Source organism: Protopterus annectens, chromosome 5.part0 (assembly GCF_019279795.1).
Source record: "Protopterus annectens isolate FY-2018-M chromosome 5.part0, PAN1.0, whole genome shotgun sequence".
NCBI lineage: Eukaryota > Metazoa > Chordata > Ceratodontiformes > Protopteridae > Protopterus > Protopterus annectens.
This window is the reverse complement of record NC_056735.1, coordinates 1,762,946,227-1,763,234,584: the sequence shown is the minus strand read 5'-3', so window position 1 is coordinate 1,763,234,584 and position 288,358 is coordinate 1,762,946,227. Positions and strand designations below refer to the sequence as shown.

The following is a 288,358-nucleotide window of genomic DNA, read 5'->3' as shown; positions in this document are numbered from 1 at the left end:
CAGCCACATGTGGTGGTGCTAGTTTTACATTGCATGGCATTCATCTTCTATACCTACACAGGTGTAGTGTGCAAATCAGACCCAGTGCACTGCTGTGTGTGTGGTTGCTGTTATGTTAGGGTCATTATATGATCTTTCAAATCGCTCTTCATTTCACTACCACTTAGGAGAATCTTTAACATACCCTATGCTTCCACCATCCTCTTTTTTCCTCTGGCCACATTACATCCTTCCTTCAGAGGAGTGGAAGATATACTCATATCAAATATGCATACACACGCCATGAAGCAGAGTCCTTCCATGAGCCTCTGCAAGCCATCTCCAGACCACTGCATGTATGATTGTTATTTCTGTTATGGTGTGATGCACATGTCCCATATGGAGAGTGGCAGTATGTAATACAATCCAACAAATACACACATATACACAATACTCGTACAATCTTCCAACATATAGATATAGGGAGTTTGTTTTAAATGGTATAATAATGGCTAGGATTCTATGTGATGTTGCCTGTTAGCTTAATAATGTCCCATAACCCTGTGAACATTTGACATGTCAATGTTGTTGTCATTGACATGTGCTGTGTTGAGGTGTTGCTATACAGTATGGCTACAAGAAGGTATTACAATTTGTGATGTGAGGTAATGTATTGATGGCCACTGCTGCCATTTATTTACATGCTCTTTCTATAACAGCTGTAGTAATGTGTCTCCTGAGAACAGTTGATATGGTATGATAAACCTCTATGTCTAGTGTTGGCTTTTTAAGACATGTGTTGCCGTAGTGGAGCAGATCAACATTTTACACAGTTCTCATTCCACCATTACAGATACACTTACAGAATGGCACAGGTGTGCATGTGTCTACCTATCATCATTAAATGTTCTGTGGCATACATCAATATAATTCCATACTGATTAATGGGCACATACATCTGGTTTCATCCACATGTAGTAAAGCTGTAATATAAACAGAAATATCGCTTGTTTTGATTCCATTGTAACTTTGTGGAATGCATTGTATGTGCAGTTGTGTTGCTGTTCCCAAGGATTGTCGATGTGTTCAGCACCACCATTGTGTGACTAGTAGCATTTCTCTCAGAAAATGTTCTGCATGAGCCACAAGCAACTGCTTTTTAATGTGTTCAGGCCGCTCAAACGTAGCTTTCCCATGAAACACATATAGTCATATGCTGTGTAACTGATGTAGTTACATGACACCGGTACAGTTGTATGATTGTGTGAACAGTTCTAGTCTGTGGCATGTGGTGTATTTGGAGTTGTTTTCACAATTATTGCATTTCAATAAATGTGACATGTTGGGGGAATGTACAACTAAGCACAGAGCTGTTTGTGTATGGCATCAGCCATACTCAAAAAGAGAAAATAGACAATCTGCTAGCTGACAGTGTGTCTCACATTTCACACCCCTGTCACCACTGACCATCAACCAAAGTGCACATGCAAACATTACTCAGTGTTTCTCCTCAGGAGAGCAGCTCATCTGTGTACTCTCTATAGCTAATAACACAGAATCAATGTGCCCTGACAACATCACAGATTGCCTATAGTGTGACTTAAAACTTGACCTAGCAGGCACAGTTGGATCCCTATTTCAACACAGTCTCCAGTCAGCCTATATTTCTGACCAGGGGGAACATCAGCTGATGCATGGCATTATAGACCTATACGTCTGACTCTCCTCATCTGTGAGGCAGACTGATGAGTTATCATGGACTTTATTAAAAAGGACACAGATAATCTCCTGACTGGTATTGATTTGGGTTAGTGGATAGTTTGTCATCAATTTGTTTCATCCATCAACTAGAAGGTCATTAAATGTTTTTTATGATAGTTTTATTTTCTAGTCCAAGTTTTGATTTCCGGAGCAGGTTTTTTGATTTATCAATTGGTTTTTTTGGTTGATTGTTCAAATTTTTTTGGAATGAAAATGAAAGAGAAATTGAGGGAAACAGTTTGGAAGAGAATATGGGCAACAAAATGGGGTAGTGTGATTTAATGTGTAAACAACAGGTGGGAAAAATAGATAATATTAAAATCTTTAAAATAAGACACATATTAGCCATACAGAGACATTTTGCTAATTTTCTATTCATTACAATTTCCTCATCCTTTTCCAGTGATTGGATTTTCATCCTTATTTGAATACAACTTTGAAATTTCGTAAGTTTGAGTATTGAGATTTGAATATACAAACTTTTGGACATCAAGATTTCTAAAAAGGTTATTTTGGACATAAGTAGGATCTATAGGAAACCAAAGCCATTTGAACTTTAGTAAACATGCCATACCCAAACCATCCCCTGCACCAAAGGAGGGAATTTCAGAAAAGGTCAAATGGTCCAGTGATCAAGGACAATTAAAATTGAAACAAAAAAGGAGTTCAAGAATAATTATCTTGATGATAACGAGTTTTTTTAAGAAATCTATATTTTTATTATTTATGTTGGGGGAATACATACACAAGAAAAGACTTTAAAAGTATGCCTAGTTCTGTGAGGAGAAGGGGAGTTTGGAACAGGAAAGGAACAACAACACAAGCAAGAGGGGAACAGGGCTGAAACAGACAACAACCCCAAAATTTTTTTTGAAATATATTTTACACATTCATGACATTTTATTTGATTTTGGATATAAATGATTTTGTATTTGAGACAGGGACACATTGGGAGACTCACTTATTATATTATATTTGTAGTAGGGGACTCAATGACATTAAAGATTAGAAAAGAAATTGAGGGATAACAGGCGGTCCTTTAAAGGACAAATGATGTATATTTAGTATATAGTAGTAGGATCTTACCTATCATTCATCTGGCCTTTTGAACGAACGAACCATTGCACCATGGCAGCATGCACACTGTTTAACTAAAAAACTGTTTTATGTATTATGCCTTTATGTGTCATGCGACGATTTTTTCGTCGGCATGACAAACGTAAAGAAAGAAAGAGAATACGGAGCATTGTGGTTCAAACAAAAGAGGGGGAAACACAATGACTTTTTTTCACTCTAGAGGATGCCAAGGGTTTAAGAAGTTTCTATTTTTCATAGTGGGAAAGTTTTTTTCTGATTATTTCTGGTGAGTAAGTACACTGGCACACTGTGTGGGTGGGTGGGCAAATCAATCAGATTAAATGCCAAATACTGGGATTAATGAGAAAATTTCACTTCTATTTGCTTAATTGTGAAAATAGGCAAGTGCTTTATATATATGATTTAAAAACTTGATGGGATGGATATGCTCTTTTTATTAAGTAACAAGTATAGTATATACATATATACATATATTTTTAAATTAATTTTTGTGCAGGATTATTCATTAATTTATGATTGTATTAATGGAATGTTATTACACCTATATTGGTTGTAAAAGTTTTAATGAATATATTTTATTTTTAATTTGAATGTTGTTATTTATTTGTTGTTTGTTGATGAATGGTTATCAAACATCAAACATCCGAACATAAGGCTTTTAGTTATAGGGAAATATATGATACACATACATGGTGTGGTTAATTGAATTATTGATTAATTAACACATTGCTCTGATAGGTAGTATTTATTAGCACCTGTTGCTGTTGTTTTGGTGACTTGATGAAGCCAGTATACCCTGAAAGCGCTTAGTCCTTTTTGTGCTCTCTCTCTGTTTGTTGGTTGGCATTAAAACTGATTTTATTTTAATTCTTGCAACGTGCACGCTTATATGTTGTGAATAATACTACCTATCTACTGTGTCTCTTTGTGCTGGCTGCCCTTACATTGTGGCCATATATCAATTATTTTTTTTGGGGCCCTGTTTTTGGCGTCTTTTTCTTTTGGACTAATCTCCTGACTGTGGACCACACCCATATTTGGTTTGTTAAAGCTACATCATGACTGTTACATCTGTTTGATGGATTCAAGGTCACCAAGGGCAAGCATGAGGAAAACACTCTCATCCTGTGTAACTTAGCCTGGCCAAGGCATTTGACAGACATCCATGTTAAGGTACTACAAAGAAACTGTCTCAAGTGGGCATAAACATCTACATCATCAAGTAGACAGACGAATGGATTACATACACGACAGATAATGTCAAAGTGTGTGACATCACTTCTATTTAGAATCCAGTGACCAGTTCTGTACTTGAGGATTCTGTACTAGGTCCTTTCCTGTTCATTATTGAAGTTTCATAAGTCAACACTAACTTACACATTAACAATTAAAAAAAAGACACTGGACCAAAGCTTTTATTCTATTTTAATCCAGAACTTCCACAAACAGACATCAATAATCAAGAATATACTCTTTAAAATTTAACATACTTTAAATAACTTCGGACAGAAATTTTGTCATTAAGACCTGGGATAAAATCTGCTCTCATGAATATTTGCCATTTCAGTTCTAAAAACTGCAAATAATTATTAATGGACCCTACAAATCTAGCCTTATCAACTACCTCAACTACAAAGAAAAAACTTCCTAAAATCCCTACATTGTAACATGTTTATCTAATACGTTGGAACTAGCCTTCTTTTTAATAGCCAAAAGGTGTTCTCTTACCCTATCTATTAACCTTTGAATAGTTTTCCCAATATAAAAATGGCAAAGGACATGTCCCCACTACTAAAGGTGCCTCAGAACAAAGTACAAACAAAGCAAAGATATACTGAGTACACCACCACGATTAAAATGTTCCAACTTTAATAAATTAATTAAAAAACTTACTAGAACTGTCACAAAAGTTTAAAAGCATATGAAGCATCAAATGATAAGCGCTTTTGGCAGGATGTCTTCTTCAGATCATAAATTTCTGTGCTTCATTCCACATCCTTAAACAAAGATTCACCAATCAGGTTAATTCCTTCATTGTTAGTTCCTCCTACCACAGACTGTTAATCACTTGCCTGGATTTAAGCAAGCCTCCATTTTTAGTCAATAGAAAGACATTTCTGCTTCAGAATAGGTTTCAATGGAACCATGGTATTTAAGCCTGGGGGCGGTTGGCTCTTAAGTTGTTTATCCACCCAATTTCACGAATCTCTGTATTATTGTGAACATCCCCAGCTCTATGTCCTGTCGGCACACATTCTATAGCTTTAAAGCTAAAGTAATGGGTTGAGTTTGAGTTAATGTGAGATGCCAGTGCATTTTTCATATCCTTCAACCGACCGCCCCCAGGCTTAAATACCATGGTGACAGCTTTAGTGAGTTTTTTAATTAGTTTATTAAAGATGGAACATTTTAATCATGCTGGTGTATTCAGTATCTCTTTGCCCAATATAAAAATGGTCACAGTTAGAACACACAGCTAAATATAAAAGTCCTTCATTTTGGCAGTTAAACCTGCCTTTAGAAAATAATAAAAAAATTAAATGTTTAAAATAATACCTATGAGTTGCCAACTTAAACCTACACTGTGAACATTTCTGACAAGGGAAAATACCTAAGTTCTTATTTTCACTTCTGTTATAAGTTGTAGCTACTGAACTTTCAAGAAGCTGCTTTAAATTCCTATAGTCTTTTTGTAAATAAACTTGGGTTTAACACCCAGAATATCAATTAAGTCTTGATTCCCCATAATAATTTTCTAGTTATTGTCTACAACTTTCTTAATCTGTGACCTATATGTACTTATAGGGAGGGGAAAAGAACACTTCAACACTTTTGTCTGATCCCACCCTTTGCTTTGTTCTTGTTTGTTGGGGGAAACCTGTCTTAATAATAGGTGGAAATGTATTCTTTGTGTACTCACATAATCTAAAATATTAGTTAACTCTTCTGAAGGATACTCTCATTCCAAAAAAAGTTGTTTCAAGATATTAACCTCTTTATAAAATATATTATCATCACTGGTCATTCTACTTATCCTAATAACTCGCCCTTTGAAAATATTTAGCTTCATGGAAACTATCATAATGCAAATAATTATCTGTGAAAGTTTCCTTTCTGTGAATAGTACTAATGAATCTTTTACTTTCAACATCCATTTGGATTTCAACATCCAAGGAATGTGCCTTAACTCCTATACTACCTTCTGTAAATTTAAGCCAAGGCACAGTATTATTAATATGGAGAAAAAATTCATACAATTCATCCCTATTACCAGCCCAAATAAAAATCAAATCAATATACATTTTATAAAATTTTATATATTTAAAATAAAACAACGTTGTCAAAAAATTCCTGTTCCCACCAGCCCGTCACTAAATTAACAAAAACTGGAGCTACATGAGCTCCCATTGCTACTCCTCCAATTTGCTGATAAATCCCCTCACCAAACATAAAAAAAATTATTACTTAATACTAATTCCATTGATTGGCAAATAAAAATGTCTTGCCTTAACAAATATCCAAACTTACTTAAATATAATCTTATGATGAATCCGTGGTAGTACAGCGGTAGCGTTGTTGCCACACAGCAACAGATTCTCCTGTTTGATTCTCGGCTGGAGTGCCTTCTGTGTGGAGTCTGCATGTCCTCCCCGTGGTCGAGTGGCCTCCGAAAGACATGTGTGAATGGGCATGCCTTCACTGAAGGTTGGGCATCTGGCTGGCAACTCAGCACCATAATAATCGACTGACAATCATTAGTGGACCGGAGTTCCGCTGTGGCGACCCCTAACTGGGAAAAGCTGAAAAGACAAACAACAACTTAAATATAATCTTATAAACCCAAGTCCTTCAGCTTGATCACTAGATGTATATAATGGACAAGCATCCAAGGTACACAAAAGTGTCTCATCTCCTTGAAAGCTGTACTTTTTAAGTTCATCTAAGAACATCCAAGAGTCTTTTAAATACGAAGTACTTGCCTGGACTATTGAATTCAAAATTTCTTCTAGATACATGGAAATCTTAGCTGTTTTATATAAAAGGAGCCGACACAATAGGTCTAAACAGAGGGTGAGCAAAATTCTTATGTATTTTAGGAATTCCAAATAAAACTCCTAACTGTGGCTCCTCAAGCATTAAAAATTCAAATAAATCTATTGCGATATACTGTTGATGTAACAAATTAAGTAATACTAAATCCACATCCTGGTAGTTCTTCCTTACAAAATCTTTAGAAACTTTGCTATATTTAGATAAATCATCTAGCATTAAAATAATTGCTTCATTATAATCAGAAGTTTCCATAATTACTACCCCCTGCCCTTTATCAGACTTCATATATCTAAGATGGGAATAGCTTTTCAACTGTCCCAATGCATTAGCTTGTGTATAAGTTAGATTATAAAATCTTTTATTGTTGTAAAAATTGTTATCCCTGTTCTTATATTTATACTTATAGTCACACCTCCTTTTTCTAACCCTCTAAACAAGGATTAAGTTCACTTTCACAAACTGAAGAAAAAATGTTGAGTGTATTAGTCAGGGGGGATTAACAATACTATTTTTTTCTAAAAAAGATTCTTCCCTTTGTTAGGAATACCATGAAAAATATATTTTAAATTCAATTTCCTAACAAATAATTTGAAATCTAAAATAGTATTAGGGACATTAGCCTTGTAAGCTGGCAGAAAAGTAAAACCTTTCTTTAAAACATCTAACTCTACATCTGAAATTGTTACTTAAATTAAAAATAATTGGTTGTGCTATTAACGACCCTTGTTCTTGCCCTTCTTTTTCGTTACTACTGCAAACCCTTCTTGATTGGGTGGGGGACTGCTGAACCCTGTGGCTTGTGAGGAAAAAGGGGAAGCTTCTTCACTACAGTTACTAGACTCACTACATAAAATATTTCTAACAATAGAGTCACTAGCAGCATCAGAAACACCCGTACCACTTACGTCAGGAAAAGAATCCTGCCTATTAAGATGGTCCCCCCAATATTATGGTCTTTAAAATTCTTATTACTGTTAGAACCATTCACAAAAGGTTTTCTCTTATTAATTACAAAGGCCTGTCCCTGTTGGTAGGTTGAAATATCCCTAATTAACTTTTTCTTTTTCTTAAGCACAATACTTTCAACATGCTTTTGAACTTTATAATCTAAATTACAGGACAAATGTTGAAACAAATGCAGTGATGGATGTCCATTAATTATAACATCAGCTTTTGTAATGTCTTCCTTAACCACTTTAATTTTTTCATAGTTACAGTTAATAAGCAATTTTTGTACTTCCAGACCAGTCTTATTATATAAGCCTCTTATTTTGACAAAAAAGTCATCATCATATTTGACGCCATTTGGGAACACATGCAACCTTAAGCCTAAGGGCACAATTCCCAATTCTAAACATCTGCTCAAATACTGATTTTCAAGTATTAAGGACTTAAATTTCAACAGCATTTTCTCCAAACCAAAAAAGGAAGATTTAAAGTCGGGTATGTCTCTATTATCAGTTGACATGTATCTAGAGAGTCGGGTAGCACTGTTCACTTCCAAAAATGGATTCTTGTTATTAGCTTCCAAAAAATCCATAATTGGTCGGTTGACACCAAATACTTCATCTCCGACTGATCCCAAGGATATTGTCAATATCCTGGCAGATCGATTCAGTGCCAACTTCACCCCCCCCTCACCCCCTAAAGGGCACATCTCAATACCAAAAGATTGCCAAATTCCAGTAATCACGGCCACACAGGTAGGAACTGCACTCTCCAAAGCTAAGAATACAGCATCCATGGGACCAGATGACATCCCAGGCTGTGTACTACATGAACTACAAAATGAACTGGCACTTCACCTAAGTGTCATGTTTAATCATAGCCTCACCTCAGGCTTTGTGCCCACTGAGAGGCGCACAGTTATAGTTATCCAACTCCACAAGGGGGATCCTGGAACTACCGTCTCATCAGTCTGACGAGCCTGATCTGCAAGGGCATGGAACTCATTATCATAGAACTTATAAACAAAGACATTGGCAACCTTCAAACACTGGACCCCACCCAGTTTGGGTTTGTGAAGGGCCAATCTTGTCTCCTGAACCTGAGTGACTTCTTTGAATCAGTCTCCAGAGTTGTGGATGAGGGTAAGGTGGTCCACACAGCCTATCTAGACCTTGCCAAGGCCTTTGACACCATCCCCCACTCTGGAATCATAGATAAACTTACTAAGCTGGGCATAAATCCCTACATCACTCGATGGGTTGCAAACTGGCTTACTGACAGAACCCGGACTGTAAAAGTAGCCGACTCTAAATCTAGCTCCAGACAACTGACAAATGGAGTACCTCAGGGTTCAGTCCTGGGACCGCTCTTGTTTGGCATCTACTTCTCTGAAGTACAGGCCAAAACTAAGGGACTCTGGCTAACAAAGTTTGCAGATGACTGCATACTGGGAACCATTATTGAATCCCCAAATGATGTGGATATTCTACAAAAGCGCCTTACAGAAATGGATGCTTAGTGCCAGAGCCATGGGCTCAAGCTTTATGCCAAGAAATGCATAGTTATCCCCTTTGGGAAAAAACATGTACCCATGAATTACCACATAGGTGGCAGTACACTAAACACTGAAAGTGTGATGAGATATTTAGGGACACAGGTGGACAGTGGTCTCACCTTCGATAACCACATCACATAACAGTCAGGAAATCCTTCTATGTGGCACACCTCATCACGAAGGGCTTTTCATCCAGAAAAAAGGAGGTCAATGTCCCACTGTACTCATCCCTCATTAGACCCATTATAGAATACAATGCCCCATTTGGTATGTACCTCTCAAGACATCTGCAACAACTGGAAAGGCCTCAGAAATACCTCACTAAAAGAATCACAGGCCTAAAGCAGATGCCCTGCACTGACCGCCTTAAAAAACTCCAGCTATACTCTGTTGCATATCGTCTACTCAGAGGCGATCTCTGCTTAACATACAAGGCCATGTCAAACCCAGAGCTGTTGGACATGCTACACTTAAAGAAATCCCAATCCCTCAGAGCTACACGCTCCAGGGATCTAAACCTTGTCATCACAATAAACAAAACATGCTGGAGGGATAGGTTCCTGACCCAGAGACTCCCCAGACTCTGGAATAGATTGCCCATACATGTCAAGCAGAGTGCCTCTTTGGACCTCTTCAAGAGGAACCTTGACGATTGGATGGGAGAAAGGAAATTCACCCCAGGGATCACATCAGTCGCCCTGCTAGATAGGGGTCCAGGAAAGTAAATAATGTGGGAAGAAATAGCCAGGTAATTGTTATGGCTAGGCTTGTATAGGCCTTAGGGCTGATAGCCTAGTACCAACCTATGAACCTATGAACCTATGAACATCCCTACATTCTATACTAATAAAAGTCTGAAGCATTTCTCCCCGGGACTCTGCTGAAAACTGGCTTCATTCCGAGTCAGACTTTCTCGGTAAACAAATGTTAAATAAATAAATAAATAAAATATAGAGTCTAGAATAAGTTACATTAAGATTTTTAAAACAATTTGTGTATAATATCTTTATAGTTTATTCAAATTAAAATGTCAGTTATTAATAAGTAATTAACAGAGCTTTATTTAAAAAAATCAAAAGATTTGCTAGCGATATTTTTTTTGTATTTTTCTCACTCCTAAAATATAATGGAAGCAAAATAATTGCTACCATTTACTTTCTATAACAAAAGAAATAGAATGCATAAAGAATTTAAATGGAACATTGTTAAGGTAGAACGAAGAATAAATGAACATCTAACTTCTCTAAACCACTGGCTAGTAACATTTCATTAAGCAAACAGAGCATTTAACTATAGGTAAGTGCTTAAATTTTAATAATTCAAATTAAAGTTAAAGGGCAGGATTCACAATGGCTTGCACGGAGTCTAAGAGCCGTGTAAGACTCCATGCAGTCATCACGATCCAGGAACAGCCCGAAATCCCGTGTAAGAGAAAGCTAAAACGACTCTTACATGGGCAGGGCGTGGATATGCTAATTACCCCACTTGCAGCCAAAAGGCATGCAAATGAGGTAGATTAGCGATCCACGAAGCTGAAACCATCCCGTGTAAGAGTTGTGTTAGTTGCGAAAATGTACTCAGTTGACAACTGAGTACTTTACTGCAAATAACACAACGGAGCCATGACAGCTCCAAATAAACTGTGCAAATGTTACAGACAGCATGCCAATGGCCAAATATGTGGCCATTGGCATGGTAAACTGATGCAAACATGAAAAAAAAGATTTTTTTTTTTCGGAGATCGGCGATGTTTAAACGCAGCACAGCCCCGCGCAAATGGGCTGCGCTATATAAAACTGAAAAATGAAGGTTTGAATCCCACAAATGTGGGTTTTATGTAATGCATGGATTTGCAATGCAGGGACTAGCAGACCAAAAACAACATGGCCACCGTCTAGTGGTTGCTAAGGGGGGAAGCTGAGTGTAAGACATGTAACTAAGCATTAGTAGGCAATCCTATGTAAATGAATGGTAGGATAGTGAATCACACTGCCACATAGCAAATGAGCACAGTCCGTGTAGTGTAAGAGTTAGATAAGGGGGAGTAACAGAGTAGGAGATAGGTGACATCACAGGGGGGAAAGTCAGGAAGAAGGCAAGCTCATTGGAGCAAAGTGGTATGTGAAACATATCAATCACACAGCAGAAAAAGAGGAGTGTCAACAGATAAGCATGGGAAAGTCAAGAACTGGAAGGTGTACACTGTGGCCAACACCAAAGTTTCTTGCTGTACGTGCATGCGCGCGTGTGCGCGCTGGGAGGCACGAGTAAGACAGAGTGCACGCGTGTAAGGCAGAGTAGGAGCATGTTTAAAGATCTGTAAACCTGTTTGCGCTGGTGTGCGCGTGTTTTAACCCGAATAAGCAGATTGTAGTCCGTGTAAGCATGTGTGCTTGCGTGGCAGCCACTGTGGGTGTGTTTTCGCTGGTATGCGCGCTGCTCCCCCTGAGGAAACAGAGAGGAAAAGGAAGCAGAAGAAATAGTAGGAAACTAGCAGGGAATACCTGTAGAGGTAGCAGGTGAAATCAATTAGAAGCAGGCAATTACTCAGGCAGAATACAAGCCCAGCCCAGCACTTAAAACACTGCAAACAGCATTGCAGTATGTTTCTCTCAAGAGATACTGCAAGACAGGAGTAAGCTAGTAGAAGTGAAAACTGAAAAAGCTGCACTCAGACCAAACATCCTAGGGGCTGCCATAGCTGTCATAAGAAGACATAGGAGACTTGCTGCGGGTGGTAACAATGGAAATGCTGCCAGACAACCCACAGTGAGGAGACGGAGAAGAGGGTACAGGCCCAGGGTCACCTACCAGGGGTTACATGAGCTGGAGATAGTGGAGCGTTATAGAGTGGACAGAGACCTCCTGCAGTAAATTGTCGAGCTGTGCAGGCCACGCCTCACACACAGAACCAACAGAGGGAAACCCATCCCAGTGGAAACCAAGGTATGTGTTGGCCTAACTATACTAGCAACAGGTACCTTCCAGAGACCAACTGGTAATATGATGGGGATATCACAGGCATCAACCTCCAGGGTACTGCACCAGTTCCTAGATACCATGTCAGCACATGTCGGTGATCATGTATATTTCCCCAATGCCCGTGAGGTATTGGCCAGCAATATGCATCACTTCCAGCAAATAGCGGAATACCCTGAGGTAGTGGGTGCAATAGACTGCACACACATATGCATCAAAGCACCAGCCGGTGAGCGGAGTAGGGTCTACATTAACCGCAAGGGCTTCCCCTCCATCAACTGCCAGGTCATGTGTGATGCCCAGGACATAATAATGAATGTGTGTGCTGGCTGCCCTGGGAGCTACCATAATTCCCATATCTGGCATTTGACGCAGCTGTACCAGACATTTGCCAATGGGGACATCCCACATGGACACCTAGTGGGGGATGCAGGTTATGCACTGGAGCCGTGGCTGATGACACCCATCAGAAACGCACACACACCTGAACAGGAACGTCATAATGAGGCACACGCACAAACATGTAATGTAATAGAGCGTGTGTTTGGGCTGCTCAAGTCACAGTTCCGGTGTCTGGACACATCTGGTGGAGCCTTGCAGTACTCATCAACTACATGTACCCAAATTGTCATGGTATGTGCTATGCTACATAATATGATCCTGTGAAAACAGCTGCAGCAGGACCAGCATAGGGCCGGGCCAAACAGCCCCCCACCATTTCTAAGGCCGTCACAGGCAGAGCATGACTCGGAGGAGGAACAACCTGAGCCTGCCCCAGTAGGCAGAAGGAGGTGTGCCCAGCATGCCCTGGCCTTGGCAAAGAGGCAACGCATAGCACATACACTGGCTCAGTAGGAACCCTGGGAATGATACCCCTCTCTGACTCACTCATATAGTAACAGGGATGCCTAACATGACATAACCTGCTCTCAAACATGTACAGGGAGTGTAGTATGTGCAACCGACAGAGGCAGCCCTGCAGCACCACCTGACGCATGATTGACATGTGTTAAGCAATGTAACACCATCTAGTATATGCAAACATGAAGACCCAACCTAACATCCCACCCTCACCAAGCATGATGCCACACTATGAAGACAACAAGATCAAGTACAATAATTGGCTGAGGTATTGCTGTTAGCAAAGGGGAACACATGGCTGACAGCCTGGGCTGACATGCCGAGCAAGACATGATGCCCCACCTGCTAGGGATGGCACGCACCCAGCACACCTGGCTGTGTAGATACTGGCAAAGGCTGCTGTTACCCCCACTGTGCCTAGAATAGGTAAGTCCGGAAACACAAACCCACCAACATAGGTGGCACAAAGGATAATAACCTGGATGTAATCCTACCCAATGCCAGAAGTCTAACCTGCAAGGTGCATGCAGACCAAACCCACCACAGCATGGAGAATGGTAATATGTGTTCTGTAACAGAAACCCGGGCAAGGCCCAGAAGAGCACCCTAATACTACCAGGTTATGCCTCATATCATGCTGTACAGCTCCAAAACATGGAACACACGACAATAGGAGTGTGGCTACCAGTAATTATCAAGAATAACCACACCCCCAGGTTGGTACCACAGCAAGAAGCAGCATGGACTATCCACGGGTGAGTAACACTGCCTCAAACTGTGTACCTGTTTGAAGCCTGCTACAGACCCCACACAAAAACCCATGTACCCCAGCCAGCCTTCCTGAAGACACTTCAGAGTATGAATGTCCCAACAAATACCAAACAAGGCACACACAAAGTATGACATAGGTGGCAATCCATTATGTATGGAAGAAGTAGTCATGGACCTAGGGACACAAGTGGACGGTAACCTGTCATGTGACACACACATTGCCAAGGTGGCCAGGAAGACCTGCTATATTGCCAACCTTAATATGAAAGGATGCACATGTAGAGTTACAGAGATTACTGTGCCCCCATACCCTTCCCTTATCAGGCCCATACGTGACAACTATGCCCCAGTTTGCATGTACCTTACCTTACACATGCAGCAGTCAGAAAGACCCCAAATGTACCCCACCAACAGGATAAAGGGTCCAAACATTGGAAATCTGCAGCCTGGCTGAAGAAACCACAGCCCAATTCAGAAGCATACTGCACAGTCAGAGGTGATGTATGCCTGATGTACAAGGCCATGCCCAATCAAGAATGAATGGACATGCCCCAATGCAGAAACCCCAAATCCAGCAGACACACCACAGTGAGATATCTGAACCTCTACACATAGATTAATAGGATGTGCTGGAGGGACAGATCCATAATCCAGAGGCTCAGGACACTCTGGAACAGAATCCCAGTCCATGATAGGCTGAGCTCCATACACAAACTCAACAACAGAAATCTGTTGAAGTGCATGAGAGATAGCAGGTGTACACTGGGGGCCATCCCTGTGTCACATCTAGGAAAGTAAACCCTACGTGGACATAATATGCACATTGCAAGGGGTGTTGAGACCCACACACAGTCTGTCCGTGCTCAAACAAGGCCAGGGCAGATAGCCTAGTATGAACCTATGAACCTATGATGATACAAATTGTGCAGGACACAAAGGATTATTACACAGCTGTCCTACCTGATGGTAGGAACCATGGTGATAATCCACAGATATGCTCTGCAGCACTCTAATATCACAAACAATACACCAAACCTACACACATTGCCAACATCCTACCTAACAGATTCTTTGCCAACTCCCCACCAGCACCTAACTGCCAAATATCTATCCCAGGAGAGTGCTGGCCCCCCGACATTACAGATGCTGATGTAACAGCCAGCATCCACAAAGCACAGCACACAGCATCAATGGTACCAGATGGTGTCCTGGGTTGTGTCCAACAAGTACTGTAAGAAGAATGGAACAGCAAATAGCATTACTGTGCACTATCAGTCCTACCACAGGATATGTACCCAAACAGCGGTGTACAGCAACAGTGGTCCCACAACACAAAGGGGGTGCCTGAATGGATACTGCAAGCTATCACCCCTCAACCCCGAATATCTAGGTTGGCAAAGTAATGGAGAGGATGATCATGGATCCCATGAATAACGAGATTGGGTACCTACAGACATTGGACCCTACCCAGTGTGGCTGTCATAGGGCAGATCCTGACCTGTACACATGTCTGACACATGTGAAATATGCACCAAGCCCAGTGATGTGGGGAATGTTGATCACACAGCCTATCTGGATCTTGCTAAACCCTTCCATACAATACCCTAGTTGGCGGTACAGATAAGCTTACCAGCCTAACTATAAACCCCTATGCAAGTAGATGGGTTGCAAACCAGCTCAAGGACAGAACTGACCTGGCAGACATGCTGTAGCCATGGCAGACTGCAAACCAGGTACAACTGGCATCCCACAAGGCATGGTCCTGGGATCCCTCTTGTATGCTATATATGTCACATAGGTACAGGCCAACATGGAAGGACTCTGAACAGGTTTGTAGAGGACGACAAACTGGCCACCATATCGGACCCTCCAGCTGACACAAGCAACCTACAAAAGGCACACATAGAAACACACAAGTGGTGCCACAGCCATGTCAACAAGCTAAATGCAGAATAGGGTATAGTCAACCCCTGTGGAAACACAGTACATGGCCAGAAATTGCCACATAGGTATTAACCCAGTAAGTACATCAGGAGCAATAAGAGACCTGGGGACACAAGGTGATAGATATCCTGCATGTGACAACCATGTGTCTGTAGTGGTTACAGAAACATACCATATACCCACCTAATCATGAAGGTAAGCACATTTTGGTTAGGGTAGGTCAATGTGCCTCTCCAGTCATCCATCAGCAGCCTCACAATTGTGTACAATGGCCCTACAGGGATGTACCGTAGCAGACACCAGCAGCAACTGGAATGACCACACAAATACCCCACCAGGAGGATCGCAGAGCTGTAACAGATGCCATGTGTCGCCTGAGTAAAGTAACTGCAGCTCCACACAGTGCCATACTGCCTGGCTGGAGGTGAACTGTGCCTGATGTATAGAGCCATGACCAACCTGGTATCAATGGACATTTGGCACCATGTAAACACTGAATGCTGGTGACCTATGCAGCTAACAGGCCTGAACCCCAGTACAGACATAATCAGGACATGCTGTACTGATTGGTCCACAACCCAGAAGCTCACTCCACTCACGACTAAACTCCCACTACAGGATATCCAGGGAGTCCCTCAGTGACTGTCATCCAGAGGAATCATGATGACTGGATGGGAGATGGCAGGTGTACCCTGGATATCACCTGTATGTCATGGGTAGACAGAGGCATAGCACACTAACCGTGACATATGTCATGGCAAACACCAGTAAATGTGTGTTGAAGGACAAACACTCTCTGACTAGCATTACAAATGGACTAGGGAACATGGCCATTGTTTGTCACTGTCCACACAAGTTGTGGAATACATTAACAATGTCGGACAATCATGTACTAAGCTGTTCATATCTGAACAAAATGCAACATGGTCATATCTGCACAACTGGCCCTCAACCAGTCTGGTGTGCTCACTATAAACATTACAAGCAGTGATAGGCTGAAACCGATTATACTGTCCACCACAGTGAAAGTTTTGCACCAGTACACTATACAACAATACAACTGTTTGGTCAGTAGGAAAGGATGATGACAATTGTATGCAAACTATCCCATGGCAACCCTGCAGGCACAGCATAATGCCTGTTAGGTTCAGACACACAGCAGTTGGGCAGTAAGAACACAACCTGATGTCCAACACTCAACTGTACATGTGATATATAGATGGGTGCCCACACACAAACAGAAATGTGGTGGTCCACAGATCCAAACATAAGGAAAGGTCACACTGGGCATGCTCGCACACTTAGATAAATGAGATGTGGCAGTCAAGAAGCCATACAAACTGTGAACTGGGCATGCTCACACACTTAGGCCATGTCACAGTTCAGCAGTTGCACACACATATCTGGCATTTCTATGTGTTAACACAGGAACCTCACACAATACAGACATCTGCCCAGTGCACACAGTGAAGTTACAACAGAGACATAAGTAAAGTACTGGATCCCACTCATATGCAAACATCTCCCACAGTACACACGTTGTTTATAGAGATAGGGAAGGCTATGGCAATAAATACCCACAAACAGTATATGAGCAACAGATACGTGCATCTGACAGGTAAACATATGGCTGTAGAGTGCAATACCTGACTGTCATCCCTAGGGAATACAGAAGGCTATCCACAGTGTATTTGGCATCTGCCTCCACAGTACAGTAGGCCACTGTGCCTGTGCAAAGTTAATGCATAGATATACTCTCCCCCTTACTGATAGATAGTAACAGATGTACATACCTCTTCATCCATAATGATGTCAGCACACTATACATATGTCAGGAGCAGAAATTATACTCAGTAATGTGAATAGCGCGCTCCGCTACTGTGTCTCTAACAAGTATCATAACATAGTTAGGTAGGAGTTTGAATCCTGCAAGTGCCCAGTGTGTGTGTGTGACTGTGTATGGGGGAGTAGTGTGTGCAATTCCATGTGTAGGAGAAATGTCCCTTTTGGCAACTAATACTACACAAAACATGCTGCATATTCCACTGTCTAAACACTGATGATGTCAGCACCCTATAAGTACAGCAGGAGAAAGCAACCCCCCCAGTAATGCAAATAGCGTGCTCTGCTAATGCGTCTCTCACTAGTGTCATAACATAGTTAGGTAGGGGTTTGAATCCTGCAAGTACGCAGTGTGTGTGTGACTGTGTATGGGGGAGTAGTGTGTGCAATTCCATGTGTATGAAAAATGTCCCTTTTGGCAACTATTACTACACAAAACATGCTGCATATTCCACTGTCTAAACACTGATGATGTCAGCACCCTATAAGTACAGGAGGAGAAAGCAATACCCCCAGTAATGCAAATAGCGTGCTCTGCTAATGCGACTCTCACAAGTGATCTAACATAGTTAGGTAGGGGTTTGTATCCTACACATGCCATGTGTAATTTTGTCACACAGTTTGTCCATGTGTGTGGGACGTTGTTCCCAATATTGCACGACATACATTATATTAGTAATGTCAATGCACACATGATGTATGTGTGTGCCACCTACACATATGTACCTGTGAACTGCAAGAGTTCCCATGTCCGAAGCCTGCCTCATGTGAATACATGGAATATGCATCAGACAACTGTATGACTGGGGTGTTCTGTGCAGGGGCTGCATGTGGTATGTGACTATACAGTGTGGGTTGTAGATGGTGTCATCCCACCAGCGAGGGATACATGATTGGTCTGGAGCATATAGTCCACATGTTGGTGATGAACAGGTGCAGCATGTTGTCACCAGTTGTGGGAGTGGTAACAAGTTGTTCCATAGCAATGCAGGGAATGAATGATAAGACACCTTCAGATAGGGTCTTGCAGCTAGAATAATGTTCACACTGTATGTTTGGGTAGTTGCAGTACAACCATATAATGGTGTGTGTAAAGACCGTCATATTCCCAGTGTTGTCAGGAAGGCCAAGTGGGTTTCCTGGGTATGGGAGTGTGGTGTGTGCCAGGCTATGAACCTGAAGGCAGTCAACCCACTGTGTGTTGCACATGGAGAGACTCTGATGCTTTGTGCAGTGCCACCAACCTGGGGGTGTGTGTATCTGAGGTGCCTTTGGATACATCCCCCCTGTTCTGTTTTGGTGCATGTGTAGGGGATGACAAGCATGGTATCAGGAATGACCTGGCACTGATGGTGTGCACCTGGGAGCCTTGTACCAGGAGTCTGTTACTGCATGGATATTGCTGTACCCCATGCTAAGGACAGTCTCCACTGCATGCATCTTGAGGTTTACACTGCTGCTGTTGAGTAGCATTGCTATTAGTGTCCCATCCCGTGTGATACCTGTGTAGGCGGCTATGTAATGTCAGCCTTGCATACAAAGGCAGTATGTGTGCAGCAACAGCCTCTGCCAATATACAATGGCCCATGGCTGACAGGTGCAAGTTGTCCCAAGCAAAGCAATGTGGCATGTCCAGCATGTAATCCCACACTGACAGGCATTGGATCCCCTTTGGATGTCACTGAAAGATACGTTAAGTGCAGAAACCGATGATCCTGTCTACATATTGTGGCAGCATTTATGGTGAGGGTGAGATGCTACCCAAAGCTAGGGTCATACCAGCCTGTGCCACAACCTCAGAGAGCCCCTCCATGACCCATAACATGTAGTCCAGGGAGGTGCGTCAGAGGTCATACACACTGGCACAGACAATGACTGAGTCATACTGCTACATGCATTGGAGTGACTGCTTTGCTTGTGTTATGTGGTGGATCATAGTGCCCGACGGGCAGCTCAGCGTGACCGTCACCTTGTTCAGCCTGGGAGCAGGACCACCATGTACGTGTCAATAGAGGTACCTCATACAATCGTAGCAGGTGTGTTGTCAAGCCGTATGGCCTGACACTCTTTGGCACACAGGCTATGTGAGCTATGTGTTGCATGTGCTCTGCTCTGGCATAATGTTTGCTTGTGTGTCTGCTTTGCAAGTGTCAGCTGCTCAGGCAGGATGCTATTCTGAGAGCCCAATAATGTACCTGTGTGTGTCTGTGTTTGGATTGTGGTCGTGGCAAGTGTATGGGAGACTGGTACTGAATTCACTGTAGTTTCCCCCTCCACCTGACAGGGAATGCCAGTGCTGTGTAAACAGAGCTTAGCCCCCAGTTTGGCTATGTGGTTGCATCTCTCACATGTTGTACATGTATGGGAAGGGGAGAGGGTTGTCTGTGTACATGAGGCAGCTGTAACATTGCCACATGACTCACAGATTCACCAAATGGACCTGAGAGTAGATCGACAAGTGACCTTTGCACATGCTACCACAGCATTGTGACTCCCATACTAAGTAACGACACATAGGGCCAATGGGGAACAAGGTACTCAAGGTGACTATGTGAGGGTGTAGTGCTCCTGAATTGTTAGTGCTGGCATATATGAATGCTGTCTTGAGCAAATATGAGGTAAGTCATATGCAATGTGTTACAGGCAAGCTACATGCAAACAGGACAAACAGTGACGTTCTGTCAAATGACACATGGACATCAGTACAGTAAGCAACACATATGTCACTAGGGATCCACAGAGGCACTGTATATCTGCACTGCAGGTGGAATCAGTGTTTCAGGAACATAATAGGCAAACATGCATACAAACAAAGCTACAGTCAGCAGGCCTGTTTGTAGACTATGCTACAACAAACAAGGTGTACGACTTCCAGTATGTAACAGTGCATATATGCAGGCACTCTAAGCCAGTACCCAGACATTCCCAGGTCAGAAGGGCTGGGTCCAGCTGCAACCCCCACACGTGTATAGACCACATACCTTCGTAATGTTGAATAATTGGCCTGATACCCAAGTGCTCATACCTGTAATAATACACATGTCAAATAACAGACACTGAGCCCTCACTCAGCAGTTCCAGGCGTAGTATGATGTATGCTACCTGTCCTGGCACCACAGTATCCTTGACATGTATGGACACTCTCCCTCCAGTCATAGTTAGTTCTGGTGCTGTTATGCATGGTATGAGGTGTGACCTTGTAGTGCTAGTGTGCTCTTGTGAGCCCTGAACCTGTTGTGTAGTACTGCACAGATATCAACATCCTGAAACATCTGCATTGCAGAGTCGTGTGTGGACAGCATGCAACTCGCAGTTGACATGGCCATCATTGAGTATCAATATGTACATTGTTGTATCCCATGTGCTACCTATGTAGGTGGCCATCCCTTCACAGCCTCACCACCAGTATGCAAAGATGTGCAGACAGAACACTGTGGTAATTAGTATGGGTGTACAAAACAATACAATGACATTCATAATGTAACTGCATCAGGCATGCTGGTATATACCCACAATGCTATAATTACACTGTACTGTTGTCAACATCATACTATTACAATACGTCTATGTAGTCACCCTGTGCATCAGCACCATGTTAACCTGTTCCTGCACCGATGTTACAGATTGCAGGAGGTGGCACAGTTTCATCATATGCACAGGGTGTGCACCTGGTATGCCTGAGTCTGCCACTGATACAACCAATTGACATGTCTGTGTGTGTGTGTTAGTAAGGGACAGCAGTACAAGATGGGGCAATGTTGATGCAGTGTGTGCGTGTATGCGGTAGCCCTAGGTGTTATCACTTTGCATGTGTGTATGAATGCACACAGTCCCACCTCATGGCTGCCATATACAGGTGTTTGTGGACAGCCACAGACTGTACCTGCCAGGACATATAGATCACTGTCTATGGCCACGGACACGGTACCTTTGCCTGGCAGGGGTGCTACGGACCATATCAGGTACCAAGCCAGACTAGGTACTGTCATCAGAAGCAGGTGTTCATTGACTGGAGACAAGTCCCTGTTGGAACTGTCCAGTGCCACGTGCATGTGGTCTCCTGGGGCGGTCCGATAACAGCACAGACCCAGCATTGCTGGGGCTGTTGCTGGCACTATGTGAGCGGCCGCGGCCCTGTTGTCATCCACGACGGCTGCCAGCTGCTTCTGTTGCTGACATACGGCCACATCGACACCTCAAACGTCCACCATTTGCCCTGGCTCATGGACATATAGTTGTGGAACAGATCTAATGTGTCCCCCCCAATGTCTGTCAATGACCTCGGTGAAGTTGCGGATGGCAGCCGCAACATCACGCATACTGTCACTCATGGCTGTGCGACATGCTCTCAGCTCCCTCAGACCCTGTCTGGTGTACCATTCCATACGGGACTGTGCCTGCATTACAGCCCAAAACATAGCTGGGGTTGAAAGACCTCTGTGGGCATGTCTGACAGGGGCAGTACGCCCACAGATGCTCCCACGAGAACCCATGGATGTCTGCCTGTGTGGTACCGTGTCAGGGCCCTGGCCATGGCTGCAGTGTGGGGATGCATGTGCCACCAGTACCACATTACCCTGGTCAATGCCCACTGTATCCTGTCCATCACCTAGGGACATTGGTGACAAAGGATGTATTGGCAGGATGACTGTGCGCATTGATGGGGTCGACAGCTGTGTAGTGTCAATTGGCTGACCAATGACGGACCCTGGCACACCTACCTGTGCCATTACACAGGTATCATCATCACTATCCACAGCAGCTGATTCAGGTTCCCTGCTGCATGACACAAGAGCAGCACCAGAACCTGTGGGAGTAAGACAGGAAACCCAGTTTATAATGTGTACACAATGCCACCACTGATGCACACATGCACACATGAGCACATGCACACATGCACACATGCACTCACCTCAGTATATGAGATATCAACCCACAGACACAAACACACCTGCAATCAAACACATAGCACTACTGCTTCAGCCTAATATTACTATTAGTATACAGAGTAGTGAAGGTAATGGTATTACACACTCACCAGTATGGCTAGGTTGCCTTGCTGTTACACCAGAGGGACCTGCAGAAAAGAGACATTTATCGTCAGTGGACACAACTGTGCCATTGATACTGTGGGCATTATACAGTTCAGTAGTGCAACAGTTAGCTTCGCAGGTGTACTGCAGATAATGAGGTTATCACTAATGCACAGTAATTACCAAGATAACAGCTACAAATCGAGGACACACCCCACACATGCATAACCTAACAGTGTACAGAATGGTCACTATACACATGGCATGTTACCTGCACGCTCTGTGCCCTGCTGCTGTGTGGCTCCAGCCTCCATCATTACACATGTATGCTGTTGTTGTTGCTGCTGTGCTGGAGCCACAACACTCAGGAGTAGTCCCTCCAGTCTGGTGAGGGGGGATGTCTAACCACCCCCACCACCTGTGGCAAGCTGCTGCCTGTGGATATCCGACGCACGCTGACAGACATTTCTAATTAAATCACTGCAGTGATGGCGTACCTGCTCATATGTCTGGTTATGTGTGCCTATGTCATTTACCCGACGGACCAGGTCTTGCCACAGTGCAGCCCTCTCCTGCTGGTTCTGGCTGGTGCGGGAAAAGAGTACAGCGAAATCCCGCACCAGGCTCTGGTGTATCTCCTCCTCCTCTGCAGCAGAGTAGACTGGGTTCCGCTGGTGAACCATGGCCCTGAAAAGGAGAAGAGAAATATGTCAGCAATACCTGTCAGCAGACTATAGCACACATAATACACATTATACTTGACTGCAGTGATATAACTTAGGCACCATATATAGCATCTGTCTGTCTATTGGGGGATACACATGTACATGACCAGATATCAGTGCTCATCCGACAACTGTGCAACAGTACCTGGCACACTCCATACAACAGACTAGTATACTGCAGCAGTTAACGCACTGTTTCAGGTACAATACACAACCTCACACTGGGGGTTTGAATCAAGGTACTGTATGGGGAACATTATCAGCCCATGCACTGCACACAATGCACGTTACATATGTCACTGGTAATGCGCACTACTCTTACTTGCCATATCCCTACCTACACCACAGTGACATACAGGGTAACACAGCACAACATATGGCAATGTAGTATGTGTTGATCACAATACCCCACACACCTGTCTCTGGCCTCACACCAAGGACACACACTACCATGACAGACAGACAGTCATGGTGAGCAATCACACCAGTACACAACATGCACCCAGTCACTAGCACACTCATTCCACCTCACATATTCCATTTGCAATGTGTTAATGGGTGTGCATTGTGTCTTAAGTAGGTAGTGTGCTGTTGGCCCTGGGCCTACAGCAGCATACTGTTATGCTACCCTGCCCCTTGTGACACATGTGTTATGATCGTTCCTGCTCCTTACAAACAGTTAAACAGGGTGACTCATATGGCATATTACCTATCAGCATAATATTCAGCAGGGGTATGTCTGACATCTACTCATGGGGAGCCTTGCTTCTTAATTCTGTGTGGTCTACTACAGTGTATGTCATATCTGTGGGTAGGGTCCCGTACCTCCACCATGTGCTCTATACTGCAGTGACAAGGACGACAGACATAGGTAATTTGTGTTGTAGATGTTGGAGGTGTTACCATGGTTGGGAGACAACTGTCATGGGTGTGACCGAACTATGTATATCCAGCAGTGGTAACCTCTATGTAGGTTGTCTGTGTGTGCTCTGTGGTGTTTGAGTGCATTGACACAGTTACTTGCATATGCCTGTGTCCTTCACAATATCTGTAGCTGTCATGGGCGGTACATACCGTGTAGGACATTGTGGGGTATGGAGGGGTACAGTGACCTACATGTCCATAGCTGACACACCATGTCCGCTGACAGATTCCATGTACAGGTATTACAGGACTAGTGTGCCACTGTGTATATCGATTTGGAGCCTATTGTACACTTGTTGACCCTGTTCCCCCCTGACACATGCAGTGGTGGGCAGGCATGTACATATGTGGTGGTTACTGGTGTCAGTGTGTTTGAATGGGGTATGGTACTCCAGTATCCACACTGGTGTTCACTCCATGCCTGTGACACCAGACATCTTTAGCAAGACGTCTGCACACATGTGCCTCACACAGTCTATATATGTATATATATATATATATATATATATATATATATATATATATATATATATATATATATATATATATATATATATATATATATATATATATATATATATATATATATTTATATATATATATGTATATATATGTATTGATATATTCATATCTGTATATGGATATATATCTGTTTGTATATATAATATGTATATATAGATGTAGATATATACATATAGATGTGGGGAGAGAGGGGGAGAGAGTGAGAGAGAGACACAGGGTGAGTGTGAGTGTGAGGGGGTGGGACAGAGAGTGAGAGATAGTCATATACAGACATATCTGTTGTCAGTCAGATCTATCTGTATATGTGTAAGTCTCTACAGATATCTGTATATGTATGTGTGTATTACATATATCTGTACGTACATATTCTACCAGTCTCGATGTCTGTGCAGTAAGTGAGAACCTGGTTCAAGGCTCCTGAGTGCACACCAGCGGTACCAGGCTATACCCCGTATCATGCATTTTGGCCCCGGGACTCGAGACAAAACAAAAAGGGAGGGTGTGTGTCCATATTCATGGAGGACACACACACCTCCAGGTTAGAAGCAACACATGAAGCATCACAGATCATCCAGGTGCAGATAACCGTAGGCAAACCTGCTATACAACTGGTAGCATGTTACAGACCACCCTCCCAATCTCAGGGACCACAGTCGGCCTTCCTGTAGACATTGGAGGATATGAATGTCCTACCACACACCATCATATTGGGATAGTGCGACTACCCTAACATACACTGGGTGCATTATTCTACCCCAAACACCCTAGCCCAAAGGTTCTTGGAATTCACTATGTCAAATGCAATGGAACAGCTAGTCACCTCCCACAACAGGAGATAATATACTAGACCTGATCATCACAAACTTGGGGACAATGTGCTACACACTGGAAGTATACCCCTCACTAGTCACATCTGACCACAGACTAATCCCCCTGGATATACATATCCCACCTCCCCCACAACACAACAGACTACAGTAGGAAACCTCTCACATGCCGACTTTACACATCTTATAACTGAGTTGGTATCCTTAATGCCCACTGGGCCAGTGTAATCCACTTCCCACAATGCAGACACCCTCACATATGCTTCTACAGACATCTCCAAGAATGCATGGATCATTCAATCACAAATGGAACCATGACCCTCTCCACCAAGGGCAGACGTCCTGTCTGGTGGACCCCAGCATTGAACAAATTGTATAACAACAGATGATAGCTACTGCACAGGAGAGCATACTTCCATAGAGCTACGGCATCTCTCATCAGCAGTAGTAGAAAGATAAGTGTTGTTGTACAAACATACAAGGCCAACAATGAGAGGGACATCACTATGGTCACTACAGATAACCACAAGGCCTTCCTCTGCTATGTTACACACCTGGGTGGGAAACCTCAGTTGTGTTCACAGTTAGTTCACAGTGACATACGCTACACTGAACACACAGATAATGCCAGCAGTCTGGCAGACAGGTACTCATAACCTTTTGGACAGACAAGGTACCTACATATTATCACATAGACAATAACCCACTGAGTATACAGACAAAGTAATCGGAGACCTGGTGACTCTGTGCAATGCTGACCTCTTATTTGACACCCACGTTGCCAAAGTGGTTGGATGGACTTCCTACCTTGCCCACCTTATCATGAAGGGATTCACATCCACATCAAAAGGGGTCATTGTACCCCTATACTCCTCCCTTATCAGGCCCATGACTGTGTACTATGCCCCATTTGGTATGTACCTCATCTGGCACTTGCAACAGCTAGGGGGACCCCATGAGTACATCACCAGGAGGATCAAGGGTCATATGCTGCCAGACTAATGTAACTCATGCTCTATTCCATAGCATACTGCCTACGTAGGGGTGATCTGTGCCTGATGTAGTAGGCCATGTCCAATCTGGTAGTGATGGACATGTTCCACGTCATACAATCCAAATCCATCAGAAGCATGACAGCTACAGATTTAAACCTCAGCACACATATGAATAGGACATACTGTAGGGACAGATCCATCACTAAGAGGCTTCCCATACTGTGGAATAGAATCCCAGTTCATGATAGGCAGAGACCCTCACTGACACTCTTCATGTGCATTCTTGACAAGTGGATGGGAGATCATAGGTTTACAGCAGGGGTCTTCTCTGTGTCACTACTAGACAGAGGCACAGTACACTAATGTTATTATGTAGGGGGGGTCTTCACTGTGTCACTACTATACAGAGGCACAGGTTTCTAAATCTATTCTATACACTGTCTGCAGATAGCCTACTACTAAACTATGCCACTGTGAAACTATATCTGTCTATGTATTTCTACATCCCTCTCTATCTATGTATACACATATGCATATTATATATATATATATATATATATATATATATATATATACATATATATATATATACATACATATCTCAATATACATACGTATACACATGTTTTATATATATATATATATATATATATATATATATATATATATATATATATATATATATATATATATATATATACTCCTTTTTAGTTCCACATATGTATACACACAGTACCGTACTGCTGAACACCCAGTACTGTACCACCTACTTGTACATTGCACTACAACCTACATTGCTATGTGCACATAGCTACCATCACATACATATGTATGTGGAGCCTTCAGTGACAGTTTCAGTATGTCCCTGTCCCTATGCACATCCTCATATACATAGATACAGACCAATAACACATCTGGAGGGTTCACAGTATGTAGAGTATTATAGTAGTACTTTACATTACCTACGTTTGTTGCAGCTGTTTGTGTAGGCTTGCAGTTGCTTGGCCTGCTGTCTGCCTCTTTGCCTTGATGTTTCAGGTTTGTTATTTCTTTCTCTTTCTTTCTTTCTGTCTTTCTTTCTTTCTTTTTTTTTTTTTTTGTTTTCTCTCTCTCTCTCTCTCCATCTCTCTCTCTACCTCCAGCAGGTGCAATGACAGTATTGCATGTGTGGACTGGGAGTACAGGATGCTTTTGTAGGTATCTGCACATGTCCATGTGATGGCCTCTGCACCAATTGTTAGCCAGCATTTACTAATTGCATGCAGCCTGTTGTGTAGTGATTGCAGGTCTCACTGTGATTACAGGCCTGTGCTATAAAAAGGTCTGTTAGGTAGGCGTAGCCCTTTCAGATTATCAGGATGGGGACCATGCTGGTTTGCTGTGAACACTGTTCTGTGAGTGTAAGGGTTGGTATGTCTCTCATATTTCAGGCTGTGTTGTAGACACTGCAATACATGTTGATCTGTAAGCTGAGTATTCCTTCCTCCAGTGTCCTGTTCTCCGTGTGTATGTAAACTGACACCTACGACTAGTAATACTGTGTATATGGGTGTGTGTGCTTTCCTGTGGGGATTATGGTGTAACTGGTATAAAGCAGTGGCTCTTGCAATCTGTTGCTATGTCTTCAATATTTGGCCTTTACATTCACTCCTTGTATGCCTGCTAGGTGTCTTTCCTGTTATGTGTTGCTATGGCTTTCCTATTTTCCATTTACATTCACAGCTTGTAATTCTTGCTAAATCTGTTTGGCCAGCAATTCCCTATGTGTTTGTTGTGGTAGGGTGTTACTGCATGCAGTATGGTCTGGCCATAGTGTGGGCCTTGACACTTACAGGGGTATTTGATCATGCTTCTGAGCAGGCCTCAGATACTCTCCGGTGCATCTTTTATCAGCCTCATGGAATGGTACATAGCAGTGGGTTACTCCAGTGACATATTCTGATACTTTGCAGTTGTGACTGTGGGTTATTTCATGCATATGTATTAGTACACCATTTGTGCCGTGCAGGTGGTGCATACCTTCAGTCAGTCATAGTTACCATTGCATGTATTGTTACACCTTTCTGCCTACTGTTAGTACATTTGGCAGGGTGTCAGTGGGGCACAGTTGACATTTGTTTTCACATCAGGGACATCCCTGTAACTCAGTCAGAGTTGCTATGTCTGAACTCTTAACTATTCAACTATGGCAGTGTTTATCCTGCTCTGAGTATGTGTGTGGCTTGCCAGATGCTACTGTGACATTATTACCTAGTAGCTACCAACTAGCATGACTGTTTCTCAGCACACAGTACTATTTTACAAATCCACTAGATTTGACAGTAAATATACATGACATGCTTTGTGTACTAGACTTGTATATTCCCTTTAGATTAATTCCTATTGTTTTATGATATATTTCTTTCAGCACAATGTTCTTGTATAGCACTCATGGCTTAGTGGTAAGTCATGCAGACTAGTGTTTCCAAGGTCCTAGGTTTGAGACTGAGGGAGGCATTTTATTTTGCTGCTGAGAAAACTACAGGCCTTGTCATTCAGAGTGACTAAGGCACTTTTAAGCAGTTGTAAGCGGGTTAGCGCTGGTTTGCGCGGAGGTCACGCATGCGCACTGCCGCTTACTACTGCTTAAAATTGCTTACTCTTGCCCAGACCCGCACTATTTTCTTTGAAAGAAAAGAAAATGGGGAGAAAGGAAAGTGGTGAAAAAGGGGTCACAAAGAGGGTAGGACAGAAAGAAAACAAGCTTGGGTTTTGCAGGAGGGATGTAGGAAAGGCCCATAGCTGCCCATTTCTTCATCAGCAACAGCTGTGCATATGTTTGTAATTTGGTGTGAAATTTGAAACCTTCCACCCCTGAGAGAGGTGTAAGGACAACAATAATACTTGTTGTACAGCCAATTGTAATTGCCAGTTTACATGTCCAGCATGTGTGCAAAATGGGCAGCTATGTATGGGGCGTAATTTTTTGTGGGTACAGAGTGCCCTTTTTTTTTTTTTTTTTTTTTTCAGGTGAGAGTGGTTTGTCAGGTACAGGAAGTCGGTATAGCTGTGGAGGTACGTTGGGGAGGTTAACAGACAAGACAAACAAGACGCATACAGGGGCGGTGTATGACACATGTGGGGGGGTTACATAATTGACGGGGACGGATGTTTGGATATCTCAAACCCATGAGCCCACAGATGGCAACAGTGGAACTCAGATTCCCACCCATGGGCAGTTGCCACTGTTCCTTCACTGCCCAGGACGGGGTTGTGCTGGGGGCTGTGTAGGCCGGGCAGCAGGCACGCCTGTGAGTTGTGTCACCCGTGCTTCAAGCTGGCGTAGGGGCCCAAGCACAGCGTGCTGGATCTCCCTACGCACCACAGTCCGAACACTACGGAGGGTGAGTGGATGTTCTCCTCTGGCCACGCTTGCAGAGGGGAGAAGAGCCCCATCCCCTGCAATGCTTCCACCCACAGGTGGCATAGGGCCACCGGAGGAGGGTCCGGCCTGGGCACTACTGCCAGGTGCACTCGCCAGCTGAGGTTGGAGAGGTGGGTCCGCTGGAACCCGCCTTCCCTGTTGTCTTTTAGTTATGTACTCACCATAACTTCAGATGTTTGGGATCCATCTCGCCTACATTCTGACTGATGGGCTCAGAGCCGATCCCTCGGCTCCGACTCGGCACGCTTATGCTATAGAGCGAGGCCTCTAATTGGCTGAGCTATCTTTATCCCAGGATGCACCACCACTAATCCCCCAGATCTTGTTTGTCCGCATTCATGCACACATGCACAGCTTGTTTATATAACATTGTTAGATGTTTCAAGATGAAACAACAGGATTCGGACCTTCTGATATCCTCTGATCTCCAAGGAAGGGGGAAGGAGGGTGGGTTATTAGGAATGTAGGCGAGATGGATCCCAAACATCTGAAGTTATGGTGAGTAAATAACTAAAATATGTTATGTGATCCTATCTCGCCTACATTCTGACTGATGGGACAGCATCCCTAGCACCTAAATCCCGGGTGGCTCATTGGAAAACACTCCTGAGCACTGTGGAACCAAATGAAGCTCGTCCTCTAGATGCCACATCTAATTTGTAGTGAGAAATGAAGGTGTGCGGGGAAGACCATGTAGCCGCAGCACAAATGTTACCAATAGCAAGCTTAGAATGAAATGCTACCGAAGTAGCCATAGTTCTTGTAGAATGAGCCTTGACAGAGGTGGTAAGCTCTTTGTTAGAATAAATATAAGCTTGAGTAATACAGTCCCTGATCCATTTGGCAATAGTGACCTTTGTGACCGCGTTGCCCAAATTGTTTTCTGCAAAGGATACAAACAACTGATCTGTTTTCCTTGATTGTTTGGTACTATCTAAATAAAAATGTAGCTGCCTGTGGACATCTAGTGTGTGGAAAATAAACTCCGCTTTATTGGAGTATTTTGGGAAAAAAACTGGGAGCTCTAATGACTGTTGCAAGCATAAAGTAGAACAGACTTTAGGAACAAAAGAAGGATTTGGTCTGAGGGATACCCTGTCTGTATGAAAAACCAAGTACGGGGGTTTCACTGACAAAGCTTGAAGTTCAGAAACCCTTCTGGCTGAAGTAATCGCCACAAGAAAGGCTGTCTTCCATGATAGAAACTTTAGATCACAGGTAACTGCCGGTTCAAAGGGAAAAGAAGTCAAGGCACGCAATACTATATCGAGATCCCATGGAGGTGCAGGATGAGAAATCGGAGGTCTTAATAGAGCAGCACCTTTCAAGAAGGTCTTACACAACCTGTTGCTCATTAAAGGTGGGTCTATGGATTCATGAAAATTAGAAATCGCTGCCAATTGTACTTTGATGGTAGAAACAGAAGAGCCTTGATTGAAAAGAGAGGTCAGGAATTTGAGTACCTCTGCCACGGGAGTAGAAATGGGGTCCAGGCCCCGGAGTTGAGCCCAGATAGCAAACCTTTTCCATTTGCTAGAATACAGTTTCTTCGTAGCAGACTTGTGGGCTGAAGATAATATGTGCACCACATCTGGATCCAGTGCATGTCTCCTGACTATAGTCGGAAGAGGAGGAGCCAGGCCGTCAATTTTAATGTGTGTAGGGACTGGTGTAGTAGTCCCGACTGATGAATCAGTAGGTCTGGGACCTGGTCCAGAAACCATGGACCTTCCAGAGCATGTTTCCAAAGATAGGGAAACCACACTTGATGAGGCCAGTAAGGAGCAATTAAGATCATCTTGCTCCCTAAGAGAGATGCCTTTTGAATCACCCTGGGGAGGAGAGGAACTGGAGGGAAGGCATAAAGCAGGCCGGTGGGCCAAGGATGGACTAATGCATCCATAGGGCTCTTCCCCGGAGCCGGGGTTAGGGAGAAAAATTCTTTGCACTTTGCATTCAGAGGAGTTGCGAAGAGGTCGCAACACGGAACTCCCCATTCGCTGAAAATCTGCCTTGTAATTGTCATATTCAGAGCCCATTCGTGAGGAGAGAGGATGGTTCTGCTCAACCTGTCGGCTATGACATTGGACTTGCCCGGTATGTGAGTAGCCACTAGGAAGCGTTTGGTCGAGACTGCCCATTCCCAAACTCTCATCGCTTCTCTGCAAAGAGGATAGGATCTGGTCCCTCCCTGTTTGTTCAGATACCAGACAACTGACATGTTGTCTGAGTGAACAGCAATTACACCCTGAGGGAGGTAATCGTGAAGGGCTTGAAGGGACAGGAGTACTGCCCTCATTTCTAGGATGTTGATGTGGAGAGGGGTCTCTTCCGGGTGCCATCTGCCTTGGACTGACCTGCCCAGGGAATGCCCCCCACCACCCCATCTGGGAGGCATCCGTGGTCAAAGTGGCCGCCGGAGGAGGAAGAACAAAGGGTCGTCCCTGATCCAAATTGGAGGACACTAGCCACCAGCGAAGGTCCCGTTTGCAAGATTCTGTGATCCATATTAGATGATTGAGAGGGAGTTCCTGAAAGGACCACTGAGTTGAAAGAAGCCACTGGAGGATTCTCATGTGTAACCTTGCCAAGGGAACTAGCAGAACTGTGGCAGACATCGATCCCAATAGCTGTAGGACCTTCCTGGCTGGGGCTTTGGACCTGGGGAGTAAGGCTCGAACCTGATTTTGAATGGTCTGAATTCTGTCTGCAGGTAGATAGACCCGCATCAGGTTTGAATCTATCTCTACCCCTATGAATCTTATTCTTTGAGATGGCCGTAACACAGACTTTGGCCAATTGAAGGTGATTCCAAGGGAATTGCCCAGTGATATTGTGGCTTGCAGGCTCCGTAGAAGTAGATGCTTGGAGGTGGCAGTTAGGAGCCAGTCGTCTAGGTACGGAAACACCTGGAATCCTAGACTTCTCAAGTGAGCAGTCACTACTGCCAAGCATTTGGTGAACATCCTGGGGGCTGTGGTGAGACCAAAGGGCAGCGCACGGAACTGAAAATGACTGCCTCCTAGGCTGAAGCGCAAGTGTCTCCTGGACGTTTGATGTATTTTGATATGGTAATACGCGTCCTTAAGGTCTATGGAGCACATCCAAACACCTTTCTCCAGCAATGGGAGAATGGTTTGTAAAGTGACCATTCGGAACTTGGACTTCTTGACTGAACGATTTAGGTTGCTTAGGTCCAAAATGGGCCTCAAGTCCCCGGTCTTTTTTGGCACCAAAAAGAATCTTGAGTAAGTCCCTAATCCGATCTGGTCTGCGGGGACCGGTTGGATGACTCCTTTTTGCAGCAGCTTTGAAATTTCTGAGGCTGCGGTATCCCGTTGACTGGGTGGCGGGTCCAGGATTCTTTTGGACTGAGGGGGGGGGGCAACAGAATGGGATGGAGTAACCTCCGGTGATAATTCAAAGCACCCATCGGTCCTGAGTGATCTCTTCCCAGGCCTTCAGGTGCTTCGAAAAACGACCCCCAACTGGCTCCGGAGCAGCACAGTCGGGCAATCCCTCAGGGACTATGAAAAGCTGAAGAGCCACGAAAGGACTCGCGGTCTCCAGTGTTGCGAGGGCCTCTGCCGCCTCTGGGATGGCGTCTTCCTGATGAATTTCCCCCTCCTCTGCCTCTGGAGGGGGAACCTTCCTGCTGAGAGGGGTAAGACTTCTGAGATCTACGGAACCACATCTTCCCTCCTCTTTTAGCCTTGGGATAAGGCCGAAAGGGAGTGGAAAATCGTGCCCCTACGGCAGTCAGAGTCTTACCCTCCTGTTCACAGCGGGTAAGTGTGTCTTTTACCTTGGGCCCAAACAGGGAGGACCCATCAAAGGGGGCGTCGGCAAATGAAGACTTGAAGGCCTCCGCGAAATGACACAGGCAGAGCCAGGCTTGTCTCTGTAGAGCAATGCCTGTACCCGCCGCTCTACTCGCCCCTTCGGCCGCATACGAAATGAGCCTCATAGACGAGTTTGAAATGGACGACATTGTAGCCAGCTGAGATCCAACCGTCTGGGCCAGCTCCTCAGGCAGGTTACCTAAGAGGGTATCGGATAGCTCCTTAATCAGATCCCTCTGAAATCTCGTAAAGTGCGTCAGGTAGTTCAAAGACCTCAGAGTAAAGGCCGCTGAACTAAGGGTGCGCTTATCGTACCGATCCATGCTCCTAGACTCCTTATTAGGAGGATGGATGGACGTAGAAGCCTCTGCTACATCTTGCTGGGTAGCAGATGCCACCACCATAGCATCCACAGCCACACCTTTCGTAAGGAACTCTCTATCTGGGGGTGCCGAAAGAAATTTGTTTGGACGAGCGGGCACCAGTTCCACAGAGTCTGGGTGTTCCCACGCCCTTCAACAGATCAAATCCAAGAGCTCGTCAAGGCGGAGACACCCAGGAGGCGGAGGGCTGAGCCCCGAAGGCCTTCAGGAACACCGACTCATCAGCAGAGGGAGGTTTGGACTGCCAGCCGTCTCATTGTTTTAGGGCTTCCAGGATGTCTGCAAAGGAGACATCATCCGAGGACGACTTGGGGGACCCCTCTGCATCATCGAGATCGGTGTCAGATGTCAAAGACTCATCAGGGGAGTCAACGTGCTTCCTCTTGCACGTTCTCTTCCTGGGAGGGTCTTCCGAAGAGGCTTCAGAAGGACCTCCAGGAGGGGGAGAAACCCCAGCGGGGGTAACCTGAGGCCCAGGGGCTCCGCTGTCTATGGACAGGGGGACTGTCAATGACCCAGTCTCCAAATGTAGGGAAGGAGCTGGGGAAACTGTGGAGGTAGCCAATGAAGATTTGGCTAGAGCACTCCTCATAGCCCTGAAGGCGGGACCACCAGAATCCTGGGAAGGTCCCCCCTCCATGGCCACGACAGTGGACGGTACTCCCGCCGCCGCCGACGCACCAAGAGGGAGACTTGGGACCGAAAGCACCAATCCCGAAGCCTCCCCCCCAGGGCCGAAGGAAGAAGTCCGTGCACTGAACTCTGACCCAAGAGCCGGAGTCGGAGCAAGGGTCGGGCCTGACCCTAACACCTCCACTGGTTCCACCAACACCTGCTCCAATGGTGCCGAAGCTGTTGGAGGAGGAAGTACAGTAGGGGAGTGGACCATCGGCTCCGAAGCCAAATGGGCTGGAGCCGAAACCATCTTTTGGAACACCGGAGACTGGAAGAGTTGAAGGAGCACCCTGTCGATGTCCGAATCAGACATCCTGGATGATCTCGAGGATACCGATCGGGCCCGAACCGATTTCTCCATCTGCTCCGAAGGGCTCGGGGACCGGCTCCGAAAAGACTCAACAATTATCGGCTCCGAGGAAACCTTCAAGGACATTTCCCTTGGTGCCGATAAGGACTTCGGCTCCAAGGGGGAAGTGTCTGAGCCGATGACCCTTATCGGCTCCAATATCAGTGGAGCCGATGAGGGTGACCCGCCTCTTGATGCCCCAGACCTCGGCTCCGAAACCAGAGGGGTCGAGGCTGGAGGCATCGAGGCAGACCGTTCCGACCTCGGCTCCGAAGTCCGTGGAGCCGATGGAGAAGTCTGCTTAGTTTTCTTAGCCGTCGGTTCCGACTGACTGGTCGGAGCTGGCGGTTTCCTCTTTTTAGAAGGAGACGGAGAGGAAGATAAAGCCTCCTCGAAAGAAGGCTTGATTAATCCTTTGAGGATTAATTTGTTTTTCCTCTCCTGGAGGACTCTGGAGGAAAACGCATGGCATACACTGCTTGATTCCTGCAGATGTTTAGCGCCAAGACAATAGACGCACGAGGAGTGGTCGTCCGTTATGGACATTTTGAACCCACACCTCATGCACTTTTTAAACCCGGAGGGTTTATGTTCTTTAGACATAATCCTACAAAAACAGTCAACAACCGTAACTTAAGTGTTTGACACACAGGAACAAAATATGTATGCCACTAACTCAGAAAAAAATATTTAAACTAAAGAACTTTTTTTTTTTACACACAAGAATGAGAGAAAGAGAAAGGGGAAACAAGGAGGGTCAAGACCCTCTAACTCAAACGGGTACTTGACCCACACACAACCACTAAAGTAGTAGTTAGCACAGGGGAAGGCCCCTCTAACTTAAACGGAACCTTCTCTGACAGGAAAATATACGAAAATCTCAATCAAACTGTTAGAAACACACTCGTACACAAAAAATAGCCGTTAAAACAGCTTTTGGGTTTAAATGAAGGAAATACTGACAGGAAAAAAGCCTAATATATAGTACTTAGCCCAGCCAATGTTGAGACCACGTCCAAGCTCTGTAAGCGGCAAACAAGATCTGGGGGATTAGTGGTGGTGCATCCTGGGATAAAGATAGCTCAGCCAATTAGAGGCCTCGCTCTATAGCATAAGCGTGCCGAGTCGGAGCCGAGGGATCGGCTCCGAGCCCATCAGTCAGAATGTAGGCGAGATAGGATCACATAACATCCTATGTTTTGCATTATGTTATGACAGTTTGGGTTAGTAACATACAATACCATTCACAATTAGTTGTAACAGCATGCATTAGTATTCCCATTAACCAAACACTCATAAATTCAAGCCATTGTACAGCATGCATAACACATGTATAATTTGAACAGCAATACACATTCCAACAACATGCAGGGTTGATTGATGGCAACAGGCCATCAGGTCTGGATGTATGAACTGGGCAGATGCATCAACGTACATACAAATATGTATGAACCAACAGGACAAATGTCCAGGGGTGTTAATTGTGATTGCACATACCTATTTCACGTGGAATGGATTATTTGTGGTTATAGGGTAGGGTGAAGAAATATTTAATTAACAACTTCAAATACCTATACATATGCTGTACATCTCTACTAGCTGCAGATATATACACACTACAGGTCTGCCTACAGTTTCCTATGTGATAACTAGTTCAGGTTGGTGATAGGAATGTTACTGCTACATCAATATACATTTCATATTTATTCATACACATTCATATCTGGCTCTGTTCAGCTACATCATCCTGCTACATTTGCTTTATATGGCTATAGACAACTGTGGATGTTTGGTATTTCAGAAAACCATACTATCTGCATATTGCAGACTGAGAGCAACATATCCAGAGTTTGGGGCACACATTCCAGCTTCAGTTCTGTTTTCAACACATGTTGCTGTTTGGTTCTGCCTGTCACGTTCATTTCATTCTGTACTGACTGCAGTATACTTTATTCAGGTGTTATTACTACTTTATTAGTGGATTCATACTTCTTTCTCACACTCTCTCACTTGTTTTACTTTTACAATTCAGGATGGTACTTAATTCTAGGCTTTATTGACATGTTTTACCTTTAGTTATAACAATCCTTTCCAACAGTTTCACTTATGTCATGTTTCAAAATTTCAACAGGGATATATTTCACACATGTGTTTTACTCAGCTTCTGCAGTTGTACTTTTCAGCCTGCTGCAGGTTATGTACCATTATATTACAGGTGGGACATCTTTATTTCAGACTTGTTTCATTTTTATGTTTGGATTACAGGCTGCATCACACTTTTGTAATCAAGCAATACTTGCAAACTCTCTTACACTGTTACTTGCACATTTTATTAATTAGTGACTACACTGCACTCTTTTGCTAACTGTCATACTTATATATTTATTTACAGTTACAGGGAGAGAAATTCTGACCTGCCTGGTGGCGCAACCACACCAGCCAATCGCCATAGGCTTGATGGTTCGCAGAACGGACACCTGCAGCTGTAATATAAATGAAGTAATATTGGAATACACATCTCCATAATATCAGCTAGGTTAATTTCTTACATAAATAATTACATGTAACTTACTCAGTAGTGTGGCGTTGGGCATTTGCCGGGCCTCCTGGATCCAACGGGTCAGTTGGTCCTGCTTCCGTCTCTTCAGGTCTGCATGGTGGTGACAGACCTGCTCACCAGTCCTTGGTATTCCTGTGGCACTGGTGAGATCATGTGCCAACTGGTCCCACACCTCAGCCCTATATGCTCCCCACAGGACCTGGCCCTGCATGAGTTGGGCCTCATGATTATGGACGAGGAGCCAAACCATATATTTGGACTCCTCAATGCCGCACCTTTGTGCTCGGAAGCAACTACCCCCTCCTACACCTGACATCCTGGCTGCAAGTCGGTTCCACAATCGGTTATGCTGTGTATTCCCGCCTATGGGGCTTATATATGCCGTTTTTCCCGCACTTATCTGTGATTGGCCATTTTGGAATTGTATCAGCTTCACAAAACCTGCTTTGTCATGCTCCTCTTTCTATTCATTCCTATATATATGCTATTACTGCATTTCTAAGTGCAACTGTCATGGCTTAGTGGTTCAGTACTTTGACTATGTTGCATGGTATCCTGGGTTCGAATCTGCCCATTGCTTTTTATATTTTATGACTGTCTACACAGGCTAGGAGGTGTGTCTGTGTAAAGGCAGTTTTGATACAGCTTGCTCAACGTTGCCCGTCAGTTAGCTTGTTGGTGCAGTGCGCAGCTCCGCGCAAATGGATCATGCTGGTTTACGCGTGGTTTGGCTGTCAGCACGCATATTACGCTCAACTCAGCTACAGGCACACAGTTTCAGCGTGTTAAAATGCTGCTCAACCCCGGGCACTCGTTTTACACCTATTAAACCACTGCTCACCTACGGGCACTCATTTTACACCTGTTGTAACACTGCTCACCTACGGGCACTCATTTTACACCTGTTAAAACAATGCTCACCTACAGGCAGATATCCTCAACTTGTTACACTGTAGCTCAGCTATAGGCACATCTGACATTTTTTTTTTTATTATCTCACATTTCTTCAAAATACATGGCCCATTTCATTACATTTTACATAAAATATAATTTTATATATGTACATATATGTCAGGGAATTGTTTCGTGCTTATTTCACTAAAAATAAAAATTGATGCTGTGGGGGCACGAACCATGACTGCCTGCTCTTCAGCCAATGTCTCTACCGCTACGCTATTGCTTCTTGGCTTACTTTGCATATTTAGTTCTTATATGCTTTTCCACTGACTGCTAACTGTGGCTAAGTGCCGGGCATGCCCGCGCAAACGAGCGCACTCACGGGCAAACATCTTTACAACTTATAAAAAAAATATATAACATGTTCATTTATACATTTTATGTTCATAGTCTGTGGGGGCATGTATTGTGTTTATTCACATTTCCACGGACTCTGTCGTGGGCGTTTACTTTCGGGACTTTTACTCTTCTGGGGGCGTGTCCGTTTGCAGGGCTCGCCCTATGGACACGCCCCCTACTGTCTTACATGGACTGTGTTAGCCTTAGGTGTGATTCAGCATGCCCTCATGCATATGCATGACATGCTGACGTCACACTGTTTAACTGCATCCTCCGTGTAAGCCTTGTAACTCTTACACAGAGGCTTTGTGAATCCTGCCCAAACTCTTCATATGAGCTATAGGTTTCTGAATATAACCTTCCCAATGAAAATTAGTTATTTTGCGATACCCAAGGAAATACATTTTAAAAGCTACATACTGGGGCATATTAGTGAAAGCTGTGTGATGTAATTAATTTAAATCTATGCATTTTAAAACTTTCATTAAACAGGAAAACACAGTTTATAAATAACTTGGCAACTGCTTACACTAACACATACAGAAATATATAGCAACAAGTGCCACCCATGGAGTGATGAGTGATGCAATTGCTGCCCTCTTTAAAACATTACAACATGAAACCTTTTCTCTTTGATTAATCCATACAACAATCACTTGTATTCATAAATTCAATAGCTGGAGCTTAAATACAAACACAAAAAAATGAAGTAGGTTGCCCATGGGAGCAAGCCATATTGTGCAACATATTGTATACATAACATTGGAGCAAGCCCGCCCGTTCTTTTCCTTCAAGCACTTCCTCAAATTTGACCACAATACTCCTAATTACATGTACACTTCTGTACTTAAAAGCAACAAATGTAAGCATAACATGTTAATTGTCCTGTAGCATGTGGCAGACAGCAAATAAGAGATCCCTTGTACAAAGTGTGCATGCCCCCCCCTGTAACTGCATCATGTTTAAAGCTATGTGCACAGGTTTCCTTCCATGCCCAAAATACATGAAACCTCTTCTCTGAGAACAACCCTGTCTTTCACATTGCAAGTGCCAGGAAAGGCTGCTATATCTTGAATTAACAAAATATATTAAGGGAGAGCAATGCAAAACTAATGAATGCTGTGTACATGTGTGCTAACTTGATGATGTCCCCAGCAATTTAAGGGGGGGGGGTAACACTGATTCCATTAACAGTCACTTCAGTACCACCCATTCCCTGTCCACATCTGTGCAAAGTCAACCAACCAACCAATCAACCATCTATTATTTTGTAAAACATCATAATACTTTTTGTTTACTTAACTGGGTTACATTAACTGAGAGGCCTGCTTCAGGATTATGACTTTAACTGACTGACTATCATACCTCTCAACTGTACAGATTTTTGCAGAATGTACAGAGTTTTGCCTTATATATTTGGTCCATTTTCATAAAATTGTGGCTTTCTGGCAAATTAGTGGCAAATTAAAGACTGAAGTTAGAAAATAATGATAGACATTTGAATTTTAGACTTCAGTCATGCTAATGCAAAGCCTGTTATTCTATCAACTTTCTAAGTCTGTAAGAGCAATATTTCAAAACTGTCCCTATTTATGTCACTTTTTTATGGCTTTGTCCAGATTTCTTACTCTAAGAGGTTGAGAGGAATACTGACTGTATCAAACAGAAACTCTGCTTCAGTGCTCAAGCTATACACAGGAAAATAGACTGTCACTTGAATGCATGAGAAAAAAATAAAACTACTGTTGTACACAGAGCTAAATAATTTTCTTTTGTCTTTATTAAGTTTTACTGTTTTATTCAAAGCTCGCTGTTCTGGTTTTTAGGTGTGGCTCACAAGACAATTTCAAGAATACTTTTAGTAACTGATTATATTGTATAACACATATCTGGATATTTTATTTAATAAAGGTGTATTTTAAATACTTTAAGGATTTCTTCAGAAACAAAGCACCCAGAGCATTTCAAACTAGACTATATAAAGGGAGACAACATGAAGCTCTCAGAGTATGTATCTCAGGCTAGTATGATTCTAGCATTAAACAGCACTCCATCTTCTCCAAGAATGATGCCACAATATGAACAGAAGATGACTAACTTTAATAATTGGTTTTGTTTTTGGTGTAATTCTAAGGGGGTATAATATTTGTCAGCATGGAAAGAGATAGTCAACAGACCATGCTGATTTGCCAGAGAAGGGCTGCACCTCTCCGCTCCAGACTTTCAAATATTATCTAAAATACTGCCCTCACCCATAGTGCCTTTTTTAGGCAATAACAAACTGTAAATACTTTTGGCATAGAAAATCAAAACCAAGAAAATCTAAAGGTGTTACTACTCAATGCTACGAGTCTAAACAAGAAACTCCAGTCCCTACAAGCTCTCTTCACCCTACAGAATGCTGATGTCTTGTGCAGTCACTGAAACATGGTTTAAAGCCACAGAAAACACACCAGCAGTGCAAGGTTATAATGTCTTCCTACACATTTAGACCAGCTTCTACAAAGGCAGGGAATAAACATGAATGTGTCTTAATTAAAAAAGAAAACAAATATACCTCAAGGCTAGTCAAACAGGATCTTGCGCTTCAGCTTCTCCACATTCTAACTACCACAGACAAAATCCCATACCATTTTCTTACAAGCTATAGGTTGCCCTCTATGACCCAGTAAACCCATAACATGTACTTAAGTTTTCTGGGAACACTCATCATCCAACCCAATACCATATTCAGAAGCAACTACCCCACTATCGACTGAGAATCTTATATGACATCAAACATGTGGGTACAGAGATTTCTGGATTTTGTAAACACAAACTCCCTAGACCAGACGTGTCAGTACGTCAACCAAGCGAGCAAACATAGTGGAGCTTGTCTTCACTAATATGGGAGAGTGCTACACACCCCTCAGTGTAATGTCTTCTGTGGTAAGGTCAGACCACAAAACAGTGTCGTTCACAGTAAAAATAAAACCTGGAATCCCAGCTAACCATGGAATGTTCAGTAACTACTCTAAGGCTAACTTCCCACTATTAAGTGACAACCTGGCAAAACTTCAAGCCCCCCTAAACCCAGAGAACACTGCTGGATATGCAGAGCTGTTCACAGAAACTCTATACAAGCCTGTTAATAACTGCACAGAGGCAGCAGTACCCCTCAAGAATAACTACACAATTTATTCAAAAAAACAACCCATCTTAGTGGAATCACAACATCAATAGTCTGTATAACAGAATAAAGAAAGTCACGGCACCATTTAGGAAGTGTAGCACCCAGCAGAATAAAAGCACTCTCATCAAACTAAACAACAAAGAAAACAAATAAAGTTTATTAAAGGCAAATCTGAGGTAAATTTGGCATTCCATGCCAAGGACAACCACACAGCATTCTTTAGCTATGTCCGCAACCTCAAAGGCAATACACAGCTGTGTGCAGAGCTCATTGTTCATGGAGACACCTATACTGGAGATTGTGCAAATATTATGGTATCGAAGTGGCTGAAAAACACTGGAAACATGAGCCACAAAGAATCATAGAAAATTATGAAGTTTATATCGCATGGGATCACCCAATACCAACAGTTCAAAAGATAGATGCTAGAAAACCGGATATAGTGGTCCAAGAAAATAAAACAAAAGTAGCATTGATCATTGAAATCGCCACACTCAGTGACTACAGTGTATTGCATACAGAGAGACACAAAGAAGAAAGAAGCAGAAACGAGAGCCATGTGGAAGAAAGATACCCAGACAGTTCCAGTAGTAGTAGGAGCAACTGGTCTTATAAAAAAGAATTTACAATCATATTTAGATATGTTACCAATTCATGTAACACCATACGAATTGCAGAAGGAGTCATTACTGGGCACATTGCGGGTGCTCCGAAGAGCACTTTTGGCTAACGTCAAAGTGTGAAACAATACTAATTTCATGAACTCTAATCGTACTTTAAAAACAAAGAATAATGCTCACTACACTCTGTTTGCCTGATAATAAACAAGACTTATAAATTGCAACAAAAAAAACAGGCTTAAAATAGTGTGTTCATTATTAGTCTATGTGTCAGGCAAATCACAAAAGGTAAATGTTCCATGAAAGAAACAAAAATACACGCTTTACTTTTGTTGAATCTTGCATTAAAAGAAAAAAAAAAAAAACAACACACAGCCTTTCAATCTACATCCACATTCACTGGGCTTGTAGAAAAAAACACGCAGCCAGCATAAAAAAAAATCCAAAGCGTCCAGTAGAAACCACGTTTATTAAAATAATTAGAACACAGGGCTAGCTCAATCGAATCTTCATCAGGACGCTGCTATTGCCCAGTGGATGAGTATGATTTTGACTCTTTACTGGAATAAGAGTTCGTGCAAAAGCTGTGTGTGTTACAGCCATTTTTTTTGTGGAAACATTGGTTACCTTTGACTACTGACTGAATGAACACAGCACAAGTACTTCCCACTATTTAAGCCTGTTTTTTTTTGTTGCAATCTAATCGTACTTTGACTTAGGAATGGGGTCCATTCCCGTCATGGTATTAGAAACCCAAAAGACTTGGAGAAATTAAAAAAGATAGAGGAAGGGCTGACATCAAAGATTGAAACAATACTAATTTTCATGAACTTTAATTGTACTTTGACTTAGGAATGGGATCCATTCCCATCATAGTATTAGAAACCCAAAAGATTTGGAGAAATTAAAAAAAACAGAAGATATAGCAAGCCTACTGGCAGACAAATTGAGCTCTAGCATTATCCCCTTCCCAGTTTCCCCTAAAAATACCATAAAATATAACTCCCCAACTATCACTAGGGAACCGGTCCTCAATGCCATCTCTAAGGCCAAGAACACTGCATCAATGGGCCCAGACAATATCCCAGACTGCCTTCTAAATAGCATGAAACATGACATATTAGGACCTCTGGAATCACAACTTACCCTGTAGCCTCATGAATGGATAATAGCAACCGTCATTTGCTGTTTGGGAGGGTGGCCTAATGGTTAAGGTGTTTGTCTTGCAAACACAAGGTGCAGGGTTTGAGTCTCACAAGGGACAATTGGCTAGGCTTAAAATGGCTCGCAAGGGCAGTTAGCTTAGTACTAATCTATGAACCTATAAATCACCCCCCTGCACAAAAGGTGGGCCATTTATTGACTCTGGAAAATACAGACCATAAGTCTGACTAGTCTCGTATGCAAAGCCATGGAAAGAATTATCACAGAAATGATCAATAATGACATACAAAATCTCTAGACACTGGAACAAACACAGTTTGGTTTTGTGAAGGGAAGGTCATCCCTACTCAACCAGATATAGTTCTATGGGAAGGTTACTAAAGAAGTGGACAAAGGCAGAACAGTTCAAGCTGCCTACCTTGATCTGGTCAAGATATATGGCATAATATCCCACTCAGGCATTGCTACCAAACTCAAGAAGTTAGGTATAAACCTTTATGTCACCTGGTGGATAGCCAACTGGCTAACAAACAGAAGTCAGGAAGTTAGAACTGTAGAGTCTACCTCTACAAACAGGCCACTCACCAGTAGAGTCCCTCAGGGATTGGTCCTCGGACAACTCCTTTTTGATATCTACTTCCCTGACATTAATGCCAATGTCAGGGGCCTCTGGCTGACCACATTTGCAGATGATTGCAAATTAGAAGCAGTCATAAAATCCCCCACTGACACTAATAGCCTCTAGGAAGAGCTGACACAGGTAAAAAAGCTGGTGTCAAAACCATGGACTAAAACTTAATGCCACGTAATGCATAATAACATCCTTTGGGAAGTTATCCACACATAGTAACTATCATACTGACAATACACCCCTAAGAGTTGAACCAGTAGTCAGGGACTTGGGAACACATGTTGACAGTAGTCTAGCCTTTGACCATCACAGGTTTGCAGATGTGAGGAAATCATTCTATACTGCACAATTTATAAACAAAGGTATGGCATCTAGGTTCAAGGAGGTCAGTGTTTCAGTTTTGTTGTCACTCAACACATGTATCATTGAGTGCAATACCCCCTTTGGTATGTACCTAACTAGGCACATCCAGAAATTGGAACGTGCACAGAGGTTCCTCGCTAAAAGAATCAGGACATAAGTAACATGTCTTGTGCAAACCACATCAAAGCCTTATCCCTGTATTTTGAATCCTACTTGTTGTTAAGGAGAGATCTAAGCCTGACATACAAGGTTTTGTTGGGCCCCATCCTGTTGGACCTCCTACATATTGACAAAACAAACAGCACCAGAATTACCCATTATAAAGACTTAAACCTTGTCTGTGATATAACTAGGTAACTAGGACCTGCTGGAGAGATAGGTATGTATCCCAGAGACTAGTCCATCTATGGAACAGGCTCCCCATCCATGTGAAGCAGAGTTTCTCCCTAACACAATTCAAATGTAACTTGGACAGGACATTTGGATGAGGAACATCACTGGCTTGGAACCTATGACTCTAATGGACACAGGCAGCCTGTAAATGATTCATCTCCCAGGCTGCTACTTATAAATGCTTTATCTCCCAAGCCCCTACTTACACTTACCAAGTGTACCAAAACTTGTCAGAGATTTGGGGTGCATGTCTAAGCTTAAAAAGGCCCCAGTGGTTGCTAGCGTTTTACAAACTTATGCACCTATGAAATAATTTTTACCAGCAAATAAATCATTTCAAGCTTAGTATTTTGCTCCAATCACAACTATCAAACAGCAGTCTTACCTAGAAGTAAGTTAAGCTTTGTCACTTCTGATAAAATAAAAGGCAAAGTATTGTGCTTATTTTATTCATTTTAAATATGTAATAATTATTTACAGTTAATGTTGATCTCCAAGTACTTATCTTTTAAATCAAGGTGACTTGAATGTAGTATAACATGTAAAACTCTAAGAAGAAAGAACATACTGTAGCATATTTTATCCTTCTTTAGCTGAATAAATTTGAAGCAGTACTTGATATCAGCAAGACAAGAGTAAGCAATTAGACTCATTTATGCATATTTGTAGTTGCTAGGTACTTGATTACTCTGCAGCAAAGCAAGTAATGAATAAGCAAGAAGCATTTGACGTTAAAAGTTACTTTATAAGAGAATTCCTGGAAGGATTTTGCATAGTTGCTGTAAACTGATCAGTTTTCTGATTTTCCTTCTTGGCATCAGTCCATGCTACTTTATCTGAAGATCTTTATAAAGTAGTAGATGGCCAGTCCATATCTTCAGAGATGGGAATCACATTGTTTCTTTTTATAAAGGAAGTTGCCTCTTCAATATTGTTAAAGTTCCTATACCAGCAGTTAATTAAGTTTTATTCTTTTTGAAAATACTATTTCGATTTTAATGTTATTTTGTTTTAATAATTTTACAAAAGATTGGCATTTTTTCTTTTTTTTTTTTCAATAGGTTGTATCAAACCTAACATTATGCTGACAAAATGTTAAAGGCGCTTTTGCCCAAGATGCTTTTAAAGCAAGATCTAAATCAAGAAAGAGGAGAAATAGTATTACTGTTGATCTTGGTGGTGATAATAAATTACAAGATACTAGATTACCTATTGACTAATGAACCCTTTCTATATCATAAGAAAGCCCTTCCTGTAGGTTGAGAAACTTTGGAATCCAGGAAGGAAGAAAAGCCATTATATTCTCTTCTCATTTTTCTCTGGCAAACCAAAAATTCTGATGTTACATCTCCTTTGTATGCAATCTAGTTTATTTTGTAGCCAAGTATTTTGTTTTAGAAGATAGTCTGTTTGCAATTCTTCCTCTTTAAGTCTTCCTAACTACATCTGTTAATGTAATTTCAATCTCTTGAGATTTTTGTTTGAAGATGTTGAAACATTTCCTTCAAGATGTTGGTTTGTTTAAGACTATTAAATTATCTAGAGTCTCCTGAAATCCCTCCATTTTTTGAAAAAACTCCTGTAATGATGACAATATTTGTTGTATATCCGTTCTTAGAAAAAAGTCCACATGACAATACTTTGCATTACTAATCTTTCCCTATCACCGGGTAAGTCTCTGGAATACTTTGACAAGAAAATATTAACATTTTTTCAAAAATTTTTGTAGTTGATTAGTCTGAGTATTAGTAAAGATACTGGAGAGCTTTTTTCCCTGAATAATAAAAGAAAGAAAATGAAGAGGTCTGAAAAGATACTATTCTCAATTAGGTACTATGGCTCCACCACTCAACAAAATTCCTAATAACATCAAAAATGTCTTATATAAAATTCATCCTCTCATTCTGGAACTAGGCCAAATGCACTAGCAGTGCCACAAAAAAACATTTTTAACCTTTCTTTAACTGCTAAATCAGTGTCTAGCCTTTTAAAAATGGCTAACATAATCTCACTACCCAAGACCTCGTTCCATAAATCTGCTGATGTATGCCAGCCAATAGCAAATTTTGATCCTCTACAAACAAATATTGAATTTTGTCACACAATATGATATTCTTATAGACAAATATCACAGCTTCTGTCCAAATATAACACCATCACTATCATATTAATGCTTGCCAGTTCTATCTACGCTAACTTTTATAAATAAAAAATCACTGATGCTCTCTTTAGTCATTTAGAAAGAGTGTTTGACTATGTAAACCATAATATGCTGCCACATAAGCTTAAGAAGTATCACTTCTCTGAGGAAGTTTGTACTTGGTTGGCTGAATACCTTAGTAACAGAACGTTCACCATAAGTCCCAAATTTGTCAATCTAAAACCCCTCTGACACGGAGCTTTGGCATTCTCAAGGCACAATCATTAGCCCTCTGATTATTTCATTGTATACTAACAACCTACCCTGGGAGCTGCTTACTTTGCATGCATCCTATATGCATATCCTATATTATCATCACCAGAGCCTCAGCATCTAACAATGACTTATCAGAATCCCTGCAACAGGAATTTATCCTAATCTGGAACTGGATGCCTCACAACATACTTTCACTAAGTGTAAAATCATCCTCATCAATGATATTCAGCAGAAATCATAGGCTCAAACCTGCTCATTCACTTCAAATACTTAACCACTAACAACAGAAATGCCTTTTAACCCAACAATGTATCTAGGCTTCAATCTTGCTCTCTCATTCAGTTTTATAATCTATGCATATTACTGTCATTTCCATGTTTGTACTTTGCCTTATGCCTTAAGTTATACCTGAAAAGTGTCTTCAGACCAGTGTACCTACCTGGTCAAGAAATGTATAAATAAAAGGGTATGACAGAAAATACTATATGACTATGTGACAACAATTATCTGAGAAGTGTTATGGCCTGGAAAATATAAAGGTGTGTTTAATATATATATATATATATATATATATATATATATATATATATATATATATATATATCTATACATATATATATATATATATATATATATATATATATATATATATATATATATACACACACACACACACATATATATATATATATAGATATATATATATATATATATATATATATATATATATATATAGATATCTATACATACACATATATATATATATATATATATATACACACACACACACACACACACACGTGTGTGTGTGTGTGTGTGTTGGTAGATATCAAACCAAAGGTTAAAAAGGTCACACAGACAAACAATTTAGTAAAAACTCCTTGAAAGACCCATCTAAGCTAGAGTTTTCACAGTGTAATACCTTAAACCTCCAGTAATGGAGCCCCATTGGATATATGAAAATGATCCATTAAAAGCATACCAATTTTTTAGCTATGTGGATTTTGAATGCCCATATCTTTTCCTTTTTTACTTTTTAAGTACTTACTGGTGCATTCACACAAATTAAGCCAAACATCACTAGCTATAGATGTCTCATGTTTCACCCTTTTTCTGTGCTCAGCAGTACACCATAAGTGGATGGTTTGGTTATACTCAAGGGCAGCCTTACTCATATATCAACCAGATGACTGCCTAGGGCACTCTACTTGGAAGGATACTCTTTGCTTATTTATTTATTGTTAGCACAAGAAAATATGTGATTTCTTTGCTCTAAAAAATAAGTAAAATGTGATGCCCTAAAACAGCAAATTATGCCCGGTCTGCAGTGTGATAGACACCCTATGGTGAAAGTACTGTACTTGATTTGACCAATGAATTCAGGTCAAGTAAAGTCAGCGTAGTCTTCAGCATTACAAGGTCATGGAGCAGAGACCTCATGATGTTCAAATGGAAGAAGTGAAGCCTGTGAGCTGACAGTTTTCATCAGCATGTTTTTTTTTCTAATAAAAGTATCACTAATGACTGGAAAATTACACATTCAGGACAGTGAGAGGAACAGTGAGAGCATGCAAGGCAGAACAAGCAGTGAGGCAAGTATTCTGTAGTTTTTTTTCTGTGATTCTGGCAGTGATCAACCAGATATTTTCTGCACTATTTATTATAGGCTTCAGATTTGTGATTTGTGTGGAGCAACTTGAAATACTGCAATGTGCAGGAATGTGGCAAGTTCACTTGTCTTGTTTTTTTTTTCTGTCATGTTGGCAATGATCAAAAAGACATTTTCTGCAATGTTTATGGTAGGCTTCTAGTTTGTGATTTGTTTGGAGCAATTTGGAATACTGCATTGTTTAGGCATGTGGCGAGCTAACTTGTCTGTGTAGAATGAAATTAGAAAATATGAAACTTATTTCAAAGCCATCCAACCACATGGCTATAACGGCTGGGTAGGGTGATGGGCATACCTTTCAGTTGTCCCTAATTCTAGCTCAAAATTATATTCTGCTGCTCCCAAAATTTCTAGTAAAACTGGTAATTTTGAGAGAAAAGGTGGTGGATTATACCTAATAAATAATTACTATAATTAGTGTTAGACTTCTTTTGCTTCAGAAAATCAAATCCATGTTACTGTACATTTTCGTATTCTGCCAACTCTTCATGTTACTAGTACAAATATTTTAAAAAGCATTCCTGATTATATTTGGATTTGTCTCGAATTCTGGAGGTAAAAGAGGTTGAGAGCTATAGGACTGGCTGGATGAAAGTAACTGAGGCTCTTGTCATTTGTTCAGTTTTAAGCGGTCACTTTTGGATTTGCAGGACTAGTGTGCATTTGTGAGTATTAAGATGGACTTAACTTGATACCTAATATGCACAGTGTAGATAGAATTGTCTGTGGAGGAAAATTACTTTCTGTCTGCTGCTGTTTGCTTATTATTTTGGCATTGTAGGACTAGTGTGATTTGTGTGAGGCAACTTGGAATATTTAATGTGTAAAAACTGTTTGAAAGAAAGGTGAAATGCATTACATAGCCATCCTCTTTTATGACAATCTGGCATCTGACCTTTGCATAGATGTGGCTAATGTATTGTGGAGGTTGCTTGGATAAAAGTAACTGACCATATTTTCACTTGCTCAGTTTACAGTCATTTCTCACTAAAAAGTGTGTGTGTGTGTGTGTGTGTGTGTGGGGGGGGGGGGATAAAATGCACCACAGAATTCCATGACTTTCAGACCTTCTGGAAAGTGGTTCTGGTGGCCTTCACACACCAGGTCTGTATAACTGGATTTTGGATTTTGACAAAGGCTTAGTAGTGTCCTCTGCCCAGAAGCTCAGCTAATCTAAAATCAGCCCTGTTAAGAGGTTTACACAGAATGTCATGCTAGCTTGTGTGCGGAGCTGATAATTATGTCACTGTTTCTTCAACTTTCCCCACAACCTCAGAGATCACTGTAGTGTGTTTGGGACTGTGTTATTATTATTTCTTTAATTGTCATCACACATTTCAGAGGGTTGCACAGAAGGTCACTAAACTTGCACAGGAGCAGTGTACTGTCGAAATGTAAGTTGGAAACATTATTTTATTTTTTTTCTCTCATTTTCTCGCAATCATATATGTAGGCAGCTATCTTTTGGAGAGGGTAAAGAAGCATTCTGCTTATGTATTTCAATCATTTCCCCACATAAGGGAGGAACTTCCACAGGAAATTACAGACTCATAAGTCTGACTAGCCTCATATGCAAAGCCATGGAAAGACTTATTATGGAATTGATTAATCAGGATATAGGGAACTTCAAAACAGTGGCCCCATCTCAGTTTGGATTCATCAAGGGCAACTCATGCTTACTTAGACTGGTGGATTTTTTTGAAAAGGCCACACAGCAATGGATGAAGGCAAAATGGTAAACATCATATACTTGACCTGGCCAAAACATTTGACACACTCAAGCATAGTAGAAAAGCTAAATAAACTTGGAATAAACCCCCATGTCACCCAATGAATTGCCAACTGGCTGACATGCAGGATGCAGATAATCAAAATAGAGAAAGTTCATCATTGTGCTTAAATAAGCAAATAAACTGCATAAGGTACCACATGCTAATACATTTCTTTTCTTTCACCTTAGGTCAGATCCAGCTGCTCTTTCAACTGTGTTTCATACTGGCAACAGACTGGTGCTCAATTCGGCTTTTCCTGGTTAGGGGTTGCCACAGCGAAACTCAGGTTCGCTAAATGATTGGCAGTAGATTTTTTTATGGTGCCGAGTTGCCAGCCCGACGCCCAACCTTCAACAAAGCCACGCCCATTCATGCATATCTTTCGGAGGCCACTCGACCGTGGGGAGGACATACAGACTCCATACAGAAGGCACTCCAGACGTGAATCGAACAGGAGAACCTCCTGCTGTGAGGCAACAACACTACCGCTGTACCACCGCGGCTAACTCTTCACCTGATAATAAGGGTAAAATGTTGGACCGTATAGGTAAGAACATTTTCTTCTTCCATGTTAGCCTTTAGACTTCTGAATTACCAGGTATATATGCAGAAATTTGTGATATGTCATATGAACAGTCTGAAGGAATTGGCTTCCACTCTCCCAACAGAAGAAAGGTCTTTTCTGAACCAAACTGTTTCCACCCTTTCTCAAATATCTAAACATGCTTTAAAGAGTTTGTATGATTGTTCATATACTGTGTCTAGGGCCACTGCTATTGCAGTGTTAAGAAGATATGCTTGCGTGTGTAACCAAAAGTTTGCTGATGAGGTTAAGTCTGAAATCTTGTATTGAGCTTGAGATAAGGAGGTATTGCTTGGCTCTTGTGCTACCCAGGCTTTCAAACAATATGATGAAAAAGGGAAATTAATTAAGGGATTTTCTAAGATATTTCATGTACCCTAAAACAAATCTTACAAGCCCTCCTCTTATACAAAAAAGTAAAAAAAAACTCAGCCCTTTTCTGGCAACAAAATGCAAAAAAAAGATGGATGGGGATATCAACAATAAAAAACAGAGGTTTATTTCTTCCAGAAAAAGGGACAAACCAACAGTACATAATGACTATGCCAGCATTCCTTACCCTTTTCCCTCTCCCTCGGCCAATATATCTACAAATCTGTCGCAAAAACTGGCCCTCAACATACCCCTTTGGCAAAAGATTGTTTCAGATGCCTGGATGTTAAAAGTGCACAGGAGGGATTCAGATGGCATTGGATACAAAAAAAATCTTTCAAGCAAATAGCTTCTCACTCTCCATACAAAACATATTTTTCCTCAGGTTCTTCAGTCTTTACACACCTAGTTAGTCATTGAACTGGTGCTTTTAAGTCAAAAGGGGAAAATACTTCTATTTCAGAATGTTTCTGGTACCAACAAAAGAGACCTGTAAGAGACCAGTAATAGGTTCATAGGTAGGTACTAGGCTATCGGCCAAAGGGCCTACATAAGCCTAGCCAGCAAGGTACCATAGCTTACGCCACCCAGGAAAGTTATTTTCCTGTGCCACTGTCCAGCAGAGACACAGACATGAACCCTGGGGTGTATTTCCTATTTCCCATCCAGTCATCAAGATTTTTCTTGAAGAGTGCTAATGAAGAACTTTGCCTTTATTTCCTAAATCTGTATGTGAAAGTTCCAAAATGTTAACCTTACAAAACCTTTTACCTCTCATTCTGCATATGCGTTACTTGGTAACGCTAGACCTAAAAGGTGCTTTCTATCATATTCCCATAGCCAACTTTTCTAAGGTTGTCTAATTTTGGGTCATATTATCATTTCTTTGCATTACCTTTTGGTTTATCTACAGCTGCAAGGGTTTTCATGAAATGTCTAACCCCAGTCATAGGTTATTGCATACTGAATGGCACTCATTTATTTCCTTATTTAGACAACTTACTTATTTATATAGCGTCTTTATGCATATGCATTATGTCTCTTTTGACCAATCTTGAGTTCCAGATACATATTGCAAAAACTTCCTTGACTGTCTTACAAGATTGTGTTTCTCCGATGCCTTAAAAATTCTTCTCTTCAAATGTCCTTTTAACACAAGGCATTTTTTTCAGATAGTCTCCAGTCAGTCACATACTTCTGTAAGAAATTTCTCAGGATCCTAGGGTTCATGGCTTCTATAATTCTTAGCATACCTACTGCCAGACATAGCCGGCCTTAGGCATAGGCCAACTAGGCAGCCACCTAGGGCACCACTTTAGTAGGGGCACTTTTCCAGTATTTATTTGGTGTAGGTAGACCAGGATGGGGGCACTGGGTGGTGTGGTGGGCGGTGCTGTGGTGCCCTTTTGCCTAGGGCACCAGTTGACTTAAGGCCATTCCTGCTGCCAGATTACACATGAGAACGATGCCATGGTTTCTTAAAAAACACATGGACCCAGCATTTGCATTCTCTGGAGTATCAAATTCTACTTTTGGTCTTTATAAAAGGGGAACTATACTGAGAAGAAAAAAACGACTGAACCCAGATCTTCCATTCTCTCTTCAGACCCCAAATAAATCTGTCACTACAGACATGTCAGATTTTGTCTGGGGAGCAGTTTCGCAAGGAGTAAAAGTGCAAGGCCAGTAGAATCCTTTAGATAGACCAAAGCAAACCAACGTAGAAGAGATGTGATCCATATCTTGAGGTTTTTCCATCACTTTTGGTTCCCAAGACCTATTCAAGTAATTACAGAGAATACCACAATCATGTGGTATATCAACAGCAGAGAGTACAAGGTCATACTCCATATGTACCCTGGCAGTGATAGCTTGGGTGTTAGATCTTCAGCACTCCTTAACTCTCCAAGCATCTTACATTCTGTCAGTGCAAAACTTAGTGACGGACAAGCAGAGCAGGATCTTTTACAAAGCATTACAAACTCAATTTATTCTCTAGATCCAGGACAAACTTTGCTAGGATCATCCTCCAGGGGCTCCTGGATCCACATCTTTCCTCCTCCTGGGATTGATAGGCTTTGCTATTCAATCCATATAGCCTAAAGGTCACTGCAGCAATAGAAATAATGAACATACTACAGCTATGCAAGTTGCACTTACCCATAACAGTAGATATTCGCATTCCTCACTGCTGCACACAAACTCCATCCTCCTACTCTTGTGCACTGTTGCAGTTGGGATATAAAGTAGGCCTGTGTTTTTTTCTACTTTGTACGTTTTATTGTTATTATTTATTTTTTTAGGATTTTTTTTTTGCCTCTTCTCTTATTGTACTGGCAAGAATGTCCAGAAGAAAGCTTTGCTTTGACTACTAATTTCCTTCCTTGTGATGAGCCAATCAACAATCAAAGTGAAGAAGTCGGAAGATACCCAGTGCTTTTTGAAGATGACTAGCTGTTGCTCCCTAGGCAGGAAACAACACACATAGCTTAACAGCTACTGCCGTAGTGAGGAATTTGAACATGTACCATTATGGGTAAGAACAACTTACAAAACTGTACTTTGCTGCATATGCCTGGTGAGTTACATGCTGAAGTGGGCATTGGACCGATCTTATGACATTTGAGTACAATGTGGCAGTGACTTTTTTGGATCTGGATGCCATACACATATTAAGGTGTGCAACATGGAATGATTTACTTCTTACATGATGGCCAAATGCCAGATTTCTGTCTATATGTGTTCTCAAGTCTCTGACTGCAGGGTTTACTCTTAGAGGTGCAAAATCAACCACATATTCATGTGTTTTTTACATAAACACAAATGTGTATATATTACATCTACATCTCAATCTTCTCACACTCATTGGTATAGATACAGGTTAGCCACATTACATTATGATCCACCAAGTACACACACACAAGCAGGCATGAAAACACACACACATAAAGGTATATATGTGTATGTGTATATGTATATACATAGAGAGAGAGATATCTGAGTCTGTAATGAATTATTGCACATGAGACTGACTGATGGAAAATACACTGAACAATCGCATTGCCAATAACTATTATCGCAAGAAAAAACAATCTAAATAAAAATTAAAGAACTTGCTTTTACATGGGGCATTGTCCCCACACACCCCCCTGACATGGGACCTCTGTCCCACACCCTCAAACTTAAACTACCTCCACTTTTTCAACTACATAGCTTCTGAATGTCCATAACTTTTCACTTTGTAAGTCTTTATGGGCATCGGGTGCATTTAAGCCAATAAAGTCAAACCCCACTACCTGTAGACATGTACAGTATGTTTCGGCCTTTTTAGTCACCTCATCGGTACAAGATAAGTGGTTTGTTTGACTATGCGTAAGAAACATGAAGCTTAAAATCAAGCCTGATGTCCATAACATGTATCTATATAAATGGGCGTCCTTTATATGGTTGAGTAGTACATTGGTTGATGAGAAAAAAGCCTGCAAATTTTATTAAAATTGACCTGATTGCATCTTAACTGGCTTTTTTCAGTGTGGGATTGTGAAACAGTGGGGAGTATGGAATTTGCCCTTTATCCAATATTATGAGATATCTGAGTTGGTATATAAAATGGTGTTTACAGCATTTTGTTTTTAATTTTCATTCCAGTTTCAATCAATTTGTGAGATATTTTTAAGGTCAATGTTTTTGAGTATTTTACAAAGTGTCATATGTACACACACACACACACACACACACACACACACACACACACACACACACACAAACACGTGCGTGCACGCACCATACCTTTCAAGTGTATCTCAACCATACCTCTCAGCTGTCCAGATTATAGCAGATTGTCTATATTTTTGACTCCTATTTTTGGTCTGTTCCTCATAAAAATGTGTGGTCTTCTGGGAAATCATTGAGAACTGAAGTCAGTAAATTCTGACAGACATTTGAGTTTCAGACTTCATAGTTTTCAGAAAATGCCTCCTAATGCAAACCTTCATTCTGTCAGCTTTCTAAGTTTATAACAGCAATATTTAAAATTTGGGTCCTTTGTGTTACAATTTTTTAACTGACCTTCATAGTAAATAATACTGGATCTTATTAGTTTGTCAGAATAACTGTTCATATGAATAAAGCAACACATTTTAACCTTCTTGTGAACTTCTGAAGATGGTAATAAGCACCGAATAAATGTTCCACATTTTGCATATTTGGCCCATATTATGAAAGATAGAGGTCCACATTTTGGAGATGAAAGATTGAGAGATATGATATATATCCACACACAGGCACACACACTGGCCTAGTCTCGTACAATCATACCTATCAACTGTCCCGATTTTTACAGAATATCCAGATTTTACATTATATTTTTGGCGTTTTTTTTCTTAAAGTTTGTAGCTTTCTGGTAAATCACTGAGGACGGAAGTCACTAAATAATTGCATACATTTGAGTTTCAGTCTTCATGTCTTCCACAAAATGCACGCTAACACAAATCCTGTTATTCTAGCAACTTTCTAAGTTTATAATATCAGTATTTAAAATCTATCCCTATTTTTGGTCCTTGTCCCCCATAATTTTAGGCTTTTGTCCAGATTTGTTGCATAAAGGGGTTCCGCTGAAAATGGACCTACGTCCAGTCGGACACTCCCGGTCAACAAATTTAAATAAATAAATAAAATAAATAAGAGGTATGCGGTGTCAGCTGTTAAGATTTAGCCATTGCGCCATGATTTTGAGGCAACGTTTTGTACCTACCCCTATTCAACTTTGTTCTGAAAATTCCGGCTTGCATAAAACTGCTGAGCGAAACGTTACCAAGCATACACGTTATCTTGTAAAGTAAGTAAGGAGTAAGTACCATCAGAAATTTTTTTGTTTTTGTTGGTGGTGTGGTGTGGTGTGGTGTGGTGCCCCCCCCCCCCCCACACACACACACACCTTGCCGTTCCGCCCCCACCGACTCTTAAATCCTCAGCCTCCGAGATCGCAAGAAGCTGTAGTGGTCTTCCCATTAATTTCGTTATGTTTTCCTGCTTACCCACCGTAAATGTATGTGTGTGTGTGTGTGTGTGTGGGGGGGGGGGTACACAGTTATACCGCTCTGTTTTTTGGCATTTATATTTATTCTGTTCCTCTTATTGCACTTACATTGCAAAGTAAAGAAACTAAACCAATAAAGACATTACATTAGTTATCACTAGACACTAACATACGTTGCTCAGCAGACAGCAGGGCAGGTAAACCCATAGAGTGGTTCGTTATCGCTAACCGGAATCTAGTACCTGAAAAATAAGAAAAATTAGAGTAGGCATCTCCTTCCCTGCTATGTTTTCTGTGCGACTCATTGCTATTATGTTTAATTCTCAAGAGTTTTGACAGGTAATATTTGCTCACGCGACACTGCAAATGCTTATTTACACAAAATATCACGTATCTTAACAACCGTGTTTATCTTTTCACGTAACTATTAACGATTTCAAAGTGGAATCTGACGGCCGAGCTAACCCGAATTTTAACGCCGCAATAATGTGCCATTGTGTTGTTTTTCTTTAGTAACATCCCCCCTCAAAGAAATTGAGAAAGTGTCATAAAAATTCTCAAGCATGTGCTTGAAATATGAACTGTAGAAGTATGGTGGTATGTGCGCGTGTGTTTGCCGCCCGGTACACATGCTAAGAAAAACACACAGAGCGGTCTACTGCGTGTGATATCCCCCTACCTTATCTTTACATTTTCGCCTTGTCCTTTCCTAAAAAGTGGGCGTGGCATGTGTTATACTTAACAAAAAAAAAATGCTTATAAAAAGGCGAGCTGGACGCATGCTCGCTGCACTTAATTAATATGTAAGAAGCTCTAGTCTTGGGGGGTGTGGTAGGAAAAAGTATTTAGAGTGATAGGTCACCACAATAAGCTTCAGATTGGGGAGGTGGACGTTTGGCAGGAGTATGGACATCTGTAAATGGTGAAAATATATCTTCTGTATCTCTTGAAGCCTTTCGCGGGTTAGTATGTGCCTGTAAAAGAACTTTCCCCTCCTTTAAAAACAGAGCATTTGGTAAATGGACTAATAGAATGTGTTTAACCTGTAAAATAAAGGAGGATTTCCTATAGAATGAATGCACTAGAAGTGCTAAAGGTAACCTTCAGGTAAGATCATCCACAAGTGGTAAAAAAGTAGAGTAGGAAAATGGACATCATAGTTAGATTTTATGAAATATATTTGGACAGCTGCATTTTGTTATTAACCTTTGCGATTCAATTTTTTTCACATTTCTGTAAGTTAAAATGAAATTGTCATTTTTTTCTTGCATATGTACTAAACGTAAATATACTTTGTTAGACGATGGCACCACTGAGGAAGTTTTGTGCTTGAAGATTAGGGGCTGGCAGTGTTGGTATAGTGTTTGTGCCCCCTACGGTACTATTATCCATTTGCGGCTATCTGTTTTAGACTGCTATCTATCTATCTATCTATATATATATATATATATATATATGTGTGTGTGTGTGTGTGTGTGTGTGTGTGTGTGTGTGTGTGTGTATATACATCATACCCGTAGTAGCAGCTTAGTTTTAACATTTACAGATTGCTGTGTACATCATACCAATAATGACAGCTGTTAGTATCAGAAATGTGCAAGGGTTAATAATTTGGTCTGATCAGCGACCTATGTTTCTCTTTCAACCTCATGATTTTGTAAAGAGAATGCAAAGCTACAAGTGTATGAAGGGTAGGTAACGGGAACAGCCTTGCTACAATTACCTCCCTCTTCTCAGACCTGTTCATGGAATGGAAGATTACCCGCAGCTCCGCGAGGGTTAGCCTTTGTGCACGCGCATCATCTGTTGCTCGTTGGCTGTCATACGCGTGTTTGGGTTGTCCTTAGAATGTAAGCGATGTGGTTGCCTTATAATTGAAAAACATTATGCTGGTCTCTGACGAGAACCACAAAAATCGTGTGTTGATAAACACTGTTATTCCTTCTAAATCAACAGAAGGAAAGAGTTAATGTGGCGACCCCTAACCGGGAAAAGCCAAAAGATACAACAACACTAATCAACATTAGAAACCACGGTCATGTAAAACTGAAAAAAATGTATATGAGTTGTGTGATGGGGAAAGCCAATGAAAAATAAAAAGTACCTTGATTTCTCCTTTTCATCTGAATACGATCGCTTCATTTTGCAGTTTTCACTGTACTCATATGTTTAGAACTAATCTGAAGGTTACAAAATAAACACTAGATGTAGTTAAATTCCCACTTAAAATGACGGGAGTGTAATACACGAGAAAATTGGGGTTTCAACACATATTTTGATTATTTATATCATAATCGTATGAAATGACGTCTCATTGTCCGAATATGTTGGGGGTGGGGGCTAAGATACCTGTTTTCCCTAAAAAAACAGTTGGAGAACAAACACGTTTATGAAATGAGAGGTGGCGGGTGACTGCTCCAGTGATGCGGAGTGGGGGCAGATGTAGTCCGTTGTTATATCTCTATCCTTGAATAACCAGGTAGCTTTGTGTACAGTATTTTTTTTTCTGACTTTTTGGTATAGTATTCCAGTTGTGCAGCTGCTATGTATCTCTTAACATTTCAGTTACCTTCGCAAGAAGCGAATATGCCAAGGATACATTCTTTGTTTGCCAGGAAAGGTGGGTGCATCATGCAAGATAAAAGAGAATATAGAGTCAGTAACAGGTTTCCATACCCCGGGAAATGAACATATTTTCAAGAATTTCAGATTACTGAAGAGAGCAACATTTTAAAAATGCCAGCATTTCAAATAAGTGCCCAGTATGTATGGATTCCATTCATCGGAGAGCACTATGGCAAAAAGAGATATTTGAACTGAAAGAAACGTATGGCCAAAGTATTTGACTACTTGCTCCTTCCTTGAGTGTGAACTTGTGTAGTTTATTCACATGGATCCAGAAGTGCAGAAGGGGGCATTTTGCATTCTTGTATTCTTAGGCTTTTAAAAGTGATAAAAGAAAAAGCAGCAAGTATTACATTTCAGTGGTTCATAGGTTCATAGGTTCATAGGTTCATACTAGGCTATCTGCCCGAGGGCATTTACAAGCCTAGCCCATAGTTTTGTGGCTTACGCCACCCCTTTAGTATGGGGAACTATACCCATTATTTTGCTGTGCCTCTGTTGAGCAGTGACACTGAGGTAATCCCTGGGGTATATCTGCGATCTCCCATCCATTGGTCAAGATTTCTCTTGAACAAGGCCAGCGAGGTGCTCTGCCTCACATATACCGGGATTTTATTCCACAGCATAGGGAGTCTTTGGGTGATGAATCTATCCCTCCAGCACGTCCTATTAATAGCCGTGTCGAGGTTTAAGTCTCCCGCCCTTGTGGTTCTGATGGATCTAGATTTTTGAGGTGAAGCATATTCATCAAATCTGGGTTTGACATGGCCTTGTATGTTAGGCAAAGGTCACCTCTGAGCAAGCGTGGCGACTGAATAGAGCTGGAGTTCTTTCAGTCGGGCAGCATAGGACAGATGTTTGAGACCCTTTATCCTTTTGGTGAGGAACTTTGTGGCCTCTCCAGCTGCTGCAAGTGTCGGGTCAGATACATTGCGAATGGGGCATTGTACTCAATCATTGGTCTGATGAGTGATGAGTATAGGGAGACTATGACCTCCCTTGATCTAGATGAGAATCCCTTCATGATAAGGTGGGCAATGTAGAAGGTCTTCCTAACTATTTTAGCTACATGGGTGTCGAATGACAGACTACTATCAACCTGGGTCCCCAGGTCCCTGATAACTTCTTCTGTACTCAGTGGATTGCCACCTATTTGGTAGCTAGGGGTAACCTTGTTTTTCCCGAAGGGTATGACTATGCATTTTTTGGCATTTAACTTTAGGCCATGGCTCTGGCACCAGTTATCCGTTTCTGTGAGAGCCTTCTGAAGGATATCTGTGTCAGATGTGTTTTCTACTATGGCGCCCAGTTTGCAGTCATCTGCAAACTTTGTCAGCCATAACCCTCCTGTGTTTGCTTGTACTTCGGAAAAGTAGATGCCAAACAAGAGTGGGCCCAGGACTGAGCCCTGTGGTACACCACTTGTGACAGGCTTTGAGTCTGACATGGCGCCAGCAACTCTGACCCTGTGGGTTCTGTCACTCAGCCAGTTTGCAACCCATCTTGTGATGTATGGGTTAACATTTAAGCTGATGAGTTTTTCAATGATACCCGAGTGGGGTATTGTATCAAAGGCCTTCGCCAGATCGAGGTAGGCTGTATGGACTGCCTTTCCCTCATCAATGGCTTTGGTGACTATACTGAAGAAGCAGATACAGAAGATGTCTGTTTTGAACAAGTACATTTATATCTATTTTTATATATATGTGAGACCATTTCTTCAGCTTTTTTGAGATGTTCTCTCTGACTTTATAGTAAAAGAAACTATTACAGAATAACTGCAGCAGTTCGGTGACCCAGAAAATCAAGCACAATAGCGGTGTTAAATGTATCCTTGGCATGTTCAGAAGTCTGTTATAACTAGCTGGAGCAAATGTGTAGATACCACAGTGTAGCCATGCAAAGGTGACAGAATCGCAAAGTGGTGAGGGTGTTGAGCTTTGCTGTTACGCTAGAGACTGGAATCTGAATCTTTTTTTGTTCCAGTATGCAGATAACTGTTCAGATTACTTTTGTGTTCTGGACCTCCTCAATAAAATTGAATGTTCTTGTTGGACATCTTGTGTACCAAAATGCAAACATGAAACAACTTATTTTTTAGGTTTGCTAAAGGTACCTGTAATACTTATTTTTTCCTCAATAGTGTGAGATTGAGAGCTCATGAATGGTTTGCTGTAAATATTGATCTTGGCCTTCCTTGAAAAGAGAGACAAGGCCGATACAGCCTTTCAGCTCAGTTCCCTTGCAACTCGTATGATTCTATGATTTAAGATCTCTCTGGGTTTTCATCCCCTTTAAAATCCAGATCTTAAGGTCCTTCAACAGATGCATTCAAAGTAGGAGGGTGCAAGTCAGGTTCTCTTTATGATCCCCCTACTTTCTTTAATTTTTCAAAATATTTTGGGTTTCTAATACTATGCTAGGAACTGACCCCATTCCTTAGTCAGGATGTTTTTAGAGTTCATGAAATTAGTATTGCTTTAGTCTTTGATGTTTGCCGAGATTGCTACCAATAGGGCAGAAAAGATGGCGAAAGAGAGGTGCAGCAGATGATGATGGTGCAGGGAGTGAAGCTGAGCAGGTAGCAGAAGTACAGCAGCGATAATAGCACAGCTCATTATAGAAAAGATAGTTGAAGATGGATGTTTGAGCATGATGGCAAGGCTTGGTTTTAGTTTGGTACTGTCTCCTTTGGTATTTCACAGCTCAGTACCAGGGACAAGGCTTGGCTCATCCTTCAGATGACATTGTAAACCACAGTTCCATCTGCTTGAGTTGGTAGTAGCTGACATGGATTTAAAAGATCCCACAGCATCTATCAAAATTAGTAGGGGAAGTTTCCTAATGCAGCTGCCAAATTTCCCCTTGTACCATATATATATATATATATATATATATATATATGTATATATATGTATATACCACTTTGGGTTTCCCATGAAAAGAGGCTACTAGGCTAGTGGGACTAACCCACTCAAAAAATTATAAATAAATAATAAATTATGCACTGTACATTTTTGTTTTAGAAAGCATCAGATTCATTTTTTAAGCAAAAGTAACTTATTCCACTGTGTATCATCATTCTTGTTATGACAGTGGCATAGTTATTAAGACAGTGATGAAAGTATAAGCTTTCTTATCTGGATAATGTCTGTGGCTTAAAAACAATAGTTGTATTCACACAGAATCATAGTGCATTGATAAGTTTCCAGTCTGTTCATGGCAAAAAAGTAAGTTGTAAAAATAATGAAAAATAAGAGTTTTTAGACAGAAGAGCCTGTAACTGCTGCCAAGGGGAATACTTCCTGCAACTTATAATTACTCTGCACATGAAATCTTGGGTGTTCCAGTATAGTCTTCCCTATAATAGAGCCTATGCACCTCCTTTTTATGGCTACTTTCCCTCCCTTTCATAAACAGCACAGATTCATGAATCCTACCCTTTCCTTTAAATATTCAACCCCCGCGGTATTCCATCCTTAGATCATACTGGTTTTGTGTACCCAGCCACAGTTGATGTCCCTTTTCCCATTTTAAAGGATATAGTCATGTCTAAAGGGAGCAGATGAGGAGTGCTGAAGGGGTATAGACAGTAAAGCTGACCATCCACTGAAAGCACAACCTTCCCTTATGGTGGATGCTTATACCATCCTCCCCTACACACATGGACCTTACAGGTGTTGAGTGTTGCAGCAATAGAATCCACTTTTTCAGGTAGATTAGCAATAAGAAGCCAAGCTTGTGTAGCCTCCCAAGACTTGAACCTAAAGTATACAGTTCATACAGTGTAAAAGATGGCCAAAGACGACTGCTTGCATCATTCTAATGGTACCAATGTGACTTTATATCTACTTTACTACATAATGTTACTGACAGCTATTTCTCAGTGTTGTTATTATGAGATACACTTACTGGCAGTTGGAAGCCAGGACACCATGAGTATGATGAATACTTATAGGTAATCAGATATTCCTGGCATCATCCCGGTATTTATCTCAAGTAAACAGCCAAGATTGGGACTGCATTTACCGAATGCAAAGTTGCAAGGATTTTCAATACTCCAAGCATTCACTGGCACCAGACTTGTATAACAGATACTGAAGTCACCCTTGCATTTATTTTACATGATAGCAAATTGGCTTGCTGAAGTTATGTGGTATTTTTATTGAGAGTAGAGGGGAATCTGACTGTTCCATTTATATTTTAGTAAAGACTAGTGTAAAGTCTGAATTGTAGACTGTAATAAATGTTTCTTTGCTCACTGCTGTAATCCTCATTGGCACAGACAACCGACCGCTAGCAAACACATTGGTCTACACACAGCTTGATAAAGCATTACTTTGTAGGAGAGGTTCCAACAGTTAAACTGTGCAGCTGAGCAGTTTCTGACGTATGATTAGGAATAATTAAGAAGAGTTTTCTGGCAAATAGGATGTTTGTAGTTGCTCTCCTTCTGAGTAGACTTACCTGACTGACTACGTCTCTGAAAAGTGAATTTGAATTCTAACGAATCTAGTTGTTTCTCAGGAATTAAACAAAAAAAACTCTTACTGTAAAGTAGTTGTACATGATTTCTCATACTAATCAACTAAAGATAGACTTGTGCATCTTACTTTACATGAACTATTAAGTGGGAATGTGGGATCATGTAAGGGCCATTTTCAGCTATGATATGGACTTAAACATTGTACTGAAAAGTCTGTAAAGGTAAATGTCTCATATTTCACAAAGCTAAGCAACTATGCAAGAACTGTGTTAAAGGTGAATTCTACTCAATAATTCTTCACTACACCCTTTACTCTGACTGTTGTCATGTGGTACTGCTATGGCAGGTTAAACTTGAAGAATTTATTAATTCATTATTAGATGCTGGCTGTAAGGAGGTATGATAATGCCAGTGTACAGTCCTCTGGAGGTTTAGAAAAGGCCACATCAGCTGTTTAAAAGAGTAAATCTAATGGTATACTAGGTGTATGTAGGATATGTGTTTCCTGAATGTCTGACGACATGCTTTTAGCAGGCTGCTGAACATGAAACTCCAGACTGCGTTGATAAACAGGTTGTGCAGTGTCAAGGTAGAGTATGCCAGCTGCTGTAGAATCTTGTAGCAGGGATGAGGTGTTACTATGTGGTATTTTACTTTTCAGAAATCAGCTTGCACTGTAGTTGTTTGAGAGTATGAACTTGCACTGAATACAGCTTTGCAGCGTTATTAGAGGCTGAAGCATTTAGTGCAGTATGATGCTTGTGAAGTCTTGGAATGTAACATGGGCAGAACTAGTTGCAAAACATTTAGGTGAATTAGGGGAACATATACTAAACATCATAGTAGCAGGTTATGATGCTGACTGTAACCAGAACTCTTCAGAATTAGCATGAATTTGGCAAGACACGGTTTTAGTGTGAAATTGTTTGTTCTCACCGTATACCAAAAACCCTGGATGAAAAAAGGGGAGGAGTAAGCTTTTTACAGTCACTGCCAATGTCATACCCCTTAGGAGGGAAAAAAAAGATTTTTGTAAGTGTGCTTTCAAGGAAACTTGACAGAAAGACATTGTGACTGTTCTTCCTTGAGGAACTTATAATGGCTTTTATTATGATGGCTGGATCTTTGTTACCTTGGTCCACATGGATTGCAGTCTTATGCTTGCTTGAAGTATTCCAAAATTGGTCTTCTTGTCTCAGTCTGAAAATCATTTTACTTGCCGTAGCAACATCTGATAACCATGGCCATGCTACTTACTGATATGCAAGACACCCCACAGATGTCCAGTGATGTACAGCTGCCCAGGGTACTAGGAAGTTGCCTGTTAGGAGGTAAGTTGGGACATGTCTTTGTCAACATGATATTTATGATGAAATGGGTTCTCTAGCATGAGTTTTAAGAGGTTCTTTCATCGGTTTTTAGATGTAACCATATGGCTGAGTAAATATGATCCAGTTTGGTATGCAAGGTACATCGTTTTAAGAGGTTCTTTCATCGGTTTTTAGATGTAACCATATGGCTGAGTAAATATGATCCAGTTTGGTATGCAAGGTACATAGTTTTAGCATGATCAGCAATGTTTAGATATTTAGAGTTCAACAGTTGAGTTAACTTATTTATATCTTCCAGCCAAATGTGAGCTTGTATTGTAAAAAAAAAAAAAAAAAAAAAGAGTCCAGTATCAAGTGCAGTCGCATTGAAGTTTTACATTTCCATTCAAGTTATTTGTGTAGTTTTCCATTTAGTTCTCTGATGGTTAGTCTTAACCATCTCTGACTAGGATTTCCTTTTTACTATCAGTAGAAAGGATGCCATTGCTTCCTTGGGCACCAGAGGGCGCAGAACCTTGTCCTGTAAGTGAACAGCATATTCTGTTCACTTGTATCATCTCGTGGTTATTGTGGTTATGCCTCGTAACGTACAGCAAGAAAGGGAAGTAGTACTTGGTGGGGGCATATTAAGAGGCAGAGTATATAGGGGCCAGCTGGACAGGATTTTTTTTTTTTTAATTTCTAAGGGTGATAGTTTGTGGAATTTTCTTCAGTGTTTGGGAGATTCTTCTTCTTTTTCACTTTTGCAATGTTAAATGTAAAAGTCAGTAAATGTTTTACTTTTAGCAGGTGGGACCTCTGATGTTAATTACGTTTGCCTACTGGCATGGTAGCCTCTGGTTTGGGTAAATCTTTTGAAAGACTAAGACAGTCATCTTGCCAAGAATAGTCATTAGCACATTATTCCTCTGTATTTATTTACTGTAATTTACATCACAGTTGCAGGGTGATTATCTCAGTCTAAAAAAGGTCTGTGGGGATCAATGCTGTACCCCAAAATCCATAACTTCTTTGAGAAAGTTTTAACATTAAACATATTTATTTGATTTCAGTATTTATATACTCCTCAAAAACTGTTACTGCAGTAAAGATACCATAACACTGTAACTAGATGCTTTATTTGATCTATATTATCTGCTGAGACTACATACCAGCTTACCAGAACTCTCAACATGACCTCGTCCCTCTCACATTATAAAATAAGGCAGTACAGTTGAAGACCCACATTGCCCTTTCAGCCCTTGCTGCTTTGGTACATCCCAAAGCAAACAGCTACTTGTGTGCCATGCAATCTGTGACAAGGTAAAGCTAGCATTTTAAAATGTAGTAGTCCATACTGAGCCTTATCTGTCTTGGGTAATGTGAGATTTTGACAGACGACATGCCTTTCCCTTTTGTCTGTCACTTCTGCCCATGTAGAATAAGATCTGTAACTCTGCCACCTCATAGAGAATCAAGAAATTTGTGGTTTAATTGGAGCCACTACTCCTCCTTCCCCCACCCATGCACCCTCAGGCTGTTCTGTCCTGGTTTTCCTGCTTGACTATCCCTGGTTCTTCCAGTTGCTGCTACAGGGTACCCCAGAGGAGACTCTGTGCTATGTGCCTCCTGACTCCTTGCAAAGTTTTCCTCAATGGTAACTCTCTACCAAGTCTAGGGATCGAGAGATCCAATTGGGATAGCAAGCGTGGAGCTTTAGAGCCATCATTCTCGCTCTAGATGTGCAAGTGGTTAATGCAGTAACATTTGCATTATCATCCTCATCACCTTTCATTAGCCTGAGATAACCTGGGAGGGTTCTGGTCCCCCCCCCAGAGATCACACAGGCATCAGGTTATTCTCTCTTGTCCTCTTATGGGACTGGAGAGCTGGCCACATGTAGTATTATCCTGTCACCCAGCTAACCGTACTGACAGCTAGAGTCTGCTCACAGACCTGGGCTGCTAATGGTGTAGACAGATGCCCTACCTCTTGTCAGTGAGATGGCCTTTTGAAGACACTTTTGTGAAATGGTGTAAGAATAAGTGCCCTGCTAAAGACACGTGTTTGGTGTGGAATGTTTTGGTGAAGTGAAGTTAAAAATCAGTGAGGTTGTCCTTCTCAGATAAACAATGCAAATTTCTAGAAAAGCATTTATGGCATTTCATACCATGAAGCACCAAAACCAAGGTGTCTGGTGACATAATTTATACCCAGAGAAAGGTCGCTATACCTCATAAAGTATTGCAGAAATCTCCAGGGGTGTAGTAATTTTACTTATGAGGGAATAATCTTATTGTGGTTAGAAGCGAAGAAAAATAATCGCGGAAGCATCAGGAACAGTAGCAATAAAAGAATGTTGTTGGTTTTTAAAAAAAATGCACAACAGATTCCCATCCTCTGGAAGAAGAAATAATGGGAAGACGGAAGAATTGAAATGAATACGAGTATAGAAGCCTTACTAAACAGTATAACTAAGGATCATGGAATTTGTACATTTTGCCGTGTCTAATGCGTGTCACATATTTTATAACCTGAAGAGATAAGGTCTGCGGTATGTCTCATAGTTTCTTAGAGAGAATGCCTGTGGCATGTTTCATATATTGTTAGAGATAGCCTGCAGTATGTTTCATATATTGTTAGAGAGATTTCAAGTTTTCTCTCTTTTACTGTCAAGATATTGTATGTATTTGTATATTTCCCTTTCTTTCATTATATAGCTGTTTATATATGCCTTCCTTAACTGTGAAAGCTGGATGGTCCCTTGGACCTCCTTCAGTAACAATACATGGCAGTGGTTAATGTGTGAGGCACATTAGGCTGGACTGACTTTGCACTGTTTATATAGGGACACGTGAATGATAAGTTAATCATAAGGAACGCAATATAAACACACACAGGAGACTATAAGAATGGCATATATCTTGATGTATTTTACAGTCAGAGTTGTAGAGCATGTTAAAACACAGTAAGTTTAAAACTTATGTCCTCTTCTTCTTTATAATTTGAGTGATGTACTCCCATGTTGATGTTTTCTTTTTCCCATATGTGAATCAAGGCTATTTTTAATGGAATTTAATGCGTGAATTTTTTGTGATTGTATAGGGATGCTTATTCCATTGCCTTTGAAGGTGCTGGATAATATGTATGCTACACTTTTTTATATTACTGAAATTTATTTTTACATTTGGTTCCCTACACTGGTGTTTACTGTACCAGTAATGCTTTCTAGGCACTGATTTTCAAGTAAAGCTAGATCAGATGTTGTCTTACAGGCCAGGTCAACTGTTAGTACCACTTAAGAAACAGAATATAACGGTAACGGTAGCTCCTGAAACCTTTCTAAATACTTCCATTTACTAATCATATGTTTTTTGTTTTTAGTAAGGAGTTGTACATTTTCAAGTTATTTTTAAGTAGTTTGTTTGAAGGCTACTAACACAGCATTAAGTTTAACAGTTGGTTGGATCAGGGAAGTATAAAATAGTACAAAGACTTCTCTGGAGTAACCAAGTACGTCCACCAGCATTGAATTAGTACTAATCATATGGTTTTTGTTTTTAGTAAGGAGTTGTACATTTTCAAGTTATTTTTAAGTAGTTTGTTTGAAGGCTACTAACACAGCATTAAGTTTAACAGTTGGTTGGATCAGGGAAGTATAAAATAGTACAAAGACTTCTCTGGAGTAACCAAGTACGTCTACCAGCATTGAATTAGTTACAGAATAAGTGTTTCTTACCCTATTTGGTGCACATTGGTCAGAGTTTGAATTGTTTACTGTTTCCCTAGAGTTTTTTTATCATTTAACAGTTTATTTTATAATTAAAATACATGTCTTTTTTTGCAAAGTCTCATGAGGCTGCATTTACTGACATAAAGGTAAGGTCACAACTACAGACCCAGTTGTACATTTTTTGTAGACTACCTTTAGGATCTTCTGAATATTTTTAGTAAAATAATTGTATTTCAAGTTCAACTTGGACAACTGGATGGGAAATCGGAAATTCATCCCTAGTTTGGCACCTATGTCTCTAATGGACACAGGTAACCTGTAAATGGTTCCTCTCCCAGGCCCATGCTTACACTTATCAAGGGTATCAGAACTTGTCAGAGATTTGGGATGCATGGCTAAGCTTAAAAGGCCCTTGTGGCTGTTAGCCTAGTAAACACCTATGAACCTATGACCCACTTTTGCAGATCTGCACATGTATGATTATCCATGACTCAGTTCCTGCTTTTTGAGCTGAGAAAAAAGCCAAAAAGAAGTGCCTTCAGTACAGAGCCCTGTGAGACACCATTAGTAACCCCTTTTTTTGAAATACAGGTGTCTGCTTCAGTCAGTTCTGGTAGTTGGTGTAGTGAGTTAAGGCCATGAGCTCTAGTTGCTGTGGTGCAGGGTTTGATGCCCTCTTGTGCCTACTGTGTGACCTTGAGCAAGTCAGTTAACCAGGCAGTGCTCTTGTGTCCCCCCTGAAAAGGAGTTGTGTGTCCAGTGGTACTACCTGACTAACAAATGGGTATTACTGTCATCATCAGTCATAATTATTTAAATAACTGTGCACTGAGCTTTTCCCATATGGCAGGATAGCTAGAGTTCACGGGAAAAGCATAACATTCATGTAAGTGAATCTACACGTGCTAAAACTATAATGTTGAGATAGCATTTCATTGAATCTCCAAGAAGTAAAAGAATGAACTGCACACTTAGACTTTTGGCAAGGGGACCCCCCCCCCCCGATGTACCCCATCTTCCTACTGTAATGTTCAGTTGCAATGTCACATTTTTAAAAGGGAATGCTTGCGGTTTGCCTTTTCACTGAGGCTTTGCTAAGTTAAAGTTGTAACATTTAAATAATGGGTGAAGCCAGTACAGGCCACGTATAAAGGGGGGTGCAGAGGGAGGAGCATGCTTTTATCTAAAATACTGATAAAAAGTTTCTTTTATATCTTCCCCTCCTCTGTCTCTCTTTATCTCTTTTTTTTCAATTAATGCAAAAAAAATGCCACTTGATGTTTTAGTCTGGAGAATTAAGTGAAAAACATCCACTCTTTACCATGAGCACACAGTAGCGATGTTGTTCTGAAAGTGAGCGAGTAGACACTAGTGCTAAAATAATGTTGAGACTGACCACATGAAATATGGAAGGTTATGGCAAGCAGGAAATGATACACGTAGTGTAGTTTGTACACAAAATCTCATGTAGCATAGGGCAATTAATATGTGAATTAGTATAACAGCAGGATGTGATATAGACTGTATTTTCTAAGTGAATGAGAAGCTTATTGTGTCATAAGCACCTACAGAAATAATAGGTGTTAAAGTACTTTCCAGCCTAATAGATAAATGCTTGCAGAGATAATGCAGAAGTAATTAAGGTAATAAGATTTCCAAATGCTTGAGGCCTGCAGGAGGTGGCTGTACTGTCCATGTCTCTGTACACTAGTCTGTAGCAAGGGAATTTGTGCCTTGAAGTACACCTGTGTGATGCTCCCACTGTCTAGAACTGATTATAATGTTCATCACTTAATGAAATATTGTAAATTGTTTAGCTTTCTTTAATAACATAGCTTATAAACTATCTGTTTTTTTTTTAATTACTTTAGCAGTTTAACTATCTTTAAGATAAACAAGGCAGTTTGACAGCATATTAGAGGCTGTTAAGTGACCATATGCTTAATTGATAGCTTGTAAACTTATTTATTTGTTCATTTATTTGTCTTTGGTTACCAGGAAAGTTCGACTGAGTAATGCCCATTTTCAGAGGCGGCCAGGGAAGAAAAGTTCCATTTGTTTATATTGCATTATACTTAGCTCCATTTAAACACAGAGCAGTTACATTTCTATTTACATTTATACATATACAGTAGTTACAGTTATACATTCTAAGATTTTACAGAGGTAAAAGTTACTAAAGAGAAAGCCCACATGCAACTTTATGGATTGTACAAGCAGCAGTTATGTATAAACATTGTTTTGTCATTTCAGTGAGAGATTGAGAGTATTCTGTTTAAGGAGGGTATTTGGAGAGTATCATAAGGAGAACATAAAGTTTTAACCTGGTGATGAGACTGTGCAGGACCAGGACTGGTTAAGATGTTGCTTAAGCAGTGATTTAAAACTATTGAGTTTTTCTGAGTTTTATTTGTGTTGGGATACTATTCCAGAATTTAGCAACGTATTGGGAGTAGAGGGAGTCTCCTGCAACATTATTTCACTTATTTGTGAGTACTAAGAATTTGTCACTAGAATGGAGGTCCCTTGTTGGACAGTAGGGCAGTAATGTGCTTTTTAGTACAGGGCATTTTTCTGGATGATGAATGAGTTGTTGAATATGTTAGGTAGTTTTGCAGTTCAAACCAGTTTCATTGCTTTAAGCTATGACAGTGGTGGGTCCTATGAGTGAGAAGGGTGGCAAATTTAGCTATTTTATTGTAGCAGGAGGTGAGTTTCTTTCTTTGAGTATTGTTTAAGTTTGTTAGGATAGGAGCGACGTATAAGAGAGTTGGCAGTAAGAAGGTGGTGGCTAGAGTTTTTGAAGTATCTGTAAGGAATCCATTGATCCTATAAAGGGAATCTGGGCACATTGTGGGTGTTGCAAAGAGCACTTCTGGCTGACATCAAAGATTGAAACAATACCAGTTTCATGAATTTTAACTATAGTTTGACTTAGGAATGGTGTCCATTCCTGTCATGGTGTTAGAAACCCAAAAGACTTGGAGAAATTAAAGTGAGGAGCCTAGTTTCTGGTGTGTAGATTTAATGCTGTGTAGTTTATGCTGGTCATATTTGAGACTGTCATCTATTATAATGTCCAAAAGGTTACTGTGAGTTACAGTTTCAGTGACAGTATTATTTGCTGACTTTGTGGTGAAAGATTGCTTTTAATTTTGGCAAATGTTTAAGGTAAAAAGCATTAACTTAGTTTTCTTGAGGTTCAGTAGGAGGTTTGATTCTTTGAGCTAGGTTTCTACAGAGGAGAAAGAGTTTTGGGGAATGTCTTGGAGCTTATTTATTGTTGAGGCTATGCATATTAATGTTGAGTGTTCTGCATACTGAACAAAACTAGCTTGGTGAGTGGAGGTGTGGAAGTTACTAATAAATAAATTAAATAGGAGAGGACCCAAAATAGAGCCCTGAGGATAAACTGCTAGCTTTTTAAAAATGTTTTGCCCTCCATTCAAGTTTGCCTTTGAGGCAGGTGCCCCATTTGCTCCACCCTTCCTACCACCCTTGCTACAACTCTGACTGTGCAGCTGTTTCCATTTCAGGTTGGTGGCACCAGTCCTACATGGATTGATGGCTGTTTTGAATTTAAAGCTCAAAAGTGGATTTAAGGTCATAACAGAGGCAGTCCGCCAGGATACAGAGAGCCTCCTCTTACCATCTTAGAATAACAGTAGGTCACATAATCTGCATTATATCTAAATATTGTACAGTGGTGACTTGTATGTCATGCTGCTAGAAGTGCGTACTCAGCAATCCTGTTCTGAATTGGTTGCAGTCAGTCAGTCTGGTATGGGGCCACAGCTTCACACTGAAGTAGAGATTAATGTGTGAGAGTGATAGCTGGAGTCTGTTGCATGCAACACTGTCACAAACAGTAATTGAGAAAAATATAAACAGCTCTCTGCAGGTCATCAGCTGTTTGACAGCCCTAGTAGTTTATATTCTGATTCTTAGAACCAAGTCCAGTGAATCCCATATGTGAGCCTTGGCTCAGGCTAAATCCCAGGCTACTGGAATTTGCAGACTCTCTGCAATGCTAGAACAGGCCCACAACACTCTCGTTTTTAGTAACAGCTGGCAGCACTGATCCTGAGCAGAATGTCATGGGTTTGTTTTTGGACAGACTAATAATGAAAATAATTCTATTCGTAGTCACCATAAGTTCGTTAACTAGGGCAGTGGCTACTTCCTGTGTAGAAGTGTGACAGTGGGATTTGGTCTTTGGCCTTGTAGGCTTAGATTCTTTAGAATGTAGAAAACAATGGATTTTGTAAGAGGATATCTGTCCTTCATTATATCACAGCTGCACTAAACAGGACTGCTGTGTAATTAACACCTTCACAAGCTGCTAAGCATCCGACCCTATCTCATAAGGGACTGTGATGTTGTCCTTACAAATTGTAAATATGGTATGCTGAATTAGAATGAGGAGAGAAGGAAGAAACTACAGACCAGCTACACCAGAGGCAGGGAAAGATAGGTGGGCATCTTATACAGGATGGCCCTGGTCTTGGTGAGCTATCATTATAAGTATGTCTTTCATATAGGATAAGAGGAGGTCCATCCACTGTAACAGCAGGAATGCGTTATCCTCATGGGTGGAATTCTCTATGATGTATGATATAAGATTCTTGCTTTGGCTGTGAGAGGTTATGAGTTAAACAAGACTGTTTTTTTGCAAGTCAGGTAGCACAGAGGACAAATGCTATTAACTGCCGATGAGCTTGCTTCCTGTAATCCAAGGTTTGCATTTTTTAGCCTCCATTTAACCACTGTGTAACTCTGAGCAAGTCACTTAATTAGACAGTACTCTAGTGCAACTAGGAAATTGAGGTAGGCTTCTCAGTGTTCCTCTGTACTACTTCTCTGGTAGTTACCCTAGATAGCGGTCCACTGTACCACATGTCTGGCAATTACCCTAGATAACAGTGCCCCCAAAGAAGTCCTGGACATCACATTTAGATTATGCTTTTTAAAAATGTTAATGGAAGAACAAATGTGTGCTTTAGGAAAAAGAAGAAAATGAAAAATATAGTGCTTTGACTACATTTGATATGAAATCCCTGTTTTTGGAAGATAACTGTGAAGAAATGGAACCATTTTTCGTTTCTGATGACATTACAAGTGAAGACAAAGTGAGCCACATTCATTAATATTTGTGAAACTGTACAAATTGTGATTCCATGAGTGTACGCTACAGCAAAGCTGTGGTTTGCTAAAGGCGTATAAGGAAAAAGCATCTAGCTGGCATTATAAATGCAAATTAAAAAGTTAAGCTTCTAGTGGAATTTGGTATGCGGCAAAAATGTATGACAAAACTGGTGCTTGGATTTGTTGCTATGATATTTTGGATATTTTCTTTCTAGTAATACAACTTCTGGATTTGGTGTTCTGCTTTTTCATAATTGTGTTTTTTTTTTTTTTGGGAGGGGGGGTGACCAAGACAAGCTAGCTACATATACGCCCGTGTGTGTGTGTGTCTGTGTGTGTGTCTGTGTGTGTGCATATGTATATATATATATATATATATATATATATATATATATATATATATATAAATATAAAATCTGTAAGCACATGCACATGCACACGTGTATATATAATGCATATATATATATATATATATATATATATATATGTGTATGTGTGTGTATATATATATATATATATATATATATATATATATATATATATATATATATATAATTGTGATCTACTTCTAAATTTTGAAGTTTCAAAACTTCGAATTTCTTATGGTTGAGACCATAAGATCGATGTTTTGACACTTTGAGCCGTTTAAATGGAGATCACTCAAAATAGTAAAACTGAAGGAAAGCAAACCAACCCATTTGCCCCCCGTCCCCTTCCAACTAAATATACCAACTCGAAGATTGCACTACTGCAGGGATAAGGGGCAAAGTTCAACAGGATGGCCAAGTGGTTCCGGAATGTCAGTGTTGGGCGGTCATCAGTCTTTTTGTCTCAGCGTTTTGGAAATCGGGTAAGTGAGCTTTTGGGTTTCTGAAGGAGGGCATATATATATATATATATATATATATAGATATATATATATATATCTACTGCGGTGGTGGTGCTGCGGTAGCGTCGTCGCCTCACAGTTAGACGTTGCACGTTCGATTCTCAGTTAGAGTGTCTTCTGTGTGTCGACATGCGTGACTGGGCATTCCTTCGCTGAAGGTCGTGCGTTAGACCCGGCAAGCCAGCACGTAAAAAATCTACTGCCAATCATTAGCGGACCAGAGTTCTGCTGTGGCGACCCCTAACCGGGAAAAGCCGAAAGACAGTTTATATATATATATATATATATATATATATATATATATATGTGTGTGTGTGTGTGTGTGCGCAGATAGAAACATGCATAGATATAGAGCTATAGCTACATGCATAGGTATAGATCTGTAACTATGTATTTACATGTCATACATACACATATGTGCGCGCGCGCACACACACACACTGGTATATGCATAAAGGGCCATATTTATGTAAAAATGTATACATTATATGCATTTATAGACTCTATGTGTGTGTATGTAATATATATATATATATATATATATATATATATATATATATATATATATATATATTTGACTCATTTCTGAGATACCCATACTCTTCTTTACTCTCCCTATGCTGGGGGTGTCACAGGCATCAGCATCCAGGATCGTCCATCAGTTCCTAAATGCTGTGCTCCACCATGCCAGTGACCACATATATGTTCCCTGTACTCCTGAGGATAGGGCCAGAAGTAAGCAGAAGTTCTACCATGTAGCACACTACCCCAAAGTACTAGCACACTACCCCAAAGTACTAGCACACTACCCCAAAGTACTAGCACACTACCCCAAAGTACTGGCACGCTACCCCAAAGTACTGGGTGCCATAGATTGCACACATGTAGAAATTAAGACACCACCAAGGGAACTGGGTAGGCTCTACATAAACAGAAAGGAAATCAGAGTTCACCACAAAAAAAAAAAAAAAAAAAAAGCCAGTGATTACCTTTCCAGAAGTTTAATAAAAAACAGATGTCCAATAAAATCACAGTCTCTGCACCAAAACACATACTTTATAATTGCTAGTACACACAATAAAATATCCTTCCAAAGTTTTCAAAGCTAACACAGCATCACACGATAAAACTCTGTTATACAGACTCCAGGCAACACACCAATATAACTCCTCTAGAGCCTCAGCTGTTCAGACTTTACAGAGTATACCTATTCTCACCCTTAAATACTACAATTTAATCATAATTAATCAATTAAATATATCACACTCATTATTCTGTTAAAGGAAACATTTCCAATGGCATTCCCTGTTCAACCCTTTTGGAATTAAAGTGTTAAATTTTAAAATTAAAATAGACTCCATCTTCCATAATTTCTTTTTTATATCTAAATCATGGATTTGTTTCACTTGCCCTAAAACTGTGGCTTCTAAGCCTTGTATATTCCCATTATGATATTCTTTAAAATGTAATGACAGGGTTTTCTTCCCTGCCTTTAATATTTCTTGCATGTTCTTTTAATCTTTCCCTAAAGCTTCTCTTATTTCCCCCTGTATATACTTTACCGCAGGGACATCTCAACCCATACACTATTCTTGTACTATCACAGGAAAATGTGCCATTACAATAAAACTTTTTTTCATTTATTTTATTAAAACTCTGTATAACATACTGTCAACAAATGCACTTGCCACAAGGTAAAGTGCCCTACATTTGTACTTCTAAACTTGTATTGTCAAGAGGTAACTGAAACCTCCCATGCACTACAAAATCTTTGATGCTTCTACCTCTTGAATAGGAAAACATGGGGAACTCATTTGCTTTTATTTTAAGATATTTACTCTTTTCCAAGATGTCCAATCATATCTAACTAATTTAGCTAAAGTTTCAGAAAAAACTGTGAATTTTGTCACAAAAAATAATTTCTGCATTTCTTGATTTTGCACACCCCTGTATATATTATTAATGACTTTTTTACTCCTGTTTTGCTACTTTCTTCCACCATTGATTCATCATAACCCCTATCCACAAACATTTTAGCTGCCTTATTTATTTCCCTGTCACATTCTTTCTTTTCACTACACAATCTTTTTATTCTAAGAAATTCTCCATATGGAATAGATTTAATCGTATGAGGAGGGTGACAACTTTCCCCATGTAATATTTAGAAGATATATGAAGAAATGAAACAGTCCGTGTAGCTTGCAATTGGCAGAATTGAAAGGCACAAATAAGAATACTGTGCACTATGAAAGCAAATGAATGCAATGGTAAAAACCACACAAAACAGCAAATAGCGTAATAAATTTTACTCAATACACACTTTCGTCAGAGACTTCTTCAGAATGCATTAAAAATCCACAATCACTGTTTAAATAATCATCTCAATAATTAACATCCAATTATTCAATTGCAAGCTGCACGGACTGTTTCCTTTCTTGACCAGTTTTTTATGGTTCTGGTTTTTTGGATTTTATTCAGTTGATATATGAAGAAATACTTTCTTCAAACTTCCTATGAATTCCTGTTTGAATTTTATCATCATTAATGCCTATTAATGTTATATCCAAAAAGTTTACCTTTGTACCCCTTTGGATCCCATCAAATCTTGTATTATAATGATTTTTCTGTACATCCTGAACAAAAGTCTCTATTTCATCTCACCCCCCTTCACATATAAATATTAAGTCAATAATAAATCTATGATATTGCAATACATGTTGTTTAAAAAAATCTTTAATATAAATGTATTTATTCTCAAACATTCCCAGAAACAGGTTGGCATACATGGGGCAAATCCAGCCACCATGGCCGTTCCCTGAAGCTGTTTAAATAACTCTCCATTAAAGTCAAAAATATTGTGACTTAAACAAAAACGAACCAATTCTATAATAAAATGTGTCTTTGGAGTGTCCTTTAGAAAAAATAATAGGGCTTCTAGTCCATGTGTATGTTCAATATTTGTGTATAAGATAACTACAAAAAACAGACCCTTTTTCCATTTAATTCTCCTTTTCTTATCTAGAAAATCAAACAAGTCTTTAATATATGGGGATAGTTTTTCTACTGCTACCCTCAAATATGTATGTAGAAAAAAGGCCACATTATGTGTGAAATAGCCACACACATACACGATGGGGTGCCCTGGTGGGTCTTCCATGCTTTTGTGTATCTTAGGGATGCAAAATGTATGCCATGGTATTATCATTGATTGCAGATTTTTTAATATACATCCTCATGTGAGAAATATTTTAATCTCAGTCCCTTCATTAACAATTCCTTATACATGGCTACTGCTTCTAAATAGCAATCCATCCCTACTGACACATAAAACATTTGCATCTGTCAAATGAGTATAACACATATTTAAATATTGACTATAGTGGAGCACCACAAACTTGCCCCCTTTGTCCGATGGCTTAAAAATCAATTCCTTGTTGTAACTAAGTTTCTGCAAACTCAGCCACTCTTCCTTGCTTAGATTATATTTGACATTTTTTCTGTTTCTACTCACCATTTCATATTCGTTTTACACAGAGAACTGTAATACATTTGAAAACTGTTGAATACTTCATCATCCTTACAAACAGGTTTAAATTCAGTCTTGTTATGTTACATTTTCCGTATTCAGCTTACAATAAGCATCTGATTCAAAGTCAGAAACACATGAATGAAAACTTGTTTTACTTGAATCTGAATCACTGTCTGCACTATCACTGTAAATTACATTCACATCTTGTGCAAAATATGATTTTAAATACATACAATTTTCTTATAAATTTAAATATTTCACATTTTAGCTCATACCCACTTCGTAAAACCATGGGAATAAACTTCAGAACTTCAAGCCTTTTTTGAATGTCTGTGAGTTGAGGTTAAATTCCCTATAACTGTCATGTCCATATTCCTGATTTCTTGATCTTTTTCTATTATTCCTGCCTGGTTCACGAAAAGTTTTTAATAAATAACCAGGAATCTGAAGTAGTTAACTTCATTTGTGCAGCAACCTATGGGAATTGGATCCAACCTCACATCCGAGCCGGCAGTTTTCAACAGCATTAGATCCGAGCTCCAAGCTCCTCCCCTACCCATAATCCCCTGCCAACCCTGACTGTCCCCAGATCTAGTTTGCAGCGGTTTACTTCAGCAGCTTGATCCCGAGTTCCAGGTGTTTTCGTTCACTTTGTGAGAAAAATTTAACTTTTCTGACCCTTTTCTTTAACTCTTGGTGTGAGTGTGTGTTCAGGTCCCTTTTTCTACTTAAAACTCTCTTAGTTTAATTTATTTTGTTTCATATTTAACCTCCCCCTTCCTTCGTGGTTCCGTCAGGGTTGTGTGTGTATTTGGGGCCTAGTGTGTGTGGTTTTACCTTCTTAGTATGTCTGAGGCCCCAAAGTTGATGTTTTCTAAGTGCACCGAGTGTGGCCATAAGCTGTCCCCAGTTGGGGTTGAGCACCTGTCCTCTGGTTGTACCATTTGTGCAGCGTTCAACCCCAGGGCACTCAAGGACCGGAGGTCTAAGCTGATTCTGGCGGGTCTTCTGCCCCCGATCTCGGCTTCTGCCTCCGGTTCTCCCGTGGCTCCCGCTGCGGCGGCTGCCACTCCTGCTTCCCTTCCCCCGGCCGGGACTCAACCTCCCGCCTTAGGCCCGGAGGAGAGGGAGGCCAGGAAAGAAAGGAGGAGGGAGAAGCCGAGGCCTCCGCTTCGGCCCCCCCCAGCTAAGCGGTCTTCTCCCTCCATGTCTTCTGGGTCTCCTCCTTCTCGGATCCAGTCCCCGTGCTTTTCACCGGGTCCTGAGGAGGAGGAGACCCGATCTCCTTTGAGGTCATCAAGGCGACACTCCCACCCCGCCTCAGTGGCCTCGTCGAGATCTACCTGAAGTCTCACAGATGCAGATTTGGACTGGATGATGAGAAGATTCCTCCAGGCCCAACTGCAGATGGGAGTGCTCCTGCCTCCCCCCCTCCGGGGGGGAGCTCGACCCCCTTCTTTGCCCCGATAGCTCCTTCTCCATCCCGTTTCCCGGGTTCGGAGTCTTCGGAGCCGGGCAGCCTTGGAGCCGGGGGTGTGTCGGCGCCGATAGTCTCGGGTACTTCGGCGCCGACACTTCCCTTGAGTCTGTCGGGTCCATTTTCTTCGGATCCGAGCTCTCAGAGCCGAGGGCTGAGCTTTGGATCTGGGGGTATTGGTATGTCTTCGGCTCCGTCCAGGTCGGAGCATGCTGGTCCGTCGCAACCAATCGCTTCGGCGCAGGCTCCGATCCGTCCGTTGGATCCGAGCGAGGGTCTGCTTTCGGATCCCAGAGAGAGCAGCTCTCCCTCGGCATTCGACATGGTGGAGAGGGCCCTGTCGTGAGATTCCAGGCCCCTGGCCCTTGCCACGGCTCCACCCTGCACTCCTTCTCTGTTGGGTCCGACTTCTATCACCCAACCCCAGGGACAGCTTGCTTTGATGTCCGAGGTAGTTCCATTGGAACAAGACGTTGCTGGTGAAACCTCCTCAGACAGCCCCCCCGAGGAGGTTCCTCACAAGCGAAGGTGCAAGAGGAGGCACCTGGACTCCCCCGAGTCCTTGACTGAGGACACGGATTTGGAGGAAGGGGAAGGATCCCCAAGATCACCCCCCGAAGATGCCTCATTTGGTGACATCATGGAGATGCTCAGAGTAAGGGGGGTGGTCTGCCCCAAAGCCTACCTCGGACAAATCCGTATTCCTGGAGGCGTTTGAAGCAGGCCCGTCTACCTTTTGGGTGTTCCCTCCGGCCGACCCCCTGGTAGACTTGATTACTACCAGGGCATGGAAGGAGCCGGACACTGTGGAGCCAGTCCCCAAGCGTCTGGACAAGATTCTTAGCCCACCCTCTGACAAGTCCTACTGGATTAAGGGTCCCCCTGTAGATGCCATGTTGGTGGCGGCGACCACCAAGAGGGAACTTGCTCAGGAGAGTCCCTTGCTTCATCCCCCGAGCAAGGAGTCTCGGTCGATGGACTGCCTAGGGAAGCGGGTATTTAGTTCAGCTACCTTCTCTGTGAGGTTGCTGAACTACATGGCACATGTGCTCCGACTACAGCGGGACCTTAACAAAGAGTACGCTGCGTCACCCCCCCCGAGTCCATGTCGGCGGAGGACAAACAATTGCACTCCACCCGGATGGCCACTCTACGATCCATATCTAACACCTCTATGCGGCTACTGTCTCATGCCATGGAAGGAGCCGCTAGAGCCAGCAGAGCGGGCCTCGTTATAAGACGTCAGGCCTGGCTCCGGCACTGTGATTTCGCGGAACCCTTTAAGGCGTCTTTCGCTAATGCCCCTTTTGATGGTTCTGCCCTCTTCGGCAAAACAGTGCGAGATACCTTGGTCCAGAGCAAAAAGGACGGGAAGACGTTGTCTGCCGTCGGAGTCCGCTTCTCTGCTCCCCAGAGGTCCTTCTCTAAGAACCAAAAGGGACAGAAGAAGATGTGGTTCCGGAAGTCGCAACAGTCCCGTCCCGCTCCGGACTCCCAGCCCTTCCGTGGCAGAGGAGGGCAGGGTGGACACCGCCCTAGAGGCAGAGGGGGCCCGCGGAACTTTGGATCCAGAGAACCCTTCTCCGACCAACCCACGCAACACCCCTGAGGGGTTGCCCAACTGCTCCACTCTGGAGGCAGTTGGGGCGTTCTCAAAGCACCCAGCAGCTTGGGAGTCCATCACGACAGACCGCTGGGTGCTTCGCATCATATCCAGAGGATATCAGATTCTCTTTTCTCATTACCCACGCAGCCCCAGATACCTCCCTGATGTCCCACCCAATCAGAGGGAGGCCGCAGCAATGGAAATCCAACATTTGCTGGAAAAAAGAGCCATCCAACACGTTCCCCCAGACCAATGCGGGTCCAGGTTTTACTCCAGGTTCTTCTTGGTGCCAAAAAAGATGGGGGACTTAAGACCAATCCTTGACTTCTCTTTCCTGAATCTGTCAGTAACCAAAGAGAAGTTCCGCATGGTCACTCTTCAATCCATTCTCCCCCTTTTGTGGGAGAACGATTGGATGTGCTCTATAGACCTCAAGGATGTGTACTACCACATTCTGATGGACAGGCGATCCAGGAGGTTCCTCCACTTCCGGCTAGGAGCCAGTCATTTCCAATTCAGGGTCCTCCCCTTTGGTCTCACCACAGCCCCCAGGGTGTTCACCAAAGTGTTAGCGGCCCACCTGAGGCTCCAGGGAATTCAGGTCTTCCCGTGCCTGGACGACTGGCTCCTGACCGCCCCAACAAGGCATCTACTCTGTGCAGCCAGAAACTACTTTCTTCGTCTAGCTCCCCGGCTGGAGATCACTATCAACATAGAGAAGTCGTCTCTTATTCCGACTCAGACCATAGACTTCATAGGGGCCAGATTAGACACAAACAAACTCTTAGCTTTCTTGACCACAGACCGGCTACTAACCCTGAGGCTACACGTGCAGGCCATTCTGCAATCTCCAGCTCCCCCGGCGGAATTGGTCCTGAGGGCTCTTGGCTCGATGGCGGCAGCAATCAACCTATTGCCAATGGCACGTTTGAACATGAGGGTCTTTGGTCCTTTCTTCACTATCCTCTGAGCCATCCCGTTCCCCTCAGCAGGGCTTGCAAGAGGGCCCTCCTATGGTGGCTCCAATCTTCGGACCTCCAGCAAGGACGCCCCTTTTCTATGACCCCTCCACTAGCCACGGTGACCACGGATGCCTCCCACCTCGGGTGGGGGGGCATTGTTCGGGCAGGACAGTCCAAGGCACATGGGACCTCACGGAGACCTCACTGCATATCAACATCCTAGAGATGAGGGCAGTGCTGTTAGCGTGGCAAGCACTTCAGGACCTTCTTCCTGTAGTAACGATTGCGATTCAGACGGACAATATGTCTGTTGTCTGGTACATCAACAAACAGGGGGGAACCAGGTCTTACCCACACTGCCGAAGACCCATGAGGGTGTGGGAATGGGCGATCTCCCCACCAACTGCTTTCTCATAGCAACGCACATTCCGGGACGGTCCAAAATCCTAGCGGACAAACTAAGTCGCACCATCCTGTTACCATATGAGTGGTCTCTGAATCACGAGATAGCAAATCAGATTTTCATCAAATGGGGTCAACCCTGTTGCGATCTCTTTGCCTCTCCCTCGAACACAAAATGTTACGACTACTTCACTCTCATTTCCCCCTCCAGGGAACCCCCGAGAGACACTCTGATGCATGCTTGGCCTCCCGGTCTTCTTTATGCTTACCCTACTCTTCCTCTGATGCTGAAGTTTCTTCAGAAAGCCAGTCGGTTGGGGAGCAAGATTATCCTCATTGCCCCGTTTTGGCCTCGTCAAACCTGGTTCCCTTACCTTTGGTCTCATCTGGTGAATCCTCCTTGGATTCTGGATCCCTGTCCGGATCTAATATCCCACCCCCTAGATCTCCCAGTCCCGAACCTGGACAACCTCAAGCTCACAGCTTGGCTGCTCCAGTTCCACTCATAGCTAGGACTCCCGGTATCTCTTCCCCAGTTAAAACTATTCTAGTAGCAGCGCACAAGCCTTCTACTAGAAAGATCTATAGCAGCAAATGGAAATGTTTCTCCATTTGGGCAGAACACAAAAATTTGGATCCTTTTACAGCTCCTTTGCCCGCTGTATTATACTTTCCGTCAGGACTGTTTCATCAGGGGGCTAGCTCCTCCACAGTCAAGGTTCAACTAGCAGCTATCTCTCATTATCACGTGGGACATGAACTGGGCCCTTTGATCACCACGAAATTGTGTAAGACCTTTTTGAAGGGCACCTTTCTGCTCAGACCTCCAGTGAAGGATGTAGTCCCTCCTTGGGATTTAACGCTGGTGCTTCAGGCCTTGACAGCTCCCCCGTTTGAGCCTGCAGCTTCAGTAGATCTTAAATTCTTGTCATGGAAAATGGCCTTTCTTGTCGCTATCACCTCGGCTCGAAGGGTCTCTGAACTACAGGCCCTCTGTGTAAAACCCCATACTTGACCTTTCACAAGGATAGAGTTTACCTCAGGACAAATCCCTCTTTTCTTCCCAAGGTTGCCTCTGAGTCAAATATTAACCAGTCCATCAACCTGCCGGTCTTTTTTCCTAATTACCATAACAAAGGGGAATACAAATTACACTCATTGGATGTGCATAGACAACTTTGCTTCTACATCCACAGGACATCTGGTCATAGGAAATCCGACCAGTTGTTCGTCTCCTTTGCCAAATTTAACTTTGGTAAATCTGTGTCTAAAGTCACACTGTCTAGATGGATTTCACAGTGTATCATTTTAGCATATGAAAGTTCGGGCAGGACCGCACCTCAGGGAGTCCATGCCCACTCTACTCGATCTATGTCTACCTCTGCGGTTTTAGAGCTAGAGTCTCTTTGCATGATATTTGCTTGGCAGCCACTTGGGCCTCATCTCATACCTTTATCAATCACTATAAATTGGACATTATCTCCAGAGGGAGAGCATCCTTTGGCTCTGCAGTGCTCCGTAACATCCTTCCATGAAGGCCGCCCAAGATTCAGGTAGCTGGGGACTCTGTCCCATAGGTTGCTGCACAAATGAAGTTAACTACTTCAGATTAAGAAGTTATGTACTCACCATAACGTTCCATCTGAGTAAGTAAACTTCATTTGTCAGCAACCGTCCCTCCCTCCTGCCCCCTCACTTGCGAATGTCTTCATACTCAGGTCCATGGGTTTTACCCACTTTATCTTGAGAATAATAATTTATAACGGTCTCTGCTGTTGGGCAAACTTGATCTGAGATCAGTCAGGGTTGGCAGGGGATTATGTGTAGGGGGAGGAGCTTGGAGCTCGGATCTAAAGCTGTTGAAAACTGCCGGCTCGAATCCGAGGTCGGATCCGATTCCCATAGGTTGCTGGCAAATGAAGTTTACCTACTCAGATGGAACGTTATGGTGAGTACATAACTTCTTATTTGCTGCCTCCAGTAGTCCTGGAAAATGATTTTCCTCTTCACTATCTCCGTTAGCAAACGAAGATTCACTCCACTGAAGAGATGTAACCACTGGTATTCCTTCTTCCTACTTCCTGCTGGAACTTCACTCGTTGACATCATCTTGACTGATTGGAGGAGATTATGAACGCCTGACTTCGTTCATAATCTCTAATGTCTCTCTGTAGTTTATCTTTTTTCTTTCAATTAGTTCTTTTTCATACCCCACCAGTTTATCATTTACCCCAGCTAGGACGTTTTCAAGGGTAGATTTTTGTACAATGCTCTGACATACTTCTTTAGTCTCCATAATCAGTCTCTACCTCTTAAGGTTGTCTCTGTCTATGAGAATATTCACCCACTCGAGACTACATTTGTGGGCAGCAGCAACCCATCTGGCATGGAAATTCTTGTCTTCTTCTTCCTCTAAATTAAAGGGAGAAGACAGGCTCTTTATTGCTCATAAATCTCAAGGTGTTATGTTAAGCTCTACATATCTCTGCGAGCTTAATGAGTTAAAAAACACTGAAGTCTCTTTATAAATGAGTTTCTCCACCTTTTCATAGAGCTGCTGAAATTCAGGAGTAGCTGCCGCTTCTCTACTCCCGCCCCCTGTAGAGAATGGATTGTTGATACGTTGACTTCTGCCCTCACCCCAAGTATGAAAGAAAAAAGACGCTGTATCATTAGGATTTTGAACTATAGCACCGTTCGATTCCTGGTTCTTATTCTGGCTTACTGACATCACATTATCCGAAGCCGACACCAGAAAACGGTCCAATGTCTTGTGATGTCTCTTGCGAGGTTTCTCTAAAAATTCTCATCAGAGACCTGAAGGAATCACTGGCTTTATTTGATTACTTCACCACCAAAACTGAAATTATAGTTCACCACAAAAAAAAAGAAAAGCCAGCGATTACCTTTCCAGAAGTTTAATAAAAAACAGATGTCCAATAAAGTCACAGTCTCTGCACCAAAACACGTACTTTGTAATTGCTAGTACATACAACAAAATATCCTTCCAAAGTTTTCAAAGCAAACACAGCATCACACGATAAAACTCTGTTATACAGACTCCAAGCAACACACCAATATAACTCCTCTAGCGCCTTGATTCTTCAGCCTTTACAGAGTATACCTATTCTCATCCTTAAATGCTACAATTTAAAAGTAATTAATCAATTAAATATATTACACTCATTATTCTGTTAAAGGAAACATTTCAAATGGCATTCCCTGTTCAACCCTTTTGGAATTAAAGTGTTAAATTTTAAAATTAAAATAGACTCCATTTTCCATAATTTCATTTTTATATCTAAATCATGGATTTGTTTCACTTGCCCTAAAACTGTGGCTTCTAAGCCTTGTGTATTCCCATTATGATATTCTTTAAAATGTAATGCCACAGGGTTTTCTTCCCTGCCTTTTCTTATATCTCTTGCATGTTCTTTTAATCTTTCCCTAAAGCTTTTCTTACTTCCCCCTGTATATACTCCAACCCATACACTATTCCTGTACTATCACAGGAAAATGTGCCATTGCAAACATTTTTTTTTCATTTATTTTATCAAAACTATGTATACCATACTGACAAAAACTACACTTGCCACAAGGGAAAGTGCCCTATATTTGTACTTCTGAACTTATATTGTCTAAAGGTAACTGAAACCTCCCATGCACTACAAAATATTTGATGCATCTACCTCTTGAACATAAAAACACAGGGAACTCATTTGCTTTTATTTTAAGATATTTACTCTTTTTCAAGCTGCCCCAATGATATCTAACTAATTTAGCTAAAGTTGCAGAAAAAAAACTGAATTTTGATACAAAAAATTCTGCATTTCTTGATTTTGCACACCCCTGTATATATTATTAGTGACCTTTTTACTCCTGTTTTGCTCCTTCACATTAACCTTACTTTTTTCCACCAATGTTTCATCATAACCCCTATCCACAAACATTTTAGCTGCCTTGTTTATTTCCCTGTCACAATCTTTCTTTTCAATACTCAATCTTTTTATTCTAAGAAATTCTGCATATGGAATAGATTTAATCATATGGTGGGGGGGGGGGGCAACTTTCCCCATGTAATATATGACTACTTTCTTCAAATGTCCTATGAATTCCTGTTTGAATTTTATCTTTGTTAACGCCTATTAATGTTATATCCAAAACGTTTGCCTTTAAAAAAAGAAAGGGAATCATCTTGAACTTGTGTGCTGGCACCCCTAGCAGTTACCATGACTCACATATCTGGTGCACCTCCAACTGTACCAAATGTTTGCTGGGGGGTATCCTACAGGTTCATTTACTGGGGGGTGCAGGTTATGCCCTGGAGCTGTTGCTGTCAGAAATGCACATACACCCACTGAAGAATGCCATAATGAGGCACACGCTCACACCAGAAATATTACAGAGCGTGTGTTTGGGCTGCTGAAGTCACAGTTTTGGTGCCTAGATACATCTTGGGAAGTACTGCAGTACAATCCACGGACATGTACTGAATAATTCACAGTATGTACCATGCTACACAACATCATCCTGAGAAAACACCTTCAGCAGGATCAGCAAGGATAAGGAGCACCCATCCCACCACCAATGCCAAGGTCACCACAGCCACATACAGATAAGGAGTTAGAGGGGGAACCACCAGCTGCTGTCGGTGTAGGCAGATGTAGGTGTGCTCACTATGCCCTCACATTGGCTAAGAGACAACACATAGCACACTCACTCACCACCTAAGGGCCTAAAACCTTCCTACTATGCACATACATATACTAACTTTGATGCCAGGCAATTGTCACTACCTGTTCCTCCCCATGTATTGGCTGTGCACTCCTTGCATCAGACAGTCACCCCTGAACTAAAACTGTGGAAGCTGCTGCATTTACATGGTAAGTCCTGAACCTGGAGTGTATTGTGTAATAACTGAGTGACATATTCTTGCATGTTGTTACTTGGTAGTGTAAGCAGCTAAAAGGTGGGAGATGTGTACAGAAATTACCTTAACATGTGACAACAGTGACTTATTAGACTTATATGTGCAGGCTGAATGCAAAAAAAAGAATAGTAACAATAGCAACATATCCTTGTTTGTACCATAATAGAAATGCTTTGCTTTCCAACCCCAAAAGGAACAGGCGAATGACACATTTTACTAACAAACCATCTTTGAAATGCAAAAAGTGCTATCAAATGAACTGTCCCTGAAACATGTACAAATGTAACACAGAATATTCCATGTTAAGGTATTGCCAATCATGTATACCTGTGAAATGTCCTGACAAGCTTCTCCATGCCATCAGTACACTTCTGACTAATGCCTACAGATAAAAGTGTAAAAGCCTTTTCTGATTAAAATATATAGTTATTAAACAGATTATTTGTAATTACATGTCAGCATATGCAGTATGTAGCTGACAAAATACAGGCATGCTTTTTCAAAACCAGTAATCTTCTGTGGAGATATATCCCAAAGTAATAGCCTCTCTTCTGTGTTCCCCACATAAACAAGTCTGCTCATCTTCAGTTTCCCAGGGCTGTCAGCACAGTGAAGATGCAAATGAGGTGTGAACGCATTAGAATTGCAGAATCCCAAATACCTGGCTTTGTGTTGCAGATGTAAACATAGCACAGGCACTCTCTCAGTGTTTGTTTTTAATGGATTGCAACTGTGAATGATTACTGGCAAAGAGAAGGGAAATTCAACAGCAATGCAGACTGGCCTTCATCCAGTGGGTGTGTCAGGTTAGACTTAGATTGTGTTAGATGTAATTCTGTCTGGGTTGGAAATGTGCGTAAGCAGCTCACAATTCACAGGTTCTGTTCATTAACATCCAACCTCCCCTCATTTGTTGACAACTGAATATGATATTATTTCATTTAATATCCTCACACATTTTGAGGCCAATGACGAAAAATGGTTTACAGACTGCATAGGTTCATAAGTTCATAATAGGCTATCTGCCCTAGGGCATTTATAAGTCTAGCCAGAGTGTGTTTGGCTTTCGCCACCCATTTTAAATGAATTTTGCTATGCCCTTTTTTGAGGTTAGTATACTGTGCCTCTGTCTAACAGTGACACAGAAGTGATACCGGGAGTAAACCTACTATCTCCCATCCACTCATCAAGATTCCTCTTGAAGAGAGTCAATGAGAGACTCTGCCTAACCTGTACTGGGATTTTATTCCAGAGTGAAGGGAGCCTCTGGGTTATGAATCTGTCCCTCCAGCATGTCCTATTTATTTCAGTGCTAAGGTTCAAGTCTCTCAAGTGCGTAGCTCGATGGGATTTGGATTTTTTGAGGTGCAGCATGTCCATTAATTCCGGGTTGTACATGGCTTTATACGTCAGGCACAGATCTACCACTGAGTAGAGCTGGAGTTTCTTTAACCGGGCAGCATATGGCATCTGTTTGAGCCCTTTGATCCTCTTGGTGGGGTACTTTTGGGGTCTTTCCAGTTGCTGCAGGTGTCTGGTAAGCTACATCCCAAAAGGGGCATTGTACTCAATTATGGGCCTGATGAGGGATGAGTAAAGAGGCACGATGACCTCCCCTGATCTAGATGTGAATCCCTTTATGATTAAGTGGGCTATATAAAATGTTTTTCTAACCACTTTGGCCACGTGGTTGTCAAATGAGAGATTGCTATCAACTTGGGTCCCCAGGTCCCTAATTACTTCTTCCGTACTTAATGGATTACCACCTATGTGGTAATTTGTGGGCACTTTGTTTTTGCCAAAGGGGATGACTATACACTTTTTGGCGTTTAGCTTGAGGCCATGGCTCTGGCACCAGTTGTCTGTTTCTATGAGGCCCTTTTGTAGGATGCTTGTGTCAGCTGGAGAGTCTATTATGGCGCCCAGTTTGCAGTCATCTGCGAACTTGGTCAGCCACAGTCCTTCCCTGTTAGCCTGTACCTCCGAGAAATATATACCGAACAAGAGAGGTCCCAGGACTGAGCCTTGTGGGATGCCACTTTTAACTGGTTTGGAGTCTGACATGGCTCCAGCAATTCTAACCATGTGGATTGTGTCCTTGAGCCAGTTTGCAACCAATCTAGTGACATAGGGGTTTATATTTAAGCTGGTGAGCTTATCTATAATGCCCGAGTGGGGTATTGTATCGAAGGCTTTTGCAAGGTCCTGGTAGGCTGTGTGGACCACCTTCCCCTCGTCAATGGCCTTGGTGACTGTTTCAAAAGAATCAACCAGGTTTAAGAGGCAGGATCTGCCCTTAACAAAGCCAAACTGGGTAGGATCCAGTGTCTGTAGGTCCTCAATATCTTTATTTATGAGTTCCATGATGATCCTTTCCATAGCTTTGCAGACCAAGCTAGTCAAGCTTATGGGGCGATAGTTTCCAGAATCCGTTGAAGCACCACCTTTGTGGAGAGGGACCACTGTTGCTGTACGCCACTCTTTGGGTACATATCCTGTAGTAAGGCTGAGATTGAACAGTAGTTTTATGTTTGGGTTTAGTTCTTCTTGGAGTTCATGTAGGACACATCCCGGGACACCATCTGGTCCCATTGATGCTGTGTTTTTTGTTTTGGAGAGGACGGCTCTTACCTGAGCATCTGGGATGTCAGGGGGGCAGCACTCTGCTGGGATAGATATTTGCCCTTTTGGTGGCATGTCTCAGATTACTAGTTAGATAAGAGAAGAATGACCAACAATCACAGAGAATTAAGACAGATCTGTATATTTACAAGCAATAATCATAACTGATTGTGTGATCACCTAGTGCACTACATCCAAAAATAATAAATGTACAAATAACAGTTGTACTGTTTCATATTACTGTAGAATATGTTGCAGTTGGCCATATACAAAATGATTTCATTTCCTTGCTGCAAAAATGTTTGTGTGGCCAAGAGGGATAAGGCATCCTTACTGTGTTTTGAAGGTTCAGTGGAGTGAGAGATTAAATCAGATCTCTGTAGAAATATCTCATGTGTCCTAATATTTTCTAGTGTGGATGTCATACATTGTTTTTCCTTATTTCAGTGGCTTTCACCCTTTTTTTCTTTTTTATTTCTTTAAATGTTTTCAGGAGAGTGTTTTCATGATGCATCCCTTTAGTGCAGTCATGGCAACAGAGAAAATGAATGGCAGATTTAGCTGTGCTTATCTCGTTTGCATGAAGCATGGTTTAGAGCACAGGGGTGAGGTGTCCAGGGTATTTATAGGACTCCTAGTAAAGCACCACAGCCAAAGGCTTCTGCAGGGGGACTATTCTGGCTCCTAGTACGAGTCTGAGGATTGAAGTAGTTTAGCCCATGCTGTATCTATTGCAACTGGTATCCCGCACACTGGAGAGCAATGTATGCATCATGTCCTATAGAGGAGGAAGAGGGATACTCTTGACTATTGGTTTGAGGAATTTAGGACTGCGGACATCCCACAACTGTGTAAGTATCAACTAAATAGAGTACTTGTAAGCCTTAGAAAACTTAATATAAGTAAGACTGGTATGCATAATGCTCTTCCTTTCCTTTTTTGTTTTTTTCCCTAGCTGCCAGAAATTCAGAGATTATTGTCTGAAGCTATGAAACTTGATTGGAGAAACTGAGGGAGGCAAGTGGTATGTATGCAGCAAAGGAGAAGTGTTATAGTATCATTAAAAATTAAAGATAGCTTTTTGGTATTTCATAGAGTTGTATCAAATTGAGCATGCATGTCCCAACTGTAAAACAAGTATGCATGCATTAGTCTGTAGCACAAACTATTTGTAAGACTCCAGTGTTACACTTTAGTCAGTAGTTGTGGGTTCAATACCACAATTCACAACTTTACAGTACTGTTATTTTTTCAGTAATATTTGCATTAAATTAAAACCTCTATAGCAGTTGCACAAATGCTGTGCTGGAAACTGTAATCTGTATAATTGGAACATACGTGTGCAATATATGCACAGTTCAAGGATTACTTGCAGCAATCTGTAGTATAGTGTGCCTCTCTTAGGAGATATACTTAAATGTGAAACTTGGATAATATAGTTGTATAATTGTATTAATGCATTCATTGTCTGTCACATATGATTGTACTAATTGTATCTCTTTTTTCTCTCACGCCACCCCTTATCACTCTTTATTTATTTTTATTTTATTTAAAAACATTTTTATTTTATTCTTATTTTATTTTACTTAATATTTTTTTATTTTAGTTTTTTTCTTTTCTTTTCTTTCTTTTCTTTTTTATTTTTATTATGTGGCATCAAAATATGTCCAGGTGGTCTTTGTGTACCTCATCATTAAATGCTCCACAGCTCAGTGAAGTAGGCCAACCCCATTGGATCAGCCTGCCTCCGCTCCATCGGCTCCAGCATCGATGCTCAGCATGTCTGAGAATTGACCTGGCAGCACTGCCTGTGCTGCCTTTGCACTACCTGCAACCTCAGGTAGTCCTACTCCAGAGGCTGGTCCAGTGGCACCTTCTGGGAGCAGTAGAGGAGGTGGTGATTTCATCACCCTCAGTGAGTTGCCAAGGATGGTGCATAGTGTGTGCACGCCTATGCCAGATGGAGAGGCTGCTCTCCCACATGTTTCAGAGGAGGAGGAGGAGACATCAGGCACTCCAGCCACCTGTGGAGTAAGGTGACAGTGATGTCAGTCCAGTAGGTGAGGATTCGATTCTCACTGTCTCCAAGCTTGATGGCCATGGTCCTGAGTTGTCCCCACCCTCATCCCTAATCATGGTGTCCCCCAACCTTTTATATCCATTACCATCCCTGTCTTTTGTCTTGTTTGTCTTGTCTGTCTGCACGTGCTTCCTCACTTACCTAACTTACCTGACCCAGACATACCTACATCTCTTCCGCAGCATTTCTGTCTCACAAAAAAATCTTCCCGTACATAGCTCTCCATGTCACCTATTTTGCACAAGTGCCATCTTGACACACTTGATTTGGTCTAATTGGCTATACAGCATGATTGCATTGTGGTCACCCCTCTTTGCGGAGGTGACAGTCCAAATTCAGTTAATGTTGTGCACATATTTTCAGTTTATACTGTTAAAGAAATGGATAACTATGGTTCTTTTCTACCTCCCTTTTGCACATTCCTCTACTGGTTTCCCTTTGTTCTTTCCCTTGTTTACTCCCCATTTCACTACTTTCCTATCTACCCCATTTTCACCAGTTTAATCTGGTCAAAAAATAGAATCACATGTAACACACATAAGTAGCAAAAAAAAAGCGATGGATCCCTTCATTTTATGGGCTCCATGTTTGGTCAGAGGTGTACATCATGCACCAATGTGTAGGGACAGTGAATGGTGGCAAAATGCTGCAATTACCTCCATGCAATGCCACTTAACCCCACTGTGCTATGCCAACATGCATCATTGCATTACCAATGTTTAGTGAAAAGTATTTAAAAGTATTAGATACACCTGGATTTGAACCCAATAACATCTAGGCTAAAAAAAAAACACATGTATCAATGCATTAACACATACTGCCATAGAGTCAGTTAAGCAGCAGGTGCTTTTCATAGAGTCAGTATTAACTCTCAGATTTTAGCGATGTACCTCGCATTTGTTCAGTGTGTAGCTATGTGCAGACATGAATAGTATTGGAAATGTGCATCTTGCATTTGTGTACACTTTGTCAGCTGTTACACAAACCTGCTGCTCATCACGCTATAGAAAAGTAAATATTATGTAGTACTGCTATTTATTGTCCATGTCCTGTCTATGATATGAAATTGTGTGGAAATGTAACAAACTGATGACCCTATCAAACAGTATGTCACATATTTACACTACAGCCATGTGTTGCATCCTCTCAAGCACTGTAACCTTGGTGTCTCAGTGCTTTTTCCACGCATATATTACCTACACAGCAGAAAGTAATATCCAGTGTTGTGTGATATGCAGTGCACATCAATCTGGTAACATGAAGAACTACAACTATTGACCCCAGGTCTAAAAAGCCTTATCTGCAAAGCCAGGGATGGAATCAGCATGGTCCTTATCCACAGGGACCTATGTGGAATCAGCATGGTCCTTATCCACAGGGACCTATGTGATCTTCAGCATACTTCACCCAACCCATTTTGTTTTTGTCAAGGGTAGATCTTGCTTATTACACCTAGTGGGCTTCTTTGATACTAACCTCAAAGGCCTGGATGAGGGATAACAGAAAGTACCACCTATGTTGAGTTATTCAGTGCCCTTGACACTATCCCTCATTCATGTCTCATAATGAAAATCCCCCATGCGGGAATTAAGCCACCCATTACTAGATGGATAGCCAACTGGCTCACTGACAGAACACACACTGTTAAAGTTGGGGACTGCAGCTCCACCACTAGCCCACTTACCAGTGAAATACTACAAGGATCTGTGTTGGGCCCTCAACTGCTTGGAAAGTATTTCTTTGTAGCCTAGACAATGGTAGATGGCCTGCGCTTTACCAAGTTTGCAGATGGCTGTTAAATGGCTGCCCTCATATAGAGTCCTCCAATGATGGTAACATATTACAGAAGGGGCTGACGCAGACACTTGATTGGTACCAAACTCACAGACTGAACCTTAAAGCAAACAATGCCTCATTGTCCCCATTGGCAGTGATATACCCCTGCTAATTATGATATACATAGCACCCCTCTAAGCTCAAACACAATGTTGTGAGACTTGGGAACACATGTTGATCGCAATCTACACTTTGATCGCTGTGTATCCATAGTTGTGAGACACACACTTCATACATATGGACATCACATCCAGGATCAGGGAGGTCATAGCTCTGCTGTACTCTACCCTTATCAGACCACTAATTGAGTACAATGCTCCCTTCTGTCTGTACTTCACCAGACACCTACAGCAATTGGAGGAAAAACAGAGGTTTTTGACTGGGAGAATTCAGGGCCTCCAAAACATAACATACACGGAAAGGCTGCTAGACCTGTCACTGTACTAGTGTCATGCAGGCTGCTGAGAGGTGACCTATGTCTGGCCTGTAGAGCAGTCTCAGACCCTGCCCTACTGGAAATGCTGGACATCTGCAAATCAAATGGGACAAGAATAATGTGCTCCAGGGTTCTCAACCTTGCCTGTGACATAAACAGAACATGCTGGGGATACATATTCCCCAGCGATTGACATTATTCTGTAATAGGCTCCCACTGCATGTGAAGCAGTGCTCCTCAATGGGCCTGTTCAAGTGCAACCTTGACAACTGGATGGGTGATTGTAAAGTCACCCTTGGGGTGGCACCTATATCCATCATGGACAGGGCCAGTTGGTGCTGCTCACAAAATTGCTTCCTAACAATGACCACCTAACTATGCTAAATAAAGGTACTTGTATTTTAACATATTTAGGCTTGTAAACACCCTAAGGCCATTAGGATGGTAATATCCTATGAACCTCTAAAGCTTTGAGCCGCATCTGCAGGCCTCCCAACATCTGCTCTCCCACTTGGCCTGCTGATGTCATCCATTGTACATTGAGTGCACTCTTGTAAAAGTCAGACTTGTGCTGTGGCACTGGCGTAAAGTACTGAGTTCTGTACTTTGTGTACTTGGGTAGATGTTCTGTTCTCACGTCAGTCAAGTGCATGTGTGTGTGTGGGGTGTGTGGGTGTGTACATGCACTCTTGCTTGACATTACAGAGAGCATTTTACACTGGCATGTGGGACAATTTTATTACAATATTATTCTCAATAGACACTGCTGTTGTAGTCAGCTATAAAGTGTTGTCTGTGACACTCCAAGTCAGACTTGACCTGTGGTACTTGCCTTAAATACAGAGAGGTCTGTAGTTTATGTACTTAGGTAGGGGTACTGTTCTCATTGCAGACAAGTGTGGGTGTGTGTGTTTGTGTGTGTGTGTGTCTGTCCATCCTCTTGCTTGACATTACACAGAGCCTTTTACACCAGCATATGGGACACAATTACCTTATTCTCCTCAACAGCCACTGCTGATGCCATCAGCTATACAGTGTTGTCTGAGACCCTCCAAGCTAGGCTTGAGTTGTGGTGCCTGCCTTAAATACAGAGGTTTGTAGTCTGTATACTTAGGTAGGGATTCTTTTCTCACTGCAGACAAGTGTGTGTGTGTGTGTGTGTGTGTGTGTGTGTGTGTGTGTGTGTGTGTGTGTGTGTTTGTTCTCTTGCTTGACATTACATAGAGCCTTTTACATCAGCATGTGGGACACTGTTATTATCATATTCTCCTGAACAGACATTGCTGATATCATGAGCTATATCAGTTTTGTGGACATGCACTATTCCCACTAGGGCAGGGTCAGAGTCTGGCCTCAAGGCCAGGCACAAGTCACCTTATTCTATATGATACAGATTACAGTGATATAGCTTTCAATCTGTCAACATACATTATGGCATGGTTTGTAGGACCTGTGTTTTCTTGCTGAGAAAGCCTTGTGGTTTGTCCATCTGCTGCCATGTGTTTGGTGACGTACATGCAAAACAGAACATTATACTCTGTTAGTGTTCTGATGAGGTTTGAGTACAGTGCTGCCATACAATTCTAAGATCTGAATATGCTGGCATGACGTATGATGTGCACAACATAGGCTTTCAATGCCAATGTGAACATTTGCTGGTCAAAGTTCAAATTGCTATCTGCATGTGTTTCTGATGCATGCATCACTGGGTTTCAGCATAGCAGGACTGTCAGTGCTGTAATTAACATGGGCTTCCACTTTTAAGAAGGACAACATAAAGATACATTTCTGCATTTATTTGTAGATCGTGTGGATTTCTCACCGATCATTTGTCTGTGTTAGCTCCTCCTGTAGTATGTTATCATCATCGGTGGACTCAATGATTGCACCCACTATGCAAGAATCAATAACCTTGGTAAGCCAAAGGACATATACTTTAGTCTGGGCCAGATCACAGTAGGTAGTATGTACTGTCTTGCCTTTATCCAGGCCTATCACATGGAATCAGTGGGCTGTGACAACATCATAGATCACCTGTGGCATGACTCAGCACATACACCTTCCTGATACAATTGACTGCACACTTCGAAACACCCTCCACATGAGCTGTGTTCCTGTAGAAGGATGTACATCAATATGCATCCTTCTGCACTGGGGGGGCAGCACCTAATGCAGGCATGTATAGAGACATCCTGACTCTTATCAACTGTGGGGTAGACAGACATATCATCATGAACTTCTTCTAAATGGACACTAGTAATATTCCGGCTGTGTGCAATACACCCATGTCAGTTGTTGATGCTACATCATGTTTGTTACATCTGATAGATGTCCTGAAAGAGGTCATCGAGGATATGCATGGTGACAGCTGCATCATCTTGTGGAACTAGATCAGGTCAATGCATTTGACACAAATCCACACTGAGGTATTCACTTAACACTGCCATATGTGGCCATAAATAGCTATATCACCAATGGGGTAGACAAGTACATCACTTACTTGGCATCACACTAAGTTGAAATGTGTGAAGTAACCTATATCTTAGGTCCAATGATCAGGTCCGTACATCAGGGCTGTCTGCTAGGTACTTTCCTGTCCATTATTTAAGTGATGGACATCACAGATGACATAGACATTCTGTGTCCAAATAGCTGCTTGAAGGGCTACAGATTGTGGGCAATCATTGACTCCATCTCCCTTGTATGTAACACAAGTACTGAGCATGTGAAGGGCATCCACATCAGAGCCATAATACCTTCATAGTTCCCAACCTTCGTCACACCAATAACGGAATACAATGCACCCTTTTTCATGTACCTCTGTACACATCTTCCACTGATGTGTAACTGAAGTTTATCACCTTTGTCACAGTGAGGTGTCACGCAGCCTATATTCTTTTTGTGGCATGTACAGGACTGTCTTATAGTGCGGAACACCAATCAAGTTGTTACACCAGATGCATGTGTGCTACCTGTTCTGCTGATGCACATAATATATACATATATGTTTGACAACTTTAATGGCATAGATATCATTTGTGACAGTGTAGATTGTGCTAAATATATGTATGCCATGCACACCAGTCAACTAGCCTGTATTGCTCATACTGTCGATACAGGTATAGTAGTGCCCCTCCTAACACTTTCAGCAGCTGTGACAGTGCCAGGAAAGTGTGCGTGGTTACCATCATAGAGTGTGGATCTCTCATAATAGTTGTTCAAATGTGTTTGTGCAGAATCATCTGTTATCACTCTAAATCACAAATGTTTTGTCAGAGACATGGGTTTGCTGGTGGTATTCTGATATTGTCCATGATTGTGGTTGGCTCTTTTAATGTTTTCTATGAGCCTTTACCTGTGCCTCACTTGCTGGAAACCTCTTCTAAGATTACGCTCATATTCAGGCAAATCAGTTTGCACAGCTTCACAAAATGCACCCTATCTCAATTGTATGTCATATCCCCAATAGATGCCCTCTGCCTTAATCATATAAGGATACTTCTGTCACACTAGCATCCTCCCCATTGTTATGACACCTTGTGTGACAGTCACATAAAACACATTTTCACTCTGTAGTCCCTACTGTACCATATAGATATGTGATTGTTGTTGCTGTTACAACCATCTGCCATTGCCATTAACATGCTATAATCTATTGTACATCAGGTTGTTTCACCTGTCCTTTTTCCCTGTTTTCATTCCTACAATTCATCTGTGTGTCCATGTTCAATACAAACACTCTTCCCGTGAGGGTTTCTTGTAGATGGCTGTCCATGTACCATTGCAAATCATTTATATAGCTTCAGTACAACATGCTAGGAATGGAATATCATAATACTCTGCACTGTAGATACACTGTCCTGTACTGTGTTTGGACCATATACTTCACGTTCATACCTCTCAAGTGTTCAGATATTCACAGGATGTCCAGATGTGCTCCTTATCAAATTTGTGGCTTTCTGCCATATCCCTGGGATGATCTCAGGACTGATGTGACTCAATAGTACATACATTTTTCATACCTCGCAACTGTCCAGATTTTTGCAGAATGTCAAGATTTTTGTCTCATATTTTGATCTTTTCCTCATCCGCGGTGGTGCAGCGGTAACGTTGTTGCCTCACAGCAAGAGGTTCTTCCGTTCGATTCTCGGCTGGAGTGCGGGGAGTGCCTTCTGTGTGTAGTCTGCATGTCCACCCCGTGGTTGGGTGGCCATTCGAAAGACATGCATAAATGGGCGTGCCTTCATTGAAGGTTGAACATCGAGCTGGCACCTCAGCGTTCGTGAAAACCTACTGCCAATCATTAGCGGACCAGAGTTCCACTTTGGCGACCCCTAACCGGGAAAAGCCGAAATGACAAACATTTTGATCTTTTCCTCAAAGTTTTGATTTTTCTGGCAAATCACTGGCATGTCATTGCAGATTAAAGTCAGAAACTAATAACAGACATTTGAGTTTCATACTTCATGCTCTTCAGAAATGTCATGCTAATGTAAAACTTATTACTCTATCAACTTCGTAAGTTGGTCAGAGCATTGTTTCACACATGTCCCTATTTTTGGCCCCTTTGTCCTTCCATTATTTCTGGCTTTGTCCAAATTTCTCACTGTAAGAGGTTGAGAGGTATGTTTGAGTTTCATACTTCAAATCCTTCAGAACATGTGTCTTAAAACAAACCCCTGGTAATTCTAGCACATTTCTGTAGGGCATATATGTCAGATATTTTTACCCTATTTGTGGGTCATTGTCCCTGCATTATATTGACCTTTGATCAGATGACTTGCAGTAATAGACTGAGAGTTATCTGTGCAGCCTGGTGATCATTGTGACATTCCTCGCAAAACAGCAGACTGTAAGTGCTGTTCTGTAAATGGGATTGCTGTCCATGTTTGCTTACACATTTTCCTTGCCAGCAGCACTGTTGCAAGACACTAAACCTTGCTTATATAGGGCACATGGTATGTATATACATTGTGTGGTGGCACGCACTGTTGCTTGCTGCACAACACCACACACATGTGTAAACTCAGTGTAGGCTTTGTGTGAAGCCTACATGGAGTTTATTGAATCCTGGGGTATCAGGGCCTGTGGAATTACTGTTTAATTGTAGCCTCCAAACAGCATTCTCGCCTCATGAATGGGGAAAGGTAACAGTCCTCTTTCTGCACAAAAGTGGGCCATCTGCAGACCCTGGAAACTACAGAGCCATAAGTCTGTCCAGTCTTAATGTAAAACCATAGAAATAATTGTCATGGAGATGATCAATAGAAATATAGTAAATCTCCAGACACTGGACCCAACTCAGTTTAGTTTCATCAAGGGCAGATCATGCCTACTCAGCCTGGTGGACTTCTTTGAGAAGATCACCTAAGCAATGGATGAGGGCAGAGTCTTTCACACTGCCTACCTTGACCTGGCCAAGGCATTTGAAACAATACCCCACTCGGACATTGTTGACAAACTGAAGAGGTTATGTACAAACCTGTATGTCACCCGGTGGATAGCCAACTGGCTCACAGACAGGACACAGGAAGTTAGAATTGCAGAGTCCATGTCTACAGAGGGGTCAGTCACAAGTGGAGCCTGTCAGGGATCAATCCTTGGGCCGCTCATTTTTGGCATTTACTACTCAGAATCAGTTGTCTCTGGCTGACTAATTTTGCAGATGATTGCAAATTAGGAGCTGTCAGTGAATCTCACACTGACACAAATGTTCTCCAGGAGGGGCTGTCAGTAAATCTCACACTGACACAAATGCTCTGCAGGAGAAGCTGACACAGACAAACAAATGGAGTCAGAGCCATGGACTAAAACTAAATGCTAAGAAATGCATAATAGTATCCTTTGGGAAGTCATCCATCCCTGGTAACTATCCTATTGACAACACACCCCTTAGAGTTGACCCAGTAGTCAGGGACTTAGGGACACACATAGATAGTAATCTAGCCTTTGACCATCACGTGTCTACAGTAGTGAGGAAATCATTCTATGTTGCGCAACTTATAAACAAGGATATGGCATCTAATTCCAAGGATGTCACTGTTCCAGTATTTGTCATTCATCAGATTTGTCATTGAGTACAATGCCCCCTGTGGTATGTGCCTAACCAGGCCTGTCCAACAATTGGACCGTCCACAGAGTTTTCTCACTAAAAGAATACAGGGTGTAAGTAAAATTTCCTATGCAGACTGCTTCAAGGCCCTATCACTGTATTCTGTCTTGTACAGGCTTTTGAGGGGAGATCTACACTTGATATACAGGGCATTGTCAGACCCCACTCTGACAGATCTCCTGCATATACACAAAATACACAGCGCCAGAATTAGCTGTTCTAAAGACTTAAACCTTGCCTGTGATATAAATAAGACCTGCTGGAGAGATGGGTATGTATCCCAGAGACTTCCCTGTCTACGGACCAGGCTCCCAATCCATGTGAAGCAGAGTTTCTCCCTAACCCAATTCATGTGCAACTTGGACAATTGAATGGAAAACTGGAAATTCATCCCTGATTTGGCACCCTTGTCTCTAATGGACACAGGTAATCTGTAAATGGTTAATCTCCCAAGCCCATGCATACACTTATCAAGGGTATCAGAACTTGCCAAAGATTTGGGATGCATGGCTGGGCTTAAAAAGGCCCTTGTGGTCATTCGCCTAGTAAACACCTATGAACTAATGAACCTATGAAGCCATATCCTTTGGTTTGAAATGAATGCAGTCTGGTGGGGCCTGCAACAGCTAGTCATCATTCACATGAGAAACACCTCCTACTGTATTTGGGCAATATGTCTGTGGTGTACTGTGCAGATAAAGACAATGTTTCTGTGCATTCCTCTCATTCTGCAGCATTAGTGTGATCTTGCTATTGACAAGGAATGCTTAACTCACTATTTTCAGATGAACTTTAGTTACATAACCATTAATTTCATTCTCTAACTTTTCTTATGGCACAAATGGCTGTTCTTTGGCCTCCCTTAATAGTTACAAACTCTATTTAAGGGGTATCTTGCAGGTTAGTCCGTTGGTCAGCTCACTTGTCTGTCTGTGGTATCTTAATTTTGTTTTGAAATATAATTTCCTCCTTTTCAAAAGTCTCGTTAAATATTTTTGGGAGCAGTCCATTAGATTGAGACCGCATTCATCATGTAGGACTACTTGTCAAAATTGCCCACTTTTTACAAAGTGGTATAATCTTAGAATTAATGCATTTCATTAAGGGGGCATGAGTGCAAAGCTCTTAACATGAGGGACCAGTGGGGTACAGCCCCATTGGATAAAAGGCTTTATCAGTTTGCAAGGAACAGTGTTGATGAGCTTTCCTATTTGTGTAAATTGCTGTTGCCAAAGCGGACCTAACATTTTTTTAATATGAGTCAAGTTTATAGATACTTAATTCTGTATGGCAGTAGTTTTGTTGGCATGCTGTAATTAGTTGATTGACAGGAGATAGAAGGAAAAAAGTAACATTTGGGAGACTAGCCATGTTATACTGTGATTTGAGTACTCCAGAACTAAATATAAACATGTCAGTTGATGCAGATTCTCATGTGCTGGTGACATCTGTGATGAGCTACATCTGAAGCAAAAGTATAGGTCAGGTTAGGCTTCGGAAAGAATGTTGATCAGCTTGGCTTTAAACTGCACCAAACTGCTCACCTTATACTTAGTCATGTAATATAATTCAGAAATCATATAATTTTCTGAACTCCTCTGAGTAATTACACAAGTATATAAAAAACACCATCACAGTGGTTTCCTAATTGCTAAGAGACTCTTTGTTGATCCAGTGGCAGTGACAAACACAAAGACTGTGGGGTGGTTATGGGTTTAATCCCCAGACACAAGTTGGTGTTTTCATTTCCTCATAATCTTTTCTGAAAAGTTAAATGGGATGTTCATTTTGCTGTACTGAACTGCAAAATGGCTTAGTAAGCCAGCCCCTGCTCAAAGATCTGTTGCCTCATGTAAAGGGATATTGTCATTATGTAATGATTGGTGGGTCAGTTGTTCACTGAGCTGTTCAGTTCATGGCCAGGTATACAAATTTTGTTAGATTGAGAAGCAAACTGTGTCGCTGTAGTCTCAGTAGAACTGTCAGACTTCTTCCCCTTATCTGTCTTGTCACCCATATCCAATGTAATGGAAATATGAACTCATTCGCAACTCATAAAATACATAATTGATAACCTAGTACCTCTTACTCAGCTTGGCTTATGACCCCCTAATAGTACAACCACAGCCTTTCTATCTTTCCACAATGCAGTCAGCCATCACAGAAATTAAATTGTATTAGTATCATCAACTCTCCCAGACCTTTCCAAACCTTTTTACACTATTTCCTATACAAAACTGTTAAATATGGCCTCACATCTCAGACTCTGAACTGCTACAAGGTATACCTTCAAGATATACTCGAAACTGGCTCACCTCCAGCTATAACATATGACCAAATCCTAAAGGTACTATCAGAAGCTAAAAACACTGCACTAATGGGTCCTGACAATATCCCTGACAGTATCCCTGGATGCATCTTAAACAGCACAAAGCATAAGTTAGCCACACCCTTAATAACACTGTTCAATCTCAGCCTCCATACAGGTTTTGTACCAAGTGGATGGAGAACAGCCACAATCATTCCCTTGCATAAGGAAGGGCCTTCCACAGACCCAGGCAATTACAGACTCATAAGTCTGACCAGCCTCATATGCAAAGCTATGGAAAGAGTTATTAGAGTGATTAGTTGGAACTAATCAATCAGGACATAGGAAACCCAGTGTAGATTCATGCTTACTTAACCTAGTAGATTCTTTTGAAAAGGTCACCAAAGCAGTGGATGAAGACAACCTGGCACGCATCACATAACTCAGCCTGGCCTAAGCTTTTGACACAATTCTCAACTCGGGCATAGTAGAAATGCTTAATAAACTGGAAATGAATCCTTATGTCATCTGCTGGATTGCCATCTAGCTTACAGCTAAGATGTAGGAAGTCAAAATAGGGGTTTGTTCTGGGATCTTGACTGAGACTGTTTGGCATCTACTTTTCTGAAGTAAAAGCCAATACAAAAGAGCTTTGGCTAACTAAGTTTACAGATGACTGCAATCCAGGAGCAGTCATTGAATCCCCAAATGACTTAGCCATCCTGTAGGAGGGTTTGTCTCAAATAAATAACTGATATCAAAATCATGGACTGCAACTAAACGCTGAAAATGCATTATTGTATCTTTTGGGAAGTCATCAACTCCAGAGAACTGCCACATTGACAATATAAACCTAAGAGTTGACCCAGTTGTTCAGGATTTGAGAACTTGTGTAGAGCGTAACCTAACTTTTGACCAATGCATATCTTTGTTGTAAGAAAGACTTTCTATCTTGCATAACTTATAAACAAAGGAATTGTTTCTAGATCTAGGGATGTCATTGCCACCCCTTTCCTCAGCCGTCATTAGGCCTTTGATGATAGGAGGTACTGCAAGCTATGCCAGGAGAAATAGGGTAGTAAATGTGTAACATATGCCATCACAGCTAGCTGGAATATTGTAAAGAATTATATGTAATTTGTATATCAAACTGATTTGTACAGATGTTTGTGCTAAAAATGTGTTTGTAAAGTTGCTTTTGTTAAAAATGTATCAACAGTGTGCCCTGCTGGAAAGAAAAGAAAAGTACTTACATTATTGTAACTGTTTAAATGGCAATGTTTTAACAGAGAATATTGGAAGAGAAGAGGTTAATTTCAATCTACTTGACTTTGAGAAATAGTAAGACAATTAAATTACTGGGCCTAGGCCATAAAGATGTTATATCACAGTTTTGAATGCAATCAGAGACAAAAAGTATGTACTAGGAAGCATCACACATTGTCATTGGGGTGAACTATTCCTACTCTGAAAGAATGGAGGTTTGAAATTGTTTTATGATTTCCAGGAACTGCAGCAGATCTTAGAAAGGCTCTGTGTATGTGTATATTATTGACACCTATGTGATATCTCCTGACAGCTTTTAGCAATTGGGGTTGCATGGGAACCAGAATAAGATGACCAGATGTATGTGATGTCATTCTGTACAGAAATAATGTTTTAATATTAGAAAAGATTAAAGTTTCAGAGGCAGTCTGTTTCTTGGAACCTGACATAGAAGGATCCCACACCTACTTAATCTTCCTTTGCTCTAGTAAGTGAAGCAGGGACTAATAACTCTTTAGATTAGTCAGGAAAATATTGAGAAATTTGTTAAGTACTGTTTTTCTGTAACTTTGTGAATCTGTACATCTGTGTTATTTTAATATTTCCTGTGATTGAAACTCTGGTGCTTACTGTAAATAGATATTTAGTATGTTCATGTTCTTTTATTATTTATTATTAAATATATTTCAACTTCTCATTGTGGCTGATCCTTTTAGAAAGTATTTAAGTTTTGAGAGTATTTACTTATATTTATTTGGTGATAACTCTGGCTACTCTTGAAAGCCTTGCTGTTTGGTCAACATTACCATTTGTATTAATATTAACTCAGTATAATTGGGTACGCTTGTAAGAGCCTTGGAGTAGCTAGCTTTGGAGTGTCTGGTAGTGTAACTACCTTATAGTTTGGGCAGAAGGTGGAATAGCTAGTAAATCTTTGCCAGCCTTGTGTGTGTGTGTGTGTGTGTGTGTGTGTGTGTGTGTGTGTGTGTGTGTGTGTGTGTGTGTGTGTGTGTGTGTGTGTGTCTCTGTGTCTCTGTGTATCTGCGCAAGTCTGTGTTCCCTGTGTGCTCTTAAGAGAAATTGTGCTTGATGCCAAGTGTTCTGCATCTGGAAATACTGAGTGTATCCATTTCTATTCCAAGTGAACGTCCCTCTCCAGTGTCAGTGGTGAGGATTCAGACTCCATAATTACTGGCCCAGAGTGGGGACGTCACAAGGCCAGTCATTGAGTATAATACCCCCTTACTGTGTATCTGTCCAGACACATTTAACAACTGTAATGCCCACAGCGATACCTTAATATAAGGATGCAGTGCCTAACAACATGTTCTACGTGGTCTGACTCCAAGCCCTGTCACTATACTCAGTAGTCTACAGACTGCTAAGAGGTGACCTTTGTCTAAAATACAAAGCATCCACCAACCCAATATTGATGGATTTACTGCACATCAGCAAGTCAGATGGCATCAGAAATGCTTGGTCTAGGGATGTAAACCTGTTCGGCAACATCAACAGAATGGTTTGGAGAGACAGGTATATCTCACAGAGGACACTGCTGTTCTGGAGTCCCCAGCCACATAAAACAAACCCTGTCAATATTCAAGTGCAAGTTTAATCTATGGATGGGAAACAGAAAATGTATCCCAGGACTGCCCTCTGTACTATTAATGGACAGAGGCAGCTCCTAAATGCTTTATCCCATGCATGAGTTCCTTCAATGTCTGTGATATGCTCACAGTTATTCTCACTGGGGTAATATATACTTACCGACCATGGTATGGGTAAGGGCAATCTCTAACTAAATGAGATAGGTTAATTTGAGCATAAAAAGGGAAATTGGCTAGGCTTAAAATGGCTCCCAGGGGCAGCTAGCTTAGTACTTATCTCTGAACCTATAAGGAATACTTAAATGACATAGCTCAATGTGTCAAATGGCAAGCATCCCTCTCCTCTTTCTTGACCATTACTATAGGAGTCCCATAAGGGGCAATTCTTGGGCCCTATCTCTTCAATATTTTCATAAATGACCTCTGCATAGCCATAATTCATGGTACACTCATCCGTCTGTGGATGACTCTACCTTAATTTGCACTGCTCCCAATGTAACAATCTTTCAGTATATCAATCAACAAACCTACTCCTCTATGGAATCGTTCCTTGCCCATTATCATGTAATCCTTAATCCAAACAAAACTAAAATATTTCTATTTATATCCAAGTACTATTTAGACCAAAAAAAAAAAGAAAAACTTAAAAATGACATCAGATCAAAACACAAGTGAGGTTGTCCCACATACCACACTACAAGGTGTTACTATTAATGGTTGAAATCTGATTTGCATATTCAAAATATAATCAAAAAGGCCAACATAAATTAGGTAAGCAGTACAGATAAAAAGGCAAACATAAATTAGGTAAGCAGTACAGATAATTTTTCTATCTCTTTCTTTTCTTTACAGAAAAGTGGCAGTACAAGCATTCATAGTACCAATTTTTACAAACTCCTCACCCATCCTAAAAAATATTCATTCATGTCTCATAGAAAAGCTTGTGCAATATTATAATAACATTTCTAGATTTGCAACTAACCTGTCATATAAAACTCACCACTGCATTGCTGTCAGCTAAATCAGCTGAATGGAATATCCTAACTTCCTAATTTTTAATCAGTTCAAGCTAGCACACAATATACATCATCATCCAGAAAAATGGTCAGCCACTAATTCACTCATGGTCTGTTATTCCTCACTCAGGACCCTTCGATCCAAAAATCAGTACCTTGCCCAAATGGCAAAATTAACTAATAGATATGCTCTCTATACTGTCTACCTAGGAAATTGTTGGAACTCTGTCCACCTTCAGATAAGACAAATTAGTAACACAAATCTTTTCAAGGCAAAACTCAAAAACTCACCTCCTAATTACAGAAATATGCACCTGTCATTCCATTTGGGTCTATATTAAATATTTGAAGGTACAGAATCACAAGTACCTTTTAATCGACACAAGTGTCGAACCTCTTGTTGAGTGAACGGCCACATCATCGATTTCTTTCCAAGAGAAAGAAACCGGTTGGCCGTTATTTTAAATCTGCCCTTTTCCTTACTGTAGTGCGATCTTGGAGTTAGTATATTTAGTTGGGAGCATTATTATGTCATGGGTTGTTGGGCTACCGATTTCTTTCCCTTGGAAAGAAATCGATGATATGGGCGTTCTGTGAAGAGGACGTTTGACGATTATGTGTCGATTAATGTGTATTCGTGTATCTTCGAGGTTATAATATAGACCCATTCCAGTCTGACCCTCCTATCACCTACTTCAAAAATAACTGTTCGTCAATCTCAGTTATGTGTATTTCCATCTCTTCCTGTTCTCATTATGGTAAACACTAAACAAATCCAACTACTTATTCTACCCATTCGTAACTTAGCATGACACAGTAACAAAATAACCAAAATTGTCACAGTATGCCAAAAACTAATATTGTATATAATTATAAACCTAATCAGTTGTAACCATTTATCTTAACTAGTAACCATAACAATTAAGAACCCATCTCCTGTTTTCAGTGTTTCTCATAATATCGCTAAATAAAATGCATACATTATTTGGGCCTGCTGTGTATACAGTGTCTCCATTTCCAATAACCTCAGCTTGTGTTTGACTGTTCTGGCCTGTTAACTCTGTCATGTAGTTAACTCTAGATACAATGCATATAGTCAAATATCACTACCCTAAATCTGCTTCATGCAGTGTTGTTCTGTTTGCAGATCTTAAAAGTTTTTCTTCACTGTTATCACATTTTTAAACTGCAGTGACTGAATATGTTAAACTACAGCTATTCAGTACATATTAAGTATTCTCGTTCTCTTTTGTACAAATGTATAAATTGTATAATCTGTACATTCAGCTGAGTATAAGTATAAATCCTATATTTGAATACCAATGACACTCTGAGCATCAAGACTTCTGTGGCGCAGTAGTCTGGCTTATGTCCCAGATCTGGTCCACCACCAGGGAGGGCATAACCCAGGACCAAAGAACTCATATTTAAGCTATGGTCAAGGAATTCAAGTCAAGGTGGCTTTGCTGCAGGGTCACTCTCGCAGACTGCTGGGATGTTTGCATGCTGGGCCTACATCCTTCTGCATGTAACTAGACCATGCAGTGCTTTGCCCATCATACTGAGCCCAGGTTGGGCGTGTGCATCAGCATTTCTGTGATAATCAGCTTTAGGGCAAACATCCCTTTCCTTGGCTCATGTTTTCATGTTTCTCTGCATGTGGTATACACTAACTGGCCTTCTCTTAGGGATTGTCCCTGCAGTAATAATTGGCCTTGTCTGTTCCCCTAAGATAGACGACCTGGTATTAGGCACATACTTCCATATTTTTGTGGTTGTCTCAGTATGCAAGTGCAGTACTTGAACTGAGGTCATCTGAGTCACTTTGGTTTTGCTCATGTTACTGACTTCCTCTGAATGTGGTAGACACTGTCTGGCCTTCCCTGTGGGGCTTACTGCTACAGCAGGACTTGGCTATCTCTGTTCTTTTAGGATGGAAGGGCTGGTGTTCGCCAAACTCTCCCATCTCTCTGTGGCTGCCTCCATCAGTAGGCAAGGGCAGTACTTGAACTCAAGTCATCTGAGACACAGTGGCTTTTTATCCAACTGCCTTATCAAGTGATCAAATGCAGGCTGTTTTGAATCCCATAAACAAACATATTTAGTAAAAAAAAATTTATTTCTCTGCATATGCAAGCCAGTCAGCAAGCAAGCAAAAATAAAAAACAAATCAGACTTTACAAGGCATAAATTATAAAATATATCCATTTTTAGACTGTGTAAGCTAGTTGACATGTATATTTTACAGTGATAAATGTACTTACAAGTAAGCAATGTGGTATGGCACAATGGATTTAATGTCTGCAGTAATAGATGCTTTTTTTTTCTTGACATGACAAGAGAGGCTGTACTGTTAATCTTTGTTTATCTAATAGTAAAATGCTATTTATTGCCTGTATCATGCCACAGCTATGAGGGGGGTTGTTGAAAATATTTACACTCCCACAGTCACTGCTAAGTGCCAGAATAAGTTGGCAAAAAGCACAAATGGATTTTTCCACAGAAAGATTCCTATGACTTCAGCAGAAATAGTAAGTCTGTTCAAATGTGCCCACATATTATCACTCTCAGAAAGCGTGAACTTTAGAAACAAATGAAGAGTTTTGGATTATGCACATTGTGTGGGGTACTTAGTACTTGCTTGTCAAAATGAAACTAAGCATAATCTCTATTTTCAAACTGAGTAATAGCTAACAGTTCTCCAGATAGTTGTTATAATGCTTGGTATTATAGACATTTTTGAGAGAGTAGTTTATCGTCTTTGGTATATTGAGAAACTGTTTAATCAAAGCATTCACAAGGTCCACTTTTCTGTATTATTACCAAATATTTTGTATAAATAGTTCCTTTCTATTTTAGAGAAAGATGGATGTGCTTGTTTTTCAGGAAAAAATAATGTATAAACTTGTGGAATGTAGCTGTGACTTACATTCCTATAGGCCTGGCATATATCTCTAAAGATGAGCTGTGTTTGCATAACATATGATTCTGGAAAGGTGATGTAAGCTTACTATGCTTGCATGTCATTTTTCTGACTGCATTTTATAGCCCAAATTCTGCAGCATAAACAAAAATATCACAGTGAACATACATGGCTTCTTGGCATTATTTCTGCACACTGCTTTGGTAATAATTTGTGACACCCAAGATGCAGGTTACTGAATCTCTTTTAAGATGACTGACCTACCACCCTGTCAGATAGCTGTGATGGCAAGGAAGCATAAAACATATTTTTGAAGCCTAGGAACAATAACTGTGGACTAACGTTCTTTAGAAAGAAGGAGTTCTCAAGTAGATTGTCATAAAGCTAATGAAGACGCAGAGTAAAAGCAAGCTAGCTAAAACTTGTAACAGAAGCTGTAAGGATTTGGCTTTTGTAGCAAAGGTACCCTGAGATAGACAGCTTCTTCTCAGCGGTTTTCAGGGTTTATTGGGGGGATGCACATATATATGATGCTTTCTTTGTGTGTGTGTGTGTGTGTGTGTGTGTGTGTGTGTGTGTGTGTGTGTGTGTGTGTGTGTGCATATATATATGTATATATATATATATATATATATATATATATATATATATATATATATATATATATATACACATACACATATCTATGTACATAAAATCAATGGCTAGGGTTCAGAAGTAGGCCTGGGAACCATTGATTCATAAACACATCAGCCACAATAAGGACAGATGTCTTTACCAGATAAGTTTCATGCCCCTGAATCTCATGGTATAAAAAGTGGTTCTGCAAAATACTGAGTGACACTTCTCATCCAGCGTGTGGTTGGTTCACTAAACCTGCATCTGGTAGAAGGTTATTTTTTATTTATTTTATTATTTTATTTTATTTTATTTTACATTTGATGACCGGGAAAGTCCGACTGGACACAGATCCATTTTCAGCAGAGGCCCGGGGAGAAAAGCTCCACTTAAAACAATTGCTAAACAGATAAATTTATAAGAAACAGCCCTGTATTCTTAATAGATACTTATAAAATAATATCTAACATTGCATCAACATGCTTATTTACATCACATAGCTGTGTTTTTAAAGCAAACAACTAGTATATAGGAATGTATTTAGTAATTAGTTACAGACATATAAGTCACTACCATTGGAATAAAGCATTTTTAGGAAAGAAAAGAAATCTAGAGGCTAGGCAGTACTGAGTCCTCCTTGACAGTATCCTTGTATGACTGCAATATAGTGGATTAGCCTGGGGAGTCACATGGGCACAGCCAGTTGCTAAAATAGTGGGTTTTGAGTAGTTTCTTAAATTGTAGGGCAGAGCTTGTAGACGTTATGTGATTTGGAAGTGAATTCCAGGTTTTTGCTATTGTAGAGGCAAAGAGAGTTTTACCAGCTTCATTTTTATGTTTGATGACATTTATGAGATTTTGGTCTGTTGATCTTAAGACTCGGGTGGTGGTGTCGGGTTGTATTAGATTTTGTAGTATGGGGGGTTTGTCAGGGAGGTAGTACAGTTTGTGGGCTGTGGAGAGCTGTGTAGTAAGAAGTAGATGGGGGAACTCAAGCCATTTGAGCTGTTTGATGGAACCACAGTGATGATCCCTATTAGAGGCACCTGCAGCAAACCTGGCAATCTTGTTATAGCAAGCTGTCATTTTGTTTTGTTCACTGTGGCGAAGATTCGTCAGGATTGGAGAGGCATACAGTAGGGTGGATAGTAGGCGAGTTCTAGCAATAGTGGTTTTGGTACAGTTGGTCATGAATTGCCTGTTCCTATACAATAGACCAAGCTTTTTGTACACTTTTTTGATTGTTTGGGCTATGTGTATGTCAAATTTAAGTTTATCAATTACTACTCCTAAGAGTTTGGTGTGTGATGTAGGGGTGATTCAGGTATTATCTTTGGAGTTTATGCTGAAAACATTATTTAGTGCAGAAGATCTACCAGGAGTGAAGAGAATTAGGTTTGTTTTTTTTGGGATTGATTATAAGTTCAATGCTTGAAAACCATGCTTCAGCCAATGTAAAGTTGTGTTGTGTTATTGTTTGTAGTTCGCTTAAGGTTGGGGTGGTACATATGATAGTAGTGTCATCAGCATATTGAACTATAGAGGCAGAGGGGGAGGATACAGCTATCTGATTTGTAAATATGGAGAATAATAAAGGACCAAGAATCGAACCTTGAGGGACACCTATGGATACTGGTAGGAGGGAGGATAGTATGTCCTGCCACAGAATTGCTTGTTGTTGGCCTGATAAATAGCTGTTGAACCACGATATAGCGGGGGCGGTAAGATTAAGGGTAGATAGAGTTTTGAGCAGCAAGCTGTGGTTGACCATATCAAATGCTTTTGATAAGTCTTAAGAATACAGAGGATACAAACTGTTTGTTGTTTCTATGGGTGTTGACTATGTTGGTGTAAGAGAGTAGGGCTGTTGTGGTACTATGGGAGGGTCGAAAGCCATGTTGAGATGATGATATAAGGTTATTTTGTAGGAGGTATTGCATTAGTTGTGAATGTACTACTCTTTCTAGTATTTTTGATAATGGTGATAAAATTGCGATTGGGTGGTAGTTAGTGAGCTCTAGGGAGTTGCCGCCTTTGTGGAGTGGGATAATATGGGATATTTTCCACAGGTTAGGTACTTTACATTCAGATACAGATCTATTTATAAGGATAGATATGGGATAAGATATGATTTCAATTGAGAGTTGAAGGAAAATCTGCAGGAAGTTTGTCAGCTGCCAGTGTGGTGGGTTTTAGCTTTTTAAGGAGTTTAGTAATAAATTTTGTGGGCGCTGGAGAGAATGAAACATTAGAGGGATTATTTTGCTTAATAGGGGTAGAAAGTGTGGGAGAAGATGTGTGGTTGGTGGTGCTATTTAGGGTATTAGATAGGGCTAGGACTGTTTCTGTGAAGAATCTGTTGAATTGGGTGGGGGTGTCCTCCTTACTGGATGGTACTATGGGTGTGGGAGTGTTGGTTTTACCTGGGTGAAGTAATTTATTTATAGAGATCCAGAATTTCTGAGGGCAGTGGGTATGTTTTTCTTGTAAGGTTTTGTAATAATTAGTTTTATCAATTTTTATGAGTTTTTTGGCCTTGTTCTAGAGAGCTAGGTAGATTTGTTTTGTGGTAGTGGTTTTCTGTTTATGATGTTGGTTCCAGGCTCTATTTCTGTCCATTATTATGGTTTTAGTTTCTTTTGTTGGCCAAGGGGCATAGTTAGTCTTACCTCTGATGGTTCGGGATGGTGTATGATGGTTTAGGATTTTGAGAAAGGTTGACTTAAAGTAGTCTACTGCTTCTTCTAGTGTTTTAGGGGAGACCGGTCACAGTGTTTTAGTTCATTGTTTGGTGCCTTGGCTTTGAAGTTCTTTTTGTTGCAAACTATTCTAAGGATGGGTTGGTGACATCGTTGGGATTTATTCCTAATAAGGTAGGTTGGCTGGTGATCGTTTAAATTGTCTGGAAGGCAGCCTGATTGGTACACTAAGGTGTGGTCAGATAGAAGTATCCAATCTAAGATAGATTGTCGTTTGTTTGTTTTTTTTTATCTACTCTTCTGGGGGTGTCTATGATTTGGGTAAAGCCGTGAAGATTAATATGGGTAGCGGGGTTGTATTTGACACAGTCTGTCCAGTCAGTGTAAAAATCTCCTAAGATTATGGTCTCATGTGGATGGGTAGTAGACAGCCAATGCAATAGGTTTTCCATAGTGTCAGTGTTGTTTGCAGGTGGGATGTAGGCACCTGCTATTACTATGTGCTTGCAAGGTTTAGTTTCAATTTAGCTAGGATAAGTTCTATACCACTGATGTCTTGAGAGCTGAAGTTAAGCTGTTCCAATGTGAGATTATTTCAAAACAGAATAACTACACCTCCTCCTTTTATTCCTTGCCTATCTTTCCATATAATATTGTAGCCAGGAGGTTTAATTTCATTATCATGATGTTCTGGTCTAAGCCAGGTTTCTGTTAATATGGCTAAATCTGGTTTATATAGAGCCAGTTGGGCATGGAGGTCTTACTTTGTTGAGTATGCTTACATTAATCTTTAAGAGAAAAAGGGAAGAGGTTGGCCTGCTATATAGAGGGTTTGGTTGGTTAAGGTCTGTATGGAGTGAAGAATCTGGTCCTGGGTTGGGGTGTATATCTCCACAACAAGTGAGTTTCTGAGTTAGATATAGGTAGAGTTTAAGTAGTTTTTGAATTATTTTATTTTCTTTCTGGGATAAGTGGGGGTTGATTTTGTTTGTTGGTTTATTATTGATGTAGGAGAATTGATGGGTTTGGGTAAGGTCGGATGGTGATATGGGGAACTGTTTCAGTTGAGGTGTATTAGCTATGGTTTCAGTTTGCCAATGAGTTGGATAGGCGTGATGAAGTTGTGTGTGGTAGGATGCAAGGCTGGATACTAAAAGAAGAACAAGCATGATTAATGAGTAGAATGCTACCTTTATTTCTAGGAGAGTCATTTTATTGATTTGTTATGTCTAGTTTTGTGTTATCTTTAGTAATGGGAAGGTAGTGGTGAGTGTAAGTAGGGACTGTTGACTGTGTTAGATAAGCACTTAAGGGAGTTGGTGTCAAGGTGTGGTGTGTTAAGTTTGAGTGGGGGAGTAATTGTACGTTTGATTGGGTGTGTGAATGGGGGGTGGTTAGCTGCTATAAGTTTAATTGAAATAGGGGTGGGTAGGAATGGGGGTAGGGTAGAGGAGCGAAGTATGCAGTATCCGTTGCAGGACCTCCAGATTCATGAGCAGTTTTTATCCAACTGCAATGACTCATTAATGCAGACGTAAATCTGGATGTATCAAACTGTAATAAATTGTTACACTCTCATTCTTTTCCTTTTTTCCCATACAATAATTCTATGTACTTATTGGATACTAAAATTAATATATTCTTATTCAAGTGCAATTCCAATCACTTCTTTATGTGCAATATCACCCAGTCTCACCTTTTGTGTATGGTGTAGTTTTCTTTTCATGTGTTAATCATCTAGTAGTCACTTTTGTCCAGTCTGTATATAAATAGTGTACAAGCATATACATCAGCTACTGAGATATTTACTTATGTGCTTTCGTTATTGTTTATTCTTTAATACCTATCATGTCTGTATTTTTGTGTTTGTTTTTCTCGTATAAAAAAGCTGACACTCGAAATTTCGTTTAGGTAGCACTTATGTTTCCTAAATGACAAAGTTTCTTTGAATTTAAATTTGAAGCATTAACAAGCACTTTCCTGTGGTAAGCACCTCTAGTCACCTTTGCATCTCATTTGCACAGGCCCCTCACCCTTATTCATTTCCCCACACACATACGTACATACATCCACACACACACACACACACACATATATATATATATATATATATATATATATATATATATATATATATGTATTTATTTTATATTATCGCTGTCCCTATGTCAAGCTTACTCCCTCTTCCAGTTACACTCACACAAACACAAACACTTAGCCATTCTCTCTCTCACAGTCTGCCTATCCCCTAACTTACCCCCCCTTTGTCCACCCAGGCAGATACACAAACATACACTTTCACATCCAAATACCCATACACACACACACACACATACATATACACACATATATGCACATACACCTCCCAACATTTTTTGTCAGCTAGACTTCCTGACGCTTAACTGTTGCATGATCTCAACCATTGAAAGTAATAGGAGCATGCAGGATTTTGGCTGAGATAATTAAACATGGTGGGAGATACTGATTTACGCTGCTGAGCAGTTCTGTGAATAGCTTGATTGTGTAATGCACTTACTGCTGGCACTTTTGGGGGATAGCACATGGCTAACTATGATATGCCCCTTTCCTGGAATGCCTCATTTACATTTTCTGTAGGACACAGAGGTAGACACATCAATGCTACATCTGTTCAGGGTAGGCATTTGCAGCAGGATTGTCTCTGATTTGGAAATGGCTACTACTAGCTGTAAAAAGGGGCTTACTACTGGTACAAGTATTTCTGAATGTAAAGAAGTATGTGTGTGTGTGTGTGTGTGTGTGTGTGTGTGTGTGTGTGTGTGTGTGTGTGTGTGTGTGTCTGTGTGTGTATAGATATATTCATAAATATATGTGTGTGTGTGTGTGTGTGTGTGTGTGTGTGTGTGTGTGTGTGTGTGTGTGTGTGTATATATCTATATATATATATGTGTGTGTGTGTGTGTGTGTGTGTGTGTGTGTGTGTGTGTATATATATATATATATATAATGTGTGTGTTGGTTATTTATTGTAGTGCATGTATTTACAAGGGAAGTCCGACTGGGCAAAATGCCTCTTTCACCAGAGGCATGTGGCAAAAAGCTCCAAAGAAAATTTCACATAACAAAAAAAGAGTAACCTAAGAGAAAAGTACAAAAAAGAAATTTGACACAGAGTACATAAAATTGATATAATTGTACAAAATCAACAACCAGATGTGATACATAGTGTAAATGTGGTATGACTGAAGAACAGTTGCAATGTAGCCATGGGTTTTACAAAGAAATAACAGCAGCTGTATGTTTACATAAAATACTGTGTGCAAAGTTCAATCAATAAGGAGTGGTTTATGAGGCACTGTTTCTGTTAGGTTAAGAGTAGTAAAGACATTTGAGTGGAAAATAAGGGACATTGCAGCAAAAGTATTGGAGGAGAGGAATAGGTAGGATGAGAGAGAAGATTATTGGATTAATATTAAGCAGTTAGAGTGATATTTACTTGGTTGGTGACTTAGTGGGTTAGAGAGCATGTACAGAGTCAATTTCTGAGGTAAAGGGTTTTTTGTTCGGTTCTGAACGATTTTAAGTGTTGTTTTTGCCTCAGCGTTATGGGCATAGTTCTATAGTTTGGAAATGTTGCTGGAGTACATTAAGTCATCAGAGGTGGTGCACTGACATTGGACCCCACAGATGAGCAGTTATGAGAACAAAAATCTGGTATAGTGCATTTTAGAAAAAGTTCATCTGTACACTTATCATCAGAGCTAAGACGCATGTATACTCACCATATTTATACTAGTGACAAAGAAGCTAAAGTCACAAGTTTGCACCATGTGCATGCAAAATATAGATGCTGACACCCTAAAAACTACCATAGCTATTAAAAGCTGTATGCCTTTACCATGTAAAACCACCTCTAAACCCAAACTCTTAAAAAACCTAAAACAAATTGAAACAGACAGAATTTCCCTTTCATTACATTATAAAAAGTAACCCTCCAGTTTAGGAAACATGATCAGGTTTTCTTTCAGAAGGGAATGGGTTTGGCATAATGATTAAGGTCTTCACCTCAGATACAAGGTGCAGGGTTTCAATTGGACCTCAGGTTTTTGGTTAGGCTTAAAAATGGCCCCTTTGAGCTGTTAACCTAGTATTCACATATGACCCTATGCACTTATAACTAAGTTCTTAATGTGCTTTCAAAGTTCTCCTCTCAAGCTCTCAGACTGAATTCCTTGTCATGTATTTCTCAAACACATAATAAAATGGTAATGACTGGATACCACATTCCCATGCGATACAGCTAGGTCATCAGCTATGATTGCAAGCTTGTTTAACCTAATTTTTTTAAAGTATTTTTTCTTTGTGGTTGACTCTGTACATCACACATGCAAGAAGATGTGCTTTCTGTAGCTTAGTCTCTGCCTGCTGTTATAACCCAAGCTTATTAAACAAATCTGTGCAGAAGATGCTGTTCAATCACGTGAGTTTTGTAGCATAATTATATTCTCACTTCACCATCAGTCTGCAGATGATAATTGTGGGCTCATACTACATTCTTCTCCATCCTGTTTTCCATTTAATATATACTGATTTCTTTCAGTCTTTATATATATTCAAACACTCCCTCCGAATCTTTTAACCATCTTAGAGGCCTTCCTTTATGTACAGTTATTAGACTGAGATTCATTTTTAAGTAAAGCCATGCAGATTTCACACTGAGCTTATAATATGGGCTTAGCGGTGTTAACATACTGTGGATGAAAGACATCTAAATTTATTGACTCCTCCCCTTTTGCCAGCATCCTGTTTGCTTTCCTTATACCTCACTTATGCTACATTGTCGTGCTTGAATTAAGGTTGTGATCTTCTTACTCTTCTATCAATTTATTCTCTAGTCTGTACATCACTCCGCACACTTTTAGTATTGACAGTTCTCATTTCAACTCCTCTTAACCTTGTTTTCGACCAGAATCTGTAACAAAAAAGGACATATGGTTCTTTTCTAGTTTTACTCTTACTAACATTGAAAAGGACCTGACCCACTACTGACCACTGCAGGTAATCCACTGGTAACAATTTTTATCCTTTATGTCCTTTTGGGTAGTGAATGTTATTGTTTTTCTGGGATCCTTTCCTAGCCTCTCTACTGAACTTTTGTGCTCTATTAAAATCTTAACTGTGTTTTTCAGTTTTATGTGGCATCATAAATTGCTTACAGGGGACATTTAGTTTGAACATGACAATAGGATAAGAAAGTGTGAAACTACCACTTCTGCAATGTGTATAACTGAGTTGCTCTCCATTTAGCTAATTAGCTAAGCTGTCATCCACAATTTATTATCTTAGACACTTGGAACTGTCTTGATTAAATGCTGAATTGCTGTACATTGTGTGTATGTCTTAGCCCTAGAGCAGTTCCCTAATCCCAGCCTTCATCAGAAGAGAGTCAAGTAAACTTGCAGCATCACAGATTTTGAAATTGTGGACTTTTGTACTTCTCATTATCCCAGTCTTTCACAATGTGTAGTGGGAGTCTAATACAACTTTCTTCCAGTAAATCAACTCATATGATATATTTTTTTTAGTTTCTTCAGTTTATTTATACATTTATTTGCCAGGTCAAGTGACTTTCTCAGTGTCATACATGAGGCTTATAGAGGCTGAGGGAAATCAAACATGGGAATACAAAATTATGCTCGTTAGGGTTTACTATCAAAATTGCGAACGGCACTACGTCAACCGTCATATACTCGAACATGGAAGGTCATAATCGGTAATGTCGAAGACAAAATAATCAATCTAGGAATGGTTTAACATGGGTCGAGGTAGGTGTTCAGTATTATTCCGAACTACAAACATCTCCCATACCTCGACCCATGTTAAAACCATTCCTAGATTGATTATTTTGTCTTCGACATTACCGATTACAACCTTTCATGTTCGAGTATATGACAGTCGACGTAGTGCCTTTCGCAATTTTGATAGTAAACCGCTTGTTAGTACCTCAGAACCTTAATCCTATGCTCTAAACTGCCAGAGCTAAACATCACATAAAGTGTAGGATTCCTTATACCAGCAGCACATTGAAAGCACATCTATTGCTTTCTGTTTAGCTAATGAAATAGGTTGTTGCTAATGAAATAGTTTGTTGGAGCACTAATGTTCCTGGTAAGCAGCTGTATAGAATTGCAGCATGACATCAATTTCTAACAGTTTTCCTACTCCAAGTATAGAAGGCAAAGGTATGAATGTCCCCAAGTTTCTCTTCAGGAAGAAATAAATATGTAGGCCAGAGTTTGCACTATCTCATATAATGCCACCATTGTCTCTGTACAAGCCAACAAATCCATCCACCAATCTGTACATTTTCTAAACTTCTTTTCCTAAAGAGGGTTACACTGATACCAAGCTGTGCATAGTCAAGCAGATGTTTTTCTCACCATCAACAGTTTCCAGTACATCCCAAGGATTTCCCAGGCACTTTCAGTAAGCTGAAAGATATAATCTCTCCAGTCTGTTTTGGCTTTGACTCATGGCCTCCTTAGAGTGGACTTTGCTTGGTAGCTTTCTGTAGGAGATGTCCAGGAGATCTGATGCTGTTAGTTCAGTCTTCATCAAACCTGCGGGTCTCTATTCTGAGCTCAGAATCATGTCAGCTGTCAGCAAGCTTAGGATTTCAAGCTAGAGCTCCTCCCACACTACCCATACTGCCTCACTCCTCTTGGATACATCCGATCTCATTTGCCGCCCTCAGCGAAAGCATCTTGATCCTCTTAGAGCTCCTCCTTGGGTGTTTCTAAAGTATTATTAGCCAACCGTAAGTGGTCTTTTGACCTTTTTTTCTTATGTTCCTACCCTTCCTTCTCTTTCTGCCCTACTAGTAAAAAAAAGTTGTCGTATTTCCATAGTTGTAGTGTAGTCTTTGTATTGTGAGTAGTCGTCATGTTTTCCCTCTTTCTGTCCCCTACCCTTTTTCTTCTCTGCTGTCATGTCAGAGAAATCTGACAAACCCATTGGATTTAAAAAATGCACTTCCTATGGGCACGAGATCCCTGTATCTGATGCCGGGGCCTGCCCACCTTCAGGTGGCTTGTTGCAAGACCTTTCTTCCCTAGGCCCCTGCAGATAGAAGTAGCAAGCTTATGCTCAGGGGTCTTATTCCCCCTCCTTCTCCTGCCATTGCTTTTGTTACAGTAGCTCAGAACCCCTCCAAAAAAAATCTAAGGAGGCCAGGGACCATAAGAAATGGTCCCTGGACCCCTCCATGTCTGAGTCGGAGCCTCCAAAGAAGGCCTCGAGACCTTCAGAGCAGAGTTCCCCAGCTCCAATAATAGTGTCTTCCTCTCCTCCCCATGCCCCTACTCCCTCTTCAGGGCCTGAGCCTTCGGCACCTAGCTTGTCCCGAGGGTTGCTTCACTCAAGCATCTTTCCAGACCCTCCTCTGTGCCCTTGTCCATCAGGTACTCTTGGAGCCTGTCAGTGAATGAGGTGGACAGATTGATGAGGAAGTTTCTCTGTATGTAAACCCAGATGGGGGTCCTGTCAGCTCCATTTCCTGCGGGATCTGCAAGCAGATCTTCTCCCTGTAGGATTATCTCTCCTTCTCTGATCTGACCTACTGTTTTCTTACTGTTTTGAGCCCAACTGCTTCCTTGACTCGCTCAGTTCCAACCTTGTCTCGGCCGAGAGCATCTCAGAGCTGAAGCCTCGATGTCGAGTCTGAGAGGATGACTTAGACTCTGAAGTTCCCAGAGTTATTGCTTCTCCTTGGTGCCTCAGTGTTTGACAGCTGGGCACCGATTTCCCCCTCAGAGCAGGGCGCTGCTGGTGACTGCGCAGGGTCTGTTCCTGATCCCTCAGGACACAGCAGGCTTCCTTGAGACTGCGGTGTTCCTTCTACCTTCAAGGTGATGGAGAAGGTCCTCTCTGCTCTTGGGCGACTGCTGGCCCCTACTCTTTTGGATGCACCACTCCTTCTCCTGGGCTTTGTGTCGGAGACCTCTCTTCTGCCACCGGGGATGCTGGTTCCTCAGGACCTCCAGGCTCTTCCAGTTAGGAAAGCCCAGACTTCTTCCGACACCTCCCCAGAGTACCCCACTGAGGAGGTTCCACAGAAGAAAAGGTGCAAAAGGAGGCACCTGTATTCCCCAGAAGAATCTCTCACAACAGACATTGACTTCAGTGAAGGGAGGGGTCCCTCAGATCTCCACACGATGTCTCCTTTGGAGACATTTTAGAAATTCTTTGGCAGAGAGGTGGTTGGTTGGCCCCAATCTCCACCCAGGATGACTCAGTGGTTTTGGAGGCTTTTGGGACCGACCCATCTACATCCTGGGTGTCCCCCCCTGCAGATCCATCATGGACCTGGTGTATGCAAGAGCATGGAAGCAACTAGATGCTGCAGAACCTATCCATAAAAAAGCAGATAGGATCCTTAGTGCCCCCAAGGATAGACCTCACTGGATGAAAGGCATTTCAGTAGATGCCATGGTGGTGGCAGTGGCCACCAAGAAAGAGTTTGCCCAGGAAAGTTCTACTGTCCATCCCTCTAACAGGGAGTCTAGGGCTATGGACAGATTTGGAAAAAGGGTCTAAGCTTCTTTCACCTTTGCCCTCAGAGCATTGCATTACCTTTCCCATTTTATGAGGCTACAGAGGGACTTACTTAAGGAACTCTGTTTCTCCGGCCCTGAGTCCATGATAGAGGAGGAACGGACTTCCTTTACCTCCCATATGGCCACTCTGCAGTCCACTTCCAATGCATCTATGAGGCTGATCTCTCCTATGGTTGAGGGCACCTCTAGGGTGGCCATTTATTGCATTGCCATTCGGCGCCATGCCTGGATGTGGCTGTGTGATTTTTTGCGGATCCTTTTAAGGCATCTTTTGTTCAATGCCCCCTTTAACGGTTCCTCCCTCTTTGGACCAGCTGCTTGTGACATACTCTCCCGCAGCGAGAAAAATGGAAAGACCCTGTCTGCCTTCAGAATCTGCTTCTCTACCTCACAAAGGTCCTTCTTCAAGAATCAACATGGGGGAAAGAAGCTGAGGTTCAGAAAATTCCAGGGTCCTTTCCAGGATGCTCAGGGAGGCTTTTCCCCCCAGGGGCAGCAGGGGAAATAATTTGAGTGATAGACATTGCCCTCGTGGCATAGCAGAGGGGGTCTGCTGAATCAGGGTTCTTGGGATTCTCCCTTGGAGAAATCCTTGCAGCATCCCTAAGGTGTTGCCCGACTGCCCCTGTCTGGAGGCAGTCAGGGGATGATGCTCCTTGTACCACGAAGCCTGGTTAGCCATCACCAATGACAGATGGGTGCAAGGTGTCATATCCAGAGGTTACTCCATTCCCTTTTTAAATCCCCCCAAACCAAAACAACACCTACCTGATGTTCCACCCTATCAGAGGGAGGCAGCAACTTTGGAAATTGCAAAGTTGCTCCAAAAAAAGTCATCCAGGAGGTCCCCTCAGATCAGCACAGATCAGGGATTTACTTCCAGTTCTTTTTAGTCCCGAAGAAAACAGGGGGTCTCAGGCTCATATTGGGCCTGACTTATCTGAACAAAATGATGAGACACATGAAGTTCAGGATGGTCCTTCCTTTTCTGCATAAAGATGACTGGATGTGCTTGATAGATCTGAAAGATGCGTACTATCACATCAGAATGAACAGGCATTCCAGAAGGTATCACCATTTCAGACAGGGAGCCAGTCACTACCAATTTCATGTACTTCCATTTGGCCTCACTACAGCCCCCAGGGTGTTCACCAACTGCATGGCAGTTGTTGCAGCTCATCTCAGCCTGCAGGGATTCCACACATTTCCTTACTCGGACAACTGGCTCCTAGTTGCGTCATCCAGTCATCTACTGGTCCAGGCCAAGGACATTCTCTTACAACATGCCACAACCTTAGGGATCACTATAAATCTTCAAAAGTCACAACTGCAACCTGTGCAAATGACAGATTTTAGGAGCCTGCTTGAACACAAACAAAACCCTGACCGATCTTCCACTGAACAGGATTCTCTCAGTACAGATGCATATCAGGCAAATGCTAGAGGTGCCAGTTCCTCCAGCAAATCTGGTTCCAGGGTTCTGGGTTCTATGGCTGCAACTATAACTTTACTACCAGCAGCTCGCTTACATATGATAGTTCTCCAGTGGACATTGTCCAGTGGTCCCTTCTGCATCATCCCCTCAGTCATCCTATAAGACTGTCTTGAGTGTGCAGAAATTCTCTTTTGTGGTGGCTTCATGATTCAGAAGTATCTCAGCGTCGACCTTTCATTCTTCCTATCCAGTCGCCCATTGACCATAGACACCTCTCAGCTGGGGTGGGGGGTCATTACCTGCGACCGACAGTTGAAAGCATGTGGACTCCCCATGAGATCAATCTGCATATCAGTGTCCCAGAGATGAGAGCGGTGCTTTTAGCATTGCAAGCCCTTCACTCCCTTCTTCCTCCGGGAATGATTGTGATTTAGACCGACAATATGATTGTTGTGTGATATCTCAACAAACAAGGTGGAACCAAGTCCTATCCCCTTTGTTGAGAAGCGATGAGAGTGTGGCAATGGGCTATCTCTACCAACCGCTTTCTAGTTGCAAGGCACATTCCAGAGGAGCACAACGTATTGGCGGACATGCTCAACCGGGTACTATTGATGCCTCATGAGTCTCTGAATCAGTCAGTGGAAAATCAGCTCTTCCTCATATGGGGTCAACCCTGCTGTGACCTTTTTGCTTCTCCCTTCAAAAACAAGTGGTGCAGGTTCTATGCCCTGATCCCTCCACAAGGACAGTCACCAAGAGATGCTCTAATCCATGGCCTCCCGGTCTACTTTATGCATTTCCTCCTCTTCCTCTGATTCCCAAATTTCTTCAGAAGGCATGTAGGTTGAAGAGAAGAGTGATCTTCATTGTCCTTTTTGGCCTTAACAGGTTTGGTTCACCTTCCTGTGGTGGTCTTACCTGATTTGCCCTCTGAGGACCTTGGAAGCACATCCGGACCTTCTGTCTCACCCTTCAGGGCAAATTCATCCAGATCTTCACAATTTGTAGCTAACCACATGATTTCTCCAATTCCGATGATGGCTAGACAATCCAGGCTTTCTTCCCCACTCCAGAAGCTTATTTCCTCCCATAAGTCTTCTACCCAGAAAATTTATAAAAGTAAGTGGAAAAGGTTTTCCATTTGGACCCAACAACATCACACTGATCCTCTTACAGTGCCTATTTTGGCAGAATTGGATTTCCTGGCTGGTCTTTTTCATTTGGGTGCCAACTTCTGTACTGTCAAAGTTCAGTTAGCAGTCATTTCTAATTTTCACATTGGGAAGAATGCTACATCTAGACTTTGCAAAGTTTTCCTCAAGGGTACATTTCTTCTTCGAACTCCTATCAAAAATCCTACTTCTCCATGGGATCTTACTTTGGTTCTTCATGATCTGACTTTAACCCCCTTTGAAACTGTTGAAGTCAGAGTAGAAATTCTTGTCCTGGAAAACAGCCTTGTTAGTAGCTATTACTTCGGCCAAGAGGGTTTCGGAGCTTCAAGCACTATCTTCCAAACCTCCCTATCTTATTTCTCATAAAGACAGTTACCTTACATATTAATCCCTCTTTCTTACCAAAGGTTGTGTCGATAAACACCATTAATCAGTCCATTAATTTCCCTTTGTTTTTTCCGAACTTCCAAAATAAGGGTGAATGTATGTTACATCTTTTAGACGTTCATAGACAATTGCACTTCTGTGTGGATAGGACAAAAACTTTCAGGACATCTGATCAGTTGTTTGTCACTTTCTCAGATTCCAGAAAAGGGAAAGCTGTTGTTAAAGATACTATTGCTCAATGGTTAAGAGATTGTATTAGCCATGTGTATTCGTTGAACAGTGTTCCTTTACCTAAACTGGTCAGAGCTCATTGAGATCCATAGCCACATCCTAGGCCTTTTGGTCTACAATTTCTTTAGAAGATATTTGTGCAGCCACTCCATGGGTGAACTCCCACACTTTTATTTCATATTACAAACTTGACATCATACCCAGGAACAGGGCTGCTTTTGATTCTGCAGTGCTCCGGAATATCCTTTCATGAGTCTGCCCAGATCTATGTAGCTGGAGACTCTGTCACACAGGTTTGATGAAGACTAAACAGATAACATCAGATAAAGAAGTGATGTACTCACCATTATGTTCCATTTGTGTTGTCTGCTTCAGTGTTCATCCATCTCTCAAGGGCCTGATGGTGTGTACTGGGTTCCTGTTTTGAGCTCCTGAGCATCTTTTTATGTTCTATGTATTGCTTTTTTGTGTTTAGAATGTATTTTTTTTCTCTTCTAAGAATATTGTAGCAAACTCGATCTGAGATATCTGAGGAGTGAGGCAGTATGGGTAGGACTGTAGGAGCTCTAGCTTGGAATCCTAAGCTTACTGATGGCCAAGTCAGTTTTGAGCTCGGAATTGAGACCTGCAGGTTTGATGAAGACTGAAGCAAACAACAGAGATGGAATTTTATGGTGAGTACATAACTTCTTTTTTATCTCACATGATGCTTAAACTGCCTCTTCTGACATCTTTCAATACAGGCATGCATCACGTGTATCCTCAAGATCTTCTCAGATTGCCAGGCTTCTCACTGTGTCTTGAAGAGTGAGCTAAGAAAGCTTGCAAATGACCTAATTTTTACAATGTGTATCTGCAGTCTTATCCTCTTGACCACTACCCAGACATTATGACCTTAGCTCAAAATTGAGACTTTGTTTAACCAGTAAACTGAGGGTTTAGTCATGTAACTCTGCACCCACTTCACCCCCACAAAGTAGTATAATAATTACAGTGTACTACGACTGCACTTAGTCACTGGTCACCCTCCTGATTCCCTCTACCTTTACTTATGAACAAGACTCCCAAGGTAGCTGAGCCCCTCCACATAAGGTGCTGCTCCCCCTTATAGGCAGATGGCAGCCCTCTCCTATCTCTGAGAAAGCCTGTGCCTGCTTTTGATCACAGTCTCATGAGTCTAGCAGGACACAATAATCTGCAGACAACAAATATGCCACCATCATGTCCATATGCTGGCTATCCTTCAGATCTTGTTAATGCCTTGATATCCTGTCCATGAAAATCAGAAACTAAAGGGGAGATAAGGTACACCCTTGAGGAGTCTTCCTCCCATTTTGAACATATTTGGCTTGGCACTCAGAATGGAGATACAACTTCCATGCCTCAAGTACAGGTGCTGAATGGCATACTGCATTAGCAGCCATTGGGCCCCTTACTGTTGTAGCACTTCCTTAAGACATCTAAGGAGGTTACACACTCATATGCCCTCTCCAAGTCCAGCAAACACATGTAGGCTTGAAAAAGTGCCATGGTTCCCATGCCCCAGCCCTGCTTCACAGAACAGCTGTACTCCTTTGCTTGGCAGTAGCCATAATGGACTCCACCATAAAAAAACACCATCCAATCTTGCAACAAAAAATTGTTCTCCCTAAATCTCTAAAATCACCTTTCTTCTGGAATATCATCTGTAGCACTATGACCACAATTGCATCCTCCAGCAATTCAAACTCTTCCACCATGTGTAAGAAAGACTACTAATTTAAAGCATCAGTGAAGCAAGTGGTTTAGTGATGTGAGAAACATATTTGGGGATACCTGTTCTCTTTCTGTTTGTAATGCAGCTAGAATATTTTATTTCATGGGATTGGTGCAGTGTCCCCTATGGAAATCCATTCAGGTTCATGTTTAGTTATTCATTTCCCTTTAGGAATGTTACTGGACTGTCACCGATTATCTTCTTTTAGCATGCTGATAACAGATACCACTCTCACCACTCTGGAGTTCATTAGTTGATTTATTATTCCATCTTATATGTAAGGGACAGCAGTTTGTATTATATTGTCTTCTAGTACTAGCCTGTCCTGAGTGACATGGTGGCTTGCCAATGCCCACTGTATTAGGAGGTATGAAACAGCCCTTCAGGACCATGGCTCCTGATCCTGCCCTTCAGGACATTGGCTTCTATTTCTGCCCTTCAGGACCTTTGCTCCTGATCATGCCCTTTAAGATCATAGCTCCTGTTCCATCCCTTCAGGACCATGGCTCCTGCCCTTCAGGCCCATTGCTCCTGTTCCAGCCCTTCAGGACTGTAGCTTCTGTTCCAGCCCTTCAGAACCATGGCTCCTGTTCCAGCCATTCAAGACCTTGCCAGTTCTTTAGGATTATGGCTCCTGTTCCAGCCTTTCAGGACCGTGGCACCTGTTCCAGCTGTTCAGGACTGTGGCTCCTATTCCAGACCGTCAGGACCATGTTCCATCTCTTTAGGATTATGGCTCCTAGTCTGTCCCTTTAGGACAATGGCTTCTGTTCCAGCCCTTCAGGACCATGGCTCCTGTTCAGGCCCTTCAGAAATATGGCTCCTTTTACAGCCCTTCAGGGCTGTGACTCCTGTTCAGGCCCTTCAGAATGGTGGCTCATCTTCCTGCCCTACAGAGGAATGCCTTTTTTCAGGTCTAAGAGAACACAAGGGACCTAAGTTAAACCTATGTAACTTAAAGTACTGAAGGCACATATATATCAGGCCATTGTTAGTATTGCATCATTGAACACAAGCAAAGTTTTTATACCTTTGGCTTGACTATTTGTGATATATTTTTGCAATTACAAGTATGTGTCAGCAGTCCCAGTCCAGCCTCTTCTGAAGCTGGCCCTTTGTTATTTTGAGTACCATTAATTCTAATCTTTAGAATGTTGAAATAGTAACTGTAAAAGTGCAGGAATACTTACCATGTCTGAGGTTGTGTAACCCACAGGTGTTATTCCTTCTCCTAGATTCAGTGACTACTAAGTTACAGTATGTAGCTGGCAGGGTTGTAGGGGACATGATCCCAATGTTAGGAGGTACAGTGTGGGAGATTTCTTTCATTTTGTAGTTTGTTCTCCAGTTCGCATGTCCTTCCTGTTCGGGTGTGAATTTTCTTCAGGTGCATTTCATGACCAGGAAGTCTGTTATTCTATTATATTGAGCTTAACTATATAGACTTCTCATTGGTCTTCAGGACTGCATGCCTAGTACATATCTACATACTTATGAACTCACACGGTAGGCTAATTGGTGTTCTCCATATAGCCCATAGAGGTATGTGTGTGTGTGTGTGTGTGTGTGTGTGTGTGTGTGTGTGTGTGTGTGTGTGTGTGTGTGTGTGTGTGTGTGTGTGTGTGTGTGTGTGTGTGTGTGTGTGTGTGTGTGTGTGTGTGTGTGTGTGTGTGTGTGTGTGTGTGTGTGTGTGTGTATATTTGTAGTGAATAAGTGAGTGTGCATTCTGTGATAGACACACCTGTCTCGAACAGGTTTAAGTGTCTTGCACCTACTGGCTGCTGGGATAGGCTGTGGTTTCCCTGTGATCCTGTAAAGGATAAAGTGGGCAATCAGCAAATGGATAGATGAATGGATGGGATTCCGAAATTCAGTGTTTCCTGCATGGAACTGCAGATCGGAAGTAGTTAACTTCATTTGATCATCAACCTGTGGGTTCCGGATCCGATACAGATCCGAGCCGGCAGCTTACCAAGCTAAAGATCCAAGCTCCAAGCTCCTCCCACTTACTCATACTACTCTGCAACCTCCTTCCAATCCTCAGATCTCGTTTGCTGCGGCTTTTCCAGGAAGAGATTTCTGATCTCCAGGAGGTTAGTTAGGTCTAATCTTGTTTTTTTTTTCGGTCTGTGTGTGCCCTTTCTGTGTGAATCAGTACATAACTCTTCCCTTATTCTCCCTTGGATGTTTTTAGTGTAGTTTAGAGAGTTAGCTTAACTTTCGGTTGTGTAGCCCCCCCCCCTTCCCACCCTTAGCTAGTGTGTGTGTGTCTGCCCCTGCCTTAGCTATCTAAGCAAGAATGTCTGAAAGTCAAAAAACGACTTTTTCTAAGTGCACAGAGTGGCCATAAGCTGTCCCTGGCTGATAGCCGCACTCTGTGCGTAGTCTGTGTGGGGTTGTCTCATTTATCAACTGGCCGCAAAATTTGTGCGGCCTTTAATCCCCAGGCCCTGTGGGATTGCAGGACCAAGCTTATTCTTGCGGGTTTCTTACCCGCAGAGTCAGCTACTTCTTCTGCTCCTTCATCTTCTTCAGCCATGGCTGTTCAGCCTTCCAGCCCTCTTCCCCTGTCTGGGGCTCACACTCCCACCTCTGTCAGGGAGAGAGAGAGGCCAAGAAAGACAGACATAAAGAAAAAGTGAGAGATAGAGAGAAAAAGAGAGACAGAGACTGAGAGAAGGGTCGCAAGAGGCAGGCCGATTCGGATCTGTCGGCCCCTCCCGCCAAGGTGTTAGTGTCTCCACAAAAAGTTGCAAGGCCGTCTTCCCCTCGGCTCCATTCCCCACAATTTTCCCCGGAGCCAGAGGAGGAGGCTCAGCCCACTTCAAGGTCGTCCTCGTATCGCCCCCCCCCCCCCGGCCAGTGTTGGTGGCATCCTCTAGGTCTACTAGGAGCCGCTCTGAAGCCGATATGGACCAGATGATGATGAGGTTTCTACAAACTCAGTTGCAGATGGGAGTGTTGCTCACCCCCCCAGCCAGAGCGGGGAGTTCGACCCTGACATGCACCCTGATAGCTCCTTCTCCGATCCACCCTCAGGTTTTGGAGTCTATGGATCCGAGGAGTCCTGGAGTTAGGGAGTCAGTGCTGATGGTACCCCCTACCTCAATGCCGGCTATGCCCTCGAGCCTGTCAGATCCCTTGTTGGATCAGAGCTCTCAGAGCAGAGATCTGGGCGTCAGATCCGAGAGGATGAATGTCATTGACCCCGTTGTGGTCGGGGCATACAGTCTCCTTGGGCCCGGCTGTGCTAGCCTCTGCTCCGATCCCTTCTTTGGATCGTAGGGGTGCGGCTACCCACACCACCAGCTTTAGAGAAGCTGGTTTCCTTTCAGCTTGTGACGTTGTGAAGAGGGTTCTCTCTGAAGGATCGAGACCCCTCACTCTTTCCTCGGAGTCCACCCCTGCTCCCTCGCAACTGAGTATGTCTTTCATCATCCAGTCCTCCCAGGGACAGCCTGTATCCGGTACACCCCAGATAGTTCCTCTTGAGGAATATGAGACGGTTTGCGAGCCCTCCCTGGAGAGTCCCCCCGAGGAGGTTCCAAGCAAATGCCTGTGCAAGAGGAGGCACATGGACTCCCCTGAGTCCCTCACGGAAGATACTGACTTGGAGGAAGGGGTAGGTTCCCCCAGACCACCCCCTGATCACCCCCCCCAAAGACATCTCCTTCGGAGACATTATGGAAATTCTTCACCGGGGGGGTTGGTCAGCCCAAAAACCTACCTCGGACGAGTCAGTATTTCTGGAGGCATTCGATACAGGCCCATCTACTTCTTGGGTGTCTCCCCGGCCAACCCTCTGGTGGACCTTATCACTACCAGAGCCTGGAAGGAACCGGACATTGTAGAACCAATACCCAAATGGCCCGATAAGTTATTGAGTCCTCTTGTAGACAAAGCCACTTGGAGTAAGGGTTCCCCAGTTGATGCCATGGTGGTGGCGGTGGCCACCAAAAAGGAACTCACCCAGAAAAGTTCCTCGGTCCATTTCCTGGACAAGGAGTACAGGGCGATGGATCATCTTGGAAAGCGGAGTTTTGCTTCAGCTACCTTTGCTATAAAGGCACTGAATTACATGGCCCATGTAATCAGACTGCAGCTTGACCTTGTGAAAGAGTATGCCGAGTCCCCCCCGGAGTCCATTTCGGCCGAGGATAAATGGACTTTCCTCAGCTCGTATGGCCACTCTCAAATCTGTGTCAAATACTTCCATGTGTTTACTCTGTCATGTCACTGAGGGAGCCGCTAGGGCAGCCGGGTCCGGTATTGCCATGAGGCGTCATGCCTCCAGCTTTTTGATTTTTCCGGAACCTTTCAAGGCATCATTTGCTTACACCCCTTTTGACGGTTCGACCCTGTTTGGGAAGACCGTTCGACATACGCTGGCCCAGAGTGAGAAGGACGGGAAAATGCTGTCAGCCGTCGGGATACGCTTCTCTAACCCTCAAAGGTTTTTCTCCAGTAACCGGCGAGGGAAAAAGAAGTTGTGGTTCTGGAAATCTCAGCAGTCTCAGAACATTCAGGACTCCTTCTCCCCCATAGGCAGAGGGAGACAAGATGGACGCTGGCCCAGAGGCAGAGGGGGACTGAAAAACTTTGCGTCACGGGAACCGTTTTCTGATCAATCCACGCCACAGCCCTGAGAGATTGCCTGACTGATCCTCTCTGGAGGCAGTTGGGGGGCGTTTCTTGAGGCACCTAGCCTAATGGGAGTCCATCACGTCAGATTGCTGGGTGCTTCAAATAATATCCAGAGGTTATTCAATTCCCTTCATAAACAACTCACTTTGTACAAGACGCCTCCCGGACAGCCCACCCGCTCAAAGGGAGGTGGCAGCTTTGGAGATAAGAAAGCTGCTAGAAAAAAGAGCAGTCCAAGCCAGTGCCCCCAGACCAGTCCGGATTAGGCATCTACTCCAGGTTCTTTTTTTGTGCCAAAAAAGACGGGGGACTTAAAGCCAATTCTCGATCTATCCGCGATGAACCTGTCCATTGCTAAGGAAAAGTTCTGGATGGTCACTCTACAATCCATCCTGCCCTTCTTGCAGGAGGAAGACTGGATGTGCTCAATAGACCTCAAGGATGCATACTACCGTATTCGGATGGACAGGTGATCCAGGAGGTTCCTCCGCTTTCGGGTAGGAGCCAGTCATTACCAGTTCAGGGTCCTACCCTTCGATCTTACCACAGCCCCAAGAGTGTTTACCAAGGTCATGGCAGTTGTAGTGGCCCACCTGAGGCTTCAGGGCATTCAGGTCTTTCCATACCTGGACAACTGGCTTCTCACTGCCTCCACCAGGCATCAACTTTTACTAGCCAGGGATTTCTTCCTTCAGTTATCTACCCGGCTGGGGATCACGATAAATTTCAAGAAGTCTTCCCTCCAACCTGTTCACATTCTAGATTTCATAGGAGGGAGAATAGACTCTCTTCAGGCCAGGATATTTTTGACTCCAGACAGACTTCACAGCCTGGCTCTGCATGTGTTGGCACTCCTTCAGTCCCCTGCACCACCAGAGGAGTTAGTCCTGAGAGCCCTAGGGTTCATGGCAGTAGCTATAAACCTCATTCCTTGTGCTCGTCTGCATATGAGAGTTTTACAGTGGACTTACAAGTTCAGTGGTCTCTACTACATCAGTCTCTAGACCTTCTGATCCCTATGAGCAGAGTGTGCAAGAAGTCTCTCACGTGGTGGCTTCAATCCCAGGAATTGCGAGAAGGACGCCCTTTTGTTGCACCTCCGCCTCAAGCCACGGTGACCACGGACGCCTCCCGCTTAGGGTGGGGGGGGGGCCATTGCTCGGGCAGGACTGTCCAAGGCATGTGGACTCAGAGCGAGACCGTTCTGCATATAAATGTTCTAGAGATGAGAGCAGTCCTTTTAGCTTCGCAGGCCCTTCATGCCTCCCTTTCTCTGGGAACTATTGCTGTCCAGTCAGACAACATGTCAGTGGTCTGGTACATCAACAAACGGGGGGGAACCAGGTTTTATCCACTTTGTCGAGAGGCCATGAGAGTATGGGAATGGGCAATCTCCACCAACCGCTTTCTGATAGCAATGCATATTCCGGGTCGGTCCAACATCTTATCAGACAAATTGAGCAGGACTATCCTTTCACCTTATGAGTGGTCTCTGAACCCTTATGTAGCGGACCAGATCTCCCTCAAGTGGGGTCAGCCTTGCTGCGATCTCTTCGCATCGCCATCCAACACGAAGTGCAGCGAGTTTTTTGCTCTTATTCCCCTGACAGGGGAAGCCCTCAGAGATGCTCTTGTCCATGCTTGGCCAGCTGGTCTTCTTTATGCTTATCCCCCGCTTCCACTCATGGCACAAGTTTTACAGAAAGCTCGTTGGTTGTGGAGCAGAGTTATCCTCATAGCACCATTCTGGCCTCGTCAAATTTGGTTCCCTTGCCTGCGGTTTCATCTCCTAGCTCCACCCTGGATCTTGGATCCCATTTTGGATCTTATTCATCATCCCTCGTGAATTGCTCCCCCGGATCTGGACAGCCTCTTGGTTACTCCAGATCCACTAGTTGCTAGGACTCCCGATATCTCTTCCCCAGTTAATGTAGAAGCGTAGTGTAGTATCAAAACACGGAGGAGCAAGCAATAATCCAAATAAAGTGCTAATAGCAAAACGAAGCACAATGGCAACTCTGGAATATGCAAAAACTTTTAATGGAAATAAAAGATGAGCGCTTTCGCGTGGTCCATCCACGCTTCATCAGATAATTTATCAAGTATAAACTTTGAGTTTATATACATCTGCTAAAGCGCGGGAAAATCTTCTCATTAATCAATTAACATAGAATAAATACTTTGTTTTTAAAGAAACATAGTTCGAGTATATGTTTTAACTCACATTAAATTACTATATTTCTTATCTAACAATGGATAAAGCGCAAATGAATAAAATGTAAAACAGATAATAAATGAAAACTCTATTATTTAAAAAACATGCTTAATATTAAAAGTGCTTTGTAAGCATCAAAATTAATCAGTGTGCAACAAGTTCATCTATACAACTAACAACAACGTTGAATAGATCATAACATATATCGCTGGATATTCAAAAACATATGTAAAATATTAAGACATAAATGTATCTAAAATGTAAATAAATAAATATTGAACGTATCATAGATATATAATGTGGTGCAAGTTGATGAATGTATACTAAAATAAATGACTACTATGGATGTCTACATAACACCTGAAATGAAAACTACAGTACAACATAATAAAACTAGTGTAGATCAAAAAATGTATATATGGAAATGCAGATGGAGTGAGTTTAAAATCAATAGTATGTCCAAATAGGGGAACAAAGAAACACAAGGTACATGATATATATATAAACATTTAAAAACATATATATGAATATATACTTGAAGTTGTGCATTAATTAATAGTTATGAAATTAAATACAACTAAATAGATTAAATAATGTGTATAAAAATCATGTGCTCACTTCTTAGATATTAGTGCTGGTTTGATAGAAACATGGATGTTAATTCCTGGCTCTATGTGGGCACCCAGTCTCAATATCCAGTTGAGCTCCGAGAGTGACAAATAATTCTCTTTATCTCCCCCTCTCTGATCCTGTTTTATTTCTTGTAAGACCCTAAAACAAAACGAGTGAGTCGGAAACTCCATAATATGCTTAGCCAAAGCATTGGTTTCTACAGCTTTACGTATGTCATACAGGTGATTATAAATGCGTTCCTGTAACTTTCTTTTTGTTAATCCTACGTAAAAAGCCTCGCATTTGGTGCAGGTAGCAAGGTATATCAGGTTACGAGTGTTACAGGTAGCTCGAAAATATGGTCTGAAAACATAATCAGTATTAGGATGTTTGAAATGCTGTATTTTAGTTATATATTTGCATCTGTTGCAGTTATAGCAAGGATATGTGCCAAAGTCCTTAATTTGGGTGCTATTAATTAAATTGCTTCCCTCATCTATCTTAATATGTAGGTCACCACATAGAATTCTTTTAAGGTTCCTACTGTTCTTATAAGTGAACCTGGGTTGTTTACTTATGACATCTCTGGTGTGGGAGTCAATAGTTAGAATGTGCCAGTTATTATAAATAATCTGCTGTATCTTTTTTATATCACTGGTGTATGTGATGATATAATTGATGTAATTGTCTGTGGTATTTACTCTCTTATAGGAGTTAGAATAATATTTCATGTGTTTCAAAGCTTCATTCTCCTGCTCTATGGGTATAGTATTACCCAAAACCTCCACTTTAATATTACTAACCATAGAAGGATTGTAGCCTCTGTTAATGAATAATTTTTCTAGGGAGTGTGCTTCTTTATTTAAATCTTCAGTTCTACTGCATAGTCTCTGAATCCTTATGAACTGACTCTTAACTATGCCTTGGAAAGTATGTCGGGGATGCATACTATCAAAGCTTAGTATCGAATTTTTCCATGTAGGCTTCCTGTATAAAGTTGAGTCTATTTTGCCCCCATTGGTGAATCTGAGAGTAACATCTAGGAAGTTGATTTCTTTGTTGGAAATTTCTTGAGTGAAGCGTAAAAACGTAGTGGTGGTATTTAAATATTGCAGAAATATTTCAAATAGTTCCAATGAACCTTCCCAAATTATTATGATGTCGTCCACGAAACGCCTATAGAATTTAATGAACTTAAAGTTCTCGTGTGTAAAAAGGTATAATTTCTCCCACCACAGGACTACCAGGTTGGCATAGGTATTTGCGCAGGGGGTGCCCATGGCTACCCCCCACTTTTGCAAATAACAAGAACCACCAAACATAAATACATTATTAAATAATACAAGCTCCAAGAGCTGACCTATTAATATGATTCTATCACTGGAAAAACTAGTCTCTTTGGATAACAATTCATTTATATATTCCATACCAGTGTCATTTGGTATTGAGGTAAATAAATCCTTAACATCCAAAGTTATGAATAGGTGTGATTGATGACTATCTAGTGTGAGCTCTTTGATATCATTTAGTAGGTCATAAGTGTCTTTAAGTATGGTGGAAAACTGATTCACTACGGGTCTCAGAATATCTTCTATTAATTTGGAGACATGTGCTGTGATCCAGTTATCCCCTGATACGATGGGTCTGAGGGGAACGGGATATGTACCCTTGTGCACTTTAGGTATCCCTTTGATAACCGGGATGGTGGGATATTCTATATGTAGAAACTCAAAAGTTTCCTGGCTAATCTGGCGACAAATGAGGAGGTCATAAAGAACATCTTTAACAGTTTTTACAATTTGTACTACCTCCTTAGATGTTATGGGGGTATACGTATCAACTTCCAATAGCAAATTAGACATACTGGTGATGTATTCCTGCCTGTCTAAAAGTACTACTCCCCCTCCCTTGTCGGCTGGTTTTATGACAATATGAGTGTTCTGTTTAAGTTCACTAAGGGAACGGTTTTCTTCTGGTGTTAGGTTATAAAATCTACCTTTCTTGTTTATTTTACTGAACATCAAGTAATACTGACTTTCACAGGCCCTAAGGAAACACTCAATATGTGGAGGCATAATAGGAATAAACGTGCTTGTTGTTCTATAAGGTGTATTCCCCTGATCATAAACAGTATTGTTATTAAACAACAATTTTAAGCACAACTTTCTACAGAACAGCCTAAGGTCAAGTAGCGTGTCAGTCAATGTTGCCGGAGAGGCCGGAATAAAACTAAGACCTCTATTCAGAACATGGATACTAGTATCATCCAAAGCAAAGCTAGAAAGATTAAACAGTAAATCAGGAGTCAGTTCTTTTTCCTTCTGTTGTAGCCGGGTTGTTCCGCTGAATACTTCCTCTTGCGGGAGTCCCTGCTGTGAGATCGTCCCCTGGTAGGATGTAATAGAGGCCGTTTCTGATACGGTAAAAAAGTGGCCGAGGAAGGTAAAGCACTCGAGGTGTTCTTAGGAATGGCTCCCGTAGTTACAGAGGGTGCCTGGTGAAAAAAAGCTTCCTGGTTAGGAGGAGGCGTGTCAATAAGATTGGTTTCAATTTGACTAGTCTCAGGTAAAGTTGTCACACCCATTTCTCTGTTCACCATAGATGTAGGTATCTGAGGTAATGGTGGAATGGCAATGTTAGTAACAGCATGTCTCTTGGGCTGGGAAACAGGAGCCGTTTCTGGCTGTGACATTGGATTCAAATTGTGAGAAGACTGATATCTTGGCCAAACAAACACTTGACCTTTTTGAAAATCGTGATAATCACGTAACAGCTTTTTTGTTTAGTAACTCTCAATCTGTCGCTAAAAAGGTTTATTTGTGAAAAAATGTGGTTGATTTTGTCAATGCAATACTCTGAAGTGAACCGTTCCAATAACTGCTTGTACATATGATCAGTCCTGTTTCTCAACTCAGTTTCCAGTGGCAGAAAATAATCAAGCATTAATTTAGCATAGTTGAACCCCAGCTCTATGTTTAAATCTTGCCACCGTTTGAGGAGTTCAGGATGTGAGTCCCCATAGGTGGGCATACAGAACACCCGCATGCCCCTGGGGACTACTTTGAAATGAATGCATGCTTCTAGGTGTAACCTTTGCCAGGCATACCTCTGCAATTGGTATAGATTATCTTCTAAGGTCTTTAATAGAGGATAAAATTCTGTGAGATTCTCACCGTTCGTGTTGAGACTGGTGTGCCCAGCTTCTCCTGTGAGGTCCAGAGACAATAAAGGGTTACTGTGAAGGTGTATAAGTCCATCCCACAATGAAGATGTGTCCCTCGGCTCCAGATCCGAACTGGTGGTAGGCTCCATGGTGTGCTGGAAATGCTGGCCAAAAAGTGGAAGCACAAGCGTATATAAAAGTCAGCGTCCCTGCTTAATGATACTGCACCAAAAAGAACACAAAGCAATGTAGAAGCGTAGTGTAGTATCAAAACACGGAGGAGCAAGCAATAATCCAAATAAAGTGCTAATAGCAAAACGAAGCACAATGGCAACTCTGGAATATGCAAAAACTTTTAATGGAAATAAAAGATGAGCGCTTTCGCGTGGTCCATCCACGCTTCATCAGATAATTTATCAAGTATAAACTTTGAGTTTATATACATCCGCTAAAGCGCGGGAAAATCTTCTCATTAATCAATTAACATAGAATAAATACTATGTTTTTAAAGAAACATAGTTCGAGTATATGTTTTAACTCACATTAAATTACTATATTTCTTATCTAACAATGGATAAAGCGCAAATGAATAAAATGTAAAACAGATAATAAATGAAAACTCTATTATTTAAAAAACATGCTTAATATTAAAAGTGCTTTGTAAGCGTCAAAATTAATCAGTGTGCAACAAGTTCATCTATACAACTAACAACAACGCTGAATAGATCATAACATATATAGCTGGATATTCAAAAACATATGTAAAATATTAAGACATAAATGTATCTAAAATGTAAATAAATAAATATTGAACGTATCATAGATATATAATGTGGTGCAAGTTGATGAATGTATACTAAAATAAATGACTACTATGGATGTCTACATAACACCTGAAATGAAAACTACAGTACAACATAATGAAGACCGTTCGAGATACGCTGGCCCAGAGTGAGAAGGACGGGAAAATGCTGTCACCCGTCGGGATACGCTTCTCTAACCCTCAAAGGTTTTTCTCCAGTAACCGGCGAGGGAAAAAGAAGTTGTGGTTCTGGAAATCTCAGCAGTCTCAGAACATTCAGGACTCCTTCTCCCCCATAGGCAGAGGGAGACAAGATGGACGCTGGCCCAGAGGCAGAGGGGGACTGAAAAACTTTGCGTCACGGGAACCCTTTTCTGATCAATCCACGCCACAGCCCTGAGAGATTGCCTGACTGATCCTCTCTGGAGGCAGTTGGGGGCGTTTCTTGAGGCACCTAGCCTAATGGGAGTCCATCAGGTCAGATTGCTGGGTGCTTCAAATAATATCCAGAGGTTATTCAATTCCCTTCATAAACAACTCACTTTGTACAAGACGCCTCCCGGACAGCCCACCCGCTCAAAGGGAGGTGGCAGCTTTGGAGATAAGAAAGCTGCTAGAAAAAAGAGCAGTCCAAGCCAGTGCCCCCAGACCAGTCCGGATTAGGCATCTACTCCAAGTTCTTTTTTTGTGCCAAAAAAGACGGGGGACTTAAAGCCAATTCTCGATCTATCCGCGATGAACCTGTCCGTTGCTAAGGAAAAGTTCTGGATGGTCACTCTACAATCCATCCTGCCCTTCTTGCAGGAGGAAGACTGGATGTGCTCAATAGACCTCAAGGATGCATACTACCGTATTTGGATGGACAGGTGATCCAGGAGGTTCCTCCGCTTTCGGGTAGGAGCCAGTCATTACCAGTTCAGGGTCCTACCCTTCGATCTTACCACAGCCCCAAGGGTGTTTACCAAGGTCATGGCAGTTGTAGTGGCCCACCTGAGGCTTCAGGGCATTCAGGTCTTTCCATACCTGGACATCTGGCTTCTCACTGCCTCCACCAGGCATCAACTTTTACTAGCCAGGGATTTCTTCCTTCAGTTATTTACCCGGCTGGGGATCACGATAAATTTCAAGAAGTCTTCCCTCCAACCTGTTCACATTCTAGATTTCATAGGAGGGAGAATAGACTCTCTTCAGGCCAGGATATTTTTGACTCCAGACAGACTTCACAGCCTGGCTCTGCATGTGTTGGCACTCCTTCAGTCCCCTGCACCACCAGAGGAGTTAGTCCTGAGAGCCCTAGGGTTCATGGCAGTAGCTATAAACCTCATTCCTTGTGCTCGTCTGCATATGAGAGTTTTACAGTGGACTTACAAGTTCAGTGGTCTCTACTACATCAGTCTCTAGACCTTCTGATCCCTATGAGCAGAGTGTGCAAGAAGTCTCTCACGTGGTGGCTTCAATCCCAGGAATTGCGAGAAGGACGCCCTTTTGTTGCACCTCCGCCTCAAGCCACGGTGACCACGGACGCCTCCCCCTTAGGGTGGGGGGGGCCATTGCTCGGGCAGGACTGTCCAAGGCATGTGGACTCAGAGCGAGACCGTTCTGCATATAAATGTTCTAGAGATGAGAGCAGTCCTTTTAGCTTTGCAGGCCCTTCATGCCTCCCTTTCTCTGGGAACTATTGCTGTCCAGTCAGACAACATGTCAGTGGTCTGGTACATCAACAAACGGGGGGGAACCAGGTTTTATCCACTTTGTCGAGAGGCCATGAGAGTATGGGAATGGGCAATCTCCACCAACCGCTTTCTGATAGCAATGCATATTCCGGGTCGGTCCAACATCTTATCAGACAAATTGAGCAGGACTATCCTTTCACCTTATGAGTGGTCTCTGAACCCTTATGTAGCGGACCAGATCTCCCTCAAGTGGGGTCAGCCTTGCTGCGATCTCTTCGCATCGCCATCCAACACGAAGTGCAGCGAGTTTTTTGCTCTTATTCCCCTGACAGGGGAAGCCCTCAGAGATGCTCTTGTCCATGCTTGGCCAGCTGGTCTTCTTTATGCTTATCCCCCGCTTCCACTCATGGCACAAGTTTTACAGAAAGCTCGTTGGTTGTGGAGCAGAGTTATCCTCATAGCACCATTCTGGTCTCGTCAAATTTGGCTCCCTTGCCTGCGGTTTCATCTCCTAGCTCCGCCCTGGATCTTGGATCCCATTTTGGATCTTATTCATCATCCCTCGCGAATTGCTCCCCCGAATCTGGACAGCCTCAAGCTCAGAGCTTGGTTACTCCAGATCCACTAGTTGCTAGGACTCCCGATATCTCTTCCCCAGTTAAATCCATCCTGATAGCGGCACATAAGTCCTCTACCAGGAAAGTCTACAGTAGTAAGTGGAAACGTTTTTCCATTTGGGCTTCAGAGAGAAATCTGGATCCCTTTACCGCTCTGGTTCCAGCGGTGTTAGACTTTTTGTCTCATATTTTCCAACAAGGGGCTAGCTCTTCCACAGTGAAATTACAGCTGGCAGCTATTTCCCATTTTCATGTTGGGGAAAATTCAGGCTCCCTCGCTACTGCCAGAATTTGCAAGACTTTTTTGAAAGGTACTTTTCTTCTGAGACCTCCTATTAAGAATCCTTCCCCGCCGTGGGATCTGACTTTGGTCCTTCAGGCTTTGGTCATGCCCCCATTCAAACTTGCAGCATCAGTTGACTTAATATTCTTATCATGGAAAACGACCTTCCTGGTCGCTATTACTTCAGTCAGGAGAGTGTCGGAACTTCAAGCCCTGCATATGAAACCACCTTACCTAGTGTTTCACAAGGATAGAGTATCTCTCAGGACTAACCCGTCCTTTCTGCCTAAAATTGCTTCGGAGTCAAATATTAATCAGTCGATTAATTTGCCTGTATTCTTCCCTAATTTTCAAAATAAAGGAGAATATAAACTTCATTTGCTTGATGTGCACAGGCAGTTATGTTTTTATTTGCATAGGTCCAAACCTTTCCGTAAATCTGATCAGCTTTTTGTTTCCTTTGCTAGACCCTTTTTGGGAAAACCAGTTTCAAAAGTGACTATCGCTAAGTGGATTTCGCTTTTTATTTTGCAAGCTTATAGAGAACATGGATTACCAGCCCTAGAAGGGGTTCATGCTCACTCTACCTGTTCTATGGCTACTTTAGCTGCATTCTGGTCTAGAGTTTCCCTGGACGATATCTGTTTGGCTGCTACCTGGGCTTCCTTTCAAACCTTCATTAATCATTATAAACTAGATTTGGTGTCTAGAGGAAGGGCTTCCTTTGGCTCTGCAGTGCTCCGGAATATCCTTCATTAAGGGCCTCCCAAGATTCGGGTAACTGGGGACTCTGTCCCACAGGTTGATGATCAAATGAAGTTAACTTCTTCAGATAAAGAAGTTATGTACTCACCATAACGTTCCATCTGAGTAAGAAACAACAAAGCACTGTGTCAAAAGGTAAACCAGGAACGAACAACCAACTAGAATAATTACGTTTATTCCACAAGTAACAAAATACGTATCGTGAGCGCTTTCATATAATAAAATATTATACTTCATCAGACAAAGATCCAACACATTCTGTTCATTTTAAACTTTCAAGTAATGGTGTCATCATGATGTCATTTCCTTTATCTAATTAATTACTTTCCAAATCAAACAGTACATTTTGCAAACACCACATTCACTAACATCAATATTAAAAAAATAAAAAATAAAAAGTATTATGTCCCTATTGCCCTCAGCAGCCTACCTACTATAAACATGTGTATATACTTATATAAAATACTTAAAATGCAATTATGAAATTTATATACAGCTATTATTTTATATAAATTAATTAACCTAATATAATTAACTTAACCATTAAATACACTATAATCAAATATCAATTCACTATAAAAAAAATTATATATTTTCTAAGATTCTAAAAAACGTGCATATATATATATATATATATATATATATATATATAAATATATATATATATATCTCCTATACTACATTTTATCTCTCCACCTCTCCTGTTAATACAGCAGCTTATTATGAATAATCAACTTTAACAACTTCTATATTTCTTTTAACATTTCTTTAATGGTGATAAATTTTATTTCTTTTTAGTGCTTTTAATTTGAGTAAAGGTGCTATAGAGCTACACTCGTTAATACCTGGCCAAGTGTCTGCTTGCAACCTTACTTGCCATTCTAATTCTTTAATTTCTAAAAGCACCTTCCATGCTTTTTTGTCATCATTTATAACTTGATCTATGGTGGTATAAGTAAATGAATGGTTTGGATGGCTATTAATATGTTTGGCTAAAGCATTATTCATATTCAGTTTTTTTATTGCATATTCATGTTCATATATATACGCTGAGACAATTTTCTTTCGGTTTTCCCTATATAATAGGCTAAGCATGATTTACACTTGCTTAAATAAACTACAGCTTTTAATTCACAATTATATTTACCTTGTATTTGATATGTTCTATTTCTTACTAAAAACTCAGTGCCAACTTCTGTTTTATGGCACCATCTACAAAAAACACATTTTTTCATACCTAGCATTTTAATATTCCTATGCAAATCATTGTATTTTAACAAATCTTTCAAATTTCTCCCTCTTTTATACACTATAAGTGGCTTATCTCCTGCTGTATTACTTAACTCTTCTTCCTGATTTAATACGCTCCAATTTTTCTCAAAGATCCACCTTAAAATATTAGCTTCTTTATTATATGTGATTACCAATGCCTCTGAGAATTTATTATTCTTGTCTCGGTTTGTACTCTTGATTATTTGGGATGCAACACTATTTTCTTTTTCTCCTTCTATGCTACAATTTTCAATTTACGTATTAAAGTTTTTTTTATCTAAAATATGTTTAAAATAACCTCTCTTTCTTTTGTTTATTACTTCTTCCATAATCTCATTTAAAAAAATGCTAGGGTATGATCTAGCAAAGAACATGGATCTTAAATTAGAACATTCTTCCAAAAAATGTTGCTCTTTAGTAATCATACGTACAGCTCTAACTAACTGTCCTTTTACGACAGACTTTTTTTGGTGTTCAGGATGTGAGCTGCTATAATGTAATAAACTATTGGAGTATGTCTCTTTTCTATATATACGAGCTATGTATCTATTTTCTTTGTAGTCTTTAATAAGTTTAATATCTAAATATTCCATATAATCATTACTAATATTCCATGTGAACTTAAAAAATGCTGTAGTTTGACCTATATATAACCTATATATAACAGGAATTCTTCCACTATGTCTTGTGTTCCTTGCCAAATAATGCTAATGTCATCCTGAATCCTAAAGTATGATTTAATAAATCTATTAAATCTACTATTAAAAACATATTTTTTCTCCCAATAGGCCATAGTCATGTTAGCATACCCTCCCCCACATGGGGAGCCCATCGCAATGCCTTTTGTCTGTAAATAATATTCATTATTAAATACTAAAACATTATAATTCAAAACTGTTTCTAATAGCTCCATTAATAAATTAATTTTGTTCCATCTGAGTAGTTAGACTTCATTTGTCAGCAACCTTCCCTCCCTCCTTCTCCCTGACCTTGATGGCTATTTATCTGTTTGGGCTCGATGTCCTGAATGTGGCGAGCCTGATGTAAGAGTTCATGTCAGGTTCTTTTGGCTTATGTTGTTGGGTGTCACATTGTTAGGTGGCAAACTCGATCTGAGGATTGGAAGGAGGTTGCAGGGTAGTATGGGTAAGGGGGAGGAGCTTGGAGCTCAGATCTTTAGCTTGGTAAGCTGCCGGCTTGGATCCTTATCGGATCTGGAACCCACAGGTTGCTGACAAAAAAAGTCTAACTACTGAGATGGAATGTTATGGTGAGTGCATAACTTCTTTTTTATTTTTCATTATATTGTGCCCATCTGTTTTGATTGTCACAGTTGTGATTGACAGCCACACAGTTTTATGCAGGTACTGCAGAAGTAACTCCTCTTCACAATGTGTTCATGTTAGTAATTCCCATCCATCACACAAAATATGGGTCTGTGGTATTCTTAATAGTACTGCTGGCCTGAACTGCATCAGAGTTGCATGGCTTTAGGACTTCAGCTGTTGATAAAAACTAAAAAAAAACAACCTTACAAAAATCAACTAAAATGGTGACTGAGAAAGTTTTGCATGTCACCAGCATTCTCCTCTGTTGCATGTATGGAACATTCAGTTGTTGATAGCTTGGAAGTAGTTTCCGACAATTTTTCTTTTTTTTTCTTTGGCGGGCAAATGCTGATTACCTTAGGCATTAACATGCCAAATAGTTTCTTAAGACTAAATTTCATAGCATTTCTATTGGTGCATTAAGTTTAAATGTCATGGCTTAGACTTAAGGCTCAGCAAAGCACCTGCAGCACTGAAAAACGACATTGGAATTGTTAGTATATATCACGTTTATTTAGAAACCACAGTTAAAACACAGTTGAGAGCTTTCATTCCAGTTTTAGGAACTTCATCAGAACTACCAATGTTAAGGTTCAACACATTTAAATAATTAAAAAAATTCAATCGCATGATTCTTACTGGTCAATAACATTACTACTCCACTTATTCAATGAAATTAAGCATTTAAATATCTCAATTTTAAAATAGAATTAATCAAAACAGTCATTTAACCCAGATGTCTAATGGCATCTAATCTTAGCTGCCATTCTAATTCTCATTTGTTTAAGTGTTCCTCTACATAACCGTCTTTTGCACATTTTAACACTTGATCCATTATTAAAAAGTTGAAGTGGCAATTCTCAAACTGATGGATATGTCTGAACAATGCATTTGTGGATTTTTTTTTTATTTTTAATATCCAGCGAATGCTCATACATTCTAGCTTTTAATTTTCTTCTAGTTATTCCTATGTAGTAGGCAGGACAATGATCACACATGGCCAAGTACACCACTTGTGATGTATCACAATTATAAAAATTAATAATTTTAAAATTCAGAATGTTCAGTTTAAAATACACAGTTGTCTTTATATGCTGGCATTGTGAGCAGAAGCCGCATTTATACATCCCCGGTTTCTTTCAGCCGTTTTATTCCTTTCTAAACAATCCTTGAATGAGCTATCTTTTCTACACATCACCATTGTTTTTCCCCCATTTTTGGATAAATAGTGTTATCCATTCTAAAAATACTCCAATTTTGTATTAAACATTCTCCAATAGCTTTACTATCCATTGTATATGTAATAATACATGATTTACTTACATCTTTATTCTTCTCTCTACGTAGTGTCTCAGCTACTAATTGATTTTATTTATGCTCAGTATGGGTACATACAAACTGTTTTTTTTTTTCTTTCTGTACATATGTCATTCTTAATATCTCTTAAAAAACTTAAAGGGTAGCCTCTCTTCAAAAACATGTCTATTAAAATTTCAATTTATGTTGTAAAAGTATTAAACTCTATGATTATCCATGGTGAATGGACCATCTGTCCTTTCAATACTTCTTTCTTTTGCCATGTTGGGTACCAGCTATTAAAATGTAGATTTTTATTTGAAAATGTTTTCTTTCTATGTATTGTAGCATTTTAACATGTGGAATGTCTTTTGTTAGCTCTACATCCAATTAAGTGAGTTTTGTCAGTATTAATGCTCTAACTACATTTTACTTTACATTACTCATTATATTTTTGGTAACATTAGAATGCCTGATAGGTTGTGAAAAAAATCCAGACTGGTTTACCTTCCATGCGTCAAACTCAAAACCAGTCTTTTCCATCCAATTGGAACCCAATGGAGTAGTAATTGGAGTAGTCTGTGTAGGCGGGAGACCCTGACTGTCACCAGAACCTGGCACACCTCCCAGTGTATTACTGAAAGCATTTCTATGAAAGGCGCTTGCTTCAAATTGTTGGCTCATCTGCCTAAGCAACGCCTTCGGGTCTCCCATCAATTTCATACAATCCATGTTCCTAAAATCCATGTTGTTATCCATAAAGCCCATCAAAGACATCCCAAATGACAAACTGGTAATTCACAAGAAAGCACAAACTCGACAGACCACCTGCAGCACTGGAAAATGACACTGGAACTGTTAGTATGTATCACATTTATTTAGAAATCACAGTTAAAACACAACTGAGTGCTTTCATTCCATTTTTGGGAACTTCATCAGAGCTACCAATGTTAAAATTCAACACATTCAGATAATTAAAAACTTCAATGACATAATTCTTACTGGCCAATAACATTACTACTCCACATATTCAATGAAATTAAGCATTTAAATACTTCAATTTTAAAATAGAATTAATTGAAACAGAGTAATCTAATCTTAGCTGCCATTCTAATTCTCGTTTGTTTAAATGTTCCTCTACATAAAAAACAATCTTGCATCTTTTGTCATTTAGACTTAAGGCTACTTAACAATACTCTATACTTCCTTATAAACTTATGCAAAGCAGGCGATTTGTCTAACAGCTGATCATGACAGGTGTTTGGTATGTAAACATAATACCTTATGATAACAGGAGCTTACTAGGCAGGTGTGAAAAACAAGATTGACTTACCTTACTGCAGCTTTACATTTTTAACATTAGGAACCACATAATCCATCTGAGTAAAAAGGGAACATTTAGATTCTTTATACTGAGTCATCTGTTCTTGGTACTTGTCTCAACAAATGTTTAAGTAAAATCCTATGATTGTGTGGTTGGGATGACTTATACCTATTACCTTCCACCTTTGATACCGGTTTTACTTTTAAGATTAATACTTTCCATATTTGCATAAGAAAATATTCTCTGTAAGGAGCTGTGGCAGAAGTGTGCAGTTGTTTTTTTTTTCTCTTTTTAATATTCCTTTAAATAAAACAGCATTGTTTATTGAATGGTTATAGATGGTTTATATGATTCTATGGCATGAAACTATGTATTTGTATGTGCCATTTGTAAGTAAAGCTGTAAGGAAGGAGTCTTTTTTTATTTTATTTTGTATCTGTCTTTCAGCCATCTGTCTTTCAGCCCTGACAGCTGTGGAGAGTGTTACTCTTTCATTTTTTTTCAGTCTCAGTGAAAGTGCCCAAACAGTAACTTTTGATGACCATTTCCCCCTTAGTTAATCTTGTTTTTCAGGTACAAACTGTCTTCTGGAGTGTATGCAGATGTATAATGCCTATGTTTATGTATCTGAGGTGGTGTTAGAAGATTGCAGTACAGTTCCACTCTTGATACAGTTTCAAAGGGTTTTGTTTTCTGTGCCACTGTAAATTCTCCAGATCCATTACTTCCTGCCTAATTTATTGGCCATTTTTATCTGTTTGAATGAAAAAATATACAATGGAAAAGTTTTACCTCTCAATCCAGTGTGAAATAAAACCTGTATCCTACACCAAGATCAGCAGCTATAGGGAAAGACAAGTCAGTGTGGCTACTAAACAGAGTCAGATTTATGGTTACTACTTTTTCTTGCTTTAAGTAGAAAGACATACAGAAATCTTTTTTTTTTTTTTGTTAATAAACAATCCCCATGGAAAATAAACAAAGTTGTCTAACTGAGGGATGTAGCTGTATTACTTTGTACTAAAACACACATGTCCTGCACATGGAAGATGTTATCCCCTTCATCTTTGCAGTGCTGTGCTTCTAGTGGCAGAATGCACTGACAGAGTGTACTCACATACAATACTGTGAGCGAGGAATGTACATGCTTAATTCAGCCCCAATTAGTCACATCAGTGCAGGAGGGCAGACACTTTATACAGTGCATTGTTATTAAAAACAACTAGCCATTGTATAATATGAATGCACCACAGCATGGTCATGAGTAGGCCAGTGCTGTGTCATAATGACCAAATAAAAACATGAGGACTAAAAATATGATTAATTGCCTGCTCCCTGCCATGGTGTTCTGCTTACATATAGCTGTACAAAAGCTGTTCGGTAAATGTAAGCTTACATACCATGTTTGTTTTTGAACTTTCTCATGCAGAAGTGAAAAAAGTGTACATCCTGTGTTGAACTGATGGCAAGAGTTTAGTCTGCTGTGAAATGCCACCAAGAGTTTTGTTTGATATCCTTGCAAAATTTGCAAGTGCGTACATGTGTTCATGACAACTTCAAGAAACAAACGTACATTGTCAGTGTTTTTATGCTGGCAGGAGGGAACTGATAGTTCACACTGGTGTCATTCTTGAGTTGTGCATAGTGCAATACACATACCATCAGTGCAGCCTGTGTCTTTTTGCATAAACTCAGACAGTCTTCTGAATGCAGTCAGTGGAAGTCAAAGAACATAGTCCATTTTACAAAATGGGCCAAATAGCACCACCTGTTAGTTTTCTTGTTATCTGTGAACCTAATGAATTCCATGCACGGGAACATACAAGCTCCTAGACTGTGACTGCATGTACTATACATGACATTAACATGTAAACCAGTCTCACAGCCTGAGAATGTTATCATTTCCTTTTCACAACTAATATTTATTTATTTATTTATTTAACATTTGTTAACTGGGAAAGCTCGACATGGAACAAAGCCAATTTTCAGTCGAGGCCCGGGAAGAAACACTGCAGATGCATGTCTTTGTAACATGGGAGGAAACCGAAGCACCCAGAGGAAACCCACACAAATACAGGGAGGACATGCAGACTCTGCACAGAAGGCACCCCAGCCAAGAATCGAACCGGAGAACCTCTTGCTGTGAGACGACATCGCTACCACTGCAGCACTGCGTTGTCCAATAATAGTGGTAGTCACTTTTTCTTCCCCATCATAAATGTGAGCAAAACGCTGACTTTGTGGAATATTAGTAAGCAGATTAGCCAAGTAAAATGCCTGAGGATTAGAGCAATTACGTACATTATACACTTGTGCAGTATAGATGGGGAATATACAAGGATGGGGAATATACAAGGAATGGGCAGTGATGACTCCACTGATAGCCTAATGCAGCTGTCAGTAATGTGCACTGGCTGCAGAGTGGTAAACTTTTAACTTACTCAAACTGATTTTTGTTCAGTGATTGTAGTGGCCTAACTGGATTGTATTTGTGTACTAGATTCATTAGAGTGGTATGGTTTTGGTTTGGACAAGTTGCAGACAAGTTTATACTGGGGCAGTATTAGAGATGCTGAAATTTCCACCCAGCCTATTGTCAGTAATGCATAGTAGACTTGTGTTCTTTGAGGGTGGTTTACACCAAATTTGGCAATATTATAACACCTTTCCAGTTTATTTAGTTGCATTTTCTGACTGTTGGTCAGAATTGTGGTTGTATAAAGTAGGGCTAGGAGTAGAACTCTATGGAAATTTACAGTTAGAGAATAGGTTCAGATAAGTACATATATTCATTATTCCCACTGCTGCAGTACCCTTTAGGCTAAATAGGTTGTGTCTTCCCTAAGACACAACAATTGGCCAGCTTCCAAAATCTTTGACTCCCGCACACACTTACACTTTGACTGCCGATCAGATAGCCCAGTGGTGGGGAAATCATCAGTCAGAGTATAAAATCTTCAATAATTTCATGATGTCTTGTGAAGAAGCAGCTCAGAAGCTTCACAAGAGCAGCAGCTGGCCTTTATCTCCTTTCTGAAGATAAATCCCTTATAGGGAACTCTTCCACAAAGAAATACTGCTGTTTTTTCAAGTATATGAAAAATTGCTATTTACTCTTTATAAGTGCTGCCCCTTTAAGAAACCTCGTATTTTTCAACTATTGCGTGTTTTTTCTCACGGATCATTGGCTAATTCTGGGACTAATTTTGAGACAAAATGTACTGCTTGTGTAAACTTTTTATAATTTAGTATTGGGAAATGTTTTAGTTGGACAGCGACATGTAGTACTTGTGTTCACAGTGTGACAACTAACCTGCTTTTTTTCTATCTGACTAAATTTTCTTTGGAAATAGTTTCCTGACATGAATTTAGTGTGCTACATATGTATCATATTGTATTGGGAAGTCTGAATGTCTGTGAAAGTGTAAGTGTGCTGCTTGTGAAAACTGACAACCTTCCTTCCAACCAACTTGTTCCAGTGATTTTTGCCACAAATAAAGCATCTTTTTCTGTCACAGCATAGATACTTATCCCCAGCCAGCTGGTCCAACTTTTGTAGTTCCTAGAAAGGAAAAACTATTTACCAAAGAGTCCTTGCTGACTCTGCGTGCTCAGCCCAATTCTTAGCTGATAGTAGGCAAGTCTGCAGTGGCCAGCAGTCATTTCTTAGACCACTCACTTACATTTCTGACTTCCTCTGGTGTAGTCCTTTCAGCCACCATGAACTGGGGGTCAGTCATGTCCTCTTTAGCTGTTCCAGTATCCAAACAGGACATAGGAGCACAGTGACATGCCACGTAATGTTGCTTAATGTGGACAGGGGAAGAAACATCTTGATGGGCAGAAGTGCCTTCATTTGGTTGGTCATCAAGGATACTTGTAAAGTAAAAAACAAAAGGGTCTGCTGCTATCTGTGTCATTATTGATCACAGATGGGTGTAGGATCTGACCTTGGATCCGAGCTGGCACTAAAAAGACAGTTGGTGAGCTCAAGCTCCTCCCATACCCAAGATCCCTTGCTATCCACAACCCTCAGATCTAATATTGCCGCGATTTAAAAAAAAGACATGCTTCCTGAAGCTCCTGTTCACCTTTTCAGATAAGTGCCTTTTTTCTCCGTTTTTGGGTCTCTGTTTTTCCATTTTTAATCTCCTACCTCTTTACATCTCTCTAAGTAGTTTCCTCCCCCTCCCAGTAGCCTTTTTGGGTAGTTTCTGCTAGATTCTTTCCAGGTTCCTGCCTTTGTCCTCCCAGTTTTAGGCTCCTTCTATCCCTTTCCTTTCTCTTCCTAGTTCCCCCTACCCCCCTTGGTGTGTGTGTGTGTGTGTGTGTGTGTGTGTGTGTGTGTGTGTGTGTGTGTGTGTGTGTGTGTGTGTGTGTGTGTGTGTGTGTGGTGTGCGAGTTATGTCTGAGAAACCCACAGGTTTCATATGGTGCTTCTCATGTAGTCGGAAGTTACCCCATGCTGACACGCACAAGGAGTGTGTTTACTGCCTAGTAGAGCTGCATCTGGAGGTTGAATGTGACACTTGCGCTGGATTCAACCCCAGGGCTCTCCTAGAGTGTAGGAATAAGATCATGCTAAAGAGGCTTGTAAAAGGGGGTCCCCTGTTCTTGGGTTCCCCTTCCAAGCCTCCTTCAGATCCCAAGAGGAAGTCTTCTTCCTCTCTGGATTCTCCTGCCAAAAAAACAAGACTCTCAGATCATAGTTCTCTGGATCCAAATCCAGCCGCTGCAGCTTCGGATCCAGGCTCTTTGGCTCCCCCTATTGGATCTGAGTCCTCAGATCCAACCCGACCTAGATCACCCACAGACCTGACACCCTCCATCAGATCCAGCCGTGGTTCCTCCTAAGCCTTCAGATCCGATCAGACCCTCAGATCTGACAGTTTTGTCAGATCCGATCATTAATGAAGACTCTCCCTTCACCCTCAGGAGATCAGATCTGAGGCTGTCTAGCAGGTCTCTTTCACGAGACCATAGGCCTTCAGCTAGTTCAGGCCATTCCTCCCTATCGTCCCGTTCCACCAGGAGTCTGCTCCCCTCAGATATGGATAGGATGATGAGATTTCTCAAGGCCCAAATCAAGCTGGGGTTGTTGCCATCCCCTGGCCATTTTCCCAGGGGACCTTCACCATCCACAGAACTTTTCTCTCTCTGACCAACCCATCTGGGTTTGGTTCCCCAGGATCAGGGCATCCCTAGGGAGAGGCCAACGGTGTCGGGTATTGCTTCTTTCCCACACTGTCTGGATCCCTGGCAGGTTCAGCTCCATTGCCCTCGGAGCTGGCAATGCCTCGACCACGAGAGGTCAGTGGGGATCACTGGGCAGGGGGGGTCTGGGCCAGAATTTTCAGACCATTCCCACCCTTTGGGGGCCTTCGATTTAGACAGCTCAGGGCCGATATCATCTGGGGACGTCAGTGCTGAGTCAGGGTCCCCCCTTCCATCCTGATCAGCTGTGGCCGGTGGGGAGGAGGGGGGCTTCTTCCAGATCATCAGCTTATCAGGTGATACAGATGATCATCTCCGGATGGGCAGTTCCTTCTACCTCGACTCTGGATCCTCCCCAGTCTTGTTTGACATTGGGCGGTGAGACCTCATAATCCTACCAGGGTCAGCCCTCCTGTGAGCACCTTCAGACAGGCATCACCCTCATCGGGGTCCCTTCCTGTTCCAAGTCCCCCCTGGAGTCTCATCGGAAGAGGATGTGCAAGAGGAGGAACTTGGATTCTAGAGTCCGTCACTGAGGGCACAGATTTTGAGGAAGGAGACGGGTCCCCCAGACTTTCACCCAAGGAGGTTATTTTGGGGATATCCTAAAGATCCTTAAAGAGCAAGGGGGTTGGTCTTCCCTTACCCCGTCTTCAGAGGAATCCATGTTTCAGGCCTTCGGGATGGGCCCATCTTCCACCTGGGTGTCTCCCCCTGCTAATGAGCTTGTTCAACTCATTTCCAGCAGGGTGTGGAAGGAACTGGACACAATAGAACCTGTTCCTAAGAAAGCTGATAAGTTCCTGAGTCCCCCTAAAGATAAGACTTTTTGGAGCAAATATGTTCCCGTTGATGCTATTGTGGTGGATGCAGCTACCAAAAAGGAGGTCACTGAACAGAGCTCCATGGTCCACCCCAAACAGGTAGTCTCTGGCTGTTGACTGTCTTGGGATGCTCGTGTTTGTTTCAGCTATGTTTAGACTGAGGACAACAAACTACATGGCACACTTTACCCAGCTGCAAAGGGACTTGGTGTCAGAGCTCTCCATGTCCCTTTCTGAGTTGCTGCCTCTGGAGAGTCTTAAATTGTCTCTCCAAAGGTATCTGCTCTAACTTCCCTAGCCAACTCCTCGATGAAGTTCATCTCCAATGTATTGGAGGCCACCTCTTCAGCGGTGGGTAGGGCATTGCCATTAGGTGTGATGCCTGACTTTGAATTTGTCGGTTTGTGGAAAACTTCAAAGTGTCATTTACTAATACCCCTTTCAACGGGTCAGTACTGTTTGGCCCTCGGTCAAAGAAACCTTAACCCGCAGTGAGCAGGATGGAAAGACTCCATCCACAGTTGGGATCAAGTTCTTTACTCCCCAATGATCCCTTTTCAAAAATCAGAGGAGTAGTAAGAAACTGCGGTTCTGCAGGTCACAGTCTTCCTTCCAGGATGCTTCTCAGGAATCCTCTTCTTCCGGCCAGGGAAGGGGGTTTGATAGTGGATGCTGCCTCAGAGACAGAGGAGGTCCACAGAACCAGGGCTCCCAGGAACCATTCTCAGTGCTCCTGCAGTGCTGCCTGAATGTCCTGCCCTCAAGGCAGTTGGGGGTCATCTCTCCCTACTTCCACTAGCCTGGACAAGCATTACCTCAGATCAGTGGGTGCTAAACATCGTGTCCAGGGGATACTTCATACCTTTTTTTCAGTCCCCTCCAACTCAAAAGTCTCTCCCAGATGTTCCACCTCACCAAAGGGAGTTGGCCGTCTTCAAGGTTCAAGACCTTCTTCACTCACCTCAGCCCCCCCGAATGTTTACCAGATGTATCTCATTGGTAGCAGCCCATCTCCAGCTGCAAGGTTTCCAGGTCTTTCCGTACCTGGACGATTGGCTCCTCACGGCACCCACAAGGCATCAACTCACTGTGGCCACTGTTTATACACTCAGACTCTTTCAGGACCTAAGAGTCACAGTCAAACTGCCCAACTCCCATCTTATCCCATGTCAGAGCCTGGAATTTATTGGGATCCTTCTGGACATGGTGTCAGAAACTGCAGCACTTCCCCAGCGCAGAGTCAATATGATTTGGGAACAGGTCCGTCTTCTTCTGGATCTGGAGTGTCCCTCAGTACATTTAATCTTGCGAGCCCTAGGCTCAACGGCGCAGACGATTCGGTTAGTCCCTCTTACCCAATATCATATACAAGTTCTACAATGGACCTTTGCGGTGTAGTGGGCAGGCCACCTTCATCCCATGTCCATGACATTCAGGATTTCTCAAGTCTGCAGATGTCACCTTGCTTGGGGGCTCCAGGCCCAAGACCTTCTTCTAGGCAGACCTTTCTGTCTTCCCCAACCGCAAGCCATGGTGACCACAGATGCCTCCCTGTTGGCGGGGGCATTATCGGGGAAGGACTGTCCAAGGCATGTGGTCCCCCTTAGAGACCAAATTGCACATCAGTGTCCTGGAGATGAGAGCAGTTCTTCTAACGTTGCAAGTCTTCCAAGACTGTCTCCTTCTCAAGACAATTGCAGTTCAGTCAGACAACAGGGCAGTGATCTGGTACATCAACAAGCAGGGGGAAACATGATCTTATCCACTGTGCAGAGAGGCCATGAGAGTGTGGGAATGGGCTTTGTCTTCCAGGCACTTTCTTTTTGGCAACTCATATTCCCGGCAGTTCCAGCACGTTAGCCGAGAAACTCAGCAGATCTATCCTGAGTCCTCACGAGTGGTCCCTGAATCCGTCAGTGGCACATCAAATACTTGGCCGTTGGGGTCTCCCTTGCTGCGATCTCTGTGCCTCTCCAGTCATTCACAAGTACATCAAGTACTTTGCCCTAATCCCCCCAATGAGAAAGTCACCCAGGGATGCTGTGGTTTACGATTGGCCATTGGGTCTTCTGTACGCCTATTCCCCCAACTCCCCTCATTCACAGAGTCTTACAGAAAGCTCATTGCATGAAGACTGCTCTCATCCTCATTACCCCCTTCTAGTCTTGGCAGTCATGGTTTTCCCTCCTTTGGTCTTATCTAAAATATCCGCCTTGGGTATTACATCCCAATCCAAATCTCATTTTCCATCCTTGGGGGCTTCCTCTTCCCAACCTCCAGTCTCTGTGGCTGACTACTTGGTACCTCCAGTTCCAATGATTATTGCCCAGTCCAGGCTTCCTTCCCCAGTTAAGGACATTATTTTGGCTTCTCAAAAACCTTCTACGAAGAAGGTGTATTCCAGCAAATGGAAAGAGGTTTACTATTTGGGCTCCACAATGTAATTTAGATCCCCTTTTGACTTCTATTTCTGACATTTTGTTGTTCCTGGCCTCTCTTTTTCAACAAGGGGATAGTTTCTCTATAGTCAAACTTCAATAGGCTAATATATCTAACTTCCATTTAGACAAATGACCCATTTTCTCTTCTGGTCTGTGCAAGGCTTTCCTCAAAGGGGTCTATTTGCTCAGACCTCCTTTCAAAGATCCTTCCCCTCCATGTGCTGTGCTGCTGCAATCTGACACAACAGCCTTTTGAGCCTGTGGCTACCTGCGATCTCAAGTTCCTGTCCTGGAAGATGGCTTTTTTGGTGGGCATTACCCTGGCCAAGAGGGTCTCTGAATTGCAGGTGCTTTGCATTAAGCCCCCCTTCATGATTTTCCATAAGGATAGGGTGTCTCTCAGGACCAATTCTTTTTCATTCCTAAGGTAACCTCAGAGGCTAATCTTAACCAGTCGATTCAATTTCCTGTCTTCTTTCCCAGTTTTTCAAATAAAGGGGGATATAAGTTGCATTGTCTGGATGTACATAGTTACGTTTTTGCTTTGAAACGAACAGAAATTTTTTGAAAATTTGATCAGCTTTTTTGTGGCCTTTTCTCAGGCTAAGAAAGGTCAGGCAGTTTCCGAGGTTTCTATTTCTCATTGGCTCATTAGCTGTATTGCTTGTATTTATGAGAACAATCACATGATGCTATATAGACCAGTCAAAGCTCACTGCACTAGGTTGGTGACCGCATCTTCTGCATTCTTGGCAAAGCTTTCTTTAGCTGATATCAGTGCTGCTGCCACTTGGTCTAATCCCTATACTTTTGTGACACATTATAAGTTGGACTTGATGTCTAGGGGGAGGGCTTCCTTTGGTTCTTCTGTGCTCCTACATGTCCTTCCTTGAGGCCTCCCACAGTTGCTGGTAGCTGGGGACTCTGACCCAACTGTGATCAATAATGACACAGAGAGCACCAGATAAACACTTATGTACTTACCATAACTTGGAATATGGGCTATCCGGCGTCATTATTCATCACGTTCCCACCCTCCTTCCCCCTTCTTCTGGTGATTGGGGAGTTATGGAGGAATGTTTTCCTTGGTATCCCTTTCCATCTTATAGGCAGTCTTCATTTCCCCTTTTTTCTATCCAGCAAACTCGATCTGAGGGTTGCGGATAGCAAGGGATCTTGGGAAGGGGAGGTGCTTGAGCTCAGGAGCTGTGTTTTTAGTGCCAGCTTAGCTCCAAGGTCGGATCCTACACCCAGCCATGATGAATAATGACACTGGATAGCCCAGATTCCAAGTTATGGTAGGTACATAACTCTTTTTAAACATTGTTCGTCAGAAAACAAATGGACCTAACATTTGCATCCTTTGGAATTTCAGATTTCAGTCTCCGGCTTTGTAAAAAGGAACTGCACTCATGGATATTACATATACAAGCAAACTCAGGTCTCCCCCTTACTTTTCTTCCTCTAAGTCAGTCTGTAACTATGGATGCCTCAGATTTCACTTGTGGGTCAGTTTCAATGGGGGTAAAAGTGCAAAGCCTGTAGGAGTCCTCAGACAGACCAAAGTGCAACAATGTCAAAAGTATGCAGGCTGTGATCCATGCCTTAAAATGTCTTCATCATTTATGGTCCCCAGGTTCTCTTCAGGTGATTACAGACAATAACACCACAGTGACATGGTCCATCAACAAGCAAGGGGGTGCAAGGTTATACCGTCTATGTAGGCTGGCTATGATGGTTTAGGAGGTAGTTCTTCAACACTCATTAACCCTTCAAGCATCCTACATTCTGTCAGAGAAAAGCATTGCAGCAGAAAAGCTGAGCAGGACCAGGCAGACCCTCACAAGTGAAAATTGAATGAAGGGGTCTTCCAGGAACTGATCCAGTTGTGGGGAAACACCTCAAATAGGTCTACTTTGCCTATTTTCAAGACGGACAACTGAGCAAATTCTGCTCCAGGGCTCCTTGCAAGCAGGCTTGTAAAACAGATGTATTTTCATTTCCATGGATAGAAATGTACCTTGATGCATTTCCACTCTTTCCACTAATATCCAGGGTAATTCTGAAGTTTCAGATAGAAAACAGTAATAGTGGTGACTCCCTTTTGGCCCAGGCAGCATTGGTTCTCCTTTTCTATGAGAGTTGGCCAATGGCAATTACCATAAACTTCCTCACAAACTGGAAGTACTCATTCAAGATTTAGGTGAATGTTATACACCCCAGTTTCAAACATCATCAGTTAACTGCCTAGAAGAATCAGTTGTAATTCCTTTTGGCCACCTCTCTTCAGAGAGTTCACAGCAGGTACTAAAGGAAGTAAGGCAACCTGCTACTACAAGATGTAATACAGGCAGTGGAAAAGATTTTCATGTTTGCACCAATTCAGTAAGCTGGGCCCTACTAGGGATTATGCACCATTGGTACTTGAATCATTGTGTGTGTTACTAGCCTTTGGCATGTCATATTCCTCTATCAACGTACATCTTGCTGCCATTTTAGCATGTCTTCTCATTGATCCTCCACTTTCTTCTAAGTTTTAGGTAAAACCATTTATTAAATGTGGTTTTACACCCGATGTCTCCTCGCAAGTAGATTGCTCCTTCCTGGGATCTTAACGTTGTAATGGAAATTAACAGTGCTTCTTCCATTTGAAGCAAATTTAAGGTTTATTACATATAAAACTGTTCTCATTGCTTTGACATCTGCAAGAAGAGTATCAGACTTTCAAGCTGTCATGGTGGTAATCCTTAATTGGTCCTTAATAGGGACAGGAAGTCATTTACAAAAAATCCCTCCTTCTTGTCCAGGATTGTTTCAGAGTTTAATTTGAATCAAGCCATCAGTCTGCCAGTGTTCTATTCAGATCCTTACAACCAGGAAGAAATGATTCTATATACTCTGGACATGCATAAGCAGCTCCAGCTCCAGTACTATCTTGACAGAAACAAGTATTTAAAATGCTGTTCAATATTTGTTTCTATGTTGGGACAAACTAAAAGCAACCTGTCAACAGACTATTTCCAGACAGTTTTCCTTGGTTGTTGCCCTTTTTATGCTCAACATGATAAGCCAGTTCCAAGCAAAGATAAAGTTAGTTTTACTGAGTCTTGCATATGCTGGGAAAAGCGTGGATGTCACTTGCAGTAATATTCCAACCCAAACATTGATGTTAACGTGGAGTGAAAAATATTAAAGTTGAGAAAGGGATGTAGGAAAGATGAACGTATGCTACCCTTTCCTATCTGCAGTAGGCTGTCAGCTTTTTTGTTATTTTATCTGTTGCTATTGCTGGCATGGAGATGCACAACACAAGTGTTTAACGCAGTGAATTCTGTTTTAGTTAGATGAATTTTGATCTGCATTTTCTGAAAAACAGCATTTTTATATTTTTCACATCAGTATTATTTTTGCTGCATTTAGCATTTTAATATTCTATTATATAATCCAAGTTTCATTAATATGAGTACAAAGTGTTTCTGCAGGCATTCATTTTTTTAATGAAATGTATCATACATAGTACATTGTTTCCAGGACTGTGACACTGTAATGTTTTCTGAAAAAAACAAATTATAAAACACACATTGCATTTTAAATAGATTTTGGCTTGCAGCATTTCTCTGAGAATATTATGGCTGATGTATAAATTTGTTATGATGCAGGTTTTTCTGCCCGGGATAGAAGGACCGATTTGTGGTAGTGTTGCTGTTTATGCTAGTGACAAATTAAAAGCCACATCTGCACAAGGAGGCAAAGTTACAACCTTGAAAACATGTTGCTATAAGGATGACCTGCTGTTCACCAGCAGAAGAAAACTGCAAACAATAAAAGGGGACGTATTGCTACTCAGAAATTGATTTGTTGAGTATAAAATACTTCTTCTTTCGGCTGTTCCCGTTAGGGGTCGCCATAGTGGATCATCTGTTTCCATTTCTTCCTATCTTCTGCATCTTGCTGTGTCACACCAACCACCTGCATGTCCTCTCTCTGCACATCCATAAACCTTATCTTAGGCCTTCCTCTTTTCCTGTTACCTGGCAGCTCCATCCTTAGCATCCTTTTTCCAATATACCCAGCATCCCTCCTCAGCACATGTTCAAACCAATCCAATCTCACCTTTTTAGCTTTATCTCCAAACTGTCTAACCTGATCTGACCCTCTAATATACCGATTCCCAATCTAATCCATCCTCGTCACATCCATTGCAAAGGATAACATCTTTAACTCTGCCACCTCCAGCTCTGGTGCCTGTCTTTTCGTCAGTGTCTCCAACCCATAAAACATAGCTGATCTCACTACCCTCGTGTACACCGTCCCTTTCACTCCCTGCATCCTCACCATTCCTCTATCCTCCCTCTCATTCACACACATATATTCTGTCTTAGTCCTGCTGACCTTCATTACTCTCCTCTCTACAGCATATCTCCACCTCTCCAGGGTCTCCTTAACCTGTTCTCTACTCTCATTACAGATCACAATGTCATCCGCAAACATCATAGTCCCCGGGGTCTCCTATCTGATCTCGTCTGCCAACCTGTCCATCACCATTGCAAATAAGGAAGGGTTTAGAGCTGACCTTTGATGTAATCCCATCTCCACCTTGAATGTATCTGTCACTCCTACCGCAGACCTCACCACTGTCGCACTATCCTTGTACATATCCTGTACCACTCTTACATACTTCTCTGATACTCCCGACTTCCTCATGCAATACCGCAATTCCTATCTATGCACCCTGTTGTATGCTTTCTGTAAGTCTGCAAAGACACAATGCAACTCCTTCTGACCTTCTCTATACCTCTCCATCAACACCCTCAGAGCAAACATTGCATCTGTAGTGCTCTTTTCCAACATGAAGCCATACTGCTCCTCACTAATCATCACTTCCCTTCTTAACCTAGCTTCCACTACTCCTTCCCATAACTTCATGCTGTGACTGATTCATTTCATCCCTCTGTAGTTACTGCAGTTCTGCACATTACCCTTATTCTTAAAAATCGGTACCAAAACACTTCTCCACTCCTCAGACATTCTCTCACTTTCCAAGATTTCATTAAATAGTCTGGTTAAAAACTCCACTGCCATCTCTCCTAAACACCTCCATGCTTCCACAGGTATGACATCTGGACTAACAGCCATTCATCATCCTCTTCATAGCTGTCTTTACTTCGTCCTTGCTAATCTATTGTACTTCCTGATTGACTATCCCCACATCATCCAACCTTCTCTTTCTCTCTCTGACATTCTCTTCATACTTCAGCCCATCCAAGTACTCTTTCCGTCTACTCAACACACTCTCCTCGCTTGTGAGTACATTGCCCTCATTATCCTTTATCACCCTTACCTGCTGCACATCTTTCCTAGCTCGGTCCCTCTGTCTAGCCAATCGGTACAGGACAGGTCCTTTTCTCCCTCCTTAGTGTCCAGCCTTTCATACAACTCTTCATACGCCTTATCCTTAGCCTTCGCCACCTCTCTCTTTGCCATATATCTCATCTTCTTATACTTCTGTCTACTTTCTTCATCTCTCTGACAATCCCATTTCTTCATCGCTAACCTCTTTCTCTGTATACTCTCCTGTACTTCCTCATTCCAATGTCCAGATGTCATACCAAGCACCTTTCTGGCTGTCTCCCTTACCAGCTCTGCTGTAGTTACCCAGCTATTCGGTAACTCTTCACTGTCACCCAGTGCCTGTCTTAACTTTTCCCATAAAGTACAAAGAAAAAAGTATTGCCTTCTGATTTATACTTTTATAAGTTTGCATCAAATCTTTCTAATGAATTGGTGCATATTATTTCCCTGTTTATTTACTTATATTTAGTTGTTAACTTAAGTAGTGATGGTACAATAATTGAAATACTGTGCCAAACAGAATATTCAGTTTTTAAAAAATCACTCATTTGGGGCAGCTAAACATTTTCATTTGTCATAAACTAGTGTTTCCATCCTTTATTTTATTGTACATGTATTTTGTGTGGGATTATTCTGCTTGGCAGAGCCCATTTTCTGAAACTTAATGCACTTAAGGGGCTATACTGTTAAATTTATTAACTCAAAACAGAACTTCAAAAAAAAAATTAATTAATAGAGGAAAAACTGCCAACATTGATCTGAACAGAAGAGGGTGCCTGTTCTCAAACAAGTACTGCAGTCAGACATTAAACATTTTTATAGAAAATGCTGAAATGGTAATTTTATGCCTTCTAGTGTCTTATTGTTTGCATGGTTGTTGATATGACTTCATAAGTGGTATATTTAAAGACCAGTGATGTGTACGCTGAGGCCTGACACCATAGGTTCAGAAGACATAGGCCCCCAAACTGCAGAAACACTTATAAAGTTCTTACTTTTTAATGCTTTGGCAGTGGGCAAGAGAGGATGAGAAACAAAGTAGTAGCTATAGTGAGCTTTACTAACTCATAGTATTTCCCTAAGGGATTGCTGTCCCTTGGTAAAAAGATTAACACAGAAATATGAACTTTAAAGTTGAACATTTTAGTCTTTAATACAATTTTGGAGTTAGTATACATGCATATATCTATGTCTATGTATATATCTATATCTAATGTATGTATACATACATATGGTTATAAAATGAGAGTGCGTGCTGACCCTGTGCAAAAAACAAACCACCAACAGAAAATTCTTTTAAGTTTTACTGCATTTTGAATGTTGCACTGAGAATGTGTTTACTATGTTTTTCTTCTTCCTTTAGTTCATGGGAGTTTTTTATGTTTTTTTGAGATATGGACAGATTTATTTTCAAGACGATGCTACTGTGGTGTTTTTTTCAGTTTGTGCAGATGTATTTAAGTTAATGTAGCAAAAGCTCAGGTGTCTACTGCTGCCAGTGCTAGAAAAGGGGATTCCCTCAAATGTATGAAGGAAAAAGGAAATCCAGCTGCAGGTGTCAGTTTCCACTCTTTACAGAGGTTTTGTATCTTATATAGTAGCAGTTAGGTTTCGGTTGCACTGGAGCCCACAGGACATTTTTTGAGTGGGCAAGGAAGAACCAACAGCTGTGTGATGGACATGAGCCATGGCACCTCCACTGTTGGCTGTAGGCAGGTTCACTGGTGACCAGTAGTAGTAGCTCAGACACCAAGCTGACACCCTTGGAAGGAGGTGGTTGGTGACAGGAGCTCCTTCCACCCACCAGCTTGGTTTGCACTTACAAATGATGAAAGAATAAAGGAGGTAATAGCTGAGAGCTTCATTTGCAGTTTATCACCTTTTAATTTTTGTTTATTGTCTCACTTTGTTTGACATTTTTTATATTTGTTTTGTAATTGTTCTGTTATGATTTGCATTTTGTAAAGTGCCTACTAATTAGGTTCCTTAGTAAATCATTGATTGATTGATTAAAAATTCTTTGTTTTTGCACAGCCATCACAACACTATGGCTACCTACCTGCTTGCCCAGTTGCTTGTTCAGGGTACCACTTAACGATACCTTACTTGTAGTTCTGGGAACATCCCTTCCTTGGGTGCCCAACAGTATCTCAGAAGAGAGAACATTATGGTTATTCACTGCAAGAATGCAAAGCAAGGACTCTGATCAGGTAAAGCAGAAGGGGGCTCATAGCCATCATACTGTGATGGCTAGCCACTAATCTTAGCTGGGAAAAAAGACATGCAATGACATCATTTACATTGTGATAAGTGCAGCAGGCAGTATGCACTGGGTGAACCTTCCTTCTCTCAGTCTGTTGCATCAGCACAGACCCCTGGCCTCTGCCATAGGTTGATAAGCATGCTTTTCTGAAAATGTGTACTTTTTTTTCTAAAAAGATCTGAACTGTCTGTGATCCTAGAATGTCATTCCATACGTTGATTACTTTTACACTTATACCAAGGTAAGGAAGTAGCATATAGTGTAATGCAGTACTGTCAAAAACATTCAAGGAATCTTTATTGTAGTTCTGCAGAAATAGGTGCTGAACCTTTTCTAATTGTCCTTTCAATGATTTTTTGAAACAATGTATAAAAAACAATATGTAACAGTATATCTTACCTTCAATATCTGGGTAGCAAATAATCTAATTATGGGGAAAGAGCATTCCACTATGGAGTAATATACTACTTCAACATTCTTGGCCAAAAACCACTAATTTATGAATGCCTCAGCTGCCTTGTGACAATCTCTCTTGCCTTGCTAGAGGGAGCCAAACAACCCATCTGATGTTAAGACTCCACTTGAGTGTGCACACCGAGGAAAAGCAGATCCAATGCTTTTTTGCATGATGACAGCATCTTGAAGATGACAGTCCCAGCACAGAACAGAATCATCATGGGATGACATGCTCGACAAGCCACGATGCTTCGCTAGGGATGGCTTGCACCTGTCACCCCTGGGCTTTCGGATATTGGCAAAGGCTCTTGCTACCCCCATAGTGCCTTTTTTAGGCAACGCTCAAAAGACAAACCCACCTCCATAGGTATCACAAGGGATAAGAAACTAAGAGTAATGCTACTCAACGCCAGAAGTCTAAACCTCAAGATGCATGCACTCGAAACTCTCCTTAGCATGGAGAACATCGATATCTGTGCAGTAACAGAAACCTGGTTCAAGGCTCCCGAGAGCACCCCAGCACTACCAGGTTATACCTCATACCATGCTTTTCGGCCCCAAAACTTTGACTGAACCACAAAAGGAGGGGGAGTATCAATATTCGTCAAAGATACCCACACTTCCAGGTTGGTGGCACAGCATGAAGGATCAGAGACTATCCATGTGCAACTAACATTGGGTAAAACTGCCTTCCAGTTTATAGCCTGCTACAGACCACCCTCCCAAACCCAGGAACCCCACTCGGCTTTCCTGAGAACACTGGAAAATATGAAGGTCTCTCCAAACACCATTATATTGGGCGACTTCAACTACCCAAACATAGACTGGGAGCATTACTCTAGCTCCAACACCCTAGCCCAAAGGTTCCTAGAATTTATAAACTCAAATGCTATGGAACAGCTTGTTACCACTCCCACAAGAGGGGAAAACATACTGGACCTGATCATCACCAACATGGGGACTATGCTCCAGACCAGAAGTGTATCCCTCACTGGTAAGATCAGACCATAAACTAATCTCATTGGATATTCACATCCCGACTCCACCCCCTGCCCTGAAAACCACAGAGAAAAACTTCTCTAAAGCAAATTTCACACTCCTCAAAACCAAGGTGGAATCCTTCAAAGCCCCCAGGCCTGTGGAAAGTACGGCCCAGACAGCAGAATCATTTATAAACACATTCTATGAACACCTTCAGGAATGCATGGATCATGCAATCCCAAATAAAACCAAGACCCAATCCTCCAAAGGCAGACGTTCTGTCTGGTGGACCCCAGCCATAAACAAACTATACAATAGAAGGAGGAAGCTACTACATGATAGAGCAAAATCCCAAAAAGGGAAGGCATCTCTGATCAGTATTAGCAAAAAACTACGGGCACTCATAAAATCATCTAAGGCCAGCTTCGAGAGAAAAATTGCACAGGACACTAAGGATAATCACAAGGCTTTCTTTAGTTATGTTAGGAACCTGGGTGGGAATTCCCAGATATGCTCAGAATGAGTCCAAAATGACAAAAAATACACCAAACCCACAGACATTGCCAACATCCTAGCTGACAGGTTCAGCGCAAACTCCCCCCCCCACCAAGAGGGCAAATATCTATCCCACCAGAGTGCTGCCCCCCTGACATCTCATATGCTCAGGTAAGAGCTGCCCTCTCCAAAGCAAAAAACACAGCATCAATGGGACCAGACGGTGTCCCGGGCTGCGTCCTACATGAACTCCAAGAAGAGCTAAACCCAAACATAAAACTACTGTTCAATCTCAGCCTTACTACAGAATATGTACCCAAAGAGTGGCGTACAGCAACAGTGGTCCCTCTCCACAAAGGTGGTGCCTCAACGGATCCTGGAAACTATCGCCCCATAAGCCTGACTAGCTTGGTCTGCAAAGCTATGGAAAGGATCATCATGGACCTCATAAATAAAGATATTGGGGACCTACAGACACTGGATCCTACCCAGTTTGGCTTTGTTAAGGGCAGATACTGCCTCTTAAACCTGGTTGATTTCTTTGAAACAGTCACCAAGGCCATTGACGAGGGGAAGGTGGTCCACACAGTCTACCTGGACCTTGCAAAAGCCTTCGATACAATACCCCACTCGGGCGTTATAGATAAGCTCACCAGCTTAAATATAAACCCCTATGTCACTAGATGGGTTGAAAACTGGCTCAAGAACAGAACCCACATGGTTAGAATTGCTGGAGCCATGTCAGACTCCAAACCAGTTACAAGTGGCGTCCCACAAGGCTCAGTCCTGGGACCTCTCTTGTTCGGTATATATTTCTCGGAGGTACAGGCCAACACGGAAGGACTGTGGCTGACCAAGTTCGCAGATGACTGCAAACTGAGCGCCATAATCGACTCTCCAGCCGACACAAGCATCCTCCAAAAGGGCCTCATAGAAACAGACAACTGGTGCCAGAGCCATGGCCTCAAGCTAAACGCCAAAAAGTGTATAGTCATCCCCTTTGGCAAAAACAAAGTGCCCACAAATTACCACATAGGTGATAATCCATTATGTACAGAAGAAGTAATTAGGGACCTGGGGACCCAAGTTGATAGCAATCTCTCATTTGACAACCACATGGCCAAAGTGGTTAGAAAAACATTTTATATAGCCCACCTAATCATGAAGGGATTCACATCTAGATCAAGGGAGGTCATCGTGCCTCTTTACTCATCCCTCATCAGGCCCATAATTGAGTACAATGCCACTTTTGGGATGTACCTTACCAGACACCTGCAGCAACTGGAAAGACCCCAAAAGTACCTTACCAAGAGGATCAAAGGGCTCAAACAGATGCCATATGCTGCCCGGTTAAAGAAACTCCAGCTCTACTCAGTGGCATACCGCCTGCTCAGAGGCGATCTGTGCCTGATGTATAAAGCCATGTCCAACCCGGAATTAATGGACATGCTGCACCTCAGAAAATCCAAATCCCATCGAGCTACGCACTCGAGAGACTTGAACCTCAGCACTGAAATAAATAGGACATGCTGGAAGGACAGATTCATAACCCAGAGGCTCCCTTCACTCTGGAATAAAATCCCTGTCCAGGTTAGGCAGAGTCCCTCACTGACTCTCTTCAAGAGGAATCTTGATGAGTGGATGGGAGATCGTAGGTTTACCCCGGGTATCACTTCTGTGTCACTGTTAGACAGAGGCACAGTATACTAACCTCGAAAAAGGGCATAGCAAAATTAATTTAAAATGGGTGGCAAAAGCCAAACCCACTCTGGCTAGGCTTATAAATGTCCTAGGGCAGCTAGCCTAGTATGAACCTATGAACCTATGAAAACACTTCTGAAGTTTGAAGGGGACTACTGCTATTTCGGCATGGTTATTAACTGTGTAAAAATGTATTACTACATTGTGATTCCTCCCACATTTGTGACTGTATGCCTGTCCATACCTCTCAGCTGTCAAGATTTTCACAGAATGTCAAGATATTTCCTCATATTTTTGGCCAATTCCTCATAAAATTTGTGGTTTTCAGGCAAATCACTTGGATGATCTGAGGATTGAAGTCACTGAATAATGACAGACATTTGAGTTTCAGACTTCAAATCCATAGAAAATGTATGTTAACACAAACTCTTGTTACTCTAGCAACATTCTAAGTTTATAAGAGCGATATTTAAAATGTGTCCTTATTTTTGGACCTTTACCCGGCTTTGTCCAGATGTCTAGCACTAAGAGGTTGAGGGGTATGTGCCCATCTGCTTCACCATCCAGCTGATCTAACAGTGGATCCCACTTGTCCCACAGAGGTGGTCCAGGAAAGGGGATAAGAAATCAGGAATACACCATAGCCCTGTAGATCTTGGTTGTACCTGCTACCACACTTAAACATATTTTATGTTTTAACTGATGTAACATGGCTGATATTCATTGAGCCATTACAATCCTCATTAGATTTTTTTATTATCAAGGTTGCATGTTGCAGAGAAAGACTTGTCATGTCATCTTCAGTTACCTGCATTTATTGTAGAACCACTTATTACTGTATTTTACTTCACTTGTTGAATGTGTTGTGGCTAGTTTTAATTTTTGAATATAATATACCTTTCCCTGTATGTAGTTAACAGAATAAATAAACAAAAATAAAATTCTTTCTTTTCTTCAGAATAATGATAATATTCTTCTTATTTCTTAATGAAATTTATGATCTAATGCTGGGAGTTTTGCTTCTGTCACCTGTAGGAATAGGACAAAGTGGGACTTAGCACAGCCCCCAAAACATTCCCAGGCTACTGAAGCTACTCCCCTTTACTGACAATGCAGAGCATGTAAAGACAGCTTCTGGGAGTAATTTCTCCGGCTTTTTTCAGTCCTTGTGAATAAAAGTAAACACTGAAATCCTAGTTGATGCCCATGCAGTTGATTTGGACAGTCTAGCTTACCGAGCCTTACTGTCACCGGAGAACATTCAGTTGATCAGGTCTTCAGCTCTTCAGATAATCTAGAGTGACTGGGTTACTGTAGCTGTCTATCAGTGAGAGCTAGGGCTCATGCCATCCACAGTTTCAGTGGCCTTTTATGCTCCAGTAGATCATCAAGATTCAAGCGAGACTGGCTTGTACATGCAGTAAATTCTCCTTAAAGTATTAGAGAAGTGCCTCGCTCTGTGGTAGAGACGGATGGAACCCTAATTGTGACCAAAGTGACTGGGGTTCAGTTAGTGGCCCAGCACTGGGGAAGCCAGGTTGGGGGGGGGGGTGAAGGGAAAGGTGTCTCTCTATCATCTCTTGGGATAGAATGAGGGTAGCTGACACTGTACAAGCAGTCAGTGAAGTGGGATTTCGTTTGAGACTGGGAAAACCACTTTCTGCGCTTGAGGGATGGGTATAGGGCTGATTGCTAGCAACATCCTTTGAGGAAGTGAGTGATGACTTCTTGCATAAATAGCCCATCTTGGTTGGCATTGATGGGAGACATATGGGACTACTGATTAAGAGAGGGCTGATGGACTGCAGGAAAAGTGCATCATAAAAAAATCTAGGATGTCCTGTGGTGAACTCTTTAGTCTGTCTATAGGCAGGCACTTTTCATTCTCCATTTCCCCTGACAGTTGTGACCATGGACCCCTCTCTGTTCTTAGGTGAGTGGCAACCTTTCTTGATCAGATGGTCCAAGGAACATGGTCAGTCCATCATCCTTCCAGAAATGGGGGCCATCTTTCTTAACTCACATGCATTTCAGGACTTATTTCACACCACTGTTTTGCCATCCTCTCCAGTGACATGGCATTGGTCTTAAACAGGCAGTGGGAACTCATGTCTCCTTTGTCAGAAGACCATAAGAATATAGGAACAGGCCTTTCCTTCCAGTCTTCTTGTTGTTGCCTGTTATATCCCATGATAAGACAGTTGCTGTCTTTTAATATTCCAGGAGTGGTTTCTGAGACATTCTGTAGCACAGACTTTGTTCCATTGTGACCCTTTTGCATTACCAATCAACTTCAAATACCGGAACAAGTTTTCCTTTATTCCTCCATCTGCCACTTTGAATGCTTTCTTTAAAAATGCTTCCATGGATGACAGTTCTGTGGCTGCAGTGTAAGATACTATATTCTGTATGTGACCTCCAGGTTTACGTCATCTTTTGGGTTTGCCATTATTTAGGACATTCTTGTATGGGGACCACCCACGGGACCATGCTTGGAACTCTGTTTTATAGGTAACAGAAATGAATCTCCCTTGTCAGGTATGACAGTTATGTACTTAATGTAATGGCAGACTTACATTGACGGTTTCACCACCATCACTATCCTGTCCTCCTTCCCCATGTGTCAGGCTTGACTGAGGCCATTGTTTTGGTACATGGCTTGGAGTAGCTTGAGAGTTATTTATACTGTGTTTTGCCTTTAACAGTCTGGAAAAAATTGAATTTTGGAATTTAGGCACTTGGTAAAGTGGATAGACTGTGGTAGAGTAGGAAACATTTTGGTGCAGGGCTGTCTTTTCAGTCCAGTTTCTGCAAGCAAGGAGATGAAACTGCCAGTGCCATCTGTTCCTATAGTGACTATGTAACTTTTACATTTGACAGAAGCAGAGCTGTATATCTTTCATAGGGTATGATATGCAGGCTGTATCTGAATTATTTCATTGAGCTGGGGTACATAAAATCATCATCAGTGCCTTTGAGTGGATGCCTAGGCCTTTCTAAAACTTTTGTACCAGTTTTAAGTGATTGTATGAGAATAGGCAGCAGTCTGTAGGTTGGACCTGCATTGTTGATGTCTGTTAGACTGATAACAATTATTGAAAAAGGAAAGGCAGAGAAATGATGTCTTTCAGATCTAGTAATGAGTACACTGGTTGACCCTTAGCACTCAAGATTTCATGCGTTAAATATGAATGTGTGGTTTCCACCGCACTATGGCATGAATGGGCAAAATCTTTTTAATGTGTGATACCACTGAAGGTCACTTGCACATTTTACAGCCTGCTGTTGGGCAGCAGAGTTCTTCTAATGAGACCCTTGAAAGGATATCGCTGAGTAAAAAGAAGGTTTATATATTTTTTTTAATTTTTCCTACAGACAGGCCTGCTTTTAGGTTTTTAACTTTGAAGATCTTAGCCATTCCTGAAGTCTTTTTCAGTTTTTTCACAGCTCTCGCTTTCTTTGTTAATTTTACTAGATAGTGCAGTGTAGGGATAAAGGTTAGTACTTGCAGCACTGGACAATTTTCTCTGTCAACTGACCATAACACCAGAAAACTGGCTATTTCCATGGATAAAGGAAGTCAAGTGACTAATATTTTTGACATGACAAGACAAACTGAGATGCCATTAATTTGCACTACTTTGCTGGTATTTATACAACTAGTAAAGTCAAAACATTTAAATCCAAAGTTAAAATTATTGGTTATAACTTTTGTTTAAACATGTAGAAAAAATTACTCTTTCAAGCTTCCCTTCTAAGCTGCAAACAAGAATGTCTTTCAGATTTTTCCCTGTAGAAAATGACACCTTGACTTTCAATGTACTATTCAAGATAACATCTATCATCAAAATATTCTAGTAGGAATAAAAAATATTACCAATTTTTCCTCCTACAGAAGTGTAAGCAGTAACAAACTTAAAAGAGGTTCAAATTCATTCCTACTAGCCATTCTTTTCCAGGACTGAGGTGCTCTCTCCCTATAGTGTCAAGGCACCTACATTTTCTAGTATTTTTTCAACAACACAGGTGATGCCAGCACCAAAGCTGCAGACCTCAGCTTTCACTACCTGCAGACCATCACCAGTTCTGCTCACATTGGTCTTAGAGATGTTGGTACAGCTTGTGCCAGTTGTATAGATGTCATTCACTCCAAAGTTAGTTTCATTAATGTCAGGGAATCTTCCTTTACCTATAACTTTCAGCAGTTGTCAGTCTCCCACATATCAGTCTACACAGTGTCAGTGATTTCAGCATGCATTATTTCAATGCCTGTTTCGATAGATCACCCTTACCAGTGGCTATGGGTCCACCAATTCAAGCCACTGTAATGCCAGCTACATCTCTCTTTCAGTAGTTGCAGATTCTAGTTGTACAGCTCACAGTCCTACCACCTACATCAGTGGCAACAACCTGGTAAGAGGATACTTAGATACAAATGAAGCCTGTAGTTTACTGAACACTGATATGCATTCCATAAAAAGTCCTGCAGAATGTCTTTTTGAAACCATACAGTTAGAAGAGAAACATAAATAAACCAGAAACGGATGACCAAGAAAAGTAGGAAGGGATGAGCTTCCCCACTTTCCACAACAGATGATCCTAAGTTTGTGAAAATATTACAGTTAAAGCAACAAAAGTGCACAAGCTACTGAAACAATGCCCTCCTGTTTGTTATATCTACAAATGACATATCGGTTGCCACAACAAATTGCAAAGGTGTTTCAACAAAGGTGCAACTAACACTGCATGCAGTAGCCATGACACCATGGCCATTGTCCCAAAAAAGGCAGAGATGGTGTTCAGGCCAACCAAGGAATGGCTAGTTTTTGCAGAGTCTGAAGCTAGACATTATGTCCTTAGCTTCAGTGAAACCAGTGCTGCTGAGTTCTACTGCATTTACCACACATAAAGACTCTAGAGCAGTGAACCACTTTGGGAAGCAGGTATACAACTCATCCACATTGTCACAACTAACATTATTAACTACAGATACTGTTTAACACAGATGTTATACGTCCTAAGAAATATGTCCGGCATACTGTACCACATGGTGGGTAAAATATTTTACAGCATCCTTAAAGATCAATATCCACTTCTACCATCATGTGCAACCAGATGGTCCACATAACATAGAGTGCTGCAGAACGGCCTGTGCTCACAGTAGGATCTGGCTTTACACTCTGTCAGCACTTTTTCTTGCATCTTACATTGCTCACTGAGTACAGCAAAACATCCATAATGGCTGCAAACTTTAAGTGATCTCTGGTGTTTGGCCCTGAAATTGATAAGCATGTGAAGAGGTTGCAAGAAAAATGATAGACCAGTACGGCTCCGGATGTTCACGTCACAGTGCTCCTTGTCTAGTATGTAGAGGAATCAGCATCTTTCATTATTTAGATGCAACTTTCAGTCACAGCAGCTAAAGGCAGCTGAAGGCTCAGATGGTCAGCAGCATTCTCAGGTTCGATCTTAATGCTTTTGCCGCCTCACCTGACTGTCCCTCTTCAAAGGCAGTCAGAGAGAAGAAATCCCTCCATGTGGTAGACTTTTGGTTCATCATTTAATGCAGAGGTCAGATTACATCATGCTGATTCTTTCCCACCCCATCCCTCATACGAAAGCTTCTGAAAAAGAGAGCCATCCAAGATTTCTCAGTTTGGCAGCAAGGACTCGGACATTATTCTGTATTCTTTATTGGTACCAAAGAAAACAAAGAGGTCCATTCTGCAACTCAGTAATCCAAACTGGGTACAGCCCTAAATTGTCCTTCAGTCATTTAGCTGTATTTGTGAGAGGTCCTCTCTGTCAGTGGTCTTTATTCATTTGGACTGATATGGTTTAAGTAAAACCCTCCTGCACATACCCACCTTTATTGCACCATAGGCTGTTATATTGTTGTAGAATGAGCCTTTCTTAACATATTTAAAAGTAAATGCTGCACTGTAGAAAAAATGGAACCACCTCACCCACCAACTCAGCACATAAATTGCTCATGTACACTCACAAACACACACACACACACACACACACACATATATATACACACACACACACAAATCTGTGCAGTAACATAAGAATATTTGACTTATTTTTCAGTTGATTTGCTTTCCAGTCAGATATACATAGTCAGTGACCATTATCATTCAACATTTAAGCTACTTCCAAAACAAAACATGCTTTCAGTAATCTCTTATTTGCAGTTTTATTTGATTACGAGACACACCAGTCAGTTTTGTAGAGTCTTGATGTAAAACTTGCATTCTGTTGACCTTATAACTGGATTAGAGAATCATTTACAAATTGTGTTTGGTTTTGGATATGTGTTTTTACATTATTTCTGGCTTTTTACTGATACTTTTCAACTGCTTAATACAGGCAGTGGGTTTTACGTGTTCTCACTGTGTAGGATATTTTTAATTGTTTTTGAGTCTGTATGACTGTGGAGATGGTAGGTTTAAGTTTAGAGATATGATAAGCTGGCATCCACCACTTGCAAAAACACTTTTTTGTCATTTGAATTTTTGTTTCATCATTTTATGGTTTGGTCAAATGAACATATATTTTTATTTTATTTTGGGCTTCTTTTTCAGTTTTTTTGCATTCAGTATTGTCAATTTTTGCAAACTTTTCAAGTACCACCATTTCCAGACTTGCCCGTACCTCCCCTGAAGCAGGTATGGGCATTCTTGGGAAGTCTGGCCTCACCATTTGAAAAAACTCTACCTCATTAAATTAAACTCTGTCACACTGCTACATAAATAAGTTAGACTACTGGGACCTTACTTTTGTAACCCTTTCACTTCTCATTTTCCAAAAGCCCTCAGTGTTGAACATAAATTCAGACTTGATTTACAGAATGTCTGTGAGTAGCTAGAATGTCTCATCTTTGAGCATTACAGTTTCATTCTTAATCATAATGGTAGTTCTGAATGCAGGTCCTTTATCAGCATCTATGTCTCCCTATTGTATCCTGCTCTTCAGTGGCACAGATGTACTTTAAAAATGTATCAGCATCCTCTCAGTCTTAAAGCTTATTCATGAGAATCAGTGAGTAACTTTAAATGGGATCAGTAGTTAAACTTCATGATCAAAAGCGGAATCAAGCACAGTCCCAACTATATTTTTGAAACCAGTACTACATGATGTCTCATAAAAATTTTCCCAAGCACTGACAGCCTTTTTTATGCAGCCCTTCATGTTGCATTGTTTCAGTCCAGTTTACCAAATCACTTAATTTCAGTACACCTCTATGTAGCTTTCTGCAGTTTCGACCCTGGAATTCTTCTTTTAGATTATTTTGGTATCACACATTGTTTTCCTTGTTTTTTTTTTTTGCAGTCACTTCTGGTTTCATCAGTGTTCCTTCTCATATTGTTCACCAGCTGTGAAAAAAAAAAAAAGAAATTGACCTCCTGATTAGTGTCTCAGGATTACCCATGCTTGTTGTTAATTTTATCATGTTTGACTCTCCATCGACATTCAGTGACTTAACATCTGCATCAAATTCCATCTTAGACGATCCATTTTTTCAGTTCCTCAAAAGGGGACATTATCTATTAAATCCTGAGTATTTTCTCTTCAGAGTTTTATAGAAAATTCCTCTTCCAGCAGCAAAATATGCAATGTTTTTGTCACTACCCTTCCGCCTAGTACCTACTTCAGCCACCTTCTCTGAGGTAGCCACAACCTGTTTGGTACCATGCACTCCACCATAGCCAGCTTTTCAGTAGTTCTACTGAGGCCTCTGAAGGAAAAACAAAGGATCTGTCTAGTGCCCTGGCCAAATTTTGTTTCATAAGTATGTACAGCAAATCATGTCTCCCCTGAAAAAGGGCTGTAATCTCAGTGGGATGTACTGATGCAGCAAACGTAAGTAGTTAAGCTTATGTCTTACACTGCAGAGGAATATATTGTGAGGTACTGTGGTGCAGCAGTTAGAATGGGTGCCTCACTACATTTTGTTTTCTGGTTTTATTATCACCTCGGCTGCCTTTTGTATGCCTGCACATCCTCCTTGTGTTGACATGTTTTCGCTGGTGCTCAGGTTTCCTCCCAAAGATGTGCCACAGGTGAATTGGTGAACATTTACATTATTAGTGTGTGCACATGCCATGTGAGTGCATGTGTGTTTCCATGTCTGTGCTCTGATGGGTTGGCATAAAGAGGGAGGAATAGTATTCCTACTGTTTACATTAGTGGTAGGTACAGTTGTACACATCTACATTTCAATAATGTCACTGCAGGCTGTGGGCGATACTGAGGAGGACTTTGAAGATTAATTTTTGGACAATCTTTGAGAAGTCATTGAAAGAGTAGAAAATGTATTTAATGGGGATGACAGAGCATGATATGCTTATTCACCACCTTAAAAAATAGAGACAAAATTCCAGAGGACTGCTTTCTATGCAGGTAAAGAGAAGAGAAATACACAAAACAGGACACAACAGTCAATCATATACATTAAGAAGAAGTACTAAAATTGTCTTAGAGACTGAGCATAGCTGTTCATTTCAGAAGTTCATTAAAACAATTTGTATTAATTTGTATTCTGATAAAATAAGAAGCCTGTAGATATTACTCTAGCATACTTAGTAACTAATAATGCTGTTCATTACAAAATCAACATTTTGTGAATAAGCAGATTAAAATTCTTTAGCAAATCAGGAACAGATGGGCTATGTCATTACAAGGATCTAAGGGGAAGGTAATGGAGAATTTATTCTACTGCCAACACATATATGAGGGACCACTTTGAGTGTGTCAAGAGGTAGTGGAGGTAATGGACACCTAAAACTATTCATAAATCTGTGACTTTGATAACAGGGAAATCATGAAGAAAAATACAAGCCTCACGTGAACCATGAATGCACTGTGATCATTTTCTACTTATATTACTGTAATCTTATTTGTTGTTTTCTGACATTGCCATATTACTGTAGAATGTATCCACCTTATCTGTAGCTATCTATATAACTATCAGTCTCTATCTATTACATATCTCCCCCTCCCTCCTTCTCTCTCTCTCTCTCTATATATATATATATATATATATATATATATTTAAAATATAGAAAATGGTATATAGATATATGGCTAGATTTAAACAGATATTGATGTGCACGTCTGTCTTTCTCTGTGTTTCCATGTGTGTTAATACATGCTGCATTTTTCATACACCTGTTATCTTCCATTTTTTTCTGACATCTGCTGTATTACTGCAGTATTTGTTGTTTAACAGGTGGCTTAGTGTTTTTCTATTGACAGAAGTGTAATGGGGTGACTTTTTAAGGCTGACGTGCACTATATGGCTTTTACATCATGTTCAGAAAATGTCAGCTGTTTTTTGTTTTTTATGTAAACGCCTATGGTTTCGGTGTTTTTTTTTTTTTTTTTTGCTGTCATTTATAGTGTCACTGTAATGCTGCCTGCAAAGTAGATGAATGCAGGTTATTTTCACTTACGTATACTGTGAATTGATGGCTTCCTGTGATCCTTTCACATTCCTCCATTAAGAGATACTGGACATCAAACTGTGATGTTATTATTAAGCACTTTTCAAGATCTCAGATAATCTAGTTCATTCTCTTCAACCTGTAGGATTTGTGTAAGTCAGTTCAGCACTGAAACATTTCCCAAGCTTTAGTTCTAACTCACCTCTTGTAATACACAGTAACTCCTTCCCTGACCTCTTGTAATACATAGTAACTCCTTCCCTCACCTCTTGTAATACACAGTAACTCCTTCCCTCACCTATTGTAATGCACAGTAACTCCTTCACTCACCTCTTGTAATACATAGTAACTCCTTCCCTCACCTCTTGTAATACACAGTAACTCCTTCCCTCACCTCTTGTAATATACAGTAACTCCTTCCCTCACCTCTTGTAATACACAGTAACTCCTTCCCTCACCTCTTGTAATACACAGTAACTCCTTCCCTCACTTCTTGTAATACACAGTAACTCCTTCCCTCACTTCTTGTAATACACAGTAACTCCTTCACTCACCCCTTGTAATACACAGTAACTCCTTCCCTCACCTCTTGTAATACACAGTAACTCCTTCCCTCACCTCTTGTAATACACAGTAAAGCCTTCTCTCACCTCTTGTAACACACAGTAACGCCTTCCCTCACCTCTTGTAATACACAGTAACTCCTTCCCTCACCTCTTGTAATACACAGTAAAGCCTTCCCTCACCTCTTGTAACACACAGTAATGCCTTCCCTCACCTCTTGTAATACACAGTAACTCCTTCCCTCACCTCTTGTAATACACAGTAACTCCTTCCCTCACCTCTTGTAATACACAGTAAAGCCTTCCCTCACCTATTGTAATACACAGTAGCTCCTTCACTCACCCCTTGTAATACACAGTAACTCCTTCCCTCACCTATTGTAATACACAGTAACTCCTTCCCTCACCTCTTGTAATACACAGTAAAGCCTTCCCTCACCTCTTGTAATACACAGTAATGCCTTCCCTCACCTCTTGTAATACACAGTAACTCCTTCACTCACCCCTTGTAATACACAGTAACTCCTTCCCTCACCTATTGTAATACACAGTAACTCCTCCCCTCACCTATTGTAATGCACAGTAACTCCTTCTCTTCTCTTTGTATTTTGTTTGTTCTTCATTAGCGTGAGGAGGAAAATGTCACCAGGCCCTATATTTTGCAAACATTATCCATTTTCATCCAAATTTCATTTGTCGTTTTTACTGAAGTCAACAAGTGCCTTCATCTTTGTGAGATATTCTCAATTTTTGTAAGTTCTTTTGATAAAAGCTTTGGTAAAAAGAAAAAAAAATAGGGCAGTTATGCTTTTCCCTCAAGGACCTCTTTGGTTCCACAACCTTTTTTTTCTTCCCTTTAGATCCTTGTACTTCTCACTGTTTTTTTTTTATATAAGTACAGTTTCCTAGATTGTTTGACAAAGATTTTCACTGGGGTTGCACTTTTTTTAGTGTTTCATTGTCTTTTGTTTCCATTGACAGTACAATTGTACAAAATACAGTCATGGTGTCTTTGTACGAATGCTCAGAATTTGGATTTTTTAGTTAAAATGTAGTATCATGTGAATAACTTTTTACCATTAAGACTCTGTCCATTATTGTGTCTTCAGAAAGTTGCATTATTTTCTGTGATTTAACAAGTTGTATAGCTAATATTGCTTTCTCTTGTGTCTTGCAGGACTTGGGTGCTACACGTTGTCAGTTTAGTTGCTGCAGTGAACTGCCAAAGTGTTTCAGTGAAGTAAATTATGGTTGTATTTTGGGACATGATATTGCTAAAGGTCACGTCATATTTTCAGAGTTGCATTTAAGAAACAGAAGAAAATATATCGTCAAGTTTTACCTAGTGATCCATTCATTTTTCCTTCAAGATTTCAAATTGATGGCGGCAGTATTTGCAGTATAATAAACATTTTTGTGTAACACCCATATCATACAAGCTTCCTGCCAGACGAGCAACATTTTTGTTTGCACTGTTTTATTGTTTCTTTTTTTTATTAATATTTTGGGGCAGCTGAGAAAATGAAGGGTTCAATGGCAGCAGCAGACATTACTGTTGTGGCACTTTATTTTGTGACTGTGATGGGCATTGGATTTTTTGCCATGTGGAGGTCCAACAGAAGCACTGTGAGTGGGTACTTTCTGGCTGGTCGGTCAATGACTTGGATTGCCATTGGGGCTTCTTTGTTTGTCAGCAACATTGGCAGTGAACACTTCATTGGGCTTGCTGGCTCAGGGGCTGCAAGTGGGCTTGCTGTAGCGGCATGGGAGTTGAATGCACTCTTGCTTCTGCAGCTGTTGGGATGGGTGTTTGTTCCAGTGTACATAAGATCACAAGCATACACAATGCCTGATTATCTGTCTAAACGTTATGGGAGCACGAGAATTAAAGTCTATTTTGCAGTGCTATCTTTGGTTTTGTATATTTTCACCAAAATTTCAGTGGATTTGTATGCTGGTGCCCTGTTCATCCAAGAATCTTTGGGCTGGAACCTTTATGCATCTGTAATCTTGCTGATTGGGATGACTGCTCTTCTGACCATAACAGGAGGACTTGTGGCTGTAATCTACACAGACACTGTTCAAGCACTACTTATGGTTGTTGGTGCTCTAACACTTATGACTGCAGGTTTATTGAAAGTTGGTGGATTTGAAGAACTTAAACGCAAGTACTTGCTAGCAACACCAAATGTTACAGAGATATTGATGTCAAACAACTTCACGCACACAAATTATTGTCGCATCTATCCAAAGCCTAACTCCTTGAAGATGTTACGTGACTTAAATGATGAGGACACTCCTTGGTTGGGATTCCTGTTGGGTCAGACACCTGCGTCTGTGTGGTACTGGTGTGCTGATCAGGTTATAGTTCAGAGGGTGCTGGCTGCTAAGAATATTGCTCATGCCAAAGGTGCTACCTTAATGGCGGGCTTCTTGAAAATATTGCCCATGTTCATTATCGTTGTTCCAGGAATGATTTCAAGAGTCCTTTTTCCAAATGAAGTTGTCTGCATAAACCCAGAGCACTGTATGGCAGTCTGTGGCAGCAGAGCAGGTTGCTCCAATATTGCATATCCTCATTTGGTCATGAACATTCTTCCAGTTGGACTTCGTGGGCTTATGATGTCTGTCATGATTGCAGCACTGATGAGTGACTTGGATTCCATATTTAACAGTGCCAGCACTATATTTACTCTTGATATATACAAATATTTAAGAAAAACTGCTTCATCTCGGGAACTTATGATTGTGGGAAGAGTATTTGTTGTTTTCATGGTAGGCATTAGCATTGCTTGGGTACCAATAGTTGTAGAAATGCAGGGTGGTGAAACTTACCTTTATATTCAGGAAGTGGCCGGTTACCTTACACCACCTGTGGCAGCACTTTTTCTTCTAGGGGTCTTCTGGAAACGTTGTAATGAGCATGGAGCCTTCTGTGGTGCCATGACTGGCTCAATATTAGGAGTTACCAGGATGATATTGGCATTTGTGTACAGGGAACCTGACTGTGACCAACCTGACAACAGACCATACTTTATTAAACATTTCCATTACATGTATTTTGCTGCCTGTTTATTTTGGATTACTGGACTAACTGCTGTGTTTGTTAGCCTTCTGACTGCTTCACCTAAAAAGGAACAAATTCAGACAACTACCATCTGGGCTTACTGGTGCAGAAAAGATACTTTATCAAAGAGTGAGTATAAAGTAAATGGCAAAAGTAAAATGAATTATGTGAACAACGACAACATTCCTAATGGAAAACATAATGGAAGTGCAGTATTTTCTTCGGCTGATGATAAGGTTAATATGAAGCTTTTAGCAGGCCTTGAGGATGGAGTTAAAGGTACAACATCTCCAAATAATTCTGAAGTAGGCACACCCCTGGAATATTCTTTAGATGGACATGCAACATTGGTGAGAGAGACACATAAGCAGGAAAGTCAGAAGAGATCTGCAGAATTGTGCTGGAAATGTATACATTGGTTTTGTGGCTACCAGAAGGAAAATGGGAAAGAAGATGCTGTTGTTGAAATGTTGGATGATGAAGTTTGTTTGCAAATGCTTGAAGAAACTCCAAAAATCCAGCTAATGCTAAACATCGGACTGCTTGTAATTTGTATTGTTGGCATATTCATGTTTACATACTTCTCTTTGTGACTCTGTTAAAAAAGGGTATTGAACACATTTAAACTTCCAAATAAATGTGGCTAGATTGAAAAAGTCTTGCCTTTGCAGCTTCAGTAAAGAAAATATTCATGCATGCCCATTATTGCATTACCTTTTTGTCACTTAGAGGTGACAAGTTATATTTTGATCAATTATTAGATTATTATCTGAACATTTTGAATCTCAATGAGATAAAGCATACATGAGGCAGAAGCTGCCTTTGTGGTATTTAAAATAGACATTACAGTAAGTGGTAGGACCTGTTGTGGTCTCGCATGGTCCAGAAAACTAGTCCTGCATTCTTATAGGGTCCAGCATCAACCAGAAAGCTGGCACATGTTCTATAAAGGTAGCACATGCTCTACAGCTGGAACTGCTGAGGCACCCCAGCTTAAGGGGGAAGCATCAGTGTTTTACACACTGATAACCATAAAGCAGTTTCATTTCATTACAGCATTTAATAGTTGGAAGGATTAACAGGGTTTATATTAACCAGAAAATAAATAGTATATTCTCATAAACCTTATAATATTTGTCAACAAACTACTGTAAGAGTCAGTATCATTTATAATAGAAGAATCTAGAGTATAACTCTCTGAATGTTGCAGCATTTTTCTTCAGCATTCTCTATCTGTAATGTGTATGAGTGTTTTCGCATAACCTGGTTCATGTTGGTAGAAACCCTAATGAATTATAAAGACTTAACAGTACATTTATGATTTTAACTTTTTCAACCCCTCTGTGGGTCTTCTTTCAAACAGATATGTTGTGTGTCTGTCATTTATAAATTAATTTGAAACCTAAGCTGTACATGTATTACCCATCTCAAATTAGATCCACCCTCGTTTAGGCATTGATATGAAAGTTAGAAAATGATCCTGCCACACATTGCTTTACTTTTATCAACTGTTAGTAGCCCGGGCCTGTAGCACTGCTTTGCAGGACTTTGACAATGCAGGTCAGATTGCTGTGGCTTGTACTGATAGATTTAGTAACTGTTGTGTTGCTGTTTTACTACAACAACAACAAAAAAACAGTTTATTTTGAGGAGTTTGTTATGAAACAGTTTGTATATTCTTGAGTGTGTGCATTCATGTTTGCATGTATACAGTACAACTCAGTGACACATAAAGCAATGAGGGTACATTTAATAAGCATACACAGGTTCAGTAAGAAAAGATTCTGTCACCTTTGTAAAATGATACTGAATTCATTCATACTAATTTAATGCAGAAGTGCAGACTTTGAAAGCAGATGAAAACCACTTGACCTAGACCTTAACTGCTTATTTCTCCAGTTGGATGTGTTTTTAATTATTACATTTCCTGTACTTTCACAACCCTTATCTCTCTCTCTCTCTCTCTCTCTCTCTCTCTCTCTCTCTCTGTAGCACTGAGCTTCTTAATGATTAACTGACAAGCTTGGTTCTGTTATACTGTAAGCTATGTCCATATTTTGTATCTATATAGCTTTGGTGTAAAACAAGACTGAATTTTATATTGCTGTGTATTGGCTGCACAGCTGTTTATTATCACTGAAATCGAGACTTTACAAACAAACGTAAAACAATATTATATAATGAGTACATGCTTTGATTAGTAAAAATGTTAGAAGCCTTGCAGTTTCCTAGTAAGAAAATATGGTAAGTAGCCAGCTGTTAAAGCATAATTACTAGTGTAAAGTTGAACAGAATTGGAAAAGTATAGGTGCTATACTTCTGAGGCAGAACATTACTTAAATATTTAAGCCACTTTTGAGTAACTTTATGCATATTACAAACCTCAGTCATACTAATGTTTATGTAGAGGATATTAACAGTGCAGTAAATAAAAGCTCATTGATTGGCATTTACCAACTTCTCACATTTAGTGCAGTAATAAAACTTATTTACTTTTTTTTTTTAAATCAGGCATTTCCATCTGCCCTTTTTTCCACTTAAGTGCCTCCTCTAGCCAAGGAAACTGAACCCTACCAAAGCAGGCGGCTGCCATAAGGCAGGAAACAACTTGTAAACAGATAGCCAGTCCATTGCTGGGCACATGCACATCTATGGGCAGTGTTTGAGTAGTATTAATTCACTTAACCACATGTCCTCGAGAAGTGAGAAGAAACCAAAGACCAAAGCGAAACTCCATGCAGGTACAGGGAGATCATTTTCCTGAATGTTTATCAGCATTCTTAAGTCTCCTATCAAATATTTTTAGGCTGCATTGTTAAAACTTTATTGATGTAATATTTATGTAAAGTCAAAGTATCCAGCTTTCTAGTGCTAACAAATTTGTTGGAAGATGGGTTGAATGAATTCTCTGTCTCTCTGTTTACCTTCCATTTTTGCCTTTCTAAAGTGATTATAAAAGTCTAAACTGTGCCTACATTTCCCAGCTAGTTAGGCAAAGTTTTGAAATAGCTGTCAGTGATTGAAAAAGAATTATTTGGCCGACATGGACTTGGTTTCGTAAAGCATGCTCACCAAATGGCAAGGGGGACGGGGGTGCCATTTATGAAGTCTATTATTTCAAAGAGTTTGCTGTGCAAAAATCCCACATACAATACACTATCTCGAATTTCATGTTCTCTGTTTGGTTTTGCCTCAGAGGTATCAGTATTGGAGGTGTGATATTTGTACAGGTACAAAAACCTGAAACCCATCCAGATAAATAAACTCAGCTACATGCCAAGTAGATACAACAGGAATGTGCTGCCAATTGCCGATATTTACTGACAAAAAAACACGTCACTGGCATATGCAGAGAATCCCTACATATGATACTGGGAGGGTTGCTTCTCACAGGCAACAAAAAAGAGAAGAGTGGAGTCAAGAGAGTATCGTTGTAGTATAGACTTTGGCAACATGTCCTCCCTGCCCTGAGTTTAGGGACGTTAGTGATATGTGTCAGGTTTTAGTAGGTATCAACATGAGCATGCTGTACTCCCCACCTCTTACCATCTTTTGTATGCAGTACCAGCTGTCCCACTTATCTACTCCTGTCCTGCAAGCAGACTCTCTCCTTGTACTTTACATATGTGCAGATGCACATAAACACATTTGACATATGTTGTACCTCTATTTGCATATGGTTTGCTAATCCGTATGTATGTATGTGTGTGTGTGTGTGTGTGTGTGTGTGTGTGTGTGTGTGTGTGTGTGTGTGTGTGTGTGTATATATATATATATATATATATATATATATATATATATATATGTGTGTGTGTGTGTGTGTAAAACCTTGTGACTTGTGACAACTCACAGCAGTTTGCTTTATGAACTTTTCTGTGTGTTATCACTTCAACTCACATGCAGCAGTGCTGGTATGGGATTTGTTTGAGCCAGTCAGACAGGTGATCTCATAACAGGATTCCATTTGTATTATATTTTAACTTTCAGGTATCGCAGACAGTGATAGTACCTTTATATCACATGGAACTCAATTTTAATTTATTTTCCATGAATACCTTTTACACATTTGAGGAGCCAATACATTCCTTATTAAATCTTTTTCTTGTTTAAAATGGAATAACCTTTTTACAAAAACATGGGACTTAACCTGCTGTTCTCCTTCATGAGAGATAAAGATTAACTTAGTGAAAAGGATTTGATGTTTGCTTGTTTGTTTTGTATTTTTAAAATTCTGTTTATCCTCTGAACAACGTCTACTGGGAATAATTGTGTATAGTTGAAATAAAGAACTGCAAAGATACTTGCCAATCAATAGGAGCACATAGCAAGCATATAGTAGACTTACATGCCAAAACAAGTTGTTTGTATATAAAAAAAAATTTATAACGTCAGGTTGATCAAAAGGACAGTAAAGAAATACAGAATACTGTTTATATACACTTTGTACATTAAGCATGTTTATCTGGTAATATCATTGGCTAAGATGCATAGCATATCCGGCTGCATAGTGTAAATTAACTGCACACAGTCAGATTAGGAGGTAAAATGGAGGTTCTTGGTGATTTATTCTTTGTTTTGTGTACTTTGCCTACCTCTGGAGTATGATCCTTACAGAGTTTCTGGATCAATAATGTATATGTTGAGTATAATTTAATGATGCGTGGTATATGGCAAAAACAAAGCTTTTCAAATATATCCGGATAGATGTTGTATAAATGATTGAATCCCATAGCCATGCATTACGTATACTGAAAATGAGCAGCTCAAATTCAATGAAAAGAAGAGAAACATACCCATACATACACACTCACACACACATACACAAGTTGTTTACTCCCACATTCTAAAGACCAGCAGTAGTTTTCTGTAGGTGTGAGTGTGCATGTGTTTAAGTATGCAAGAACAACCATGGTAGGACAAGCCACCCAACAATGTGAACAGGAGCTCTAGATGATTGTCACTGTTGAAGTGACACCCCAGGTCCACGTACAAAAATGGAAAAAGGGGTTGTGGAAAGATGGATGGATGTGTGTTTCCAAAATCTGTTATCACATTTCTCATCTCTGAGTTAGTGAGAAGTTTTGACCTTTGGGAAATAATATTGAATTGCCAACATGTGGGTGATACTGGCACATTACCTGGCAGAAGGAAAAGAAGGGGAGCAAACATTGTACTGTGGTTTGCTGGACACCATTTGTGAAGCAGGAAATTCAGAGAAAGAGGCAGCACAGCCTTAGTAAGGTCTTTGCATGTAATCTTAGATTTAATATTTAAATCAAGATGCTGCCACAGCCCTAATTCTAAACTTCTCCAGTTTATTTAGCAGTATGATATGGTACACTGTATCAAAGTTCTTCAGCAGAAAGGATCAGAACTTTCTTTTGAAATGCCATTATGTTTTTCAAAGCATCATAACTCAACTAGTCCTATTCACTCTCTGACTCCTTTCTGTATATGTGTTTAGAATCAGGCAAGATGTTGTACACCGTGTCAATACTAGCTGGCGTAATCTGTCTTCCTTTTTTGCTCCATTTGCATCTTCCATTTCCCAGTTAGGACCATGTTCACTGTGGTCCTAAGTAATCTTAATATATATATAGGTCAACTGTGTCAGCCAAAGCAAACTTCTTTTATTTTTTCGGAAGTCTGTCAGGTATAAAGTCCCCGTGTCCGTGGCTCAAGATACAGCAGATATTAAAGTAAAGATTTGTTGTGTCCTTAATCTAGTTGCCTTCAGGCAGACCACTTAGTTATCTTGTTCTGATGGCCATCAAACTGAACCTGTTGTTACCTTCTTTCCATTTGTGATGTCTGGGCACTTGTGGAACCATTCTGACTGAGGTTAGCTGTTTAATCATCTCATGAGACATTCTTTAAGCTTTTAACCAGTTTTAAAAGCATCTGTAATTGGGAAGCAGGACTGCAAACAGTTATAGACCTGTGAGTCTTGTTTATGACATTATATGCAATGTATCCAGTGGTCCTTCCCTCTCATATATTCAGAACATTCTGTGACTCTTCTTTTTCTTGTGACTGTAAAAGAATTTTTACTTTCAGGTTTCCAGCACAGCAGACCCCGTTGTCTTTATGAGTTATTTGTAAAGTACTTAATTCCATTGTGGTCTGGAAGGTACTTCTGTGTTGCTTCTTCCAGCATATTCTGTAGTGCATAGGATACAGTAGCAGTAATCCACAGAGGTAGCTGGTAGTGGGTTTGTTATGGTGCTTTGAACAAAATCAATACTTGTTTGCAAAAACTTGTACTAAAGGTAGCTACTCATTTAAGGGCGGGTGGGATGCTGCATAACAAGGCAATATCCTACCACTGTTGATATATAGTCTGCGTTTGTTACCTTATCCTGAATATGGAAAGATCTCTTCAAGTGTGTGATATAAAAAAAAAAACATGCTTGGTCAGGATTCATTTCATTTCATTGGGCATTGACCTTACTGTATATATTAGCTTGCTGTACAAAATACCTCAAACAAGTTAAATTAAGCCTGACATTACAAATTTGATGAGCCTTTAGTAACTTTGAGCCTGCTCTTTGTTTTCTCCTACATTAATCTAGGTGTGTAAGACAAAATTCCTCCACTCTGGACAGAGAGAATGCAAAGGCACACAAGTCAAATGCCACACTGAGATTTTTTTATTATATATTCTTATTTTTTTTTCTTTTTTAAGAATGCAACTTTGTGTAATACTGAATTTCAGTCAGCCTGGAAAGAATTTTGCCTTCTTTCAGTTAACAAGTACAGAGTGAGAGGCAGGTTAAAAATCCAGATATTGCCTGCTAGAAAAAATGCTCCATCCAATGTGTTAAGAATCACAGGAGTGTTTCTGGTCTGAGTAACACATTGTTAGTACCACATTTTCAATGCTTTGTCCACAACCTGCATTAAAGGTGTCCATCCTCATGATCCAGTCTTTCAACACTTTGAGTGTACAGATGAACGAGACATTTAGATATATTCAAATATTAGCAATCTGACTCTCATTTTCTTTTTCCTCCTCAGTCTCTCCATACTTTTACCTGATATTATTACTGTCCAGTACCCCAGCATCAGCTCTTTACTTATGCATTGATGGATGTCCATCTCAGTATCATGCAACTGAAAGAGAACTTTCCTTTGATTTTTTTGTAAACCTTGGGCCATGCATGGCTAGGCTTACAAAAGCTCTAGGGCCATTACCCTAGTAACCTCCTATGAACCTGAAAGAAAATTAAATGTTCTTTTCTTTGGGACCCCAGCCCCCATCGTCAAACCCTGTAACTGTGGTCCCATCACCATAACCTGCCCTTCAGTCTGTATTTACTGTTTGCATCAGAAGGAGCAGCTTTATTCCCTTTCTAGCACTGAAGCCATCATTCTTTGTTAACCACACAGGAACCAAAGTGATGTTATAGAGTACATGATGACTGCAAGTTCTGTTACTTCTATGGCATTTCATCTAGCAGCCTAATTGTTGCCTTTTGTTTGTCCCAGAATTTCAACATATCATCTCTGGCTTTGCACTGACCATGCTGTGGCAGTACCATTGTTTATTTTTTTCCATAATGTGATTTTTTTTTTGCACAGTGACTAAGAAATTAACATTAGCCACATACCTGCAGTTGACTATGCTGAAACTTTGTACCAAAAGAGAAAATGTTTAAGCAAAGAGCCTGCATAGCATTTAGCAAACATTCCCCCCTGAGTGTGGCAGTTTCATGTAACCTAAACTCTAACGTAGTCCCTGTACCGCCACATGAATGCAGCATCAGTTGCTTTTCATATGCAAAAAAGTACTTCTTTACATTCCCAGGCGAGTAAATGCATATTCATTGCATCATCTCGATTTGGGCTACTCTTATACAAAGGTACTGTACATTTCATAATGTGGGGCCTTAAAATGAGTACACTTTAGATATGGACCAGATGTCAAGTCATTTACCAATGCTAGATACTGATGTTCATTTCAACCAGCTTACCTTAGTTTCTTTGGAAACTGTCAATATTATGTGTTGAGTGTTTGTCAACATGTAGTATGACAAGCAGAAGAGCTGTCACATTTAAGATGTATGTAGAAATCATTTTAGAATTTCCAAAGGAACAGAATGACTAGAATTCATTTTTTATTTTTCATAATGATACTGTATAATGGTGGTACATAGTCATACCTCTCAACTCGACAGATTTTTGTGTCTATATCATAAGAAGAATGCTTAAAATGTCGAACACATCTTTGTCGACACATTTTAAGCGATCGCTCTTATAAGCGAAAGCTGACAAAGTTGAAACCGACATACTTGAAATATTTTAGTTGTCCAACACCAATCCCCGCTGCCGCATTGAACATGAACTGCAAACACAGTAAATTTCACTTGTAACGAACACCCTAAATGTACGCTACAATCCTTCCTGTTTGTAAAGTAAACGAAGTAACCATACCAGTTGCCAACAGTAAATCTCCAAAATCACACTTAACCAAAACGGCACTTTCCCGAAACACAAACCAGTTAACACACATACACCAGTTTTTCTCTAATTTTTGCAAGGGACTGTGCCCCCTGCATCCCTGATGTGGGGGGCTGGGCCCCACACACCTCCTGCTAATTATATATACCAACTCTGAGAGTGCACTAAAATTAAAGTAAACATGCATAATTTATAATGTACACATCTTTACGTCACTGCTACATGCATGTGCGTGTTGGCCAACTATGATATTTCAAACTTAACGTTTTAGATCTTTAGAGCTTTTGCTTATAAGAGCGTTTGCTTAAAATGTATCGACAAACTGGTGCTCAACATTTTAAAAGTTCGTTCTTATTGTATAGACCACAGATTTTCGCAGAATGTCCAGATTTTTGCCTCATATTTTTGGTGTGTTCCTCCTAACATCTGTACTTTTCTGGCAAATAGCTGAGGATTGACGTCATTAAACAATGACAAACATTTGCGTTTAAGACTCCACATCCTTCAGAAAATTCATGCTAATGCAAAACCTATTATTCTGTCAACTTGTTTGTAAGAGCAATATGTAAAATCTGTCTCTATTTGTCCCCCCATCATTTTAGGCTTTGTCCAGATTTTTTGCTCTGAAAGGTTGAGAGGTATGTACATAGTTCATAAATTCAAAGTTTAACATGTGTAACGGTTGAATATGGCTGAGTTTTAACATATTTTCTAAAGTTATTACTTTGCATTTCTTTTGGTATATGTATTGTCATAGGCTTGGTTGTTGTTCTTCTTTTGGCTTTTCCTGGTTAGGGGTCGCCACAGCGGAACTCCAGTCCGCTAATGATTGGCAGTAGATTTTTTTTTACGGGTGCCAAGGTGCCAGCTAGACACCCACCCTTCAACAAAGGCGCACCCATTCTACGCATGTCTTTCGAACGCCACTCGACCGCGGGGAGGACATGCAGACTTCACACAGAAGGTGCTCCAGCTGAGAATCGAACGAGAGAACCTCTTGCTGTGAGGCAACAATGCTACCTCTGCACCACCGCGGCTTGGTAATTTCAAATATTATGTATTTTCAAGCAACCTACATGTAGGTTAAAACAATTTCCAAAATACCAATCACACTACCTTTAGCTTCCTCATATACCTTTTCAGAGCATTTGCTCATGATTTTGGAAAACGTTTTTCTTACCTATTTATACAAATAATATTGAAAACTGACAAAATCTTGAAATTAGATTTTACTTCCCAGACATAGTGTGCAACCATCAGTAGCTCTTTCAACACCAGCAGTCCTATCATCATGCAAAACAATCATGCAGCATATCCATATGGTATTTTTTTCTATTGGGAAAAGAAGAAGGAAAAAAAGAACGGCTAACAAGTATGATACAAGTGACAGTAATCCCAGATTCCATAATTCCAGTTTCACATGGTATTTTCTTTCAGGAGAAAAATGAGTATTACATAAGTGTCAGTAATCTTGAGTTCCTGCAAAAGCCCTTCTCTCATGTAGCAGGCAGGATGTTTTGTGGCATTAAGTCATAGTGTTACAGCATGCTTTCATTGTTATGTAAGGAGCAGGAGTAGAGGGAATGTCAGGAAACGTCCATGAACGTTTAAAAAAGAGCAGTAGTAATGGAGTTAGCAAACGTTTTCACAGAAGTACAAATATTTGTGAAAAACTCAGAAAAATTGAAATGCTGTAAAGAAAATGTAATACAAATGACTGAAATCATTAGTTTAATCGTTGGCTGGTTTGTAAGAGTGAAATTAATCAACTTAAATAAAGTAGTAGTATTAATATATTAAACTAGGAATTTACTGGTGCTTGGAGAAAAGGGGCATTTCCCCCACTGCAGTAGTCTGAATAAGGAGATGGATTCTGTCTCTTTCACACACAGACAGCAAAACTGTCTACCATCAGTTTTTAAAGTAATCAAGAGTCAAAGGACCACTTTTGCAAAGTCGAGTTTTGATAATAAAAATGATTTGCCATTTCACTGTGACAAACCAGCTAACTCTTCCTTCTTTTAAGGTACATCCTGCTTTAATGATTTTTTGTAGTCTGATAGCGTGACAGCCTACAGTATATTTTAACTTGAAAACAGAGGGTTTAAAATATATAGCTACAAGTATGTTGGTAGAAGTAACACTTCTATTTGTCATTTTTATTAATACTGAATTTATTATACTGAATATTTATGTACTGTCTTCTATTTTATTGGAATCTGTGCTGGCTTTATTACATTTAGTAAAAGTAATATTGCCACCCCAGAACTAGACAGTTATCAGTCATATTGTCTCGTTTTCAACTGTGAATAAATTGTATTATTTTAATGTAGGGGAACATCAGCTTTTTTTAATTTAAGGGAAATTGTCTATCATTAGAAAGCTTCATCTACAACTGTTATTGTGTGAATTGACTTTGAACACTTGTGCTCCTCGTGTAAATGACTTGCTTAAAATGTGTTAATGATTTGAAGAGTTGAAAAAATGTCAGTATTGAACAGAAATACTGATGCATATAGAGCAGTTATATTTCTTGTATTGTCTTCTATGTTTACGTGAAAAACTATTGCTGTGCAAAGCATCATTTTGATCTTCTTAAAGAAGAACACACCTGTATAACTTAACACTGTGGTTAGAGGCCTAATCTAGTTTCCCCAGCAAGTGCAGAGTTTATAAAGTGTCAGTGCAGTTGATGGATACCTTATGTTCCATTTGGAAGTGTGACTGTGTATTTCAGAGTACTCCATTGTTTTTTTCCCACCCTTCACCAAAACTTGTAAATTGATGTGTACTGCACTGACCTCAAATTTTTGTGAACTGTATTTTTTTTTTTATTTTGAATTGCACTAATAAAACAGCTTTGATACAGTTCTTGCTTATTGAGTTGTGTGATGAATGAAACTGAGTTGGTCATGCTTAACTATTCATTATTTATTACGTTTTTGAAATAAAGGTTTTTCGTTTGCTTTTTGTATTCACTAAACAGTGTTAATAAAACATTAACAGTTTCTTATTGAATATGAGTGTAATACTAACTGTCATTATATCTGCATTGTGTGAAATGCGTTTTTGAATAACAAATAAATGTTCTATGTCATATTGCTGTGCCATGGCAGTCCTTTGTGGTATATGAATATTTTTCCTACAACTAATTTCTAAAAGAAATCTTGAAAAACAAAACGACATTTCTTCTAAGTGCAAAAATGTAAAACCATTTTTTTAAGTGGTGGAATGCAGATTTTTTTTTATACATCGGATGCATAAATATCCTCCACTGTCTATTAATTGAAAACTGTTTCTTTATGTTTTGTGTCATTTATTATTTTCTCCACTACCTTTTTACTACCACATATCTGTGCCAAATCCATGCAGTAGGAATCAATATGTATACAGATGAATTGAATCCTCAAAAGATTTTTTAATCTGGTCTGGCAGTCAGTCTTACATGCTAGTGCAGAGTTGTGCTGGCTACATTTGAGTAATACAACAGAAAAATATAATAGTTTAAACACGTCTCAGATTATTGTAAAAAAAAAAAGTACAGAACTATCTGTCTTAGTACATTGCAGAGATATAGGATATGCCAATAACTGAAAAAACATTTGCCTAAATAGTTGGGAATTAATGTATTGAGAAAAGGGCATTGCAGTACATACTGAACTTAACAAGTTATGTTATGTTTTGGTGTTTGTCTCCTAAACCAATAGAAAGCTAATGCTCCCAGCAGTGAAGTTAAGAGTGGGACAATGAATATCAGAAATAGTAAACTTATGAATGATGCTGATTCCATACTTGGTGAGGTTAAGCAGTAAGGTTCTTCGTTATTTAGGCTGCCCCTAGGAGATGGGCAGAGCTAACTTTGCAGGTTTCTTGGAGTGGATAACTTTTGGGATTTCCACTTCTGTGATCTACTGCTTATTACATCGCTGCATTTTCTGTCATTCTCATGTTCAGGAGTACATGTGCCTTTGGTTGTACATTCTGCAACATTCAATGCCAGGCTTGGAGGACACACACAGCTCCTACAGCTATTCATTTGTGTTTTACTGCTTACACAGTTTGTATCTTAGTTATATGTTCACTGCAGGAAAGTTCAATGCCTAAACTGACAACATATTTCAAGCATTCATGCTTTCATCAGATCACTGACCAGGGTGCATGCCAGCATTGCCTTTTTTAGCTGGGAAAGACCACAGTGTAAAGCATTGCAGAAATTCCATCTCTTCAACTTGGACATCCAGAGGAGGTATGGAGAAAAGCTTAAGGCTTACAACTAACTGATGGCTTTGGAAAATGTCCAGTATAAGGACTGGCAGAAGTGGCCACAGCAGTCTTGAGTAAATGTTAAATATGCCATATGTTAAAATCATCACTTGCTAGGTACACCCATAGTGTGGTTCCTGATTTGGTATTGTATAGATCCTTCATCAGCCATTAGAACTTACATCATATGCATTAGGACAACTTAGCTCATAAATATTTCCAGGCTGCTTGCATCTTTCCTGACCCTTGCTTGCATTTGTTTCTGCAGTTCTTTCCTATTACAGAAGGTGTCTGACACACATGAGCTGTAGGCTGCTTTGGCTGTTTTTTTTGTTGTTGTTGTTGTTTTGTTTTGTTTTGCTTTTTAGGAAAATTCTTCAAAATGTGGGGATGAAATCATTCAGTTTCTTCTTTACAGATTCCAATATTTCTTCTTCAGCTAAAAATGTCTGCAGTTTCTCTTTTCTTTATTTTGATTGACATGTTTGTGTGGGCTTGGGGACTTCACTGCACTGGCTTTAATCCATAAATGCCACTGTAGTGAATGCTTTATTTGTTGCCTGTTATTTACAACACTTGGAAATTACCTGTTTGTTTAAAATTCAGTTTCACTACCAAATGACATAGAATAAAAGCCCTACAATACTTTATGTCTCAAACATTCCTGAAGTTTGTGAAGTCCTCTATTCCTAAGCTGCCAGTTTTTGTCTAAGTCCATAACCTAGCCAGATTATGGGTCAGGGTGAGAAGTTCTTGAAACATTCACATTCCTTGACTGTCAAGTCTCAGTGATGGCATTCCTCTACCAGGTAGATGCCTGTACCTTCAGATTAGTCTTTTGGATTCTTTCATTTAGAGGCAAAATCTTTAAGTATGGTTCATAAGCTGTTACTTACAGGTGTCTATGCAGGCATCAGCTCTAACTCCAACCTATCAGGTGTCCGTGAATCCATCACTAGATCTGCAGATCCAGCTCTACTGACATCTAGGCCTCCACTGTCTACTTGAGCATCAGCTACAGTCAGGTTTCAGTTTAGCAGAGGATAGAGGCCTTTCCAGCATCAGTTGGACAGATAGCAGCTGCATAGGTGCCTGCCTTTGGGGCGGGATTGTATATGGTGATGCAACTTTCTGCACTTTCTGTCCCAAAACCTCTCTCACATTATGTAAGGGAAAAAGGGCTTTCCCACCCAAGTCCATTAATCCGGGCTATTGTTTAATCTTCTACAGTGGCTCCTACTGTTTGTCATAGGTACCTACACCTCTACCACTCCTACACCCTCCTATGAGAGTTTTTTCTCTGTTCACAATTACCCCCATTCTGCTGCAAAGCATGCACATATGAAATGGCACTCTGTTACCATTCCCCTTGCCAAAAAAATCCAAATCTCCCAGCCACTGTGGTAGAAATTTCCCTTCCACATTCCTCTTCTTCATCTTCACATACCTCAAAGAAAGCTGTTGAGAAGAATAAAAGTTAGAAGAGTATTGACAAGTCTAGGGACAAAGGTAAGGAAAGGCACAAGGATCCAAATAAATGTTTCCTGGATTGGTCAAGCTATTCTGGTCCACCCTGAAATTACAGAAAACTTTGGATCGAGTTCCAGCTCCAGAGCCTGTCATCATTCAATCCCTCTGCTTCTAGAGTCACAGATCTCACCAGTACCATTTTTCCTAGACTCTACCTTTCCTTCAAAAAAGACATTTTCATAGGACATCCAGACCCCCTCAGAACAGTACATTCCAACACGAGTCCCTATGATGTGGATGTTGATATACTGATGAGGGAGTTTCTCAGGACTCAGATCCAGTTAGGGGTTCTTATAGCTGTGACCCCTGTCAGAGTGTCTGGCCTCAGGTCATCCCCTCATCTAATTGTAGCTCCTTTCTCAATCTGACCCACAGATTTGGGCTTCTTGGATCTAAGTGTTTCCCAGGTTTGTCTGTGTCAGATCCCAAGGCTTGCTCTTCATTGACTTTGACTGTATCTCTTATCCAACTAACTCCTGAGTGCTACTGACATTAATGGATCTCAGAGCCAAGGTTTTAGCATTGGAGAATGCCCACTCTAAGGACCAATCAAAGTGGACCGTAGGGTTGGCCTTGACTCTGAAGTTGTCCGAGCTGTCTGTTTCTCTTGGTGATTCAGCTATGGATAGCTCAGTATCAGCTTTGGAGCTGAGTTGAGTTGAGCAGGTCTTCGGGGTCAGCCTCTGTTGGAGTTCTTGTATCCCACCAGTGTGGTCTTGGGGCTGGTTTGAGTTTCTGCTTCTGAGGCCTTTGTGAGAGTGTTGTCTTGGTCTAGAGAGCAGGCTGCCCTTCCCTGCTCAAATCAACACATGCTTCCAAGGAACTTTTCAGGTCCTTGTCCTCTACATTCTGACGTGTCAGGATCGACTGGCTCTCAAAGTCTGGAGCCAGTTCATGTTGTGGACTCCCCTTTGGCTTTGGAATCTTCTGCAGACCATCCCACTGGAGTGGGTTACAGGAAGCATTTGTGCAAGAGGAGTAACTTTGAATGCCTGCAGGAGTCTTTAACAGGGGATACTAATTTTAGGGTGTAGGGTTGGGCTTGACTCTGAAGTTGTCCAAGCTGTCTGTTTCTCTTGGGGCTTCAGTTATGGATAGCTCAGTATTGGCTTTGGAGCAGGTCTTTGGGGTCAGCCTCTGTTGGAGTTCTTGGGTCCCACCAGTGTGATCTTGGGAGGGTCTATATCGGTAAGTTTGAATGCCATTTGTTCGAACCGAAAAGTCCAAAAGCCCTAAACCGCAAAGTTACGGAACATGGATTTTTTTCCCCAGGTAAAAAAATCTGTGGGCCGTCTTCAGGGCTTTGCTATTTCCTCCACTGTAGTGCAATCTCGGAGTTGGTATATTTAAGTGGGGGGGCACAGCCCCCCCCCCCCACTTTAGTTGTGATTTTTTTTCCCCTGGGAAAAAAATCACTGTTCTCTGAGTTCACTGTTTAGGGTTTTCGGACTTTTAGGTTCGAACAAAGGGCATTCGAACTTATCACCATTCGATGTGGTGATCTAGATCTGTCTTGGGGCTGGTTTGAGTTTTTGCCTTTGAGGCCTTTGTGATAGTGCTGTCTTGGTCTAAAGAGCAGGCTTCCCTTCCCTGCTCAAAACAACACATGCTTCCAAGGAGCTTTTCAGGTCCTTATCCTCTACATTCTAACATGTCAGGATAGACAGTCTCTCAAAGTCTGGAGATAGTCCATGTTGTGGACTCCCCTTTTGCTTTGGAATCCTCCTCAGACCATCCCACTGGAGTGGGTTACAGGAAGCATTTGTGTAAGAGGGGTACCTTTGAATGCCTGCAGGATTCTTTAACAGGGGATACTGATTTTAATAAAGGGGGGGGTCCCCTCAGATGCCCCTCTTGATAATGTCTCCTTCTGTTAGATTCTGGAACTTCTCAGGCAGAAAGGGGAATGGTCCACCAAAGCCCTCTCCAAGGAGGAGTCAGTATTCCTTGATGCTTTTTGAGACTGACCCATCTACATATTTGGTTGCCTCTCCAGTAGACAGATTGGTTGAGTTGGTATCTAAACAGGCATGGGAGGAACCAGATGTAGTCGTACCCATCCCCTGGAATATAGACAAGATATTGGTGTCCTCTAAAGACTGTCCCTTTTGGAGCAAGGGTCCTGCAGTACATTACATGGTGGTGGTGGTGGCCACCAAGAAGTAGCTGACTGAGGAGGTCTCCATTGTCCATCCCCCTAACAGGGAGTTCAGGGCATTGGACAGGTTTGTGAAGTGGGTATATGCTTCACTGCCCTTTGCTGTCAGGGCACTGAATTATTTGGTTCATGTCACATGCTTCCAGGGGAATTTGCCTAAGGAGCTGTCCATATCCATCTCTGTGTCATTATCTGTCAGGAAGAAAGCTGGTGACACACAACTGGCCACCCTTCAGCCCTTGAATGTGTCGGTATGCCTTATTTCAAACATGACCCATGGTGCATCGAAAGCAGCAGTCTCCAGTATAGCTGTCAGATGGTGTGCCTGGATCCATTTCTAGGACTTTGCAAAACTCTTTAAGACATCATTTAGTAATGTTCCATATGATTTATTCACTCTTTTGAATCTTAAGTTAAAGAGACACTGTCCAAAAGCAAGCAGGAGGGCAAAACCTTGGTTGCTGTAGGAATACAGTTTTCTACCCCCCACCAAGAGGACCTTCTCCAGAAACCAAAAGGGAGGTAAAAAAAAGGTTCTTCTGCAAATCTCAAGGTTTTGCACTGGATGCTTCGAGCAGTAGCACCCCCCCCCCCCCGAGGCAGAGGGGAACAATCATAGTGGATGTCACCGCCAAGGCAGGCAGAGATGGACTGCAGAACTAATGACTTTGGGGTGTGTTCTGTGATAGGCCTTTCTATCAGTCCTGAATGTTGCTCACATGCTGCACTCTGCAGACATTTACTGGGTACTTTTCCTTGCACACCATGGTCTGAATGTCCATAACCCAAGATGTTTGGCTGCCTAGGAATATAATCAGGATTTGTATGATCCCCTTTCTTTCTCAACTCCCATACTAAAAAAAAAAAAAAAAAAAAACTTCCTGATGTCCCACCCTGTCAATGGTCAATGGAAAACAGCAGTACTAGAAATAGTAAAGCTGCTAGTCAAGCGAGTTATCCAGGATATCTCAGCAGACCTGCAAAGACCACAGTTTGCTGAAGGTTTGTTTTATTGCGAAAGGAGAACAACGGGAACTCCAACCCCATTTTAGACTTAAGTCAGTTGAAAAACAGATGAAATTCCATATTATCATGGTACAGTCCATCCTACCATTGTTGAGGAAGGATGATTGTATGTGCTTAATAGATAGCCAGGATGCATACTACTACATCATAGTGGACAGACCTTCCAGGAGGTTTATCCACTTCTAGCTAGGAACTAGTCACTTACAGTTCAGATCTCTGCTCTTTAATCTCTCCTCAGACCCCCCCCCCCCAGGTGTTCACCAAGTGCATGGCAGTGGTTGCTGTTCATCTCAGGCTGCTGCAGTTCCAAGTGTTCCCATTCCTGGATGACTGGCTGGTATCCATCCCCACCAGAAATCTCCTTCTTCAAGGCAAGGACTCCTTCCTCCACTTTTTCTCACAATTAGGGGTAACTGTCAACATGGCCAAGTTCAAGCTTCAGCTGGTTCAATGCATAGAATTCATTGAAGCCCATTTAAATACAAGGTCACAGATAACCAGACAATGGTATCCAAGGTTTTCACACTTCAGCAGCAGGCAGTAGAAGTACTCCCCATCAGGCCTTCAGCGAAACTGATTTTGCATTTTTGCTGCCATTACCTTCGTCTCCCAGCCAGATTTCAAGGGTGCTCCAATGGACCCACATAATTCAGTGGTCATTGAGATGACAACCCATGAATTTTCCAGTGTCCCTCTTGAAAATTTGCAGAACTCATATTCAGTAGTGGCTAGAATCTTCAATTGTATCTCAAGGTTGATCTTTTATTCTTCCCTCTCCCTAGGTCACAGTGACCACTGATGCTTCTCAGCTGGGGTGGGTAGGGCACTTTTTGGGAAAGACTATCCAAGGCATGTGGTTCCTCTCAGAAGCCAGTCTTCACATGAATGTCCTGAAGATGAGCGCAGTTCTCTTAGCATTACAGGCCTTTCATAACCCCCCCTCCCCCCAAGGGTGTGATCTCCATCCAGGCAGACAGTATTTCAACAGTCTGGTACATCAGCAAACAAGGGGGAATACATTCTTACCGATTGTGTAGAGAAGCCATGAGTGTTTGGCAGTGGGTGAGGTCTTCTCATCAGTTTCTGACAGTAATGCACATATTGGGGAAATCCAGTGTTTTAGTGGACAGGATGAACAGATCTATCTTCATTCCTCATGTGGTCCTCAATGTGGATCAGTTGCTGCAGCAGACCGTGCTGTGACCTGTTTGCTTCCGACTTCAACTCCAAATGCAGCCTGTAGTTTCCCTAATCCCCCCATGTGGGAGAGTCCCCAAAGGATTCTTTGATTCATACTTGTCCCCCCATTCTCCTTTATGCCTATTCCCCCACACTTGTCACCCCAAAGTTTCTGCAAAAAACAACATGAAGCAAGGTTACAGTGATCCTTGTTGCTCCCTTCTGGGCTTGACAGACACGTTTCCCTTCTTCTGGTCTCATCTGATCCACCCTCCATGGGTGCTACTCCCTGCTTCAGAGTTTCTCTGTCACCTGATTGGACAGCCTCATCCGGACATAGAAGCCCTCAAGTTGACTGCATAGTTTCTCCAGTTCTGATGATGGTTTGACAATTCATCCCAAGTTGTAAACATTTTAGCTTCTTCACAGAAACCTTAGACAGGAAAATTTACAAAACTTCATAGAAAAGATTTTCAGTTTGGGCTTCTAGTAGGATCTATTTTCTACTCCTCTTCTGGCTATCATAGTGGGTCTAATTACTCTACCAGCGATGTTCATTTCTCAGGGATTTCCAGTTTTCACATTGGGAAAAATCAGTCACCCATTGCTTCACTGAAATTGTCTAAGGTCTCCTTAAGGGGCACTTTTCTACTATGACAGCCACCTCCCCTTTTTAGATATCATGTTCCCCTTTGGGATATTATGATCCTTCTGCAGGTTATGTCAAGACCCCTTTTTGAACCTGCAGGTACAGTTGATTTAAAATACCCTTCTGTTTCTGGTAGCAGTTACTTCTGCACAAAGGGTGTTGGAGCTCCACAGTCTTTCCTGTAAAGTTACTTTCTTGATTTTTCAGAAGGATAGAGTCAATTTGAGAAAAAAAAAACCTAAAGTGAACCAGTCTATCAACCTCCCTCTTTTCTTTCCATGTTTTGTCAGTAATGAGGAGTACATGCTACACCTTTCTGGATGTGCATTCTCAGCTCAGATTTTACTTGTACCATACCAAGAAAGACTGACCCATTGTTTGTTTCCTTTTCCTCAGCAAAATTGGGTAAAGGAGTGTCCATGGTACCTATCTATCTCACAGGCTATCTGAAAGCATTTCCCATGTCTGCAAGGAGAAGGGCTTGTCCTTTCCTAGGTAACCTAAGGCTCATTCTCCTGAGTCAGTTGCTATCGCCACTGACTTTTTCTCAAAAGTACCAGTTAACATTTGTACAGCAGCCACCTGGTTGAATGTACATACCTTCATATCTCAATATAAATCTGATTTACAGTCCAGACCCAAAGCTTCCTTTGGTTCATTGATCATCTGAAATATCCTTACATGAAACCTCCCAAGATATTTGGTAGCTGGGGACTGTATCCTATTCATTGAGGAATGTACACGGAAACTTATCAGATGTGAAAGTTATGTGCTTACCATAACAATAGATCCATGTTGTCTGCTTCTTTCCTTCCTCAACTCCCTTACCATTACCCCCTGTCCAATTGTCATTTTTTATTTGTTTCTGTAATGACTGCACTGATTGTACCATGGCTTGGTCATGCACACTTCAAGCTCTATGATAAGAACTATTGCTTACCTGTAATATATCTTTCCTGTGACAATAGGGGTATATTTTATTATAGGGTATGGGTAAAAATCTGAGGTAATTTGCTATGTAGAGATATGTACTGGGAGGAGTCTGAGCCTTGAATCCAAAATCTGAGAATGGATAAAGTAAAATCTCTAACTGAATCTGGTAACCCATCCATTGAGGGAGGATGTAAACAGCCAACATGGATCTATCATTGTGGTAAGCACATAACATTTGTTCTACTCTGAAGGTGTAATCCCTTCCACTTTTTGTACTTGTGCAGTACTCCCCACATGACCCCAGCCTCCACCAAGGGTCAGTCTTGAACATGTGCCCAAACACCTGCATCTTTACCCCAGGACAAAACCATCCATGCTCACTGCCTAAGCCAATAAGCAAGAAACTTAAGTCTCCTTGGCAGTACTCATGGCTTTATTCCTCTGGGCCACCAGCGTAAGCATTTACTTCTGACATTCAGATTGCTTAGCAGATAAAACTTCCCCAGGTTGCTTAGACCCATTTTCCCTTCCCATCATGCAGCACAGGTGCCCAGTATTTCTAGACCTTCTTTGGTATGCTTCTATTAAACAAGGAAAATGGCCTCAGGTTGCTGTTTATAGAATATTATTGAGAAACATTTGTGATGAACAAGAAAAATGGCCCCAGGTTGCTGTTTATAGAGAAGTATTGAGAAACATTTGTGATTTATTGAATAAAATCTTTAGTTTTACTTTCTGTCTTTCATTTATCTCTCCTCTAGCAAAAAAGTTGTTGCTGTGGCCCCATTTTACCAGTCAACCTTTTTAACTTGAGATGTCAGGAGTACCCACTGATAACCATATAATGCCTTTACTGTTATGATAGCCACATAAATCCTACACTTTCCAGCTGTTTAAGGAGTTTTAACAGGTGCACAATGGAGTATAGCAGGGACCTGTATTCCTTTCATCTTGTAGAAAATTCTCTGTCTCTCTTTGTGCTCAAAATGAATCTGGTAAATCTTTTATCTCATTATGGCCTTCCTCCCTCAAACGATACAGAACCTGTAAATCTTCTGGACAGGAAAATTCAAGATCCTTCTGCATTAATAAAGTAAAGAGTAGACCCTTAAGGCCTGTTGCTTTCCCTGCCAGGTCTTTTTTCCAACACCGGATATTTTTTTAAACTGCTGTGGAAGACAGCAGTTAAAACAATTAAAAAGTTGTTTGAAACTGACAGATTGCTTGCTATGGTTGTGGTAAAATCAGTGGCTGAAACGACTTCACCTTCTCAGCAGGGCTTCTGTAGGTTTGCAATACCTAGGCAAGCCCTTTCTTCATCCCCCTCTGGCACTGATTATGACAGGCTAGCAGAGACATTATTGTTAAATAAAATAAGATTTCAATACACAGGAGGTTCAGGTTAAAAAGTTTACTAGTGTACACCAGGAGGCAAAAAACGTACAAGTACAGAATTTTGTCTGACATGAAACAGGAAGCACACAGTTTTATATAGGTTTAACATTTAAGCTATGCCCACCTTACTGACGTGATATGTCACAGGGCATCTACATCACTTTAGCTTGCAGTCCTCTATTCATAAAATTGTTGATGCTGTATATTTAAAAAAAAACTTTTCCTCTAGATACAATACGGCCTTGCTATCCAGCTGGTCAGACATAATGTCTTTCTGTAAAGTTACTTCTTCAAGGTTTCATATCAGTTCGAATACAATAGCAGCTTCAGTCTTTTAATACACATCTTTGTTCTCTGTTACACTTTCTCACACAGCTGCGTGCTGTCTCAGTAACACATATACAAGGCCAAATCATTCCAACAGGAAAGAGCAGAAGATTTCATTATTTCACACATTTAATTTCCTGACCCAGCAGATAATCACTTGTGAAAAGCATAAACATTAAAACTTGCTAAGCTAGCATTCTGCCAGGGTCAAAGATCAGCTTTGCTTCAAGCCACACTGCAGTTTCAAAACTACTTACATTTACACATGAATTAATCCTTACTGTTATACGATTAATAGAATAAAATGCATTATATACTACTTTGCTTTTAAACTAGCATTTCTCATATATTCAAATACACATTTTTCTAACATTTTCCCCCCATTAATACTTTTTATTCTATTTTGAAGTATGTATAGTGTCATTTCATCTCCTAGCCTTTTCCACTTAGGAATTTCAGCTAGGTGAGTCATTCAATCTATACTTCAGAAAAAATGTCATCTGAGATCAATCTTTCAATCTCAATATCTTGGTACAAAGTTTCAGTAACAGATACATCAATAAAATCTTTGATTAATCTTTTCATGCAGGGAATTCCACAGCAAACACGTGCTCCTATTAGGAGTATACCCACACAAATGGCAATCAGAATATTCATTAGGATGGAACCCCACCCCCCAAATAGATTCTGGAAAAAGTCCGTCAGTGGGTTTGGGCCTGGTTCAGTCATGGCTGATACTTGCTGAATTACCTCTAGGTGGTTATTGATCTCATGACGATTGTCAGGAATATTAGCACAGCATTCTTCTTTGATAAGCGTGCACGTACCACCTCTCGCCGCTAGGGTGAAGTCAAGAGCCATTCAATTTTGTAGCACAACAGTTCTCATTGCATTCAGTTCATCAGTCACCAGTTCTAGGGTGGAAAAAGTTGCATTACTCATTACTTCGAGAAGTTTCGACAACTTCCTCAGCTCCCAGATCGATTTGACTGCTCCATAGGCTGGGAATATTCCTGCCCAAGATATAACACTGTCACTCAAGTCCATATGAGTCAATTCGCTTTTGTCTTTTACTGAATTGTGGTCTTTCCAGCCAGCTTCGATCTTTCCAACTGGATTCACAGGTTTTTCAACTGGACCTTCAGGCTTTCGAGCTGCTTCTCTCACGTTTTGTATCTTACCCAAAGGTAATTCTGCAGTATGTCTTATTGCCGGAACCAAATAACCCAAAAAACAACTGTTGGACCAATTCTCAGGTAACCATTTATATGCCTTTTTCCCCACAAATAAAATAACATTTTTCTACTTTAGTACTAATACGCATCAGCCCTGCATGAAACATTTTCTGATCTATAACTGACAATTGTTTAAACAAAACTGGATTTTTGCGAATGTCATTCATAGTTGTTTTCAATGAGTTCAAATACGAGTCATAATTAGTATTGCAAAAAGTATTGCCATTACCATTCTTAATATAACATCGGTAAGATATGGTTATATTACAATTGCTCCAGCCCACCTGGAGGGTGTCATTTTTATAAAAACATACAACTACTTTTTGTGTAACAGGTAAAAATAAAGCTATTTTGTCCTGTGATCTCACAGTTCCTGTATCGAAAAGTAAATTCTCCCAAGTCTCATTTATCCCAAAAGGGACAGCGGACATTATCAGCCCTCCATATGCTGTTGGTATAGCTGTACAAACCCAGCAATTTGAAATGTTCATAGTCTCTGCATATACACATTTCATGGCTAGGTATGTGTTAAAATTTGGATGCCAGTCTATAGACGCTTCATCACGCCTTCCCACTTTCACTTGTGTGGTTGTGTATAGGATAAACCACAACAAGAGGAAAATTGTCACAATTACAGTCAATAAATGTACAATCAACAAAATGATTATGCAACATCTCTGGGGTTGTTCTAAATTTCTATTCGCTTTGTTTTTGGCCATCTCGGTCTGGTTGTGTATCAGTCACAAAGTTTTTATCAAGTTGAAAGTTCTTTACCGGTTTACAATGTGTCAAATGAACCCAGGACGTCCTCTTGGCCACTCTAACTGCAGTAGGCATTGCCAACAGAACCTGGTACGGTCCCTCCCACTTTGGACTCGCCCAATTCTTCCTTTTCATCACTTTCAGCCAAACCCACGACCCTGGGGCCAAGACTGCTTCCACCGGTCTGGTCTGTTCCTTATCTGAAAAAGAGTTAAACTGCAAAACAGATTTATTTGTTAACAGTTTCCTCATATAACTAGCTAATGAACTGTCAGCCTCTTGCTCTGCAGGCATGAGAGCTTTCCACTGAGGCACATAATATGCTCTCCCAAAAAACATTTCAAAGGGAGTCAAACCCTTTACATTTGGAACCGTTCTCATATTCAGCAGTGCTAAAGGCAGACAGTATATCCAATTCTTTTGGGTCTCCTCTACTAGCTTCCTAAGTTTACTTTTTAGGGTACCATTCCACCAGTCCTGCTGACTGTGGGTGGTAGGCACAATGGTTCTTTAAGGAAATACCAAAAAATCTCCCAAGTTGGTGGATTGTCTGGTTTACAAAATGTGTGCCATTGTCACTATAAATCCTTTCCGGAATGCCAAATCTAGGGATTACTTCTTTTATCAGGGCTTTCGCCACTGTTGCTGCATCTGGGTTTTTGGTTGGAAAAGCTTCTACCCATTTAGAAAACATGTCTACAATAACTAAACAAAACTTTTTCCCTTCACGTTTATTCAACTCTATGAAATCCATACAAATAGTATGGAACGGGTATGGTGGTATAGGAAAACTTCCTTGCTTGGTTTTAAATGCTCCTTGTGCATGGTGCTTGTTACAAGTATGACAAGATGCACAAAATTTTTTTGTGTAGTTTGTGTATCCATATGTTTGGAATATTCGGTTTACTAACTGTACCATCCCCCCCTGTTGAGACATGGCACTGCCCATGGCTCAACAAAGCTGCATATCTAAATAAATTAGACGGCAATATTGGTTTTCTTTCTTTGGAAATGTACCGTCCATTCTCAAGACTTGCACCTCGTTTTACCCATTTTTGTTTCTCTGCTTTTGTAGTAAGCATCTGCATTGTTTTTAACATGTCTAAATCTAAAATCTCAGAGGGTTGTAATTCCTCATTTAAAAGTAAAGCTTCTGAGTCTGAGGCTGCTTGCTTTGCAGCTGCATCAGCTCGTGCATTGCTGTCGAAATCTTATCCTGCTGTTTTGTATGAGCTACACATTTACAAATAGCTACTTTGGTAGGTAACTGAATAGATTCTAATAACTCCAAAATAAATTGCGCATGATTAATAGGTTTTCCACTAGATGTTATCATTCCTCTATTTTTCCATTGTTGTGCAAATACATGTACTGTAGAAAAAGCATACTGACTATCAGTATATATGTTCACACACTTGTTTTTTACTAAAGTACATGCCCTCGTCAAAGCTATCAATTCTGCTGCTTGTGCAGATAAGTTGTGTGGTAAGGATTGAGCTTCTAAAATTTCAGTGTCTGTAACTACTGCATACCCTACCAGATTCTTCCCTGTAGGACCCTCGGCATTATCCAAGGGCATATCTGTGAGATCTTGTCTAGGTAAAGCTAACTGTCCAATTTCCTGTAGGCAGCTGTGTGGTGTGCCATCCGCAGGTGTTGGGAGTAGTGTTGATGGATTTAATGTCGTACATCGTTCAATTGTCATATGAGGTTGGCTCAGCAGTATAGTCATACATGAAAGATGTCTAGCAGGGGAAAGGTATGCCACTTTTTCTTGCAGTAAAATTATTGCAACTGCATGAAGCACTCTCAATGTGAGAGGGTGGAATAATACCACTGAGGTTGAAGCCTGCACTGCCATTGCAGCTGCAACTACTGCTTATACACAGTGAGGCAAAGATTGCACCACTGGATCTAACTGTGACGAATAATAGGCTATGGGGCGTTGCTTATCCCCATGTTGTTGCGTCAATACTGACGTCATATATCCTTGCTTACAATCTACAGTCTGAAAAAAAAACGTTTGTGATAATTTGGAAGTCCTAAAACTAATGAAGAAGCTATCAACTGCTTCAACCTGCAGAAAGCCGTTTCTGCTTCGGGTGTCCATTGTAAGATATCTTGTGCTGCCATTGGTGTCTTATATATCAAGTCAGTCAGTGGAGCAGATTCCAAAGCATAATTTGGTATCCAGCGCCGACAAAAATTAGTTGTACCTAAGAAAGACATCATTTCCTTCTTGGTTGCTGGTTTAGGTGCTTGCAAAATTGCTGTTTTTCTTTCCTCATCTAGTATTCTACCTTCATTGGATATTACATATCCCAAGTATCTAACTTGTTTTCTCCAAAGTTGTAACTTACTTTTGTTTACTTTGTGTCCTTGTGTTGCTAAAAATTTCAATAATGCTACAGTATCCTCCCTGCACTGTTGCTGGGTGGGGGCTGCTAGCAAGATGTCATCTACGTAAAGTAGAATTTGACTACCTCCTGGTGGGGTAAACCCTGCCAGGTTGCTAGCCATTTCTTGTGCAAATATTGTTGGACTCTCACAATATCCCTGTGGTAGTCGAGTATATATATACCTTTTACCCTGAAATGTAAATGCAAACCAATATTGACTATCAGGATGTATAGGTATTGAAAAGAAAGCATTGCTAATATCTACCACAGAGAAATATTTCTGTTGCGGTTCTAAATCGTTTAACAAGGTATGTGGGTCTGGCACAGTAGGTGCTCTAGGTATTACTGCATTATTTACAGCTTGTAAATCTTGTACCATCTGCCATTCCCCGTTTACTTTTTTAACAGGAAATAAATAGGGGTGAATCAGGAGATTCTACCAGTACTCCTTCTTTGAGTAATGCTGCTATTATAGGCTTAATTCCTATTTCTGCATCCTTTCTCAAAGGGTATTGTCTTTTCTGTGGTCTAAAAGCTGACGTTGGGGTAATTGTAACTGGTCCTGCTGTTCGAATAAGTCCTACATCTGACTTGCCTGTTGACCAAAGAGTTGTTGGAATTTCACATAAGGCCTTTTCTTCTTCTTCTAATAAGAACGCTAATCAGCTGTCCTCGCTAGATTGCAAGTGTACAACTGGATGTGTCTGTGTTAACCAGTTCAGTTTTTGTTTTTGTATCCCTTGTTCTGATAGTTCTAAATCAGTCTGTTTCTCCCATCTTGTTACTTTTTCTCCTAAGTCTTTGTCAAGCTGACATGTGGTAATCGATTTGATCTATACAATGCAAGGAATTCTTGAGGTAACGAACAGCTAAGTACACTGTTCCCCTCAGTATCCCAGTACAAAGTACGCAAAACCAATCTAGTTGCACGATTTCTTTTTTTTTTTTTAAATTCTTTTTATTGATTTTTAGTCATAACATAACAAATCATACTCTACAACATGACTAAACGATAAGTACAGACAAAAAATTCTCTATATACAATAACTATATACAAAGTCCAACTATGTAGAACCTCCAGTCCGGAGATTCGAAAGCAGAGTGATTATGTTAAAATACCTTCATAAACCAGTTTCCAAGCTTCCCTCTGTGGAGGATTTAGCCTCATGGAATACCACAAATATTTATGAGCAGAGAAATACTTCCCAATTATCTGTCTGAGTCCTTCCCATGATAAGGTTGATCTATCCTTCCAATTTAGGGTGATATAGTATTTAACCAACATAAAGGCTGTTATTAGGAAATACGTGTTCTTAATGTCCATGCCCACCGGGGGTATGTGAAGAAGGGCAAATTGCCAAGACAGGGTAGATTTTTCATAGCCCATTTTTTCTAATTTGACTCTGAGGGCACACCAAAGTTTGTAAGATCACTTGCAACTCCAAAAGATGTGGATGATATCTGCTTTCATCATAGGGCAGAATTGGCAAAATGGTGGGATTTCTTTGTACATCTTGTTTAGTAGAGCGGGGGTGTAATACGCGTTATTTACAATCATAAGTTGGGTATATCTGAACTTTAATAGAGGAATAGCTTTGGAAAATTTTTGAGTGGCTTGTGCTATGGATTTGGAAGAGATCGAGGGGTCTTGTTTTAACCAAAAGTCAGAATGGATAGCCTCTTTCGTGCATCTAATTTCTGATATTAACTTGTAGGAGTGAGAGATCATTTTCTTTTTACGAGTTAGTAGATTCCAAAGTACCTTACACAACTCTATTTGAGGATCGGGAATATCTGTATCACTCCAGTACTTCTTGCAGATGTCCATTAATTGTCTAATCATAGTGGTGTAGTTGATCGAAAGCTTAAAACTTGCTTCTGATAGAAGAAATGTGTTCCAACCTGCATGAGAAGAGGTCCAGAACAGTTTTATTTTTGATCAGTGGAAATGAATTCAGATTAACCAAATTCTCGTTTAATTTAATGTTAGGATTAAGGTGTAAAGGTTGGAGGAGAAGAAAAGCAGACTGTAGATCTAGGGATTTAAACAAGTTTTGTGTACACCTGATTTGAGACCATAGGTCATTTTGAATTTTGTACTTTCTTTTGGCAGATATGTCTAAGAAAGGTAGGGCCATGGGATTAAAGTAAAGAGATTTAATATAATTGTAATAAAGTTTGACCCACGTTGGGCACCAAGCATTAGGTTCTTCTCTGAAAGTTGACACCTTAATTATTCTACTGCTTCTATTTATTTCATACAAAAGTCTAAAATCTGGAAGGCTTAGACCCCCCTTCTCTTTAGGGTATATAAGTTTATTATAGCTTATCCTGATGGGTCTAGGGTGCCATATAAACTTTGAAAGAAATGATTGAATTTTATTAAAGACTTTATTATGAATCAGGGTGTTGGTAGCATTTAGAACATACAGAAGTCTTGGCAGAATGTTCATTTTGATAATGGCTACTTTCGAGAGAACCGGGAGTTTTAGTTGAGACCATCTTTCCATATCCTTTTGTATCACGCCCCAACATCTAGAGAAGTCCCCTTGATGATGTATATTTCCATCTGTTTGGAAGGATACTCCTAGGTATTGAAAATGGTCATTGACTTTTATAGTAGGTATAGATCTTTCACTGGGTAATTGCGAGTAAATGTTAATTGGAAAGATCGTTGTCTTATCTAAATTCACCTTATAATTCGAGAATTTGGAGAAAATTTGTAAAGTATTATTAATTTTGTTAATATCAGCGTTGGAAAGTGAGTAGTAAATATTCAAGTCATCTGCATAAGCTGATAATGGTATTTCAGTATTAAATAATCTTGGAATATGGTGGAATGTTCTCTGTTTAATTAATAAAAGTAAAGGTTCTATATATAGGTTAAATAAAAGCGGTGATAGAGGGCATCCCTGCCTGATACCATTATTAATCATTATCCTTTTGGAGCTATATTTGTTTATATGTAAAGTAGTATACGCATTTTTATAAAGGGTATTAAGAGTGTGTATAAATTGAGTAGGGAAATTAAATTTTTGTAGAACCGAGATCAAGAATTCTTTGCTAATTCTATCAAATGCTTTGGATGCATCAATAGCTAGGGCATAGATGGAGTGCAGCTTGATCAATGATAAAGAGGACATAGCATTTAGTGTAAGAGTTTGGTCAAAGGTTTGTCTCTGGTTTATAAACCCTGATTGTTCAGGAGAGATGATTTTACCAATCCCAGATTTCAATCTACAGGCTAAAATTGCTGCCAGAATTTTAATATCTATATTAATGATAGAAATAGGTCTATAATTATTGGGGTTGGAGCTGTCTTTATTTGGTTTGGGGATTAGAATAGTTCGGGATGCATTTAGGTGGGGGTCACAAACACCTTCCTGACTAATAAAGTTAAATAGGTGACATAGAATGATTGATAATTTCTGGCTAAACGCTTTATAAAATTCCGCCGTGAATCCATCCGGTCCTGGCGCTTTATTGGATTTCAGGTTATTAATCGCAGACATAGTATCACTTTGAGTGATATCGGCCGCTAATAAGGATCGATGATGTTCATCTATCTTTGGTGTGACTAGATTGTCAAGGAAAAGGTTTAGTTCTTGTTTGTCTATAGGATTTGGGGTAGGATTGTATACTTCTTCATAAATATCTTCAAATATCTTTATTATGTCTTGTGTGTTACAAATATAATTTTGATGAACCTTAATTCTTGAGATAGGGGGAGTATTGCTATGTTGATTAATCAATCTCGCCAGAAACCTAGAGGGAAGTTGAGCCCAATGTGAATAATTAGCTAAGGCTTTTATCTCATAGAATGATAGGTTATCCGCCTGTACTGATGTTAATTTTAACTGCAGCTGGGTAATCTCCTTCTCTAGATCTGGTGTGTAGTTCTGTTGAATACGGGTTTCAAGGGATTTTAATTCCCCCTGTATAGTCCTCTCCTTAGTGATAAACTCGTTCTTATAATGGGAGGCTTTATTGATTAATAATCCTCTGATCAAGACCTTAGTGGTAGCCCAAGAGATATCAAACGAGGTGCTGGAGTCCTTAATAGCAAGTATACATTGATCTAATAAGGTATTAATTTCTTTCTTAATATCCGACTTTCCTAGCAAATTAGGGTTAAGTTTCCACCCTCTCACCGAAAAATTTGGTGGGGTAGAGCGGGACCATTCTACAGATAAAGTAATCTTTGAGTGATCAGAGATTGATCTAGGATCAATGCAGATATTAGTTGCAAAATTATGAAAAATGTCTGAGATTAGAAAAAAGTCCAGCCTGGACCAGGACTTATGACATTGAGAAAAAAAGGTATAACCTCTGTTCTTAAAGTTGTCGGTATTATTACAATATGGGTCGAATAGATTAAAGTCACTTTTAAGATCTGCAATAGCGGAGGAGGCTAGTGGATTATTTACGGACACCCTATTAGATCTGTCTAGAATTGGGTCCTGGATAGAATTCCAATCTCCCCCAATTATATAGTAGTGTTCGGAACTTATGCAGGATGTTATACACTTCCATTATGACGTTATGTTGTAGGGTATAAGGAGCATATATGTTTAGGATCATAATAGGCTTATCTAAGTAGTCTAATTTAGTTACAAAGTAACACCATCTGCCCTCAGAGTCAAAGTCCTGTTTTAAAATAGGATGTTTAAAGGAGTTTTTAATAATGATAGCTACCCCAACTTTATTAGTTCTACTCCCCGCTGCTATAATTTCTTTAATCCATCTTTTACTTTTTATGGAGCTCCATTGTTCTCTTAATAAGTGTGTTTCTTGTAACAAGATGCAATCTAGATTGGTTTTAAACAGCAAATGAAGGATAAGTTTTCTTTTGCTTTCAGCTTGTATGCCTTTGACATTCCATGAGGCTATCCTCCACATGACAATCTTAACATTTGTGGGTAATAAAACAGGTTAATCTTTTCTAAGGTGTAATACTTTAACACAGAGGACGTAAACAAGTAAAATACATTATAAATCCATAGCTGGGCGACTCTTCCAGCGTATCTCCCGTGCATAACCACTTCCTCCTTTAGCCTGGAAGAGGCTGGGATACCTAAATTATTAAAACACATTGCAAACAGTTGAAACACTTTCTTTCCTACGTGTTACGTTAAAGTACCAGTACAAATTAAGAGGTAATGTATCCCAGAGTATAATCTACAATTCTACAAGAGCTAGAAAGCTACGCTGACTTGAATTAAAACACTGCTTAACTCATTCAGAGCATGTCTTAAGTGTAGAAACAGCAAAACAAAAGAACTCAACACAGAAATATAATTATAGTGAATAGTAAGACTTCGTAGTCATATTTAACTTGACCCAAAATCTGTTAGTAATATTTTAAATTCTATTTTCCCAAGGGGAAGGAGTATCCGAGCACAACCATCTAGTCAACATAGGACTATAAAAGGTGTATTACTCTGAAGACCTCTATACTAGAATAGGTCCTCCTTTCTTTTAGTGTGTATAGTACATAAGAAATACAAATCTTTCCATTCCATTCCAGATATAATACAAGTACTGAGATTCTTGAACCCCTTAGGCTGTCCATTCAGTGCCAAAAATATTATAAACGGGAACATACGTTTTCTAGCATTAATAAGTAAAAAGAACTTTACAAACACACTTCTAATCAACTTCATTAACATCTCATTTAAAATACAGTAGGTTACCTCTACTAGGAAATGCTCAGTTTTACTATTTAACATACAAATCTCACCTAATACCCACTAACCAATGATCCAAGATTAGACGACAAGAAGTAGTTAGATAGCGTGAATCCTAGATCTTCCAAGAAATGAAACCACTTTATAAACCATGTTCACTTACAGTAGCAGGACGATAGTAACTGTAAAGTAATATTGTAACATTGCTCAGCTTCTACATCATTTAGGTATTATAATGACTAGACCCCTTCTAAATTCAACAGAACATTCAATGTATCCCATTACGTTATATGCTCCCGGAGTTTACATGCAACATCTATTCTTTTAAGAATGTTGTAATCAGCGCAGTATATATTCAAGGTAATCGAGACTCATTTATCTGCCATGATCCTGGCCTCGAATCTGGTTATATGTAGCTTTGACCCTGTCTTGAAAGTACAATAGATTTAACCCTAAAACGATAATTAGGTTGGTTAAGTTATCAAAATTCAGCTGACCACGCCAACTTTAACTCATTGTTTTTGCGTGACACACTAGTAAGAAAGGTAGACTATTGTAATAGACATACACATTAAGAGGGTAGACGACCAGTAAAGGGCTCTTATTTATGATGGACCCTTGATTCATCCCTTAGGAATTGCGTTTTCAGCATACTAACATAACCCGATTCCTAGGAGTATCATTACTGCACTTTCAAGAACTATTTAACTCACAAAAGAGCTTGCATTTTCCCACGTGGCCTTGACAAGATCTTGATCTACAGGGGTATACCCCATGGCCTACCATTCATATAAGAATTTTTAAAGTGTAAATAATAACAATAAATACCTGGCTTATGTGACGTGTGCAATATCAAACAAACCAGCTTTATTCAAGTCAGGGTCACTACGCTTACTTTGTGGTATGTACGGAAGTGTTACTACTTCAAGATGGCATGCCTGCATACTAGGTCACATCAGGGACACAGGCGTCACTGCAGACTTGGCAGTATAGTGTACAGGGATATGGGGTTACTTCAGTGGGTGTTTTATGTTCATTTGTAAATTTGAGCAATTTGGTGAGTAAGGTATTTTATCAGAAAAAAGCACCCTATGTAATTCACATAGGCGTTAACATAACAAACAAGCCCAGCAGATTCCTAATAATTAATATGGGTACTGTAAATCCCTGACTTTAAATTACGTATTCACCCCCCCCCAAAATTCCTGAGATCCTTAGGACCTGCACCCCATAGATGTAGTACCCCAAGGTAAATAACATACAGCTCAATAAAGATATAAACCTCATTTTAATATATATATAAATATATCATATTGGAGAATAGTGAGGTGGTTTTCGCTAATTGGTATGTACATAACAATGCTGTTAAGTAATTATCCAAAATGAGATGAGTAAGATTCTGCCAATAACATTGTTAAATCAAATGGATATTCCTTTAGGAGAATGTATGAGTTTGCTGTATTAGTTAGAGTAGGTAATCCCAGCTACACACAGGGGGTCTGAGATCCGTCATTGAAACTCATTGACCAAGAGAAAGTTATTAATATCACTGGGACATATGTAAACAAGAGTCAAAGGCAGACCCAAACAGTATGCATGAAAATAAGCGAGATAAGGTATGCATTTAAGATATGCCTAGACCTTAGGAGACCACTACCCCTGTAAAACCTGCATAAACTGTAAAAAGGATCAGGCAGCTGTGGAGTCTTGAGGAGGGGTGTTGCCTGCATCTACAATGCCCGGGTTTAACAATTAGATACAAGAATGGTAATACAGGGAGAAATTTAATCTCATACCAGACATATATACTGTAAGCATTGTTGGTCTGGAGCTCGTTGACCCCTAAATAGCGTCCTTGCTATAATGCAAAAGATCCACCTGGGTATTCTGCGAGCCTTTCTTCTGAGGTGCAATGCGCTGAGGACCAGTTCTCTTCCGTTATCTCTGAGACGTTGACCTTCTCTGTGTCGGTAAGCATTATAAAAGCTAGGGATTCCACGAGTGCTCCTCTAACAGCGCTGCAATGTACGCGCTGTTGTAAGTGAAGAAGGGCATCCGTCGACACAGTTTATGTTTCTGTGGATCCACTTGTTGCTTTCAGGGAATAAAGCAACCTGGGAGGTTAGCTGAGACGACGAGGTCACGCATGTACAGGCGACAGCTGGTGATCCTTTAACAGCGCTGCAATGCACGCGCTGTTATAAGAGAAGAAGGGCATCCGTCGATATAGTTTATGCTTCTGTGAAACCACTTGTTGCTTTAAGGGAATAAAGCAACCTGGGAGGTTAGCTGAGACGACGAGGTCACGCATGTACAGGCGACTGCTGGGAAATGTAGTCGCCTTATGCTATGCTGAGGATTTACCACCACGAGGCAGCGCTTGGAGAACTATGACTTCAGGGGCCTACGAGAGGCAAGGATCGCTCTCCAGTCACCGCAGCCGCTTCCAAAACAGGCAGGCCCCTCTCCATCATCATTCTGGTGGCTCCAGGACGAGGTAAACAGATAGGATAAGACAGGGAAACAATTCTGGGCCCGGCGAGATCAGGACAAGAAAGAGCTTTGCATATTAGATCTTCATCTTTGTAGAGGTGAGTCGCTGAGTTAAATAGATTACTTTGATTCTTGCCTCTATCTTGAAGCTTTAGCCGGGTTGGTACCGAAGAGCTTAATAAAGACAGTAGCAGCATCTTCCTTGTTGGAGACTGTGTGTTTTTGTTCTTGGGCAGTAAATGATAAAGAGTTGGGGTACCTCATTTGAAATCTTATGTTCCTGTCAATAAGATATGCACAGAAAGGGGCTAATTGTTGTCTTGCCACCTTGATTTGTTGGGGAAGATCTTGCGAAACGGATATTTTCATTCCTTGCCACGTTATTGTTTGTTTGAGCTTGGCTGCAGTTAAGAGTTTGTTCACATGGTGAAAATTGAGAATTTTAGCATAAACAATTCTGGGGTTTGTTGCTACAGAGGGGGCTCTTAATGCTCTGTGTGCTCTTTCTATTGTAATTTGTTTAGCCTCATGGTCATTATCGAGTAAGAGACTGAAAATGGATCTTATCACCTCTGTTAACTTGGATTGTTCAATGCTTTCATGGATGCCTCTTATAATTAGATTGTTTCTTCTGGATCTAGCTTCAAGATCCAGAATTTTTGTATGTAGATCCTGAACTGATTTTTTATTTATTTTCAGTTCTTCCTGCATGGAATCAATTTTATTGTCCTGGTCCATTATTTTGGACTCAATCTTGTCTAGCCTTGTTAGAATCTTGTCTGTAGATGATCCAATAGCTTTTGTCTGATCTGAAAGATTTTGTATAGCATCCTGTAAAGGTTGTAGTGCTGCCTTTAAGTCATCCAAGTTGGAGCTTTCTGCTTTACCTTTGACTGCATTGGTATTTTTATTAGTATCCCAGGCCTTCTGGACTCTGGGCCTTTTAGAAGAGGAAGAAGAGTCTTTCTCTGGAGAATTAATAGCAGAAAATTTAGTTTTTGTTGTTTGACTTTCCATATCTTCTGATGCTAGAGGCATTTTGATTATTGATTGATGTTTAAAGCAGGCTGAGGTTTAGGAAAGTTTTTCTGATTTAATTTCAGGAGTGTTAGGCCGAGTTCCTTACTGTGCAGGATTCACATGTGGTATCCAGGCTTCCAAATAATCAGCAACAATCCAGCCTAAATGGTGAGAGTTTCAATTTCTTTTTTTCTTCTGGTGATTGAAACGAAGTCTATTAGTAGTTAATCCGTGTTTTTGATAGGAAAAATGTTAAGTCTTACTGGTGAAAAAAGCAGATATAAAATTAAGTGATGCTCTCCTGAGTTTCAGCACTCCCTACAGGACAGCGGCCATCTTGTCTCCCTAGTTGCACGATTTCTAAACAATTCTTGCTCATACTCTCTGTCAGGTCCTGGTGTAGTACAGTAGTATAGAGTACAGTGTAACAAATGCTGTCGATCAGTGTCAAGGGAGGGGGCTTTACTGATGGCTATGTTCATCAGTTCCTCAGTTACTGCCCCTGGACCAGTCGTGACTAGGACCTGGCTGTACCAGTAAAAAGTTTCACCCTCCGATCACACTACAAAGGTATCCATTTGTCTCTGTGCCTCCATACCTTGTACAGTTGGAACTGCTGCTATGCCAAATATCTGCATAAGGTCCCTGCCCAATAGGTTTACTGGACACTTTGCAGAAACAACAATTTTACTTCTCTGGGTCATACCTGAAACAGGGTCAGTTATTGCTATATCATGGGAAAGTGATTCCCTGTATAGCTGTCCATTTGCGACTTTTACTAGTATATAATCAGGTGATTCTGAATGTTCTGGTAACTTGGAGGGGTGTATCAAAGTCCGTGACGCTCCTGAGTCACACAGGAATTTGACTTCCCTTCCCTCCACCAGAAGTGTAACTTCCGGTTTCGTATCTGCTAAGTAGAGCTCTAAACTCAATAATGCTAAGTCCAAAATTTCACTTTCTTCATTCTCCATATCTACTTGCACTTCCTCTACTCCTTCTATCACATTTACATTTGTTTTTTGTTTATTAACTTTTCCTGATGGTTTCTGACTTTCACATGATGTATCGTTTCTATCATATAGTCAGTTCTCATCTCCCTTATCTTCTGTAATTACCTTTTTGTTTTGCCTACAATCCCTTGCTAGATGTCCCTTTTTCCCGCACTTGAAGCACTCACCTCTCTTTTTTCTTTCTTCAAAATCTTCTGATCATTTGTCAGACTGTTTGTTCCCCTGGGCATTTTTCTTGCCCTTTTTACCTGACTGTAATACAAATACTTCAGCTCCGTCTTTAGCAGTGAAGACTTGCGCCTTCTTTTTCTTTTTACTATTAAAATGTCTTTCAGCATGTCTAGCGTATTCGAGTAAGGCTTGTAGCCTCCCTGTTCGATGGTCTATCATATGCTTCGTAATGAAGCTACTAATAGGTGCAATGCAACCTTTCAAAAATGCATTTTTTAATTGTTGTTCATACAGGGAATCATTCGTTTGGTTTTCAGGAACCGACATACCGCTATGATTATTAAAACATTCTAATAATCTAGCATAATACCCATCTATTGTCTCATTTTCCTGTTGTATGCATTGATTAATGCAAGTCCAGTCTGCTCTAGGTTTCCATTTCTCAGAGATTCGGTCTGTCAGACCTTTCACTCTGTTGTCTAACTCTGCGTCACTATGTGGGAGTGGTTTAAATTCTGCATTACGAGGATTCCAGGTGCCGCAAATCATGTGCCAATCTGGACCTATAATTTGTCTTACTACTTTTTCTACTTCTTCCCCATTCAAGTGGTAACTCAACCTCATACCTTGTAAATCTTCTAAAAATTTTGTAAAATTAACTTTCAGATGGAGAATTCCCTCAGTAGCCTTCCGGATATCTTCCGGTGTCCATGGTCTATATACTAAGAGTGTTGGGTCCTGCCCTTCCTGTCCTGCCTGAGGATTTGGAACTTCTATAAGTGGGCATATTTCTTCCTCACTCTCATCCTGTAGATTTCTCTCTATTTGGTATGATTCTGTGTCCCTATGTGTTTTACGTGTTCGGGACCTAGTTTCAATAGGATCTCTAACAAATGGTTGTGGTCTTGCTGAAACTTCAGGATAACGCGGAGGCGGACCAGCCTGTCCACTCACTTCATATCCTGAAAAGGGTAAGGGAGGGGGCAAGGGAGGAGGAGGAGGAGCTGTTGCTATTACCAAGTTATTATCCTCTTTGTCTAAAAATAATGTTTTTGAATTTTTAGGCTTCTGTTCTCTACGATTTGCTTCCTCAATCCACCTGTGTGCTTGAGGTATGCCTAATTGGCGTTGCTTTTTTGCCTGACCTTCCACATCAGATTTAAGCTGAGTTTAACTAGTGAAGTTTTATCTAGTTTACCATCAAATTCATATTTACTAACCCATTTCGTATAATACCTAATGTTATCAGAACGTTGTAATTCCATGTATTTTGCGTCTTCGGTTAGGGGCGGATCTCACGATGTTTTAGTGCACTGATTACCCATGTCAAAGAAAATGTTACGTAACCCTTTTTTATCACGTGATATCAAGTTCTCAGTTCCTGTTCACAGTTTATCTAGAATAACTGCCTACCTTATTCTGTTACCCTGATCTATGACCAAATATACAGTACTTCCTTTTGTCACTGATCTGCAAAACAAATCTTGACAACAATATACTGTAACCTAGTCCCTGATCTAAAACAGAAAAAAGGCAAATTCTTCCTACCTGAGCCTCCGGTATTGAGAAAGTCCAAGTTCCACTTTTCGGCCACAGATCAGAAAGTGGCCAGCCTGTTTACACGACAATTCAGTCGGAGGTCTTTTCACTCAAGAAGAACCATTTCGGTAACTTCTTCTGCGCAGTATTCGACCACCGATATGCTCTGATCTGCGGCTTACCAAGGGAATTCCAGTCCGAAGGACCAAACTGTTAAATAAAATAAGATTTCAATACACAGGAGGTTCAGGTTAAAAAGTTTACTAGTGTACACCAGGAGGCAAAAAATGTACAAGTACAGAATTTTGTCTGACATGAAACAGGAAGCACACAATTTTATATAGGTTTAACATTTAAGCTATGCCCACCTTACTGACATGATATGTCACAGGGCATCTACATCACTTTAGCTTACAGTCCCCTATTCATAAAACTGTCAATGCTATATATTTAAAAAAAAAACTTTTCCTCTAGATACAATACGGCCTTGCTATCCAGCTGGTCAGACATAATGTCTTTCTGTAAAGTTACTTCTTCAAGGTTTCATATCAGTTCGAATACAATAGCAGCTTCAGTCTTTTAATACATGTCTTTGTTCTCTGTTACACTTTCTCACACAGCTGCGTGCTATCTCAGTAACACATATACAAGGCCAAATCGTTCCAACAGGGAAGAGCAGAAGATTTCATTATTTCACACATTTAATTTCCTGACCCAGCAGATAATCACTTGTGAAAAGCATAAACATTAAAACTTGCTAAGCTAGCATTCTGCCAGGGTCAAAGATCAGCTTTGCTTTAAGCCACACTGCAGTTTCAAAACTACTTACATTTACACATGAATTAATCCTTACTGTTATATGATTAATAGAATAAAATGCATTATATACTACTTTGCTTTTAAACTAGCATTTCTCATATATTCAAATACACATTTTTCTAACAATTATCATGCCCCTCAACCTCTTAGAGGAAGAAGTCTGGACAAAGTCATAAATAATTGGGGGACAAAGAATCAAAAATAGGGGCAATGTTTAAATATTGATCTTACAAACTTTAGAAAGTTGATAGAATAATAGGTTTGCATTAGCATAAATTTTCTGAAGGGTACTAAGTCTGAAACTCAAATGTTTGCTGTTATTTTCTGACTTCAATCATTAATGATTAGCCAATAATTTGTCAGAAAAACCCAATTTTATGAAAAATGGATCAAACATATGAGGCAAAAATCTGCACAGTTGAGAGGTATGAATTATCTGGATTTAGGGCAGAAACCCTAGTACTCATTCTACTACTTCCTGGGTCTAGACATTCCACTGTCATCTCCTTCTCACCACAGCCACCTTCGCTGTTGTCAATCTTGTCATCACTGGTGCAAGAGCCTTTATTCCCTGGCACTCACTTCACTGCCTTGAGGTGTCAGCCTTGGCACTAATCCCTATTGTGGCACTTTGTGTTATCCAGCATTGATCTTTGATAAGTTAGCCTTAACATAGGCCCCTGTGCCTTCAGTATTAACCATGCTAATGTTGATGAAAGTGATGCAAATGATATTAACATCAGTATTAGGCAATGTGTTTCTGACATCAGTGGCAATGTTGACCATGTCATTGTTAGTGTTAGTGTTGGCTTATATAGCTCTGGTATTTATGGCATCATCATTACTAGTGTCAGTTTCCCAGCTACTTGTGTCAGCCTCAGCACTGAGGCCACCAAGCAGCAGGTTGTGGTACCCTTCTACACCACCTTTGCGTCAGTGGAACAGAGGTGGCTCAGGACCTAAGAAGTTTACCTCATAATTCTTCTTCCAAAAGTGCCTTTTCTTCCTCAAAGTACCTCCAAGAAACCCTATAAGGCTTTTTGAAATGCTGGTCACCCTAAAATTACCCTAAATTCAAGAACTTCTTTGAACGCACATGATAATGGAAGGGCTGGCCTATTTCTATGATCACTTCAATAGAGACTTAATAAATTCTTGAAGCCATTCCAACATTTTCTAAAGTGTTTCGCCCTAGGGCATGTCTTAAAAGACATCTCTAACATTGAGCTAGAAAACCTAGATATGGTGGCTGCAGTTCCCAAGAAGCCTGAATGTATCTTCTAGCCTACTTTGGAATGGACTTTGTGGGCAGAGTCCCCCATGCCGAACATGCTGATATAAGCAGTAGTCCTCAAGAGACTCTCTCACCTCTGAAATCTGCAATCTATCTATCCTCTGTATAAGGAATCAAAAGTGATGGTAGGTTTGGGAAACGTTGTCCTTTGGGACTCTCAGTGATGGTGTTTTTCAAGTAAACTGTAGCAGATGAGATGTACCATATATCTGTAGGTTTTCTGGATTGGACTCTAACTGAGGAACTAATGCCCCAGGTGCTGGCTGCCTCCACTGTGAGCAGCATCCTGATGTGTGTGTAATATGCAATGTTGTGAATGGAACTGTTAGAGCTATGGGATCCAGCACTGCTGCTTACTGGCATACGTGACTTAGGCTGGCAGATTTCAGTACCACCAAGCTGACTTTCCTGGATTCTCCTTTCTTGGACATCTGTATTTTTGGAAAAGAGATTGATCAGCAAATACAATATATGCAGAAACAGGGCAGTACTATGACAGTTGCAACATGGAGTTCAGTCCTGTACAGGAGATTGTAGCATGACCTATGAGGTCACACTATCCATCAATGAATGGGCAGCTGCAGCTGTGGTTATGTTTTATCTGACTGTCCTATTGTGGAGGCAGTCTGGGGTTCCATGTCCCTACCACCAATCATTTTATTATTTATTTCTTTGCTTGTTTGCTGACTAGGGATAATCCAAGTAAGCCAAAAGTACATTTTTAGTGGAGGCCTGAGGAAGAAATTTGCACAGTTATTCAACATAGATAACAAAATCAACTGTACATAGACATTCTTGAATGCAATTACAAAATAAGTGCAAAATGTATATGTATGTAAATGGGTCTATATCAGTTAGTCGAACTCCCTAATCGTTGAACACCTATTCATCAGCCCCTTTTTGTTGAAGTTACACTTCAGCGAACAGACTTTTCATCAAATCTTTTCACAGGGCTAACCAACGGTAGGCTAACCTGGCAACTGTCAAAAAAAAATCATAAAATTTAAAACCTACCCAGGTGGGGGGCTAAGTACCCCACACCCCCAATGTAGGGGGCTGCTCCCCCACAGCCTTTAATTAAATATACCAACTCTGAGATTGCAGTACACTGGGGAAAGGGCACATTTCAGCTGGTGGCCTACCATTGGTTATCCCTGGGAAAAGTTTTGATGAAATGTCTATTCACTGAAGTGTAACTTTGACAAAAAAGGGTCAACAAATAGGTGCTCAATGATTAGGGAGTTCAGCTAACTGAAGTAGACCCATATGTAAATAGACCACATTGGTAATGAATGTTGCAAATAATAAAGCAACAGTATATGCTAGCAATTGAATGGAGGTTGTGGTGGTGTAGTGGTTAGCATTGTCACCTGACAGTAGAGGTTCTCCGGTTCGATCCTCACTGGAATGCCGTCTGTGTGGAGTCTGCATGCTCTTCCTGTGGTTGACTGAACTTTAAAGACATGCAAGTAGGTGATTGAGTGTGTGTGCCTTCTGTGAAGGTTAGGCACCAGGCTGGCAACTCAACACCATAAAAATCCACTGCCAATCAGCAGCGGAATGGTGATCCACTGTGGTGACCCCTAACTGGAAAAAGCCAAAAGTTGTTTCATATGCTACCAATTGAATATAAGGTTAAGAATGCAGATAGTATAGTGGTTAAAGGAGGCAAAGGAAAAGGAGAAACTTGGATGGATAAAAGTTGGAAATAGGAAGTATAGAAAAGAAATTTAGGTATATGAACACATACAAGTGAAAGCTACATCTTTTTTAAAGGTTGCAGAGAAATGTTTTAAGTTTACTGTCATGTCTAAGATTTGAGGGATTGGAATTCCACAACTTGGCTTCACGAGCAAAGTATAGAGTCAGCACAATGGTCGTTTCATTTGGCAAGTTCTTGGAGGTTTGTAGGCTGAGATCTTAGTTCTCTTTTAAGCATAGTCAGTGTCAGTGATACCACAGGTAGCACACTTGCCTTTGGTGCTGGAAGACTAGAAAGCTGTTGGTTCTGTTCCCACTCCAAATGATTGGATTACTGATGCTACCATGCAGCATAAGGGAGGCATTGCACTCCTGAGAGTGCCATCCTGTGGATGAGATATTAAACCAAGGTTACATCTCCTTGAGTTAGTGGTAGCTCAGGTGGATATCAAAGATCATACTGTACCCATTAAAAGGAGTAGGAGTCCTTTATTTGATAAAACAAAAACAAAAAAAACATTATTTACATGTGTACAAAATGTACTTATTTACATGCACATTTTTAAACATTTCTATTTCTTACTATTTTTCATTTTTCTTATAACATCTTTATTGTTATTTTTCCATAAATGACCCCCATGCCTTCTTCCACAACCATAACCTGATTTTTTTATAGTGTATCTGCTAAAATCCCTTTCCCATTAAACAGAATTTCATTCAGTCATTCATCCACAATAAACCATATTAACTAAAATAAATTATCTACCATTCTCACATGCTCTCTTCTTATTCTTATGAAATTCATACATAATAATAGTAATCTGGACATTCCTTGAAAATGTGGACAGTTGAAAGCCATGACAGGGTGAGTGCAAATGTAAAAAATTGTGTTACACTGTCTTTCTGACAGCGATTGTGAAGTGCTTTTTAGCTTTGAAAGCTAACAGCGTTTTTTTTCCCCTGAAACTAGTGGTAGATGGACCAGATAAAGATCCACGCATACAAAGAATTATATTTGGGTGTCGAATCATAACGTTTAATTATGTGTTCTTGACATAGATGCCAAGATTCACCTCTCAAGGTTCATTCTCAAAGTGAGATTCTTGGCATATCCATGTCTCAAATGTATAATAAGCAGGTTATGATCTGCTACCCAATCATAATCCTCTATGTCTCTTCACATTATTACACCACATCCGTCTTTCTCTATATCATCAATTTTTATATCCCAAGTTAGTTGTTTTTTCTTGATTTGATGCTTTTTAATTTCTTCATTCACATATTCTTTTTCTTATTCTTACCATTTCCAGAATATTCTGTATTTATATTTAAGCAGTCTCACTATTATTCATTATATTCCTTTACCTACTTTAATACTCTTTAAAAGTTTAAAGATGGAGAAAACACAGCAGGATTTAGTAACCTCAAACCCCCTTCATCTTCACTCATATACCACACACCTCTTTTCACTGGGTGTAATCTTGAACCCTATATGAAAGAAAACAGCAATTGCACAATTTCCTTTCCATGTTTTGCTGAGATCCTATAAACGTTTGATATATACACTATTTCCTATTAATACCAGATTCACCAGATAAACTCTTTTCATAAATGCTAAACTGTATGTCCTCCATAGAAGACATATTTCTGTTATTAACCTCTCCCATAGTATCAAAACGACATAATTGTCCCACATTTTATTCATAGCAAAGATGCTTCATTCATTGAAAATTGCTCACCTTCAGTTTACACCACAGCAACCAAACCCTTACTTTTATCTTTATGCAAGATCATTCCCGTGTCGTTTAAACATCCATTAAGACAAACCAGCAGTTTCACCATCCATATTTTGTTTTGAGCAACTACAATTGTATTATCCACGTATGTCAAGAATTACTGGTATCACCAATGTCTTTGCATCACAGATCTAGCATCTTTCATTTTATAAGCTGCTTCACTCACTATTGCATTCTTCACCAATACAAATAATATTCCACTCATAGGACATCCTTGTCTTATGCCACACTTCATGAATATTTCTTTATTCAACCACCCATTCACTAACATTTTCACCCTGTCAATCTTGATTTACTGACACACAAATGCTCCTAATTCTATTACCTATTCCATACCTCTCCATTACCTTCTACAAAGCATCATGTCTCACATGATTGTCTTGTTAATATCACCTACCATAGGTTTCACATCCACCTTTTTTACTTAAAACATCATGCATAATTTCTTTCACAACCAATAATGATTCTTGACATCCCTCTTTTTATACCATATATACTTTCTTTCATAACATCTCTTTTCCTTCCTTCCATTCTCATCTGTATTATTCCCATAGAAATTGTTATAATCTGTATCATTTAGCATGATGGGTCATTTAATTCTTTTCATCTTTCTTTCATATACATTTTAATATCCTACTATGTAACTCTCGATAAATAAATCTATCCTTCAGTACTTCATTCAGTCTTAAGAAAACACCATTTTTGCCAGTTCATTAATTTCTTCTACATTCCATACCATATACCATTTTGGCCTGATTCAGAATCAGCATTTACTTTCTGAAGTACTTTATCCAATTCATAAATAATAATTCCTTTTTCAAATTCTTCCTTAACTTTTTCTGGAAATTTCTTTACTTTCCAATCTGTGTTATCTTCCATCCTTATAATCTTATACATATTTTCCACATGCTGTACTGTAATATTCATAATTTACTCATATTCTTTTTAACACTGCTTTACATTTTTCTTTTTTCTCATTGTATTATTTTACCCAAATGTGCAGACACTACTTCTGTTCTCTCTTGTAAATAGTATCTATGCCTAAACATTAATGTCTTTTTTTTCTCATCCTAAGCCAGTCACCGGTTCGCTGGTACTCAGTGAGGCGCTTTCGCAGCCCCTGATATCCACTACCTTTGAGTCACAGGCCTCTACAGACACCCATGTGGAGTCCGGCATGCTGCAAGATATTCAAGGTATTGGACCGACGGATGTATCTCCCTTGGATGGGTCCGGAGCCGCTGAGCAGGCACCGGCTTCTGAGGGTGTATTCAGACCTCAACATTTTTATATCAAACTGACGAAAGCTGCAAAACTAAAGGTAAAGACACCTTCTAAAACAAAAAAACGATGCCTGAGCCATGTGCACAGGCCTCTATGCCTAAAAAACAGATGATCAAAATGGCTGAAGACCTTATTACCTTGATCAGGGGTACCCATCCCCCTCCAGATAAGAAGCCTATGCAAGACACTGACTATGAATCTTCAGATCAGGTTTCTATTTCTTCTGATTCCTCTTCTGATCAGGAATTATCTTTACCTGCCTATGAGGATTCTAATGCTGAGGAGTTTATTCCATCTGCATCTCCTCCTGAGGATTATTCATTTGGAGAAACCTTGCATACTTTGAGGGAGCATTTTCACTGGGAGAGTCAAGACTTCTCAGAATCAAAAAAGAGGCTCAGGGATTTCCTTCTTCTCCCTCAGCACAAGCCTTTAACCATTCCCCCTGTTTTAGACATTGTGGATGATGTGTTTTCAGAGTCAAGCCTGACCCCTGACTCCTTGCCTCTGGCTCCCAGTAAGCCTGACAGGTTTTACAGGGTCCCTGACTCTCATAAATTTTTATTTAGAAACCCTGCTGCTGATCCTGAAACTATTTCACAGGATCCAAAGGGAGTTAAGGCCTCAACAGCAAAAAACCCTACCCCCTCCGACAGAGATTCAAGGGCACTGGGCAGATGGGGAAAAAAGGTTTATACATCTGCAATCCTTGGCAATCAGGGCCTTAAACTGTCAATTTCATATGCTTAAGTACCAACAACATGTTATGGGATTGCTGAAACAGAAAATGATGTTGATTTCAGAATGTGCAGAAAATAAGGAATTGCAGGAATTATTGCATGCAGCTAAACAAGTCGGAAAGCATACTTTGCAATGTGGTTTTGATTCTTTACAGGCCTCCTGCAGGGCCGCAGTTACTGGATCTGTGATTAGGAGGCATGCCTGGTTAAAGGAACAAAGTTTGCCTGATCATGTTAAAGCTAAATTGCTAGATGCACCTTTACAGCATGATTCTCTGTTTGGTATTAAGGCAGAAGAGGTTTTAAAGAAAATGGAAGACAAAGCTAAGTCTATGCAAACAGTTAAAGATTTCTTACAAGTGCAGCCACCTAGATTCAGTAGACACTGGCCTACAAAAAATTGGTCCTTTCCTGTGTCAGACAGAGCTCAAAGAGGCAAATCCAGATGCCCTAAGGGTTCCAGGTACCAGGCTCAAGACTCATACAGGTCAAAGCAATGGGGCGCATCCACCTCCAAGTCTGGAGGAGATAAAGCGCATACCTACAGAAAGCAATCCCAATGACTTCCCTCTGCCTATACCAAGCACTTATCTTTTGGCAGCACCCATAGGGGGAAAATTAGCACTTTTTGTTCAAAATTGGCAGTTAATAACCAAGGACAAGTGGGTATTAAACATCATATCACAGGGATGCAGATTCCATTTCCACACTCTGCCGATGACAAATGGTTGGCCAGATCTGCCAAAAAAACAATGGGCAGAGGCACAGAAACAGGTTACGTCCCTTGTGGATATGGGGGCCATTCAGACAGTACCAGGAAAAAGGACACGGTTTTTACTCGACTGTTCTTGGTACCCAGAAAGGACAAGGCCTGGCGGCCAATACTGGATTTATCGATTTTGAACACATACCTGGACATTCCAAAACTCAAAATGCTCACTTTGCAATAGCTTCTGCCCATGCTGGGCAAGAATGCTTGGCTGGTGACTTTAGACCTAAAAGAGGCATACCTGCATGTCCCAATAAGACAGTCGTGCAGAAGATACCTCAGATTCAAGGCTGGCTTAATGCATTACCAATTCTCTGCACTGCCCTTTGGCTTATCTGCTGTGCCCAGGGTCTTTACAAAGTGCCTGGCACCAGTAATTGCATTTTGCAGACAAAGAAGTATTCAAATATATCCTTACTTGGATGACTGTCTCATTCAAGCAGAGAACAAGGGCACTCTTCTACAACACCTGGCATTTGTGAAAAGGCTTCTAACATGACTAGGGTACACAATAAACGAAAAGAAATCACAACTGATACCCTCTCAAAAGATAACATTCCTGGGTGCAAGCTTGAATACAACTGCCCAGATGGCTTACCTCACGCCAGACAAACAAAGGCAACTGACTACTTACTTCAAACTGATGGCAACAAAAACCCAATCTTTTGCAAGACAAATTCTGCAGGCTCTGGGCTTCATGGCCTCTTGCATCCTACTAATTCCATATGCAAGACTGCATATGAGGAAACTTCAATGGTACCTAAAAAGTTTATGGAATCAACATTCACGCAGTCTGAAAACAATGATTCCTCTCATCCCCTGCTGGCAACAGGAGTTTCTATGGTGGGCAAAGGCCTGTCACCAAAACATGGGACGGCCCTTCACTCTACCCCCTGCCAGCCAAACCTTAACAACAGATGCATCAGATTATGCCTGAGGGGCCCACATGTCAGGAAGACGCATTCAGGGCATATGAGCACCAAATCAAATGCATCTACATATCAACCAGAAAGAGATGCTAGCTGTTCAAAATGCCCTAACAGCCTTCAAGGACTTACTTCATCCAGGACAACTACTGATAAAGATGGACAACACCACAGTCATGTGGTATATAAACAAGCAAGGGGGCACACACTCATACCCCCTTTGCAAATTAGCCATGGCACTGTGGGACACAGCTTTGACCTACCAAACAAATCTTCAAGCTCGATTCCTGCCAGGAAAACAGAACACTCTGGCAGACGATTTAAGCAGAAACCTTATGGATCCTCACAAGTGGAAACTAAATCCACAAGTTTTAAGCATGATAGCAGAGAAATGGGGGAGCCCAGACATAGACCTATTTGCCTCTCCTCAAAATTATCAGCTGAAAAGATTCTGCACAAGGACTTATCACAGACAAGCATGGAAAGTGGATGCCCTATCCTTCAGTTGGAAAAACCTATCAGTTTACGCCTTTCCTCCTCTGCCTCTTCTACCCAAGGTCCTCCTAAAAGTCAGACAAGAGAAGCCAAAGATGATATTAATTGCCCCAGACTGGCCCCGCCAATACTGGTACCCAATCCTAAGAAACTTGTCTCAATATCCAGCTTGGACCTTGCCTCAAAAACCACAACTACTGTCCCAGCAAAACAATCATATCCTGCACAATCAACTACAGACTCTGAACCTGGCAGCATGGCTAATCCTATAATCATACAGACGACACCTCTCAGTAAAGCTGTGATGGATGTCATTTTGGAAGCTAGAAGGCCTAGTACTAGAAAATCTTATGCTGACAAATGGAAGAGATTCTGTGCTTGGAATCAAGCACAAGGAACTGATATAGCAGAACAGTATATTCCTCAGATATTACAATACTTAACGGAGATGCTTGACAAAGGCCTATCTTTTTCATCAATCAAAATCCATGCCTCTGCCATTTCGGCTCATTACAATACAGAGCCACCAATCTTTTCTCATACTTTACTAAAGCAGTATCTTAGAGGAGCCAAAAATTTAAGGCCTCCTAGAAGATCACCATTACCTGCATGGGACCTCAATTATGTGTTGGAAAAGCTCACCCTGACTCCATTTGAACCAGCTGCTACCACTGATATAAAGTTCTTATCATGGAAGACAGCTCTGCTACTAGCAATTACTTCAGCAAGGAGAGTTTCAGAACTACAGGCCCTCATAGCTGCAGAGCCTTTTATCATATTTTACCCAGACAGGGTGTCTCTGAGGACAAATCCTACTTTTATGCCTAAGGTCGTTTCCAGTGTGGCTCCTAACCAAACAATTCATCTGCCAACTTTTTATCCAAATCCGCAGAACAAAGGGGAGAGAATTCTGCATTCCTTGGACATACATAGAGAGCTAAGATTCTACTTGAGCAGGACTAAAGCTCTAAGAAAAACTGAGCAGTTACTAGTGCCATATGCTGCAGGATCAGAAAGAAAGGCTATTTCAAAGCAGACAATTTCAAAGTGGATAAGCCATTGTATCCGTTTCTGCTACTTACACCATGGCAAACCTGTGCCCGAGGACATTAGGTCTCACTCCACCAGGGCTGCAGCTACTTCAGCAGCCTTTCTCGGAGGAGTACCAACCAAGGACATTCTAGAGGCTGCTACTTGGAGTTCTGTTCACACCTTTACAAAGCATTACCATTTGCCTCTCTACTCTAAGTCCAGGGCAGGCTTTGCCACTGCAGTGCTGCAGGGCCTTATAGCCTCACCTAATGCTGTTTAGCTCTAGCCTTCCAACCATAGCTTTGGGATTCTACTCAAATGTAATGACTGCAACAGTGAAACATGAAGAACATAGTACAGTTGTGTACACTTACCATAAATGTAGATGTTCGTGTGTATTCACTGTTGCAGTCCAGGTTACCCTCCCGCCATCCCCCTGTCATTCTACAGTTTATCTTTCCTTCTCTATCTTCTACAACCTATGTGGTGTATTTGCTTGTAGATGAAGGTAAAGTTTATATTGATGCATGTATATATATAAATATTTAGAATATTGCTACCTTTTTTGGGGCACCTGACATCGGGGGCAAGAAAAACTAAAGAAAATGGCATTGGCTGCATCTTTTATACCCCTGATGACCTGACGTCATGGAAGAGAAGACAGCAACCGACACAGGACCCAAGACTTTGGAACTCAGGCCGACTGAGGGCAACCTGCCAGCAGATTACCCAATGTAATGACTGCAACACTGAATATACTCGAACATCTACATTTATGGTAAGTGTACACAACTGTACTTTTTAACCAGGTCTCGGTGTTAGCTAGAATATTAATTTTACAGTGATGCATCCAGCTGTGGAACAAGGTTATTGATGTTTTGAATATTCATATGAAATATCCATATTCTATGAGTGGCCTGAGAGGTATTGCAGAATTAATTTCAGTGTCACCACATAGTAATAAATGAAGTAATAATAAACAGCAATGGTGCAGAAATGTTGATAGTATATTCTGTAATAAAACTCATATTTTGCTGATGATTTATGAATGATGGGAGGTTGGCATAATAGTTAAAGTGGTTGCCTTACAGACACAAGGTATAGGGTTTGATTCTCACAGTTGATAATTGGCTAGTCTTAAAATGGCCCATGGGAACAGTTAGCCTAGTACTAATGTATGAACTTATGCTTTATCATTCTTATACTATGAAATGGATGGATATGCCAAGGTACAATAGTTTAGACAGTTATGTATGAACGTATGTCTTATCATTCTTATACTATGAAATGGATGGATATGCCAAGGTACAATAGTTTAGACAGTTATTTTGCTTGAGCTTCTGAATGTTTGTAACAGTTAGGGAAATGTGGAGATGCTTTATTGAAGATAAAGGAAGGTAATCAAGGAGAACTAGCATAGCTTGCAGGTGAAATATATCAGAATCAGCCAAATACACAGGCAGCAGCCCGGCCCAGCCCAGAACATTACTATAAACTATGCAAACACCTTTCACTCTGGTTTTTCCCACATACTCTACACCACTGGTGTAAACAAGTGGGGAAATTTTAACAAACAAAAGCAACAAAATGAAAGGGGCTGCAGCTATCATACATCAACATCTGGAAGAGGCTGAGAGTGGTGAGGATGAGAATGCTGTCGACCAATTCACAATGAGGAGATGGGGAAGAGTGTACAGACCCAGGTTAACCTACCAGGGGCTACATGAGCTGGAGATAGTGGAGCACTATAGGGTGGACAGAGACCTCCTACAGCAAATTGTTGAGCTGTGCCGGCTACACCTGAGACACAGAACTAACAGAGGGGAACCCATCCCAGTGGATACCAAGGTATGTGTAGGCCTAAGAATACTAGCCACAGGTACCTTCCAAAGGCCAACTGGGGATATCATGGGGATCTCCCAGGCATCAGCATCTGGGGTACTCCACCAGTTCTTGGATGCCATGTCAGCACATGCCGGTGAGCACATATATTTTCCCAACACCAGTGAGGCGTTGGCCAGCAATATGTGTCTCTTTCACCAAATAGCAGAATACCCTGAGGTAGTGGGTGTTATAGACTGCATGCACATACACATTAAGCACCACCCAGTGAGCAGAGTAGGATCTACTTCAACTACAAGGACTTTCCCTCCATCAACTGCCAGGTCGTGTGTGATGCCCAGGGCATTATAATGAATGTGTGTGCTGGCTGACCTGGAAGCTATTGTGACTCTCACATCTGGCATCTGATGCAGCTGGACCAGAGATTTGCCAATGGGGACATCCCTTATGGTCACCTAGTGGGTGATGCTGGTTAAGCACTGGAGCCGTGGCTGATGGCACCCATCAGAAATGCACACACACTGGAACAAGAACTCCATAATGAAGTACATGCACAGACCAGAATCATAATAGTGTGTGTGTTTGGGATGCTCAAGTCACAGTTCCGGTACCTGGACACATCAGGTGGAGCCTTGCATACTCACCAGCTACATGTACCCAGATTGTCATTGTATGTGCCATGCTACACAATATGATCCTGCAAAAGTAGCTGCAGCAGGAACAGCATGAGGTAGGGCCACACAGCCCCCCACCATTGCCAAGGTCTGCACAGGCACAGAGTGACTCGGAGGAGGAACAACCTGAGCCTGCTCCAGTAGGCAGAAGGAGGTGTGCCCAGTATGCCTTGGCCTTGGCAAAGAGGCAACGCATAACACATACACTGACGCAGTAGGGACCCAGGGAATGACACCTCTCTTTGACTCGCACATACAGTAAAAGGGATGCCAAACATGACACTACCTGTGCTTAAACATGTATAGGGAATGTACTATGTCCTCCAGCACTATCATCAATACTGGCAAAGCCACAAGGTAAGTCACTCTTCCTACTAATTGCTGAATGGAGTAGTATGTGTTGTTACCTGTATCTATTGTATGGATGTGAGCATGAAAGGGAATCAGGTGGCTGAATGGGATGCCAGCAGATAGTAGACACCTATAGTGGCAGCATGAGATCTGTAACAAATACTGGTGTCACCATAATAGCCAGTACTAGACAAGGTGACAAAACCCACTGCAGGAAATGTGCTGGGCCACATGTGTGTCCATATGACACATACATGCCAGTCAGGGAGGCTCACATACCCAACAGCAGACTCAGCCAGCAGGACAGGTGTAGACAAACAAAGGCTGTACAAAGGCCTCTGATTGATGGCTATGGGTAACCCCCCCCAGGCCTACACAGACAGACTACAACAGGTCAAGCAGTGGTATGTTAGTTCTGAAGGGTAAGAAGTCAGAAACTGAAATGTAGGTCAATCAAACCTAAGACCTGCAGTACACTGATATGCCTCTAGTCAGCATGATAGGTTAGAATACAGAATGAAATGGAGTACCTGACACACCATTGCAGTCATAGCAAATGTGTACAAGTGCCAGGTGTGCCCCCCCAATACTATGTAGAAATGTAGTAACAGTCTGGTGTCCCCCCCAAATCTGATGTAGAAATGTAGTAACAGTCAGGTGTGCCCACCCCCATACCTATGCAGACACGTTTTAATAGTCAGGTGGGCCCCCCTCACTCCTATGTAGAAATGTAGTAACAGTCAGGTGTGCCCCCCCAATCCTATGTAGACACGTAGTAACAGTCAGGTGTGCTCCTGCCCACCATATGTAGAAATGTAATAACAGACAGGTATGCCCCCCTAATCCTATGTAGACATGTACTAACAGCAGATGTGCCCCCCCAATCCTATGTAGAAATGTAGTAACAGTAAGGTGTGCCCCCCCCACAATCCTGTGTAGTATTGTAGTAACAGTCAGGTGTGCTCCCCCCAATCCTATGTATTAATGTAATAACAGTCAGGTATGCCCCCCCCAATCCTATGTAGACATATGCTAACAGCAGGTGTGCCCCCCAATCCTATGTAGAAATGTAGTAACAGAAAGGAGTGCCTCCCCCCCACAATCCTATATAGACACGTAGTAACACACAGGTGTGCTCCCTCAATCCTATGTAGAAATGTAGTAACATGTATGTGTAGGTATAATTGTTTGTGTCTTTCGGCTTTTCCCAGTTAGAGGTCGCCACAGCAGAACTCAGGTCCGCTAATGATTGGTAGTTGATTTTTACATACCGGCTTGCCAGGCCTGAAGCACAACCTTCAACGAAGGTACGCCCATTCACACATGTCTCCACGCAGAAAATGCTCTAGCTGAGAATCGAACCGGACAGCGACTTACTGTGAGGCGACAATGCTACCACAGCACCACCACCGCGTATATTGTATGTGTAGGTATAATAACAGGTATAATAACAGTGGAGCACAGATTACCTGAGCTGGCCAAGGTAGCAGGATAGATTGTAGCATGTGTACAAGATGTAGGTCTGTGTGTGTTAGGTCGGGGTATGTTGTATATTGTGTGACAGTGGTCAGTATGTATGTATGGTGAGGTTTGTCCTGGTGGCCATTGCTCAGTACTGCCAGTGACAGGGCCAAGTTCTCAAAATGTAGTGCCAAACACAATGCTTCCCAGAATAACACATTCCAGCAGTAAGCCATAGTAAATGTTTTAAAGTAATATGTGTCACCATCTGAAAGATGGACATGGCATGACTGTCGGCCCAGATATACAAGCAGTACACAGGGGGAAATACCCCAGACAGACAGTGTATAATATGTAACTGTCAAATGGACACACCCTTGGAATTGTACATACAGGTTTGCAGCACATTATCTGGGCTTGTAGTAGGGAATATCAATGCCATCTGGCCAAACACTGCCAGACCACAAAGGTCATAGGAATGATGTATTGAGAAACAGCTGATGTCCCTGCACAAGCCAGCATAAGTGGAATGCTCCATGCATATCTGTGAGTCAGATGTGAATAGTGGCCTTAACACACATGCACCCAGCTCTCCTCACCCCACCACCACCCACAGGTACCCCTCTGGCCTTAACCCTGCTGTTGGGAATGAGTACAATATGACCCCCACCTGTGAGTGGCAATAGCAAAAGAATGTAGCATGCAGAGCAGGTGCCCCATGCAGGTGTATCCCTAGCTGTAAGCAGCACCTTGCCAGCATCAACACCACTGGACCAATACTGACAGAAAGTATTGTCATGAACATCTTGCACACCTACCATGTCACCCAGGGGAATATAGTGTAGACTGTAGGACTGACAGAATGCAATGGTCTGCTACAGCTGGCCTGCATTACTACCAAATGGCCTACAGTCCACTGCCAAAGGCCTGTGTCTCACCTGTACTGCCAATGTATGTTATGTCATAGACTCCCAAATAACAACATAACACAGTCCACAGAACCCAAATGCAAGGCCATGTGGACAAATCACAGTAAAATTACAGTCCAAAATTGAAATTGTTAACTTGTAAAAAGAAAATACTGGTGATGCAAAAGTAAAATCACCAACAGCTTTAATAAGACAAAATAACAGGTACACATAAACTGACTTAGCGCTTTCACCCAACTAGGGCATCTTCACAGTAACATGTCCACCATGTTCCACTGGATGAACTGTGGGCCAACACCAACTTACTGCTGTGATGAGGTGATAACTATAGGAAAAATATTAGAGAATGTCCACACAATGTATGGAAGAGGATAGAATAATAGGGGGGGGGGGTGTGGGAGCATGGGCAGCATGGAGTGCATGAAGTCCGAAACTCAGCCATGTGCACATACTATCCCTGGCTGCAAACACAAGAATAGGTGGCTACAAACATGCTCATAAACCACAATGTGTAGGGGTAATGTCCAGAATTATGATCCCTGCCTCTGGGTAACCTGTGTGAATCTGTACAGCTGTGAGGTATCGCCACAGCAAGCTATGGCCATACTGTCAAGTTGATGAATGCACAAGCACAGAATCCTCTGCCACCACTGTACCAAGGTGCCAAACCATTTACACAGACCCAACAGCAAGTGTCTGCAGCTTACCCTCCAGAATGGCATGAATGCACAAGAATATGTAGGCTACTGACCACAATACTGGACACAGCTGCAGTCACCCTGTGTTCCCCAGGGCATCACTGCAAGCAAATATGTCTACCTGACAGTACTTGATTACATAAAACAACATAGTGTATAACAGTACATATCTCTGAATATCTCTGCTAACACCAGGACCATGTAGCAGAAGCAGCACAGACACAATTACCTACAGTAACCCACTAACCTTTGCCCATTTTGACCCCATATTGTCAACTGATCTACAGATATCCTGCAGAAACAGTTTGCTACCTGTAGATGTAGAACACAAACGTCTGCACTGGAGTACAATCTACCTGGAATGGATAAACACATTCAATACAGAAGGTCATACTGGGCATGCTCCCACACTTAAATGAAGGCTATGTCTGGAAACACCAGTGGACCATACATATCTGCCAGTCGCAGATGTTAGTGCATACACTCCTCAGTATGCACCAGTTATGCTTTACACACACATTGGATAGGCATACACACATATATCCAAGGACTACACAATATAATAGGCCAAAAGTACACACACAAAGATGTGTGGAAGAGAGTGACCGTGACAAAGAACCTTCCATCATGAGGTCTGTCCCACCCAGCACACTTCCAGTTGGCTAAAACCACATAATGTGCAAATGTCAATCACCATAGACATATGCCTCTGGAATCCCTCAGCATTATATTGTCTGTGGTGCTTGCAACATGACTGTACAAGTCAGTACTCATCTAGCAGTTGTATACATGTACCTGTGGAATATAAACCTGTGTGTGCCTGAGTGTGGTGTGTCGGCCTCTAAATGAATGGGTTATGGCCCATGCACACAAACTGCACTCCCCATTGCCCTACTATGGCAAGCCTGCTGATGTGTTCACCTTGAAATACACCGTTGGGGAAGGAGTAGCCCAGTAATCTCTGTGGTGTGTCCTATAACTGTGTAATGCTGTGGTGTGATATGCTAGTTAGGTAGGGGTTCTATTTCCAGACATGGCAAGTGTGGATGTGTGTGTGTTTGTATGCCTGTGTAGGGAGCAATGCTTTTTAGGCCATTCACAGTCAGTACAACCTCTGGTGCCCTTCTTTGGCAAGCCTGGTGATGTCATTCACTTTGAAATACACCTTTGGGGAAAGAGTAGCCTAGTAATCTCTGTGGTGCATCCTATAACTGCGTAATACTGTAGTGTGATAAATTAGTTAGGTAAGATTTCTATTCCCAGACATGGCAAGTGTGAAACTGTGTGTAGGGAGCTATGTTTTTTTGGCCATTCACAGTCACTATGCACACCTACAAATGGAGGACATTGATAACTGTGCAGTAACAGAGACCTGATCCAAGCCTCCAGAGAGCATCCCTGCAATACCAGGTATAGCTTTCACCACACATGTTGGCCACCAAACCAGGACCAAAACAATAAAGGTGGAGGAGTGTCCATATTCACCAAGGATATTCACACCACCAAGCTACTTGCCCAACAAAATGTGTCTGAAATACCCCCGGTGCAACTAACAGTAGGTTAGACTGCATTCCAAATTGTATAGCTTGCTACAGATCCCCCACCATGCCTCATGATATCCACTACAGCCTTTGAAACATACTGTGAAATATCATGATACAAGCAAACACCCTAATACTGGGTGAGTTACACTACCCTGCCATTAACTGGGAAAACTACTTGTGTAGCAATACGCATGTCCAATGGTTCTTGGAAGTCATAATTCCCGATGCCTTGGATCATGTAACCCATAGTCTCACCAGTGGCTCAAATATCCTAGACCTGGTCATTACCAACATGGGACATCAATACCCCACACCTATGGTCATACCATTGGTTGTCAGGTATGCCCATGAGCTAATCACCCTTAACATCAACATCCCTCCCCCACACCCCAATAAGGACACCTCTGTAACACACATCTCCAAAGCCAATGTTATGCTACACTTGTCAGACGTGACTAACATCATGACACCCATGCAGAAGGGAACTGAAAAGACAACTGCTGAATCATACATGAAGGCACTGTATGAGCACATCCACTCGTGCATGAATCATGCCATCCAATAGTGAACCAAGATGCTCCCCATCCAAGAAAAGTATGCCAATGTGGTGACCCCCTGCCATAAACATACTGTACAACAAAAGGAGAAAACTGTTGCAGAAATGGGGGACTTTCCAGGATGTAAAATACTCCCTTACCAGCTACAGTAGAAGGCAGAGACCCCTCATAACATCCACCAAGGCTAGTTATGAACATAATATAGCCACAGATGCCAAAGACAGCTGTAAGCCGTTCCATAGCTATGTGAGGAATCTAAATGGCAATGGTCAGAACTGCTGTGGGCTACAACAGGATGGTACTAAATCTACTCCTCCAAGGGATATTGCCAATATTCTGGCAGATCAATTAATTGCCAACTGTACTCCTCTCCCAACCCCCAAAGGGCCCATCTCAACAGTGACAGATTGTCATATGCCGGTAATAATGGCCACATAGGTAAAAACCACACTCCACAGAGCTATGACAACAGCAGTCATGGGACCAGTCAACATCATGGGATATGTACTACATGAGCTACAAGCTGAACTTGCACCTCACCTACGTCCCATGTCTAATCATAGCCAAACCTCAGGCTTCACACCCACTGTGTGGTGCACAGCTACAGTTATCCCAGTCCACAAGGGGGATCCACCTTGGATTCTGGGAACTACAGACCCAGCAGTATGATGTGCCTGCTCTGCAAGGCCATGGAATGTATTATCATGGAAATTAAAACAAAGGCATTGGCAACCTGCAAACACTGGACCCTAACCAGGTTTGGTTTGTGAAGGGCCAATCATGTCATCTCAACCTGAATGAGAACTGTGAATCCATCTCCAGAGCCATGGACAAGGGTAAGGTGGTTTGCACAGCCTATCTGGACTTTGCCAAGCCTTTCAAAACCATCCCCCAGTCTGGAATCATAGATAAATGTATCATGCTGGCCATTAATCCCAATGTCACCTGATGGGCTGCCAACTGCTGTACTGATACAACCCACACTGTAAATGTAGGTGACACCAACCCGAGCCCCAAACAAGTGACAGTTGGAGTACCTTAGGGTTCAGTCAAGGCACAGCCCTTGTTCAGCATCTACTGCTCTGAAATACAGTCCAACCGTAAGGGACACCGGCAAACAAAGGTCGCAGATGACTACACACTGGGAGCCAATATTGAATCCCCAAATGATGTGGATATTCTACAGAAGGGCCTTACAGAAAGGCATGCTTGGTGCCTGAGCCATGGCATCAGGATCAATGCCATGAATTATATAGCTATCCCCACTGGGAAGGGACATGAACCTGTAAAGTACTACATAGGTGGCAGTACACTAAACACTTAAAGTGTGATAACAGACTTAGGGACACAGGTGGACAGTGGACTCACCTTTGATAACCACATCACCACAATAGTCAGGAAACCCACCTATGTGGCACACCTCCCACTAAGGGCTTTACATCCAGGAAAAGGAGCCCATTGTCCCACTGTAGGCATCTCTTAGTAAACCCAGTACAGACTACAATGGCCTGTTACGTATGTATCTCACAAGACATCTGCAACAAGTAGAGAGGCTGCAGACATACCTCATGAAATGACCACAGACCTAAACCAGATGCCCTATGCTGACCGTCTAAAAACCAGTCAGCAATACTCTGTCATGTACTGTGTTCTCAGAGGCAATCTCTGCTTAACATAACATGCCATGTCAAACCCACAGCTGTTGGACATGCTACACTTAGAGAATTCCAAACCCTCAAAGCCACATGCTCCAGGGATCCACATCCTGTCATCACATTGAACAATACATGCTGGAGGGATGTGTTCCTGACCCAGAGACTGGGTGCAGGGAAGTATATATTGTGGGAAGTCATAGTCAGAGAAATATGTCAAGGCATGTATAGGGCCTAGGGCCAATAGCCTAGTATCAATATATGACCCTATGAACCTATGAACTACACCTTCCATTGTCCAACCTTGGCAAGGTTGCTTATGTCATTCACTTTGAAATACACCTTTAGGGAAGGAGTAACCCAGTAAGCTCTGTGGTATGTCCTATAACAGCGTAATGCTGTAGTCTGATGGGTCTACCTGAGAAGACTGACAAGCCAAAACAACGACAAGATGACCGACACTGGAAGATTGACAACGGAAATACCCAACAGGTTGAAATCCCGAAGCTGAAAACACCGACATGTGAAACGAGCACGACTGTGTAAGTGTGCGATAGTGACGGACTTTAGGGTTAGGGTGCGGGTAAGGTAAATGTGCGATAGTGACGGACTTTAGGCTTAGGGTGCAGGTAAGGTAAGTGTGCGATAGTGACAGACTTTAGGGTTAGGCTGCGGGTAAGGTAAGTGTGCAATAGTGATGGACCTTAGGGTTAGGGTTTGGGTTAAGGTTACTGCATAGATAGTTGTGTATGTAAGGTTTAGTATAGGTTTCAGGTTTTTGGTGTGCTTGTGTTGTGAGTTTGTTTTTCAGAACGGCAAATTTGTTTTTGTTTTGTTAACTGTCCGGATTGTGCTTTGTTGGGCATGTGAACTTTTGTGTTTTTGCACTTTCGTTTTTGTGATGTTGGTGATCTCGTCGGCCTTTTGAGCTTTTGGTGTTGTCAGGTAGACCCAGTGTGATATACTAGTTTGGTAGGAATTCTATTCCCAGACATGGCAAGTGTGAATGTTTGTGTGCGTGTTTGTTTATCTGTGTAGGTAGCAATGCTTTTGAGGCCATTCACAGTCAATATAACCTCCACTGCAGGTCTTTGGCAAGCCTGCTGATGTCATTCACCTTGAAATACACCTTTAGGGAAGGAATAGCTCAATAATCTCTGTGGCATGTGCTATAACAGTGTAATGCTGTAGTGCAATGTACTAGTTAGGTAGGAGTTCCAATCCCAGACATGGCAACTGTAAGACTCAGTGTGTGTGAGAGTGTGTGTGTATCTGTGTTTGTCATTTGTATCCTGTGTGGAGGTGACTGAGTATGTAACAACTGGACTCATTGTGGAGTGGGTTTTGCAAATTTCTTAAATTGTGGGCCTATTATATGTCACAATGTCCACCTTACAAGGATAACAGATGTGAAACAGCAGAGAGGCTGGGGTTGACAATCCATACCCCTACATGTGACATCAAGGTCTGGCAAACAAATAACACTCACCACCCCTGTCTCATACACAAACACACTAGGCTAGGCAACAACCACTTTGGTGGTAGTTCCCTGCATATTGGCCACAGATAGTAACCATGGTGTGATTGCAGCAGACTGCAGAGGGCATGGCACCCTGTCCCATCACTACAATAGGCACATAATTCCAGACAGTGCACCTTCACTATGCTCCCCACTGGACACCTGCAACAACTGTAGTGCCATCATATGTGAGAAACAAAGGACATACCATGCCTTAAACACATGCCCTGTATGGACAGATGCCACTGACACCAGGAATACCTGCATCATGCTGTCAATGTAGGTGCAGGGTCAACCTGGTGTCCATTGCTAGTTCCCACCACATGAGGCCAGGAATGGCACATCTGATGATAAAAATCTGTGTACACAACATGGCCCAGACACCCCAGGTACAGTTCCACATGTCACAGAACATGCATGTGGAATGTGCGCACATTCCAGACACTGTCCATATCATGGACTATAGAACACATACATGGCAAGAATTGCACAGCACTGGCCACCCACAATAGTAACCCAGATGACTGGATGATAAAAGAACATACCTATCTGTGTGGGCCAATCCAGACACTACACCCCTGAACCACACTGCAGACCATTGTCATGTGGCCTGATGCCAAGGTATACTCTTCACCTAGCCTTGTTCAGCCTTCTGGCACAGTCAACCACTACACACCTGTGAAGCAATGCACCCATGCATGTCAGTACTGGCACCCTCTGTGTGTGTGTGTGTGGAGTATAATGATTTCAACCCCATTCACACTCACTACACCTACCATTGGCCTACTGAAGCATGCTGTCTGATGTCAGACACCTTCACATATCCTTTGCCCATATATCATCCGGATAACCCCTGTGGTGCATGTGATGCCTGCGTATTACTGTACTGTGGCAAACTAGCTATTTAGGAAGTCTGTTCCTGACCCTGCCAACTGTGTTAATGTGTATGAGTCCCCGAGAGAGTGTGGCTGTGTCGATATTTACAACTGTTCATGTAGACAGGCACGTGTACTACACCTACCTTATCGCTCCTATATCACTGTTGCAGATGTCACTCACCATCAGATATACCTTTAGACAGTCCCAACATGTAAGATCTGTGGCACATTCAATAACTGCATAGACATGTGATAGCAATACATAGTCAGTCAAGGGTTTGAAACCCTGTACTGGTAAGTGTGTGACACAAACATGCATAGGTTTTACTCTCCCACACCCTCCCTGTCTTACTTTGTTTCTGTCTGTCTCTCTCACACCCTCTCTGGTGGATGTGGAGAAGTACACCTGCTTTGCTTAGGCAGCAGCTTGTGTTTTGTAAGTGATGCTCATGATCAGCTGATGGCCTCTGCACGAATTGCAGTCCCCCTCTAGCTGATTGCATGTGGAACAGCTGTGGTAACACTCCCATAGCCAATTGCATGGAAATACACTCCAATATCTAGGAACATTATGTGGGTGTTGGGACTTTTCATTCATTGTGAGCAGGACCTCATGTTGGTGTTTGGCAAACAGCATCACAGATGGTATTGGGATGTACCTCTAACAATATACACTGTGGAGACAGGCCAACAAACAGGAGGGGGATGTGCCAGACATGACTACAGAATGTAAGTGTTGCTCTTCTGCATTTGGAGTAATGTTGATTTAACAAGGTGTATGTGGATATGGCTGGTCCACATGATTTAATACCTGTCATGACAGTGTTATGTGTTTGAGGAAACTCCCACCTGTAGGGTTATCTGCAGACTGGGCAGTGTTTGGAGTCTTATGTTTCTTGTGTTACTCACAGATCACCTATTTTAGAACTGCAGAAGCTTAGTCTGAGGATTGCAGTCAGTACATGGTGACAGCCATGGAAGTTACTGTCTTCATATCCGTCATAGGACATATGTTACAACAAACCCTGTTGCAACAGTAAATGTATGAGGGTATCACAGCAACATGCTAATATTGGCCCAGTGTTTGTGGCTCCAGCCACACGTCTGTCAACCTTTGTACATATGTCATGCAGTAAGAGGTGTATATATTCTGTATACCATTATTTATCAACATCATACCTGATAACAAGCCAGTCAAATAACAGACTGCTAGACATGTTATGTATAGTAGTGGTTATTTCTGAGGACATAACCTGAGCATTCTGCGGTTGTGTGTACAGTACTGGGGTCTGTGTACTTATGGTGATTGTCGACAGTATGTGTATTGTGAATACGTCCCTTGGCCTGTGCACAGACTGTGGTAGATGCCATTGTTCTTGGTCCTTTTCTATCTGATGTTTCAAGCTGCTCCAGTCTATGGTACCCTATTAGCTCACATGTTTGTAGGGCCAAACACACACATGTCCCATACCACAGACAGACATTGGACGACACTGTGTCGTGACCCAGTTTATGTAGGGTTAGTGGGTGACTGGAACATATGAGGATAGTGTTTATCAGACAATCCATATAGTGTCATATTAAACTTGCTGGCTGTGGCTGTGTTCACATTGGTTGTGGGTATGCATTTTCTCACAGGTGTCTGTTACTCTGTGCTGTGACATGCCTGTAGAGCCTGCTATATTTGCTGGTACATGTGTATTCCCCCATACAAAATGTAGTCCAGAGTTGTGGAAGTCTGTCTGTAGTTTGCACAGTGCTTTGTTACATGCCTAGCAGCTTTGTGTAGTTACCCAGTGTGATGCTACATCTAGATATTTGCAAGATGTACTGCTGCCAGGCCACCATAACTGTTGTGTATTTCTGACAAATCAGTGGGATTCTGTACTGATGTATGTCACTAACTACTGGGTAGCATGTGGCCATGTGACCTCTGCACCACCAGTTATTATGTGTCAGGATAGACAGGCGTGTGTGAATGTATAAACTGTATGGGCATATGTAGTCCAGTATTTATGTAATATACCCATGTACATTGCTGTTAACATCCACATTGTCAGGCTTGGTCCACATGTCTCGCACAAAGGGGATCTGTGTACACCTCTGGACTGACCAGAGAGTGCCAGTCTGTCCACATATACTGGTCATATCTCTGCAGTAGTCTACAGGATCATCACTGCGCTATCAGTAGTAGTATTGTACTATGATGTCCTTAGGATGTTTGTCAGTAACCGATGGCGTACATGTCAAAAGCAGATATGACCTCCCACACACATATCTGTTAAGACAACCCCTGTTACAGTAGCGCCAGTTTACATATATACCTACAATACATACATGACATCCCCTTGCACTAAGAGGTTGAGACTATTGGTGCTGAGGTAGGACTCCACTCCATGTTCTGAACATATGGTAAACATATATATATATATATATATATATATATATATATATATATATATATAAACTTCTTCAACTATTAACTAGTGAATGAAATAAAACTCGCAGACACTAAACAGTACTTTTAAGAAGCTCTTTCATCTAATAAGAGCGAAAGCTTAAAAGTACTGTTTAGTGTCTGCGAGTTTTATTTCATTCACTAGTTAATAGTGGAAGAAGTTTTTATTTATATATTATTTACTCTTCTGGTGCACGGTTTTCTCTGTATACACATATATATATATATATATATATATATACACACACACACACACACACACACACACAGCTATATACGTCTGCACATATACAGATATATAGATATATATGCACATATATATATGGATATCTACCTATATATCGACATAAATAGGTATATCTGTTTAGATATACATGCACATATAGTTATAGATATCTACATATATATAGCAACATAAATATGTATATCTGTACATATATGATGTATACACACACACACGCATATATATCCTCAACAAAGATCACCACACCAACCAGGGACTGTCCGTTACAAACTGGAAGAACAAGCAAAAAAACACACGTACAGTTCCAACACAGGAGCAGGCAGAGGCAGTTATAAAATCCAACGCATTTATTTGAATAAAAACAGGGATAAGCGCTTTACAGATTAATGCACGCTTCTTCAGTTCACAAAATGAAATAAAGCAGCCTTATTTAAATATAACTAATTAGTTCAATTAATTCAAATCCTCCAATAAGCACTTCACATCAAATTAACCCTTAGTTAGACAGACTTCAGTGACATTGCTCCCTTATAAATCACAAGAGTTTATACATATAATCTAAAATAGACATATAAAATTCTAATAACAATATAGTCATAAAAACTCCTTTCCTGAAATGTTATATGCATATATATATAAATAACTATAATCAAATAAATAAATATGTATGGCAACTATAAATATTTATACAGGTATAATGCAATTAATATACTAACCTGGATTTAAACCTTAATTCATGTATAAAGTGTAATATAATAGCATATATCAAACATAAATTCCACAGACAAATACATGGATAAAGCATAGATAAAATCCATAAGTCAGCACCAATGTGTATGAGACTATTGACTATGATGTATATCTTCATCTACGGGACTTTAACACTGAGCGTAATGAGACATATGTATTAAGACCAGGTGGGTAGTGGGCTCTTAATTTAAATACCCACTCTAATTCTTTTTGCTCCAGGTAACTCATATAATCTCCCCTTCTCTGTCCATGAGGTATTATCTGGAGTACTCTAAACTCAAAACCATGGTTATTACAAATAGAAACATGTTTAGCTAATGCATTTAATGGATTATTATTCCTAATGTCGTAAACATGGTTATAGATTCTTTGTTTAAAGCTCCTTTTAGTCATGCCTACATAGAATGCAGGACATGTGTGACACTTCGCTAAGTATACAAGTCCTGATGTATTACAATTTGCATAAAACCTAGGACTAAAGGAGAAATCCAACTCTGGATGTATAAAATCTTGTTCTTTCGATATATAACCACAATAGTTGCAGTTCTTACAGGGATATGTCCCTCTTTCTCCTGATGTTTCAACACCCAATGGACTAATGCCACCTTGACCAGTAGTATGGTCTACACATAATATCCTTTTCAGATTTTTATTATTCCTGTAGATAAACCCAGGATTGGAGCCTACTATGTCTATCGTCTTACCATCTAAAGTTAAAACACCCCAATGTTTAGCTATAATTTTTTTAATCAATGAGCTATCATTGGTGTATGTGGTAACAAACATAACCCTGTCAGAGGCCTGTTTAATATTATGGCCTGGTTTCCTGGTAACTATAGTACTGGGATTTGTATCATTTATATCTGATTCTCTTCCCAGTGTCTCAAGTTTGACTTGTTTTATTAATTTAGTATCATAGCCTCTCTGGATAAAAATCAACTCTAGCCTTTCAGATTCAGCATTCAAATCCACAGGATCTCTACAAAGCCTCAAGAGCCTTTGGAACTGGCACTTCACTATACCCCTGAATATATGACGGGGATGCATACTATCATACCTTAGTATAGCATTCTTCCAACAGGCCTTTCTATGGAGGGAAGATGATAACCTGCCATTTCGAATGCTGAGATTCACATCAAGGAAGCTCACATTATAATGAGAAGCTTCTACAGTGAATCTTAGATAGTTCGTAGTGGTTTCTAGATATTCCGCAAACAAAGAGAAATCCTGTGCACTACCATCCCAAACGATAAGGATGTCGTCCACAAAACGCTTATATACCAGGCATTTCTTAAAAGAATCATGATTAAACAAGAACTCCCTCTCCCACTGGTAAACTACTAAGTTTGCTTATGTATTGGCGCAGGGGGTGCCCATGGCAACCCCTGCTAACTGTAAAAACATATGCTTTTTAAAACAAAAGACATTATTGTTTAAAACTAACTCTAATAACTGACATACCAGTAACTCTGTATTGCGATCTATAGAGGGTAAAACCTGAAACAATTCTCTAATGGATTCAATACCCTTATCGTTTGGGATGGAGGTAAACAGATTTCTGACATCCATAGTTACTAACAGGTGTCTATCTTTAATCAATTCAACATCTAGAGCATCCAATAGTCCAGGAGCTGGTAGGTATCCTTCAAGATGGTCGGAATACCATTAACAAGTGGCCTTAATAATTTTTCTAAGAAGACGGAGATGTTCTCCGTACTCCACCCATCCCCTGAGACTAGCGGTCTGAGAGGAGGTGGATGCACCCCTTTGTGCATCTTGGGTAATCCTTTTATTACAGGAAGATGAGGAGAGGGAGTAAGAAAAAATTCATACAGATCTTTACTGATCTGACGACACATTAGTAAGTCATACAGTGTGTCATTAATATCATTAAGTATCTTATTTAAAGTCCCTTCATCAATGCGTTCATAAGTAGAACAATCACTAAGCATATTTTCCATATAGGAATCATAATCTTGTGTATTCAGCAAAACAATACCCCCTCCCTTGTCTGCCGGTCTTATAGCAATAGATGTTTCACGGGATAGCTTCCTCAATGAGGCATTCTCTTCCCTAGACATGTTGAAGTACAAACATTTCTTACTGCCTTTCAAAAAATAATCATAAAGGTCCCGTTCACATAATTTAACAAAGCTTTCTATATGACTGGGTAACGTGGGGGAAAAAGTACTTCTCCGTTTAAACACATGGATGTCTGTTGAGTGAACACTAGTAGTCTCACTCAATGTGTCTTTAGAAAACAATAATTTAATTGCTAACTTCCTTGCAAAGAGATGCAAATCTATCAATAAGTTATTTAAGGAGCTGCCCTGAGAAGGGATGAAAGTCAAGCCTTTATCAAGGACACTGATATCAAACGAATCAAGTACCAACCTTGATAGATTAAAGAACAAATGTTCGTTTATCTGAACTTTCTTCTCTGCTGATGGAAGTTCTCTCCAGAGAACTTCCATTTCCTCCTGTCCCAACTGTTCAATCTGTCCCTTGGCAGTGGCGCCTTCTTTATCGGAAGGGGTAAAAAATCATGAGTGGAGGAAAAAACCCCTTGTTTCCTTACAGCTCCCATGTCTCTCTTGGATGTGGTAGCGCAATCCGCTTCCTGGTTAGGTTGCGGTGTTGAAGCAACATTTACTGCCTCCACAGTGGCAGGTAGTTCAGGAGGCGTAGCGAAGCTAGTGCCTGAAGTCTGACCGGATCTCACTGTAGTAACTTCCCTGGGTAGAGGGCTCATCAAATCTACATCAGTTAACGTAGTATCCATGGCAATAGTGGTAGCAGGTGGAACAGATGCCGGAATAGTATTCTCGACTCTCCTAGGCCAAATAAAGACATTACCTTCTCGGAAATCCCGATAATCGCGCTGTAATTTTTTCTGTTTTGTCTGTTGTAGCTTAGAGGCATAGGAATCTACCTGCATGTAGATATAATCAAGCCTCTTAAAGCACGAATCATGACTAAAACTGTCACGTATTTCAGTGTTCAACTTCTCCACTTTTAGTAACAACTCCGTTTCTAACGGAGTAAAATAGTCAATAACCAATTGCATATACTTATAACTAGTTTCAAGATTGATTTGTTGCCAAGACTTGAGTAAGGTAGGATGTTGTTCGCCATAAGAGGGCATGCAAAGAACTCGCATCCCTCTTGGAACCAGTTTAAAATGTAAACATGCTTCTAAATGTTTGCGCTGCCATATTAGCCTCTGCAGTTTAAATAGATCATTTTCTAACTGTCTTGACATTTGAAGAAACTGTTCAGTGTTACCTATATCACTGTTGCCAACAGTAGGAATATGGGTCTGTAAATCCAAGTCCAATAAAGGGTTACTAACACTGTTCACAATATTAGTCCATCTACTAGACATAGAACTCACCCTCGGGTTCGGATTATAGTCCAATTCCACATCTTGATTTGCCATCCTGTGTGGAGAGGTGACCAAAAATAACAGGTAATCCTCAACAGAGATCACCACACCAACCAGGGACTGTCCGTTACAAACTGGAAGAACAAGCAAAAAAACACACGTACAGTTCCAACACAGGAGCAGGCAGAGGCAGTTATAAAATCCAACGCATTTATTTGAATAAAAACAGGGATAAGCGCTTTCGCGTATTAGTACGCTTCTTCAGATCACAAAATGAAATAAAGCAGCCTTATTTAAATATAACTAATTAGTCCAATTAATTCAAATCCTCCAATAAGCACTTCACATCAAATTAACCCTTAGTTAGACAGACTTCAGTGACATTGCTCCCTTATAAATCACAAGAGTTTATACATATAATCTAAAATAGACATATAAAATTCTAATAACAATATAGTCATAAAAACTCCTTTCCTGAAATGTTATATGCATATATATATAAATAACTATAATCAAATAAATAAATATGTATGGCAACTATAAATATAGATACAGGTATAATGCAATTAATATACTAACACGCATATATATGTTTGTGTCTTTCGGCTTTTCCCGGTTAAGGGTCGCCACAGCGGAACTCCGGTCCGCTAATGATTGATTTTTATGTGCTGGCTTGCCGGGCCTAATGCATAACCTTCAACAAAGGAACGCCCGTTCACACATCACCACACAGAAGACGCTCTAACTGAGAATCGAATGGGCAAAGTCTAACTGTGAGGCGACAACGCTACCGCAGCACCACCACCGCAGTATGTATATATATATATATATATATATATATATATATATATATATATATATACAGAGAGATCTATAAATGGCCATATATATGATGCGCTATACAGGTGTGTATAAATACATATATATGAATATATATGTGTATGTACATATAGACATATATCTAAATATGTATATGTATATATACATGTCCTTGTCATGTGTAAACATTACTGTTGTGTATACCTTCCCAGATGTATCACACCATATGTATCTGATATGTGTATATTTAGATATAACAACACATGTGATGCAACAGTAATATCACTAACAAGCACTACACAACTGTAGAAGTCACAGCAATTGTTCAATACTATTCAATATGTGTACTGGCAGATATAGTGGAAAAACAACAACTATTTTCACAGCTGTAATGGAGTAGTGGTTAACTTTTGTGACTATAGTGTACAGGGTCCTGGGTTCAAGACCTGCAAGGGCTATTTATTTTGTTGCTGGGCAGAACAAGGGCTGCTGGATACAGAGTGGTTAAGGCACTTTTGAGCAGCTTTAAGTGCATTTGCGCGGGTTTGCTTGAAGCTAAGCGGTGATAACGTACGGTTAAATGTACAGGCGCTTACACTGTGTAGGCTTCACTTATCATTGCACAAATCTGCTTAGCTGTTATAGTGCAGCAATGCTGAAACCTGCTAAGCATGGCTCAACCCTGGTAACCAGTGCTCACATCCCAGTGTGATAACATAGCAGGGTAATGACATCTGTAAAAAGTGTATGTAATACCATGTACAAAACATGCATCTATGTGTCATCATTACAGTAGCAAGGGGTCTGAGTGTCATGTCTGGGACACTGGAGTATATAAGACCTGTACATCACTCTTATCCGTGTGAATGTGTTACATACAAGGGTAGTAACCCAGGTACGTGCCGTCACACTGGCATGTAGTGTATCATGCTGTTACTACTGTTGATAGTGCTTTCTCAAGCAAGAGTAGATTGCTACATGTAGTACTGTCAACAAGCACCCCTACATGCATAGATGGACTCTGAGGCCTCACTGTTGTGTTCCTGGAGTGTTAGCTGTGCCACAGTATATATCACCTACTGGATATTGATTAGACATGTGAAAAGTAACTGTAGACTACTGTCTGTACAGCACATGTCAGTAAGGGCTTCCAGTATGTAGTAATGGCATACATATTGGTGTCAGACATCTGTCAACAGATTCATCCTACTGCATAGCTAGTTGGCAAACTGATGTCTGTCAGTCCCTGTACAGATGTGCAAATGTCAGGTATCCAGCTTGGATATGTACAGGCAACCTATGCTTGACTGACACTGACATGTCTGCCCAGCTGTGTTATAACTGGAACAGATAGGACTCAACACCCTGTACGCACCACATGCCATGTCTACCTCCACTGCACTACCACAGTCAACAGAACATGCTTGGGTACAGGTCTCTAACACAGACACTAACCATGTTTTGTAATACATGTTGCATACATGTCAACTGGATCATCTTTTTCAGGAGGCACCCAGAGGATTGGCTGATGCATGTCACTCTCATCCTGAGGGGCACCACAGTGGTGTCAGTAGATAGATTGCCTGCTGGCACATGGCAGGTGGCATGATACCACTGTACACACATCCCCTACACTTCCCATCTCTCCATGGACTGTAGCCAGGTACACACCTATGACAACCTGCAGCGCTACATCCCAGTACTGACAAATGTGTACATGTGCATTCCTGAGGATATCAGTGTCTGTGCGTTAGTACACCTGTAGTTGGGAATACCATGAGGGCCTTCACACACCGCAACACCCATTGCCATAGTTAGCTGTGGCTGCTGCTCTACCGGACATTACATGTACCCTGTTATGGTCCTCTCCCTAATGGCTACCTCAGCCTTGCAGTAACAGCACAACAGTGTTATACAAATGGGTTGATGGGCATGGGATACCTGCTGAGTTCTGGCAAGTGTGTGTATGTGTGCATGTGTGTATATCTGTAGGGTACAGCATTCCAAGGCTGCATACTCCTGTTACAATACACATTGCCACACAGTATTATGGATAGTGATGTTGCTGCCCATAGGTGAGGCATGACAATGCATCACCCTACTATGACTGTGGCAAGTGCATTAGGTAGTACCACTGTTGGGATGGGCAATGGGTTGTATTGCAGTCATGGTCAATGTGTAATGGTGGTTATGTCAGCGTGTCATCATGGGTTCCAGTGTGTACAATATCCACAGTGGGGTGTGGGTGCTGTGCATACTGTCATTACACCATGGTACCCCTGGTACATGTCCCATGTACCACTATATGGTGACCACTGTCACCATCACCCATACAGGTAAATGATAACACAATCCAGCTCAGTTATGCATGTGCTGTGTGCAGCCTACCTATAACACATTGGACACACTGACAGGTTAGTTAGCACTGATAGGCCCAGGTCTCTCAGATGTGTGTCTGCCTGTTATGTGTCTGTTAATGTATATATGATGGTATGTCACATTATGCATTGTCCATATACAACCATTACATCTCCCATTACCATACTGTACATGTCTGGGGATGTTTTGCATGTAACATGTAACCTGGAATGCACCTCATCCTAAACGCTGTGTGGTGTGTGCAATGAAAGCCACACACATCAGTAGCACTACATACCTATGTAGGGGTCTAGTCCCAGTGTTGCCAAGTAAGAGTGTGCGTGTATGTGGATGGAGCTTCATCAGGTTGCTGATTACACATGTCCCAGGGGGTCACTTGTACATGTGGCACACACAGTAACTGTTATACAGACCTGTGACATGTGTTCAACTGTACCCAGGATATGTCACAGCCATGGTGTCACCACAGTGCCATACCCCTTGTAGAATATGACTGCAGACCATCCTCCTGCTGACACGTACACCTACAACACAAATGGATAACATTATGGAGACCACAATCACTCAGTGTTACTAACAGCTATAATGCATTATGGCTGGACAGCTACACTACCTGACATGTAAGAATTAAACATTACTGCTGACAACATGTTAAACAGCAGTACATTGGTACACAGTAGTACAGCCACCATGTGCATCAGAACCATATTAGCCTGTCCCTGCATCAATGTTATGGATGACAGGGATGTGGCACAGGTATCATCATATGCACAGGGTGCGTTGGATTGCCAGAGTTTGTTTGACACCATGTGTGTGGGTGAGGGGTGTAATTAGCTGATATGGGTGTGGTGATGTGGTGTGTGTAGGTATGGGGTTGCCCTGGGTGTGTTTGTATAGTGTGTGGGTATGCATGCACACAGTTCTGCCATGTGGCTGCCCCATATAGGTGTTTCTTGGACAGTTGAAGACCATACCTGGCAGGGTGTGCAGTTCACCGTATCTGGCCACAGACACGCGGACTGTGCCGGCCAGGGGTTCCATGGGCATAGCCAGGAACAGGCCTCGATGTGCTACTCTCCCCTGATGATATTTGTCTGCTGGAACCAGGTCCCTCTTAGGACTAGCCAGGGCCATGTGCACATGGCCTGCTGTGGTGTGGTGTGGACAGCACCCCTCCTGCAGTGCTGGGGCTGGTACTGCCACTACGAGAATGCCTTGGTGTCCTTGCATATCCACGTTGACCGCCAGCTGTTGGTGTTGCTGGCCTACATTCAAGCTGCCATCACCCCCCCACCACATGTTCTAGCATGGACAATCCACAGTCAATGAGACCCACCATCTCACCCAACCAGCTATCCATGACCTCGGTATAATCAAGGAAGGCACCTGCAAGTTCATGGAAGTTGTCCTTACAGATGAGAGCAGCCCTCTGCAGCCTCAGGCCCTGTCTGGTGTACAGTTCCATACGTGCCTGCACCGTCCAGACATGGAAGACATAGATACCACACTCTCCTGTACACTGCCACCAACCAACAACTGTCCCTCTGCTATGGCCACTGATGATGGGGTGACTGTGTGCGGGGTTGGGGTGGCTAACAGAGGTTGTCAAATGATGGTACAGTTTCGGCCTCTGACAATCCCACCTGTGCCATGCCTCAACAGTCCTATCATCATATTTGGTGTCTGTATGGACACCAACATCAGATTGCATGCAGGAGGGACCCTGACCCACCTTGCCACCTGTGGGGAAAAACAGCACACTTTAAGACCTATACGGCATTGCATAATAGTATACACACACACACACACACACACACACACACACACACACACACACACACACACACACTGAAATTCCACCATAATACCTACCTGTCCCTGAGTTTACAGACAATCCCACGTTTATTCATGTAAGGTCCCCATCCTGCATCACAATTGGTAACATACACTCATTAATACCACTCATTAACGTATCATTCCTCTAAATGCCTAGACAAGTGATCATAAGACAAGACATGTTATTCCATTACCTCCTTGACTTGAGTGGAGTAGGTTTTACAAGGCCTCACTGCTGTCATCCAGTGTTCAGCCTAGGTATGTCCAGACGTCGTGAGCATGGCCCCTATATGTTAGGGGCTACTATGTTCACTCCATAATGTCATGCACTGGAGTGTCATATGTAACTATTGCTCAGTACATGCCAGATCTGCTGCTCAATCAACTTATCATGTGGACAACATTAATATATGGATACGCTCCCTGGTGTTGTCTAGAAATTCTCCAATGCATCGATAGTGCTGCATATGTGGGCAGTCATTTACCTTTCTGCTGATTGCAATTTTAAGGGTATACCTAGTGTCTAGTTTCCCTCCCAATGCATGTCCCATGCTACAGACCTTATTATACTATCAGCTGTCCTGTGATTACATGTCAGACAAGTATTCCTGGTGTCTCATGTGTCAGTCCATGTCCATGTACTGCATGACTCCAAATGGAAGTACTGACATATGAACAGCCCCACAATCACACATATGCATACATGGACACCCACACAAACACACACACATGCACACACACACATCCTATATGCATCAACCTCTCTCCACTCCACCAAATTGCACTTACAGACAAAAATACATGCATCGATCCCCCTCTACTCCACCAGAATGCACTTACAGACAAAATAACCACCCCCCCACACACACACACACACACACACACACACACACCTACAGGTGAGGTTGCACAAAGATAGTACACGCAGACCTCCAATTACCCATCTGTCAACATGCATAACAAATGGTATTCAACAGCATGCTGTGCAGCCATAGTCAATCCAAGCTAGCAACAGTATACATGTGTTTGTTGCATGGGCTGTGTTACTAGTTGATGCCCCTTCCCCTGGTAAACACTGCACCCATGTACACAGTATTGCTGTGCACCTGTTCTGCACCCTGCCATGTACTGTGCACCATACCTCACAGGTGTACAAACCCTTGGTGAATGTATATTACTGTGATAGTTATGTCTGCACTAATGCTCACAGTCATTATGTGTTTGTCCGACACATACCTGGGATGATATGTGGGCCGATGTCATTTGGTAATGCCTGATGTCCAATTTACAGATCTCAACATCAGCGCTGCATGTATGACCAAAACGATAATATTACACTGACAACCGTCAAACCTTACCATGGCTATGGGGAGTGTACACACACCCTTATTGATATGACGCACTCTTCCTTGATATGGCATGGGACCACATCACCGCATATGTTAACATTACATGAGCCTGATATGTGACATATGTCCTGTACATTCACATGCAGTGTCTAATAAATGTTAGGTGTGCAGATGCTGACTGCAATGCATACACTTCGTGGGTGTATATGTGTGCATACCCTTACCATGACGGTTTGTTGCACCTATTGTTATATGTACTACAGCAGTCACTATTCCTGGCAGTGGTATACTAGGATGGGCCATCTACATTTGCCAGTATATGGTCAGTCTGCCCTACACATGTCCCCCAACTCTGCACGATTGCAAGGTCAACTCATGTGCACATCCCTTGGAGTTCACACACTGCCGTCACTATTGCTGTGGAGTCAGGGTTACATCTGCCACAGTTCCTGAACCTGACTGTGTGCAGATACAGCTATTCATAGCATCCTTAGGATCCCTGCTGCAGTGCACTGGTGTGTCATGATGACACCCCCCCACCTTCAGCCTTTTTGCAGATGCTTGACAACTATGGCCTACACATGTGTCAGTTTGCAGTGTCCCAAACACTGAACACCACGTGTAACAGCCTAGTACCAGCTAATGACTGGCAAACATACACATGTTCACTGACACCGGCACAGTACAGATGGGGATGGTGGGCCTGAGGTGGGGAAAGGCATTTGTTGTGCAGCACCTGTATCTTACATGATACTGTCTGTAGGTTTCCAACGTGGTCATGGTACACCAGTATACATTGCAATGCATGACTTTTGGGAACCTCTTCTGTTATGCATACACTACCTGTAGAGAGGCCTGGCTGATGTTTGGTGTGGTACAACTGTCACATCTGATTACCCTAACCCATAGGCCACATGCTTGCAAAGTCCAGGCAATTGCTTACATGGGTACTGCAGAGCTAGTACTTGCTGGACATTCCTGCAACCCCTTCAATATTGTGGCATGTTACTGGGCAGCCTGCATCACCAGTTTGCTACATGTGACATCATTTGTCTTGGATGGCCATCTGTTTATTTCCTACATCATTCCTGTCCCATACATTCTTACCACATACATGACTGACTGTGCTGTTTGCCATGGCATATGCAGTGGTGAGGTATGGCTACATGTCTAGCTCATGGGTGCTACCCATTGGGTATGAGGCCCACACCATGTCATGTAAGATGTGTGCAAGCCACGCCTGCCTCTGTTGCAGGTAAGTGTGCACATTTGATGGCCAAACGTCTTGGACAGCAGACCAATATGTGGTGTGACACTTGGGACATGTACTTGCTGAAAGGTGCATTTCCATGACAAATGCATGCAGTCAGTACCTCAACAGCTGCCTCCACTATATTTTATCTGGAGTGTGTGCACACATTTGCTTCCAGTGTTTGTGAAGGTATGCATTCTCCATATTTGCTGCCCTAACCTACGATTCCGTATTACACACTCATTGCTCATGTTGGGACCACATTGCAGGTGTTAAGGGTTGTGGACCACAGTATTATGATATGCCGTAGTGTAGATCTGTAACAGTTGCCATTGTAATACTGGTATATACACTGTTGTAGCACTGTATAAGGGTTATATTTCACACTTCATTACTGTAGGTCATGTGTTCTACCATTATGTTCAACCCTGTGGACACATTTTACAATGACAGGATGTTAGTTATATTACAGGTGTCTGACATACTCTTCAGATACACCAACATGGTCACCAATGTGATGCATTGCAGTTAATAGCAACAATACGTGAACATGTACAGCATGCATTATGGGTAGGTGTGTTAGATGTGTGCATGGAATATACCACAGCCATTACATGACCGGTGTATTGGCAAGCATGAACATAAAGCATACTCACCAGCTACAGGCTGCTGCCTTGCTGGTATACCAGAGGGAACTTCATAAGTGTGTGAGAGATGTGATGTCAGTAGCCACAGCTGTGGCATTGCTGCAGGGTGGGTGCAGCATTACAGTACATGTAAGTCTACAATACTGCAGTTTATGCACATCTGTTTATTACTAGTACGCAGCAACAGACTATATATATGACATCTCACATATGCATGATCTACCTGTACAGATGCGGATACATATGCAACAGTGGTCTACTGATGTGCCCTTACCTGCACGCTCCTCAGCCAGTGTGTGAGTAGCTCCCACCTTCACCATGGTCTTTGCCAGTTTTTGCATGTGCAGGCTGGCAGGTGCCACAAGGCTGGCGAGGAGCTCCTCAACACATTTCAGGGGGGGATGGATGGCATGACCCCACTTGTTGCAAGGTTCCCCCCGGACTGCAGCAGCATGCCGACGGGCATTGAGAAGAGGTCACTGCAATGATGCCGGACCTGCTCATAACTGCGGTTATGCAGGCCGACATCATTGACCCTGTGAACTAGATTGTTCCACAGGGTGGTCTGCTCCTGCTGCTCATGGGCTGTCCTGCCAAAGAGCATCTGGTAATACTGTACCAGGTGGTTCACAATTACCTCATTTTCATCTGCTGAATACACTGGTAACCAGCTGTGGGACATCTTGCCTGAAAGACATAAAGATGGAAACAGGTCTGTACAACTCATACAGCAAGGTTACCATAGTTCTTAATACACTTCTCTGTCTCCCCCCACCATATCTGCAACAAACTGCTCACACAACTCAATAGGTATGGCTACAGCTTACCTACCATTGGGACATATATTGTATTGTAACACGCTTTGCGCTATGTGTTTGTAGCCATGTTTCCTGTGGGGACACTAACATTGCTGCCCTGTTACAGACAATGGCACCTGCATGCCATTGTAAGGGCCACTATGGTTCCATATATGCATGGGGTCTATTTGTTTGCTATGTGATTGCTGCACATCTGTCGCTATGTGTTATTGGGGATATCTGTACATGCTGTTGGACATTATACGGGATTGTGTGGACTATTACTACCCACATATGTTCTATAACAGTGACACAATAGCATGTTTAGGGAACAGTTGTGAGCAGAACCACCTCTCCCACCTCATCTGGCCATGTTACCAGACCACATCACATATGGGACCCACCCTGGGGTCTCCTCATCTACTGGTCCAGCACTACCTTCAGGTGGAACCATGTCAGGGGATGGTGTTCTCCCCTGGGGGCACACACAGACATGATCTTGTCACCCGAGGTCAGTCCAGGGTCTGTTGCATAGGGAGCTCCAAAGAGACTTGTGGGATGTGCTACAGCACCTTGAGGCCCTCAGTACAGAATCACAGGGTCCACATGCTCCTCCTGCTCAGCCTCCAGGTCAGACACCTTCAGAGCCATGAAGCTGCTGTTGTGACTAGCAATGGGTGTTGGCCTTGTTTCCATTGTTTCCATATGGGGGCTCATGGAGCTTCCACATCGCAGACCACACCCACCATCAAGGATGTTTAACCACCACATATGTCATATACCACCCCTGTAGGCTGTCCTCTCTATCAACCAAACCCACCTCCACAAATATACCTGCTATCCTTCCCCTAATTCCCATTCCCACCTACATAGACAAGAGCAATGTTATATGTTGCACATACTTACAACTGTATATATATATATATATATATATATATATATATATATATATATATATATATGTACTGATATGTGTGATGTTCCCTCACACATAGCATGCAGCACTGTGACGGACATATAGGGGACATGTATTTATATACGTGTGTGTGTGTGTGTGTGTGTGTGTGTGTGTGTGTGTGTGTGTGTGTGTGTGTGTGTGTGTGTGTGTGTGTGTGTGTGTGTGTGTGTGTGTGTGTGTGTGTGTGTGTGTGTGTGTGTAGACATACAGACACACACACCCACACACACACACACACACACAATATATATATATATATATATATATATATATATATATATATATATATCCACATATGTGTATATATTATGTTGTATATATATATATATATATACATATAGCTGTCTGTATATCTGTAGACATACATGTATATAATATACACACACACCCAATATATATATATATATATATATATATATATATATATATATATATATATATATATATATATTAACCGCACTCAAAAAAATTGAACGAAGAGAAGAAATTTTAACTAAGAAATTAACTTTGTGACAATAAAAGCATTCAATAAAATAGTAAATAACACCAACAACTCTTGTAGAACTTTATGCTGTCTTATTTATTATCAAGACTTCTTCAGAAAGACATGTTTCATAAGTGTCATAAGCACCTTATGAAACATGTCTTTCTGAAGAAGTCTTGATAATAAATAAGACGAAAGCGTTAAAGTTCTACAAGAGTTGTTGGTGTTATTTACTATTTTATTGAATGCTTTTATTGTCACGAAGTTAATTTCTTATATATATATATATATATATATATATATATATATATATATACATATATATATATATATATATATATATATATACATATACACACAAACACACACACACACACACACACATATATATATATATATATATATATATATATATATATATATATATATATATATATATACATATATAAAAATATGGGGTACATTCAGAAATCAGGTCCACAATCTCTAACTCTCCTTCCTGCACAGCTGCACTGTTCTGCCTTGCTACAACACAGACAGGTGCCACATATTGACACAGCATAACAGTAGGGGGGGTATATATAGGGACAGATTGCAGTTAATCCTATTATACACCTATGGCATTTCAGCACGCTACATTACATGATAACTTGAGTGTCCTGCAAGTGGTGGGCTCTGGAAGCAATGTGTCCATCATTATGGCATTACTTCCACCACCAGCTATTAGCCACAGTAATATACATGTTTTCCATTACACAACACACACACTATGATGGCTTACATCTTGTCAGTGCTACTCTGCATAGTTGATGGGTTGCCTACTACTCACAAGGACAGAATCTATTGTCCATAGCAGTTGTTCAGCTAAACATCATTGCAACAACAACACCTGATGGCACATATAAATCATTCCACATCATCTATCCCATTAGTATGGACCAAGTACTACAGTCAATTACATGAATATAACCTATTGTGGGAAAGAGGTCTGATCTGGATAGTTTCTTTGTAAGGAGTTTTTTTCTCCTTTGGCTTGGCCTTTAGCCTGCTTTCTTTCTTAATTTGTTTGATTGCTTGTTTCACTTTCACTTTCATTCTCTCTCTCCAGTAAATGTATTGAGCTGCTTTGAATAGATTCCAACATGGCATTTGTAGGTGATGCACATGATCAGGTGATGGCCTCTGCACCAATCAGTGTCCTCCACTTGCTACCTGCATTCAGCATGTTGTGTAGTACTTCCAATTACCATGTCATGGCAACCCACTACTATAAATTCCTACATAATGTGGGTTTGGTCCCTTTGCCTTTCCTGTATGGTGGACATCATTCCTGTGTGTGGGCAGCAGTGTTACAGACAGCAGGTAGCAATGCCTCTTGCAAGAGAACCTGCAGACTCAGGCCAGCTACACATTTGTATAAGGTTCCAGAACTACAGACAGAGTGTGAGTAGTGTTGTTATATGCATTGTATAGCACCAGTGTTACAGAGTTTGTGTGTACATACTAGTTTAACATGGAATGCAGTCTGTCTGCATAGCTCTCAACTGTGGGCCTATCCACCTGATGGCCAGAGGTGTGTCTGTTGTTTTGTCTGTCCACCACACAGGTCTTATGTCAGATATATTACTGGCAGTGTGTGTGTTGAGTGCCATCAGTACATGGCTACATCCATTTGTGTTTCTGACTTCATACTCCTGACTAAGGGTATGTTGCAGACTTCCTCTAACACCAGCAACTTGCTTAGTGTATGACAAAACTATTTCACATATGGGCCCATGGTACGGCCTCTGTCGTCCACCTATATACCAGGCTTTGTCCATATGACATGCAGTCAGGGGTTGTTATGTAGTGGCCTGGGATTATGTCATGCTGCCATTCCTGCCATCATTCCAGTGCTGTTCTGGCCCCCACACATATTGTGGGCTTGGGTCTATATATATATATATATATATATATATATATATATATATATATATATATATATATATATATATATATATATATATGGGCTTCATCTGCACAATACATGTGTGCCCTTCTCCGGTCCAGAAGTCAGTGTATGTAACAGTGTTCTATGCACCTGTAATTCAGTCTGTGGGGGTATGCACCATAAAGCACCACTCAGACCCTGAGTAGCATCCTGCCCTCACCAAGAATGATACCATGGTATAAAGAAAAAATTCTCGATTTCAATATTTGGCTAAGTTTCTGGTGTCATTCAAAGGGGATCCAGTGTCTGTCCACCTGGGGTGACATGCTCGACAAGCCACGCTGCTTCACTAGAGATGGCTTGCTCCTGTTACCCTTAGGCTTTTGCATACTGGCCAAGGCTCTTGCCACCCCCATAGTGTCTTTTTTTTAGGCAAGGCTCAAAAGACAAACCTATCACCATAAATAGCACAAGTAACAAAAAACTGAGGGTAATGCTACTCAGTGCCAGAAGTCTAAACCTCAAAATGCACACACTCAAGGTACTCTTCAGTATGGAGAAAAACGATATATGTACAGTAACAGAAACCTGGTTTAAGGCTCCAGAGAGCACCCCAGCACTACCAGGCTACAACTCATACCATACATTTCGGCCACAGAACCCAAACCAAAATACAAAAGGCGGGGGCGTATCCATATTCATCAAGGATACCCACACCTCCAAGTTAGTGGCACAGCACAATGCTTCTTAGATCATCCACATGCAACTAACAATGGGAAAAACTGCAATTAAAATTGTAGCTTGCTACAGATCACCACCATGTCCCAGGACCCCCATTCCGCATTTCTGGAAAACCTGGGAAACATAAAGGTCTTACCAAACACCCTAATATTGGGTGATTTCAATTACCCAAACATTAACTGGGAGAACTACTCAAGTACTAACTCCCTTGCCCAACTTTTCCTAGAAGTTATAAACTCAAACGCCCTGGTTCAACTGGTCAACACTCCCACCAGAGGTGACAACATATTGGACCTGGTCATCATTAACATGGGCGACCGGTGTTCCACACTGGAGGTCAACCCCTCGCTGGTTAGATCTGACCATAAACAAATCATTTTGGATATCCATATTTCGCCCCTACCCCCGGACAAGAAAACCACCGTGAAAAACTTTTCAAAAGCAAACTTCACATTACTTAAGAGCAAGGTGGAAAGTTTCAAAGCCCCCATGCTAAAGGCTAACACTGTCCAAGATGCAAAATCCTTTACTAATGCATTCTACAGACAGCTACAAGAATTCATGGATTGTGCCATCCCAAGCAAAACCAAGATTCACTCCTCCAAGAAAAGGAAACCAGTCTGGTGGACTCCTGCCATAAACAAACTATACAATAGAAGGAGGAAACTAGTACAGAAAAGAGTAAAATCCCAAGAAGGGAACACATCCCTGATCAGTATCAGCAAGAAACTACGATCCCTCATAAAATCATCCAAGCTGAGCTTTGAAAGAAAAATTGCCAAGGACTCCAAAGATAACCACAAGGCATCCTTTAGCTATGTCAAGAATCTAAGTGGAAATGCTCAGATCTGCTCGGAGTTAATGCAGAATGGCGTAAAATACACTGAACAAACTGATATCTCCAACATCCTGGCAGGCAGGTTCCGTGCAAACTTCACCCCTCCACCCCAAAAGGGCCCATAACCATACCAGAAGAATGTATAGTCCCTCAGTCACAGACACTCAGGTTAAAACAGCCCTCTCCAAAGCCAAAAACACAGCATCAATGGGACCGGACAGTGTCCCAGGCTGCATCCTACACAAACTCAGATGAACTAACCCCTCACCTAAACACACTGTTCAAGCTCAGCCTCTCCACAGGCTACATACCCATAAAGTGGTGCACAGCAATGGTTATTCTGCTCCACAAAGGTGGAGCCACAACAGACCCCAGGAACTATCGCCCTATAAGCCTGACTAGCTTGGTCTGCAAGGCTATGGAGCGCATCATCATGGAACTCATTAACAGAGACATTGGGAACCTCCAAACATTGGACCCTACCCAGACCAAACTTCAAACCAGCAAAATACCAATTAAGGTTGTAATTGTCAATTAAGGAAGGCATTTAAACAGATTTACAACAGTATGGAGTAGTTCTGAAGAAGTCTTATGGTATTAAGACGAAACCTAGGTTAACTACTATGACTACGTGGCTTGTTATTTGCTGTCGGATTTTAATAAAGTGGATTTATTACTACGATTGCGTGGCTGTGTACCAGTTGTTGGATTTACAAGTAGATTATTATTCCAATGTTTATTTTCTCTTCCACCATTGGTCCGAGTGTTACTAGTTGCTGCAATCCTGTGGTGTCTATGGTGACTGGACCCTACCCAGTTTGGCTTTGTTAAGGGCAGATCATGCCTCCTAAACCCAGTGGACTTCTTTGAGACAGTTACCAAGGCTATAGATGAGGGAAAGGTGGTACACACAGCCTACCTAGACCTCACTAAGGCCTTTGACATCATTCCCCATTCTGGTATTATAGACAAGCTCACCAGCCTGAACATAAACCCCTACATCACAAGATGGGTTGCCAACTGGATCACGGACAGAACCCACAAGGTGAGAGTTGTGGGAGCTAGGTCCGACTCTAAACTGGTTACAAGTGGCATTCCCCAGGGCTCAGTCCTAGGACCCCTCCTGTTCGGCATATACTTCTCAAAGGTACAGGCAAGCACAGGAGGACTATGGCTGACCAAGTTTGCAGACGACTGCAAACTAGGGGCTATAATTGACTCTCCAGCTGACACAGACATCCTTCAAAAGGATCTCACTGAGACTGATACCTGGTATCAAAATCATGGTCTCAAGCTAAATGCCAAAAATGCACAGTCATCCCCTTTGGAAAAAACAAAGTACCAACAAACTACCACATAGGTGGTAGTCCTCTAAATACAGAAGACATAATAAGAGATCTGGGGACCCAAGTGGATAGTAATCTCACCTTTGATAATCACATTGCCAAAGCAATTAGAAAATCCTTCTACGTGGCCCACCTAATCACAAAAGGGTTCGCATCCAGATCAAAAGAGGTCATTGTGCCTCTCTACTCATCACTCATCAGACCGATCATAGAGTACAATGCCCCATTTGGGATGTACCTTACAAGACACTTGCAACAGCTGGAAAGACCACAGAAGTACCTCACCAAGAGGATCACTGGCCTCAAACAGATACCCTATGCAGCTCAACTGAAGAAACTCCAGCTGTACTCGGTTGCGTACCACCTACTCAGAGGTGATCTCTGCCTGACATACAAGGCCATGTCCAACCCAGAATTGATGGACATGTTCCACCTAAAGAAAACCTTATCCCCTTGAGCCAGATGCTCTAGGGATCTAAACTTCACCACAACAATAAATAGGATGTGCTGGAGGGATAGATTCCTGTCTCAGAGACTTCTCATGCTTTGGAACAAGATCCCAGTCTACATTAGGCAGAGCTCCTCGCTAACACTCTTCAAAAGAAACCTTGAGGACTGGATGGGAAACAGAAAGTTTACCTTGGGGATCACTTCAATGGCTGTGCTGGACAGAGGCACAGGGAACAAATCTAAGGGGGCAGCGAAAGTCAACACATTCTGGCTAGGCTTATAAATGCCTTCAGGCAGATAGCCTAGTAAATATACACAAAATGTCCTATGAACCTATAAATAACCTAGGCTGTTACAACATGTGAGGGATATCAGGAGTAAGCTGCCTTAAGGTATATGGATGTTCAATACCGTAAATTTCACCTTGGGAAAATTCTGACCTAGTGCTTCCTACCATACAGACTGTTCTGTTTATCAGTGTGATTGTGATGGTTTCAGTTATGCCTTGTTATGTAACAGATACATCCCATTGTGTCAACTGAAGTCTTTCCCCCCTAGGTATGGTGTACAGAGTGTAGTTAGAGGCTGCTGGACTATACATCTGAATTACTTACTATTGATTGATTGTTATCCTGTGGCCCAGTCTGTCTTTACTGTTGTACTACTTGAAGGCTTTGGCCTGGACAGCAGCATATGTTAAGCTTTCAGATTACTGTATTAAATTATCTGTTTGAGAGTTGCATTCATCTGTTTGTATGTATTTCAAAGTCTAAACAGCTATATGACATGTCATACACAACTGTAATAGTACACAAATAAAACTTCTCATGTATGCAAACCTGTGTGTGGTGTTATATCCTTTGACCTCTCTGTGGGTATATGTTTCAGGCAACAATTGTCTTTTGTATGGGTGACTCATACACTGTCCATTTGATAAGGTGGCCACTGTAGGAATACAGGCTGCTCAGTATGGTGTGCACCCTCTAAATATGTATCTTCCTATACATATCTCAGTGTGTGTATGTGTAGTTATATATATATATATATATATATATATATATATATATATATATATATATATATATATATATATATATATATAATGTATATGCACCCTCATATATGTGTGTGTGTATATGTATCTTAGGAATGTTTATTGCTTCCACATTGTACATTTCATATGATGGTAGCCGGACTGTACTGCATGATATGTTATTGATACCAGCCTGACACCATACAGGTGGGATGGATGACTGTTAACTTCTTGTGCCCATGTTGTGTTGGGTCCTGGTTATGGGACTTGCAACAGTTGGTATTGTATTGCAGGGCAGATCTGTTTGGCTGTGGGGGAGGGGGTGATTTCAATATGTACAAGACGTATTTAGCTTGGGCCCCCTCACCCCCATTAACGGTGCCTGTGGTCATATATGTATTTGTTATGTTCTCTTTTATATCTATAGCTATATATCTGTATATATATATATATATATATATATATATATATATATATATATATATGTAGAGAGAGAGAGAGAGAGAGAGAGAGAGCTACAATATATATGTATATATATATATATATATATATATATATATATATATATATATATATATATATATATATATATATATATATATATATATATATATATATATATAGACATATATATATATATATATATGTATATATATATATATATATATATATATATATATATATATATATATACATATGTTGTTGTCTTTCGGCTTTTCCTGGTTAAGGGTCACCACAGTGGAACTCCGGTCCGCTAATGATAGGCGGTAGATTTTTGATGAACGCCAAGATGCCAGCTTGACGTTCAACCTTCAGCGAAGGCACGCCTCTTTACGCATGTCTTTCGAACTCCCACCCAACCACAGGGAGGGCATGCAGACTCCACACAGAAGGCACTCCCCGCACTCAGCCGAGAATCGAACGGGAGAACCTCTTGCTGTGAAGCAACAACGCTACCGCTGCACCACCGCAGCATATATATATATATATATATATATATATATATGTATATATATAAAACTATTTATATAACTATTTATATAGCTATTAGCACCACCGTGGCATATATATTTATATATATATATATATATATATATATATATATATATATATATATATATATATATTGCTATTTATATAGCTATTTAGATATAAATTATATATATATATATATATATATATATATATATATATATATATATATATATACACATACACACATACATCTACATGTTTAAATACATTTCCTGTACTGTTGAATGACTGTGCTGGATGATATGTTTGTGAAAACAGCAGAATTATCTCTATCTGGCATGGCTTAGTGGTGAATAACTTTGACTGTGGTGTGCAGGGTCCTGGGTTTGAGCCTTGTAGAGGCTGCTTATTTTGTTGTTGGGCAGAACAAGGACCACTGAATACAGAATGATTAAGGCACTTTTAAGCAGCTGTAAGTGGGTTTGCGCGGAGGAAAGCAATGCTTACTTCCGGTTACAGTTTCTGATACTGATTTAGCTTCTCAATTGCTTAACCTGTGTAGGCATTGCTTACCCTTGCACAAACAAGGTTAAACCCACTTACTGCTGCTTAAAAGTGCTTACTCCCACTTACCCCCGCACTAATTTCTTTAAAAGAAATGAAAAAGAGTTGACAGGACAGTGGTGAAAGAAGGAGCACAAAGAAGGAAAGACAGTAGGGAAAATAGCTAGGGATGTGCAGGACGGTTGTAGGGAAGGTCCATACCTGCTCATTTCTTCTATAGCAACAGCTGTGCATATACCCTGAATTTGTAGATAGATTTGGACACTCAACCCCCTGAAAGAGGGGTGAGGACAACAATAATATGTTGTGATGCCAATTAGACTAGATTACATGTGTCTAGTGGACATGTGTGCAAAATGGACAGCTATGTATGAGGCAAGATTTTTTGGGGGGGAACAGATTGCCCTTTTTTCAGGTGAGAGTATGATGTTGGGGAGGGATAGTAGGTATATTTGGGGAGGTAGGTTGTGTAGGTTAACGGAAAAGACAGACAAGATGCATACAGGGGTGGTATATGATACATGTGGGGGGTAAACACCTTGATGGTGAGGGGTGTTTGGAAATTGGAAGCCCATGAGCCCCCTAATGGAAACAGTGGGACCGAGGTCCCCGCCCATGGGCAGTCACAACTGCACCTTCACAGCCCCAAAGGTGGCTGTACTGGGGGCTGAGTAGGAGAGCCATGCTAACCCTTTTGTTGCAACACATGGCCCTCAAGCTGGCATAGCAGATCATGAAACTCCCAGCGGAGCTCACTACGCACCATGCACCGGACCTTGTGAAGAGTGACAGTGTCCTGTCCGCACCCGCTCCTGGGTTAGCGAGTCCCATCCCCTGAGGCAGTTCCACCCAAAGGTGGTGCAGGACCAATGGATGAGGAGGTCTCGGGTGGGCCCCAGACGTGCTGGTACCTGGTGCCATGGCCAACTGAGGTGGGACAGGTGGGTCCGCTAGGACCAGTCTTCCCAAATGTGCTATGGTGTTTAAATTTTACAACATATGTGGATTAGTAATAGTCTACACATTCCAGGATTAGGTATAGCAGCATGCATAGATATTCCCATTAACCCAAACACCAGATATGGAAGAGTTGCATAGCAAACAGAACACATGCATATATGGAACCACAGTGGCCATTAGAACAGCATGCAGGTACATTGATAGCAGCATGCCACAAATCTGGGAGTATTTCAACATGGCACATGCATAGAAACAAATTTAAATAATTATCAAACAATTGGACATTTGTCCCAAGAGTTGTGTATTTAGTTTATTGTTGCAGATATGGTGGGGGGGGAGAAAGATGTCAATTAACAACTAGTATATTCCTGTACTTCTCATTGCTTTCCTAGTCAGTGCTGTGATCTGTACCTTACAGGTATTAGTACACTACCCTATTGCTTTAGTTTAGACAGTGGTATGGATGTAGACAACTATATACATGAACTGAGTTTTACCTGCAGTATACACCTCTTTCCTGGTATAACTGTGGAGGTATTGTTTGTTAACAGTACCTAACTGTTTCTACACATATTCCCAGATTCCAGGTTGATGTTATGCACATACCTGTCCATCTCTTATTGCACACACTCTGGGCATGTCTTGAACACATGCAGGTAAACCGGGACATATTTCTACTATTGCCCTCTTAAACCTTTAGTGAATAGTACAATGACAGGTTTGTTTTCATTGACATTTTCCAAATATGTACAGGCCTGGCAGTCAGGTATATGACATGAAATGCTGCCTACATGTCAGAGATTAGCACACTGATATGCCAGGGGGACAGGGTAACAGCCGGCAGATATGTGCCGATTGACTGGAGATTCTGAACAATTCTGTACAATTGTGGGGTATGCTTCTGCATACAGCTTACTACCACTCCTAGGATTCAAACCATGGCTGTGTCTGCTAAAAATAAAACACTCTCCATCACAGTTGAGTGTGCTATATAGATATTGCTGTGTAGCTCTTGTCTGATTTCTGTCTATAATTCTCCTGTGGTTTTACATTCTGACCTTGTAATTACAACACTTTTATACAGGATTTCCTAGACAGTTTTATTATGTAGCACGGTATGGGTAACAGTGATGAGTAATACCTTATTATTCAGAGCAACTGCAACACTAACAATGCTATACAATACCAGAGTAAACAGTACCAGTACAGGCTATCAATCTTTTATTTCTAGGCACAGTGTTCATATCTGGCAGACCTGTGGGAGCAACGTTTGTTAACACTACCTGAATGTTGCCACACAAATTACCAGATTCCACATTAGTATTATGCACATATGTCTCACTCTGTTACTGTACACACTCTGGTCACAGCTTGACAACATGGGGGTGTAGATGAGACATACTTGGCTTATTACTCTCTTAACATTTTGGGGAGTTGCTAGAGTGATAGGTTTGTTCTTACAGATGTCTGACAATCAGTTGTATTTATTGTTTGCTGCCTAAAGGTCTGGGATCATCCCACTGATTTGCCAGGGGGGCAGGGTGACAGACAGCAGATATGGGCCGATCTACTGGACATTCTGGACATATCTGTACAGTTGTGGGGTATGATTCTGCAGACAGCCTACTACCACTCCCAGGATTTGAACCATGGCTGTGTGTGCTAAAAATACAACAGTTCACATCTCAGTTGAGTCTGCTATTTGGATTTTGTTGTCTGTGTTTTCACTGTTTTCTGTCTAAGTCTCTTTCAGTTGTACTATATGACCTCTTGGGATTACAACAGTCATATACAGACATTCCTACACATTTTATTTATGTAGCACAGTGAGTGTAACATTGCTTAATACAGCAGTACTATTAAGTGATTGCAACTCTACATTACCATATGATACCAGAGTAAACAGATGCAGTCCAGCAGTTAGACCTTTATTGTCAGGCTATTATGCTTTTATTTACATGCAACCTATATGACACTCTTCCTGCCATATTCTCTGATGTATGCAGTACATGCCTTAAAACAATACAGGTTTTATACAGGCAATTAACTTACTACTACTTTTAGATTTATTTCCTATGACAGTACACGCAAGAGTATTACTAACCTGCCTCATGTAGCAACGGCTGCAGTCTACAGGCATGGGATTCCTGGTTCATAGCCCACTCATCTGCCACTGTGAAAGACATAAGGGGAATATTTAGCCATACCTATCCATAATATATATGAGCTGGCAATTATTAAACAGGTAGTAGACTGATACTTACACATGGCTGGGACATCCCCTGTCCTCCTAGCCTCTTGGATCCACTGATCCAAGAGATTCCCCCTTTCTCTGCTTCAGGTCAGTATAGTTCAGGGTATGCCAGTGGCACTGGTGAGGTCACAGGCGAGATGGTCCCAGGCTTCCACTTTGTATTGGGAACCCTGGTACTGGCCCTGCAGCAGTCTCTGGTCATGGTCAAGGTAAAACAATGTACCCAACACACTAGTCATAGGTGACTCTATAGTCAGGCACACTGATGTCCCACTCACCAGGCTAAACAAGGAGAAGGTTACTGTCAGCTGCCTTTCGGGTGCCAGGATCCACCAAATAACCCACACACTCAGGTCACTCCACAACAAATACAAATATGACTCTGTCATTGTCCATGTTGGTGTGAATGACATGAGATGTACCTCCCTGGACTACATGAAAAAAGACATGGAAGAGCTCTCTGATTTTGTAGCCCAGGCATGTATGACCCTAGCCTTAAGTAGCATTCTGCCATCACCCCGAATGATACTGCAGTACAAGGACAAAATGATTGGTGTCATTCTAAGGGGATCCAGTATCTCTCTGCTAGGGATGACATGTTCGACAGACCACGATGCTTTGCCACAGATGGCCTGCACCTGTCGCCCCTGGGATTCCAGATACTGGCTAAGGCTCTTCCTGCCCCTATAGTGCCTTTTTTAAGCAAGGTTCAAATAACAAATTCACCACCGTAACAGGAACAGGCAAGCAAAAACTGTGGGTAATACTACTCAATGCTAGAAGTCTAAATCTCAAAATGCACTCCTTAAAATGGAGAACATCGATATCTGTGTAGTGACTGAGACCTGGTTCAAGGCTCTAGAGAGCACCTCTGCACTACCAGGCTATAACTCATACCACACTTTTCGGCCATGTAACCTGGACCAAAACACTAACGGCGGAGGTGTGTCCATATTCATTAAGGATATCTACACCCCAAGCTAGTTGCTGAGCATAATGCATCCGAAGTTATCCAAGTGCAAATAACTCTGGGCAAAACTGCAATCCAAATTGTAGTTTGCTAGAGATCCCCCACCATGCCCCAGGAATCCCACTTCTCTTTTCTTGATGTACTGGAAAATATTAGGGTTCAACCAAACACCCTAATAATGGGCGTTTTCAACTACCCCACCATTAACTGGGAAAACTACTCATGTACCAACTCTTTAGCTCAACACTTTCTGGAATTCATAAACTCCAATGCCCTGGATCAACTTATCCATACCCCACCAGGGGCAACAATATCCTAAACCTAGTCATTACCAACATGAGTGACACAGCTGAAGTCAACTTCTCGTTGGTCCAATCCGACCATAAGCTAATCACCCTTGATATCCACATCTTGCCCCCACCCCCATTAAGGAAACCACTGTAAAACATTTCTCCAAAGCCAACTTCATGCTTCTTAAGACAGAAGTGGTGAACTTCATGACACCCATGCAGATGGACAATACAGTTACAACTGCTGAATCCTACACAAATGCACTCTATAAGCACTTACATGAGTGCATGGATCGTGCTATTCCAATCAGAACCAAGACGCTATCCTCCAAAAAAAGGAAGCCAATCTGGTGGTCCCCTGCCATAAACAAACTGTACAACAGAAGGAAGAAACTGTTGCAAAAGAGAGTAAAATCCCATGAGTGGAGGAGCTCCCTAGTCAGCCTCAGTAAGAAGTTGAGATCCCTTATAAGATCCTCCAAAGCTAGCTATGAAAACAAAATCACCACTAATTCTAAGGACAACCACAAAGCATTTTATAGCTATGTCAAGAATCTCAATGGCAACACCCAGATCTGCTCTAAGTTACAGCACAAAGGCATGAAAATTACAGAACCAACTGATATTGCCAAAATCCTGGCAGATAGGTTCAGTGCTAACTTTACCTCCCCCTCACCCCCTAAAGGGCCCATATATATACAGGAAGAATGCAGAGTCCCTGTAATCACAACTATGTAGGTAAAAGCTGCACTTTCTAAAGCCAAAAACACAGCATCCATGGGACCGGACAACATCCCAGGCTGCATTTTACACAAATTTCAGAACAAACTGGTTCCCCACTTAAGCACCATGTTCACTAATAGTCTCGCATCAGGCTTTGTGCCCACTGAATGGCGCACAGCAACAGTTATCCCACTCCACAAAGGGGTAGCCACCACTGATCCTAGGAACTATCGACCTATTAGCCTGATGAGCCTGGTCTGCAAGGCCATGGAACGTATCATCATGGAACTCATAAACAAAGACATTTAATTTGTGTTATATTTGCTTTTTGGCGTTGATTTATTATTCATTACATGTTATATATGTGTTTGGTATCCATGATTCATGTGTACGTACACTGTATGGGGTCCCTGTGTTTATTAGGGGATTTCAACACTTTATTACAATGGCATCTTACATCTGGGCTTACTGCAGTACTCCAAGTCACATATTTATATTATATAGCAGGTTATACAACATAAAACTGTATATGGATTCCTTTCACATGTTCAGTTTGATTTTCCTGTAGTGAGGATCTTTTTGGTGATACCTCAGTCTTATATACTGCTGTGATGGCTTAGTGGTTAACTACTGTGACTATAGTATACAGGGTCCTGGGTTCAAGACCTGCAAAGAATGCTTGTTTTGTTTCTGGCCAGAACAGCGGCTGATGCATACAGCGTGATTAAGGCACTTTTAAGCAATTGTAAGCATATTTGCGTAGGTTTGCACGAAGGTAAGCAATGCTAACATCCGGTGAAATATGCTTACAGAGAGTTAGCTTTAATATTGCTTAACCTGTGCGTGCATTGCTTACCTCACACAAATGGGCTTAAACTTGCTTACTACTGTTTAAATATACTTACTCCCACTTACTACTGCTTAAATATGCTTACTCTTGCTTACTAGTGTTTACTCCCGCTTACCACCACACTAATTTAGACAGTAATGTCAAATGGTTCTTGGGAAGGTAGTGGATTTGGAAACTGTATGGATTTATCATTCATTACACATTTTACTTTCCATTTGTATCCCTGATTCCTGTTTACATATACTGTATAAGGCACTTGTGATTATCTGTGGACTTTACAACATTATGACAATGATACCTCACATCTGCATTTAATGCAGTACTCCAGTTCACAAATATATGTTATTTAGTAGGTTATGCAACAAAAAATATTGGTCATAAAGTGATTTGACATGGAAAATGGAATGTACTGGAGTGGGACATGAACTGGGAATGACTGCTTATAAGGCAAATGTTCTACCCACTACACTATTGCATTATTGCTTCATTTGCATATATCTTGCTTTTTATCCTCTTGTGCTATTTAAGCTGCATTAAATGTAGCTAAGCGATCGGCAGACCCGCGTACCTATGGTTAAATTTAATCTGTTTCATTAAAAAAAAGAACTTCTTTATATTTCATGTTTTAACTATTGCTCTTATAAACTTGGGGGATGTTGCTGGGGATATGCGATCATCTATGAGTGGTTTCACTCATTCTTATTCCTAAACTGCTGTTGTTGATTGCAGGAGCATGTATATTCTGAGAGCTCTGCTCTCAGACACACCCCCTACACTTGTACATGTTCCATGTCCATTTTGGAGCTCAGGCAGCGTGCCTTCATTGATATGCATGATGCACTGCTGTCCTGCTCCTAAACGGTCACTTCCGTGTAGGACTAAGCTAGTTCTGCATGGGAGGATAGTGAATCTGGGGGTCTGTGTCATTTGGAGTTTTGTCCCTGTTACCATCAAGACTAAGACTGGCAGGATTTACCCTGGAATGTGAAACTTTCCCAGGCTACAAATCTAGTGCTTCTGTTTTGTCCAGGTTTGTATGTCACTGCTTTCTGGTCAGCTTGTTCCATTATTTTTTCTTTTTTGCATTTTGAGGGAAATTGTTTTCCATATTTGCTGTAGTTGCTGCTAGTTTCCACCTTCCTCCCATTTTACTGCAGTTTTGCAATTATAATATTTTTGCTTGCTGTTTATTTGGTCTTAGATGTGGATAAGAAACAGGAGTCACAACCCTTTAATAAAATATAAGTACAGAGCAAAACTGCATCAGGATAAGTAGGTTAGATTTGTTAAATGTTTATGAGATCATTTTGAGGGAATTGTAATATCCATGCTGTTTTCAAACCCTCTACTCTAAAAGAAATGCAAAACCACTTGTAATTAGAAAAGCTATGGGCTACCTCTGCTACTGATCAGTCTCCTATGGCTCCTCCTCATTCAGGCAAGAGGAAGTCAGATGTGGATAAGAATCCTGTGCCCGGGGCTAAAAGGCAGAAATCTGAAGATATTTCCATGTATCCATTTTCCCATGAAGAGCTACTTTTTCAGCCTTCTGTTTCCCAGACAAAACATATGGAATGAATATCCCCCTTGAAAAGACCCCCTCCTCATACTAAAGGTGCATCTTTTATATTGGCAAGACTGAGCTCCATACCTCTGCTGCACATCCTCATTGTCTGTCAGGTCCCACATGTCTGTTTCCATTCAGCTGTGCTGCAACAGAATATGGCAGAACTTTTTCACAGAACGTGTTCACAGATGAGATCCAAGGTTTCTTCCCCATCCTTACTGCTTACATTTTGAGATTTGAGTCTTCACCCTTTCCCACTGGGAGCCTTATGAGTCCCAATATAATTCAGGTCAACTATCATTCTTCTGTCTTTGGCATCAAAATGGATGGCCCAGTTGGAGTGAGTTTCCTCGACTTCAACACAACTGCAGTTGACATTTTCTGACTGCAGCATCTTTGAGGCTGTTCCTTCCATTAACATCTGTGCCCACTCTACTGGAGCTGTTCTTGACCCTATTTCCCTTGGGACTAAGTATTCTATACCTTTAGTAGGTGTTTTGCCATTCAACTTTGATGCCACCAATCCTAACAGGAAAGTGATGACTCAACCTTCAACCTATCAATTACAAGAATGGGACCAGCCCTTTCTACTTTGACCTCAGCTCCATTCGAGTTCAACTTTGATCCTGTAGGGTCAACATCTTTGACCACAGGATTAGGGCCACTTAACTACATTGCAGGCTTCCCTGCTTGGGTCTCCCCATCAGGCGTTAGACTAGGGACAATCCTGCTTTGCTCTTTCCATCATCCACCTCCCCCTTCAGGGCAGAGCAGACATGTTGAGAGTGTCTTTGCAGAATGTTATTACTGCATTAGATTTCAAGCTTCTCCCTTCTTGGATAACCCCCTCTGAAACCCAAGGGCAAGTTTGGGTGTAAGAAAAAAGAAAATACTGATTTACTTTGGGAATCTCACACTTTGGACTTAGATAAAGATGAGAAGGCTGATTCTCCTGGACTTCTGCCTAATGACTCCAAATTTTCTGCAATTTTGGTGCTCATCCACATGAAGCCAGATGGCCTTTGAACACTCCCTTCACATATTAGTCCCCCTTCACATATTAGTCCATCATTGCAAAGGCCTTTCAGTCCCTCTGGTTATCTTCTTAGGTGGATCTTCTGGCTGAAGGGATTGTTCAACTAATGTCAGACAGAGTTTGTAAGAACCCCAACATAGTGGCCCCTATATCCAACCATTGGCTGCCTTATTCAGTCACAGAACTGTTGGTAGATTCCATCATAGGACCTAGCCATTCATGCCATAATTTTTCCAGCTATCAGTGCCCACTGGCTACAATGGCTTTGGTGTATGTTTATGCCTTGGGGCATCTACAGACTGCCAATAGAGGACCCCTAGTCTTTTCTGTTGGTGCCATGGTATCTTCTGCATCCACCTGAGCTAGCATGAACTCCAGCAAATGGGACCTTGGTTAAAGATCTTATCCAAAGGATGACAAACTCCTGAGTGCCATATTACCTCCCATTACACTTCAGTGTCAGCAATCCATCTTCCTTGTGTGGGAATAGAACCATCAGCCTTCTGCATTAAAGGTGAGCATGCTACCTATTGTGACACTGAAATTACTGATTTATTGTTTCTGCTGCTTTTAAAAGGCCCTACAACTACAGGTTATCCTCTCAAAAGAAGTCATAAGTGATACTCAGGCTTGGGAATTATTTGTTTTCATATTCCACTTTTACTTTGAGGGCATTAAACTACATGGTACATATGCACGCTTGTTGAGGTTGCAGAGGGTTCTAATGGGCCAGAGAGCTTAGGCTCTGAAAGGGTTGCCTGGCCTTTTTTTAAACAGGAATGCTTTAGTGACATAAATGACACAGAGGACAGAAACAATATGATATAACTGTTAGTATCCAATAAGCTTCGCAGATACTAATACCACATTCACTCATTAGGAGAATACATGCACTGTATTACTCTGAAAGGCTCATAAATGTCAGCTATTCTCAGCTAGAGTGTCTTCTGTGTGGAGACATGCGTGAATGGGCATACCTTCGTTGAAGGCTGTGCATCAGGCCTGGCAAGCCAGTACGTAAAAATCAACTGCCAATCATTAGCGGACCGGAATTCCGCTGTGGTGACCCCTAACCAGGAAAAGCCTAAAGACACAAACAAATACATTCCCAAAAACATAGCCAGAGTTCTGAATGATGAGTATACTCCTGGATCGAATTTGAGAGCAGATGTTGTTGGCTGCTAGCTGGTAGAAATCAATCAAGATGCAATATGGATGGAGCAGTGATGCAGTGGTAGCATTGTCGCGTCACAGCAAGAGGTTCTCTGGTTCGATTCTCAGCTGGTGTGCCTTCTGTGTGGAGTCTGCATGTCCTCCCTGCATTCTTGTGGGTTTCCTCTGGATGCTTCCTTTTCCTCCCATGTTACAAAGACATGCATCTGGAGCATTTCTTCCCAGGCCTTCACTGAAAATTGGCTTTGTTCCAAGTTGGACTTTTCCCAGTAAAAAAATGTTAAATAAATAAAATAAATATTTAAGAAAACTGGTCTACTTCATATGGCCTAAATTTAATTTGACTGAAATTCATTTGACTGAGACCAAAACACTGAAAATTCAAAAGATTGAAAACTGATTTGACTGAAACTCATAACACTGACACATTAAAGTAAAAGGTATATGCCCTTTTCCCGACTGTATTGCGATCCTGGGAGTTAGTATATATAGTTGGGGGGTGTGGGAGGTGAAGCCGCCCACATACTTTATACATTTTAAACCATACACATGGATATTTATAACTGCAATGAATAACTCTTTGCAGAAAACAATATTTACCTAAACTATGTTGGGGGCTGTGCTCCCACACCCCCCAACTATGTATACTAACTTCAGGATTACACGACAGTGGGGAAAAGGGCATATACCTTTTACTTTAATGTGCCAGTATTACGAGTTTCAGTCAAATGAGTTTTCAGTCTTTTGAACTTTCAGTGTTTTAGTCTGAGTCAAATGAATTTCAGTCAAATTAAATTTAGGTCATATGAAGGAGACACAAGAAAACATATGACTAGTCCATTTATAGAGATATGTTCTGGCGTTTTCCATAAAGATGCTGTGCAAGTCCTAACAGTGACTGACATCTGAGCCAATCAGACAGCCACATTTAGTTTAGAATTGTCCAAACATGGATCTATTGCCAGAAACAATATATCAGGAGTGCAAGAAATTGATAATACCAGATGTTGTGATAAACTTTGAAGGAACACTTTCTATAACTTGAAGCAATGTCAGAATCTGTATAGCAGACATTTAATTCTGCACAACCACTATTAGTCAGTTTGGATTGTAAATCTTTTTTGAAATAGTGTGAGATGGCTTTCATTACCCTCTTCCCAAAACAGTTCTAATGTTTATACATGTTCTTCATTCCAGATGAGAGTTCTGCAAGATGGTCAGCATAACCTTTGTGGGATGATTTGTCAAACAAACTGCTGTAAAATGGTCTTGGTTTTACTGTATCAGAGGAGGCTAATATTCTATAAAACTGTGAGGTCTTAATCCTATTGCTGGTTTGATCTTATGTGCATGTGCCCAAGGTTCAGCAAAGTAGAGGAAAGAAGGACAAGGAGATTTCAAGGGGGAAATGAAAGAAGACATACCTTATGTTTAGGTATTTCCTGTGTACCTTTGCACTCAGACTCCATTTATGCTGAAGATGCTCAAAGGATGGAAAAAAGTACTACACTGCACCTGTTATAATAGATCTCTTAACTGGATTAATCTCTGATGTTCCAAGACTCCTCGTTTAACTTGTATGCCATTGGTGCTCAAAGACTGACACCACAGAGGGGGTCATCTGCCTTCCACACTTGTGCAATTTTGAACTGTGTGTACAGTGTCCTTAGTGTCTCTTTTAGTATATATAAAAGAGATTTCCACTGCCTTAAAAGAGGGAGGCAGAACTTTTCAAACAGACTAGGTCTCAGGGAGACAAATAAAAAAAATGTGCTTCCGAAATGGCCCAAGTTGGTGGAATTCAGTATTAACAGAGAACAGCTGAGATAAGTTAAAAGCATTAATGCATAGTCTCCATTCTTGAATGCCTATCTGTAACATATTTGCAGGGGATCTGTGGCAGAATGTAGGTACCCCTTTACTTTTATTAGCCCAGGTAAAGTTTGAGATAAGCTTCTTAATCATACTATAGCAACAGTAACCTGCTACCCCCTCACAGATGTCTCTAGATGTAAAAGAGCATCAAAAGAACTAACATTCTATATAATGCTACCTTCCTCAGCAATGAATGTATTATCTTGTACAAACCATGGTCCCAAAATAATATTCTGTGCCATGCAGCTTTCAAGTTCAACTGCAATATGGATGAAGAATTGGTGCAGGAAGCTGGATAAACACCTCAGTCTCTTGCTAATGAGAATAGAAATGCAACATCTAACTGTGGACACAAACATTGGCATTAGCAGGAAAGAGCTGCCTGGTTTTCTGAGCAAGTCATATGTATTGGGGATCTCAAGAGTGGGTTTTGGATCAGGACCACTTGTCCATATAGAACAGTACCCCAGCTGTTATATGGTGTAGTGTCCATCCATTCATCCAAGATCTGCAGTTCAGTTAACTGCATTGGCACTTTTTCCTAAGTTTGTAAAACATGTATAAGCTTCAAAGCTCAAATATCTTCCTATGTCGCTGAGAAACTTTGTATTCCTGTAATCTTATTTGTAACTGTCTTCAGCTTTGTAAACCATTTCTTAAGGATCAGACATTTTGCCAGGAAATTGATTCCCCTGATATTAACTGGCACAAAAAAAAATCAGTTTTAGCATATTAACAGCTTATGGAAACAAAGAAGTGGATTGGGCTAGGAGTGTGTTTCAGTGACCTCAGGGCCTGGAACCCCCTACTGACACTTGAAGTGTGGTGAGGGTGTGTCAGCTCAGCAGTCATAACTACAGCAGTAGCAAAGAAAAAATATCACCAAAAACTTGCCCTAACAATCAACAAGTAAGCAGATTCGCTTTTTCATTCAAGTTTTAAAAGTAACCCACTTGTTAACTTTCACACTTTTGGTAGCATTCTTTCTGATTCCACATATTTTTCAATTATTGTAGCTGGTATTTTTTTGTGACATGGCATGCCTGTTGGATCATCCATGGTGGCCCATATATCCATCATGTTTGGCCCTTTTAAATGCTGGACTTGTTGAAAGTGATTTGGTGTAGCTGAAAGGTCTGGGAAGAAGTTTATAGCTACAGTCTTCCTGCTTCTCTCCCCCAGGCACTCTGATAATCTGTTTGATGGGCTATCCATTGCTTCCCTTTTGAACTGGATTTCTTGAGGATATTGTCCTTGCACTACACACTACACAGGATGACTTCCTGATTGGTGTCCATTTTCTTTTTCTTCTTCACCAACTCATATTGCAGACATTCTCTCATAAAGGCAAGGGATTCATTTGTTGTGGTGAATGGTAGTTAACTGCCTTCAACTTTTATTTGTAGAATTGCCAGATATTTTAAGAACAAAGATAGACCATTTTGATAGTAGTATGAGGTAATAGAAGCAAAAACCCATCTTCTCTGCATTGTGGCTGGTGGAAAAGTCTTAGATAAATGTACCTGCTAGCCACACAAATTAAATCATTCCCCTCTTTTGCATGCAGTAACTGCCTGTCCCTGTTAGCAAAATTCAAAAGGTAAAAAATAATCTGCCTTTGAGGGACCAGTGCAGAATTGAGGGCTCTCAATGCACCCTTTCAGTAGTTATTTTGATGGCTGGCAGAATATTACATGCTCAGGGTAACTGCTTTTTCAAGAATGAGGAGCGGGAATTAGTCTATTTGTTTTAGGTAATCCCACAAGTCACAGGATGTTTGAGTGGCTACAGATTTCCAGATCTTCCATCTTATCATTGATTGACTGTTGACTCTGTTCATAGGGATCTGTGTCAACCTCTGAACATTAAAAATGATAGCACTGGCCTTTAAGAATCATAGCAGATGGTTCAAAAAAGGAGCATTTTCTTATTTTTGAAATAGAATGTCATTTGATTTCAAACCTGATAGAGTTAGCAAGAAATAATCTTTGCAAAAGCTTATTTCAGTTATTTAGTGATCCGTTCGATTCTCGGCTGGAGTGTGGGGAGTGTTTTCTGTGTGGAGTCTGCATGTCCTCCCCATGGTTGGGTGGGCATTCGAAAGACATGCGTGCCTTTGTTGAAGGTTGAACATTGAGCTGGCACCTCGGCATTCATAAAAATCTACTGCCAATCATTAGCGGATCGGAGTTTCGCTGTGGCGACTCCTAACCGGGAAAAAGCCTAAAGACAAAACAACAAGTGATGTATATACTCTTAAAAAGGTCTATCTTTATCAGTAAAATTGGAAGAAAATCAGTAAATCCATGAGGAAAGGGGCTTAATATGAGGTCAAAAATCATAGCACTATGCCAAAGTCATTGCAGTTGAGAAGTATGTTCATAGGAACAGAAACAAATGGTGCAATGTTGGGAAATGGAAGCCTGTGGATTTAATATTAATTTCAAAAAGGGAACTGTAGTCATGCTATCACCATTGCTTACATCAGGTGGACACGTTCACTATTTAGCACACTGGTTTCTTCTAATACTTTAGTAATTAGAATAGTAAGAGTTTCAAGTTCATCTGCAGACAGGAGGATTGCTGGGGCTGCTGTAGCCCATGCGCAGTACTGCTGTCTGCTGTGCAAAACTTTTTAAATCAATTATTCTAAGGAATTGTGACCTACCAAATTGAACATGACCATAACTAAACAATTAGATCATTGAACTGTACAGGCAAAGCATAGGAAAGCCAAATCCAGAAGCAGTAAGAAGTTAATTTCTGTTGGAACTAAATGGGCACACTTATGCCATGACAGCAAACTCCTCCCATGGGCTTGTCTGACTGTGACATGAAAATCAGAATAAAGTTCCAGTTATCAGCTGTTGCATCACTGGCTAACCAGATCATGTGCCTTGCTCGTAACATAGTGGATGGTAAAAGCATCAGACACAGCACTCTTGGTTCGCTCCTATGCTAGATCCATCTCATTGACTTTAACAAAAACAGCAAGAATGATTTTATGAAAGCCCTTATTTGATAGAACTTAATTCTTACGATTAAAAGTAAAAGCTGAACTGGCAAGGAAGGGAGCATGAGTAGCACGCCTTCCAGGGTTGGGGTGAAGTTGTGACTCTTCAGCATCCTGTTTTTTAATGGAATCAGCAAAGCTTACAGCTTTTGTTTAGGTGCTTCTAGTACTCTAATTTTCAAGGTTCTGGTAAGAACCACAGATGATGTGAGTTTCCAAAATGGTCATCTGGATAGAAGAGGAGGAAACTCTCAGAAGAACAAGTAATTGGACCACATCTCTCATTCTAAAGCAATATGCTCCCTGATGCTGTCCCCTGCTACTCCCATTTAAAAGCAGGCAAGAGGCATTTTCCCCCTCTACCTGATCAGGTGACAGGCGATCACACCCAAAGGTGAGTAAGGAGCATAAAATCCAGAGGCTATTGCATTCCCTTCATAACTCTTCCTACTGTGTCAAAGGAGAACAGCAAAATTAGAAGTCCAAAGACGACTAACAAAAACAGACTTTCAGGAGGACACAACAGATCAGTATTCTTTTATCTTCTTAAAAAGATAGAGGACCACAAGACAGTTCATGATCAAAGCAACCTAAATCAATACATCCCCAAAGAGCCCTTTTATACAGTAACAGTGCAGCCTCTCCTTCCCTCTGTCTGAGGGAGACTAGATGTGCCCCTTGGACTTTCAGGATGGATGCCGGTACATAAGGATCATCAAAAAGTCTGGGAGGTTCCTTCTCTTCAGCATAGGAGACAGCCATTTTCAGTTTTTGCCATTGCCATGAGGGCTTAATACAGCTCCTAGAATGTTCAGCAAACACATGTTAATGTTAGCAACAGCTGCTCTCGAGCTGTAGTGCTCTGGGCTGTTTCCTTACTTGGATGACTGGCTCCCAGCAGCCTCAGTGAACATCAGTCTTATGGCAGGCAGAGATTTACTGTTTCAGACATTCGATTCATTGAAGATAATGGTGAATGTTGAATGTTGTGAAATTCCAGCTGATGCCCGCCTAGTGGATCATTTTCATAGACTGCATTCTGGATACTCTGTCTGGCAGGACCTTCCTTTCACCAGGAAATATTTCCACTATCCAATCAAATGTAATGCATTTCCACTATCCAGTCAAATGTATTGCAGCTGATTCTGAATGATGCTGTTTTGCCTGCCATCTGCCTGAAGGCACTGCATCTAATGATACCACCTTTTTTCATGTTGACTTACACTAGCTATCATAGAAGTGTTCTTCAGTGGACCCTCAAAGTTCAAAAGGACTAGAATTCAGACCCTTTGATGCCCACATCCGGATATCCAAGATGTTCAAGGAGCATCTAGCATGGTAGACTAAAGAGTCCAAGCTTTCATTGTGCATACCTTTTCATGCCCACATTCCCCGTGGTTATGACCACAAAGACATCTGCTTTAGGGTGGGATCATTATTTGGAGGAGATGGCCAAGGCACATGGTCATCACAAAAAAAAAAATGAAAATAGTCTACACAGCAACATCCTATAAATAAGCACCATCCTTCTTCCATCCAGTGCAGTTTCCATCCACTCCAACACTGTTTTGGTTTGGTATATATACAAGCAGTGGGGAATGCATTCATATCACCTGCATCAGGGGCTATGAGATTATGGGAGTAGACCTATTTATTGAATCACCTTCTCGTGGCCTCTCACAGCCTGGGAGAAGCCAACTCCCTTGAAGACTGGCTCAGTCATTGCTTTTTATGCCTCAGAAGTGGTCTCTTTGCCATTCAGTAATATGGGTCCTGTTCTGTCACTGGAGAAGCCTAGGTTAGGCCTATTTGGATGGTACAGCAGTTTGCATTGTCACCTCACAGCAAGATGTTCTCTGGTTCAATTCTCGGCTGGTATGCCTTCTGTGCAGAGTCTGCATATCCTCCCCGTGTTCATGTGGGTTTCCTCCCATGTTACAAAGACATGCATCTGGAGTGTTTCTCCCCTGGCCTCCCCTGAAAATTGACTCGTTCCAAGTCAGACTTTCCTGGTAAACAAATGTTAAATAAATAAATAATTTGCATCCTCAATCAAGTATGGATGCAGCAACTTATTTTTCCTTATTCTTACATACCCTGAGGATGCACTCATCTAGAAATTGTCTCTGGGAATCTTCTATACTTTCCGACATTTCACATTATTTTAAGCATTGCTAGAGAAGGCCAATAATTGCAATGCCAGAATGATCAACATAACCCATTTTGTCACCAACTGAGTGTAGTTCACCCCTGCTTTGGTCATATCTCCTAGACAGGCCTGTCCACTTGAAACTTTCCAAGAATCTGTAGTCTTACCCATCTGGTAAACCTCACCCAAACATCCATCCCCCATATTAATCACCTGATTTCTTCACTTCCAGTAATGGCAAGGGTCACATCCTACACTGAGGGGTAGTGCAGTTTTTTACCTCTGTCAAGAGACCTGCCACAAGAATGATTTACTTGAGCAAATAAGCAAATTTCCTCCTTTGGGCTAATGCCAGACAGGTAGACACCTTTACTGTGGTTCTTTCTCCAGTCTTGGAATATGTGTTCCAGATCACTGATTTCTGATTCTGATCTTAGATTTTCTTTCATTAAAGTCTATCTGGTAGCTATTTTTAATTTCCAAGAAAGTGCCAACTATTACTCATCTTCCCACAAAGATTGGAAGACATTTCTGAAGGTCACTTTCCTTCTGTAGCTCCCAGTTACGTCAACAGCTCCTCTTTGTAATCTGTACTTCATCCTTCAGGAGCTCATACTCACCATTTTTAAATATGCTGCTTTTGCAAACATGAAATATCTGTAATGGAAAACTCTATTGTTGCTATCACCGCATCCAGAAGGATTTCTTTGCTCCAGACCTTGTGTGCTAACCCTGTGCAGTTACCTTCCACAAAGATAGATTGTCCAAGAGAACTGAACACTCCTTCATGTTTAAAGTGACCACTGAAGCCAAATATTAGTCCCATTGTTCCACCACCATTCTTCCCTAATTATGCAAAGGACAAGCATGACTTATTTCATTGTATGAATATTCATAGAGAGTTTTGATTCTAGTTGGATGGAACAAATCCATCAGAAAAGACACAGAGCTTTTAGTTTCATTCACTTCAAAGAGAATGGGTACTACATTTTCTAAAGCATCTTTTTCCCTTTGGCTTTTGCTGTGCAAAATGTTTTGTTAACTGAAGTATGGTAAATCCATATGAAAATCCATGAACATGCATTCATCTAGAGCAGTGGCCATTTTGCTAGAGTTCTTCATAAATTCTTCAGTGGACAATATTTGTGTGACTACCAGGTTGACATTTTTGAACAATTTTGCAAAGTATTAAAGGTTAGATGTGATTTCCAGATCATGACCTTTCTCTGATCAAAAGATCTACCTTGGGGAATCTGTCCTTGTGTTGCTAGAGATATAAATCTGAAAGACATAAATGAAAGTTATGCTCTAACAGTAATGTTAAATATATACTGACAGTTTTACCTTTATCACCATTCCCCTCTTGGGCCTGTTGATGCTTTCATGCTACAGGTGGGATTTCTGAATAAAGATTTTGATCCTGATTTTTGCCTGCCTTTTGCAGTCTGTCAGAGATCAAGTGTGGGCTCTTTAGATTGTGAGGAGGTGGGTAAAATAGGAGGGCTAAGATAGCCTGGGAAAGTTCTGGGTGCTAGGCTATGTTCTGCCAGTGTTAGTGCTAATGATGGAGATGAAGCTGCCAGAGCAGACCTAGTGTTGCTGTAAGTGCTTAGCATTTGTCTCCTGCCACCTAAATGCATTGTTAATGCATTTTTGTAAGTACTATGTACTTCTGCATAGTTCTACAGCTCATTTAATAATAAGGGCATTTCAAGATGGTGGGTTGGATGGTATCTATTGAGGCACTTTCTGTACTGCCTTCAATTTAGAATTAACTTCAATGCAGTGAAGATATTCCAACTAAAATCTTGAGGCTCCCTTTAGCTTCCTGGTGGCATAGATGGATAAAGCCCTGACAACACCCCAGGAGACCTTGTTTGATTACAGGCTCAGGCAACTAATGGTAAACAGGGGGGTGAATGGGAAAAGCCTATCCTGGAGGGTGGATGGTGGAGCGCGGCAGGCTGGTTCAGACTGAAAAGCAATAGTCAGTCAGGAAGGGTATGCACTTCTGCTGCCAAAACCAGTCATGGTAGCTCCTGTCTTCACATGCACATATGTGTAGATGTGATGGAAGCATAGGCAGCCTTTGCAGTAACTTCGGTGCAAACGTGATCACCAGGGAGTAGGGTTAGGATAAATAACACAAAAACTGCTCTCATTGCTGAACCCAGTGTAAACCACATCCAGTGTCTGCAAGGATGACTGTAGTTCCCAGCACAACTCCTTCACTGGAGGATCTGGTAGGGTGATAAGTCCCCACCACCAGGGAAACACAGCTGGTATGTCTTTAGGGAAGCATCAGCAGGTTAGGAGGCAAAAAGGTTTAAAAAATGGTGTCTCTCTAGTGGCCAAGAGAGCATTCTCCTTTCTTCTAGACACCAGCATTCAGTTCCTCTATCTGTTAGTGAAGCTCCTTGGTATTGTATATAGAGGGTATTATTACATATATTCCTTGATCCTCTCCTTCTTACAAACTGGTAGCTGAGATGTTGCTTTGTAATACAACCTTTTTTATTTTGGTTTGTCTGTTTTTAAAGGAAAATAGGAATGTAAAGGAAATCATTTTTGTTAGCATATAATAGGTTTATGTTGGGGTTTTGTTCTTCCTTAATGAGCATCATTGCTTGTCTTATTTGAATTCCTTCAGATCATTCCATTTTTCCATTAGGTGCATACTAGACTAATTGCCATAAAGAGCCATTTTAAGCTTAGCCAAGAATCTGTGGTCAGGATCAAACCCTGCACTTGGTGTTTATAAGGTGAAGACTTTAGCCATTATGCTAAAGCCATGCTCGCATTAGCATTCATCTTCCTGCTTAGTTGTCCTGTCTTCTATAATAAAGCTTTTTCATAAAATATATCTTCTCCATAAACCTCACAATAAGGCAGTTTCCTGTCTTGGACTTTGAATTTCACTGAGAAAATAAGAAAATAAAACAAGCCACCATTTACACCAGTGTTTTTGGTTTCTTTGATGTTTCTTTCTTAAAGACATTTCTTCTTGAAGCACTCGTATCTGGTAGGAGAGTATCAGGATTTCAGACTTTGGTGTATCTCTCAACTAACACTGTTTTTCATGAGAATAAGGCACCATTGTTTACTAGTCCATCCCTGTACTTAAGATTATCTGACAGTGGTTTTAATTAAAATACGTTTTCTTAATTTCTTATCCTCATCCCCAAAGTCCAGGTGAGGGGATATGACATCTTTTGTATTACAGGGGCTAGCTTTAGGCTTACATTTCTTGAAATAAGGATCTCAGGAGAGATCTAAGTTTTTTTTTTACCCTTCAAAAAGACAGCTTCTGTTAGAAAACAGATTATTTCAAACTGCATTGCATTTGTGCTGGCTTTTATTTTGACTTTTAAGGACCTATAAGAGCTCAGTTTAGCAGGGTAACAACTGGCTTAGCAGCCATTCTCAATGATGTCTTAAACCAGGGTGCCTGTGAAGTGACTGATATCTGTAAAATGGCTGCAGGAAGGGGACATTCATTAAGCAGTATGAGCTTGACTGAATTTCCAACACAGGTGGAAGTTTTGCACCAAGGGATGTTGAAATTGCTTGCAGTTCTACCAGATATAAAGGTTTGCCCATGACAAATAAAATGTATGATGTCATACTACAGTTGTGTGAGTATTCCCAGTAGCAGTACACAAATTAATCCATTTGTTTCTATCAGGTAGAGATACCCCCCTGATTTCCACTTTATCTTTTGTTAGAATTATTTGGTATGCTTTCTGATTCAGTGTTGTAAATTGAATGTTATGTTGTCTGAAGGGATCCTGTAGCAGTGACTGTTCAATCTTGTATTGCACATATAAAGGCTACTAATGGAAAAAAAAATAGCCTGCAATGATTAGCATGCAGCCTTAGCAGGCCTTTCTATGCCTTTTCATTAAGGTACACCAATAACAACTCATGATGGAGTATTGTGGAAGTCCAAAGTCTATTTCTGTCATTAGTAGAATATTTATTATTTGCTTTTGCTTTTGTTTACCAAGAAGATCCCTCTGGGTTGCATTGCCCATTTTCAGTGAAGGCATGGGAAAAGTTCTATGAAATATTAAATCTACAATATAATAAAGTTTAAGCAAGCTCAAAAGAAAGGACTTTGTACAAAAAATAATGAAATTCATTAACATTGATTAAACAGGAATTATCACACAAAAATATCAACGTAAGTTTTAAGAATTACATTATATTACAGAACATTACAGGCAAAGTATAAATGTAATAACATCACTAAGCAATAAAAAAAATATGGCAGATGAAGCAATGTGATATGCAACTAAATTTACACTGAAATGCAAGCTGACAAGGAAAATTAATATATATGTTTCTTGGGGCAAGAGAGCAATAAACTCACACAGTAAGACCAAAAGCCAGTTGGGAAGAAATAGCTTAGTGAGAAGAGGAAATACTGAGCATTGGGTTATTTTTATCCAGACGATAACGTCAGATTTGCAGATTCTTGTAGGATTTATGTGTAGTTAAAGGTTTTAAAAGTAAGGAAGTTG

General features: G+C 41.2%; 1 protein-coding gene across 5 annotated transcripts; it reads left to right on the top strand.

Annotated features, from left to right (window-relative positions):
* The first annotated feature begins 58,393 nt into the window (after nucleotides 1-58,393).
* Nucleotides 58,394-184,284, top strand: LOC122801886 (sodium/myo-inositol cotransporter-like). 5 transcript variants are annotated; one of them, XR_006364815.1, is made up of 3 exons: nucleotides 58,398-58,646; nucleotides 92,211-92,279; nucleotides 183,052-184,284. XR_006364815.1 is itself a non-coding variant. In XM_044071562.1 (3 exons), exon 3 carries the CDS (start codon nucleotides 178,995-178,997, stop codon nucleotides 181,131-181,133), a length of 2,139 nt encoding a protein of 712 aa, XP_043927497.1. In that variant the 5' UTR covers nucleotides 58,410-58,646; nucleotides 92,211-92,279; nucleotides 178,651-178,994; the 3' UTR covers nucleotides 181,134-181,196. The 5 variants fall into 5 exon arrangements, 3 of the variants coding, with proteins under 3 accessions (XP_043927497.1, XP_043927498.1, XP_043927499.1); XM_044071562.1 differs by lacking the exon at nucleotides 183,052-184,284 and adding an exon at nucleotides 178,651-181,196 and having other exon boundaries at nucleotides 58,410-58,646; XM_044071564.1 differs by lacking the exon at nucleotides 183,052-184,284 and adding an exon at nucleotides 178,651-181,196 and having other exon boundaries at nucleotides 58,413-58,501.
* The last annotated feature ends 104,074 nt before the right edge of the window (nucleotides 184,285-288,358 follow it).

What these genes read in the sequence shown, in the direction of transcription:
- LOC122801886 (XM_044071563.1), top strand. Translation starts at nt 178,995, where the DNA reads ATGAAGGGTTCAATGGCAGCAGCAGACATTACTGTTGTGGCACTTTAT.